Source organism: Tachyglossus aculeatus, chromosome 13, assembly GCF_015852505.1.
Source record: "Tachyglossus aculeatus isolate mTacAcu1 chromosome 13, mTacAcu1.pri, whole genome shotgun sequence".
Classification (NCBI taxonomy): Eukaryota; Metazoa; Chordata; class Mammalia; order Monotremata; family Tachyglossidae; genus Tachyglossus; species Tachyglossus aculeatus.
The window spans coordinates 255,646-486,466 of NC_052078.1; the positions used below are offsets into that span (position 1 = coordinate 255,646).

Genomic DNA, 230,821 nt, shown 5'->3' on the forward strand with positions numbered 1-230,821 from the left:
ATGGGAGATGTAAGCAGAGGAAGCAGAGAGGGTGAGCACTTAGGCGGAGATTTCTGAGCATGGTGGAGAAAGACACAGGCATACTCTTAACGAGCAGCGGCAGCAGCAGGAGCAGCAGCAATGGTGAACAGGAATAGCAGGAGCAGTAGCAGCGCAGCAGCAGGAGTAGCAGGAATGGCAGGAAAAGTAGCAGAAACAGAAAAAGGAGCAACAGCAGGAGGAGCAGCAGCAATGCATTAGCAGCAGGAAAAGGAGTATGTGTCTGTTGGTTTTTATATTGTGCTTAGTACAAGTGCTTTGCACACAGTAAGTGCTCAATAAATATGATTGAATTGAATAAATGAGTAGCAACAGCAGCAGCAGCAGAGGAGGAGGAGTAGCAGGAGATGCAGGAAAAGAAGCAGAAACAGGAGGAGTTCCTTGTGGATAGAACCCAGGCCTGGGAGTCAGAACAACCTGGGTTTTAATCCCAGCTCCACCACTTGTCTGCTGTGTGACCTTGGGCAATTCACTTAACTTCTCTGTGCCTCAGTTATCTCACCTGTACAAATAGGATTAAGACTGTGAACCCTGTGTGGGACATGGACTGTGTACAACCTGATTGGCTTGAATCTGCCTCAGTGCTCAGAACAGTGCCTGGGACATAGTAAGCCCTTAACAAAATACAATTAAAAAAACAAATGTCTACCAACTCTGTTGTACTCTCCCAAGCACTTGGTATATCGCTTGTCACGTAGTAATTGCTCAATAAATAATATTGATTCATTGATTAATTGAGGAGTAGCAGGAGTAGGAGAAATATGAACAGCAGGAGGAGGGGCAGGGGCAGCAGTGGGAAGAAAGTAAGATTAACAATGTGGCAGAAGCAGTTAGAGTAACTGGAGTAGCAGCAGCAGCAGGAAGGGAGTAGGAGCAGCAGTGCAGCAGCTGAAGCAGCCATGCAGCAACCACAGCAAGAGGAGCAGCAGCAGGGTCAGCAGGAGCAGCAGCGACTCCAGAGGCGGGATGAGGGAGATAGTGGTTTCCCTGGCTGAGTCCCCCTGCCCTAAGCAGGAGAGCTGAGGTGAAAGCTGTCTCTTTTTTTTCAGATGGCATTTATTAAGCGCTTACTATGTGCAAAGCACTGTTCTAAGCGCTGGGGAGGTTAAAAGGTGATCAGGTTGTCCCACGGGGGGCTCACAGTCTTAATCCCCATTTTACAGATGAGGTCACTGAGGCACAGAGAAGTTAAGTGATTTGCCCAAAGTCACACAGCTGAAAATTGGCAGAGCTGGAGTTTGAACCTCTGACCTCTGACTCCAAAGCCCGTGCTCTTTCCACTGAGCCATGCTGCTTCTTTTGGGGGGCTCTTCCTGCACTCCCCTCCCCCGGGGCCACGCTGCCCTGGGTGGCTCCCGAACATGTTCCGGGAACCTCTCTTACAGCCTCGGGGAGGCATGTCAGGGAAGGCGCTGGATGGGGCTGCCTTCAGCAGGGCAAACACTGCAGCGGGTAGAGCAATGCCATCTGGGCAGAGGGGAGGGGGTGGTGGCACAAGATTGCAGGGACACAGCCTCCACTCCACTTTCATCCCAAAGTGGCCTGGACCCCCCAGTGGAAATGGAGACTTCACATGATTTCCCTGGCTCCGAACAGTCCAGTTTGGTGGAACAATCAATCAGTCAATCAGTCAATTGCAATTTTGGAGTGCCTGCTAGAGAGAGTGAATGCTTGAGAGAGTGCCATAGAGTTGGCAGACAGGATCCCTGCCCTTAAGGAGCTCCCCTTCTATTCTCTATCTACATCCACATGGCTTCAGCTACTACTTCTATGCAGATGATTCCCAAATAATAATAATAATAACAATAGTGGTATTTGCTAAGTGCTTACTATGTGCCAAGCACTGTTCTAAGCCCTGGCATAGGTACAAGGTAATCAGGTTGTTCCAAAAGGGGCTCACAGTCTTAATCCCCATTTTACAGATGAGATAACTGAGGCACAGAGACGTTAAGTGGTTTGCCCAAGGTCACACAACAGACAAGTGGTGGAGCCGTGATTGGAGCCCACATCCTCTGACTCCCAAGCCCGTGCTGTCTTCATTAAGCCACTCTGCTTCTCTAAATTTACATTTCTAGCCCTTGTCTCTCTCCCTCTCTGCAATATAACATTTCCTTCTGCCTTCAGGATATCTCTACTTGGATGTCCTGCTATCACGTCAGAGCTCCTTATCTTCCCACCCAAATCCTCTCCTTCCCCTGACTTTCCCATCACTGTAGAAGGCACCACTATCCTTCCTGTCTCACAAGCCCATAACCATGGCATTGTCCTTGATTCCTCTCTCTCATTCAGCCCACATATTCAGTCTATCACTAAATCCCGTTGGTTTAACCTCCACAACATTGCTAAAATCTGTCCTTTCCTCTCCATCCAAGTGGCTACTATGTTAATCCAAGCATTTATCCTATTTCTCCTTGATTACTGTATCAGCCTCCTTGCTGACCTCCCTGCCTCCTGTCTCTCCCCATTCCAGTCATACTTCACTCTGCTGCCCGAATCATTTTTCTACAAAAATGTTCAGTCCAGGTTTCCCCATTTCTCAAGAACATCCAGTGGTTGCCCATCCACCTCCACATCAAACAGAAATTCCTTACCATCGGCTTTAAGCACTGAATCACCTTGCCCCCACCTACCTTGCCTTACTACTCTACAACTACAATCCAGCCTACACACTTCACCCCTCTAATGCCAAACTACTCACCATAACTTGTTCTCATATATCTCACTGCCAACCTCTCACCCATGTCCTGCCTCTGGCCTGGAGAGCCCTCCCTCTTCATATCTGACAGGCAATTTCTCTCCCTGCTTTCCAAATCTTACTGAAGTCACATCTCCTCCAAGGGGCCTTCCCCGACTGAGCCCCCTTTCCTCTTCTTCCATTCCCTTCTGCATCACCCTGACTCGCTCCCTTTGTTCTCCTCAATCCCAACTCCACAGCACTTATGCATATATCTATTATTTATTTATTTTTTTTAATGTCTGTCTCTTCTAGACTGTAGCTCATTGTGAACAGGGAATGTGTTTGTTTATTGTCATATTGTACTCTCCCAAGTGCTCAGTACAGTGCTCTGCACACAGTAAGTACTCAATAAATATGACTGAATGAATGAATGACAACAAAGTTAGTAAGATGCAATCCTTGCCCTTAAGGAGCTGCCAGTCTAGTAGGGAATGAAGACACTGAGGTCATTATAGAGAGAAGGTCTCACAGCTTGCAGCCCCTGTGGCTCCAAAGACCCAGGAAGTCCTTCCTGGTGTCCAACTGCAGTCTCTCCTGCTGTAATCCTATGAAGATGCAGGGAAAAGCTGGCAACCTCCTCACTGCAAAAGCTTCCAGAGACACAGGGTCAATGACTCTGCTGCCTACTGTGGGCAGAGGGCTATACTGACTGCCCACCTCGTGTAGAGTGTTGTATTGAACACTTATGGGATTCAGAGGATTGTGCCAGAAACTAGGGAAACATACATGAGGAAAAGATGTGATCCCTGACCTTTGTGAACCTATTGTCTAATGGAGAAGTGGTAGACCTCAACTGGGGTATCACCAAACTTGAGAGAGAATTGATATCAATGCTGGATAAGTACAATAAATTAATCAGTCCATGACTGCTGAAGAGTCTCCTGGGCTGTCATGTCTGGAAGTGGGGGATAATCAAGGAAGGCCTTCTGGAGGAGAAGGCCCTTTAAGGGGCTTTGAAGGAGGGGCAGCTGGGCTTTCCACTTAATCAATCATTCTACCAATCACTGGTATTTATTCAACATCTGTTGAGTGCAGAATGCTATGCTGAGCTTTCAGGGGAGTTAGACAGAAGCTAGACACAGGTTCTCTGGATTCTCAGTGCTTACAGTCTGATGGGGCAGACATACATTTATTATTATTATTATTGCTATTATTATTATCTGTTAAGCGCTTACTATGTGCCAGGTACTGTTCTAAGTTAATCAGGTGGACACAGTCCCTATCCCAACATGGGGAGAGCACTGCTCACTATAGCTCTCTTGGCACAAGTCCCCTGTACAAGTCTGCACCCAGCCAGGGGTCAGAAACTCCTGATTGGTGAGCAGGAAGGTGGGCAGGCAGGGTGGGACATTGCCCAGGGGGCGGGGGCTTGAGTCTGAAGAGGAAGTTAGGCTGTTGGAAGGTCCCTGGATTTTGGTGTTATGACTGATGTTTCTCTTGATTTTTCAGTGCAAGTGAGAGGAAATGGCAGGGACTTGCCTCTGAACCTTGCACTTGACAGACACGGGGCCCAGCAGGAGATTTCTGTCCCAGGTTTGTCAGAGCTTGACAGCTCATCCCCTCTGACCCCTTCCTCCAGCAGGAAGAAATGCCAACAGATTGCAACCCACAGGGATATTGGGAAGCCGCTAAGCAGATGGCTATTCTGTTGTAAAAGATCTGGTTAGAGTGGCACATGGGGATGAGACGATTGCATTACACCCTCCCTCCCTCCTACCCACTGTCCCAGCCATGATTGTCCTCGAGACCAGGGCAGGACCAGTCTCCCCCCTCCCTCTATCCCCTCTGCTCTCCCACCATGGCTGTTCCAGAGACCAAGGCAGAACTGGCCTCTTTCTCTCCTTCCTTCCCTCCCACCATGACCAGCTGTACTGGAGACCAGAGCAAAACTGGCCTCTTTCTCTCCCCTTCCCTCCCTCCCTCCCTCCCTCCATCCCTCCCCCCCACCCCACCATGGCCAGCTGTACTAGAAACCAGAGCAGAACCAGCTTTCCTTCCCTTTCCTTCCCTTTCCTTCCCTCCTATCTCCCTCCTACCCACAATGGGTACCTGTACTGGAGACCAGGGAAGAACAAATCTCTCTCTCTCTCCATCTTGCCCTCCCACATAATCAACAGTACTGAAAAGTAGAGCAGAGCCAACCTCTCTCCTTCCTTTCCTCCCTCCCTCCCACTCTGACCACCTGGGCTGGAGAACACTTCTCCTTCCCTCCCTCCTTACTACTCTCCCACTATGGCCACTCTGGAGACCAAGGCAGGACCAATCTCTCCCTACCACCACAATCACATTAGAGACTAAGCACTAGCAGGGCTCTGACCCAGCTCATTGGCCCAGACTCACCGGTCTAGACTCTTTGGTCCAAACTCAATGGCCTAGGCTACTAGCTGGCCCAGACAACTCACAGGCCCAGATTCCCTGGCCTGGCTGGGGCTATCCATGGATGCCCAGATCCTGGCCTCAGTTGGGCTGGATATCATCCACTTCCATAGAAAGCCCATTACTGCCCCCCTTGCTCATGCCATCCATTTAGCTCCAGGACATGCTGAGCTTCCAGTGCTCAGTGTGAGCAGATTGTAGTACAAAGTCCTCAGTGTGAGAAGAGAACTGTACTGTCTCCAGTGTAAGTGGAATGTTGTATGGGGTACCAAGGATGAACAGAGTATTGTATTGAGTGCCAAAGGGGAGAAAAACACTGTACTGAATACCCAACATTTTACTGAGCACCTACTGTGAGCAGAGAGCTGTAGTGAGTCCCCAGTGTGAGCAGAGCGCTGTATTGGGCACTACCTATCGTAAGCAGAGCACTGCCTCTTCTTACTGAGGTGAACATTGTACTGAATACTCACTGGAGAGCAGACACTGTACTAAGCTCCTATTGTGTATGACCAAATTTCTCTCTTAGAAAGGTGAACACAGGAGCCACTGGACAGTGAGCAGTAGCCTGACCTGGTGTTGCAGTGTTGGAGAGAGAGTTTCCTCATAAGGAAATCCCCTTTTTGGTTTGGCATCCGAGGAGGAGGAGGAGGAGAAGGAGGAGGAGGAGGAGGAGGAAGAGGAAGAGAAGGAGGAGCCAAGACAGGGCTGCAGCCCCATCATCAAACTGCTTAAACTGTGGTGTGAAACAAGGATTGCTCATTTAAATTGAGAAGCAGCGTGGCTCAGTGGAAAGAACACGGGCTTTGGAGTCAGAGGTCACGGGTTCAAACCCCGGCTCTGCCAATTGTCAGCTGTGTGATTTTGGGCAAGTCACTTAACTTCTCTGTGCCTCAGTTACCTCATCTGTAAAATGGGGATTAAGACTGTGAGCCCCCCGTGGGACAACCTGATCACCTTGTAACCTCCCCAGCGCCTAGAACAGTGCTTTGCACATAGTAAGCACTTAATAAATGCCATCATTATTATTATTATTAAATATTTGCAGAGAATTTGCGTGATATTCATTCAGTATTAAAAATGCATACAATTCCCCAGCTTCTGCTTTTTTATCATCCTACCATCATTATCAACACTAGCACCACCATTGTCACCATCAGCGTCACCAGCAGTGTCCCCATCTCCACCCCTGGAAACCTGTGGCTCCCCCCAGCCCCTGCCCCCTTGGGTCAGACCAGCCCTGCGGCTAGCAAAGGCCAATTGGTCTTCCCCCATCCCTGCGGTGAATCCAGGGAGGAGCCGGATTGGGGGAGGCAGGCGAAGCAAGGCTAAGGTGAGGGCCGGGGGTTGGGGACCGGCATTGGTGGGCCCTGATGGACCGGAAGAGGTGGTTCCTGGCTCCATTATGGGAATGGAGATGGGCTGTTGGCTCCCAGCCCAGCGCCACTGAAGCCACTTTGATTACCGGAGCATCCTTAAGCGTAATTGACTCTCCATCATTAAACTTTCAGCAGGATGAGCTCAGGAGTCCACAGGGGCAGGGGGAGGGGAGAGTGCCCACCCAGCTGGCCGTGGGGTTCCAGCTGCGGGGCTGGAGTGGGTCCCCTGGGACACCCACCCTCCTGCCCGTTGCAGTCTCCCAGCCGGTAATTAGCAGCACTCAGCTCCTGGGCGGCTGGCAGAGGGGCAGGGGCATGGAGCAAGAGGAGTGATGGTTGCCCTAAGATCTCCTGGTCCCTCTTATGGTCAGCCCCACTGCTGCCACCCACACCATCCTCCTTTCTCTCCACCTTCATCGGTTGAGTGCTTCAGGAAGCATAGCCCTATGCTCAGTGCCTGGAAGACAGACAGAGGAAATGTAAATGGCAGTGCCCACTCCCCAGGAGCCTTTAGTCTAACGAGGAAGGAAAGCCAAAACAGATGAAACTCGATGTGTTGTGACAGGAGCAAGAGGCTGTCGAAAGCAAACGACCAACGTGGATGACTGAGAACTGTCAGGTGAGTGGAAAGTCAGGCTGAGGAGGCCCAGGAGAGGACCTGCCTGGGAAGTGGGCAAGGGCCAATCCGGTAGGACTTTCTGGAGGTGGTGACTTTTAAAAATGGCTGGGATAGAGGGGAGGGGTGTGGTTTGGTGATTGGAGGGGAGGGCAGAGTTCCAGACAGGAGGAGGGATTTGGGGAGTGAGCAGTGGCGCTATGAGGTGAGCTTGGGATGAGCAGAGGGCAAGCAGAGGTGTGTATGCAGCAGTAGGGCAGGTGAGAGGAGACAACAGAGAAGAAAGAGAGGCACAGCTGGTGGAGAGCCAAGCAGTCTAGCTCTCTTCCTCCCTTCAAAGCCCTACTGAGAGCTCACCTCCTCCAGGAGGCCTTCCCAGACTGAGCCCCCCTTTTCCTCTGCTCCTCCTCCCCATCGCCCCCCTGCCCTACTTCCTTCCCCTCCCCACAGCACTTGTGTATATTTGTACATATTTATTACTCTATTTTATTAATCATGTGTATAGAGCTATAATTCTATTTATTCTGATGGTATTGACATCCGTCTACTTGTTTTGTTATCTGTCTCCCCTTTCTAGACTGTGAGCCCGTTGTTGGGTAGGGACTATCTCTATATGTTGTCGATTTGTACTTCCCAAGCGCTTAGTACAGTGCTCTGCACACAGTAAGCACTCAATAAATACTATTGAATGAATGAATGAAGTCTGTGGTCATGGTCAGGAGCAATTGTTCTGGGCAAGGAGAAATAAGAGCTATTGGAGGGTTCAGGAGTCTAGGGCTCTGACTGGTGCTCTTGAAAAGTGTTGCTGCAACTGTGGGGCACAGAGTGTAGGGCCGGAGGCAGAGAGGCCAGTGAGGAAGCTGGTTGTAGTGGCACAACCCAGAAAGGATGATTTTGGATCAGGGGAGGCAAAGGACTAGCTCCAGGAAATGTAGAGTGTGATGGTAAAGGGCATCTCTGCTTCTACCCACTAACACGTTCTCTCTCCACATTTCTCTATCTCTCTACCTGTTGGTCACTCATTTCACCCCCATCCCTATCCTGCACTAGGACAGGGGGGCAGAGGTGGGGAAGACTCCAGGAACTGGCTGGGGAGAAGGGAAGCTGGAGCCCAGGGCCAGGAGAACACTAGGAAACACGTTGTGAAGACCACGGGGGCCAGGACTGCTGGCCCTTTCTCTTCAAACTGCAGCCCTCTTCTCCCAACTCCCTTCATCCCTCCTAAAATCTACCTCTTTTAGGAATGGGCACAGCTCATCCCCACCTGGCTCTGGTCCATCCGGCTCGGGTGCCCCCAGCCCTGGCTATGCCTGCAATTCCATTCTTTCATTCATTGACCCCTCTCTCTCAAAAATGATAGTAATAATGATAATGTTTTTTTAATTGCTTATTCTGTGCCAGGCACTGGGCTAAGTGCTGTGGTAAACTCTCCCAAGTGTTTACTAAAGTGCTCTGCACATACTAAGTACTCAATAAATACCGTTGTTTGATTGACAAATCAGACACATCCCTAAACCACATTGGGCTTACACTCTAAGGGAGTGGAGGAAAGAAAGGATCTTATCCTGTTGTACAGATGAGGGAACTGAGCCACAAAGAAGTTAAGTGACTTGCCCAAGGTCCCACAGCAAGCCAGTGGTGAAGCCTGACCTAGAAACCACATCTCCCGATTTCCAGGCTGATGCTCTCTCCACAAGGCCATGTGTGTTATGTCTCTATAAAAGTCTGTGTGGGTCAAAGCTCACTCATCAGACTGGCAGCCCCTTGAGGTCAAAGGCTAGTCTTATCTCTTAGAGAAAAAGAGAGAGAGAGAGAGAGAGAGAGAGAGAGAGAGAGAGAGAGAGAAAGTGTGTGTATGTCTCCTGTCTCTCCCTGAGGCTGGCAGCCCCTCTATTCCTGGAAGGAGCAGAGGGGATGTGTATCCTCCTCTTACTGTCTGACCAGTTAATTGCCACTGACCCTTCAGGTAGCACCTGGAATATATTTGGGGTGGGGAAGTCTGTGATGTCCAGTGTGACATCATAAGGGGCTGGAGAAAGGGAGGGAGAAAGGAGGTGAGGGGATGCTGCCTTGTGCTCCTTCCCCAGTTATAATAATAATAATTGTGGTATTTGTTAAGTGCTTACTATGCCCCAAGCACTATACTAAGTGTTGGGGTAGATACAAGATAATCAGGTCCCACGTGGGGCTCTCAGTCTTAGTAGGAGGGAGAATAGTCTTCTAAACTGTGAACCTGTTGTTGGGTAGGGACCATCTCTATATGTTGCCATCTTGTACTTCCCAAGCGCTTAGTACAGTGCTCTGCACACAGTAAGCGCTCAATAATAATAATGGCATTTATTAAGCACTTACTATGTGCAAAGCACTGTTCTAAGCACTGGGGAAGTTACAAGGTGATCAGGTTGTCCCACGGGGAGCTCACAGTCTTAATCCCCATTTTACAGATGAGGGAACTGAGGCCCAGAGAAGATAAGTGACTTGCCCAAAGTCACACAGCTGACAATTGGCAGAGCCGGGATTTGAACCCATGACCTCTGACTCCAAAGCCCAGGCTCTTTCCACTGAGCCACGCTGCTTCTCTTGAATGAATGAATGAATGAATGAATGAATAGGTATTGAACTCCCGTTTTGCAAAGAGGGAGCTGAGGCACAGAGAAATGAAGTGAGGTCACCCGGCAGACACGTGGCAGAGCTGGGATTAAAACCCAGGTCCTCTTACTCCCAGATCTGTGCTCTGACTAGTGGGCGCTTCAGCCTCCGGCCGCCATTGCGGAGGGTTAGGCCTTTGGCGCCTGCGCAGTAGGGTGTTTGTGCTTCATGACTAATAATTTTGGTATTTGTTAAGCGCTTACTATGTGCCAAGCACTGTTCTAAGCACTCAGGTAGATACAAGGTAATCAGGTTGCCCCACGTGGGGCTCCCAGTCTTCATCCCCATTTTACAGACGAGGTAACTAGGGTCCAGAAAAGTTACGTGACTTGCCCAAAGTCACTCAGCTGACAAGTGGCGGAGGCGGGATTTGAACCCATGATCTGTGACTCCCAAGCCCGGGCTCTTTCCCCTGAGCCACGTTGCTTCTCTAGTGACATATATATGCCATTATATGTATATATGTTTGTACATATTTATTACTCTATTTATTTATTTATTTTAATTGTACATATCTATTCTGTTTATTTTATTTTGTTAGTATGTTTGGTTTTGTTCTCTGTCTCCCCCTTTTAGACTGTGAGCCCACTGTTGGGTAGGGACTGTCTCTATATGTTGCCAACTTGTACTTCCCAAGCGCTTAGTACAGTGCTCTGCACACAGTAAAGCGCTCAATAAATACGATTGATTGATTGATTGATTAGGCCACGCGGCTTCCCCAGCACAACTTTCTTTGCCCCCGCACTGCGTCCAGTCCCTCGGGGGGAAAGTCGGGCCCAGATCGGCCCAGATCGGACGTTCGTCCCTGGCCCGAACATCCCCGTGGGAGCCCCCAGCCCAGCCCAGCCCAGTCCAGCCCAGTCCATCCCAGTCCAGCCCAGCCCAGCTCCCCCGAGTCCCTGCCGCCCCTGCTGCCCTCTCGTGGCGAAAAAGCCAATTTCCCAGAGTCTCTTCTCCAGCCCCGATCTGGCCGCCTTCTCCCCCGTTTCGCTGCCCCTTCGCTTAATGATGAATGTAGCTCTTAATTTTTCCTTGTTTTTTTTTTTTTCTCTAGCTCCAGCTCTGCTGGCTCCTGTCAGACCCGTCCCACGGAGGGGCAGAGTCAGGACGGGATGGAAGTGGCAGAAGCTGTGCGGGGCACTAGCTGACGGAGGCTGGGCCGAACACCGGAACAGGCTGCAGGACGCAGGGAGGGGGGCAAAGATGTACTATTTCCGGTACATCTATCTCATCTATCATAACATCAACTCTTTGCCCGCATTCTCCCTCAAGCCTAGGACTTCTTTACCTTTCATATCCTACTGTTCACCACTCTCTCCACCTTCAAACCCTCCTAAATTCACACCTCCTCATTCATTCATTCATATTTATTAAGCGCTTACTGTGTGCAGAGCAATGTACTAAGCGCTTGGGAAAGTACGATACAGTGACAGGACAGTCCAAGAGTCCTTCTCCTACTAAGCCTTTATTTCCCCTATTTATCCTCCCCTTTGCATCGGCTATTCACTTGACTCCATAACTCCTAGGAATTTTGCTACCTCAGTCACAAAGTTTATATAAATAGCCTTAAGCTTTACTATTTCCTCTATCCATAATTCATTTTAATGTTTCTCCTCCCCACTGGCTGTAAACTCCTTGTGAGCAGGGATCGTGTCTACCAAGTCTTTTGGATTGGACCTTCCCAAGCATTTAGTACTGTGTTCTGCACATAGCAAGCACTCATTAAATGCCCCCACAGAGGGATCCCCGATGGCCAAGCCTCAGATCTCAGGTGGGCTTCACACTCTCCCGGCTAGGATTGGGCTGGACAGGAGACCCATGCCAGCCTCTGGAGGGCAGGAAGATAAAGCCAAATGTGAGTTTAGCTTGTGGACCAGTGAGAACAGAGTGCAAATAATAAAGACACTGTCTAAGGACCTTCCTCAAGCTAGGTCCGTGGGGGTGGGGGAGAGGCGGGGCCTTTATGGTAGAGGTTGAAATGGTTTGTCACAGCTCCTGAGGCCCTCATCACTCCAAAGCTCTTCTGAACCCTAGTTACCAACAGCCCCAAGGCTCTGAGTGAGAGGAAATTTTGCTACAGATCCAGGTTTATTGGCCCACTAGACTGCCAGCTCCTGGAGGGTATGGATCATATCTTTTACCTCCATTGTACTCTCCCAAGTGTCCAGTACAGTGGCTGCCCACAGCAGAACTCAGTGCTTGCTTATACACAGTAGATGTTCAGTACATATTATTGATTGGTTGATTGATCATTTCTTCTACCTTTATTGTACTCTTCCAAGGGCTCAGTACAGTGCCTGCACACAGCACAGGTGTTCAGTACTACTAATGCTACTGATTGACGGACTGATCATGCAAAGTCTAGCCCATAACTAACAGACTCTCTTCCAGGAAACCTAGATGAGAGGCAGGACAAGGTCTACCTAGAAGCCGACTCCTGCCAGGAAAGAAGCCCTTCTCAGTCTTGCAAGCTTCTGACCCAGCCACGGATGCAGCCTCATGCCTGGCACCCATGGCTGACCCTGTCAGTCACAGAGGCAGGCTCTCAATTCCCCCTGGTGGGTGGCACTCCCCTCTGGTGGGCCCCAACCGACCGGCCACCATGGTCTCTAAGAAGTTGACCCAGCGAACGCCACCACAGGGCTGGGGGGGTGGTGCTTCTATTTGTCCATGTGGCCGCTGGCCAACTCCTCACTGCTGGAACCGTCCACAGAGAGAGAACCATCTACGGTAAGATGGCCACTGGACCCAGGCAGGTGGGCACAGGCACCTTTGAGCAGGTGGTTCCGGTAGGCCTTCTGGATGATGGTTGCACAGCGCTCCTCCTCCTGGCGCCGGGTGGTGGTCACAATGGGCTCGTACAGCTCCCTGGATGGGTTGGCCGCCATGAACTTTTCCTCCATCTGCACCCTGAGGGTGTCCTTCTCGCCCGACTCCCCCAGCACCCTGGTGGTGAAGGTGAACAGAATGTCCAGGCAATGGAGCCGGTTCCCGCTTACCATCGGCAGGTCCATGGTAAGCAGCTGGTTTTGATTGGGCTTGGGGACACGTAAAGGCTCGGCCAGGGCGTCAGCAAAGTCTGACAAGGCTGACTGATGGATGAACTGTGAGGCCTCAGGGTCAAACTTCTCCCAGACCTCGTAGAACATGTCGAAGTCGTCCTCACTCAGCGGCTCGGTGCTTTCCTCCGTAGCCACGCTGAAGTTCTCCAGGATGACGGCGATGTACATGTTCACCACGATGAGGAAGGAGATGATGATGTAGCTGACGAAATACCCAATCCCGATGGCGGGGCTGCCACAGTTACTCTTGTTGCACTTGGTTTCGGCGATGTTCGGGTCACAGAACGGGTATTCTGTGTTAAGGATGGGGTTCAGGAGGTTGTCCCAGCCGGCTGATGTAGTGATCTGGAAGAGGCAGAGCATGCTGCTGGCGAACGTCTGGAAGTTGAACATGTCGTCGATGCCCTTATCCCACTTGACATGGGCGAAGTTGGCCATGCCGAAGATGGAGTAGATGAACATGACCAGGAAGAGCAGCAGGCCAATGTTGAACAGGGCCGGCAGTGACATCATCAGAGCGAAGAGGAGGGTGCGGATGCCCTTGGCCGCACGGACCAGCCTCAGGATGCGACCGATGCGAGCCAAGCGGATGATGCGAAAAAGTGTAGGGGGGAAAGGGATGTATTCGGTATCCTCCAATTGGGAGACCACAGAACCTGTGGGGAAAAAACAGGTATCCTTTCGATCTTTCCCAAACTGCACCCATCCCTCAGGGAAGTTCATCTCCCTAGCCCATGGACTGTGCTGGTGAGAGAGACCCAGGTTGCCATGGCACATTCTCAGACTAGGGAAGGTCCTAGGTCTAAGATCAGAAAAAGGGGTCGATCGGGAGAAGTTTGGTAATTAAAGGTTTCTTTATGAACATCCTTAACCATTCAAAATAAATCCAGGAAAGGTAGGGGCAGAGTTTAAAGAATAAGGTGGGGGCGGCGGGCAGGATGTACTTGGAACTTCCAAGTTTCCAAAGTCTACCACAGGGTGAGGGGGACCCACTGAAAGGGGGAGACAGGGAAAGAGATGGGAGAGTCAAATGTGTTGAATGGCCCATGCTAGATCACCACAGGTAGAGTCAGGGATGAGAGGGAAGAGTCCAAGGGGTTGGATGTTTCATCCTTAGTTACAAAGATGGACATGACATAGTTCCTCCCAATGTCCTGGTGCCCCCATCGGAGGCAGAGGCCTGGGCTGGGCAGCTCAGGAGTGGCCCTGGTAAAGGGGTCATTCGTGGTCTCATGGTTTATGGAAATCCACTTTGGCTGTCTGATTCATCTGACTACTCTCACAATCACATGGTCTAATAGCCTGGGAGTCAGAGGACCTGGGTTGTAATTGTGACCCTACCACTTGCCTGCTGGGTGACCTTGGGCAAGTCACTTCACTTCTCTGTGCTTCAGTTTCCTCAACTGCAAAATGGGGGTTCAATACCTGTTCTTCCTCCTACTTAGACCCTGAGCCCCTCGTAGTACAGGGACTGTGTCTGAACTGATGAACTTGTATCTACTCAAGCTCTTAGAACAGTTCCTGACAGGGAGTAAGCGCTTAATTAATGCCATTGTCTATATGAAGTCATTGCTTCAGTGTCCCTGCATAAGCCCAAGCAGAGAAAACGTTCAGGGTTTTGAGGGAACAGAGCCCTATTCCTCCATGTTGCTTCCAAGAGCTCCCCCATTTTCCCCCTTAAGTGGAGGCAGAGTCCAGTCAAGGGTGGAGTGAAACATTTCCTTCCCACTTGTGGATCTGACTTACTGACCACCGAGAGAACCACCACCACGCAGTCAAAGAGGTTCCAGCCATTGGTGAAATAGTAGTGTCTGAGAGCAAAGATTTTCACAATGCATTCGGCTGTGAAAAGGGCCACAAAGAGCAAGTTGATCCCATCCAGGTACTTCTGGGCTGCCTTGGTCTGGTTGTCTGTCTCCACCATCATGGCAACCATATTGAGGAGGATGAGGAGGATGATGAAGATGTCAAAAGCGTGGCTTGTAACTACATCAAATACCAGCGCCTGCCATTTGTTCTGAAGGGAGAATCACACAGAGAAATGGAGAGAGCCAAGGAGGAAATCCAGGGAGAGACACAGAAACAGAGATGGAAGCAGAGTGATAGAGATGGAGGGAGAAACAAAGACAGGTGGAGAGTGACATAAAATGTGGTAGAAACACCGATAGAGAAAAAGAGACAACCGGTGAGTGTGCAAACTCACATTCTCATCATCACCATTCATTCATTCATTCTTATTTATTGAGCGCATACTGTGTGCAGAGCACTGTACTAAGCACTTGGGAAGTACAAGTTGGCAACATATAGAGACGGTCCCTACCCAACAATGGGCTAGTATGTACTGAGTGCCAACTCTGTCCTACTTGCTGCTCCACCTATCACCCATCAATCTCCCCTCTCATCTCCCAGCCCCTGCTGCTGGCTCTTCCGGACTCTGGTTTTCAAAGGGCAGAAAAAAACCCTCAGTGGCCAAAAGCCTCATGACTAAGCAGTTGACAGGCAACTGCTCCACCAGGCACAAAGCCCTTGCCTAAAGGAAAGGACACATTGTGGCTGGTTGGCATCTCCTCAGCCCTTCTCCCTACCAAAAAAGATCCCAGAACCACTAGGGAAGAGCTCAGGTGTCCAATAGCACCCATGAGGTCCCGAAGCTCTCACTGGCAGAGTGGAAGGAAACACCCGCTCATAACGAATGGTCTCTCCTCTCGAAGAACTGTATTTCCTCTGGAATATTCAAGGGAGATTGGAGATTTGGGCTGAAAAGCACCTATAATCTAGCAACAGCAGGAACAGCAATAGTGACAGGTACAGTAGCATAGCAATAGTAACAGCAGTCACCACAAGAGCAGCAAGAGCAACAGTAGAGGCAGCAAGGAAAGCAAAAGCAATTACAGGAACAGCAGTAGTATAGGGTTGGGACCCCCTTTAGCCCTTCTCCCAGGTTAAGTACTTCCCTGAAGGCAGTGGATTCCATGAGGTCCTAAAGCCCCCTGGTCTTTAACCTTCCAGGAGAGGGTGAGAATCAGGGACCATGGCCAAACAGATGCCCATCACTTAAACCCATCACTCAAACCCTCCACCTTTCGGGCCTATTCCACCCACCATGGCTTTCAGCTAGTCAGTCCCCCAAAAACGAGCATTGTCTGGAGGAGTCTGGCCAGCCATCTTCTCTCCCAAGATTAGCACCAGGAAGGGCCGGCTTGACTCATCCCCCTCCCCATCCCTCGCTTCCCCCGCAAACCATCCCTCCCTTCAGCTCCTAGGAAGCAATCCGAGCCCCTTCCACAATGCAGGCATAGAGCTTAGAGTTACAACTGAGTTTCTAGGAGAAAAAGTGAAAGGATTTTCAACGAATCCACTAGGAAACCAATATAAAAAAACCCCAGTCCAAAACACCTTTCCCTCTTCTCTAACCCGTCCCCCTCCCTAGGACCTGTTCTACTTCCCTGCAAGAAACCCAGTTTACATATCCCTCTGGACCATCCCCCCTCAGCCATACTTAAGGGATCGCAGGTTTCACGTTCACCCTCTCCAGATCCTTCCCTCAGGATTTTCAGAAACCAGAGTGAGAGGATCATACATCCACAGCATCATTCCCCTGAGTCAGGGATAGGGGCCTAACCTTTGCATCCCAAGATGGAAGGACCCTTCTCCTGAGTTCCCCACCTCTGTCCAGGTCACTCCGTCCCAACTTTTCCTTATGCCCAGTTAATGAGCCCTCTCCTCTTTTTCTCATCTGCCCTGGTGATTGTCTGGATTCCAAATGGAGCCACTGGCAGCTAAGCACCTGGTTCTTAAGCTTAGGAGAAGCAGCGTGGCTCAGTGGAAAGAGCACGGGCTTGGGAGTCAGAGGTCATGGGTTCGAATCCCAGCTCCGCCACTTATCGGCTGTGTGACTTTGGGCAAGTCACAACTTCTCTGTGCCTCAGTTACCTCATCTGTAAAATGGGGATTAAGATTGTGAGTCCCCCGTGGGACAACCTGATCACCTTGTATCCCCCCCAGCGCTTAGAACAGTGCTTTGCACATAGTAAGTGCTTAATAAATGCCATCATCATTAAGCAATGTAGCTTTTCCTCAGGAGCAACTTTCTACCTGTACTAGCTACTTCTGAGCATTTTCACCATTGCCCATATGTGTGATGTTGGCTGGAAGGATGGTCGCCATGGTAATGAAGGCTAGTGGTGTCCATCAGTAACCCCGTCCATAACCCAGCCCAGAATCCTGGAACCACATGGGAAGGCTGTTGGTCTTTGAAATGAGCCAGTGACCTCACCAGTGGCCGGGGGATGGGTTTCTGTGGCCTCTTGGAGCCAAGCTTCTTCATGGCATTGTAGTACTTCTTCTGCTCCTCAGTCATGAAGATGTCCTGGCCCCCTAGGTGCAAGATGGAAATGCTCACCGGTCAGCCGATCTGGAGACTGATCCCTCTGGGGCTCAGATACCCCTGCCCCTGCTGGAAATGGGCAGCCCACTGCTTTGGTCAGCCAATTCTACGCTGAGATGGAGGAGATAGACTGACTCTGGATTTTGATTTTCCCCAAGCGACCACTTCCCCAGCCCTGGAGGGTTCCGAAATGAGGATCGGAGTAGCAGGCAGGACTAGGCCTGCATGAGGTTCAGGTCTTCCCGGAGAGGATGCTAGCAACGGGGGAGTCTTCATCCTTGGGGTTTGGGCAAACCCGGTACAAAAGCTTCCATCCATCAAGCTGAGCCCCCTGGGGTGCCAGGGGGAAAGGGACCACAGTCATTTCGAAAGGGAAGCTGCCACCCCACTTTAACCCTGGGGGAGTGGCCATTTGCTGACTCAATCAGTCAATCATATTTATTAAGCACTTACTGTGTGCACAGCACTGTACTAAGTGTTTGAGAGAGTACAATATAACAATAAACAGACAAATTCCTTGCCCACAGTGAGTTTACAGTCTAGAGGGGAAGAAAGGCATTAATATAAATAAATAAATTACAGATATGTACGTAAGTGGTGTGGAGCTGGGATGGGGAATGAATAAAGGGAGCAAGTCAGGGTGATGCAGAAGGGAGTTGAAGAAAAGGAAAAGAGGACTTAGTCAGGGAAGGTCTTTTGGGAGAGTTTTGCCTTGAATAAGGTTTTGGAGGCAGGGGAGAGTAATTGTCTGTCAGATATGAGGAGGGAAGGCATTCCAGGCCAGAGGCAGGACACTGATGAGAGGTCAGCAGCAAAATAGATGACATCGAGGTACAGTGAGAAGGTTAGAACTAGAGATGCAAATGTGTGGGCTGGATGGCAGTAGGAGAATAGTGAGGTGAGGTAGGAGGGGGCAAGATGACTGAGTGCTTTAAAGCTGGTGGTAAGGAGTTTCTGTTTGATGCAGAAGTGGATGGGCAATCACTGGAGGCTCTTGAGGAGTGGGAAAACATGGCCTGAACAATTTTGTAGAAAAATGATCCGGGTAGTAGAGTGAAGTATGGACTGGAAGGGGGAGAGACAGGAGGCAGGGAGGTCAGCAAGGAGGCTGACAGTAATCAAAGCAGGATAGGATAGGTGCTTGGATTAACATGGTAGCAGTTTGGGTGGAGAGGAAAGGGTGTATTTTAGCAAGTTTGTGTAGGTCAAACCGCCTGGGATGCTCTCTTCTTTCACTACACCCAGCTCTCTGCTCCTTCCATGCAACCCCCTCCCCACCGCTCACTCAAACCCATCACTCAAGCTTTCCCTGGCCCAGAACCCTCCTTCTCCACCTGCTCTGCTGACCTCATCCTTCCTCCATTTCAAACCCTTCCTATAATCCCTTCCACCTCCAGGAGGTCTTCCCCAGTGTCTCTCCTGAAGGAGGTGGGTGGAGCATAGGGCTGGGCCCTGTGGGGCCTCAACCTTCTCCCGGCCACAGTCCCACCCAGTGGAAAGCACATTCTGACACTTATCTTTCTCTGCTGCTTGTTGAAATTATCGATGATGACACCAATGAACAGGTTCAGAGTGAAGAAAGAGCCGAAGATGATGAAAAAGACAAAGTACAGGTACATGAACTGGTTCTCCTCGAAGCCTGGCTGTTCGTCTTTCTGTTAACCCAGAGAAAGGTAGAAAGATGGTTTGGGGAAGCCAGCTTTTATCTCAGAAATGGAGAAGAAAATAGCTTTGCCCTTCAGTCCATCAAACAGAGATCCTGAGCGGAGCCAATCCTGGTCATGCAGACTGGACATGTGAGCTCCTGGGGACCGAGACCCCCATGGACTTGATCCACCTGCAGGCACCTTGGCCTGGAGCCCTGAGGGAGCCCAAGGTGGGGGTAGCTGGGTGGACACATTCGCTCTATTACTGACCTACCTTTTTGGCATCTACCGCGGCATACACGATATCCATCCACCCTTTGAATGTAGCCTAGGACACAAAACACAGACACAAAATCCACCCTGACTACCCTTATCCAGGACACAGAGCTGGGGACCATGGCCATTGAGCCACCCACGACTCTGGGAAGGCTCAATGCCTAAGGGTCACTAGTGGGCCATCTCAGCCTTGGCTTGCTGGTCAATCGTTGTATGATGGTCAACCAAACGAATCACCAATCCCTATTCATTCAATCATATTTATTGAGTGCTTACTGTGTGCAGAGCACTGTACTAAGCGCTTGGGAAGTATTCCTGAACCGAACACTAGAAAGTCTGACCCCGTTCCAAAATCAACGTTAGTCTCTAATCCAGCACCAACTTTGGACCTAACCTCAAATTCAACCTATACCCAACCCCAATCCCATCCCTATACAATCCTATTCTGCAGGAAAGCTGCACCTTTAAGTGGGTCCCTCCCTATTCCCCAGTCCCAGTCTATGCTTCCGGAGTAATTCAAGACTCACTCTGAGTGGTGGTGGGGTGGGGGGGAGTGTTGTGGGGGGAAGCTGGCTTGAGTAAAGTCCTGCAGTCTGAAAATTCCATTTGGCATTGTGTCAGTTTACAGAGGGCATGCACCATTGCCTTGTCTCCACAAGTTTTCCCCAAAACCCACCATAAGGGGAGAATATCCCTAAAATTAGTAAATCTAAATCCTGCAGAATGATTAGTTGTTGGCTGTTTTTGATATTGGGCAGAAGCACCAAGAGAAGCAGGATGGCTTAGTGGAAGCATTGTGAGCCTAGGAATCAGAGGACCTGGGTTCTAATCCCAGCCCTGTCACTTGCTGTGTGACCTTGGGCCAGTCACTTAACTTCTCTTGCCTAAGTTTTCCCATATGTAAATTGGCATTAAATTCTACTTCTTCCTACTTAGATCATGAACCCCAAATGGGATAGGAACTGTGTCTGGCCTGATTACTTTGTATTTACCCCAGTTCTTGGCAAATAGAAGCGCTTAAAAAATACCATTTTGAAAAGGCACCAAATACAGTGTTTGTGTATGTGTGTGTGTGTGTGTGTGTGTGTGTGTGTCTGTGTGTGTGTGTGTCGGTGTGTGTGTGTTTATATGGTTCCTCAGTCCTTTGTGGCTTGGAAAATAGGGGTAGGGAGGGGGCAGTGTGACCAGCTCCTTTGGTCTGTAAAATTACTTCTCCTCCAAGAAGTCTTCCCCAACTAAGCCCTTGCTACCCCACTCCCTCTCCATTCTGTGTCACCTATACATTTGGGTCTGTTGTCTTGTTAAGCACTGGTTATTTACTCCACCCTCGGCCCCACAGCATTTACGTCCATATCCATAATTTATTTTAGTGTCAGTCTCCCCCTCTGAACTATGAGCCACTTGTGGGCAGGGAACAGATCTACCAATTCTGAAGTACCATGTTAATAATAATTATTATTATTATTATTATGGTACCTGTTAAGAACTTCCTATGTGCCTAGCACTGTTCTAAGCACTGGGGTAGATACAAGTTAATCAGGTTGGACTCAGTCCCTGTCCAACATGAGGCTCCCACTCTTAACCCCCATTTTACAAATGAGGTAACTGAGGCCCAGAGAAGTTAAGTGAATTCCCCAAGGTCAAGCAGCAGTTATGTGGCAGAGCCTGGATTAGAACCCATGTCCTTTTGACTCCCAGGCCGGTGTTCTATCGACTAAGCCACACTGTTTCTACCACTGTATTCTCCCAAGCCGTTTAGTACCTTGCTCTCCAAACAGTAAGTGTTCAATAAATAAAACTGATTGATTGACTGGAGTGTGGGAACAAATAAGAACAGTGCATTGTGGAACTCACCACCTGAAACAGCGCCAGGTACCCTTGTGGGACGCTGTTGAAGTTGACTTTGGCCGTCACCCAGATGTACCCAGGGTGAGTGGATTGGCCCAGCTCCTCACACTTGTTCTTGTTGGGAACATCTCGGAGGGCCCAGTCGGGCAGGGTCTCTGTCCCATTCATACAGCGTCCGAACTTGCCGGCAAACAGATTCACTCCCAAAATGCAGAAGATGAGCCAGAAGATGAGGCAGACGAGCAGCACATTCATGATGGCCGGGATGGCCCCCAACAAGGCGTTTACCACCACCTCGACAGAGGAAACGGGACATGGACGTGAGCCCGCCCACAGGAAGCCCTCCTGCTGCTGCCGCTGTCTAAGGAGACAGGTCCACCTTGAGCTTCACCCAGTTGGCAGGAGACTTGGGCCACGTTTACAGTTTACCAAAGGTGCTGACCTTTAGAAATCCTTCCTCTGCCCAACTCCTCCTGTCTTACTCCCATCAAGAAAACTGTTATTTCCTAACCAGCAGAACATCTGCTACCCCAGGAACCCAGCCTCTTGGGGCCAACCTGACCCTTTTGGGGACAAGAAGGCAAGGCAGGGACCGAGATGGTCTGAGAGAGTCAGAGAGAGGCAGAGAGATGGCAAGAGGCAGAGAGAGAAAGACCCAGAACAAGAGGGAGTCAGCAAAAGCAGGAGAAGGAGGGAGAGGCAGCGAGGATCAGAGTGACAAAGAGAGATGATGAAAGACAGGCAGAGAAAGCCAAAGAAAGAGAGATGGACAGAGAGGCAGAGAGATACCAAAAGGTAAAGAGGCAGGGAGAGACAAAGAGAGACACACAGAAAAGGGGATGGCCAAGGCAGAGAGGCAGGGAGAAGCAGAGAGAAAGAGAGACACACACACAGAGAGAGAGAGAGAGAGAGAGAGAGAGAGAGAGAGAAGAAGAAGAAGAAGAGATATAGGGAGAACGAAATGGCCAGTGTTCTGCACAGAGTGAATAAATGATTGATTAATTGATTGATTAATGAGAGGAAGAGAGGTAAAGACACAAAGTCATGTGAAACCGAGCTCTTTCCCGAAGGTTGCTTGGGTTACCCTTACCTTCATCCCTTCAAACCGGGACAGTGCCCTTAAAGGCCTCAGTGCTTTCAGAGTCCTCAGGGATTTATATGCACGTCCCCCATTATTTTCCATGGCCAGGTTTGCCACAGACACCTGGATGGAGGCAGAAGTAATGATCAGTCATGTTCAGCATTCCCGGGAAAGGGAACAGGATGCTGATAAAGATGTCCCTTGTGTTTGGAGACCAAAGTGCTGACATCAACTGAGAGCTTTCCCTGGAGTACTTCCCAGCAGAGGTTCAGGGTCAGGGCCAGACTACCCCAGGGGACATCCAGCCACTCCTTCAGAGGCTCAGGGCTGGACTGCCCCACGGGACATCTAGTCACTCCTCCAGGGGCTCAAGGTCAGGACTGGACTGCTCCGAGGGACACCTGCCACTTCTCCAGGGGCTCCGGGTCAGGCCGGGCTACCCCAGGGGTCATCTGGTCATTCCTCCAGGAGCTCTGGGTGAGGGTCAGACTGACCTAGGTGTCAGTCAGCTCAGGGTTTTCTCAGAGATCATCTCAAGAGATCCAACTGACATGTGACTGACCCCCGATTGGATTTCCGGCTGACATGTGACTTTATTGCTCGATGCTGAATGTCAGTTACCATCACAATGGTACACAGTGGTTCCACAATGGCAGAAGCAGCGTGGCTTAGTGGAAAGGACATGGGTTTTGGGAGTCAGAGGGCGTGGGTTCTAATTCTGGCTCTGCTACTTGTCTGCTGTGTGACCTGAGCAAGCCACTTAACTTCTTTGTGCCTCAGTTCCCACATCTGTAAAATGGGGATTGAGACTGTAAGCCCCACGTGGGACAACCTGATTACCTTGTATCAACCCCAGCGCTTATAACAGTGCTTGGCACATAGTAAGCACTTAACAAATACCCTAATTATTATTATTATCACCTTACCCACACCTGCCACCCCCAACACACCCGCCTGTCACAAGGTCCAGTACTACCAGCTCGGGAACGGGAACCCCAGGAAAGCCTCACGTTTACAATGAGGAAGTCCAGCCAACACCACACGCTGGTGAAATATTTCTTAAATCCATAAACCACCCATTTCAGCAGCATCTCCAAGACAAAGATGTAGGTGAAGACTTTGTCGGTGAAGGAGAGCAAAGTCTGGATGTTCACTCTCTGACACAAGTAGTAATCTTCGAATACCTGAAATGATAAGCTCCGAGGTCATGGTCACAGCAGGATCTCCATGGAATCTCCCAAAGGTTTTGCTTGACAGTGGTGCCCAGAGTGGAGCAAAACCCAATGACTGCCCACAGGGACACTCCCCATGGGAATGCTGTCTTCTGAGTCCCCTGCCCTCCTTCCCTCTGGCACAAGCGTTTGCCCAGGGGACAAGCTTCTCACTTTGTTTTCCCAGAAGACATTTGTTCCAGCAGCACTCTGGGGCAGCCCAACAGAATCCTCCTCAGGATGAATGAAAGCAGGTAAAGCTACCTTCAACATCCAGTACAGAGATTCAGCATGGTGCCCTGCACACTATACATGCATTTCTCTGCAGAGTAAGTGCCTGGTACAGCACTTTACGTGCACTAGACGTCCAGCACACCCTGCGGATAAGGACGGTGAAGGTACAGGCAGAGGGAGTGTTCCAACCCTGGAGTAGAATCCTCACTCACCAGGGTGCCGCTGCTCAGTAGAATCACGAACAGGATAAAACTTTCAAACCAGCTGTGGTGGACGATGCGATAGCAGGTTTTCCGCAGATTCCACCAAACCTGGCCGGGAAACTTTCTGATGTTGAGGGCACAGCATGGAAAGTGCCGGGTGATGCCTGTGAGGAAGCAGTACCATGGTGACCTTTGGGTCCAGATCCTCTGGATGACCCCTGCCGCCTCTACAACTGGGAGGGTCCATTTGTACAGGCTATTTAGGCCGCCTCGGTGAGCGAAAGGCTCTGAGCTCTGTCTGCTCGCCTCGACCAAAGAAAACAGCCCCGGCATTAGGAGATGCTCCACTCACTGCCTTCTCTGACCCTGTCAACCAGCTGCTAGCACTACCCTGGTGGGGCCAGAGGGGTTGCAGAAGTTCATTGACACCACCGCTCTGCTGAGGGAGCTAGGGATCATGCACAGAGTGCCCACTTTGAGCACCTAGAAACAGGCTTGGGGTGCTGTTGGGCTGGTCTGTTTCTGAAGAAACTTTCCTGACTCCCATCTGGGGATGGGGAGCAGGTAGAAGACAGCAAGGAAACAGGAGCAGGCAGAAGGGAGTGGGCAGAAGGGAATGGGGAGAACAGAGCGGGGAGAAGGGAGAAGGGAGAAGGGGGCAGAGAAAAGGGAGCAATCCATTTCAGCAGCCTCTTGGGTCTGTGCTAGATCAGCCCTACAAGGCCATGTCCCAGGAACACTGAATGTAGGATTTGTTGCTCCCTGAGGACAGGGGAGGGAGAATGGAACTCAATCAAATCCATCAATCATTGGCATTACCTACCAAGTGCAAAGTACTGTGTTAAGCACATAGGAGAGTACAACAGAAGTAAAAGGCACAGTCCCTGCCCTCAAAAAGTTTACCTTCTATTGGGGAAGGCTGCTAGGCAGAAATTTACCATCAGTCCAACCAACTCAGTAGAGTGAAGACAACGGACACCAGGTTACAATAGGTCAAGAAAGGAGTTGGTGGAAAGGAAGTGGAGGTAGGGAATAAATACAATCCACTTGAGTTCGGACAGGAAAGCTGTAAAACTGTAAGCTCTTTGTGGTCAGAGAACACGTCTACCAACTCTGTTATTTTGTAATCTCCCAAGGGCTTAGTACAATGCTCTGCACACAGTAAGTGATCAATAAATACTGTCGATAAACTGAAAGAGGACTGGGAGGGGGGACGATAGCAGGAGGGAAACAGTGTGGCCTAGAGGATAAAGCAAAGGCCTGGGAGCCAGAGTTCTAATACCAGCTCCACCACTTGCCTGCTGCGTGTGCTCAACAAATACCATTAAAAAAGAGGGAAGGAAGTGGGATCCTGAGAAGGTTTCCCTTTTACTTGACAGTTAGGTTGGGGAGGCATGCAGCAGAAGCCCTGGGCGGGGGTCCACTTTGGGGCGGGGGCCTATGGTAGAGGCCCTGGGGGTCCACAAGGAGGGGGTGCTGGTACAGCAGAGGTCCTGGGACTAAGCCACTCCTTACCTTTTGGCAAACACCTCTCGGGCTGCTTCTGGACCTGGGAAGTGGGGTAGGTGATGTTTGATAGATCCACAGTGCTGCAGTCTGACCGGTAGCTGGTGACTTCAAATTTCTGCTCAGTAAAGACATCCAGACTCATCTGTGTTCCCTGGCTGATCCCCCAAGAGCTCTTCAATCACCCTCCTCTCCAGAGATTTACCTCTGGATGACCACAGGACTGACCAAGCATCTGGCCATGGAAGGGTCAGGACCTCTCACCCCCAGTGGCATGCATCTGGCCCTGCCACAGCTAATAATAATAATAATAATAATAATGGTGGTATTTGTTAAGCACTTACTATGTGCAAACACTGTTCTAAGCGCTGGGGAGGGGCTACAAGGTGGTCAGGTTGTCCCACTTGGGGCTCACAGTTTTAATCCCCATTTTACAGATGAGGTGACTGAGGCACAGAGAAGTTAAGTGGCTTGCCCAAGGTCACACAGCTGACAAGTGGCAGAGCTGGGATTCAAACCCATGACCTCTGACTCCCAAGCCAGCGCTCTTTCCACTGAGCTACGCTGCTAATGGCTGGGAGGCTGACAACGGCGAACAGGAAGGCAGGATGGGTCAGACAGACAGGCAGGCAGGCCAGCCCCACCCCAGCCCCCTCTGTCTCTGGCCCCGCCGGCTCTCCCTGTCACCGGCCTCTGCTGACTGGAGACTTGCCCTATAGCCAGCCCCTCTCGGCCACCTCCCCTGCACTGGGAGGACACCCTGTCTGCTTGGCCAAGGGGCAGGACAGGTTGAGGGCACTACTTCTGCCCCCAGTCCCTTGCTCCATCCCAGTCAAGCCTGGACACTGGGATTGGGGGGTGCCCACCACTGGTCTGGTCTCAACGCCCTAACCCTGCCTAGGTCTGGCAGTGCTCTGGCCGCCAGGCCTGGGACAGCTTATGGAACAGAAACACGACCCTAGCCCTCAGGACCAGCAAAGCAGGGGGCTTGGTTCCCTTTTTCCCCTGTCACCTCCTGTGTACGACCCCTGGAGGGGGAGTGGGTTGTGGGTGAGGCACAGAGAAGGCCAAACTCAGCCTAAGCACTCCAAGTTACATCCTAAGCAGGTAGCATTCCCAGACACAACATCCCAGGCAGACACCTTTCTCAGATACAACATCCCAGGCAGACACCTTCCCTGACACAACATCCCAGGCAAACGGCATTCCCAGATTCCACATCCCAGGCAAACGGCATTCCCAGATTCCACACCCCAGACAGATGGTTTTCTCAGACACCACATGCCAGACAGACGGTATTCCCAAACACAACATGCCAGGCAGAAATAATTCCCAGGCAAAGCATGGCCTAGTGGAAAGAGCACGGGCTTTAGAATAAGAGAACCTGGGTTTTAACCCCAGCTCTGGCAGCTGCCTACTGTGTAACTTTGGGCAAGTTACTGAACTTCTCCATGCCTCCATTTCATCATCTGTAAAATGGGGATTCAATGCCTTTTCTGCCTCCTACTGAGACTGAGCCCCATATGGGACCGGGAATGCATCCAACCTAATTAACTTGTATCTATGCCAAGGCTTAAAACAGTTCGTGTTACAAAGTAAGTGCTTAACAAATATAAGAATAATAATAACAATAGTAATAAGAACAATAATAATGATAGTAATAACAATACCATAAATTTCCCAGGCAGGAGACATTCCCAGACATGACATCTCAGGCAGATGGCTTTACAAGTTTACTCCAGGAGCCCCATGCTCCTCCAACCAAGTCCCTGACCTGTCAGCCCTGGTTGGGATGCCCATTTGTTTTCAGTGAACAAAGTTGTCCAAGTCACCCAGACTCCCATCAGACTCTGTCCTTCTAGTGCCTTCTCTCTTGGGTGGACCCAGGCCTTCTGGGTGTCCCTGGAAAAATAGGTCCAGGCAGGATTTACCAGGCTGGCCGCAGGTGCATGGAGCAGGGACTTACCTCTTGCAGTTGCTGGGCTGCTTCCTGGGTGACTTCATCTGGGATGCCTTTGCCTGCCCCACTCGAAGCTCCCGGGCTCCTACACATCTGTAGTTTCTCTGGATGGGGATCCTGCCAGGGGTGGGAAGTGGGGGGAAAGGCTGCGCTAACCCTGCCCATTGCTCCCTGGCATCTCCCCATCTTCAAGCTGCAACTGACCAGGCAGGATTTGGACAGTACTTGGCACTAGACTCTGGCACCCGAGGAGCTGACCCCAGAGGGATTATGGTGGAGCCCATCAACCCCATTCCAGTGGGAAGCCCAGAGATGCAGTGGGATAGGGGTAGCCGGCCCCTAGAGAAGCAGCATGGCCTAATGGCAAGAGATGGCAAGAGTGTACAGACTTGGGAGTCAGAGGTCATGGATTCTAATCCCGGCTCTGCCACTTGTCTGCTGTATGACCCTCGACAAATCACTTAACTCCTCTGTGTCTCAGTTACCTCATCTGTAAAATGGGGATTGAGACTGTGACATGGGACACATGGGACAACCTGATCACCTTGTATCTACCCTAGTACTTAGAATAGTGCTTGGCACATAGTAAGTGCTTAACAAATATCATAAAAATTTATTGTTATTATCATTATTATCAGACTAGGGTGGCACCCAGGGATCTGTTCCTGCCTGAAGCTGCCTCAGGTGGGTCCATGCTGGGCCAGCTGCTTCCTCCCAAGCATCAGCTCCCTCTCCTCAGAAGCCAGGGAGGTCCAGGATCTGGAGAAGTCAAGGGCAGAACTCACAGCTGTTCTGGGTGTAGATGGAACAGACTCCCCAATATCACCCAGCTCCTTCCTCCTCTTCTTCTTCCCTACTCCCTCCCTTGGCCAGCTCTCCCCCACTCACACCTGTCCCCATCTGGATCTTGCTCCCTCCCTTACCCCTGCCTTTCTACCTCCCTGACCTGTGGTCCAGCAAACTGGTCACTCCAACAGGTTTTCCACCCTCCCTACCCCCAGCTCTCTTTCCCCTAGCTAGGGATTCCCTCCCGGGGTTGTGGCCAGGACCACACAATTAGGGTGACACTGTAGGATGGATTGAGGTTAGACTTGAGAGAGAACTTCCTGCCAGGCAGAAGTGTGAGACATGAGACTGGGCATCTGAAGGAGTCTGTCGGCAAGGGCAGCGTGCAGTTCGTCCATCCACCGTACCTCACGGCCCTGTACACGAGCCCAGAAAAGTCCCCTTCCAGCCCCCATGAGCCCCTTGTTGACCTCCCAGTTTACTGTCTCTCCCCACACCAGTCTTTACTTCACTCTGCTGCCCAGATCACTTTTCTACAAAAACATTCAAGATATGTTTCCCCACTCCTCAAGAAACTCCAGTGGTTGTCCATCTACACCTGTATTAACCAAAACTCCTCACCATTGTCTTCAAAGCACTCAATCACCTTGCCTCCGCCTACCTCACCTCGCTACTCTATTACAACCCAGCTCAAACACTTCACTCCTCTAATGCTAACCTTCTCACTGTACTTCTATCTCATCTATCTTGACACCGACCCCTCTCCCACATCCTGCTTCTGGCCTGGAATGCCCTCCCTCCTATCTGACAATTATTCTTTCCCACCTTCAAAGCCTTACAGAAGGCATATCTCCTCCCAGAGGCATTCTATAACTAAGCCATCCTTTCCTCTTCTCTCACTTCCTTCTGTGTCACCCTGGCTTGCTGCCTTTGTTCATCCCAACTCCCAGCCCCACAGCACTTATGTACATATCTGTAATTAATTTTTTATATTAATGTCTTTTTCCCCCTGTAGACTATAAGCTCGTTGTGGACAGGGAATCTGCCTGTTGTACTCTCCCAAGGGCTTAGTACAGTGCTCTGTACACAGTAAGTGCTCAATAAATATGATTGAATACAGGCTCTACCAATCCCAGGATTCCCTGACCGAGACCTCGTACCTGCTTGCTGGGCTGAGCTCCTGGTATGACCTTCAGCTCAAACTCCTCAGGAGACCCCAAGTCTTCTTCTCCCTCAGCAAGGGGGACCACGAGAGCCCCTGGGGCCTTAGCAACTGGACCCCATTGGGCACTGCCCTGGTAGCCTCTTGAAGCCTGGTGACAGGTCTGTGCCTCAAGAGATTCCTCAGAATTCTCCTCCTCTTCCAGGACCTCCAGCCCACATGGGACAGAGAGAGGAGGAGGGCTTTGCCTTTCAGCCATTATCTTGCCCAGTGCCTCTTTTGAGGCTGGGACCTCTGCTCTCCCACGTGGGCCACAGCAGGTATGCCAAAGAGCATGGGCGGCCCAGATACAGCCCCTCTGGATGCGATCCAAGGCAATCTGGAGCTTGGTGGCCTTCCCCTCCTCGGCCACACTGCCCTCCAGGCTCTCCGTGCTGAATGAGCTGAGCAGTAATGCGATGAACAGGTTCAGGACCTGAAATGGAGGGAGGAAGGAAGGGAGGCCAGATCCTTTAGGTCCTAGATGACCTCTGATCCAAGTCAATCCTATCTCCTCCCCATTCTCTTGAGGCTGGACTCAGGGTGGAACTGGGGCCCTGGAGAGAATAGGACAGGAGGGGCTGTACTGGAGTTTTTAAAACCAGGAAGGAGATGGGAAGGGTGAATCCCTAATTGCTCTTGCCTAATCCCACCCTGCCAAGGTGAGAAGCATCCAGTGAAGGATCAAGAATGTACAGAAAGAGATGGAGAGGGGAGAATCAATGGTGTGGGATGGACGAAGCTGGGTCACTGGAAGAGATTCAGGTGAGTCAAATGGTCTCTTCTGGGTCCCTCGGGAAAAGGAGAGACAGGAGTGTTGAATGATTCACCCCTAACCATGAGGGTGGGTGTTCAGGAGGGCAACATGCTGGATAGGCCTTGGTGCTAGAGTGGGTGGACTTGCTCAAGGGCTGAGAGGGTTGGTCGGGCAAGGGGTGGGGGTGGGTGATGACAGGGCTTGGCTGAGCTCGTAATCCACATGACTCACCACCAGTTTCCCTATGATCATGATCATCAGGAAGACCACAGTGCACAGCAGTGGCTCACTGTAACAACGCATACATTCCCACATATTGTCTATCCACTCTCCGCACAGGATGCGGAAAACGATAAGGAAGGAGTGGAAGAAGTCGCCCATGTGCCAGCGCCGCAAGTTGTCCCTGTTGTTCTGAGCAACAGCGGAACAGTTGGTTTCATTCGTTCTGGAGCAGGTGAAGTTCTTTCCAAACAGCTGCATGCCGAACACAGCGAAGATGAAGACGATGATGACCAACACCAGGGTCAGGTTCCATAGGGCCCCCACGGAGTTCCCAATGATCTTGATCAGGGTGTTGAGGGTTGGCCACGACTTGGCCAGTTTGAAGACCCTCAGCTGCAGAACAACAAAACATGCACAAATGTCTCTCTTACAACCTGGTGGAGGTGGAGTTCCCAGCAGCCACTGCTTCACTGGCAAGTGGGGATTCAGAAGCAATTGAATTGAAAGAATCTATGGCTTCTGTCACACCTATTGGAAATCAGCAAGGTTACAGGAGACCAAAAGACTTTATCAAGCTTGTTTCAGGGTTTATGAGGCTAAAACTTGAAGTGTGCTCTTGTACTCCACTTCTCTCTCCCACCCTCATCTGTATTATCAGCACACCCACTGTAAGGAGCTAATCTGCAGTGCTGAAAATCAGAGTTTAATAAACAATGAATTGAAAAATACTAATACTTGGTTCCCCTTGCAGGGTCAATGAAGGACTAATAACAGAACTTCCCCATGATCCTGTCACAAGGCTGAAACAGTACTTCTGGCCGGGGCCTGTAGCACTATAAGCAATTCACAGTCACCAGACCCCCATCACAAATCCCCAGCTTAATGAGATTCTTGCTGGGTCCCTGGCCAAAGTTGTAGTGGAGACCAAGGCCTCGGTGGGGAGTGAGGCCATGGTAGGAGGAGAGCAAGGCCGCAGTGGTGGAGGCCAAGCCCAAACCAACCCTTACCAGCCTCAAGGAGCGAAGCAGCAACAGGTTGTTTTTGATTATGTATCCCAAGCCGAGTTCTATGAGGCTCAGCATGACGACAAAGCTGTCAAAGATGTTCCAAGGCCGGCGGAAGTAGTAATAAGGGTCCAGAGCGATGATCTTGAGGCACATCTCAATGGTAAAAATGGCCGTGAAGATCTGAGGGGGAGAGAGGGGTTTGGTCTGCCCCGTGGGGGTCAGAACAGGGCAGGACATCTGCACGAGGATGGGGTCAGGGAACTGGCCTATGGAGGAGAGGCTGGGAGTGGTGGTAACAGGACCCCCACCCTTTCAGGTGGGATAGTGTTATTCCCCCAAGAATACTCCTCCCCACTCCCCTATACTGGGATGCCCTGGATGTCCCCATTGGCCAGGACACTTGGGACTCCACCAGGACTGCAGGGAAGAGGCTCTGGTCAGACAAAGAAGGATATGGGCTTGGGGACTGAGGGCTCAATGCTTTTCATGAATGGCAAAGGGCAGTTCTGGTGGAAGCCAGCAGGCAGACAGCTGAGGGAGTCTGGACCCCTGAGGTGCCATCAGTGAGAGCCCAGGGAGACTCTCTGGGAAGGGCCAGGCCTGCAGTCGGCTCTCCAAGAGCAGGAAAGGAACTGACTAAGAAAGCCAGATGTTACTCCATCTCTTTGGGGATAAGAATGACATTTGTGTTCATGTGATCGCTAATGGGCTCAAGTTGGACCTCAAAGAGCAACCCAAGGCTGGCAGGGTCTGTGAGTCAGGATAAAGCCTCTGAGAAGAGTAAGTGTCTCTCTGCACCCACCCCAGCTCTCTGCTCAGCTTCCCTCAGACAGGTGAGAACTGTCCATGCTAGGATCCCAGACTCATGTTCCCTGAAGCTGGAATTCTAAATAAATAAATACAATTGATTGACTCAGGACCCAGCTCCCATGGGGATAGCATCTCAGCCTTTTCCACTTTGTGAGCTGGAATAAAATATTGTAACACTCCCCTACATTCCAAAGTAGAGACCTCCCAACACTCCTTCCATCCTGACAGAGACCCACACTTCCCCATGCTCCCCTCTCCCCCAGCAGCAATGACAGACACTTTCCCATGACCCCCAAAAGCAGAGACCAACATCTCCATGTTCCACCCCTCCACTTGCAGAGACTGCATGTTCCACCTGCAGAGACCAGCAGACACTTCCCAATTCTTTCCCTGCAGCAGAGACTTACACTTCCCAATTCTCCCTCCCCTCGCCACCCTCCTAGCCCCCAGAACTGAGACTGATACTGCCCCATGATCCCCAACAGCAGATATGGACACTTGTCAAGACCCTTCCCAACTATCCCTCCCCTCACCCAGCAGAGACAAACACTTCCCAATCCTTCCCTGCAGCAGACAGGGACACTTTCACAACTCTCCCCACAACAGAGAAGGACACCTTTAAATGCTCCCCACCAACAGAGACCTATACTTCCCCATTGTTCTCCCCCTCACACCTGCTGCTGGATATGATAAACACCAGGCACCACCAGATTCCAGTTAGCAATAGTTATTTATTGAATCCCATGGGTCCCTGTTCCAAACCAAGACACTGCACAATCTCCCCCAGGCCCCAATCCACACTGAAAGCCACGATGGTGAGCCAAGGCTGCACAGATAGCTAGCACCAACTTCTTTGTTAGATGCCTTCTTAAACCCTTTCATTATCCCCTGCTCTTTTCTACCCCCACTATTTTTTATTGTATTTGCTAAGTACTCACTATGTGCCAGGCCCTGTACTCCACCCTGGAGAGATACAAACTAATCAGGTTGAACCCAGTCCCTGTCCAACATAGGTCTCATAGTCCTAATCCCCATTTTACAGATGAGGTAACTGAGGCACAGACAATCAGTGACTTGCCCAAGGTCACACAGCAGACAATCAGTGGAGCTGGAATTAGAACCCAGGTCCTTCAGAATCCTCCAGCATTCACCACAGTTCAAGAGCGTCTGTCAAATTCGGCAGAGAAACTTATTGCAACCAGTGGCCTTGGAAGTGTGGTCAAAGGTTGAAGTGGCACACGAGGGAGAGATTTTGTACTCCCTTCTGTTCTCCTTAATCCTTTTGTTCCCTCACCAAACAACATCCCCCGACCCTGGCAGAGTTCAACACTTTCCCTCCCCCTCAGCAAAGACTGACACTCCCCAACTCCACACACACACAGACCAACCGGTGCTAATGCTCCCCAGTAGGAGTTACCTACACTATGCAATGATCCACCTCCTCTAGCAGAAATCAAAGCTCCTCCTTGCCTCCCCAACTCCCCAGCAGAGACAGATAGGTCCCAACACCTCCCACTGAAGCAATACCCACTCCACTCCCTTCAGGTGGCTTCCTTGGATGGCCAGTGCCCCCAGGAGGCTTAAGCCTGAAGAGCCGGGTGGGGTTCCCCCAGAGGCCAGCACTGCTCTGTGGTGCCCAGTCTGCTTGCCAACAGCCTGCTGAGGGCAGAGAGATAGTGAAGCAAACTTCTGCCCTCCTGGGCAGTCGTCGAGTAAATCATCTCTGATGGGTGGCAGGCCTTCTGCCCCTGGCCCCTGGCTGCTAGGATGGGGGTGCTTCAGGCTTGACAGCCACAGGACCTCTGTTGAAATGCTGGCACACCTCCCTCCACCTTTTTACACAGCTCCCAAGTGACTGCTGATTTGGCACATGTTCCGCATCAATGACCAGCATGATCAGTGCTCCCTACACCAGCGTCCCATTGGGCTAGCTGGGACTAGGGAGAGGGATCGAGTTCACCTAAATGATCTCAAAGTAACTGAAATTCCACTTGGCCTCCAGCATTCCATGGACCCAGCCCGGAAGAGCCGCAAGTCGAGCAAGGGCCCGAGAGTGAGCCGGGGAGAGGAGGGCCCTTGCTGCCTTAATTACCTTGTTGCCTGTGTTGAGGGTGTTCTGCAGGGTCTGGGACATGTCATAGTGCTCCAGGGCCATGAAGAGAGTGTTGAGCACGATACACAGGGTGATGGCCAGGTCGGCGATTGGGTCCATGACCACCATCTCCAAGGCCTCTTTCATGCGTACCCACAGGTTACAGCACTCCCAGATGCAGTACTTGGAAGCGAGATCCTCGCAGCATGGGAGGCACTTCTTCTGGGATTCCTCATATTCTGAGGGAGGACAGAGGACAACTAATGTGAGGATTATAGGAGGTCTAGGAGAGAGAATTTCATCTCTGCCATAGCAAGAAGGGATGTTTCCCCTCAAACAATGGGAGATTTCCCCCAATCCTAAATGCATACTAGCTCAGGCAGTCAGCAAAAACAGGATTGACAGTCCACCTTTCCATCTGTCCCCTCTCCGATCTCCCATCCTCCTGTCTCTCCTCAGTTCAATCCATACTTCACGCTGCTGCCCGGATCATCTCTGTGCGGAAATGCTCTGGACATGTTACTCCCCTCCTCAAAAATCTCCAGTGGCTACCAATCAACCTACACATCAGGCAAAAACCCCTCACCCTCGGCTTCAAGGCTGTCCATCACCTCACCGCCTCTTACCTCTCCTCCCTTCTCTCCTTCTACAGCCCAGCCCACACCCTCTGCTCCTCTGCCACTAATCTCCTCACTGTGCCTCGTTCTCGCCTGTCCCGCTGTCGACCCCCGGCCAACATCATTCCCCTGGCCTGGAATGCCCTCCCTCCGCACATCCGCCAAGCTAGCTCTCTTCCTCCCTTTAAAGCCCTACTGAGAGCTCACCGCCTCCAGGAGGCCTTCCAAGACTGATCCTCCTCCTTCCTCTCCCCCTCCTCCCCCTCCCCATCCCCCCACCTTACCTCCTTCCCTTCCCCACAGCACCTGTATATATGTATATATGTTTGTACGTATTTATTACTCTATTTATTTTACTTGTACATATATTCTATTTATTTAATTCTGTTAATGTGTTTTGTTTTGTTCTCTGTCTCTCCCTTATAGACTGTGAGCCCACTGTTGGGTAGGGACCGTCTCTATATGTTGCCAACTTATACTTCCCAAGTGCTTAGTACAGTGCTCTGCACACAGTAAGTGCTCAATAAATATGATTGAATGAATGAATGAATGAATGAATACAGATGAGGTACTGAGGAACAGAGAAGTGATTTGCCCAAGGTCACATAGCAGTCAAGTGGTAGAGCCAGGATTAGAACCCATGATGCTTCTAACTCCTAGGCCTGTGCTCTATCCACTAGGCAATGCTGCTCAGATCCTGAGCTCTGGATGGGAAGGACAGGCAAGCGTGACTGGCAGAGACCAGAAGGGAAGATGATCAGGAGGAGGAATGCCCAGGGAAGGAGCTGTGGATGGTGGGTCCCCAGCAGGGCTGAGAGGGGAAGTATGGTAGTGGAGTTAGGGGAATGAAAACTCCTGGAACAAGTTACACATCAGGGAGAAGCGGTCCCTCCTGGATCCAGTTGAAGAGTCTGCCATGTAACTAACTCCTGTTGTTGTTGAATGCTTTAATCAAGTACAGACTAATTCTCTGTTGACAAGCCAAGAGTGTGCCCAAGCATCTGTATGTGGAATGTGGTAACTTGAAGAGACTCACTGTTGTAGGGAGGGAACTGTAACTTTGGCTCCCCGCCAGCCTCAGCGGCCAGCCCTACAGGAGCAGGATTTGTGAGTTGAACCCCAGGCATTCCTTGTATATTTTGGGGGCCATCAAATCTGTGAGTCTTGGGATGGTAGCAGCCAACTACTGGGGAGATCTTAGAGTGAACCAATGTGGAGCCCTAACCTCAGCTGTAAGAAGCCATGGGCATTAAGACATAGGAGCTTCACCTGGGTCCAAAATGCCCCCAAAAAACAATAGTTGCAACATATAGCCAGTTTCTTCAGCCACAGACCAAATTACCAGACACCCACGGGGATCCAGCCCTCCATGAGGTGCCATGAGAAGGAAACTGGGGCTCCCAGGGGTAGGGACAGGGTGGGAAGAGAGATGCCAGATTGGGGAACAAGCTGACTGTGGCTGAGGCATGAGGTCCCAGAGCTACTCACCCTGCATGGTGATGGTGACGATGCTGATGGCGCTCAGGGCCCTCTGTCTATGAAGATTCTTGCCCTGCTCTTCCTGGCAGTCCACAAACAGGTTCTGGGATAGCCGCTTGGTTTGCTCCAGTACGTGCTGCACAGAAACACCAAGAAACTGGAAGCTTCTACAGCACTGGGACCTGGTTCGGCCGAGGCCTATGGCTTTGGGACCCGATCTTCCTGAGGCCCACAGGGCTGGGACCCGATCTGTCTGCGGCCTGCAGGCCTGGGACCCAGTCCAACTGAGGCCCACAGGGATGGGACCTGGTGCGATTAAATCCCACAGGGATGGAATTCGGTCCGGCCAAGGCCTGCAGGGCTGGGATCCCATTCAGCTGAGGCCGCAAAACTCAGGTTTCAACAGGCCTGGAGGGGGCGCTCTTCTGGCCATCCTCCTGGCAACTGATGACTCATGTGCATTCCCCTCTGTGACTGCCCATGACTCAGGCCTAGTGTTTCACAAAGAACCTGTCCACGTGCAATATGACTTAAGGTTATACTCCAACTCTTGGCATAAATGTGCCAGTGGTGGGGAGTAATTTTCTGGGAGGAGGAGAAGGAGGAGGAGGATGGAGGGATGCTCAGACCCCAGAATCTCCTAGGGGACAGGCTAGTTTTCAGGAGCAGAGTTGAAGACATTTAAGTGGTACAAAGTCTTGGACCCTTTGGTAGGGTCGGTCTGATCCCACCCCAACTTGCGGGCCCAGCTCTCACCTTGGCGGCTCCTGCTCCCTCATCAGGTTCTGGCCTGGGGACCACCTCATCCTTGCAGTTTCGTTTCCAGAAAGACTTCCTACTGGAGCTATAAAACTTTTCCCTTTCCTCCTTAGCACGGGTTGCTGAGTCCAGGGAGCTCAGGGATGACCTGTCAATTCCCATAGCCACCAGTGCCTGGAGAAAGAAGGAGCAGGTGGTGCTGGTATTTGCCCACTCCACATTAATCGCCAGCTGCTGGCCCCAGGGAAGACAGGGAGACCCGGCCCACAGTCGAGCGGCCGGTGGAAAGGCAAACCTGGCTTGGGCAGACTGGCTGGCCTCACCCATACAAGATAGAGGGCTTGGATGGGCTGGGACACATTGGCCCTGTTGCCTCACCTGGGGCAGGGCCCCTCAGAAATCCCATCCCCCGGCACAGGGTCCTCCCTGAACTTTCTTGACTCATTGTGGCATACCTATCATTTTAATACCTGTCTCCTTCACTAGATAGTGCTCTTGGGGCCGGGGGATTGTAAGGTTAAGGTACTCTCCAAGTACTTAATACAGTGTTCTCCACACAGTAAACATACAATAAATACCATCTATTGATTGATTGATTACTGGAGCTTTAAAATGGTTCGTCCAACTTGCAGCCTCCAGTTTGTACTATTGGAGTATGTACCTTCACACTGTTGAACGTGTACAAGAGTCCCATAATTCCACCTTCTCAGCCCCACCAGAGTCATGACAGGTCCAAGTCAGGCTGGTCAAAAAATACGAGATCAAGTCCCACCCTCAGGTTACTGATAGTTTGGGCACGGCTGATTGGACCCCCTCCCCAAATCCAATTCCAGCTCTGATGGAACCCAGAGGGGCAGAAACTGGATCCACAGTTAGTAGAAGATGACAGGAAGTCAGTCAGATGTTAAGGGGATCTATACATGGTGGTGGTGGTGGTGGAGACGAGTCTTGCCGGGATCCAAATCCAAGCCCATCCACTCATCCATGTGTCCCCCAGAATGCACAAAGGGTGAGCCCCCAGACTCTCCAGCGCTCTGGCAGTCCCAGGGTTCTCTTTATGCCTCTGATGGGTCCCTGGATGGAGTCCAGCTTGGCCTCTTGCAGAGAAATGAAACTTAACTAAGAGCAGGTGCCCCCAAATTTGAGTCCTAAAGGGCAGGAGGGCAGCCCAAGCGCTCCTAACTTCTAACTTAGGGAATGGTCAGCTCCTGCTCTCCCTGCACTTCCACCAGTCTCCACCCACATCTCCAGAGTTCCCCACAGCCGTGCTGACAGAGTCCTCCCACTTCCTCCTCGAGGTCCCAGTCTGGCCAGGGAAATGAAATACCAACCCACCTGGGAGCTGATTGCTGGGCAAAAGTCTTGGAGAGCAGGGTCCTGTGCAGGCAGGGATCTCCATTCTTTCATTCAAATGTATTTACTGAGCGCTTACTGTGTGCAGAGCACTGTACTAAGTGCTTGGGAGAGTACACTATAACAATAAACAGACCCATTCCCTGCCCACAAGGAGTTTAGTCTAGAGGGTAGACTGCCTCATCCCCGAAGCATGACAGTTGCCCCCCATGTAGCTACCGGGATGGGAGAAGGGACAGAGGAGGAGGGGAGTCGACAGCCATTAATACGTCACCAACCTCTTCCTCCTTCCGTATGAGCGTTAGTGCTTCCAGGAACATCTTCTCCTTCGCTTGAGTTTCAGCAACCACGTTTTTATTCTGCTCCTCATATGCCATAGTGACCACTGCCAGAGTCAGGTTGATCAGGTAGAAGGAGCCCAGGAAGATGACGAGGACGAAGAACAACATGTAACCTGTCCCAGATGCTCGGAGAGTCTGTGGGAATGAAGCGGGAGCCCAATCCCCCAGTCACCCGGCCCACAGCACTCCCTGTTCCCTCGCCTCCAACAGCATTCCACGGAGCTAGACGAGTCAGATCCACACTGAGTTGCGGACTGACCGGACCTAGGTCAGCATCCGGAAGGCCTAAGTGCTAGTGCCCCAGAGGTACCTGCCGGTACAGTAGCTCCCAGGAGTCTTGGGTCATCAGTCGGAACATGGAAAGCATGGACCAGCCAATGTTATCGTAACTCGTGAAGCCCCAGTTTGGGTTTTCTCCGACTTTCAGGCACACGAAGCCCACTGGACATGAGCTGCACAGAATAGGCATCCAGGAAAGAGAAGGATTACTGGCAGCTCTTCGGATTGGAGGGTGTTTACCTCGCTGATGTCACAGAGCTGCTTTGGCAGAGCCAAGTTCTGGTCCAGTAAGATCGGCCCAAGTGGAAGCCAATTATCTGTACCCTGTGAACCCAGGAGGAAACTCACAATCCAGACCCACTGAGCTCAGGAAGAAAACAACTATCCAGATCCACAGGCACCCTCCCCTAGGTCTGAGGCCAGGCCTGTGAAGATAGATTCAGACCAGGGATGCATGCAGGTAGACCAGGAATTCCCCAGATTTAGGAGGAATTTAATCCAGCCCTCTGGAGGCAATGGTCAGGAAGTGCTCTGGGCCAGGCAGGGTTCTACAACAAGGAAGCTAAAGAAAGCCAGAGTTTACCACGAGGTCCTGGGGCTCCTTGGATGATCTATCAGGACTCCTAAAGGTGCCCAAAGCCAGCAAGAGGTAAATCCAGGGACACCCAGGAGTCAGTGACTCACCAGAACAGCTCTGGGGCTTGGGCTATTGGGAAGCCAGTCTTTAGTTTCCTGGATAGCACACTACAGCAGGCAGTGTGCGTGCAATGGGATTGCTGGCACTGCTGTTGCAGGAGCTCATAGGAGCACCTGTAACAACTGCCTACAGTCATCAGATACTAACAAAAGCCGACCTGAGTTCTGCTACCCCTGAAGCACACCCCCACCCAGCGATGCTCACACAAAGAGGGAAAGAATACAATCAGCAAGGCCACATGTCTTCTAGGACACTAACAGAAGAGAGAGTGGTGCATTTAAGCTGATTGGACCAAGAGGGATGAAGAGAGCTGAGGAACACTCAGCCAGCTGAAGGGGTAGACTGGATGTTGGGGAGGCTGCACTGCTAGAGGCCAGAAGCCAAGATGTAAACCCCAAGAAGATGCTCCTTTATCCATACCTATGTGGAATAACAGGAATAAGAAGAATAACAAAGATGTCTATCACCCCGTGACCAGCTGTATCCATCCAGCATGGGGTAAGCCCTGGGTAGATACCACCAGGGTGGGGCCAGGGCAGCAGTGCCAAGTTGTTGGTCATCCCCCCCTGCAGATGCCCGAGTCTTGTGGACATCTGGCAAGTCGTGGCTGGCTCCAGGGGGACTGGAAGTCAATGGACAATGGGTGGGTCTGACTTCAGAAGTGGAAGCTTCTCTGGGGCCTAACACTCCAGACAGCGCAGCTACAGCAGAGACCACTGGCTCTCGAGAGTCGGTCAAGGTCAGGAGGAGTCACAATCCTGCCTGCACTTGCCCCTTGTTTCCAGCCTAGCCCCCTCCCTGCGGGTCAAACTAGACAGCAAACACCCCCTGCCGTCTCCCCCCCCCCCCCCCCACCTCCCTGGCTGGATCCATGGCTCAAGTAAGGCTATCTGAAACCCAATTCACCCTCAGTTCATGGGGCCCTAGCTGGTCTGAATGAGATTGAATTTCGAGTGGGTTTCTGGGAAGCTCAGAAGGTAGTTGTATTCACACTGCATCCTGGGTCCTGGAAACAATAATGGCCTGGATAAACAAGCCATATCATTGTTTCTGTTTATGCTAATAAAGCTCCAGGATCTTCCAGCAGCCTCATTACTGCACTTCCCTAGGGCCATTAGGAGGCAGGAACAGACCTGCCCCCAGCTCCAATCAGAAATGAGCAGCAGGGCCTTGATCAGCTGGGGAGGACTCTCCAGTGACCCGGGTCCCACCCCCTATTCAGCCTGTCCTGGGCCATTCACCTCTATCAGCTGGCCCCACCCCTTGGTCAGCCAGTAAAGACTCTCCCTTAACCTGGTCATGCCCCTCAGCAAGTCAGTAAGGTCACTCCCTTACCTGGACACCCCTTTGTTGCACAGTACGTACTCAGTTGCCCCATTTTTCTTGAAGCAGGAATCTGCAAAGAAAGGCAGCTGAACTAAAATCCACCAGGGAGCAAGGGGCGAGGGCAGGCTCAGCACACAGCTCCTGGGAGGGACTATTAGCTCCTCGAGGACAGGGATGGCATCTACCTACTCTAGTGTATGCTCACAAAAACTGTACCAGTACAGTACTGGTACTAGTACCAGTGTTCAGCACACGTAATAATTGCTACATACATAACAGTGATTGAGGAACTGAGAAGGGGACGGAGGGGCATTGAGCAAAGAAGCAAGAACTGTGGCATATTCTCTGCTGAAAGCCCACAAATTTCCGCTATGTCAGTCTTGCTCTCCGGGGAAAACTGCTGGGAACAGGCACTGGGAGACACCATCAACGTGTGACGGGGATTGCTCCAACTAGCAGTCCGGGAAGCTCCTTATATATCATCCACTGGGCCCCTCTAGGCTGAGGATGGTGGGGTGACGGGAGTGGAGGCCAATGGGGAGACCTCTCCCCCAGGCCTCAGAAGTCTTGAAGGGCACCACTCCGGAAGACAGGTGAGCTGCTGGAGCAGGCATGCGTCGTAGCACTGAGACACTCACGATTGGAGGTAATTTTGTTCTGGAAGCTGCCTCCACTGAACTCTGTGTAGTTGTGGCTACAGCACTCGGGGCTTTTCAGGACACATTTGTGGCGCAGGTTCCCTTTGAACAGCTGGAGGGCGATGAGTGCAAAGATGCTGAGGCAGAAGATCATCAGGATCATCACGTCCATCAGCTTCCTTACTGAACGGAGCAGAGCCCCCACGATCACCTTCAGCCCTGGATGAGAGATTGACCTCCCTGACCTGGGATCTTCCCATCTAGAGTTTTGGGCTCAGGGAGGGGCTGATTCCCACATTCAGGATTTAACTCTTCACAGCCAGAACATTTCTGCCCCCCAGGGACACAAACGAGGCCTGGGGGACAAACATGACTCTGGGGTTCTGAGATCACCCCGAAACAATGAACCAGCATCTCACTTTGCTTCACAGGTCTGAATCCTAGGGAATAGCCCCAGTGGTTTCTCCCAGATCATGGGAACAGCCCCAGGGCTCCCCCTTGATCCCAGGAAACGGCCCCAGTGGCTCCCTATGAATCCCAGAAATGGTCCCAGTGGTTTCCCCCTGGATCCCAGGAATGGCCATAATGAAATCCACTGGATTCTGGGAATGGCACAAGTGGTACAAGTGTCTGCTGTGTGACCTTAGGCAAGCCACTTAAATTCTCTGTGCCTCAGTTACCTCCTCTGTGAAATGGGGAATAAGACTGTGAGCCCCATGTGGGACCACCTGATTACCTTGCATCAACCTCAGTGCTTAGACCAGTGCTTGGCATATAGTAAGTGCTTAACAAATACCATAATTATTATTATTTCCCTGAAATCCCAGAAATGGCCCCAGTGGATTCTGTGGATCACGGGAATGGCACCAGCGGTTTCTCCTCTAGGAGACCATCAGACTCTGGAGGACAGGAATTACGGCTGGTCCTTCCAGCTGCCCCCAGTTAATCAGGATGCTGTAAACAATTGGCCCTGAGTGGAGGTCTCTGGGAAGAGGGTCAAGAAGGGGCGAGTTGGGGCCCTTCTGCCCTCCAGCCCAACCCAGGTAAAGAATCATGGCTAAGACAAAACTTTCTCCTGACAATGCAGTGGGAAAAATGACAAGCTCATGTCATGCACATGGTATCAGAAGCAAAAAGCAAGTCACCCAACGTGACAAATGCAGCGGGATCCAAGCAAGCTCTCCACCCTGGCCTTGCCGATTGGTCACAAAAAAGCAGCTGTGTTCTCTGGAGTTTATGTGACTGATCCAGTGTGCCTCTTCCCCTGTCCCAGCCCCATTTATGTACATATCTGTAATTTTATTTACTTGTATTGATGTCTGTCTCCCGAACTCTAGACTGTGAGTACCTTGTGGGCAGGAAATGTTACTGTGTATTGTTGTACTGTACTTCCCAAGTGCTTAGTACAGTGTTCTACAGACAGTGAGCACTCAATAATTATGAATGAATGAATGTACAGAAAGCCTGTGGAAGAAGCATGGCCTACTGAGAAAAGCACTGGTCTGGAAGTCAGTGGACCTGGGTTCTGATCCTGGCTCCTCCAGTTGTCTGCTCTGTGACCTTGGGCAAGCCACTGAGGCACTTGTCTTGCCTCAGTTACCTTACCTGTAAAATGGGGATTAAATCTGCCTCCCTCCAATGTAGACTTTGAGCCCTTTGTGGGACAGGGACTGTGTCCAACCTAATAATCTTTTTGTTTTTTTAATGGTATTTGTTAAGCACTTACTAAGTGCCAAGTACTGTTGTAAATATCGGGATAGCTATAAGTTTATCAGTCCCCGACCCACATGGAGCTCACAGTCTAAGTAGGAGGGAATAGGATTGAATCCCCTAATCCGCTAACTAGTTACGCAACCCCCCGAGCTATTTATTTTACTTGTACATATCTATTCTATTTATTTTATTTTGTTAATATGTTTGGTTTTGTTCTCTATCTCCCCCTTATAGACTGTGAGCCCACTGTTGGGTAGGGGCTGTCTCTATATGTTGCCAACTTGTACTTCCCAAGTGCTTAGTACAGTGCTCTGCACACAGTAAGTGCTCAATAAATACAATTGATTGATTGAATGATCCCCATTTTTCAGTTGAGGAAACTGAGGCACAAAGTAGTTAAGTGACTTGCCCAAGGTCACACAGCAGACAAGTGGTGGAGTCAGGATCAAAACCCAGATCTTCTGACCCTGAGGCCTGTGCTCTTTCCATTAGGCCATGCTGCTTCCACAGGCTTTCTATGCAGGTGCTGTGGATCAGTCACATAAACTCCAGAGAACACAGCTGTTTCTTTGTGATCCATGAGGCCAGAGTGGAGAGCTTGCCTGGGTCCCACTGGGTTATCTTCTATCTAACCCAGTACTTAGAAATATGCCTGACACATATTAAGTGTTTAAATACCATTTTAAAAAGCCAGGTTTGTGCAAAAGAAGCTATGGAAACAGCTTCTGTTTCCAGGCCTACCTCTGCCTCCAGGGGCACCCCTGGGCACTCCTCTGAACTACTGACCCATGTCTAGCATGAGTCTGGCACCCTGGGGATGGCCACTTTCCGACCCAGATGGCAGACTGGCTAAGGAGGAAGGACAAGCTGGGATGGAAGGTGGAAACCTCTCTGGAGCTCTCAGCCACAAGGAGCTGATGGAAATCCAGGACACTTACCGGAAATGACAGAAATGGCTTTCAACACTCGGAGCACACGGAACATCCGCAGAGTGGAGATTCCATCCCCCTCTTTAAAGTTGTAGGACAGGATGCTGGGGAAACAAATTCTGGCTTTCCACTTTGGCAGGGCACTAACTGAGTGCCCCCACCCCAGAGCTGGAAAGGCAGAGGCAGCACCACCGGACTGCCTGGAGGGTAGAGATTTCAGAGTACATTCTGCTGCCTCAGCCACCTGTTTAATCTCCTCTGTTTAGACAGTCTCACCTTCACAGGTGGCTCTGGGGTGGGGTCTACTGTTACAATAAACCACAAATGCCCTTCCAGGGAGGCCCCCACCCTGTATGTCTTTCCACCCAGGCCAAAGTTTGTAGAGAGTCAGTCTCTAAGTGGAATTCCATTGAGCCTGAGACACCCTCTGCCATAAAGGCAGCATGCCCTCAGAACCCTTGCCTAGTCCCGTCCTAGCCCTCTTTCTCACCTGCCCTCCTAAACACTCTCCTTCTGCCAACTTTCCCATCACTGCCAACAACACCCCTACATACCCTCTCTGCCCAACAAGCCCACAGTGTTGTGTCATCTTCTATTCCTCCATACCTTTCAATTCTCACGTTCAAGTTACTGCTTAATCATGCTGGTTCTTCCTAGTCATCATCATAATAATTATGGTGTTTGTTAAGCACTTACCATGTGCCAGGCACTGTTTTAAGGTTACCACCTTGGCCCAAACTCTCGTCCGATTGCAGCAGGACTACCGGATCAGCCTCTTGGCCGGTCTCCCTGCCTCCAGCCTCTCCTCCTTCCAATCTAGACCACATGTGGCCATAAGGATCATCTATCTGAAGCATCTCTCCTTCATTCCTCTTCCTCAAATTCCTTCGGTGGATTCCCATCTCCAACAATGGCCTTCAAAATCTGTCCACCAACTCTCCCCATCTTCCATATCATTCCCTTCCACCAATCTGGCCCCAAGCCGGCCCTCTTTGTTCTCCCCCGGCCAACCTTCTGGCTGTTCCTGGCTCCAGACAACCCACCTCCATCCCCTCATTCCCGCTGTTCTACCAGCCTGGACTTCCTTCTCCCTCCCACTTCTGAGACCCCAGCTCTCCCCACCTCCCATGCCCCTCTAAAACCCTGACACCTCCAACAATTTCCCCAGTTAACTCCCAAGAGCCACCCAACACCCACCATCAACCCATCAGGCACCTCAAGCTCTTATAAATTTATTTACATCCTCCCTCGGCACTTATAATCAATTGCACAGTCAATTCATTCTTTCTGATTGCCCTGTTGGTAAATACTTTTATGTCCGTCTCCACTATTAGAGTGGAGACTCCTTGAATACAGGGCTTGTCTAATGCTTCTGTAGTATTTTCCCAAGCATTTTCCCAGAGGCAGGGGAATGGAACCAGATGACCTTCCAAGATCCTTCCAGCATCTCAGAGTCTGACTCACGCTATGGTGATGACGACGAAATCCAGCACGTTCCACGGATCACGGAGGAAGCTGAATTCATCCAGGAAAAGCCCACGGGCCAGGATTTTAATCAAAGCTTCAAAAAGGTATATGCTATTGAACACCTGGCTGGAGGGGAAGAAATCCAACATGAGCGTGAGCCTCCTCAGGGATATAAAAGGCAATTACAAGGAATGCTCCTTGTGGGCAGGGAACATGTCAACTAAATCTGTTCTGTTGTACTTTTTTCAGACAACACTGTACTAAGTTAATCAGGTTAGACACTGTCCCTGTCCCACTTGGGGCTCAAAGTATTAATCCCCATTTACAGATGAGGTCACTGAGGCACAGAAAAGCAAAGTGGCTTGCCCAAGATCATACAGCAGACACGTGGCAGAGCTGGGATTAGAACCCTGATCCTTCTGACTCCCAGGCCCGTGCTCTAGCCATTAGGCCCCACTGCTTCCCAAGTATTTAGTACAGTGTTCTGCACACAGTAAGTGCTCAATCAATCAATCAATCAATCATACTTATTGAGTGCTTACTGTGTGCAAAGCACTGTACTAAATGCTTGGGAAGCACAAGTTGGCAACACATAGAGACGGTCTCTACCCAACAGTGGGCTCACAGTCTAGAAGGGGGAGACAGAGAACAAAACCAAACATATTAAAAAAACAAAATAAATAGAATAGATATGTACAAGTAAAATAAATAGAGTAATAAATATGTACAAACATATATACATATATACAGGTGCTGTGGGGAAGGGAAGGAGGTAAGGCGGGGGGGATGGAGAGGGGGAGGAGGGCGAGAGGAAGGAGCCTCCTGGAGGAGGTGAGCTCTCAGTAGGGCCTTGAATAAATAAATAAATATCATTGACAGATTGGTTGAACAGCCCCAATGCTAGCTGGGCCCCCTACTCCTGTCTGGTCAAGTGTCCCTACAAGGCTCCCAAGCCCCCAGAGCTGAAGCCTCACCCCAAGCCCTTTTCCAGTTGAGGGCCTAGAGCAAAGTGGGAAAGGGCAGGCGGGCACCAGGAGGAGCTCCAATTGACCTGGATCCAGCTTGGTTGTGAAAGTTTCTGTCACGGTGATGCTGGCCACTGGTTTTGTGAGCTGGTTGTTTCTCAGGTGGCCTCCCGGCACCCCTGTCCTTTATGCAGGAACAGGGCAGGCCTAGGACATCCTATCATTTCCCTAATCTTTGCCCAGCCCCCTGGAAAGGGTGTGTGTGCAGCACAGAGCAGCGTACTGTACTGGAAGAAGGTGGGGTTGGTGGAGGGGAGGAGGCTGAGGAGAGAGGTGGCGGGGTGGGTGGGGGGAGAAGAGAGAGGAAGAAGAGAAAGAGGAGAAAGAAGAGGAAAAGGAGAAAGAGAAGGAGGAAAAGGAGAAAGAGAAGGAGGCAGAAGTGGTTCCGCTGACTAAATCAAATTTCTTTCTCTATGCCTTCCCTTTTTCTTTCCTCTCCTTTCCTCTCTCTCTCTCTCTCACTCACTCCTATGTTTCATGTCTGAATGCATGAGCAGTTGTGTAGGAAGCTGTGCCCAAGGCTGCTCTCAGAATCCTGTCCAGCCAAAAGAAGAGGAGTAAGGGAGGAAAGCAAGTGGAAATAGGGAAAAATAGGCAAACTTACTCAGCAAGCTTGTTCGGCTCCGGGGCTGAGGCCATGAAGGCACAGTTGACGGTAACTGTGCAAATAATGAACATACTGAACAGGGTTCATGGCATCCATTAAGGAAAGGAGGTGACATGAGAGAGAGCAGGGGAGCACCCAGCCAGTGGGACCTCGGTCCAGGAGCCCGGGAGGAGACAAGCCTAAAGATCAGTGTGAAACCAAAATACAGTAAGTGCCCCTTGAGGAACCTGGTATCCAGGGTCAACTCTGGTCTGAGCTAGAGTTCTTCCCGAGGGTTGTCCCAGCCCACACCAAAGCCCTTCGGGGAACAGGACTGAATGAGCGAGACGTCCCTGGCCTCCTGGATAAAGTAGGGGTCCACCGAGTCACTCCCACCCCCTACAGGCCTCACCAAGGTCTTTCTCAGCTGCTCCCATTATGCCCCATGCTATGGAGAGGGAGAGAGAGGGGAAAAGCTCTGCGGTTCCTGTTGAACACCCCCGATTCTGCCTCCCCGGCACCTTCAGGAGTGGGGGGCAGTAGGGAGGGGGGCTCATGGCTCTGCCTGACCAAACAGGCAGGCCTGTCTTTTCCAAGCTAATGTCCTGGTCCACTTCCTCAACTTCAATGACCACCTGTATGGGCATTCTCCTCTGCTCTTTTGCAGGTCCTCCTGTCAACAGCACATTTCTACATGGAAGGAGGGAGGGAAGAAAGGTGGGAGGATTCAAACAGCAGGTGGGAGGGAGGGAAAGGAAGAGCTGAACAGAAGGATATGTGTGGACGGAAATGGTCACGGCTACTTTCCGGAGAGAATTGAAAGGACTGAGCACGAACAAGGCTGGCTTGGCACTGAAGCGGTAGATGGTCCTCTTCCTGTTCACCACCATGAATGTCTGGAACAGAGCAAAGGGCACCCTGCTCCACCCTCTTGGCTCATGACTGCCTCCTCCCTTCCCGCTCCCATCTGTCCGTCTGCAGCTTCCTCTCCCCCTCCGGGGGAGCCGAGTCACTGGGCCCAGAGCTCGGCTGCCCCAGACCCACATCCTCAGGGGTGCCTTCCCTCACTCCCCCTCCCACACCCTCAGAGGCTGAGGCTGAATCAAGAGCACTAGGGAGGCAGCATGCCTGGGGTGAGGGCACAACTGGATCCTCTAACCCAGATGCAGCAATTAGGGTAGGGAGGGGGGCAGAGGATTTTTTTTTGGGGGGGGGGTGATAGGAAAAGCCCATAGGACCCCCTTCAAGCTCCTGGATGCCCAGGGCCCCAGTTTGGGCTGGGAGAGAGGCAGGCTGATGGAGGGAGTGGATAGCATCCTCTGGAAGTGCTGGAACCTTGTGATAACTGTAGAATGGGTCCAGGTCCTCCAAGGGTCTCCCCACCAGCTTAGGAGGGATGTCGCCATAGAACTGGGGAACCTTCCGGCAGGCTTTCAAGTCCAGCTGGGGTCGCAGCTGGTCTTGTGCAGCCTGCTCCCCTTTGGACTTCTGCTTGGCCCTCTCCACTTCCAGCCGCTTCTCGATGGCTGCCAGAGACTCAGGGGTGAAGGGACGGAAGTTTTCCGAGTGAGGCAGGGTCATGGGGTGAGTTTCCCTGTCATCCATCTCTCCTGTGAGTAGGAAGCAAGCCCCAAATGAGGAAGGACCACAGGGTGAGCCACTTCACCCCAAATCCAGCAGAATACAACCCTCCCCAGATTGAAAGTGCTCCTAAAAGCCAACTTCCTTCCCCCTGCCTTCCCCGATTCATTTAGAGAAGCAGTGTGGCCTAATGGAAATAGCATGGGCCTGGGGTCAGAGGATCTAGGTTCTAATCTCAGCTCTGCCACTTCCCTGCTGTGTGACCTTGGGCTAGTCACTTCACTTCTCAGTTCCTCAGTTCTCTCATCTGCAAAATGGGGATTCAACAACTGCACCCCCTCTGATAGACTGTGAGTCCCACGTGAGAGGCAGCATGGCTTAGTGAATAAAGCACAGGCTTGGGAGTCAGAAGGACCTAGGTTCTATCCCCAGCTCCTTCACTTTGGGCAAGTCACTTCACTTCTCTATGCCTCTGTTACCTCAACTGTAAAATGAGGAAGAAGACTGTGAGCCCCATGTGGAACAGGGCTGTGTCCAACCTGATTTTCTTACATCTACCCCAGCACTTAGTACAGTGCCCGGCACATAATAAGCACTTAACAAATATCACAATTATTATTATTATTATTATTTTGAGTGATCTGACTATCTTTAATCTACCTTATCCCTTAGTACAGCAGTTGGCACATAGAAATCGCTTAATACCACAATTACAATTATTATTATCCCGAGTCCTATAAACCCATCATCTACTACCCATCTACCCATCATATAGTCATTATCTACTCAACTACTGCCACCCATCTTCAGCACTTATGTACATATGTTTATTCAGGTACTTATTTTGCTTACACTGCCATCTCTCCTTTAGAGTGGTAACTCCTTGTGGGCAGGGAATGTCCCTTGCTTATTTTGTGCTATCCAGGCCCTTAGTACAGTGCACAGTTCACTGTGGGCACTCAATCAATACTGTAACTACTACAACTACTACCTCTACTATTGTCACCCATCCCTCCTCTCGAGGCCCACCATGAGGCCGGCACTCAGATGAGGAGTGGAAGAAGCAGTTCCCAAATGGACTCCTGTCTTCATCCCAGCTGCCACCCCCTCCAAATCCAGGTAAACAGAGTGGCTCTGGTCCAGGTTCTGGGAGGAATTTTCTCCTCGGGGCTGGGCGTTTTCAGGGAGGGGCATCAATCTGCCAGCTTACCTCTTCCAGAAGAAGGGCTGCAGCCTCCATGACCTCATGGGAACTGTGGTGAGAACTCAAGACCCTTCAACACCAGTCTTTAATCCTCCCCAACCCCCACACTGGCCAGCCAGTGTTCCCACTCACCTTCTCACTGTCTGCCCACTGGACGTCAGACCTGGCAAATGGTCACTGAGGCCTGCCAGAGTCTAAGAGGAATAAATCAGAGGAAGGATGGAGACATGGCAAATGCAGGGACGAGGCAGGGCAAGGGATGGCCTTCAGGGGATAGGAGCCTCTACTCTCTCCATGAGCCAAGAATACTCTGGGAGATGTGGGCCAGGAATCTCAAAGCTAGAGACCGCTGGGACAGGGCAGCATGTGTGGGGCTGTGACAGAGGTAAACAGCTATTCTTCACCTCTCAGGGAGTGACAGAAAAAAACCCAGTCTTACTCACCAACACTTCACACCCACATTGCTTCAGGCTGTGGATGTCTGGAATTGACACAGAGGTTAGCAGATACTGTCCCAGTCACATCGGTCCATCTGACAACAGACCCTTCTGACCCTCCTCTGCCACCCCACCCCCTCCCCCAGCTCCAGTCACCCCTCCAGCCCAGCCAACCGGACTCCCATCCCCAACACAGCCCTCTGGCAGCAGGGCAGAAGCAGCTCATGACAAAAAGAAGCCCCGGGTCCAGGGCTGCAGAACAGTGAATCTCTGGGGATCGGCAGGAGAGAGGGGGTTGCTTTTCATCCTGACCTGCCTTTCCGGATAGAACAGGGCACCCCCCGAAAATTGAACAAAGTGCCTCACTCCCAGGTGGGGGGGAAACAGTAATATCAGGGGTGGGTATGGAAACCTGCAAGTCACAGGAGGGCAGAGGGCTGGGAGCCAGGCGAGAAGGCTGAGAGCCATTTGTCCTGGCCAATGTAACAGAAAGGGAGCTGGACCACACTGCAAGGACCTCAGGGAGTGAAGCCAGGTGGACAGGTCAAAGAGGGCACTCCAGAGGGAGGTGTGTGAGTTGAGGGTCAACCAGCCAGCAGGAAACCAAACAAATCTCCAGGCCCCTTCCACCCTCTGGACACACCTTGGGGCAATCAAATCCCAACTGGGGCTTGGGCCTCTGACCAGCGTGGGGCAGGGGGATCCCCTTCCCTGGTTCCCCTCTTCCTGGCTTTCACTGTCAGACTCAGATCATAGGCATGCAACCTCCTTTGCTTCTTTATCACAGCAGGCATCTCCTAAAACCCCATCTCACCCAATGCAATGTGGCCCTGGGGATCCCACCAAGACTCCAACAGGGACTGTAGACTGGGCCTGCCCAGCTCATTCTGCCCTGTGCCACAGTATTACAGTGCCCACCACCAAAGGCTTGCCCTCAGAACCCTCCAGCCCCACCCAGACCCAACAGAGGGGATGGGAAGGAGGAGGAAGAGGAGGGGGGTGAGGGAAAGAATAAGGATGCTAATTTAGTTCTTAGAAACAGTCCTGTACAAAACATGAGAGAGAGAGAGAGAGAGAGAGAGAGAGAGAGAGAGAAAGAAAGAGAGAGAGAGTGAGAGTTGGGGGTGGGGGGGAGTTAGGGAGGTTCCAGATGACTCCATCCCTACCTGATTTCCATTTCCCGATACTGACACCAACAGTGACTGGCAGACATCCTTTTTCTCCCCGAAAACCAGTCAGAAGACACTCAGAACTAAGACACTTGGAGAAAATAAACCTGCCCCCCAGATAATGCAGATAATTCCAGGGCCCTAAGGGGGAACCTCTGTGGGCAGAGAGCAGGGAGAAGCAGGCCTGAGCACGCTTCCTGCTCTCTTGCACAATGATGCCCTTGATCTTGCTTTGGGGCTGGATTCCTTGGGCGGTCAGCGACACACCCCAGGCCCAAAATGCCAGAAAAAATGCATCTCTGGTCACTCCTGTGGTCTGAGGGGGTGGGACACTGGACTCTCAGCCTGATGGTTCACCTAGGAAGCAGTAGCTCCCCTGAAGACTGGCCCCCTCAGCTCCAGCGATGGGCACCTCAGCCCCCAAGAGACAGGAAAGGTTCCATTAAAAACAGCACAAAGACTTACCTTCGATGGCCTTCTAAACCCAGATTCCTAGATGTACTTTGGGGAGCCAAAGCGGAACCAGGCGGGAGTCAGCAGACCGCTCCCAGCAGCTGGAACACCAGCTTCGGAGCAGCGTCTCCCCTGGCTGCCGCCGCCAAGACTCCAAGAAGGCGACTATGCCATGGGGAGGGACAGAGAGGGTGTGGGGCGGGGGGGGGGGGCAGCAGGGGGCGGGGAGAAGGGGCTATGGGAGGCAGAGGGGAAAGGAGCCAAAGTGATTTGAAAGAATCTCATAGGAAACCCTGTAACCTGAGAAGCAGAGGGGGCACTTACATGTACATTTCTGAATCATCCACCTTTAATCGCTTCTTAATCTATCTTGGCAGACAGAATCATTAATAAAGGAAGAGGTTGTTTTCTGTTCAATCTGATCCAAGTGGGTGAGCAGAATAAGGGGTAGATCTCTCTAGCTTCTGGGCACGGGCATCCAAGCTGCCTCCCTGAATGCATCAACTCAAGGGGTGTCACTTCAGGCCGGGAGGTGCAGTTTCCCCGTTTTTGTCCTTCAACTAGGCCCTGGGGTTCGAGGCAGAGGCAAGTGGGGCTTGTTAGGAAGGCGATGGCAGGCCCCTCCCCAATTCATCCAATGGGCTAGGCCCCTGGTGGAGGGAGGGTTTGTTAGAGGGGGTTAGGGCTCTGGCCTCCTCCCTGACAACAACAGCCCAGTTTCCTTTAAATGATGGGTGACCCCAGACCCCCAAATATCATCCAGGTAGCTGCCCCTCGGCCCAACCTGTCCCCAGAAGGCCCTGGGGGCTGGAAGAACGCCTGAGTAACCCTCCAGGGTGTGGATGACATTGCACTGGCTGGGCGGGCAGTGTTGCTAGCAACCCAGAATTTTGGAAACCGGAGTCATGAACCACCCCTGGCAGGAAACCCTGGAGATTTTGGCCTGCCTATACACATGGCCTACTCTCATACACCCAAGTCCATCCTCTATCCATCCCCAGATATTAAACATGAAACAGTTTCTCAGGAGCTCCCCAAGTATTTTATGCCAATCTGCTGCCTGGTTTCAACCCCTCTAGCAGCAGCCCCCGCCACACGACATGCAAGAGGGAGAGAGATGGGGTGGACCTGACCTGGGATTGGGTTGAAGCCTCTGGAGAGAGTGGAGCATTGTCTCCAGGCCTTTGGGCTTCTGGGAGGTTCTCAGGCAAATTCGGAGGAATTGTGGATTATAGAAGCAGGGCACCTACTTGAACACTTTCATCCAAACCACAGGCATTGCCACAAGGCCAGCATGTGCACCGCCAGTTCAGGCAGAACTAGGATGTGCAGGGACATGGAGGGAGGCTGGCAGTGGCCACTGCAGTGAGAGAAGGGGGCTGAGGGGCTGGCTGGGCTAGTTGAGGCAAGTAGCGGGCAGATCCTCCAGCAGCAGGGCAGGAGAAGATGAGCCAGTCCAGGTCAGGGTGGAAGGGAGGGACAGGGACAGGCAGCACAGAGATGGGGAGGCAAGGGCAGAAATGCCCACCCATTAGGCCCTGGGCAGACTTGCAAACCCAAGAAGAAATCCAAACTGATGACATGCCTCTCCAATCCCCATCAGCCAGGCAAGTGGCACTTGACCATGTCATGGTGGGTTACCTTCTGTGGAGCCAGGTGGCACCAGGCCAGACAAACCAATCCGACTGTAAGGTAGGAGTGGGGCGGCCCTGCCTGCCGAAAGGCAGAGGGATGACTAGATGATCTGTCCTGGGAGCCAGCGGGGACACAGGCAGAGGCAGAGACAGCGATGGAGATGGGAGCAGGGATGGGGGTGGAGACAGAAGGCAGGGAATGAAGGGCAGGCGGGGGCAGGGACGGGAGGTGGGATAGAAGTGGGGGCAGCATCAGAGAAGGAGATGGGGTTGGGAGCAGAACGTAGGGGTGGGGACAGGGGCTGGGACAGGACGTGGAGCAGGGGTGGGAGGAGACACAGAGGAAGTTCTAGTGTCGAACCTGCCCCACTCAGGATCGTGAGCATGAAGTTCAAAGAGAAGCAGCTGTAGGGAAATTTGCTTCAAAAGGACGACCAAACCTTGGAAAAATCACTCAAGGAAGACAAACTGCCCTCCAGCTGAAAGTCGGGAAGGATGGATCAGGGTCCGGGCAAGCATGACAGGGCAGCATGAAGGAAGGTCTGGAGAAAGGAGCAGTAAAAAGCCAATCAGTCAGACGATTGTATTTATTGAGCACTTAATGTATACAGAGCACGGTACTAAGTGTGTGGGATAGTTCAACAATATAACAGACACATTCCTTCCTACAATGAGCTTACAGTCTAGAGGGAAAAAGAAAACAGAGATACCCCACATGGCCCCCCTGAGGACAACTGGGGACAGTAGAAAGTATCAAGGGCCCAGACAGCTGCAGCAGTGCCCTCGTGGGTCCTGAACTCAAGAGGCTGAATCAGAACACCTTCTTCTCCCCCTGCATTTACCCAGTCAGTTCGCGCAGCTGGCTGATGCCTTGCCTCCCCGGGGAGTCAGGACACCCTACCCATCCCAGGCTTTGTCTATGGGCCAAGCATTTGGGTTGGGGAACAGCCTGGCCAGAGGAGGTCCAGAGAGACCAGAACAGCCCAGAGCCCACAAAGGTGAGGGCACTGGGGAAACAGCCAAGCTAGGAGAACTGCCAGTGGCTCAACAGCAGAGCAGGCAGAGATAGGGCTGGCGGGGAGTTAGACCTGCTAATTCACTTATGAATGACAATGCCTGAAGGCTGCTCCTAAATACATTTCAGTGTTTTCTCTGGCTCCTTGGTTCTCTCGGGCTTCAACATGCCCCTGGCCGGGGAAGGAACAAGAATTGCCATGCACAAGGCATTCAGCAAACTGCTCTCTACACTATAAGCTTGTAGTGGGCAAGGAACGTATCTACCAACTCTTACATCGTACTCTTCCAAGCATGTAGTATGGTATTCTGCACACAGTAAGCACTCGAAGACGATGGATCGATTGGTCCCCAACTCGCACAGGAACATCGAGATGGACGACTTGAGGGTGGGCCATTGGGTTCCAGGCTCCGGGCCAGGTCCCAGGCCCCTCTGCCATGATCTTGGCCTCTCTCATTCCAGTTGGGGCAGGGACTGGTGCCAATGCCCATTTCTGTCTGGAATTGTCCCTGATGCACTGGTTCTCTGCCACCCTGCTGAGAGACCCAGGACAGGCCAGTATGGTGAATTCCCTTCATCAAATTCCCAGCTTCTCTAGGCTCTGGATCCAGGGGCCTGGGGTGGTGCTCCTGGCTGGCTTGATGGCGGGATGTGGAGAAAGGATGTGGGTAGGAATATCTGAAAATGGTTCTGGTTGGGAAGAAAGTAGTAGAATCAAGAATCACTCAGAGCTTGCAGTGAGGCCGGCTAGGGTTAGTGGGCTGGCTGGCTGGCTGCAGGGGGTCTTTGTCAGAGGAAAAAGGAAGCCCCTGGTGGAAAGACTTTGGAGGAGCTGGTAGAATGAGGGGGTGGGGGATGGGAGAGTAGAAGGAAGGGTTTGCTAAAAGGCTACGGAATCCCCGTGGGGACGACGGGGCTCCCTAACAGCTTTATGCCAGTGGTCAAAGGAAATGCTTGCTGGCCGTTAATGGCTACACGGATCCCAGATTAATTACCGCTCAGATGGCTTGGCTCCACTGTGCTGATGTGCTGGTGGGAAAAACGGCCCCCAGAACCGAGATGGGCAGTGACAAGTTTAAAGCAACAATGGACGGTGGGTGCCCATGATCCTGGCCCCACTGAGGGCCCCGGAAAGTGTGACCTGCAGCAGGGTCGGCTCTGAGGCACAAGAGGACTGTCAGCTGCATCCGAGGACCCCGGTTCAGCCTGTATCAAATAGGGAAATTCAGAATTGCTTCCCCGGGTACTTCACCAGGCCTCATCCCTGTGGTCACTGGAGGAGTGGAACTCACTGTTGAGGGGATGGAATTGGGTGACCCAAAGCTCACTGAGTCCAAGCCCATCACTGCAGCCCTGGTGGCGGGTCAGGAGCAGGGTTATGACATTTCCTCAGCGTTCAAATTGAGCAGAGTCCCCAGGCAGATGTCTATATAGTCTTTGCCTCCTAACTAGAAAGTCCAACAGGTGCTATCACCCTTACTGCACTGGGCCTCTGCTGTGTGCAGAGCACTGTACTGAGTACCTGCTGTGTACAGACCACTTCACTGTCTCCCCAGTAACAATTCATATGGCATTTTTTAAGTGCTTACTATGCACCAATCACTTTATGAAGCGCTGGGGAAGACAGAATATAATCAGCTCAGACATAGTCCCACTTCCACATAGGGTTTACAGTGTAAGCGGGAAGAACAGGTATTGAATTCCCATTTCACAGGTGAGGAAACTGAGGCACAGAAAAGTGATTTGCCCAAGGTCACACAGCTGGTAAATGGCAGAGCTGGGAACAGCACCCAGGTCCTCTGACTGCCAGGCTCATGTTCTTTCCACTAGGTAACACTGCTTCTCAATGCCGCAGGAGCCAGGGGAAGCTGGCCTCTCCCACACTGCTGTGAGAGCAGAGTGGGGAAGTCACTGTGGACACAGCTTTTCAAGCCTGGTGAAGGTCATGGCAGAGCAGCTCGCAGCAGCAAGGGTAGGTCAGAATGAGGTCAGGATTTGCTGTGTTCATATCCTAATACTTATCCTTGTGCTCTGTTAATAACAGAAATAATAATTATGGTATTTGTTAAGCACTTACTATGTTCCAGGAACTATACTAAGCACTGGAGTGGATACAAGCAAATGAAGTGACTTGCCCTAGGTCACACAGCAGACAAGTGTCAGAGCTGGGATTAGAACCCATGATTTTGACTCCCAGGCCCATGTTCGATCCACTGTGCCGTACTGCTTCCCTGCTGTTTCCCCTACCTGTCATCAATTTTAGTGTCTGTCTTCCCTATTAGATTATATGCTTCCTGAGGGTAGGGATCATGTCTACTACCACTTTTGCACTCACCCAAGGGCTTAGCTCAGTGCTGTGCACATTGTAAGAGAAGCAGTGTGGCTTAGTGGAAAGAACACTGGGAATCAGAGGACCTGGGCGCTAAGCCCAGCTCCACCACTTGTCTGCTCTGTGACCTTGGGCGAATCACAACTTCTCTGCGCCTCAGTACTCTCGTCGGCAAAATAGGGATTCAGAACCTGCTCTCCCTCCCACTGAGACTGTGAGGCCCAGGTGGGACCTAATGATTTATCAATCTCAGCACTTAATACCTTGCTTGGCACAGAGTAAGCAAGCAGTGTGGCTTAGTGGACAGAGCATGGGCCTGGGAGTCAAAAGAACCTGGGTTCTAATCCCAGCTCCACCACGCGTCTGCTGTGTGACCTTGGGCAAGTCATTTAACTTCTCTGTGTCTCAGTTACCTCATCTGTAAAAGGGGGATTAGGAGTGTGAGCCCCATGTGGAGGCCTTCCCAGACTGAGCCCCCTCCTTCCTCTCCCCCTCGTCCCCCTTTCCATCCCCCCGTCTTACCTCCTTCCCTTCCCCACAGCACCTGTATATATGTATATATGTTTGTACATATTTATTGCTCTATTTATTTATTTATTTTACTTGTACATATCTATTCTATTTATTTTATTTTGTTAATATGCTTGGTTTTGTTCTCTGTCTCCCCCTTCTAGACTGTGAGCCCACTGTTGGGTAGGGACTGTCTCTATATGTTGCCAACTTGTACTTCCCAAGCGCTTAGTACAGTGCTCTGCACACAGTAAGCGCTCAATACAATTGATTGATTGATTGATTGATGTGGGACAGGGACTGTGTCCAACCTGATTAACTTAGCTTCCTCAGCTCTTAGAACAGTGCTTGGCACATAGTGAGAGCTTAACAAATACCATAACTGTTATTACTGTTCTCACTTAACAAGTACGATCATTAGTATTACTGTTACTACTTTAAGCACTCTGTAAATGCCGTTGATTGACTGATTCTTTTCCACCCTGACCCCTCCCTTCTCTGTTCACATCCCTGTCCCAACCCTCACCCTGCCCCCAGACTTCCAACCCCCAATAACTACAGTTGGACACTCCATCCCCAACCCACATATTCTCACACTCCTTCCTCAACAACCTCCCTCCCACAACCCCTACTCCCTGATGGGCAAACTCCCCTTCATCCTCAACTTGTTCCTGGCTTCGGGAGGGAGTTGGCAGTCATTCATTCATTCAATCGTATTTATTGAGCGCTTACTGTGTGCGGAGCACTGTACTAAGCGCTTGGGAAATACAAGTTGGCAACATATAGAGACGGTCCCTACCCAACAGAGGGCTCACAGTCTAGAAGGGGGAGACAGACAACAAAACATATTAACAAAATAAAATTAATAGAATAGTAAATATGTACAAGTAAAATAGAGTAATAAATCTGTACAAACATATATACAGGTTCTGTGGGGAGGGGAAGGAGGTAGGGCAGGGGGAGGGGGAGGGGGAGGAGGGGAAGAGGAAGGAGGGGGCTCAGTCTGGGAAGGCCTCCTGGAGGAGGTGAGCTCTCAGTAGGGCTTTGAAGGAAGGAAGAGAGCTAGCTTGGCGGATGTGCGGAGGGAGGGCATTTCAGGCCAGGGGGAGGATGTGGGCTGGGGGTTGACGGCGGGACAGGTGAGAAAGAGGCACAGTGAGGAGGTTAGCAGCAGAGGAGTGGAGGGTGCGAGCTGGGCTGTAGAAGGAAAGAAGGGAGGTGAGGTAGGAGGGGGTGAGGTGATGGAGAGCCTTGAAGCTGAGAGGGAGGAGTTTTTGCCTGATGTGTAGGTTGATTGGCAGCCACTAGAGATTTTTGAGGAGGGGAGTAACATGCCCAGAGCGTTTCTGCACAGAGATGATCCGGGCAGCAGTGTGAAGTATAGATTGAAGTGGGGAGAGACTGGAGGATGGGAGATCAGAGAGGAGGATGATGCAGTAATCCAGATGCGATAGGATGAGAGATTGAACCAGCTGGGTAGCGGTTTGGATGGAGAGGAAAGGGCGGATCTTGGCGATGTTGCGGAGGTGAGACCAGCAGGTTTGGGTTACGGATTGGATGTGAGAGGTGAACGAGAGAGCGGAGTCGAGGATGACACCAAGGTTGCGGGCTTGTGAGACGGGAAGGATGGTAGTGCCGTCAACAGTGATGGGAAAGTCAGGGAGAGGGCAGGGTTTGGGAGGGAAAATAAGGAGTTCAGTCTTGGACATACTGAGTTTTAGATGGCGGGCAGACATCCAGATTGGAGATGTCTTGAAGGCAGGAGGAGACATGAGCCTGAAGGGAGGGAGAGAGAGCAGGGGCAGAGATGTAGATTTGAGTGTCATCAGTGTAGAGATGATAGTTGAAGCCGTGTGAGTGAATGAGTTCACCAAGGGAGTGAGTGTAGAGAACAGAAGGGGACCAAGAACTGACCCTTGAGGAACCCCTGCAGTACGGGGATGGGGGGGGGAGGAGGAGCCTGCAAAAGAGACTGAGAATGAACGGCCGGAGAGATAAGAGGAGAACCAGGAGAGGACAGAGTCTGTGAAGCCAAGGTCAGTCAGGAACCATCAGTTGGAGCTGGGAGCCAGGGAAGACCAGGTGGCCCAGTGGTGAGAACACCAACCCCAACCCCACTGTTATGGCCAGACTGCATTGTTATTCCCTCTTCTGTACTTTCCCAACCTCCTGGTACCGTACAGTGCTCTGCCTACAGTATACTGGAAGCTCCTCTAGGACAGGCATCATGTCAACTAATGCTACTGTACTCTCCAAGTGCTTAGTCCAGGGCCCTGCACCCAGGTAGATTGCAAACTCCTTGAGAGCAGGGGTCGTGTCAGCTAACTACATGGTACTCTCTGCAGGCTTAATACAGTGCTCTGTGAACACTGACCAAAGGATGGCTGCAAATCTGCTTAAACTCTAGAAACCAGCCTCAGACTCCAATGGACCCAAATCCCATTTCCACAAGGGTCAGTGGAATAGCATGCATATACGTCAGGGAAGCAGTAAAGTCGCAAACCAGTCAAATGTCGGTTCAAGTCTTCCTCCAAGGCCCTGGGCCCAAACAGGACAGAGGGACTCACCAAGAAGCCTCTGCCAGGTGCAGAATAGGGAAAGAAACCACATAATCAATAGCTTGAGGAGATGCAAGGGGCAACTGCTCTTGGAAAGAGGCTGGACTGGGACTTTTCAGGTAGAAAGGGGAGAGGCTATTAGATGGGACAAGGGGGCAGGGAGGGCAGAAGCATTTTGGAGCTGAGCTTAAACCCCAGGTGCAGACTCGATTCGCGATTAGAGGCTGCTGGTCTAGTGTCTCATGACCCTCCCGTCCCAGTCGGCCCAACTGACCACATCCACTCTGCAGCACAAACCACCATAATGGATTTAATGGAGAGTCGCCTTGACGGAGCCGGAGGAAGTCAAGAACAATGGCGAAGGCCCTTAGTTCCACAAAGTAACCCCCGTCCTTCTTAATGGTCAATCCTCTCAGCCTTAGGAAAGCCTCAGAGTTTCTGCTCCATTCTCTTCCTTATCTAATCACACAAGGAGAAGATTCTCACTCCCTACTCAAGGGCCAATAGGGACAAGGAGAGAACTCTAAATGCACTCAACTAACTCAAGCTGAATGAAGAAAGGAGAAGTTCCCCTGAAAACATCAGGCTGCAAGTTATCTATCATGTGGCCAAGGCCCATCATACTGAAGCCAGTGAGGAAAACCCACCCCATCCACCCAACTATCAGGCAAGAGGCAAACCCTCAAGGTAAAAGCCCTGATGAGTAGTGAATGGCCCTGAGCCAAATGGCTTCCAGGTAGGTAGAGCAGAACTAGTTCAACTCTTGGCCACTCACTCACAGTCCCCAACACAGGCTCCCGCCTCCACCCCTTACCTGCTATGTGAACTTGGGCAAGTTACTTAGCTTCTCTGTGACTCAGTTTCCTCATGCGTAAAATAGAGATTAAATACCAGCACTTCCTCCCCTTTAGACTGCAGTTCTCGTGTGGGACAAGGACTGTGTTTGATCGGTCTGACCGGTATCTACTACACCCCTTGGAACAAGGAATAACAGCATGCGATAAGGACTCAACAATTGCTTGAAAAAATAAAACAACTCCAGGGTCAGCTACCAGGGGAGAGGAGCTTTTCTATCATTTTCCCTATCCCTGCAGGAAGATGAGGTAGGTCAAAGCCTCTGTCTGACCTAGAGAATGAGAAGCTTTGGGCAACTGTTTTCACAGAACTATGTGCATGGAGCACAGAGGCCCATCTCACTACTGGCCAATAAAACCACTCCACTGCTCCCCACTCCACTGCTCCTCGAGTTTCTCCCCATCTGATTCTTCTTCACGGGCGTTCCCCTCAAGCCTGTCCTTTCCCTTTCCCATTTCAGATTGGGGGTAGAGGGCCAAGAACCACCAGGAGCAGAAAACCTAAAGTCCCACCACCTCCCAGAGATGGAGCCAGAAGACCAAGAGACCTCCTGCCGGAGCTCGGGACTGGAAAGAAAGGCCAGAACCGTGGACTCGGGGCAAAGAGACAGGGTGCACATGCCAGGGAGCTGGTGAGGAGCTCAGAGAAGTCAAAGGCGCCCAGAGGTGCTCTGAATGGGCCAGTTTCATTGTCTGGGTGCGGGTGACATTATTGGGAGCTGGAGCTATTTGAAGTCTCACCACCAGTGCAGCCGATGGCTCCGAGAACATAGTCACAGTGAGACAGAAGGTGATACTTCATGACTTTCACCTTGGGCCAGCCCAATTTGAGTGCCGTTGGTTGGGAAATCCTGTGTGGTCTCAGGCCTCAGTTCCCCTTCCCTTAGCAACCATCCTCCATCCTTCCTGTCTTCCCGAGCCCCAGCCCCAGCCCACCAGCCCTGTGCTGAGACTGCAAGGCGGGGGGAGGGGAGGAGCAGCCACCCGGAGACCGACAGAGGGGAATGCAGGCGGAAGAGGAGAGGAAAAGCCAGTCATCAGGAAAGCCATGGAGAGGAAGAAACCTGTTTGCTGACACGATTTGGCAGTTGGCAGGCAAAAGAGTTGGCAGTCCACCAGGAGCCTGGCAAGATTGGCAAGCATCCCATTCAGCTCCCTGGGTCTGGCACTTGGCACCACCAACTCCCCCCATGCTGGGCCTCTGTAATCACACCATGGTGCCCTTCCGTCTGGGCTGTCAACACAAGCGTCCCCAAGCCTGACTCTCCCCGCTGTCTGATGTGCAGGCACTGGTTCAATTATACAACATAGAAATGAAGGACTCCAGGCTTGACTTACCCCTTAAAAGCTGAGAAGCATTTATGAGCTAGAAAAGGCACAGAGGTGGGTGACTGGAATAATAATAATAACAATTATTATTATTATTATTAATTGCTCACTTGTACTAAATGCTGGAGTAGATGAAATATAATCAGGGTGGTCCCAGCCCCTGTCCTGCATGGGACTCATATGGCCTAGTGAATAGATAGATCACAGGCCTGAGAATCAGAAGGACCTGGGTTCTAATCCCAGATCCGCCATTTGTCTGCTGTATGACCCTGGCCAAGTCACTTCACATCTCTGGGCCTCAGTTACCTCATCTGGAAAAAAGGGCATTAAGTCTGAAAGCCTATGTGGGACAGGGACTGTGTCCAACTCAATTACCTTGTATCTACCCCAGTGCTTAGTACAGTGCCTAGCACATGGGAAGCATATAATAAATATTACAATTCAAGTATGAGGGAGAACAGGTAATGAATCCCCATTTTACAGATGAGGAAACTGAGGCAGAGGGAAGTTAAGTGACTTGTCTAAAGTCACAAAGCAGTTAAATGGCAGAGCCAGATTAGAACCCAAATGCTCTTATTCCTAGGCCTATGTTCTTTCCACTAGGAAACGATGGCTTCTCAAGTAAACCAAGGGAAACACTCTTGGTGACAAACTTACCAAAAAGGAAATCGGGCAGGACAAAATTATTTAAAGGTTCAGGTTAGAGGGCATTGGATAAACTCATATTTGAGAAAGCACTCAATAAAAACCATTGATTGACTGATTGATGGATTGGTTGAGAAGTTCACAGTGGAGTGGCAGAAATAGCATTAATTGAGAGTCCACTGGGTGCAGTGCATTGTCGTAAGCACTTGGGAAGGACAAAACAAGCAAGTAGCCACGTTCCCTGCCCACATTGAGCGTCCACTCTGAGTGTAATGAGGCTACCTGATGGGTTTGTAAAAAGGAAGTTATGGATGCAGAAGTCAGAGAGCTGGTCCCTCCCTTCCCATCAGAATGGACACCAAGCAGCCCCAAATTCCCCTGAGGCATTTGTCAGAGCAGGAATCCTGGCCCAACAATCTGACCCAGGACTGGCTGTGGGTACCGTTCTGGGTTTGTGCCCTGGACACTTACATCTTGGCCATCAATGGCGCCTCCACCATCCCTGTTCCTCCATGTGCTGATTGACCCCCTCCCTAAATTACTTGGTCCTTCAGAGGTCCGTCAGCCTTTCCCTTGGCCAGGGGCCCACTGGGACCCTCATTAGAGCTCCCACAGCCCTGAGGAACCTCCCTGGGAAGGGTTAATGGAGGCCCACCACTCCCTCCCACTGATTGACCCTGCTCACAACTCCAGAGCATCAGCTTTGATTCCTGCAGCCATCTTCAGGCTAATTGACTTCCAGGCATTAAACTTTTAGCAGGATGATCTCAGATGCCCCATGGGGATGGGGAAATTGCTTGGGAGTGTGTGTGGTGAAGGGAGCTTCCAACAGCAGTGAGTTTGAAAACACTTGCTCCATGTAGGGCGCCTCCCTGGGGACCACTGTCAGTGTCCAGGTGAGCTGTTGGAGGCCAAACACCAGGGGCCAAACCCCAGGGGTACTGAACACCAATCTTACTGGGAAAGCCATAGGATGGGACAGTCCAAACTCCCAGTTCCAGTTATTTACTTCTCATTCTCTCCATCATCCCCATCTTCCTCTCTTTCTCCCCATCTCTCCCTACTCCTTCTCCATTTTGGGTCAGTCTCCTTCCTAATGGCCTTCATCCTCAATCACCTTAGAATTTCTCTCTCACCCATATGAGAGACTTGTTCACCATAAGCATGTCAGGCGATGAGCAAATGCCACCTTAGGCGACACCAATGATCCGCCAGCCCAGGATTCTGACATCCATTCTCCCGGGGCGGTGGGGGATGGGGGGGGGGACCATCTAACTTCCTGGACCTTCCCCTCTATGCACCCCCAACATTTATCCAAGGAGTATCTTTTCATCATTACCATCTATTCGTCAACAACAAATCACTCTGCCGAGTGTTCAGCTTTGTGGTTTGTAATTGGGCCGGCCACACCTTCCAATCCTTGTGTCTACCAATTCTGTTATATTGAGTACTTAAGCACTCTCTTAAGTGCTTTATACAGGGTTCTGAACAAAGCACTCAATAAGTACCATTGATTGATTGATTCCCTTTAGCTCATAGGGAATTTCCCCCCCAGCCACAGACCCTACAAGAGAAAGTGGGAGGGATTGTTTCTGAGAAAGCAGAGGTGCAGCCTACCAAGCATGAAATGCAGAAGATTCGGCCCTATTTGTAGGCCACACCTCTGCTCTCTCAGAGACAATCCCTCCTGTTTTCTCTTGTAGGGTCTGAAATCAATCAATCAATCAATCCATCAATGGTACTTACTGTGTAGGGAACACTGCACTAAGCACTTGGGAGAGGACAATACAACGGAGTTGGTAAGTGCAAGGACCAGAAGCTTTAGCCAGCCCGATTACAAGCGCACCGAGTCCCTGTCAAGGGGGCAGGTATTCTTTGGACTCATCAAACTATGGACTTATGCTAGAGTAGCTGGATATTGGGTTTGAATCCTGTTCACACGACAGGCAGAAGGTCCCTTGAAAAGCCAGTTAGCTCAATAATACCCCTTATCATAAAATGAGCTGTAATAAACTTTCTCATTCTGGTGAAAAAGCGCTTCTCCTATCCTTCCAGTCCCCAGGGGCTACACCACTCTGTGGGTTCAAAACCACTACTCAGCTCTGCTCCAAGGGCTGTCCCCCGTGGGCCTAAGGAGAAAGAAGTCCTGATTCCCAGATGTTCTCATGAAGGCCAAGCTGGCCCTCTGACCAAGCTGGCTAGGAGGTGAGGCCACCAGAGTCAGACCGAGTCAAGTTGAAACCCAACAGAACTCTGGAATGAACTATCAGCCAAAGGCCAGGGGCTCGGCAGATGGAGGCTACTCTCTGGCCGGCATTTCTCATCATTGCTTTGCACGATTTTCCACTTGTGGCTTGCTGGAGTTAGCAGAGAACCACAGCCGACCCCGCCATCCCCAACAAAGGGGACAGTCGGGGAAGCCCAGAGCAGAGCTGAGCCAGGGTGGCTGGTGATTAGAAAGGAGTGGACAACAGTGCCCAGCAGGCTCCAGCCAAGAAAGCTAGAGATTAGAAAGGAGTGGACAGTACCCGGCAGGCTCAGGCCAGGGCAGCTGCTCAAAAAGCAGTTGATCTTCCTGGACCCCACAGAGATACCGTCCTTGGGCAGGATGACCCAGAACTGGCTAAATCTTCCTTGCTGGGTGAGCCCTTCACCTCCTTCTCCCCGATCCCCTCCAGGGGTTGCTGCCCAAGCAATTCTCATCTGCTTCTCACATTGGTTTTGAGGCTCAAAGGATAGGCTCTCCCGCTGAGCCCTGGAGGATAAGACGACTTCTTCTGTCCACAGTTCCCAAGACTTGACCTTGGAGGAGCCAGAAACAGAAGGGTTTCAATCCTCACACTACCTAACTGAGCAGCTTGGCACCTGCTGGGATATAGTTAGAACACTAGTTAGACTGAAGGAGAGGATTCAAAGCTCCTTTGGGCTCTTTGATGGCCCTAAAGTTTCATTTAAAATGCTCTCATTTTAATTTTCTGGATCACGTCCACAGATCCTGCTAAAGGGTGTCAGCTCCATGGGACTGAAGGGGGCAACTCCCCCATGGCATTGGCCTTTGGGGCAGGGCAGCATAAATTACCTAACCCTGTCCCTAGGAGACACTGAGAGCAGAGCTAAAATGGCATTTTGGACTTTTGTCCCCAGGCCGGCCTTACCCTAAGCTGCTTCCTGTTGTCTTCCCCAATCTCTAAGCCAGGCCAGAGGCTTCTCTCATGTCCACCCTCATATTCCAGAGAGAATGAGGTATTTGCCATTCCCCAGGCCCATCCACCAGGACAGCCTGAGGGACACTCCACGGATGAGGGGCAAATTGGACAGCCAGAGCCAATGTGCTGCCATGAGTCCTGTGGGCTATGTAGGGGCTGGGCATTTCCCAGTCAAGTGGGAGCTGCCACCACAGCCCAAGCAGCAGCTGCTGTGACTTGGCTGAGGCAACCCAATTTATTATTATTATCATCATTATTATTATTATTATTATTATAAAATTATAGTATTTTTAAGCACTTACTATGTGCCAAGCACTGTTCTAAGCACTGGGATAGATACAAGGTAATTCATTCATTCAATCTATTTATTGAGCGCCTACTGTATGCAGAGCACTTGGGAATCAATTTGTCCCATGTGGGGCTCACAGTCTTCATCCCCATATTGCAGATGAGGTAACTGAGGCCCACAGAAGTGACGCAGCAGACAAGTGGTGGAGCTGGGATGATAACCCATGACCCCTGACTCCCAAGGCTGTGTTTTTGCCATTAGGCCATGCTGCTCCTTATTTATGTATGCTAATGTCTGTGAGCTCGTTGTGAGCAGGGAATGTACCTGTTGTTATAGTGTACTCTCCCAAGCTCTTAGTACAGTGATTTGCACACAGTACGCACTCAATAGATATGATGGATTGAATGAATGAATGAACGGAGAAAGAGGCTGAGGAGCAGCTGCAGCAGAGCACAAACTTTCTTCCTTCCCTCTCTCCCCTTTTCCCTCTATTTTTCCCTCTCTCCCCTAGGCTCCACCCCACAGTGCTCCACTCCTAGCTCACCCCTGGCCCTTCAGCACAGTTGATTCTCCCTTGCCCCTTCTATTCTCAGATTGTGAGCCCCCTCAGGGCTATGGACTCCAATCTCCACCTCTGCATACTTTCCCAATATTGAGAACCATAAGTGCTTAATAAATGCTTGGTGGCTACTGCCATCGAGTGAGGCAGATTAGAACTGCATGCTGCTCCGAGCCCACTCTATATTAATAATAATATACGAATTTATATTAATTCCTCCCCCTAGCCTGGAATGCCCTCCCTTCGCACATCCGCCAAGCTAGCTCTCTTCCTCCCTTCAAAGCCCTGCTGAGAGCTCACCTCCTCCAGGAGGCTTTCCCAGACTGAGCCCCCTCCTTCCTCTTCCCCTCCACCCCGCCTTACCTCCTTCCCCTCCCCACAGCACCTGTATATATGTATATATGTTTTTACATATTTATTACTCTATTTATTTATTTATTTTACTTGTACATATTTATTCTATTTATTTTGTTAATATGTTTTGTTTTGTTGTCTGTCTCCCCCTTCTAGACTGTGAGCCCGCTGTTGGGTAGGGACTGTCTCTATATGTTGCCAACTTGTACTTCCCAAGTGCTTAGTACAGTGCTCTGCACACAGTAAGTGCTCAATAAATACAACTGAATGAATGAATTAATTAATTAATTAAGAATAGAGTAATAGCTCTATTACTGCCACTACGAGGCACCGCACCTCTCTCTAACTCCAGCTTCTGCGGGAGGGAGGTTCATAGAGCCACCAGCCAGGCGGGCGAAGGTTGCAACCTCTGGGCTGGAAAGGGCGCCAGGCTTCCCAGGCCAGGCCATCGCTCCCGCCGATCACTGCAGCCATCTGGCCATTGGCCATTTAGCCTTGACCGGGATGTGAGCGTGGGGACTGGGCCATGGCACGCGAATAAAAATCCTTCCTGGAAAAGGCATCTCTACACACCCTTGACCGAGTGCCCGAGAAGGAAAATCCAGCCCAGAATAACTTGTGTCTCAGAAAAAGACAAAGAATAATTCCTCCAGTCTGCACCTAAATGGCTTCCACTTGCAGTCAGACGGGAAGATAAGGCAAGAGGTCAATTTAGGCCTGAATCCCACCCTGGGGTGGGTATGAACAACATGGCTCAGTGGAAAGAGCCCAGGCTTTGGAGTCAGAGGTCATGGGTTCAAATCCCGGCTCCGCCAATTGTCAGCTGTGTGACTTTGGGCAAGTCACTTAACTTCTCTGTGCCTCAGTTACCTCATCTGTAAAATGGGGATGAAGAGTGTGAGCCCCCCGTGGGACAACCTGATTACCTTGTAACCTCCCCAGTTCTTAGAACAGTGCTTTGCACATAGTAAGCACTTAATAAATGCCATCATCATCATCATCATCATCATTTGGTTCTCAGCCGGGCAGGAGCCAGAATAGCTCCCAGTACCTTAAAGAGTGAGATGCTACAGAGAACCTTAAAGCTGCCTAGAGCTTCCTATCAATCAAAATCAATAAATGGTAGGGCAGTGTGGTCAAGTGGACAAAGCATGGGCCTGGGAGTTGGAAGGACCTGGGGCCTAATCCCAGCTCTTCCACTTGTCTGTTGTGCAACCTTGAGCGAGTCACTTCACTTCTCTGTGCCTCAGTTACCTCATCTGTAAAATGGGGATTAAGACTGTGAGTCCCATGTGGGACATGGACTGTGTCCAACCTGATTACCTTGTAACTATTTACCCCAGCTCTTAGAACAGTGCCTGGCATAGTAAGCACTTAACAGAGACCATAAAAAAATGCCATGTACTGAGCACTTACTGTGTACATAGCACTACACTAAGTGCATAAGAGAATACAGTTCAACTGAGTTGGCAGATACATTCCCTGTCCACAAGGAGTTACAGTTTAGATAGGGTGACAGATATTACTATAAACAAATTACAGATACCTAGTACGTGCTGTGGGGCAGAGGGTGGGGTCAGTATTGTCTAATGTCAATACTGTCTTACTAGTCTAAACTGTTGTGGGCAGGGAACATGTCTCACCAACTCTCAAGTGCTTGATACAGTGTTCTGCACACAGTAATCAGTATTAAGTGCTAAAAGGGTATAGATCCAAGAGTATTGGGCAACACAAAAGAGAGAATAAGGGGAAGAGGGCTTAATCAGTGAAGGCCTCTTGGAGATGTGATTTTAATAAGGCTCTGAAGGTGGAGAGAGTGGTGGTCTGTCATACATTCATTCAATCGCATTTATTGAGCATTTACTGAGTGCAGTGCACTGTACTAAGCGCTTGTACATGAAGGGAGAGGGAGTTAGAAGACTTGGACAAGGGGTCAACCATGAGCTAGATGAGACTGAAGTACAGTGAGTAAATTGGTGTTGGAGGACCAGACATGCCAGCTAGGTTGTAGTAAATAAATCAGCGAGGTGAGATACTAGGGGGTGAACTGACTGAGTGCTTTAAAGGCCATGCCAAGGAATTTATTTTGGTGAGGAGATGGAAGGGCAACGCTTGGTGGTTCTCGAAGAGTGGGGAGATGTGAATGGAATGGTTTTTTTGGTCAGAGAAATGATGTGGCACTTAGCCCCTGGGAGAGCTCACCAGCCTGACAAGGCAACCCAACAGTGATGGTGAGGCCGGTGGACACAGTGACAGGGAGGCAGCAGAAAACCTGAATCTCCCAAGGCCCTGGAGACGGACAGCCAAAGCTCTCAGGCTTCTGGTCTCAGCTGAAAGCTGGAACCCGGGGGTCAATCGTACTGAAAACTTATACTCTGTTCCCTACAGCCTAGGACACTTACTCACTTCACGTCACATGCCAACTGGGCATAGGATCGGTCTCCAGAGGGACAGCATCCTACCGGGGGCTTGGTAGCAAAGAATGCCTCCATGTGGTGGGAGGAGTCCACAGGCTTCCCTAAACAGCAAGCAAACGGGCACGACGGCAGACGGCAGCTGGGACTGTCCACAGGGGCTGCCGGAACACCGGAACTGCTGGGCCACCAGAGTCACTGTTCCCGGGTCTCTGGCCGGCTCTCGTTGTGGACAGGGAATATGTGTGTTATATTGTTATATTATCATTTCCCAGGCACTTAGTACAGTGCTCTGCACACATTAGGAGCTCAATATATTTGTTCAAGTGATTCTTCTGCCACGAGCAGCTTCCTGTCTCTGCTCCTCCCCGAGGACCCTCTGTGCTGCCTCTAAGGACTGCTTTGGCCCTTCTAACTACTGTAGTCTCCCAAGCGCTCAGTACAGTGGTCTGGACATAGAAGACTGTCAGTTCCTTGAGTGCATGAATCATGTCTACTAAGTATATTGTACCCCCTCCCGCCCACCAAGCACTCAGCACATGGTAGCCTGCAAGTTCTCTGAAGGAAGGGATCATTATCCACTAACTCTACCGGACTCTCCTAAACACTCAGAAGCTCTGTTCCTCACACACAAACCTTCTAAATGTACCTTTTCCCAACTCTCCCACCTCCATCCTCTAGCTCACACTGTTTCCCTGGCTTGGAACCCCCACCCTCGGACCACAACTCTCCTCAGGTTCAAAGCCCTCCTGACAACTCACTTCCTCCCAGCCTATCTTCCCTGATTAATTCCCCCCATGCAAAGTAGCATAAACCCATCATCTAGTTCGAGCACCTATGAATATACATCTATTTAATTAATTCATTCATTCATTCACTCGTATTTACTGAGCGCTTACTGTGTGCAGAGCACTGTACTAAGCGCTTGGGAAGTCCAAGTTGGCAACATATAGAGACGGTCCCTACCTAACAGTGGGCTCACAGTCTAAAGGGGGAGACAGAGAACAAAACATATTAACAAAATAAAATAAATAGAATAGATATGTACAAGTAAAATAAATAAATATAGTAATAAATACGTACAAACATATATACAGGTGCTGTGGGGAAGGGAAGGAGGTAAGATGGGGGGATGGAGAGGGGGACGAGGGGGAGAGGAAGGAAGGGGCTCAGTCTGGGAAGGCCTCCTGGAGGAGATCAATCGTATTTATTGAGCGCTTACTGTGTGCAGAGCACCGCACTAAGCGCTTGGGAAGTACAAGTTGGCACCATATAGAGACGGTCCCTACCCAAAAGTGGGCTCACTGTCTAAAAGGGAACAGAGAACAAAACCAAACACACTAACAAAATAAAATAATAGAATAGACATGTACAAGTAAAATAAATCAATAAATAAATAGAGTAATAAATATGTACAGACATATATCCATATATACAGGTGCTGTGGGGAAGGGAAGGAGGTAAGATGGGGGGATGGAGAGGGGGACGAGGGGGAGAGGAAGGAAGGGGCTCAGTCTGGGAAGGCCTCCTGGAGGAAGTGAGCTCTCAGTAGGGCCTTGAAGGGAGGAAGAGAGCTAGCTTGGCGGAGGGGCAGAGGGACTGGGGGCATTCCAACGGTCCGAACGGTCTTGGGGAACCGTTGGCCGGGGGCGGCAGGGGGTTGGCGGGCGGGAAGGGCGTTGGGAGCGGGAGGAGGATGGGGCTGGCCAGCCTGATGGCCACTCCTCCCCGGATGTGACGGCGGAGTGTCAACATGCAAGATGGCAGCTCATCACAGGCAGAACACGGCGGGGCGGCGGAAAGTGCAGGTACCGCCCGCCGCGCCCCATCTGCCCCCGAAGCCCCCGCGACGCTTTCCCGTCCAGCCCATCCCCTTCTTCCCGGCGGACCGGAGCGGGCCGAGGGCCCGGATCGCCGGGGGCCCGGGCAGGGCCCGGACCCGGGCCCGACCCCACTGCCGGATCTGGGGGATCCGCCTGGACGAACTGCTTTCGGGCCCCGGGAAAGCCAGAGCAGCGGCCCACCGCAACACCCATCTTTATATAGCGCTCACTCCGTGCCGAGCCCTGGCCCAGGAGATGCAGTGTAATCATTAGCCTGGCCCCCGAGGGGCTTCCAGAGGTCGCCTATATCATCCCCCGTATGCCGGGGTGGGGAAACTGAGGCCCGGCGAGATTGCGTGACTAACACTGCAGGCCAGTGGTGGAGCCGGGACTAGAACCTGGGTCTTCCGATTCCCAGCTCCATGCCCTGCCCACCGGACCACGAGGCTTTCTTGACTTTAATCGAGGCCGGAGTCTCTATAAGGGTCGGGTGGGGCCGGGAGCCTAGGGAATCAATCAATCAATCAATCGTATTTATTGAGCGCTTACTGTATGCAGAGCACTGTACTAAGCGCTTGGGAAGTACAAGGTGGCAATATATAGAGACAGTCCCTACCCAAAAGTGGGCCCACAGTCTAGAAGGGGGAGCGGGTTAGGGGGGCGGGGGCGGGTGGGATCTGGAGTTCCCGGCCAGAGTTGGGTGGGGATCAGAGCCTCACCCAGGATGGGATGGAGTCCGGAGACCCTTTGGGGTTGTAAGAATGTGTTGCATGTTGGTCTCCCAGCTTTGAGGTATGCAGTGAGTTCCTCGGGGCAGGGACCATTAGATGGGTCAGTTGCGTGTACTGAGCACCTACTGTGGTCAGAGCACTGTACGGGGCTCTGGAGATGGTGCAGTGGCACTGGAGAACATGATCTCTGCTCACAAGGAATTTACAGTCTACCCGCGGTGGGGGCAACTCATCCTCCCCAGGCTTGCCTTCACTGCAGGACTTGGTTGGGGTCGGGGGGGGGGGTCGGGGGGAGGCGTGAAAAATCCTCTTCCCTTCCCAGTAGGACCACGGTAGCAACCTTCATATTGTGGGGCTCACAATTTTAATCCCTATTTTACAGATGAGGTAACTGAGGCACAGAGAAGTGAAGTGACTTGACCAAGGTCATGCAGCAGACGTGTGGGGGAGCTGGGACTAGAACCCAGATCCTTCTCACTCCCAGGCCCGTGCTGTATCCACTAGGCCAAGCTGCTTCTCAGGCCTTTTCCCTAGGTCTCGCCCCTCTTTTGCCTGCCTTTCAGATGACCACAACAATCATCTTTCTGAAGCACACATCAGAACACATCGCTCCCCTTTTAAAAGCCCTCCAGCACCCACCCTTTATGTCTCCCATGGAAGCAGAACTCCTAAACATTTAGGTTCCAAGCTGTCCAGCAACTGCCTCTTTCTTACCTATCCTCTTGCTGCTCCTGCTCTTTCCTTGCTCAAATAACCTGCTCTCTCACTCAAGACTCCCTTCCCCAACCCCTTGCACCCACCCTTCCCCCTGCTGGGAATGCTTACTTTCCCCCTGCTTTGCCAAACCCCATCCCTTCCTCCCCTTTAAAAAAGCCCCCATCTCCTTGAAGGATTCTCTAAGTCACCCCCAACCCATCAGTCCCACCATCCTCTCCACCACCACATCCTCCATATATCACCATCTGGACTTGTATTTTTCTTGGTTCCATCTGCACATATTCAGATGTTTGTTTTTCAGCAAGGTTCCCGTTCCCTGAATGACTGTTTCCTCGTTGTCTTGGGTGTTCTTGTCTTCCCTTCAGATGGCAGGCTCCTCCGGGAACCGGGCGGTGTCTTACACTTCTCCTCCGCCCCTGGCATCGGTAGTCGGGGATACACAAGCTGACTGTTTTAATGGTTTCAGGTCTCGTACGTGATTCGCGATGAAGTTGAGAAGTATAATCGGAATGGTGTCAATGCCCTTCAGCTGGACCCAGCACTGAACAGACTCTTCACCGCCGGCCGAGACTCCATCATCAGGATATGGAGTGTCAATCAGCACAAGGTCAGTTGGGATGCAGAGTCGTGTTCGAAGTTTGTTACCCAGACCAGCTGTTAGGTGCTCCAAGCTCCATGGGCCTGTTGTGCGTTGCTGTACTGCTGTGACAGCTGCCCTTGTTGGTGCATTGGGTGACAACGGCCCCCACCGCACAGTGTTAACAGCTAAATCGTGCAGCCCGTGCTGACTCCTCCCTCAGTTCGGGTCTCAGAATGTACCTCCCAAGCGCTTAGTACAGTGCCGTGGACACAACAAGTGTGCAGTAAATATGAACGTATGAATGAGTGTACGTGCCTTGGACTAGGCCAGAGCCCCCCAGTATGGGTCCGAATGGCTCTGGGCAGCCGAGCTCGAAAAACCCAGAGTAAAACATGTCGAGATGAAAATTTGATCAATCCAGCCCCCTCGCCCGCTGCTGAGTCACCACCTTCCAGGGGACGCCAAGATCTGCCCTGACCTTCCTGGGTCAGCTCCCTCCCACCATCCCCGCTGCCTGCACAGTTACTGAGACTGTGGCGGATGCTCGAGTTGGCGGCGAGGCTGGAATGTTCCTTGTCCCCGGTCGGGTCCCTGGGCCCGGGGCCGTCCCACTCCCATAAATCCCTTTCTGCTGGCTGCTGCAGCAGCCTGGGAGAGCAGCAGAAGGGAGCAGAGGGGTCCACCCTTTTAGGAGCACGAACACTCATTGTTGCCACCCAGGATGGCATGCCAGGCCTGGCCCTCATTAGGACAGGAGATCTCAGCGGCTTCAGACTTCATATGTGAAACAGGATATGTACATGGATGTCACTGGGTGTTGGTTCTTTTATTGTGATTTCAGCAAGATCCCTATATCGCCTCCATGGAACACCACACCGACTGGGTCAATGACATTGTCCTGTGCTGCAATGGGAAAACGTGTAAGTTGTCCGGGGGTTGATGGTAAGGAGAAGATAACGGTCAGGCCAGGTAGGAAACCCACCATCGGCCATGATCGTGAAGTACTCCTGGCCACAGCAGTTTTGTGCCCGTCTCCAGCTGCCCCCTTCCCACTGGGAAAGTTTGGGAGTGGGAGGTGGGATCCTTGGTTCATTCCTTGGAATTCTTACCGTTTCTTTCCTGAATGTTGAGTGGATGAAAACTGTCACTTCCACTCTCCTTTCCTTGGAGGAGCCTGGTCCCTTCCTGAGTCAGGCAAAAGTGCCTGAGATCTCACTTCTCTGTCTCTTCCTAGTGATCTCAGCCTCGGCTGACACCACGGTTAAAGTGTGGAATGCCCACAAGGGATTTTGCATGTCGACCTTGAGAACCCACAAGGTAAAGTGCCGCCTGCGGGCTCCGCCGTGCCCCTCCCCCCATCACCACACCGACCATGCCACCCTACCCGTCCTCGACGCTTGTGCCGGCAGCATTCCCTGACCCACGGGGTCCTGGACTGTGTTGCAGGATTATGTGAAGGCCCTGGCATATGCCAGGGACAAAGAACTGGTGGCATCAGCCGGTCTGGATCGACAGATATTCCTTTGGGATGTCAACACGCTCACCGCTCTGACCGCCTCCAACAACACCGTCACAAGTACGCTGTCCGGAGGTGGTGGGAGGGCAGGGCGCTGCTCCCGGCACCACTGCCCCAGCTTGGGCAGGACTGGGCACAGGGGCCGGCCCATTCTCCCCAACTTCCGGCCTTCCTACTCCACGGGCCCAGCGCAGAGCCTGACTTCAGCTAGGGTCGATGTTTGTCCAGCATTCCCTCTGGGCTCGTCCCAAAGCTGAGTTCACACTGTGCAGCAGATTTGAGAGAATCAGATCAGTCCCAGGCCCCGTCCCACATGGATTTCCAGTCCTTGTCGGGCAGAGCCGGCATGTTCCCATTTTGAGCCTTTTCCAAAAGTGTCATCCAGCGGAACCCTCTCAGTAGTAGCTTGTGATGATCGCGGGAGCCGTTGGCCCCAGGATCGGGCCAGCGGCAAAATAGGTTGATCAGCTTCACCTCCACAAATGGACACTTTTTAATAATGGTGGCATTGAGTCCTACTTCCCAGGCATCCAGCACTGTGCCACACTGCCTCCTCTTGTTTCAGCTGTCTGGACGGTTTGCAGCGGTGACCTGCAGTAACCTGCAGCTTTCTTTCCTGTGTCTTCCCCAGCATCTTCCCTGAGTGGGAACAAAGACTCCATTTATAGCCTGGCCATGAACCAGCTGGGGACCATCATTGTATCGGGCTCCACGGAAAAGGTAAGAGCAGCCAGCCCTCCTCGTATGGGTGTCGGGGGCAGAAGTTAGGAGGTAGTACTGGGCCCGAAAATGCCCGGGGTCCAGTCACAATGGTCATACGGTCGTTCCGCATCACAGGTGTTGCGGGTCTGGGATCCAAGGACTTGTGCCAAGCTGATGAAACTGAAAGGTCACACGGATAACGTCAAAGCTTTGCTTCTGAACAGAGATGGGACGCAGGTATGCGGGGCCTTGGCCGCCTCTAACGCACTCCTCCTGGGGCCAAGTGCACTCAGGCTTCTAGAGCACAGGAGCTGAATTCCCCCTGAGTCTATGTTCAGGCCAAGAGCAGCACTGCAGTGCTCTCACTCAAGTCTGGGGCTTGGGAGGTGGAAGGGAGGGACGTCCGGCGGGCCACTCTTGGGGCAGCTCCAAATCCCGTGCATCTGGGTCTCCTTGTTGTTTCAGTGCCTGTCGGGCAGCTCTGACGGGACCATCCGCCTGTGGTCCTTGGGCCAGCAGCGCTGCATTGCCACCTACCGCGTACACGACGAAGGCGTGTGGGCCCTGCAGGCCAACGAAGCCTTCACCCACGTCTACTCGGGTGGCCGTGACCGGAAGGTTTACTGCACGGACCTGAGGAACCCAGACATCCGGGTGCTCGTCTGTGAGGAGAAGGCACCGGTGCTCAAGGTATGTGGGGCCTCCAGCAGGACAGGTCCCTGGTCTCCACCTTGGGGTCCTTAGGGGAAGCTGGCATGTGGGTGGCACAGGTTGGCCATCAGGAATGAGAAGAGCTCCCGGGGCCTGGTGACAGTCCCAGGTTCAGAACTCTGATAGCCCCCACTACTTTGGGTAGTTGGCAACCCAACCAGAGCTGGCATGGGGCTCTAGAAGTCCTCGGGGCCTTCCCCACCAGTCATTGGGTAAGCAGTGGTGCAGGGAAAGCTGCCCCAAGCTGGGACCTGGCCCGGTCCTTGGGCATCAGGATCTCCAGGCGGGGAGAGGTGGGACGGTGGGTGCCAGGCCAGGGTCAGAATCATGTCTTTGGGCACTTGTTTGTAATAAAGGGAAATCCCAAGAATGACTGGGTCCTAAGCCTTTTGGAGTGTTGCAGTTGGCTTCTAAGTAGCCAGAGGCCAAGGCCCCACCCACCCCTGGGAGTCACTAATGTCAGCAATAACCAGGGCCTAGTTGGGGGCCTAACCCACCAGCGGGGGCAACGCCCCCCAAACAGGGTGGCCAGGGGAGCAGAGGGTGCTGTTCGATTCTTTGGGTCAGGCCGGTGCTACCTTCAGCAGCCTAGTGTAGACGTTCAAATCTCCCACCCCAGAGCAGCCTGGTGGCCTCACACGTGGCTATTGGTTTTGTGCTTCAGATGGAACTTGACAGGTCGGCGGACCCTCCTCCTGCTCTCTGGGTGGCCACTACTAAGTCTTCTGTCAATAAGTGGGTGAGTGGGCGACACTACTGAGCTCTGGCTGTCCCTGTCCCTACCCTGTTAGGGAAGATCCAAGGGTGAGCACTTGGTGCTGGATCACTGGGGGCAGGTCTGGGATGGAGAGGAAAGAGTCAGGAGTTTTGGATAGTCCTTGTTGGGTCACTGGGGAAGAGTCAGAGGTGTGGGATGGTCCGTCTGTGCCCCATTCTGTCCCTAGAACCATGGCGTTCAGGTGTCAGTCAGGCCTGATTGACCTTTGCTGCCATGCAAAATTAAACCCACTCAATTTCTCATTTTCACTCACCTCATTTAAGCTTACCTAGTGGCTTGGGGGTTTACACTGCTCTGGTCCAGTAGACTCACAGGGCCTTGGGAAGGAAGTGATGGGTTGTTTCTGTTGCTCTCGCCGAAGAGCCGGGGTCTGACCCCCAGCAAAAGGCATCACTGGGCCTGGGTGCAAGGAGGCTGATTGGCAGCAGTGACCTGCATTTTTTTTGTGTGCCGATAGACCCTGAAGGGGGTTCACAACTTCCGAGCATCTGGAGATTACGACAATGACTGCTCCAATCCCATCACGCCCCTGGGCTCGCAGCCTGACCAAGTGATTAAAGGTGAATGCTGAGGGACGAGGAGGGGAGGGGGAGGGGAGGAGAGTCCAGGCGGCCGCCTTCTGCTGCCAGAAAGACTGAGCGTGGAATTGCTCGGGGGCGATTCCGGGCAGAGCTGCAGCCCCAAACCTCGGGAAGCCTCGAGCCAGAGCTGGGTTAGTGAAGAGTAGGGGTGAGGTGAGAATGGCCATCCTAGCCAGGGCCTCAGTTATGTCCTCGAGCCCAGGTGCTGCCTGCTGGTTGCCTAGGGCAAAGGTAAATGAGAGGGAGGGGACTGGGGTGGGCAGACACCTGCTCGGACAAGCCAGCCAGGCCCCAGGGAGTCAGGCCTGAGGAGCCTCAGGGAGATGTAGAGGGATGGGGCCGGATAAGGAGGGTCCAGGCAGGAATAGTACAGTGCTCTGCACACAGTAAGCGCTCAATAAATATGACTGAATGAATGAATGAGAGCAAGGATAGCAGGGTCGGGAGACCCAGGGCAGGGCAGGGGAGAAGCCCACAGTCGCAGCCCCTGGACATGCTGGCGGACAGGGCCAGCTTTCCAGTATCAGGCCACGGCTTCCTCCATTCAACAACTCACCATCCAGTGGTCCAGGAGCTGAGTTCCTGACAGCCTCAGCGTAGGGGCTCAAGTCTTTCCCGGCTCCTGGCCACCAGCTTCCTTTCTGGGAGCATCACGTCAACCTACTCCTTGTCCACCAGGGGGCGCCAGCATCACCCAATACCACATCCTCAACGACAAGAGGCACATCCTAACCAAAGACACCAACCACAACGCCGCTTACTGGGATGTCCTGAAGGTAGGCATGACCCAGGGACAGTCAGGTCTGTCTCCTTGTAGCCTTAGTACTTTTTTTAGGTTACCAGGGTCGTTACCAGAAGAAGGTAGGCGGGGGTTGGAGGGGTGGGGGGGAGGAATAAAGTGTCACCAATCAATCAATGGTATTTTTTGAGTACTTACTATTTGCAGAGCACTGTACTAAGCACTTGGGAGAGAACAATACAGCAGAATTCGCAGATACTTTCCCCACCCCTAATGAGCTTACAGTTCAGAGCCAGGGGCGGGCAGCGGTACTCCTCCTCCAGCTGGGTGGTGAGAGCAGGGAGCCACCATAGTTGGACAATCACCAGATGGGTCTGCCCTCTTTCCTGCTGCTTGAGAGACCAAGTTGCCATCAGCGGGCGGGGGTTCATGATTGGAGACGAGGCTGACCAGCGGCTGAGTCACTGTTGACCTTTCTCTGGGACATTCAGGCATGTAAAGTCGAAGACCTCGGCAAAGTGGACTTTGAGGAAGAAATTAAGAAGAGATTTAAGATGGTGTACGTGCCCAACTGGTTCTCAGTGGACTTAAAAACGGGGGTGAGTGTTCAGGTTGACGTTGGGGCACGGGTGGTCGATCCAGGGCTTTTCTAAGAAATCTCACGGCCGACTACGCTTGCATTCTGTTAGCCGCCGAGGCCTTTGTGTGGGCGACTGGGAAGGAATTGCTGTGAATGACCCTAACCCCACTAGTGCCATCCCCTTTGGGTGCGATGAGTGGCCTAAGAGTGCTAAATCCAGATGGAAAGCAGCTCCCTCTCTGAGCCAGTGGAGCCCCTCTGATGAGGTGAGGGGCTGACCGTGAAACCCTGGATTTCCTTGGGTCTTGGGCAGATGCTGACCGTCACCCTCGACGAGACCGACTGCTTTGCTGCCTGGGTTTCCGCCAAAGATGCTGGCTTCAGCAGTCCCGACGGGTCGGATCCAAAATGTGAGTTTGCCATCTCTCTGCCAGCCTCTTTCCAAATGGCTGCAGGATGCACGTCCTTCCTGTAATGGAGCTCCCAACTCACCAGCTTCTAAGTGAAAGCCGTTCTTCGCTAGGCCAATGCACCGGGTAAAACAGTTTCCCTGGATTCAAGAGGAGGGGAGAGATTCCCACTCTCTACTCTTCTGGTCTCCTGATCAGGAGAGGAGTCTTTGAGGCAGGCCCAGGTAGTCCCGCCTTTGCGGCGGCTGCCAGTTCCCCAGCTCAACACTCTGCTAGCAAACGCCACCTCTGTTTTCCAGTAAACCTCGGCGGTCTCCTGCTTCAAGCTCTCCTGGAATACTGGCCTAGGACACACATCAACCCCATGGAGGAAGAGGAGAATGAAGCTGGCCACGGTGAGGGGCTGGGGGGCTTGGCCAGCTGATGCCATTTCACAGGTACTTCTGGGCTCCCTGTGGCCCGGGTGATGTACCTGTCTCTAGGACATTGGCTCGCAACAGTTTCCACTGCTGCTGTCTCCGTGGGGGCAGCGGTGCCAGCTCTGCCCAGACACAGTGTAGAAACAGGAAGGGTGGACAGGCACCTTCTCCCCCAAAGTGGGCCGCTGAAGTGACTGATGGCAGTGGGTGTGTGGGTTGTATCTGGGAGAAAAGCCTTCACTCCTACATGTAGGCAAAAAGATCCTACCGTATTGAAGGGAAATATCTGATGGAGTCTTCTGTCAGGAACGGCAGACGAACCTCAGTGCTGAGACCTCAGGACCAAGATCCTGCTGGAAGAGTTGGCTTTGGAGCTGGGGACTGGCACAGCACCATTCTCACTCTCTCATCCCAGTCCATCGGGTTCCCTCTGGGCAACAGAGTGGCCAGGCAGAGGTGCCCAGAGCCAGGCCTAGAGCCCCGGACCCCCCAATCCCCAGTCCCCAGCTCTATCCACTGCACCAACAGCAGGGCGAGGGGAGGGAGGCTGGTGGAGGGGTTACTGGAGGTCTGGAAGTTTAGAGCTGGGCTGGTCTGTCAGCAACCTGCAGCTGGTCTGGGAGAGTGGCCCGGCCTGGGCCCCTGGTCTCCCTTAGCCTCTCCACTTGGTCTCCACTGTGACTGACATAGCAACTTAAAGATTTTCCTACTCAAAGTGGGCACCTTGGAGAATCATGGCTCAGGTCAGAACCCTAAGCTGGTGCCCCTCCTGCCCTAGTGAACGGCGAGCAGGAGAGCAGGGTCCAGAGGGGCAACGGCTACTTCCAGGTGCCCCCACATACACCAGTCATCTTCGGGGAGGCCGGAGGACGCACATTGTTCAGGTATGGAAATGGCGGATGGCCAGACAGCTCAACGACCGACGTGGGGACTGGCCGGCCAGTTGGGGCTGTGTTCCTAGCATTCCCTGCCCACAAAAAGCTTCCAAATCTTCCTCAGTCTGTGAGAAAACTGGACTAACACTCAGGGGTGACAGCCTAGAGACCCGGTCCGGGTCCCACTGAGGCACCGTGCGCCACCCAAGAAAGGACGGCACCTCGGGAGTCAGGAAGGACTAGACCCCTCACGCGGCCCAGGCTTGGTCTCACCACTCTCTAGGGAGCACTGTTGTGGAGCTGTGAGCATTTACAGAAAATTTCCAGAGTCTGGTGGTAATAGAGGGAAACTCATTGGAATACCCAGGCAATACCTCAGTGGCAGGTCCACAGAGCCCTGGGGCGGTGGGAAGGGGTACAAAGATCTTGATTCCCTTTATTGGCCAATACTTGCATGGTTGGGGCTCTGGTCGGGCCTCCCGATATCTCCTCTGTGCCCGACTCCCCTTCAGAACTGCTCCCGGTTTGTACCCAGGCTGCTGTGCAGGGATTCTGGGGGCGAGACCGAGTCGATGCTTCTCAACGAGACAGTACCACAGTGGGTGATCGACATCACCGTGGACGTAAGTGGCACCCCATCCCACTCTTGTTCGGCCCCAGGGAGCTGACCAGAGGAGGAGACAGAGCATCTGTCCTGGTACTGAGCCCCCGGTACAACACACAGACTCAGCATTGTCCAGCAGTGGCCCTTTGCGGCATAGGTAGAGTTTGTCCACGTCCCTCCTCAACAGCAGGAGCCCAGGGCTTTGCTGACCCCCACTGTGGCATGAGGCTCCAGTCTCCCCGTATTAATAATAATTATAATAATAATAGTATTTGTTAAGCACTTACTGTGTGTCAAGCACCGTTCTAAGTGCTGGGGTAGATACAAGCTAATCAGTTTGGACACAGTCCCTGTTCCATTGGGCTCACAGTCTTAATCCCTATTTTACAGATGAAGTAACTGAGGCACAGAGAAGTTAAGTGACTTGCCCAAGGTCACACAGCAGACAGGTGGCTGAACCAGGATTAGAATCCAAATTCTTCTGACTCCAGGCCCATGCTCAATCCACTGTGCTGCTGTTTCCCTTGAGGGAGGAGGAATTGAGGAAGGGTCGGGCAGAGCACTGGTCGGCCATTTGGCCGGAACTTCATTGGGACTTGAGCCCCAGTGTCCAGGAAAGACCCTCTCCTCCTTGTCGGCGTGGCAGAGAGAGCCTTACACCGCTGCTGCTCCCCCTCACATTTCCCTCCCGGCCCGCTCTCAGATGCTCCCTGGAGAGTCTTCTCTCCAGCCGGTGGAGGCCGCTCGCCAGAGCCGTTTTTAGCTGTAAAGCATCTATCAGACCATGTGTCCAGCCAAGAGTTTGCTCTGCAGCCGAGGAAACTGGCACCGGGCTTGACGATCGGGTCCTACTCTCTTGCAGAAAAACATGCCCAAATTCAACAAGATCCCCTTCTACCTCCAACCACACTCATCGTCGGGGGCCAAGACTCTGAAGAAGTAAGCCAATAGCACGCCGGTTTCTCTGCTTGTGTCATTGCCCGGACTCCTGCTCTCTAAACCAGCTCCAACCCTCGGTGAAGTGGTCCAAGGCTCTCAACTTGTAATGTGCACCTGGTCTGGGTGGCCCAGTGCCCCAGAACCAGTCCAGGAGAACTTACTCCCCCAGTTGCACAGAAGTGGGCATCCCATTGGTGGGGTGGGGGTAGACGGCTGAGTCTCTCTGGAGCAGTTCTGATTGCTTCAACCCAAGCCTCGAGGTGCTCCAGCTTGTCCACTTATCGTGGGACTGACCAGGGACAGATCACTCTGGGCTCAGATCCTGTTCAAATGGATTCTGAGCACTGGTCTGGGGACCCCACCCTGATCACCATGTCCAAACTGGAAAGGAAGTTCCTGTACCTTAACTTAACATGGCAGGCAACCAGCAGGCCATTCAGGGGGTGATGGTGGCCTTTTTGAATGGGAATGGGCCCCACGGAGCTGAAGTGAGGAAGCGACGGGCTTTGGTGACTCGTGGCCACCTGGGGCTTGTCTTGCAGAGACCGCCTGTCAGCCAGTGACATGCTGCAGGTAAGGAAGGTGATGGAGCACGTCTATGAGAAAATCATCACCCTGGACAATGACTCACAGACCACCAGCTCCTCCAACAATGAGAAGCCCGGGGAGCAAGAGAAGGACGAGGACATCTCGGGCTTGGCAGAGGAGAAAATCGAACTTCTGTGCCAGGACCAGGTGAGGGGCTAGGAGGCCACGGCCCAAAGCGGGACTGGAGGGAGTTGGGGGCTGGGCCTGGTCAGAGGCTTGACTTTCCCATTGCTCATGGGAGGGCAGGTTCCTGATGATGTGGGGGGGTAAGCGACCCCCCAGCCCCTTCTGCCTGCCCGGCTCAGAACTCTATCTGCTATGAGCACTAAGAGGGCACGTGTACTGGGCACCCTCCCTGAATCTAGCTTTTAGCATTCCCTGGCCCACCCACTGCTAGGTACCACAGCCCTGGCCCTTGCTCCGGTGTCCAACCGCAGCAGCCTGGGGGTTACGAGAAACTGTATCTTCCCCTAGGCTAATCCCTCCCCTCCAGCGTGTCTTCATTCAGTTGTATTTATTGAGCGCCTACTGTGTGCAGAGCACTATACTAAGCGCTTGGGAAGTGCAAGTTGGCAACATATAGAGACGGTCCCTACCCAACAGTGGGCTTGCTGCGGTGAGAACTGCAGGAACTGTGAGGTCTGAGCTGCAGCCTCTCCAACCTCCTCCCTCTAAGGCCACTGCCAGCTGCTGCCAGAACATATTCTCTCTCTCACACACACACACACACACACACATGCACGTCCCCACCCCCCCCACCCCCCCCCCCTACCCGTGTATGTGTCTGAGGGTTCCATGAGCAAAAGCAGCGGCTTTTGCTCCTCAGGTTTTGGACCCAAACATGGACCTGCGGACGGTCAAACATTTCATCTGGAAGAGTGGCGGCGACCTGACCCTTCACTACCGCCAGAAGTCCACGTGAGCGGCCGGGCGGGTAGTGGGTGGGTGGGGGGATCCGGCATCCCTTTGCCCGGCGTGGCCACGAGTGGAGGGTGGACTGGATGGACGTCCAGACAGAAAGAAGGTGGGCGACTCCCCAGTACAGCAACCGCGAGCCTCTGAACCTTAGAACTGAACTCTGGGGCTGAGTGCCCAGGCAGCTAGGCCAGGGTGGCCAGGGCCCCACCATTGGCCCTAGCCACCACCACCGCGGGCCCCTGGCCACCTCCTCTGTGTTCCAAGAGATTCTTTCCTTCGTCTGCTCCCCCAGGGCATGAAACGCTGCTGCGTCTCTCCCCCCTGCGCCCTGGTGAGCGTAACCCCGGCCAAACCCTGTCCCCAATCCCACCGAGCCCCGAATGTAGCTCAGCCCACCTCCCCCTGGATCTCTCCCACCTCCCCGGTGTAGCTCAGCCTGGCCCTAAACAGAACTCAACCCACCCACAGGGGAGTTTTTCTAGAGAAAACACATTCCGTGCCCGCGGTCCTGCCCCCCAATAGCTTTTCAGAGCAGGCAGAAAGGCGCCATTGACACTGTGAGGCTGTCCGGGCAATCCAAACTGCAGTTTACATACAGCTGTCTGTATGGGCCTTGTGGGAGCCTCACCAGAGAGCTGGGGGAGTCAGTGGCTGGTCCCACAGCAGAGCCGGGCTCTGCCAGCCCTGGAGGACAGCAGTGCTCCCTGGCTCCCACCATGCTGCCTAGGTATGTGGACTACCATACCAGGCACGCTGAAGCCCCCTGCCCCCGGGCCAGACATCTTGGTCTACAGTGGCGGTGGACAAAGTTGTTGCAGCCCTTGCCTGCCGCTCCTGACCCAGGACAAGCTGTGCTTGCTGCCGCCTCACCAGATGGTGGGAGCTGGATCTGGGTCTCGGTGTTTCCTGTTCTAATACCTTCAAACTTCCTCGCTGGCCACACCCCACAGACAGCAAAAAGTTTCCGCCAGTGACAGAAGAAGCCACCCACTGCCTGGGCTGCCCCTGGGCCCACAGGACTAGTGCCATTAGACTGCAGCCCGAGGGCCTCCAGCGGGCACCTGTTCATGAGGCCAGAGAAGGGGGCTCCCAGATTTGCCAGCGGCCATCAGGGGGAAAATCCGTTAACCTCAGAGATCCAGGTGGTCTCGCAGCATCCGGACATCCTGGTCTGGGCAGCATTGGGGGGAAGCAGGAACTCTCATTCCCAGCAGGCTGCCTGAGAGCCAGTCTGCCCTGGACCTGCACTTCCCCGTCCAATCATCTGGTCATCTGGGTGTACGTGTGCACATCCCTCCGGTTCAACAGAAGCTGCTGCCCACTTCTCTGGTAGGACTGTCCTCAGACGGCAGGTGTTCTTGCCATCTCTCCTCCCACCTGAGAAATCCTGTGATTTTTGGCCCATCTCACGGAGGGAGGGAGGGTCAGTGGGTTGCTAGTAGCTGGTCTGTGTTTTACAGGTGTCTGGAATAAAGGCTTTAGTTCCACTGTTTCACACAGCAGGCCACTCTCCCGTTCCACTCCGCCCCTGTAGGTGGGTGGTTCATTTCACCACTTTGGCCCAAACGATCCCAGGCCTGGTCCATATCTCTGGACCAAGTTGACAAGCCCACTCTCTCTTCCCTGTCCAATCAGGACCAGGGAAGGGAGGGTTAAGGAAACCCACAGACCATCCAGAATTTCATTTACACCTTTGCGCTCGGAGCTGTGTGACAGGGAAATCCCCTGACCCATTTCTTACCCAGAAGTCATCCCAGCCTCTTCTGCAATCAAGGAGTTGGGAGGAGCAGTCAGAGGAAGTTGGTGGGGAGTGGGGAAGGAGGGGCTTACCGGGTGGGGTTTATTAAAATGCAGACTAACATGGATTGTGGTGTGTGGAGGTGGGCTGTCCAGATAGGCCTGGAATTCCACCCACTGGATATTGCCCACCAGAGGGGCTTGCGTCTCTCCCCTGCCTGCCCACCCACCCAGGGAAATGGTGAGGTCAGAAGTACAGAGCAGGGACCCACTTAGTAGGGCCCAAGGATGAGCACAGCACTATGGGTGCCTGACCGTCAGACTGATGGGATCTAATCCAGCCATCACCTTGGGCCTGAGGTCACATGCATTCAGTAGGTGGAGGGAGGGGAGGGATTTTTACCATTGGGAATCCCCCACCGGGTGGATGGGTGTTTGGATTGCAGCTTTCTTGTCTCTCAGGATGCACTCTGCCCCCTAACTATACTCCCCCCCACCAGCCCCCAGCCCCCAAGCCCTATCATAGCAACTCCTACTGTGTGACCAGATGGAAACAGTATCAGAGGATGATGGGGAGCCAGGTTCTAGTCCCAACAGGTCACTTGCCCTCTCTGAGCCTAATAATAATAACGATGGTATTTGTTAAGCGCTTACTATGTGCAAAGCACTGTTCTAAGTTCTGTTCAGTGGGAGTCCCTGGTTTCCCTTCACCCCTTCCAGAGGTATGAGGACAGAATGAGAAACAGAGGACCAGTGAGGCCTATAGAAAAAAAGCACAGGATTGGGAGTCATCAGAGGATCTGGGTTCTAATCCCCACTCTGCCACATGTATGCTGTGACCTAGGGCAATTCACTTCTCTGCACTTCAGTTACCTCATCTGTAAAATGGGGATTATGACTGTGAGCCCCACACAGATCCCGGACTGTCTTCAACCTGAATAGCTTGCATCTACCCCAGTTCTTACTCCAGTGTCTGACTCGTGATCACGTAGAAATGCCAGACCAAATCATAAGGGCATTATTCCACAGGTTTGGCATCTTCTTTAGGGCAGGCAGGGCCCAGATCTCCACTCCTGCATGATGAGCACTGCACAATACCCCCAGCACGGTACTCTATTCAGAGGGGACCTAGCATATTCCTCCGCACATAGGAGCACAGCACAGCAGTGTTCTCAGTGCATACAGTACACACCCAGCCCACTGCTTCATGAGGAGGCCAGGCAACACTGATGATGATGAGAAGCAGAACTCGGGATTGGCCTTGGGTCAGACTTCTCCACGCCACTCAAAAACCAGTGTCCCAGACCCCAGATTTTTCCCCACCCTCCACTGTGCTGCCTCAGCCTAAGCCTTCACAAGAAACTGCTCAGCCTGCAACTATGAACCCCAGGAGAACATGGCCCACTCTCCCTGACAGGATCCAGGCTGGCCAGGACATCTGGGGTTCACAAAAAGAAGACTGTCCTTCCTGGGCGCCGTGGGGAGGCCGAACTTTGAACATGTCACTTAGGTCTTATGTGGGGAGGGGAACCCATGGTCTCTGCTTGGGATCCACCCAGCCCCTTCCCCCACGGGCCTTCAGGGTGACAAAGGTGAGGCCAGATCAGAATACGGCTGGAGCGTACTGTCAGCACCGCAGCTCCACGCTGCCTTTATTAACTGCCCTGGCACCTGGCTGGAGGGGGCCAGGGACCATCACTGACCTGGCCCTCCTGCCAGGGTCCCTCATGGCTGCTGCCGTCCCAGTCTATTTCCCGGAACCATGGGAAGGTATTACATTCTCCCCTGCCCAGGCCAGGAACCAGTTAAGCCTTGGGAACAAACCCGATGGAGCCCCACCCAAGAAAGACAACAGCAGAGGAGCCTACGTGTGGGCTTCTCCTGGAGGTGGCCAAGGGGCCAGAGGCGGCCGCCGGGGCTGAGACTATTCCTGCTCTGGCTCGGCATTCAGACCTTCTGTCTGTCCACTGGCCCCAAGCAGGCCAGGAAGGGCCGAGTCCTCAGTGTGCTCTGCAGACAGAAAGTCAGGACCTGCATCCAGCAGTGCTGGCATGGAGGATGATGCATCCTGCGAGAGTGTGAAAGTCGACTGCGCCGAGGGAGACACTGCCCCTGGCTCATCCAGGAATAAACCCTGGACTGGATCTGGAAGACAGAGGCGGAGGAACCGGGTGACAAGACTGGAGACACCCTGCTCAGCCCCAGGGACGCTGTCCCAGCTGGGAAGGGCCATCCTGACCGGGTCTCACCTGAAGTGGGCTGGCCGGATAAGTGACTGACCCAGGGAGGGGGAAGTTGAGTCAGGGACTTGGCCGAGTTGGTGCTGAAGCCCTAGGGACCCCTCAGTAGGTATCCATTTCTCCCCGGCCCAACTCCCTGCCGCTCAGACAATCCCAGCTCCTGTATCTCCGCCTCTTGACCTCCACCCTCTGCCCTGGAGTTTGCTCAAGGAGCTGGGACGGGCAGGCCACAGGGGTTGGAGGTCTCTATGGGCCTATTCCTCAGTGTAGCAGCTGTCCCCCACAATGGGGGCTCCTGGGGTGCCCAGCCCCTCACCAGGAAGTGCAGTAGCAGTGTCAGGAACAGCCAGCTCCCTCTGGTCCCCATCCAGCCCAGCCAGGGCGACGGCATACGGCAGGGAAGCAGTAGCAGAAGGCACGTGTACAGAAACAGGCACGTCCAAGAAACCTGGGGATCGGGACAAAGGATAGAGTGGGCCTAGGCTCCAGCTGGCTCCGGCAAAGTCTCTACATCAGCCAAGGCTGGCTGAGGCCTAGCTAATGCTGGTGGTCATGGCTGCCTGGCCACAGAGCTTAAGTCAGAGTTCCTTAACCCTTACCCACCAAGAAACACTGCCCTGCCACCCACTTCTGACCTAGCACCAGCCCTCAGCCCACAGACTCAGAACCAATCAGAAGTCAGATGTCAGAACCTCCGTGGGGTTGGCGACCTGGCTGCGGCTGGCCAGCGGGACACCAGGTGGGGCTCGGCCGACCCTCTGAGCCCTTGAGCCCCATTTCCTTGGGACCAGCCTAAGGAGGCGTCAGTGCCGGTCCTGGGGACCGACAGGGGACTGGGGAAGTGTGAACTGCTACCAGGCTGATTTTTTTTTGATGGTATCTGGTGAGCGCTTACTATGTGCCAGGCACTGAACTAAGCGCTAGGGTAGATACAAGCTAATCAGGTTGGACACAGACCACGGGGCTAACAGAGAAGCAGCGTGGCTCAGTGCAAATAGCACGGGCTTTGGAGTCAGAGGTCATGGGTTCAAGTCCCAGCTCTGCCAATTGTCAGCTGTGGGACTTTGGGCAAATCACTTCACTTCTCTGTGCCTCAGTTCCCTCATCTGTAAAATGGGGATTAAGACTGTGAGCCCCCCGTGGGACAACCTGATCACCCTGTACCCCCCCTCGAGCACTTAGAACAGTGCTTTGCACATAGTAAGTGCTTAACAAATACCATCATTATTATTATTATTATTATTATTAATCCCCATTTTACAGACGAGGTAACAAGCACAGAGAAGTTTAGTCACTTGCCCAATACGTCAGAGCAGAGTGGGAATTAGAACCCAGGTACTTCTGACTCCCACCACTTATCCTATCTCTCCTTGAGTACTACATCTGCCTCCTCACTGACCTCCTTGCCTCTGGTCTCTCCCCACTCCAGTCCATACTTCAGTCTGGCCCCCATAAAAGAAAACATTCAGTCCACATCTCCCCACTCCTCAAGAACTTCCAGTGGTTGCCCAACCACCTCCGCATCTGAAACTCCTTACCATTGGCCTTAAGCTCACCAGGTCGTCGTCCCCTCAACTCATCTCACTGATCTCCTACCACAGCCCAGCCCACTCACTTTGTTCCTCTAACCCCAACCTACCCACTGTACCTTAATATCATCTATCTCACCGCTAACCCCTCTCCCACATCCTCCCTCCCACTTCATATCCAACAGGCCACCACTCTCCCCACCTTCAAAGCTCTCCTAAAATCACATCTCCAAGAGGCCTTCCCTGACTAAACCCTTGTTTTCCCTTCTTGCTCTCCCTTCTGTGTTGCCCATGAACTTGTATCTGTACTCCTTTAAGCACTTGATATTCTCCCACTTTTAGCCACACAGGAGTCAGACAAAGGAAAGCAGCATGGTCTAGTGGATAGAGCAAAGGCCTGGGAGTCAGAAGAACCTGGGTTCTAATCCTGGCTGTCACTTGTCTGTTGTGTGACCTTGGGCAAGTCACTTCACTTATCTGTGCCTCAGTGACCTCATCTGTAAAATGGGGGTTAAGACTGTAGCCCTATGTATAACAGGGACTGTGTCCAACCTGATTACCTTGTATCTACCCCAGCACTTAGTACAGTGCCTGGCACATAGTATGCACTTAACGAATACCACAATCACTATTATCTAATATTTCTGACTCCCCCTTGGGACTGTGAGCTCCTTGGGGGCAGGTAATGTTTTTGTTTTTTTTTAATTTTACGGTATTTGTTAAGTGTTTACCATGTGTCAGGCACTGCCCTAAGGACTGGGGTTGATAAAAGCTAATCAGGTTGGATACAGTCCATGTCCCACATGGAGCTCACCATCTTAGTGCGCATTTTACAGATGAGGTAACTGAGGCACAGAAAAGTAACGTGACTTGCCCAAAGTCAGATAGCAAGCAAGTGGCAAAGTCAGGATTAGAACCCAGGTCCTTCTGACTCCCAGGCCTACGCTGTATCCACTAGGCAAACAAGTGGTGGAGTTGGCATTAGAACCCAGGTCCTTCTCAGGCCCATGTTCTATCCACTAGGCCATGCTGCCCCTCTGGATTTTGTCTATCAACTCCGTAGTACTGTACTATCCCAGGTGCTTAGAACAGTGTTCTGCTATCCACTAGGCCACACTGCTTCTCTCAGTGTCACCTACCAACCCTGTTGTACTGTATTGTCTCAGGCGCTTAGTACAGTGCTCTGCATACATTAAGTGCCTAGCTAGTACCATTGATTGAGCCAACAGAAGGGCGGTAGGGAGCACTAGGGTTACAGCCTTGTACCACTCTTCTGCCTCCTCACCATCCAACAGTATTGACTCTACCCGATGACCCAGCACCGACCATCTGCCCCCCCCGCCCCCCGACTCTTCCCTTTTCGGTTCTGACTCTCCCCTAGAAACCCAGCATGGACTGTGCAACCTCTCTGACTCTTCCCTCTCTGTCCCTGCCTCTCCCCTACTGACCCAGCCCAGACAACCTGCCACCCCTGACTCTCCCCTCTCCGCCCTTGACACCACATTTCCTGCTTGGGTTAGCCAGTCAGTCAATGTCAGTCAGTCAGTCCCCCGTGGGAAGAAGTGGGACAGCAAAGTCCATACCTGGGTCCATCACTCTCTGGATGGGCGGTGGAGGCTGGAGGAGTGTCTCCAGGACCCCAACACCAGCCTCGAAGCTGGGAGGGAGGTCCGAAATGCTGCCATCAGCAAGGGAGGGTTGGGCGAGTGCAGAATCAGCATGGGAGCTTGGCGCCTGCAGGGGAGCCTACAACAGAATGAGACCTGTGACCCACAGGGGCAAAGAGACTGCCATATCCCAGCTGGCAAGGGGTCAACATGAGGAAGTCACTGGGCACCTTTGGGCCACTGGGAGAGAGAGGAGGTGGAGGAGAGAATGTGGAGAGAGCCTTGAGACTTCCGGGGAAAATTGGGGGAAGACTGAAATGGAGAAAAGAAGCAATGGACAGACAGCCATGCTCCTGCCCACGATGCAGCGAGATAATAATAATAATAATGGCATTTATTAAGCACTTACTATGTGCAAAGCACTGTTCTAAGCGCTGGGGAGGTTAGAAGGTGATCAGGCTGTCCCATGTGGGGCTCACAGTCTTAATCCCCATTTTACAGATGCGGTAACTGAGGCACAGAGAAGTTAAATGACTTGCCCAAAGTCACACAGCTGACAAGTGACGGTGCCGGAATTTGAACCCATGACCTCTGACTCCAAAGCCCGTGCTCCTTCCACTGAGCCACGCTGCTTCTCTAGCCACGCTGCTTCTCTGAGAGATGCAGCCCAAGTGACTCCCAGAATCCTTCGTGGCAAGGAACGGTGAGAGGGAGCTGCACGGAACTGCCCCGGCTCCATCCCGGGCCTGCCCAGGGCCCATCAGCTTCTGGGTCTGACTCTAGAACAGCTCAGAATATGGAGATAGTCCAGATCTAGAGGTTCAGGTTAGAATGTCGGGGCGGGGGGAGGGGGGGGCTCCTGTGGCAAGCTCCATATTCAAGCCCCTGGGGCCATACTGGCACGCTCCCTTACCTCCGTGAAGCCATCAAGGGCCTGAGCTGGTAGAGGGTCGTCCAAGGGGCCGGATGAAGGAGGAGTCAGGGTGGGAAGGACAGGGGAAGGGGAGACAGGTCCTGGTTTCCTCTTCTGGTGGCCGGGCTGAGAGGGTATTCTGTGCAGGTAGCCGTAGCCGATGCCACATCCCAAGCTGCAAGAGCACCAATCCACCGGGGCTGCAGGACTCCCCTGCCCCGTGGACCTAGCTGGGGGGAGCCCCCAGCCCTTTTCTCTCTCTCTACCCCGTGGTCAGCCTTCCTGGCTTCTGCGTCTTCCAAACCCACCCTCCCCTGGCCCCAGGCCCACTCATCACTACCTTCCCTCTCCGCCCCAAGCGCTGTTGGGCGTGACCAGCACCTCACGACAGGCATCAGTCTCCCAGTTGTAAACGAGCAGCTTCAGCGGCTTCCCCTCATGGGATTCGATGAGGGAGTAGAAGTCCTCCGACTGGGGGGCGCGGGCGGGGGGGGGGGGGGGGGCGTGTCAGTGGGCCAGGCAGAGGTGAGGGATACCCCCCACCCCCAGTCCCCGCAACATGACAAACCAAGACCAAGGGGGAAGGTGGAACTCTGGGGATGGGGGGCTGCTGGCCTCAGCTTTGGGGTCTGAGGGTAAGGTTTTGCAGCTGAGGCTCTAAGGACCCCTACAGAGATGGTTGCACTGGGAGGGTCCAGGGGGGAATGGAAGGTGGGGAGAGGAGGGCTGTGCCCAAGTCAGGCCAGGACCTCAAAAGACTGCCACAGTCACACTGGACTGCAAACAGGGGAAGTCCCGCCCCACAGACCCCGGGTCCAGTCCAGTTTGCAGATCATGGGCCCACCCCACAGAACCCAGGGCCATGCCAGACTGAGGACGCTGCCGCTCATTACCTCCTGAAGGATCTGGTCAGACCCCACCACGTAGTCCGTGTAGGGCTGCAGGCCGGCCAGGGCGGCTGGGGACGAGGGCTCCACATCCTGGGGAGAGGGGGAGGTGGGGGAGGGAAGGAAGGGAGTCCCAGCAGTTTCAGCCCAGACACATGCCCTCTTGCATGCCAGTGGCCCCAAACTCCAGGGAAGGGGCAGGGCTGGGTGGGAACAGGGCAGGAATGGAAAGGGCCTGGATGTGCCAGAGATGGGCCTGGGGTGAGGGAGCCCAGTTTGGGGTGGGGGATGGGGGAAAGTGGACACAGAGGCGAGGTGAGGTGGGGGGAGGTGTGGGGGCTGGGTGCAGGTGGACAAAGGGCTGGGGCAAGGGGACAGAGGGTTGGGCCCAGGGCTGGGTCTCACCAACACATGCCATACGTGCTCACTGGCTCCCCGGAAGCTGCAGAAGCGGACGCTGGCCCCCAGCAGGCCCTGGCCTCCCCACATGTTGCTGGGGACCACCTCCACCTCCCGCACCTTCATCGTCTTCATATTATAAACCTCCAGCTTCACCGGCTTCTCCACATTGGCCTTCAGCAGATCTTTCAGGGTGGCATTCTCCTTGTTCTGGCCCGACGGAGTGGAGCGGGAGGGGGAGCAGGGAAGAGCAGAGTGGGGGGTTATCATTCTTGACCAGGACACGCAGGCACTGAAACACGCATGTACGCACTTATACATACAGCACCCAGACACACACAGTCACACTCCTCCCACTTCCTTTGGAGCTTCTCCCCACAAAGAGCCCGACCTCGGGAAAAAGCAGTGAAATGCCAACCGGCTCTGCAAGGTCCGTCCCCCCGTCCCCCAACCTCTCCCCAACTCCTGACACGGAAACGTCTCCCGGGGCAGAGTTACTATAAGCCCCCATTGTAGAGCAACCCCTGCCCTAGCCAAATGAGCATACAGCCGGCCCTCCCCACAGGATGGCGTAGCGACCTCTCAGGGCAGACCTGTCCACTTCCAGAGATCTTGCCGCTGTGCTTACCAGCCTGGCGTGGCCGATCGTGAGGATAAAGTCAAAGAAGGGCTCCAAGCCAGCCTGCTGCGCGGGAGAGTTCTCCTGAACCTGCAGCATGACAGCAAAACTCAGTGCTGGACCCCTGCACTGGCCACACCCCTGCCCGGTCCATACACCCTGACTAGATATTGCTCTCTACCATTAGCCACGGAGCATGGCCGGTCCACACACCCCTGCCCAGGCCATACACCCTGCCTAGATATTGCTCTCTACCATTAATCACAGAGCATGGCTAGTACACACCCCCTTCCCCAGATCACACCCCTTCCCCAGGACACACACCCTGGCCACTAGCAGTACTCCGCTTTTCCAAGCTACTGCCTGGATCATCTGCCTAAAATACCGTTCTAAACAACTTTCCTGTCCACAAGACCTTCAATCGTTTCCCACTCCGCTCGACATCAACCAGAAATTCCTGACCATCGGTTTATGGTTGCTCCATCCCATTCTTCTACTTCTCCACTCTCTTCTCCCCCTCCACTGCAGCTCGCCCTCTCCATTCCTCCCAAGCTCGGCAGCACTCTGTGCCTCTTTCCCAACTCTCTCTGTTGCCCTCTGCCTTACACCCTCCCTGTGGCCTGGAAGTCCCTCCCCCTTCAAACCCACCAGACCACAGTTCTCCTCATCTACAAAGTCCTCTTCCTCCAGGAGGGCTTTAATCAACCAATCAATCAACCAAGCAAGATACACGAGGTCAAGACAGTGAGTACGTTGGCGCTAGAGGAGCAAAGTGTGCAGGCTGGGTTGTAGTAGGAAATCAGCAAGGTAAGATAGGTGGGGACAAAGTGATTGAGTGCTTTAAAGTTGATGGTAAGGAGTTTCTGATATGGAGGTGGATGGTTCTAGCAGAGTGGGGAAGCACGAACTGAATGGGTGGAGGTTTTTCGGATAAATGATCAAGGCAGCAGCGTGAAGTACAGACTGGAGTGAGGAGAGACTGGAGACAGGGAGGACGGTGAGGAGGCTGATGCAGTAGTCAGTGCTTAGTATAGTGCCTGGCATAAAGTGCTTAACAAATACCATTAGAAATGGAGTGATAATATAAGTACTTGGATTGGCATAATGGCTATTTGGATGATGAGGAAAGGGTGGATTTTAGCTTTATGAAGGTTCAACTGACAGAATTTGGTGACAGATTGAATATGTGGGTTGACAAAGAAATGAGTTGAGGCTAATGCCAAGGTTTTAAACTTGTGAGACAAGGACGGTAGTGCCATCTACAGTAATGAGAAAGGCCGGGGAGGACAAGGTTTGGGTGGGAAAATGAGGAGTTCCGTTTTGAACACACCAAGTTTTCCAATTAAACTCCACCTTCCTGGTCATGCCATCCCACTAGCCACCCTAAATAGTTTGCTATATATTTATTTATTTCTTTTTATTTTCCCACCAGATTGCAAGTTCCTTGAGGCCAGTGATCATGACTACCAAATCCACTGTATTGCACTCTCCCAAGCAATTAGTACAGTGCTCGGCACATAGTTAAGTGCTCAATAAATACCACTGATTGACAGATTGATAGTGTACAGAACCCTGTACTAAGTGCTGCAGACTGTCAGAGGAACCCAGAGGAAAGAGCACAGGCCTGTTGTTTTTTGGGAGGGATTTTATGGTACTCATTAAGTGCTTCATATGCATCTTGCACAGTTCTAAGCAGTGGGGTAGATACAAGCTTATGAGATTGGACATAGCCCCTGTCCCACATGAGGCTCACAGTTTAAATTGGAGAGATAAAAACGTAATCCCATTTTACAGATGAGGTTACTGAGGCACAGAGAAGTGTCTTGCCCAAGGGTCACACAGCAAGTAACTGGCACAGCTGGTATTAGAGCCCAGGTCCTTGGACTCCCAGGCCTGTACGCTTTCCTCTAGGTCATGCCGCTTCTCAACAAAACACCCAGCTCTGTCCCATGGCTGCAAGGGCGATCCTGGGCAAAAAACACTTAATTTCTGTGTGCCTCAGATTTCTCTTCCATAAAATAAAGATAAAATATTTCTATGTTCTCTCAACCTTAAGCTGTGAGCTAGCCCCATGTGGGACAGGGACGGTGACTGATCTGTCTGTATTTTATCTACCAGAGAGCTTGGCGTATAGCAAGTGATAAATACCACAATTATTATTAATACAAAAATCAGAAGACACGACTCCTACCCATTATAAACACTATTTGCCTACCTTCCACGGAGGATTGGAAACTTCTGGGGGGAATCATCATCATCAATACTATTGATTGAGCATTTGCTGTGTGCAGAACCCAATACTAAGTGTTCGGGAGAGCACAATACAACAGAGTACGCAGTCACGTTCCCTGCCCACAACAATAAACCAGATATCCTCCTGTAATTCCACAGCCCATACACAGACCCCTGTGGGTAGACTTGTGATGAAACCCCGGGCCCCACACTCCGAGGCCCCACTCAGGGTGGCAGAAAGGGACGTTGGGCCTATGTTTCGGGGTGACACCTGCCATCCCCCAGGGTGCCTCTCCCAGCCGGGCCAGAGCCACGTCCCCGGGTAAACACCGGTGGGTAAACAGTGGTGAGGACGCCGCGTTGCCTGGGGAAGGGCCTCCAGGGGATCGATCCATCAATCATTTTCATCATAATAATTATAGTATTTGTTAAGTGCTTACTTTGTGCCAAGCACGGGGATATAGATAGAAGCTAATCAGGTTGGACACAGTCCGTGCCCCACATGGGGGTCACAGTCTTATTCCCCATTTTACAGATAAGGTAACTGAGGCGCAGAGAAGTTACGTGACTTGCCCAAGGTCACAGAGCAGACAGGTGGCGGAACCGGGATGAGGACCCACGTCCTCGGACTCCCAAGCCCGTGCCCTCGCCACTAAGCCACGCTGCTTCGTATCTATTGAGCGCTTCCCGCAGTACTGCACAGCCCTATACAGAGCTCTCAGGAGAGTGCAATGTAACAGACCCATTCCCTGCCCACATCGAGCTTACAGAGCAGAGATAAGGAGCTCCGCGGGGGCCCTGGGGGAAGGGGCTCCGGATCTCCCCCCTCTGGCCTCCAGAAAGTTCCTCCCTCTAACTTCGGGCCCTCAATCAATCAATCGTATCTATTGAGCGCTTACTGTGTGCACAGCACTGTACTAAGCGCTTGGGAAGTCCAAGTCGGCAACACATAGAGGCAGCCCCTACCCAACGGCGGGCTCACAGTCTAGAAGGGGGAGGCAGAGAACAAAACCAACCATATTAACAAAATACGATAAATAGATCCTGCTGCAGCCCTTCAGGCCTAGTGAACGCGGGTCGGCGGAGGAGGCCGGGCACGGCCCCCCCCGGGGTCACCCCGGACCCGGCCCTCTCTCCGGGCCCAACCGGCCGGACGGGCCCCGCGCCCCCGGGCCTGCCTGCAGGCGCGGGAGGAACGAGCGGCCCGGCCGCGGGCAGGGACGGAGGGAGGGACGGAGGGAGGGAGGGGGGTGCAGAGGGCAGCGCGGAGTCGGGTCAGAGGGGCACGGGGAGGGAGGCTTAGGGTCGCCACGTTGTCCCTCACCCCGTGCAGATGGAAGCCCTCCGCGCCGCCGTGGGTCCGGCCGGCGCTGGCCCCCAGGCCCATGGCCCGGCCACCACCCCACACACCGGACCCCGCAGACCCTGCAGACCCCGCGGACCCCGCAGACCCCGGCCCGGGCTCCGGCCGCACCTGCCGGACCTGCCAGCGCTGCAGACGCACACAATCGAGCGCCGAGGGGGGGGCGGGGGGGCGGGGGGGCGGGCGGGCCGGGCCCGGGGGCGGGGGGCTCGCCCGCTCTGAGATCGACTGTCCGCCCTGGCGCGGGCTTCCCCTTGCTGACGCTGGGGGGCGGGCGCGGGCGGGGCCTGCCGTTACCAGGGCCGCGCGGCGGTTCGAGGAGCGGGGCCGGACGAGGACAAAATGAGCGGCGGCGGCGGCGGCGGTGGCGGCGGCGGCGGCAGCGACCCCACCCTCTTGGTGGGTGCGGGCCTGGGAGACGTGGGGGCGGGGGGGGCGTACATTGCCAACATCCGCCCTTTCCTCTCCATCCATCATCATCATCATCATCAATCGTATTTATTGAGCGCTTACCATGTGCAGAGCACTGTACTAAGCGCTTGGTACCAAGCGCTTGGCGCTAAGCTCCATACCGCTCCCCTGCTCGTTCAAGCTCTCATCCTATCCCGTCAAGACTACTGCATCAGCCTCCTCTCTGATCGCCCATCCTCATGTCTCTCCCCACTTCGATCCATACTTCATGCTGCTGCCCGGATTATCTTTGTCCAGAAACGCGCTGGGCATGTTACTCCCCTCCTCAAAAATCTCCAGTGGCTACTAACAATCTGCGCATCAGGCAGAAACTCCTCACCCTGGGCTTCCAGGCTGTCCATCACCTCGCCCCCTCCTACCTCACCTCCCTTCTCTCCTTCTTCTGCCCAGCCCGCACCCTCCGCTCCTCTGCCGCTAATCTCCTCACCGTACCTCGTTCTCGCCTGTCCCGCCATCGACCCCCGGCCCACGTCATCCCCCGGGCCTGGAATGCCCTGCTCCCTCTGCCCATCCGCCAAACTAGCTCTCCTCCTCCCTTCAAGGCCCTACTGAGAACTCACCTCCTCCAGGAGGCCTTCCCAGACTGAGCCCCTTCTTTCCTCTCCCCCTCGTCCCCTCTCCGTCCCCCTCATTTTACCTCCTTCCCTTCCCCACGGCACCTGTATATATGTATATATGTTTGTACATATTTATTATTCTATGTATTTATTTTACTTGTACATATCTAGTCTATTTATTTTATTTTGTTAGTATGTTTGGTTTTGTTCTCTGTCTCCCCCCTTTTAGACTGTGAGCCCACTGTTGGGTGGGGACTGTCTCTATATGTTGCCAACTTGTACTTCCCAAGCGCTTAGTACAGTGCGCTGCACACAGTAAGCGCTCAATAAATACAATTGATTGATTGATTGATTGACTGTAGCCTCGCTTACCTTGGGTTTCCAACCAGACCCGACAGCCTCCCGGCGCCCGGAAAGACACAAAACGGGTGTCTAGGTCCCTTTGACCCTGTGCTGGCCGCGCCCTCGTCCTCCCGCAACATCCTCCGTCGCCGGTTCTGTCCCCCACCCCTCGTCTTCCCCCATCCCTCCGCCGCCGGCTCTGTCCCTCTTTTCATTCATTCAGTCAGTCTTATTTATTGAGCGCTTACTGTGTGCAGAGCACTGTAGTAAGCGCTTGGGAAGTACAAGTCGGCAACATATAGAGACGGTCCCTACCCAACAACGGGCTCACAGTCTAGAAGGGGGAGACAGACAACAAAACATGTGGACAGGTGTCAAGTCATCAAAATAAATAGAAATAAAGCTAGATGCGCATCTTTAACTAAACAGAGTAGTAAATATGTACAAGTAAAATAGAGTAATAAATCTGTACAAATATATACAAGTGTTGGGAGGGGAAGGAGGTAGGGCGGGGGGGATGGGGAGGAGGAGAGGAAAAAGGGGGCTCAATCTGGGAAGGTCTCCTGGAGGGGATGAGCTTTGAAGGGAGGAAGAGAGCTAGCTTGGCGGATGTGTGGAGGGAGGGCATTCCAGGCCAGGGGAAGGACGTGGGCTGGGGGTCTTCTCTCCCGTCTCCCCCACATCCTGTGTGACTTTGAGCAAGTCACTTAACTTCTCTGGGTCTCAGTTGCCTCATCTGTAAAATGGGGATTAAGACTGTGAGCTCCAGTTGGGACAACCTGATAAACTTGGATCTCCCCCAGCGCTTAGAACAGTGCTTGGCACATAGTAGGAGCTTAACAAATACCATAATTATTATTATTATTATTATTATTATTATTATCCCTCCACCGGCCAACTCTGTCCCAGGGCTTCCCGGGCCACTGGACGGAGCTGGCGTTTTGGGGCCCCCTCCTGCCGTCATAGGGTGCTGGTGGCAAAAGTGTAATGGGCTTCTGCGGCCAGATCAGGGGGCAGCCCGTGGCAGCTGGTGGCAGGGCCAAAGCTACCCTCCCGTACCTCCAAACAACAACTGTCATTCAGAGGCCACGCAGATGGCCGACCCCGGGGGCATGGAAATGTCCAGTGGAATAAAATCTCTTCCTCTGTAGAGGCCCGCTTACCGGGCCGAGCAGAATCGGGCCCAGAGCAAAGCAGAGTAATGAGATCATCCATCGGCAGCAGGGGCATGGGTGCGGTGGGGTGGTCTCCGCCTGCTGGGGTCCAGGCTATCCTGGACAGAGGCTCTGCGACTTTTCACCATGGTTCACTCTCCCTTGCCGGCTTTCCCTTTCCCACGGCAGGGAATATTTCTATTTCTTGTTCTGTTGTACTCTCCCAAGTGCTTTGCACACAGTAAGTGCTCAATAAATATGATTGAATGAATGCATGACCCCTCCGAGCCCAGGGAGACAGGACCTGACCCTTCTAGCGGCGAGTGGAGTACTGCTCCTCAACCCATCAATCAGTGGTATTTATTGAGTGCTTACTGTGTGCAGAGCACTGTACTAAGTGCTTGGGAAAGTACAGTTACTCCCCTCCTCAAAAATCTCCAGTGGCTACCAGTCAAACTACGCATCAGGCAAAAACTCCTCACTCTCAGCTTCAATGCTCTCCATCACCTCGCCCCCTCCTACTTCACCTCCCTTCTTTCCTTCTACAGTCCAGCCCGCACACTCCGCTTCTCTGCTGCTAACCTCCTCACCGTGCCTTGTTCTTGCCAGTCCCGCCGTCGACCCCCAGCCCACATCCTCCCCCGGCCTGGAATGCCCTCCCTCCGCACATCCGTCAAGCTAGCTCTCTTCCTCCCTTCAAAGCCCTACTAAGAGCTCACCTCCTCCAGGAGGCCTTCCCAGACTGAGCCCCCTCTTTCTTCTCCCCCTCCTCATCCCCCTGCCCTACCTCCTTCCCCTCCCCACAGCACCTGTACATATGTTTGTACAGACTTATTACTCTTTATTTTACTTGTACATATTTACTATTCTATTTATTTTGTTAATGATGTGCATCTAGCTTATTTCTATTTATTCTGATGACTTGACACCTGTCCACATTGTTTTATTTTGTTGTCTGTCTCCCCCCTCTAGACTTTGAGCCCGTTGTTGGGTAGGGACCATCTCTATATGTTGCCAGATTGCACTTCCCAAGCGCTCAGTACAGTACTCTGCACACAGTAAGCGCTCAATAAATACAACTGACTGACTGAATGAATGAATGAATACAGTGTAACAGAGTTGGTAGACACATTCCCTGCCTACAAGGAGCTTACTTACCCGCGATGCCTTTCCTCTGGGCCCCCAGGCTGGAATCCTATACTACTGTCAGGAAGGTTACTTCCGCCACGTGCAGAATGCAGCTGTTGAGGGGCTGGAGAAATCCCCCAACGATGCGGTACTGCAGTTTTTCAAAGCCTATGGTCTGCTGCGTGAGGGTAAGCAGCTGCCGCAGGGCACGTGTCCCCGGTTGTGCCCATCTGCGGTGATTGAATGAATGAATGATGCCTTCAGCCCTGCGGCCTTCTCGTCACTTCACAGCTGCCCTGCGGGGATGGCCCTGCAGGGACGGGCCGGCAGCGATAGAGAAGCAGCATGGCCTAGTGGCTAGAGTATGGGCCGGGCAGTCAGAAGGACCTGAATTCCAATCCCACCTCTGCCACTTGTCTGTTTTGTGACCTTGTACAAGTCACTTCACTTCTCTGTACCTCAGCTACCTCATCTGTAAAATGGGGATTAAGACTGTGAGGTCCACATGAGGCAGGGACTGTGTCCAAACTGTTTAGCTTGAATTTACCCCAGGTTTAGTATAATGCCTGGTCCAGAGTAAACACTTAACAAATACCGTAAAAAAAATAGCAAAGTCAACAGGAACACGGGTCGCCCTTGGTCAGCCCGAGGGGTCTCTGCCCCCTGCCCCCTGGAGGCTGAGGAGGCCACCCGAGGCTCGGCTGCAAACAGCACTGGGGAAAGTGAGGGCCCGGGTATCTCTCGGCAGAGAGGATCAGGGACGCCATCGGTGAGCTGGAGAACATCCGGAATCGCCCTGAAGTCTCCCTCTGCTCCATCATGGCCCTCATCCACGCACACAAGCGCTGTGAAACCGTGGGTGCGTGCTTACCCCCCTGCAGCCCTCTTCCTCGAAGGCCGCGTGGGTGGGGACCCAACTGGAATCCAAGAAAGTGGAAATCCTGGGCAAGGCTGGGCGGGGACCTGGGCTGGGCGGGCCCCGGGGCACATTCTGGCCAAACCCTACTTCTCGGCCAAACCTGCTGTCCCAAAGCTGACTCCCGGCCTGACCGGATAAAGTACAGACTAGGCCATCTCCCCATCACCGGCGAACCCAAGTGGGCGACCTGTCGGGCCCTTGTGGCTGCGTGTGCTTGCAGACCGGGAAGCTGTTCTGGACCTGGAGCGGGAACTGAAAGAAACCCGCAAGGCGACGGGTGAGAAGGGGCTGTACTATGCCGCGCTGTTCCTGTGGCTGATGGGTCGCCACGACAGGGCGAAGGAGTGCGCCGACCGTGTGCTGAAACTCTCCAAGGGCTCCAGAGAGGTAGCACCCACCGCCAGAGCCTAGCTCTGGCCTGCCCCTACCCCTGGGCCCACCCCAGGCTCCAATCCCGGGCTTGACCCTACCCTAATAATAATTACTGTGATATTCATTAAGCGATTACTGTGTGCCAGGCACTGTACTAAGCTCTGGGGTGGATACAAGCAAATCGGGAGGACACAATCCCTGTCCCACGTGGGGCTCACAGTCTCAGTCCCCATTTTGCAGATGAGCTAACTGAGGTCCAGAGAAGTGAAGTGACATACCCAAGGTCACACAGCAGAAAAGTGATGGAGCAGGGATTAGAACCCATGACTTTCTAACTACTAAGCCCTTGCTCTATTTACTGCACCATGCTGCTTCCCTAACGCCGACACCACACATGCACATGCATACATATACACATTAACATATGGGCGCACGCCTCGAAGGAAGCATGTTCTGACGGGGCCGGGTTCTGACAATGCCAGGCCCACCCACACTGCTGGCCCCCAGGGAGAGCATCCCCAAACCCCCATCCCGAACTAGTCCATTGCTCCCTGGGCCAGGGGCGAGCCCCCTCCCTTTCCAGGCACCTCTTTCTACTTTCCTCGAAAGAAGCAGGCGCCTGGGCGAGGATGGGGCCCCTGTGCACCCCTCTACACCATCCCTCCCCACCATGTGCCCCGGGACCTGTCCCTCCACTGACCAGAGGCCTCCCTGCCCGGTGCAGGGCTACGTCCTCCGAGGCTGGCTGGAGCTGTGCCCCGACCAGCCGGCCACCGGGAAGAAAGCCATCAAGCTCCTGGACCAGGGTGTGCAAGATGCCAAGGACGCATTCGGGCTGATGGGGAAGGTGGGGCAGCTCGGTGGTACTGCCCTGCGCGGCACCCTTCCTCCTCCCGAGCCCAAGGCACCACTGCGAGAAGGAGGGCCATGCAGTGGGGTAACACACAGAGGAGAAGCCCCATGGGGCGTCTGGCCCGGACCCCGGTCGGCAGCACCCTCAGACCTCACGGACGGACGGTTGGTCTGTTGGCTGAGGGACCAGCGCGGAGCAGGGCTCTAGGTGTCGAACTGCTGCCCAGTGACAGGGGCCAGGGGAGATGGATTGATGGGGGGGCGGGGGGGTTAACACCTGTGCCTTCCCTACCATACGGGCATCCTCATGTGGGGCAACAAGCCTGGCATGGCCACGAGGTCCAGGGGTGGCTTGCTTCTCCTCACGCTTCACTGGAGGGGGCGGGAGGTACCGAAAGACAGCCTCCCTACCCACCGGCCATGCCGCTTGCCAGTGGCTGTGTAAGTATGGAGCGGTCTACTGCCTAAACCCCGGCTCAATCCTGGGGCAGTGGGGCAAGCGGAGACACCCTGTGGAACTAGTGAGGCAAGCAAACCCCCCGACCCCTCCCTGTCCCCACAGGTCAGCTATTTCATGCTGCAGCAGAACTACGCTGGGGCTCTGGAAGTCATTAACCAGCTGACCGCCTCCTTCTCGCACTTCATTCCCGCTTTGGTGCTCAGAATGAAGCTGTTCGTGGCCCAGCAGGACTGGGAGCAAGCGGTGGAGACGGGGCACCGGTGAGCGGTGGACCCACCTACTCCGCCGGGACCCCAGCCCTTGTTGAAGCGCCCCAAGCCCCCTCCCTCGAGTTCTGTCAGCCCTCGGGCCCTGCACCCTATCTTGCTCATAGCCGAGTCTCCCCCGCTGTCGTTGAAGGATCCTAGAGAAAGATCTGAGCAACCTCGACGCCAGGCAGCTCCTCGCGGTGCACGCGCTGGCCAGGGAAGGCAGCGGGTCCTCGGTGGGTCCTGGGGGCTCCGCCCTGGGGCACGGGATGTGGGGCAGCATGTCCTTGGGGTGTTTCCGGGGCTCTGTCCTGGTGCAGGGTGTGGAGCGGGGTGTCGCCCTCGTGAGTCCTCCGGTGACCCCCGAAACTCAACATTAGCCCACATAGACCAGAGATTGCTGGCAATAAGTTTGGGGGTACTTGGGGCTCTCACCCACTAAGGACCTCCCAGTTGTCCCAGCACTCGGGTATTGATCTGTTTGGTGGTTCATCAGTCAATCGCCTTGTGGCTTCCATTTGTTTTCTCATCCTAAAGTAGAGGTCCACCATGCTTCTGTCTGCCCTTGGGAAAGTGAGCGTTTTTGAGAGCAGGATCCTGCTTCTCACTGGGCCATCTGCCTATCCTGTCCCCCAAGTGCCTGGCCGAGCACCCCTCCACCCACCTAGCAACACTACATGCTTCACCAAATGGACTCCAACTCTCGTCTTTCCCCACAGGCCATTGATCACGTCAGGAATCTGATCAAGGTCCTGGAGACCAGAGAGCCCCAGAACCCAAACCTTTACTTGAAAAAAATCCTCGTCGTGAGCAGATTGGTACATATGAGAGCTGCTGGGCCAGGTCCTTCCCTCCTCACCCGCCTCCTGCCTTTTTTCCCTGACTCCATGCCCCTTCCCACTATCACAGCGGGACCCTGTGCTCTGTCCGGTCCAGTGAAGAAGCCCCTCTCTGCTAGTCCCTGGGCTTTGATTCTATAGCCCCGAGTGCCAGCACTGGACAATCAGCCGAATGCTGTGGTCCCTCCGGCCATTGGCCCCTCAGTACAGCCAACCAGAGTAGACCATTCAACCCCAAAAGCCCCATCAGTTGCCCCCTCCCGCCGGCCATGGACTTGGACTCTGAGCCTCTTTTCTTCCACACCCCAACAAGCAGGACCCCATGGCTCTTCTCCCCACAGAGCGGGAGGCGCCCCATGATCCTGCAGCACATCTCGGGGTTCATGGAACGCACGTTCTTAATGGCCCCATCGGAGGCCCTGTTTGCCACGGAGCTGGCCAACCAGCTGCTGATCCAGGGCAAGGTGAAAGAGGCCACTCTGTGGTACACGGAAGCCATGAAGCTGGATAAGAGCAGCATGGCCGCACTGACCGGTTCGTGGTGGCCTTGGTGGGGTGGGCAGCACTGGCCTATGCTCAAGGCATTAGGGTCCCCTCTCCCCCATCCCCATATGCTTGGCCATCCTGAAACGTATAGACCTGCTAGCACACATCTTTTTGTTTCCTTATGTCAAATCCAAGCCTTAGGTGGTGCTAGTGATTATTTATTAATAATAATAATTAATAATAACAATAATAACGTCTTTTCCCTGCAGAAGTACAAACTTTCCCTTTGTCTAATCTCATGTGATGCTGGGCAGCCTCAGCAGGCCTTTTTATTTTTTTTTTTTTGCTTCAGTCTACACTTCACTCTGCTGCCCGGATTATCTCTGTACAGAAACGCTCTGGGCTTATCAGTCCCCTCCTCAAAAATCTCCAGTGGTTGCCTATCAACCTTCAAATTAAGCAAAAACTCCTCACTCTTGGCTTCAAAGCTCTCCATCACCTCACCCCCTCCTACCTCACCTCCCTTCTCTCCTTCTAGAGCCCATCCCGCACACTCCGCCCCTCTGCCGCTAACGTTCTCACCTGTCCCACTGTCGACCCCTGGCCCACGTCCTACCTCTGTCCTGGAATACCCCCCCACACACACACATCTGCCAAACTAGCTCTCTTCCTCCCTTCAAAGCCCTACTGAGAGCTCACCTCCTCCAGGAGGCCTTCCCAGACTGAGCCCACCCCTTTTCCTCTCCTCCTCCTCCCCCCCCCATCGCCACCCCCTGCCCTACCCCCTTCCTGTCCCCACAGCACTTGTATATATTTGCACACATGTATTACTCTATTTATTTTGATAATAATAATAATAATAATGGTATTTGTTAAGCACCTACTCTGTGCCAAGCACTGTTCTAAGCACTGGGGGAATACAAGGTAATCAGATTGTCCCATGTGGGGTTCACAGTCTTAATCCCCATTTTGCAGATGAGGTAACTGAGGCCCAGAGAAGTTAAGTGACTTGCCTAAAGTCACACAGCTGACAAGTGGCGGAGCCGGGATTAGAACCCATGACCTCTGACTCCTAAGCCCGTGCTCTTTCCACTGAGTCACGCTGCTTCTCTTTGATGGTATTGACACCTGTCTACTTGCTTTGTTTTGTTGTCTGTCTCCCCCTTCTAGACTGTGAACCCGTTGTTGGGTAGGGACCATCTCTACAGGTTGCCCATTTGTACTTCCTAATTGCTTAGTACAGTGCTCTGCACACAGTAAATGTTCAATAAATGTGACGAATGAATGAATATTACTTAGAGCACCACATTTCTTCTTTTCTTATGTCAAATCCAAGCCTTAGCCATGCAGCTCAAGATATAGTAGAAATAGCTTACCACAGGCACAGACGTTGTATGGATACCCAGGGACTAGGAACAGGGAGCAGGGTCGATGCCAGAAGTGGCGGGAGCCTGGCTGGGTCATGGGGAGGAGGGCAGCAGCATGACCTAGTGGAAAGAGCACGGGTTTGGGAGTCAAAGGATATGGGTTGTAATCCCAGCTCTGCCACTTGTCTGCTGTGACCTTGGGCAAGTCACTTCACTTCTCTGTGCCTCAGGTACCTCATCTGTAAAATGGGGATTAAGACTTGAGCCCTATGTGGGACAGAAATTGTGTCCAGTCTGATTACCTTGTATCTACCCCATTGCTTAAAACAGTGCTTGGCACATAGTAAGTGCTTAACAAATACCACAGTTATTATTATTACCTGCAAAAGGGACCCTTAAGAGTTGGGGAAAATAGGGCTCCAGAACCATCCCCCCACTCCCACCCCACCGTAACTCCACTCCCAAGCTGAGGTTGAAGACCAGGGGCCTGGCCTCTGACCTGCAGGAGTCCGGGAACATCAGGAGAGAGCTCTAATCTGCACGGGTCTGGGCGTAATGGGCTGGACTGGGTTCTGGGAGGAGCGGCTGAAGGAGTCTCTCTGGTGTGCCTGTTCCATGCCCTCCCTTGGGTCCACAGGGATCATCAGGTGCCAGGTCCTGGAGGGACGGCTGGAGGAGGCCGAGCAGCAGCTGGAGTTCCTGCAGGAGGTGCAGCAGTCCTCGGGGAAATGCAAGGTCAGAGCCGGTCAGCCGAGAGCCAGCGACTGAGCCTCTGGTCCCTGAAGCCCAGGAACAAAGACTCACTACCAGCTCGCCCTGGCTCCAGCCCTCCTGCTCCTCTGCAGCTGACATCCAGCCCCCAGCCCTGGGCTTCCAGAGCTTGGCCCCCAGAGAGGGGACTGGGAAACTCAGGACAGAACCTTCCCCCTGCAGGTCCTCCTGTACCTCCAGGCTGTCCTGGCATCCCGGGGGCAGAAAAGCGATCAGTCAGCCACCACGCTTCTGGAGGAGGCGGCCGAGCTGCACTTCTCATTCCTGCGTGGGATCCCTCATGGCATGGAATACCTGGAGAGGCTCAACCCCCTCTTCCTGGCAGACCTGGTGAAGGAACTCTTGGTCTTCTGCCCCAAGCAGGTGGGTGCCCTGGGCCTTGCTCTATTCCACCTGCCCAGCCCAGAGGGGTCCTGTGCAGGGCAGGGTGGAGTGGGGAGGGAGGGAAGAGAGCGTGCCTAGAGCTCCCCACCGGGCACAGCTGACAATGACCATGGACCCCACTTCCTTCCCAGCCACGGCCGCCTGGCCAGATCCTATCTCCCCTACTCAAACAAGCGGCCCTGATCCTCAGTCCGGTCATCCAGGTGGCTCCCGCGCTGCTCGAGCCACTCTACCTCATGGCGCAAGTGAACTACCTGTCCGGTAAGCCGGCCATCCACTTGCCCTGAGCCAGTCGGGGGCCTTGGAGCCCCGGGGCACATCTGCTCTGCCCCATCGAATCACCCTTGTGAGAAGCAGGATGGCATAGTGGATAGAGCATGGCAGTCATAAGATCATGAGATTTAATGCCGGCTCCTCCACTTGCCTGCTGTATGACCTTGGTCAAGTCACTTCACTTCTCTGGGCCTCAGTTCCCTCACCTGAAAGTGGGGATTGAGACGGGGAGCTCCTTGTGGGACAAGGACTACATCCAGCCAGATTTGCTTATATCCACACCAGTGCTTAGTACAGTGCCTGGCACATAGTAAGCACTTAACAAATATCATCATAATCATCATCATCACCCTGTGTCTGAATCTTCTTCATCAGGTTGGGGCGGGATGGGTGGATGGACGGACAGATGGATGACTGGACAGACAGATGAGTGGACAGGCAGATGGATGAAGAGATAAAGATAAGCTAGGATCTGGGACGGGCTCTTAGGCAGGAAGATCCAGAACACAGCCTCTGCAGGGCGGGGCGAGGCAGAGGGGGAGGCCAAAGCTTGGGGAGGTGGGGGAGGCCAGCAGCCAGTATGTCCGTGAACTGCGATTAGCCAGCTGGAGTACTCCCCACGGTCCATCCCCATGGCCCGGCCTCCTCCTTTTGCAGGAGAGCTGGACACAGCTCAGAGCACGCTGCAGCGCTGCATAGACATGGACCTCACTTCACCAGATGCCCACCTGCTCATGGCCCAGGTCTACCTGGCCCAGGGCAACTCCAAAATGTGCTCCCACTCACTGGAGCTGGGGGTCAGCCACAACTTCCAGGTCAGACACTAGTCATGTGGTCCATGCCCCCTACCCTGGGGTCCTGGAGTAGGGGGGAGGGGGCCAGTCACAGCATCCAGATCAGAGTGCCCGGTCCTGAACACGGTTTGTGGTTTTTCAGGTCCGAGACCAACCCCTTTACCACTTGATCAAAGCCAGAGCCTTGAACCAGAAGGGAGACTACCCTGAGGCCATCAAGACACTGAAGATGGCTTTGAAGCTGCCCGGGCTGAAGAAGGGTGAAGGCCGGAAAGCGCACAGGACAGCCATGCCGCCGAGCGAGCGGGTGTCCGTCCTCCTGGAGCTGGTCGAGGCACTGAGGCTGAACGGGGAATTGGTGAGGGTCCTGCCCCCTGGACCAAGATGCCCTCTGGCTTAGGGCCGTGAGGAGTAGTGTGAACTGGTGAAAAGCATCCTGGCCTCATGGCTAGAGCACAGGAGTCAGAAGGGCCTGGCTTCTAATCCCAGCTCCACCACTTGTCTGCTGTGTGACCTTGGGCAAGTCACTTCACTTATCTGTGCCTCAGTCCCCTCATCTGTAAAATGGGGATTAAGACTCTGAGCCCCATGAGGGACAGGGACTGTGTCCAACCTGATTAGCTGGAATCTACCCCAGTGCTTAGTACAGTGCCCGGCCCACAGTAACTACTCCACAAATACTATAAAAAAGACCCCCAGGCCAGTAGTTCTCATGGCAGAAATAGCTAGAACAGAGCTGGGCCTCTAGTGGGAGCCCCCCAGCTTTCCTTCACACACCAGTTAGGGTCTCTCTGGAAGAGGGGGCAGAAGCATAGAGGCAGCCCCTGGGGATGGCAGAGGCCATGGGGGCAGGAGGATGGGGCCCAGTGGAAAGGAGAAGTAGCTGGAAGCTCCTCTGCTGTTTCCCTGAGGCTGGGGGCTCCCTGCTATTTTCTGGGGCTGGAGTCTCCCACACCCTCTCCCTGAGACCAGGGTCGCCTCTGCTGTTTCCCTGAGGCTGGGGGCTCCCTCGCCATTTCCCTGGGCCTGGGGACCACCTCACCATTTCCCTGTGGCTGGGGACTACCCCTCCATTCCCCTAGGGACACCTTGCTGCTCCCTGGGATTGGGGCCTCACTCGCCATTTCTCCAGGGCTGGGGACTTCCCCACCATTTCCCTGGGGACTCTCTGCTATTTCCCTGGGATTGGGGGCTCCCTCACCATTTCTCCAGTGCAGCAGATTTCCCTGCCATTTTCATGAGGACTCCCTGATGGTTCCCTGGGAATGGGGACTCCATGATGGTTTCCTGGGATTGGGGACTCCCTCTTGTTTCCGTGAGGCAGGAGTCTGCCCTGCGGGCTCCCCTCAGGAGGCAGGAAAGTATGGGGATAAAACGCGGGTTGGTGCCAGGATCAGCATTCGGGGGTCTCGCCACCACTCTCCCAGCACGAGGCCACCAAGGTGATGCAGGACACCATTAATGAGTTCAGTGGGACCCCAGAGGAGATCCGCGTCACCATCGCCAACGTGGACCTGGCACTGAGCAAGGGTCAGGTGGACTTGGCTGTCAGCATGCTTCGGGGTGTCACGCCGGACCAGCCCTGCTACACCGAGGCCAAGGAGAAGATGGCCCGCATCTACCTGCACACCCGCAAGGACCCGCGGCTCTTCATTGGCTGCTACCGGTGTGGCTGCCCACCCCTGCCCATCCCTCCCTGGCACCACCCCCTCACTTGCTCCCGTCCACCCACCTGTGCCCCACTACCCCCCACCAGTCGGTCCATCCCCCAAGGTCACAGGCTTGGCCGGCCCCCGCCGCCGCCACTTGCCCCCCGATGCTCAGGGCTCCGGGTTTTGCCCTTCTCAGTGACCTGTGCGACCACCTGCCTGGGCCCCACAGCAGCCTGCTCCTGGGAGACGCCTTCATGACCATCCAGGAGGTGAGTGAGCACCCAAGCGTCCACCACTGCACTCTAGATGTCAGGCCCAGGCAGATGGGGCCTCTGAGAGCCTGGGGGCTTCCAGGCAGCTGAGTAACCCAGCCCACAGGGTTCAGCCATGGGGACAGGGCCTGGCCCAGGCACAGAGGACTTTGGGTGGTCTGAGCAGGCCACTCCTAAGATCCCAAGGGAAGCTGTTTCCTCCTTCGGGCTGCTCTGCCTACCACCAAAGCAACAAGAGGAGATGGTGGGGGGAGGGCAGGGGTGGAAACAACATGGAAGGGAAGACCCAGGGACTGGAAGTGGACCAGGTACCTGCTCGAGAAACAGTGAGACAGCAGGAGAAGTTTCTCAGTCAGAAGCTGAGGTGACATGTTGAGGTGGGAAGTACCTAGTCCCAACCTTGCCCCTGGTCAGCCGGGTGACCTTGGGCAAGTCACTCAACCCCTCTGGGCCTCAGGTGCCTTCTTCCCCGGCACACCATCCCCCCTGTTTCCCTGTCGTTTCCCCACCGGCCCAAACCTGACCCTCAGCCGGAGAAAGCCCTGGAGGTGTACGACCAAGCTTACCGGAAAAATCCTCACGACGCATCTGTGATCAGCCGCATCGGGCAAGCCTACGTCAAGACACACCAGTACAGCAAGGTGCGTGCTTCCCATGGCCAGATTTACTGGGCAGGGTCCCAGCAGCATCAGAAAATCCCAGTCCTCCCCTATACCCCAAGTGGTTGGTCACCGCGAGGAGCTGGCAGGTGTCGGCAAGGCAAGGCATCATGTGGACCCCAGATGGAGCAGGAGGGAGGCTGTCCTCAGGCACTACGGATGCAACATGGGGAAGGGGCCATGGCTGGCTTGGGGGCACGGGGGTGGCTCCGCCAGAGGGAGCAGAACTTCACTGCCAGACTCCCCACCCTTGACAATGAGGGAGACCCCAGGGAGGGGCAAGGAAGGGATGGGGAAGAGGTGGGATTCATTTAATCGTATTTATTGAGCACTTACTGTGTGCAGAGCACTGTCCACCCTCCCTCCTAGAAGAATCAGTTACCAGCCCAAGAAATGGCCCAGGCGGCAGTCCGAATAGACCTGCCCCTCTGGGCCCCCAAGGGGAGGATCTGAACAGGCCCCTATCCCTCACGGCCCAGCCCTGCTGTACCCTGCCCAGGCCGTCAGCTACTACGAGGTGGCGCAGAAGATGAGTGGGCAGGAGTCGCTGCGCTGGGACCTGGCCCACCTGCTCCTGAAACTTCGAAAGTTCTCCAAGGCGGAGAAGGTGCTCCAACAAGCCCTGGAGCATGACTCTGGTACAGCCCCCCATCATCATCATCAATCGTATTTATTGAGCGCTTACTGTGTGCAGAGCACTGTACTAAGCACTTGGGAAGTACAAGTTGGTAACATATAGAGACAGTCCCTACCCAACAGTGGGCTCGCAGTCTAAATGCCCCATGCCACCAACGGCCCGCGCCAGCCTACTCTAGGGACCGAGGGACTGCGCCAGCCCACCTTGGGTTCTAACCTGCAGCTCGCCTACCACCGAGCCCCTAAGGGGCAGGCCAGAAGGCCAACGAAAATTTATTCATTGGCCAGGATGGACTAAGTACCTCCTGTGGGCAAAGCACTGTACTGGGTGCCCCCTGTATTTGGGGCACTGGATCAGGCACCCATTGGGTGCAGAGTACTAGACTGTAAGCTCATTGTGGGTAGGGAATGTGTTTATTGTTATTTTGTACTCTCCCAAGCACTTAGTACAGTGCTCTGCACACAGTAAGCTTTCAATAAATAAGATTGACTGACTGACTGACTGGACCAGGCCCCAGTAGTGTTAGGGGGGAGTCCTGGGTGCTTGAGGGAGTCAGTAATCGTTAACAGACAGGGTCCGTGCCCCAAGAACCTTACAGTGGGATGGGGCAGACAGAGTGACGTGAGCAGGGTCAACACCCAGTTGGTACCGAGAAGCAGCATGGCTTAGTGGAAGCAGGATGAATTTGAAAATCAGAGGATGTGGGTTCTAATCCCATTCCTCCACTTGTCTGCTGTGTGACCTTGGGCAAGTCACTTAACTTCTCTGTGCCTCAGTTACCTCATCTTTAAAATGGGGTTTAAGACTGAGCATCATGTGGGACAACCTGATGACCTTGAATCCACCCCAACTCTTAGAACAGTGCTTGGCACATAGTACACGCTTAACAAATAGCATTATTATTATTATTACCGCAGGAAACTCAGTTTCCCCTGCTAACAGCAGAGTGAGGAAAGAAAAACAAAAATTATCTCACACACATACACAGACACACACACACACGCACATGCACCAAGATGGCTGATGGCCAGGCCAGGGAAGTGGGGGCAATCAGGGAAGGCCTCCCAGAAGAGGCAACTTCTCAGGTGGGGAGAGCTAAGATATGGAAGATTGGGTGGGGCCATTTTGGGGTAGGGTGTGAGCGAGGAGGCCGGGGCGTGCGGTTACTCCTGAAGTGGTTTGGGAGGGGCAGAAAGGTAGAACTGCGGGCGGGTAGGAGGCGGGGGTTGAGGGTGAGTTGAGGAGAGGTGAATGGGGCACCTTAGAGAGTGAGCTGGGTGGAAAAGAGACAGAGAACTGGGGGGAGTGGAGAAGGGGACCATAAAGAGAGAGCTGAGGTGAGCGGGAGGGAGGAATGAAGAGAGAGAGCTGGGGGTGAGGGAATTGGAGAAGAGGACCTTAGAGAGCTGAGGGGGTGGGGGAAGGGGAAAGGGATTGTTGTGGGGGAGCTGGGAGGCGACAACAGTTGTCCCGCTCTTTCAGTGAATGACGTTCCTTCCATGATGAACGACGTCAAGTGCCTGCTTCTTCTGGCTCAAGTCTACAAGGGCAACAAGAACGAATTGGTGCTGGAGACTTTGGACAAGGTGGGGAGCGGGGATTCCGCGGGCCGGAGCGGTGGTCGGCGGGCGGATGACACCCCGTCCCGTGTCCGCCGGCCTAGCTGTCCGGTGGGTGCGCTCGGAAGGCCTCCCACCTTTCCGGGTGAGTGGCACCTGCCTGTCCCCCTCCCCCTCTGCCCCTTCCCTGCTCCCTGTCGGAGTCCATGGCGGAGGGAGGAGGAGGAGGGCCAGTCGGGCCAGGTGCGAAAGCCCCGGGTCCTGGGGGCTGTCTGTTCCCGGCCGCCTGCCCCCGCGCAGGCCCTGGACCTGCAGACCCGAGTGCTGAAGCGGCTCCCGCTGGAGCAGGCGGAAATGATCCCGGCCCAGAAGCGGCGGGCGGCGGAGCTCTGGGGCCTGGCCGGGGAGCAGCTGGTCGCCCGGGGTGACCTCGACAAGGCCGCGCTGCGCTTCCGAGAGGCGCTGGCGCTGTGCCCGGGGGACCGCCAAGTGAGCGCCGGCGGGAGAGGGGGAGGGACCCACGCGGAGGCTGGAGGAGACTTCGGGGCCGGGGAGGGACCCGGTCCCGGGGACGGTGGAGCCCCCGTGACGATGGTCCCGTCCCCCCGCTCCCAGGTGACGCTGCAGCAGGCGCAGCTGTTCCTGCTGCAGGGAGAGCTGGACGCCTGCGAGCACCAGTGCTCCGCGCTCCTACAGGCGGACCACGACAACGGCGCCGCCGCCGTGGTAATAATAATAATAATAATAATGGCATTTATTAAGCGCTTACTATGTGCAAAGCACTGTTCTAAGCGCTGTGGAGGTTACAGGGTGATCAGGTTGTCCCACCGGGGGCTCACAGTCTTCATCCCCATTTTACAGATGAGGTAACCGAGGCCCAGAGAAGTTAAGTGACTTGCCCAAAGTCACACAGCTGACAATTGGCAGAGCCGGGATTTGAACCCTTGACCTCTGACTCCAAAGCCCGTGCTCTTTCCACTGAGCCACGCTGCTCCTCAAAAGATAGGCATTTATAATGGCATTTATTAAGCACTCACTATGTGCAAAGCACTGTTCTAAGCGCTGGGGAGGTTATAAAGAGATCAGGTTGTCCCGCGGGGGGCTCACAATCTTAATCCCCATTTTACAGATGAGGTAACTGAGGCACAGAGAAGTTAAGTGATTTGCCCAAAGTCACACAGCTGACAATCGGCCTCCGCACCGCCCGCTAGCTCTCGAACTCGTGTCCAAACCAAACGCGGCACGGCGTAATAATAATAATGATGATGACATTTATTAAGTGCTTACTATATGCAAAGCACTGTTCTAAGCGCTGGGGAGGTTACAGGGTGATCAGGTTGTCCCATGGGGGGCTCACAGTCTTGGTCCCCATTTTACAGATAAGGCCACCGAGGCACAGAGAATAATAATAATAATGATGGTATTTGTTAAGCGCTTACTATCAATCAATCGTATTTATCGAGCGCTTACTGTGTGCAGAACACTGTACTAAGCGCTTGGGAAGTACAAGTTGGCAACATATAGAGACGGTCCCTACCCAACAGTGGGCTCACAGTCTAGAAGTGAATAATGGTATTTGTTAAGCACTTACTATATGCAAAGCACTGTGCTAAACGCTGGGGGGATACAACGTAATCAGGTTGTCCCACGTGGGGCTCACAGTCTTAATCCCAATTTTACAGATGAGGAAACTGAGGCCCGGAGAAGTTAAATGACTTGCCCAAAGTCACACAGCTGACAGTTGGCGGAGCTGGGATTTGAACCCATGACCACTGACTCCAAAGCCCAGGCTCGTTCCACTGAGCCATAGTGGCCTAGTGGATAGAGCACGGCTCTGGGAGTCAGAAGGTCAGGAGTTCTACTCCTTGCTCCGTCACTTGTCTGCTGGGTGAACTTGGGCAAGTCACTTCACTTCTGTGGGCCTCAGTTACCTCATCTGTAAAATGGGGATTGAGACTGTGAACCCCGTGTGGTACAGGGGCTGTGTCCAACCCAATTTGCTTGTATCCACCCCGGCGCTTAGTACCGTCCCTTTCACTTAGTAAGCACTTTAACAAATACCGTTATTATTATTGTTATTAGTATATCTCTCCCTGGGTTTGCGCCGGGCTGGTCCACTGGCGAGGATGAAGGGCTCTGGCCACCTCTGGACCCAGGGGGCTTGGGACCCCTCTCCCTCCCGCGGCTGGTGGGAGGACGGGGACGGGAGGGCATTGCCCAGCGCAGCCCCTCCCTGGCGGGCCTAGGCCGTGGCGGAGTTTCCGGATTCAGGACTGTCCGCTCCCCTCACCTTTCGGGGCGGGTGGGCTCCCCGCAGCTGCTGGCGGACCTCATGTTCCGGAAGCAGAAATATTCGGCCGCCGTCAGCCTGTACCGCCGGGTCCTGGAGCGAGAACCTGGTGAGGGCCTGGGTCTGCGCCTCGGTCCCCCCAGCCCCCGAGATGGCGGCCTGGAGCACGGACTTCCAACTTCCCCTCCTTCCAGACAAGTTCTGCGTGCTCAACAAGTTGATCGACCTGCTGAGACGGAGCGGGAAACTGGATGAGGCCCCAGCCTTCTTTGAGCTGGTTGAGAGAGCTTCCAGCCGCCTGTCCCTGGAGCCCGGCTACAACTACTGCAAAGGCGTCTACTACTGGTAACGTCTCCCACGGGCCAGACAGGCGCAGGACGTTCAGCGTCAGAACCGGCAAGGGGGACACGGTCAACCCAGGATTGCTGTTCCCCAAATCCCACCCTGCTCCTCTGGAGTCGGAGGGGGCAAGTTAAGAACAAACAGAAAACGCGTCTTCCCCACCGTCCCCATGGGGACCTGTGCCGCCAGAAACACCAGCACGTCCAAAGGGTTTTGGAGAGATTCCCAGATGAGATTCCGAGCTGGGTCAGAATGGAGAGGGGGAGAGTCAGGGTTGTTGGATGATCCATGCTGGGTAACTGGGGAGAAATGGGGATGTCGGGTGAGCTGTGCTGGGTCACTGGGGAAGAGACAGGGTTGAAGAGGGGAGAGTCAGGGATGTCGGATGGTCTACTGGGTCACTGGAATGGGGAGGGGTCAGGGATGGAGAGAGGACAGTCAGAGGTGTCGTATGGCCTGTGTAGGGTCACTGGGGAGAGGCAGGGGTGCTGGGTGGGCCGTGCTGGGTCACTGGATGAGGGTCAGGGATGGAGAAGGGAGATTCCAGGGTGCCCGGTGGGCCATCCTGTTGGGGGAGGTCAGGGACGGAAAGGGGAGGATCAGGGTCCGATTGCACTTTGCCAAGATTTCAGTACAGTGCACAGTTCAGGGCCTGCCGCCCTTTTGAGCATCCTTACTCCCAACAGGCGCGTCGGCCGCCCGAACGAGGCCCTGCGCTCCCTGAACAAGGCGCGAAGGGACGGCTCCTGGGGCCTCGACGCCACCTCCTTCATGGTCCAGATCTGCCTCAATCCGGACAACGAGGTTGTGGGCGGGGAGGTGTTTGAGAAGATGGGCGGGGAAGCCAGGTACGGGCCAGGGTTAGCCCCCACCCCCAGCTCCGGAAATCCCCCCCAAAGGGGGGCATCCCTGACGGGGGCGTCCCTGACCAGGGCACGTTCCCCCCTCTCCCCGCCCCCGCCTCCATACCGGCAGCTGCTTGGTGGAGGAGTCCCTGCAGCTTGGAGTGCGGACGGCGGAGCGGCTGCTGCGGGAGTTTTGCCCGCAGACCGAGGACGAACACACCCAGCTGAAAATGCTGCAAGGAGCCTGCCTGCTGGTGTCCCGGGATAAGTCCAGCCTGGAGCAGGCGCTCAGTACCTTTATTCAGGTGGCCCAGGCCGAGGTGAGGCTCCGGGGTGTGGGGACTGGGGGGCCGGGAGGGCTGAGGGGGAGGGGGCACGAGGAGGCGGCTATCCTCACGTTCTCTCAAGGAGAGGAGGGTCTTTGGGGGTATTTCCTCTGGACCCGTCTCCCGGCGCCACCCCCTTCCTCCACAGCATTAGGCCTGGCTCCACCCACGTGCTTCCCGCATCCCAGGGAGTATTGTCATGGTTTCCTCCTTAAACAGTCGTAGTTACTGAGCAATTACTGGGTGCAGAGGACTGTACTACGTGCTTGTGAGAGAACAATATAACAACAGACATATTCCCTGCCCACAACGAGCTTGCCCTCCCCAATTCCACGGTCCTAGGGGGCTCCGACTGCGTCGAGCCCACAGATCCCCGTGCCCTGTACCCACGGGGCTCCGAGGGGGCCGCGTCTGGGGCGGCAGGCGTTGGCCCACGCGGGGCCCCCGGTGTCCGTGCCTCCAGAAGGACAGCGCCTCCGCCATCTTGGCTGTGGCCCAGGCCTACATGATCCTGAAGCAAGTGCCCAAGGCCCGCACGCAGCTCAAGCGCCTAGCCAAGGTGCCCTGGAACCTGCGGGATGCCGAGTCCCTGGAGCAGGCGTGGATTCTGCTGGCTGATGTCTGCTGCCGCGGGGGCAAGTTCGATGTGGCCAGCGAGCTGCTGCGCCGCTGCCTGCAGTACAACCAGGTGGGAGACTGGGCGTGGGCCTGGGCATAGGCATGGGTGTGGGATCTGCCGGGGCGTGGCATGAGCTGTGCATGGCTTGTCGTGGTGTCTGAGCATCCCGGAGTACTGTTGTTGTCCCTGGTGTGGCTGGGACTGCGAAGACCGGGCCCCAAGACTTCCCACCCTCTGCCCTGGCCCAATTCCCCGCACCCTGCTCCCGCACGGATCCTGGCCCCCTTCGCAGTCCTGCAGCAAAGCCTACGAATATCTGGGCTTCGTCATGGAGAAGGAGCAGGCGTACAAGGATGCAGCCGTGAACTACGAACTCGCCTGGAAATACAGCAACAAGGCCAACCCCGTCATCGGTGAGTGGGGGCGAGGGAGCTGGTCGTGGGGGACTCAGCCAGTCAGGAAGTGGCTGGGACTCCGGGCGGGGGTGTGGGGGAGAGCAGGGTTAATACTGCATTCACGGTACTTCGGGGGCCTTTCTGGCTGCAGACAGGCCTCAGCCATCGGAGTTGTTTCAGCTAGAACTGCTGGGCATCCTTGAGACAAGGATTCATTCGTTCATTCAATCGTATTTATTGAGCACTTACTGTGGGTAGAGCACTTTACTAAGAGCCTGGGAAAGTACAATACAGCAATAGATAAAATCTCGGAGACAACGTTGCCCTCCTCTTCCTCCTCGCCCTGGTGGTCGTCCTCCATCATCATCAATCGTATTTATTGAGCGCTTACTATGTGCAGAGCACTGTACTAAGCGCTTGGGAAGTACAAATTGGCAACATATAGAGACAGTCCCTACCCAACAGTGGGCTCACAGTCTAAAAGCGCTCCCCCTAGGAAAGGGTGAGAATCGGGGTCTCCGCAGTGGCCAATGTCTGGTAATTTCCCTTTCCTGTTTCTCCTCCCAGGTTTCAAGCTCGCGTTCAACTACCTGAAGGACAGGCGCTACGTGGAAGCCATAGAAGTGTGTCACAAGGTGGGGCGCCCTTCCCGTGCCCCGCGTGCTGTCCTTGTCCCTACCCGTGCCCCCTGCCCGCCGGGGCCGGCGGTCCTGCCTGGGGGCGCTGGGGGTCCCTACCAGTCTCTCCCCGCAGGTGCTGAGCGAGATCCCCCACTACCCCCGGATAAAGGAAGAAATTCTAGAGAAGGCACAGGGAGCCCTAAAACCCTAGCAGGAAGGACCTGGCCGCGGCGGCGCGGCGGGACTTCAGGCCCAATAAAGTCCCATGGCCCAACCGCGTTTATCCTCCTTCCTCAACAGGGGGTCTTGTCCAGGGGGCGAGGGGGCTCCCAGGGGAGGTCTCCGTCCGGGGTGGGGCGGAGCGGGGCGGGCCGGGCTCCTCGTCCCCCCCCCTCAGCCTCGCAACGTTGCACGGAGTGCTGTGGCGGGACTCGGAACACTGCCCGGAGCGTACACGGACCCAGCCAGCATGGCTCTGCGGAGCCCCTGTTCAGCCGAGCAGACGATGCTGTCTCTGCTCACTGGATCCGCCAAGACTCCCCCTGCTGGCTCCAACACTCCTGCTGGGTGAATAATAATTAATAATGCTGGTATTTGTTAAACGCTTACTATGTACCAAGCACTGTTCTAAGCGCTGAGGTAAATACAAAGTAATCAGGTTGTCCCACATGGGGCTCACAAACATCCTTGAACATCCTTGGTGGGGCTCAAAGGCGCCAGGGGACCCCGTCCCCTTTCCAATCAGCACGCGGGGACGCTGCAGGGAGCTCCTGTCCTCATCTTCTCTCTGAAACGCCCATCGGATCTGACCCTTGACCCCGAACCGCCACTGTCCCACTCCCCCCATCCTTCTCCTTCTTGAGGAGCCAACCCCCAAACCTCGACAAGGTGCTTCCGGCCTCTATCCCCTACTAGCAGCCTCCAGCCTCCCCCCACTTAGACCAGCATCTTCCAGCCCCCTACCCTTAATAATTATGGGATTTGTTAAGCACTTACTATGTGCTGAGCACTGTTCTAAGCGCTGAGGTAGATACAAGATAATCAGGTTGTCCCCCATGGGGTTCACAGTCTTAATCCCCATTTGTCAGATGAGGTAACTGAGGCCCAGAAGAGTTAAGTGGCTTGCCCAAGGTCACACAGCAGCCAAGTGGCAAAGCCGGGATTAGAATCCATGTCCTCTGACTCCCAAGCCCAGGCTCTTTCATTGAGCCACCCCGCTTCTCTTACCCTTCCCCCCAACCCAAATGTGCAACTGCAGTACTTACTCCGGGTCACCCCTGGGTATTTATTGAGCACCCGTTGTGTGCAGAGCACTGTACTAAGCAGATTGGGACAGAATTCACTAAAAGTAGAAGGTACAATTTCTGCCATGGAAGATTTCACCATTTTCAGGAGGTGGACATAAAATAATATAGAGGGAAAGGCAGCTGACCTAGAAGCAAGGGGAGCAGGAGATTGGTGTTCTAATCACGGCCCTACTCCTGGCCAGCTAAGTCACCTTGGGTGTATCTCTTAAATCCCCACTAATCAAGAACCTCCCATGGTTGTCCATCGACCTCCACATCCAACAGAAATGCCTTATAGGCTTTAAAGCACTAAATCACTTTGCCCCCTCCTACCTTACCTTTCTGATTTCCTATTACAACCTAGCATACTCACTTTTCTGCTCTAATGCCAACCTACTACAGTACCTCAATCTCATCTATCTTGCTGCTGACCTCCCGCCCAAGTCCTGCCTTTCATACTGAACAATCAGCCTACCTTCAAAGCTTTATTAAAAACACTTCTCTTTCAAGAGGACTTTCCCAATTAAGCCAATCAATTGTATTTATTGAGCACTATGTACAGAGCACTGTACTAATAGTTTGGGAGGGTACAATATAAAAACAGAGTTGGTAGCCACATTCCCTGCCCACAAGTGCTTAAGTCCAGAGGGCTTAGGGAGTGGTGAATAAAGGGATCAAATCAGGGCAAAGCAGAAGGAAGTGGGAAAAGAGGAAATGAGGGTTAAGTCAGGGAAGGCCTCTTGGATGAGTGCCTTTAATAAAGCTTAGAAGGTGAGGAGAGTAAGCCCTCATTTCCTCTACTCCCACTCCCTTGACTGGCCCCGCCACCCGGACTCAACTGCCTTCCTGGCCCGGGCCTCACCTGGCATGTCTCAATGCCCACCTGCCCATTCTCTCAGGGTCCCATGACCCCTGGAGAAGGAGCTAGAACTGGACTTTCTCTGGCCTGGGACTTTTCCTAGGAAGCAGCATGACAGTAGAAAAGGCCCCGGCCTGGGGGTTCTAATTTCGGCTCTGCCACTGTCTCCTTTGGCAAGTCACTTAATTTCTCTATACCTCAGTTACCTCATCTGTACAATGGGAATTAAGACTATGAGCCCCAGGTGGGATGTGGACCTTGTCCAATCTGATTAGCCTCTATTTACCCCAGCACTTAGTTCAGTGCCTGGCACATAGTAAATGCTTAACAATACCATAAAAAAGGGGCTGCCTGTCAGAGGAGGAGGGGGGCCAACCTCTTCCAGGAGGTTTTCTCCGGCTACACTCCTCCCTCAGGCCTCACACCCTCCTCCCAGGCCCCCAGATCATATCTTCTCATTAGCTACTTCAGCACTAACCTATCGATCAGTGGTATCCAGTGAGTGCTTTCCAAGAGCATGGGAAGTGCTTTAAGGACATGGTGAAGCAAAGCCTCAAATAATATTCCCAGAGCAGTGTGGCTTAGCGGAAAGAGCATGGGCTTGGGAGTCAGAGGACGTGGGTTCTAATCCCCGCTTCACCACTTGTCTGCTGTGTGACCTTGGCAAGCTGCCTAACTTTTCTGTGCCTCAGTTACCTCATCTGTAAAATGGGGATTAAGACTGTGAGCCCCACGTGGGACAACCTGATTACCTTGTATCTACCCCCGTGCTTAGAACAGTGCTTGGCACATAGTAAGCGCTTAACAAATACCATTATTGTTATTATAATAAGCTCCCACAAGGAGCTTACAATCTAGAGGGGGAGACAGACATTAATATAAATTAGTTACTGTAGGGGCTGAAGGGCTGAATAAAGGTTGCAAATCTTTGACTGCAAAGGTTGCAGTCAAGGGTGACCATCTCACTTCTGAAAGTCTGAAGGCAGAACTGGCAGGACCCTCACCTGGCCTTGATCACCTGCTCCCTCTCCCATCCCCCCACCCCATCCCCAATTGATGACCTCACGCACCACCACTCCCCCATCTAACTGGTGTGGCACTGGGAAAACGGGGTGAGCGTGGATCGGGGTGTTGAGGGCTGGTGACTGGAGACTGCCAACAGGCCCTTGAAGAGCCAGGAACCCCCTGTGATCAGCTCACGGCTCAAAGCAGAGGAAGGGGGATGGATGGGATGGCCCAGGAAGTGGGAGAGGAGTGGTCCGTAGGTGGGAGTCGTAGGGCGGACATGATGGAGTGTCTGGGTCCAGGTGGGCAGCTGGGAGCAGGGACCTCCCCATCCCCACCCTGAGCATTCGAAGCAGCTGTCTGGTCTCACAGGCCCCTACCTGCCTGGGGGGGTGGGGGTGGGGGGGCAGAGTGGGGGAAGGTTGGGGGCAGTGATCTGGCCTCGCCGGGTTATTGGCTTCTCCTGGCCTTGTACTATTTTTAGGCAGGGGCTGGGTTGAGGTCCAGGCCCAGGATTGGAGTATACAGGGAGAAGCCTTATCAGTCCCACGCTATAAAAGGGGTGCACAGCCCTTCTCCCCTTAACACTCTTAACAATGCTGCGCTGTTTGGTCCTCGTGCTTTGCCTGGGTAAGTTGATGGGGCAGGTCATCCCCAAAATGCACGTAGTAACCCCCGGATGAATGTGGGGACGGCAGCGGGTGGTCAAAGGGAACGGGTGTATGTGTTAGGCCAGGGGACAGCAGGGGCACTGACCCACTCTTACCCCTAGTAAGATCGCTGGCCAGCCTGGTGGCCCTGGAACACCTTGACCTCCACACCGACCACAACTCGCAGCGGGTCATCGGAGGCCAAGAAGCCCCCAGAAACAAATGGAAATGGCAGGTCTGGTTGGAGGGGACCCTGGGGCTGGGAGTGGTGGGTTCTTTAATGGGCAGTGGGTTGGTCCTGTGGGCCGAGGGGCAGAGAGCACAGACGAAGGCAGGTAGGGGGCTTGGAGGGTCAGCGTGGACAGGAGTTGGGGGGGAGGGTAAACGGGCTGGCACTGCCCCTGGGGACCTGAGCTGAAGTCTGACACATCCCCCCGCCCCACAGGTCTCCGTGCAAATCGCCTATCCAGATGACCCCACATATTTCTATCACATCTGCGGAGGGACCCTTATCAGCCCCTTTTGGGTCATGACAGCAGCTCACTGCATGGATGTGTAAGTGTGGGGAAGCGGGAGGGATAGGTGGTGTACAGGACCCTGACCCCTCTGGGACCACCAGCTCCCCAACCTCCCCAGAACCACCAGCCCCACATACTCCATCCACATCTCTCTTCCCCCGACCTTCCTGCTCAGGATAATAGTGATAATAATGATGGCATTTGTTAAGCGCTTACTATGGGCCAAGTACTGTTTTAAGTGCTGGGGTAGATACAAGGTAATCAGGCTGTCCCACATGGGGCTCACAGTCAATCTCCATTTACAGATGAGGTAACTGAGGCACAGAGAAGTTAAGTGACTTGTCCAAAGTCACACAGCTGATAATGGCTCCTACTCTATCCTAATCCTCCTCGACCTCTCAGCTGCTTTCAACACTGTGGACCACCCCCTTCTCAACACGCTATCCAACCTTGGCTTCACAGACTCTGTCCTGTCCTGGTTCTCCTCTTATCTCTCCAGCTGTTCATTCTCAGTCTCCTTCTCAGACTCCTCCTCCCATCCCCTTACTGTAGGGGTTTCTCAAGGGTCAGTTCTTGGTTCCCTTCTGTTCTCTATCTATACTCACTCCCTTGGTGAACTCATTCACTCCCATGGCTTCAACTATCATCTCTACGCTGATGACACCAAAATCTACATCTCCATTCCTGCTCTCTCTCCCTCCCTCCAGGCTCGTATCTCCTCCTGCCTTCAGGACATCTCCATCTGGATGTCTGCCCACCATCTAAAACTCAAAATGTCCAAGACTGAGCTCCTTATCTTCCCTCCCAAACCCTGTCCTCTGCCTAACTTTCCCCGTCACTGTAGACGGCACTACCATCCTTCCCATCTCACAAGCCCACAACCTTGGTGTCATCCTTGACTCCGCTGTCTCATTCACCCCACACATCCAATCCATCACCGAAACCTGCCAGTCTCGCCTCCACAACATCACCAAGATCCGCCCTTTCCTCTCCACCCAAACCACTACCCCTACTGGATTACTGCATCAGCTTCCTTTCTGATCTCCCATGCTCCTGTCTCTCCCCGCTTCAGTCTATACTTCACTCTGCTACCTGGATTATCTTTGTACAGATACCCTCTGGGCATGTCATTCCCCTCCTCAAAAATCTCCAGTGGTTGCCTGTCAACCCACGAATCAAGCAAAAACTCTTCTCGGCTTCAAGGCTCTCCATCACCTTGCCCCCTCCTACCTCACCTCCCTTCTCGCCTTCTACAGCCCAGCCCGCACCCTCTGCTCCTCTGCCGCTTACCTCCTCACTGTGCCTCGTTCTTGCCCGTCCTGCCGTCGACCGCTGGCCCACGTCCTTCCCCTGGCCTGGATGGGGCCTCCATCCCCTGCTCCCTCCACACATCCGCCAAACTAGGTCTCTTCCTCCCTTCGAAGACCTACTGAGAGCTCGCCTCCTCCAGGAGGCCTTCCCAGACTGAGCCCCCCTTTTCCTCTCCTCCTCCCCTCTCCATCGCCCCCCTCCTTCTGCCCTACAGCACTTGAATATATTTGTACATATTTACTACTGTTTTATTAATGATGTGCATATAGCTATAATTCTATTTATTCTTATGGTTTTGACAGTTGTTTACATGTTTTGTTTTGTTTTGTTTTGTTGTCTGTCTCCCCCTTCTAGACTGTGAGCCCTTTGTTGGATAGGGACCATCTCTTTGTGTTGCCAACTTGTACTTCCCAAGCATTTAATACAGTGCTGTGCACACAGTAAGTGCTTAATAAATACAATTGAATGAATGAATAAGTGGCAGAGCCGGGAATAGAACCCACGACCTCTGACTCCTAAGCCCGGGCTCTTTCCACTAAACCATGCCGCTCCCACCTCTGACCTCCGTGAGTCTATGCTGCAGGTCCTGGCCCTGGGGACCCAGCCCTGACCTCCAGGGCCAAGGGGTCTCCCTGGCCTGATGGATCTATCCAATCCACTCCCAGGCAGGATGATCTGCTTTACCGGGTGGCCCTAGGTGAACACAACATCTTCGAGGTGGATGGGACAGAGTATTTCATCGGGGTGGAAAAGGTGGTGGTGCACGAGGACTGGGACCCCTTCTCTATCAGCAAAGGGTAATTGGACTCGGCCCTGGGCTTGGTGGAGGGGCTTCCCTGCCCACAGGAACCTCTTTCAGTTCTTCCCTTGGGCTGCAGCCGGAAGTGCTGGGGAGCTGGGGGAGGGGGGTTCCTGAGAGTTATGTGGTCCCACTTGGCCCACTGTAGTCCAACTTGACCCAAGCAGATTCATGCCAAGCTTTGAGCGGTGGGGGGGTGGGGGTCCTCCACCACTAGTATATCATCTCCCTTCTCCCCCACAACCTCCCCATCTCAGAAATGACATCGCCCTCCTGCGGCTGAGCACGTCAGCCTACGACAACGGCTACGTGGCCTTGGCCCGGCTACCCCGAGAGGACCAAGTTCTGCCTGCTAATCACCCCTGCTACGTGTCTGGCTGGGGAGTGGACAGCTGTGAGCGCCGAGGGATGAGCCCATCAGGGCAGGGAGGGTCCTGCCCCCATGAAAGAGTGGACACTGACCAAGCCCAGCTCCATCCCCTGCTCCAACCCCAGCCCCAATCTCAGCCTAACCCCAGCCTGACCTGAGCAAGCTGAGTAGCAGCAGGTACTAATCTGTGGCCAGGGTCCCGGCTGGGGCTGGCACAGGCCCGCAGGGGTTGTGGCGGGCTGCCCACAGCCCCCAGGTCATACTCCTGAGGCAAGATGGAGAGGGGACCGGATCTCATCGCTGTAGCACCCCAACATGCTCTGTCACCACCAGAGTCAAGGCCACTTGGCTGGGAGATGAAGGGGGCAAAGGGGTGGCCCCAGCCCTGGCAGGAGTATGACACTGTGAACCTCTCCCCCTTTTCCCCCTGCCAGTGGACTGGACAGTCCCCAGCGTCCTGCAGGAAGCCCTCCTCCCCGTGGTGGCAAACTCGGTCTGCTCCCAGCCCCAGTGGTGGGGTTCCAACGCACTGGACAGCATGATCTGTGCTGGCGGCGACGGGGTGTCAGCTGGCTGCAGCGTAAGGGCCACAGGAAGGCATATCGCGGAGGTGGAGACATACACTTCCCAGCATGCCCCCTTCACAGGCCACACATTGCACGGTGGAGGGGGTGGGGGCCTTCTCCCCTAGCTGAGCCCAGATGCCCAGTGGCAGGAGAGCGGGCAGGGAGCACTGGAGTTCACCACTAGCCGGACAGCACTGGCTGCAAGGGCATCAGGGTGGGGGGAGATGAGGGAACCAGGCAGCTGAGGCACCCAGGAGGTTACCACAGTGCCCTTTGCCCACATCAGGGTGACTCAGGTGGGCCCCTACACTGCTTCTGGGATGATGAGTGGCAAGTCCACGGTATCGTGAGCTACGGGCTCGTGCCCCAGTGCAACACCTTCCAGAAACCCACAGTCTTCACGCGTGTCTCCGCCTTCATCAGCTGGATCTACCGCGTGAGTCTAGCCCCTGCCCTCCCCCGTTCCTGGGACCCTTTGCTCATCCCCCGCCACACTCTGGCACCTCTCAGACCCCTGAGGAGACCATCCCTCTTGGCTGGGTCCCACCCCCATCCTGCTTCCGGCTCAAACATCTGGGGGACTCCCCAGAGCCAGGGGGCGGGGGGGGGTCGCCCAGTGCTCAGTACAGCTCTCTGGGACCTATTGGGGGTCAATAAAGTCATCTGGTTGATGGGTGGGTCCAGCGGGCCTGGGTCTCTGTTCACGAGATCTGAAGCCTCACTTGTCCTGCAGACCACGGCTGCCAACCATGTGGCCTGAGGAAGCCAGAGACAGGACCAGCGCCAGCCCTGACTCCTGTGGTCCAATCCAACTGGCCACCTTGAACCAATAAACCAAACTTCTTTGACGTATAACGTTTCTGTATGGACCCATGCTGGGATTGGAGTGGGGAGTTGGGGGGTGCTCTAAGAGTAGGGCTTAAGGATGGAGGAGCTGAATTCAGATCCTGGGGGCTCTGGAGATAAGCCTCCCCATGCCAGACAGTTCTCCCCAGCAGAGTTTGTCATCTCCAAGACAACTGCCACACACCAGTCCATTTTACAGATGGGGAAACAGAGGACAAGGCTGTGACTTTAGGCATGGGTTCCTCAGTGAATTTGGGGGCGGGGGGGAGAGGGGGAGAGGGAGAGAGAGAGAGAGAGAGAGAGAGAGAGATTGTGTGTACATATGTGCAGCTTCCTCCATCCCCCCACCCAATTCCCCAAGGCAAATGACTCACGATGCAGCTGGGAGCAGCTCAGTTGGTTTCACACAGCTCTTGGCTCAGGGTCAGCTGTGTAGCAGGGCAAACACCTGGTGGCGGCAGGAGAGACAGGCCAGCCTCCCACTAACTGACATCCATCCCGGACCTTAGAGTCACTGTGGCACTGACTGATGCAGGGAGTAATGTCAGGGTGGCCGGGCCAGATTCAGACAACAATGCCCAGGGGCTTCTTGTCTTTTCTGGTATCCCCTTCCCTACCTTTATATACTCCAAACTGCCCCTAGTGGTCGTCCCATGACAGGGTAAATGAGCCTCCTCATGCTCCCTGCCAATCCACAAACACACATCACAGCCCATGAATTTTACAACAGGACGCAACACAGGTCACAGCCGGTCAGGAAGAAGAGATGCGGTTTTACTTGTACCGGGCCCGGAGATAAACACACACCTGAGGAAGCAGGCACAGAGACTGTCTGCTTATCCACACCTAGAAATATCTGGCCTAGCTCTGTCTGGGCCCAGAGGAGGCCCAGGTCAAAGACTCCACCTGAGAGCACAGCTCATGACCCGACAAGTGCACCAAATAAATTACAGAAAACGAGTCTCGCCTTCTAGGGCAGGGCTGTATCCAGAAGGATCTGGACTTCTGGGAGGTGGGGGCTGGTAAGGGCAGCTTTGTCCAGACACTGAGGCTCCGCCTGCCCCCGTAGAGACCACAGCCCTTACCACTGGCCGTGCTGAAACCACCTGACGGATCCCCCCACTGCAGGCCTGAAGCCACTGCTTCCTGTATCGGGTGTGGAGGAGCAATTCTGCCAACGCAAGCCCTTGTGGGGGGGGTGCCATCTGTCAGGGTGAAGGGTCATGAACATGAAGGCCAGCATCCGGCCACAGGGCTGCAGGGTGGTCTGGACTCCTGCTCCCAAAGGGACATGGAAGCCTGCCCAATCCCCTGAGGGAGTGCCACAAACAAGCCCCCCCACCTCCACCCCCCAGCAAGGCCTCCTGCTGGTGCCACAATAAATAGGGGGAAGGGACTGGGTGGAGAGACTCCTTGACCACTGCCTGTGTGGGCCCACCGCTGTAGCTTCAAGGGAGTAGCAGCGATTGCCCATGGTCCAGGAGGGGTGGCAAGGTTCTGCACAAAACTCAGATCATCATCTGTGCCATGGCCAATCAGAGGGGCTTGCCTCCCCTCACACCTGCACCGCCTCCATCATTGAGGCCTGGAGCAGCGCATCCTCCAGCAGCTGGCTGTCCGCAAAGGGGGCGGGGGCCTCGGGTCCAGCCTCAGCCAGCGCCAGCAGGGACTCTAGGACACAGGGGCCCGGATCTCCAGGGGAGGGGGCCAGGCCAGGGAAAGGGGGCTGCAGGGCTGACAGGCCATCCAGGAGCTCAGCATCCCGCAGAGGGTGGTCCAGCGGCCCCAGCCCATACTCTGCCAGGACCTGGAAGAGGTCCAAGGAGTCGGCCAGGTCAAGGTCCAGTGAGGCCCTGGCCCCCAGCTCGCCCGCAGCCAGGGAGGGGGTACAGGGAGAGCTCCCATCCAGGCCAGAGGGGGGCAGGGTCCGGCCGAATCCAGCGTCCAAGTGTGGCCTGACAGCCGGTCCCTCAGACTCCTCGCTCTGGCTGGCCACAGCCCCGCAGTCCAACCCAAGACCGAGGGGGAGGGTGGCCTCTGGGGGCGCCCTCTCCCGTTCCTCCTCTTCCTCCTCCTCCATTGGCGTCGGGAGCTGTGGGCAGGGGGGTGGCTCAGGGGTCTGGTCACTCTGGCCGGCGACCCACTGGCTCCGCTCCAGCTCCAGCCGTGTGACTGTGTGGATGAAGTGTGTCTGTACACGTGCCTGGTTGAACTCCACGCGGCCCTCACGGTTGCGGCAGCCGTCCTGGGTGCAGCCACAAGGAAACGCCGTGTGGTCCATCTGCCGGTGGAGGGGGGAGAGGACCACCAGAGGTCAGGGCCTGCGGCCAAAGCGAGGCAGCACACCACCCCACCATGCCCCCACTCCCTGACCCAAATAATCCACAAGCTGGACGGGAGCCAGTAGCCCCAACGAGGCAGCCGATGCCGCCAACATGCCACAAACGCGGCCGAGGCCCCTAGTCCGAGCACAGCAGCCGTTACTCAAGGCTTCCCTGCCCCCAGCTGCAGAGAACTGACCTCCACCGACAATCCACAAGCCTGATGGGGGCCTGAAGTCCCGATGAGGCAGCCAATGCTCCTCAGTGGCCCCACTTCGGGCCATAGGCCTGGGCCCCTGCCTCCCCGTCCCCCTCTCACCGGCCCAGTGGTACCTGACACTTGATGCCGGCAAGGCTGCAGCTGCAGGTCTCGGGATCACAAACGTCCTGGCAGCTGCAGCCGCAGTCCTCACGGGAGCGGCGCAGTGACTGCAGCTCCCGCTTCTCCTCCCGGTCAATCTTGCGCACGCCCGCTGCCCGAAGCAGCTCTCGGCGCCGCCTGGGGGGGTTCGGCTGCAGGAAGGACCCTCCATCCAGCTCTCCGCCACTTAGGTCCACCTCCACATCTGATACGTCATCCACCGTGAGCCCGTCGGCCTCGTCCCCCTCCTCCATGCCGCTCAGAGTCAGCTGGGGGTCAGGAGGGGTGGCATCAGACGAAAAACCCCCAGCCTGCCCCACTCCTACCAGGCAAGCCCAGCCACTGTCTTCACCCGTGATCCAGCCCCACACCTACCTTCCACTTCAAGGCCTCCAGCTTCTCCTCCTTCAGCCGTGCCCGCAGGCGCTCCCGCCGCCCGCGCACCTGCTCAGCAGCGAACTCGGCCAGTGTGAAGCAGCGGCAGGAGCTGTGCCGACGGAGCATGCCCAGGGTGCAGCCGCCCCGGCTGGGCACGCCTGTAAAGCCCTGGCAGCGCGGGAAGTAAAACACCGTGACTCCTGCGAACGCCACGCGTTTCCTCGCCTGCAGGTGGCCCTTCCTGAGGATGGATGGGGCTGGATGGGGAGGAGACACAGAGATCGTGTGAGGAACAGCAACTGGGGGGTCTGGACGCCACCCTGGGGTGACCGAGGATGGAGCCCCCAACACACACCTGCCTTCGAGACCCACAGAGCCACCCACCCCAAGACTCAGGGAACCCCCACTCCACGCCTGCAGGGCCTGAGGGTACTGGGCTACTCACGGATGAACTCCTGGCCGGGGGAGGCTCTGCCAGATGGGGCCTCCTCGTCGGAGGTCCAGCCGGATGAGCAAGAGCCCGGGGATCCCGACGAGCAGAAGGATGAGGAGGAGGAGGGTGAGGCAGCATCATCCTCCAGCTGATCAAACTTGCGTTTCAACACTGCACTCATGACTGGGCTTCACCTGTAGCACAGAGTCCTGGGGGACACAGGGATGGGCAGTGAGTGGGCATGTTGGGATCCTTCATTTCCTAGGCCTCCCTCCTTCCCCTCCTTGACCACCACCAAAGCTTTGCAAGATGCTGGCCCTGAGCTGGAAGAGGGGAGGGGGACGGGCACCTCCCCACAGAGCCTAAACAGTCCCAGACGTTACAAGCCTCAGCTGATTGACCCAGGAAGTTAGCCTGCTTAAAACCCTCGCCAACCGTGCATACACACACATTCACAAACTCATGCATACATATAACATCTACAATCCTGTGTGTTGGGGTCCCCCTGCTCAAACCCCATCAACTCTCATTTATCTAGTTACGAGGAGTGGCGGCACTGACACCCCAAAACCACATAAGACGGGGGGAGCCCGCTGGAACTCAGGGCCTTGCCAGCATGATAGACTGAGACAGACCTGGGTCTGGGGAAGGAGGAGAGCCCCGGCGGGTGGAAGGCAGGTGCCTTTACCCAGGAGAAGGTCAGCCAGAGGCGAAAGGGCTGGTGGAGAGGGGAGTTGAGGGGAGGAGTTTGGAAAAACACCTGTGTGGACACTCCATCACTCTGACAGTCAAGCTGCCAGAACTTCCAGAGTACCAGGCCTCACAAAGGGTGAAATAGGAGTGGCAGTGGCTCTGGAGGTGACCCATGCCCTTCCTGCTCCCCTCTTTCTTGTGCAGCACCCCACCACGACCAGGGTGCATGGACTGTTTGGCAAAAGGCCCTGGCTACCATAGCCATAAGCCGAGATGAGACAGCCCTCAGTATCAGACCCAGCCTCCTCCCATGCCCCCTCTACCTCAGGGAGCGGCTGTTTTGGCTTTCTTGCCACCAGCCCAGTCCTGGCCACCTGTGGCATCATCAAAGGCTGTGCAGGCCATAGGCAGACCCAGCCTCCTGTTCCCCCTAGAGGCGCTGGCACCCGGGGGGGTAGAGGATGCCCCAAGAGCTGAGGGCGGGAAGACAAGACTTCCTCTGTCTGCCTCGACTTACAAGCTCATCAACTTCAACCTTGCCCAGAAAGAATGTTTCTTTTGCATGTGTATGCACATATAAAAGTGTCCTGTCTCCTCATGAACTGGCAACCTCTTGAGGACAGGGATAGTGCCTCCTTGGATAGGACGTCCTTCCTCTGGGCTGTGGGCAATCCCCGGACCCCCTTCCCAAGGCTGAGCAGCCCCTGTGCTCCTGGTCCCCTTGGACTCTGCCCCCAGGATTTTGGGAGGAAACTGGATCCTTGGGGCCATGATGGGGGTGGGGTCTTTCCTGGAAGCCAAGAGCTGGCTGCACCGATGTCCTAAACTGGGCCAAGATCAAACTCGGTCCATGGGCCCAGCGCAGGTCGGCCTTCACCAGCCAGGGAACGCTACCATCCACCCAACACAGACACTGCCCAACCAAACCTGACAAGCACCAAGGGATGACTGGCAATGGACACTGCCCTAACCTCCCACCTTGGGAACACACGTGCACACTTAAGAACGATTTGTGTACTAAGGGAACACACATTCATACATGCAGAGGTTCATAAACACGCCCCTACGTAGCCTTTGGGCTTCTCGGGGCAGTCAGACATGCCGCACTGCCCCCTGGATTGAGTCACATCGCTGACGGTGGACCAGACCAGCCGAGACCTTTTACTGCAGAGACTCCTGGTGTTCTGCAGACTCCCAGAGTTCAAGGGGTAGATGTGGGTATGAACCACCAGAATCAGGACTCACCCCCCTCACTGGGCAGCTCTCTCCCCCCATAGCGGCCCCACCCTGGCCGCAGGGAGGGCAGTGCTGTCCCGGAGCTGGGAGGGCGGTGGCTCCGGGGCCCTGGCACAGTCCTGAGACATTCCGTTCTCCTCCGAACACCAGCCCCTTCCTCATCCATTTCATGGAAACCCCCGCCCCCCCCCCAACAGAAGCAGCGGGTCAAACTCATAGGAATCCCTCCCTGGCACTACAACTCCCACCACTCTGGAAATCCTTCGAGCAAATATTTAGCCCAGATGTGCTCTGAATTCCTTCCTCCCTGCACCAGCGGTGGGGGAGGGGCAGGAGAGCACATGGAGGGGAGGTCACCCAGTCCAGGGCTGGGGGAGGGACAGAGGGAGAGGACACCCAGTCTGGTTGGGGCAGGAGGGGCTGGTTTCTCTCCTCAAGCCCCCAGACTTGAGCCTCTTGCTCCAGCCAGGCAGGGTCCCCGAACCACTTGTGAAAATGTCTGCTGCTCCTCCCTCACCCCATAAACTGTTTAAACCCAGAGTCTGGGGGGACAGGGGATTCCCAAGGAGTAAATGAGTCGGGTGGGGGGGGGGGGGGGGGGTTCTGCTGGTAACAGGCCCACCAAGCAGGGATGGAAGACATAGAACAGGGCTGCCCCGAGGTCGGGGTTTGGGTGAAGCCTCTAGCTAAGTTATCGGGGATTCCATCTGCCCCATGTTGTGCTAACTTCAATCAAAGGTATTTATTGAGCGCTTATTGGGTGCAGAGCATGGCACTTAAACGCTTGAGAGAGTACAACTGAAACGGTTGGGAGACCAGTTAGTTCCCTACCCACAAGGACCTTACAGTTTACAGTCTGCTTTCTGTGGGGAACCCCTCAACCCCATCCTCCAACTGCTGGATCAAGGCCTCGATCCCTCCCACTGTTTCTGACCCTGAAAGTGGTTTTCCTTCCTGTGGCCTCTCACCTCCCAGCTCCTGCCCACCTGCGCTGTGGCTTGGGGACAAGGGTACACACAAACTGTGCAGGATCAGGGGGCTTGAGACATTCAGCATGGTTTCAGGGCTCTGGGCCTGAGAAACCAAGCACAGTCCCCAAGCTCGGCCCCCACCCCCAGAAAGCCAAGCTCAAACTCATCTAGCTGCGGGTTTCATAACCTCACTCTCGGGATAAAAATAGACTGTTTCTCCCACGTGACCGCCCGAACGGCCCCTTAGCCCCAGCGCCAACAGTCGGGGGCCCGCTCTCGGCCTCTGACCCCCGACCTGACCTTTGCTTCTCTTCTTGCCGCCTGGCCCAGACATGTCTTGCAAGGAGGGTAGTAGGGGGAGGGAGTCTGGAGGAAGGGCGCCTAGGGGAGGGGGCGGCAAATAACCGTGGGAAAGAGCAGACGGCGGTAAACTGGGTGCCCCAGGCCCGCCCACGTACCTCCAGTCTGAGTGGGTGTTGGAACACCCCCTCGCCTGGGTATAATAATGGTATCCGTTAAGCGCTTACTATGTGCCTGGCACTGTACTAAACGCTGGGGTGGATTCAAGCAAATCAGGTTGGACACAGTTCCTGTCCCACGTTGGGCTCACAGTCTCAAATCCCCCTTTTACAGATGAGGTAACTGAGGCACAGAGAAGTTTAGTGACTTGCCCAAGGTCACACAGCAGACAGGTGGCAGAGCCGGGATTAGAACCATGACCTTCTGACTCCCAGGCCTGTGCTCTATCCACTAGGCCATTCTGCTTCCACCCCACACCCAGGTTGGGGAGGGTCTGAGCTATGGGCCACCTCATAAGCTGATATGACTACAAAAGGCCGGTTTACGCGGGGGATCTGCTTCGCAGTACATTCTTGCGCATAAGCATCTGGATGCACACGTGCACACACATCCACATACATACTCACAGGCACCTGCGTGTATGCCCACAGGCACGTGCACACCCACACCCTCAACACGCAGGCTCCAGGCGCACCTGGAGAGGTCATTTTCGTACAGGAGGCAAGAAGCGACCACCCCCAATCCCCGGTGCAGAGGCAGAGGGGGTGGGCGCAGAAGGGGGAGGAATGTGAGAAACGACTACATTGTTTATTTTCACCAATGAACGGAGCCCGGGAGGGCCGATGGGGGTGCTGGGGGAGGAAAAACAGGTTTGCAGACTTTTCCCCAGAAAGCCTCAGGCAGGGGGCGGGCATCTTGGGCAGGGACGCGGCAGGGGCAGAGCGTACTGCCCGATGGATTTCCAAACCGGCAGGGGTTACTGTGACGAAGGGAGGCCTGGGCTGGGGCGGGGCGCCTGGGACCATCTAGCCTTCCTTCTCCTGCGCCACTTTCCAAGAATCCGCACCTCCTCCGGCCCCTCCCCCGCAAGCTGCGGGAGCAGGGGTCAGCTGAGGCCGGGGGGGGGGGGGGCGGCGGAAACAGGGGTCGAGCCCGTCCCCAATCAATCAATCAATCAATCGTATTTATTGGGCGCTTACTGTGTGCACAGCACTGTACTAAGCGCTTGGGAAGTCCAAGTTGGCAACATATAGAGACAGTCCCTACCCAACAGTGGGCTCACAGTCTAGAAGGGGCAGACAGAGAACAAAACCAAACATACTAACAAAATAAAATAAAGAGTAGATAAGTACAAGTAAAATAGAGTAATAAATATGTACAAACATATATACATATATACAGGTGCTGTGGGGAAGGGAAGGAGGTAAGATGGGATGGAGAGGGGGACGAGGGGGAGAGGAAGGAAGGGGCTCAGTCTGGGAAGGCCTCCTGGAGGAGGTGAGCTCTCAGTAGGGCCTTGAAGGGGGGAAGAGAGCTAGCTTGGCGTCCCCAGGTGTGTGACGAGCTGTGCGAGGCAGGGTCTCCCGGCCGGAACCAGGACCCGGGCGCTGGTCACTTAGAACAGTGCTTTGCACATAGTAAACGCTTAATAAATGCCATCATTATTATTATTATACCTCCAGCCGGCGGGGGGTGGACCTGACACCGGACTCCCGGGGCGGGAGAGAGACGAAAAATCCCCAGCCCCAAAACACACACCTCCCTGCCGTCCCCTGCCGGCAGGGGGCGATAGAGGCCGGGACCCCCCACCCCCCACCAACGTCTTGTTCCTTCCAGGACAGCTCTAAACACATTTCCCAAATTAAAGAGCGCTTTGAGATCCAATTGCTGAAGGCAGGGGGTGGCGCGAAACCAGGAAGGGGTACAGCCTGTCCCCGCACAGGTCCAGAAAGTAAGGGGGCACTGTCTCCCCACCCCCCCACCCCGGTCCAGGAAGGACCCCTGTGTGGGCAGGGATTATCTCTATTGCTGAACCGTACTTTCCAAGCGCTTAGTCCAGTGCTCTGCACACTGAGCGCTCAATAAATCAATCAATCGTATTTATTGAGCACTTACTGTGTGCTGAGCACTGGACTAGGCGCTAGGGAAGTACAAGTTGGCAACATATAGAAACAGTCCCTACCCAACAGTGGGCTCACAGTCTAAAAGGGGGAGACAGAACAAAACGAAACATACTAACAAAATAAAATAAATAGAATAGATATGTACGAGTAATAAATATGTACAAACATATACATATATACAGGTGCTGTGGGGAATCAATCAATTGATTGAGAAGCAGCGTGGCTCAGTGGAAAGAGCCCGGGCTTTGGAGTCAGAGGTCAGGGGTTCGAATCCCGGCTCCGCCAAGGTGTGTGACCTTGGGCAAATCACTTAACTTCTCTGGGCCTCAGTTACCTCATCTGTAAAATGGGGATTAAGACTGGGAGCCCCCCGTGGGACAACACGATCCCCTTGTAACCTCCCCCGCGCTTAGAACAGTCCTTTGCACATAGTAAGCTTTTAATAAATGCCATCATTATTATTATTATTGATTGATTCATCAATCGAAAATACGATTAAATGAATGAATGAACTGGAGGAGGGGAAACTCGGGGACTGGCGGGGGAGGAGAAATCTGGGGACTTACGGGAGGTTTCAAAAAAAAAAGCAATACAATTCCAGCTTTCTCCCGCGTCGCCCTGTCCCCGGGCCTTCCTTGGGAAGGGGGACAGCTCCCCTAGGCCACTGAGCCCCCGGGGTATTGTCGCGGGCTCCCGCTAGGGGGCGCCGCTGCCCGACTCCCCGCCCCCACTGCCCCAAATGCCGCGTCTCCATCAATCAATCGTATCGATTGGGCGCTTACTGTGTGCAGAGCACTGCACTAAGCGGGCCGGGGGCTGGGGGTTCCCCCTCCGGCCTCGCCCCGGCCGTGAGCTGTCCGCCCTTCCGACTGCCCGGCCCTCGGTAGGTCCCCGCCGCGGGACATTCCCCGGGCTGGCCAAGTCCCCTCCACCCCCGCCGCCCCCCGGCAGATCCCCCCACCTCCTCACCTGCAGCGAGGGAGGCCGCAGCGGGTCCAGCACGGGGGTCGAGGGGGCAGGTTGGGTAGCAACGGAGACCCCGGCGCCACCAGCACGGCCCAGTCCGGCCCAGCACGGCCCAGTCCAGTCCAGCCCCGCCGCCGCCGCCGCCGCCGCGACTCCCGCCTGGGCTCCGCCGAGTCCGGCTCCAGGAGCCTCGGCCCGCCCCGGTCCGCGCGGGCTCCGCCCCTTTCCCCCGCCCCCGGCCCCTGGCCTCGCCGGTCCCCGCCCCCTGGCGTAAACGGAAAACTCCGTCCGTGACGTAGCTGTGACTCACGGGGCCCCCCGAGCCCCTACCCGCTTTCAATCAATCAATCAATCAATCAATCGTATTTATTGAGCGCTTACTGTGTGCAGAGCACCGTACTAAGCGCTTGGGAAGTACAAGTTGGCAACATATAGAGACAGTCCCTACCCACCAGTGGGCTCACAGTCTAAAAGGGGAAGACAGAGAACAAAACCAAACATACTAACAAAATACAATAAATAGAATAGATATGTACAAGTAAAATAAATAAACAGAGTAACAAATATGTACAAATATATATATATATGCACAAACATATATACATCAATCAATCAATCGTATTTATTGAGCGCTTACTGTGTGCAGAGCACCGTACTAAGCGCTTGGGAAGTACAAGTCGGCAACATATAGAGACAGTCCCTACCCACCAGTGGGCTCACAGTCTAAAAGGGGAAGACAGAGAACAAAACCAAGCGTACTAACAAAATAAAATAAATAGAATAGATATGTACAAGTAAAATAAATAAATAGAGTAACATATATGTACAAACATGTACAAACATATATATATGCACAAACATATATACATCAATCAGTCAATCGTACTTATTGAGCGCTTACTGTATGCAGAGCGCCGTACTAAGCGCTTGGGAAGTACAAGTTGGCAGCATATAGAGACAGTTCCTACCCACCAGCGGGCTCACAGTCTAAAAGGGGGAGACAGAGAACAAAACCAAACATACTAACAAAATAAAATAAATAGAATAGATATGTACAAGTAAAATAGAGTAACAAATATGTACAAACATGTATGTACAAACATATATGTACAAATATGTACAAACATATATATACACAAACATATATACATCAATCAATCAATCAATCGTATTTATTGAGCGCTTACTGTATGCAGAGCACCGTACTAAGCGCTTGGGAAGTACAAATTGGCAACATATAGAGACAGTCCCTACCCACCAGTGGGCTTACAGTCTAAAAGGGGGAGACAGAGAACAAAACCAAACATACTAACAAAATAAAATAAATAGAATAGATATGTACAAGTAAAATAGAGTAATAAATATGTACAAACATATATCCATATATACAGGTGCTGTGGGGAAGGGAAGGAGGTAAGATTGGGGGGATGGTGAGGGAGACTAGGGGGAGAGGAAGGAAGGGTTTCCTGCCTCTTCCTGGCCCCGCCCCCCGGGAAATACCATTTTTACCATCGGTGCGGGTGAGGAGCGGCGAGCTGGAGTGGAATTTGAAGGGTGGGCGGGAAGGGATGGCTATTTATGTGGACTTCTAGAGTCGACGATGTTCTCCCCACCCTATCCCTGCCCCCTTCCTCCCTAGCTCACCGATTTTCTCTTTCTTCCCCCCTTCTCCATCCTCCTTCCTTTTCTCCCCCCTCAACTTCACTCCTCTTCTCTCCCCCCAACCCAGTCTGAAGACAGGAATGGTCGATGAGTAAAGAAAGTGGAATCTAAGTTCTTATCATGTGCTAAGCATGCTAGACCCAATCCCTAGCCCACTTAGGGCTCACAGTCTAAGAAAGAGGGAGAACAGGTACTGAATCCCCAGTTTACAGGATGAGGAAACTGAGACCCAGAAAATCAATCGTATCCATTGAGCGCTTACTGTGTGCGGAGCACTGTACTAAGCGCTTGGGAAGTACAAGTTGGCAACATATAGAAACAGTCCCTTCCCAACAGTGGGCTCACAGTCTAGAAGGGGGAGACAGAGAACAAAACAAAACATATTAACAGAATAAAATAAATACAATAGATATGTACAAGTAAAATAAATAGAGTAATGAATATGTACAATCATATATACATATATCTAGGTGCTGCGGGGAAGGGAAGGAGGCAAGACGGGGGGATGGAGAGGGGAATGAGGGGGAGAGGAAGGAGGGGAAGGCCTCCTGGAGGAGGTGAGCTCTCAGTAGGGCCTTGAAGGGAGGAAGAGAGCTAGCTTGGCGGATGGGCAGAGGGAGGGCATTCCAGGCGAGGGGGAGGACGTGGGCCAGGGGTCAATGGCGGGACAGGCGAGAAAGAGGCACGGTGAGGAGATTGGCGGCAGAGGAGCGGAGGGTGCGGGCTGGGCTGGAGAAGGAGAGAAGGGAGGTGAGGTAGGAGGGGGCGAGGTGATGGAGAGCCTTGAAGCCCAGGGTGAGGAGTTTCTGCCTGATGCGCAGATTGATTGGTAGCCACTGGAGATTTTTGAGGAGGGGAGTAACATGCCCAGAGCGTTTCTGGACAAAGGCAATCTGGGCAGCGGCGTGAAGTATGGATTGAAGTGGGGAGAGACACGTGGATGGGAGATCGGAGAGGAGGCTGATACAGTAGTCCAGTCGGGATAGGATGAGAAGGATGAAGAGGTGCCAGTGACCTGGACCAGTGATTATCTGCAAGGAGCTTTCAAAATTTCCTGGGCTGATCCCACATCACAGTCCTTCCTCCAATCCAGTCCAGCTCAAAGGTCAAAGGTCCCATTCCCCACTCCTAGGGAAGCAACATGGTGTAACGGAATGAGTACGGACAGGCCTGGGATTCAGAGAACCTGGGTTCTAATCCCAGTTCCACCACATGTCTTATATGTGACCTTAGGCAAATCGCAACTTCTGAACTGTACTTCCCAAGTGCTTACCACAGTGCTCTGCACACAGTAAGTGCTCAATAAATACAATCGAATGAATTAACTTCTCTGTGCTTCAGTTCCTTCATCTACAAAATAGGGATTCAATACCTGCTCTGCATCCCACTTAGACTGTGAATCCGATGTGGGACGTGATGATCTTGTATCTACTCCACTGCTTAGTACTGTGCTTGGCACTTAGTAAGCACTTAATAAATACCACAATTAATATTATTCTACCTCCTGGCTTCCTGTTCCTTTTCCTTCACCCTGTTAGGACACTCAAAGGGAAAGTGTTTCTCCACCTTGAGTCCCTCCCAGCCATAATGGGAACCATAGCAATGGTGAGGAGCAATGGCCTGAAAAATGCAAATCAACAGATAATAAATAATGGAGTAGGCAGCTTGGACCCTGGTAGGGCAGGGGTGGGGCAGACCATCCGGTGAGCTGTCTGGGACTTGAGGGGAAGTGATCCTGGGTTAGCTGAGCCTGGACAGTCCATGTGGTGAGGGATAATCAAAGCAATGGCAGGCTCTCTCAAGCCAGGTGAGAGGTAGAGATCTGCTATGGATAGTCCACAAAATGGTTAATCATCATCATCATCATCAATCGTATTTATTGAGCGCTTACTATGTGCAGAGCACTGTACTAAGCGCTTGGGAAGTACAAATTGGCAAGATATAGAGACAGTCCCTACCCAACAGTGGGCTCACAGTCTAAAAGGGGGAGACAGAGAAAACCAAACATACTAACAAAATAAAATAAATAGAATAGATATGTACAAATAAAATAAATAAATAAATAAATAGATTTAAAAAAATATGTACAAACATATATACATATATACAGGTGCTGTGGGGAAGGGAAGGAGGTAAGATGGGGGGGATGGAGAGGGGGACGAGGGGGAGAGGAAGGAAGGGGCTCAGTCTGGGAAGGCCTCCTGGAGGAGGTGAGCTCTCAGCAGGGGTTAATCCCCTCGAAGACCATTCCAACTGTTTAGGCCAAGTCCCTGAACTTATGGCTGTGGTTTCTTCTCCTTACAGTATAAGACTGGTTTCAAGAAAGGGAGGTAGGATGAGGTTATGTGGGTAAGGCCCACCTGGTCAGGCTAACAGGATGGTTAACAGGGTCTGGCCTGAGCCCACTGCAGGGACCAACCTACTTTGGCCACAGGAAACAAGATGGAGACCAGACACACTGTCCTCCAGCTCTCTTGCTTCCTCCTCTCCTCTCCCATCCCCATACTTTTCCTTCCCTCTAGACTATAAGCTCATTATGGGCAGGGAGTGTGTCTGCTTATTGTTATACTGAACTCTCCTCAGCATTTAGTACAGTGCTGAGCACACAGTAAGCACTCAATAAATATAATTGACTGACTCACTCCCCTAACACTATTCCCCTCCCCTGCCATTCTTCCCCCCTCACCCCAATTAACCATTCTCCTCCCCTGCTATCCCGTTTCCCTCCCCCACATCCCCCTTTCCTCACAGCCTCCTCCCCACAATCCCAGCCTCAGCTAACCCCTAGTTCTTGAGAACAAAGAAGGTTCTATGTCATTATATGCAGGGTTTCTCCTTTTTCACTGCTGCAGTTAAATCAGCTCAGCTGCCCTGCCCCAGCGCCAACACACTCTTGGACTCAGGTTAAAGTGGAAAGGAGTGTGGCCACGGAGGGTGGGCAGATGGGGGGGAGGGACAATTGGCAGAAAGAACCGGGATATGGACTAGAGAAGCTGTGAGGACTAATGGAAGTAATAAAAATAATAATTATTATGGTATGTGTTAAGCACTTACTATGTGCCAGGCATTGTACTAAGCACTGGGGCGGATACAAGCAAATAATACACAGTCCTTGTAGAACATAGGGCTCCCAGTCCCAATCCCCAGTTTAAAGATGAGGTAACTAAAGCCAAGCACTTAGTACAATGTTCTGCAAACAGTAAGTGCTTAATAAATACAATTGAATGAATTGAATACAATTGAATGAAGCACAGAGAAGTGAAGTAACTTGCCCATGGTCACACAGCAAACAAGCGGCAGAGCTGGGATTAGAACCCATGACCTTCTGATTCCCACGCCCGTGCTCTATCCACTACACCATGCGGAGCATGGGCCTTGGCATCAGAGGATCCAGATTCGAATCCCTACTCTGCCACTTGACTTCTCTGTGACCTTAAACAAGTCACTTTTCTGGGCCTTAGTTTTCTCAGCTGTAAAATGGGAATTCAATACCTGTGCTCCCTCACCCTTAAACTGTGAGCTTTGTTTGAGCCAGGGCCTGTGTCTGATCTGATGATCTTGAATTTATACCCTAACATTTAGCATAGTACTATGCACAGTTACTACAATTATCATTAGGCATCAAATCCCAAGGTTCAGAGTAGCTGGATGAGGGGTGGGGTGGGGAAAGGGACCTCAGTCCCCCGGGGACTGAACAGCAAATCTGCAAAATGGAGATTCAATTCTATTCTCCTTCTTACTTGACTGTGACCCCCATTTGGGACTTCCCCCTTCTAGACTGTTTCCCGTTCTAGACTGTGAACCCGTTGTTGGGTAGGAATTGTCTCTCTTGCCAAATTGTACTTTCCAAGCAGTTAGTATAGTGCTATGCACACAGTAAGCGCTCAATAAATACGATTGAATGACAGGGACAGTATTATACTTTCCAAGCGCTTAGTACAGTACTCTGCACACAGTAAGCGCTCAATAAATATGATTAAATGAATGAATGAATGAACAGTGCTTGACACATAATAAGCCCTTAACAAATACCATTTTAAAAAAATCCATTCTGGTTCAGGCAGGAACTGCAAGTGTACGTTCTTTAGAGACTGTCCTGCAGCTTTGCCCTGGAAATCAAAACAATCTGCTGCCTGAGGGGTCAAAAAGGAGGCCGGAAGAAGACCAGTGATCCAGAGGCAGGAGATGGGAGTTTTGAGGTGGGGGGAGCCCTGAGCAGCAGTTCAGTAGCTTTTCTTGATTAAGCCTCTTTTCACCTAATTCCTCACTCTTCTGCATTGTCTTTGCACTCGGATCTGTACCCTTTTAGCATTTGATATTTACCCTGCCCTCAACTCCACAGCACTTACGTACATTCCCATAATGTTTTAATAAATATTACATATATATACATATATATATATATATATATATATATATATCTCCATCCCTCTGGACTGTAAGCTCACTGTGGGCAGGGAATGTGTCTACCAAGACACAGAAAGCACTCAGTAAATACCACTGATTAATTGATATTCCAGGAAAAAGGCTTCAAAGCAGGGATTCCCTTCCCTCCTCTCCCCTCCCTGACAGAGAACCAGGCCACCAGAGAAGAGGTCAAAGCCCTGTCCTGGGCCCTTAGTCTGGACTCAAGAGTTCACTGCCCCGGTAAAAGTATAAGCCAAAGGCCAACCTTAATAGCCCATCCCAAGAGGACCTAGCCATAACTCTACTTCCTTGACCACCTGTGTCTCACTATAACTGTCCATCTCTTTGTATGAGCACTTACTGAGTGCAGAACACTGTACTGAGAGGCAGTGTAGCTCAATGGAAAGAGTACGGGCTTTGGAGTCAGAGGTCATGGGTTCAAATCGCAGCTCCACCAATTGTCAGCTGTGTGACTTTGGGCAAGTCACTTAACTTCTCTGGGCCTCATTTACCTCATCTGTAAAATGGGGATTAAGACTGGGAGCCGCCCGGTGGACAACCTGATCACCTTGTAACCTCCCCAGCGCTTAGAACAGTGCTTTGCACGTCGTGTAGTAAGTGCTTAATAAATGCCATTATTATTATTACTAAGCACTTGGGAGAGAACAATAAAGTTAGTAGACATGATCCCTACCCTCAAGGAGTTTACACTCTAGCTGAGGAAACAGACAATAAATTACAGGTAAGGGAAATCATCAGGTATAAAGATATGCACATTCATGAGGTGGTGGCAGGGGGCGGATGAGTAATGAAGTGTTTAGAGGGTATGGACTCAGGTGCACAGGTGACACAGTAGGGAGGGAAAATAGGGTGGGGAGATGAGAAATTAGGGAAGGGTTCCTAAAGGAGATGTGATGTCTTTCCATTCTTATGCTTTTCTACGTGCCTCTGCATCTGTTGCTGTATCTCTAAAACTGTATGCCATTCTCTAGGCTTCTCCCATTCTCTGTCTCAGTGTGTCCCTGGGGGTCTCTTTCTGCCACTCTGCTTGGTTTCTGCTTGCACACACACACACACACACACACACACACACACACATAGACACACACCACTCCCCCCAACACCCCCGACCCCAGTCCCCTATCACCTTTCCATTACAGAGACAACACTTCCATCCACGTTCCTTACACACTCCCCACCCCCACAACCTTCTCCAGTAAGGAGAGCACGGGTCTCCGGGTGTGGTGGGATGGTGTGTGAGGAGGGAAGGGGGTGGGGGAGAGGGGAATCTAGGAACCAGGCGGAAACCATGGCGTTGTGCCTCCCCCACCCCACTCTGTGAAAGCCAAAAGAGCACTCATCCACCAACATCTGGGAAATCTCTTGGGCACCAACCCCAATGAGCTCAGCCTAGCCTGCCCCAGAAATCCTAACGCCCAGAAAGGGTAAGCAACTTGATTAGGTCACACAGCAGCAGGAGGAGGCAAAGCTAAATGAGAATCAGGGTCCAAGCTCCGGCCGGTTCCTCGTTCTGAGAAAACTTTCCCCGACCGTTGGGCAGGTCCAGGGTGGGAGCACCTCTGCCGGCGTGGAGAGGGGGTCTTGTGGTCGGGGGGGACTGGCTCTCCAAGCACCCACCTCCGGGGTGGAGCTGAGGGCTGCAGGATGAGACAGCCACGGAAGAATGGCAGGTGAAAGGGTGCATCACTATGTGGTTTAGTGGCAAGAGCACGAGCTTGGGAGTCAGAGGACATGGGTTCTAATCCTGACTCCTCCATTTGTCTGCTGTGTTACCTTGGTCAAGCCATTTAACTTCTCCGTGCCTCAGTTACCTCATCTGTAAAATGGGGATTAAGACTGTGAACCCCACGTGGGGCAACCTGATTACCTTGCATCTAACCCAGCTCTCAGAACAGTGCTTGGCACATAGTAAGTACTTAATACCATAATTATTACAGACATCTAAAGGCACAATCACGTCTACTACAGTCACGCTCGTTGTGAGCAGGGAATGAGTCTGTTTATTGCTAGTGTACTCTCCAAGTGCTTAATATAGGGCTTTGAACACAACAGGTGCTCAATAAATGCGACTGAATGAGTGAATACATGCACACAGTAATAATTATTGTTATTATGGTATTAGTTAAGCGCTATGTGCCAAGCACTGTTCTAAGCACTGGGGTAGATACAAAGTAATCCGATTGTCCCACAAGGGGCTAATAGTCTTTGTCCCCACTTTACAGATGAGGTAACTGAGGCCCCCAAAAGTGAAGTGACTTGCCCAAGGTCACACAGCAGACAAGTGGCAGGGCCGGGATTAGAACCCATGACCTCTTAAATCCCAGGCCCGTGGTCTATCCACTCTGCATTTGAGCTCCCCTTTCCCGCCTTCCCCAACCCCTAACAACCCCGCCCCGCCCGATTCCCTCTCCCTCCGCCCCCTGGGAGAGTCAGACCCGCAAGGAACGCGCCCCCCCCCCCCGATGGCGCCCTTTCCAGAGAAAAAGGAAAAGTCCCTGGAAAATGTCCGCGTCTTTTCTACAGAAAAAACCCCTTCTCGCCTCTGCTGTTTCCCCGGTTCCTAGAAGCTGAGTCACCGGCTGCCCCGGGGCCAGGAGCCGCCCGACGGCGTCACGTCCTGGCCCAGGCCCAGCCCACCTCGCCCCGCCCCCGCAGGACGGAAGGAGAGGTGGCAAAATAATAATAAGCATCATCATCATCATCATCATCATGGCATTTGTTAAGCACTTACTATGCACCAGCTACTTTACGAAGGAATGGGGTGGATACAAGCAAATCGGGTTGGACATAGTCCCTGTCCCACGAGGGGCTCACTGTCTCAATTCCCATTTCGCAGGTGAGGTAACTGAGGCCCAGAGAAGTTAAGTGACTTACCCAAGGTCACACAGCAGACTCGTGGCAGGATCGGGATTAGAACCCATGACTTTCTGACTCCTAGGCCTCGCTGCTCTGTCCACTACACCATGCAGCTTCTCAAAACCCAAAACCATTGATGGGCAGGAAAGACAAGGCCCTGGAAGTGTAGGGGCAGGGTGGGAGGTGGGGGAGTGTTCAGGGGTTGAGGCCAGGGCCTGGACACAGGAGCGGTGGGACCGTGGGCCTGCCTCGGCTGCCCACTCCCCTCCTCTGGGACCCTCATTTCCTGAAAAGATTTACCCACCCACTTAGTGTATGTTAGGGGGGCCTGCCCCACCAAGATCCAGTGAAGGGGTGGAAGGGTGAGAGGGAGGGGTGGTGATAACAATAATAATAATAATAATAATAATAGTATTTGTTAAGCACTACTACATGCCAAGCACTTTTCTAAGTGTTGGGGTTGATGCAAGGTAATCAGATTGTCTCATGTGGGGTTCACAGTCAATCCCCATTTTACAGATGAGGTAACTGAGGCACAGAGAAGTTAAGCAGTTTGCCCAAGGTCACACAGCAGACAAATGGCAGAGCTGGGATTAGAACCCACATCCTCTGACACCCAAGCCCATGCTGTTTTCATTAAGCCACACTGCGATAGGAGGAGGACCACTATTTATTCATTCATTCATTCATTCATTCATTCATTCATTCATTCAATCAGACTTATTAAGCGCTTACTGTGTGCAGAGCACTGTGCTAAGCGCTTGGGAGAGTACAATATAACAGTAAACAGATACGTTCCCTGCCCACAATGAGCATACAGTCTCATATTAATGTCTGTCTCCTCCTCTAGACTTGAAACTTGTTATGGGAAGGGAATGTGTCTGTTAATTCTGTTGAGGCACTCAATAAATACCATTGATTGACGGAGTGCCTACTGAGTGCCCTGCACTGTACAAAGCAGGGAAAAAAATAGCCTGGATATTAGACAGGGACCTTGCCCTCAGAGAGTTTGCAATCTAAGAATAAGCTGTGTATGGTAGGGTGGGGGAACGATTGGCATCATACAGGTAAAGAAAGATGTACAATAAAACACAAAAACAGCAAAAAAAGACAAAGGATACTATAGAACAGACAAACGCTTAGCCAAGCCAAACCAACTCTCCTCTGCTTCGAAGGCTTATTGAAGGCACATCTCTTCTAAGAAGCCTTCCCTGACTAAGCCCCCCTTTCCTCTTCTCCCTCTCCCTTCTGCATCTCCCTGATCTGCTCCCTTTATTCATCCTCCCAGCCCCATAGTACTTATGCACATATCTGCAATTTATTTGTTTATATTAATGCCTGTCTCCACCACTAGACTGTAAGCTCACTGTGGGCAGGAAATGCGTCTGTTTATTACTATACTGTCCTCTCCCAAGCACCTGGTACAGTGCTGTGCTCACAGTAAGCACTCAATAAATCTGATATAATGAATGAATGAATAAAAACTGATCTTCCTCCTATCCTAGGTGGCAGCTGGCCATACGGGCTGTCTGTCAGGGTCCTGGAAAGGCTTACCTAAAGCTCTTCATTCAGTCATATTTATTGAGCACTTACTTTGTGCAGAGTGCTGTACCAAGCACTGAGGAGAGTACAATATAACAACTGTTACAATATATTATACATTGTGACAATAAAACAACCAGAGGGACACCAGCTGTTGCCTTACAGAAGACACGGGTTCAGTGGAAATGGTCTGAAAAAGGGCTGGACCTGTGCCAGGTCTGGATGGGTCCAGAGCCCGGCACTTCTAGCTTGAGCAAGGGCGGTTTGGAAGTTGGCTCCTGTGGGCTTAGCCAGGCAGGGCAGATTGGTCAGTCAGTTCAGTCAGAGCCCAGGACCCCCAGTGCTTCCAGACAAACTAAGCAGAAGCCTCGGGTTTCACCCCAGGCTTTGCCCCAATCCTCGCTTCAGGACTTTGTCTTGGGGCCTGGGGGACCGAGGGACCAATTCAGCTTGGCCCCAGCCCGGCACCTCTGGCCCTTTGGGTTGATGTATTTTCTTGTGAAAGCCCAGCGGAGAGGCTTCGGTTCTGGGCCGCTGTCCAAGGGGCCTGGCTTGGGTGACTACTGGAGCCAGAGCAGGGTTGGGGGGTGGGGAGGGGGGCCCCCCCGACCCAGAGAAGCACCACCACTGGCTCCTGGCTATCTGAGGGCTGGAGGGGGAAGGGCCGCCGACTAATTAGCAGCCTTCCCCCCCATTAATTAAGGCTGATTCCCCTGCCTCCCCCCCCACCCCCATTTCCTCATTGCCTTTCAATAAGGCAATCTCTTTGTTCCCCCAGGTAGCTGGTTGGGCCTGCCTTATGCCCTTTGACCTCTTCCTCTCAGGAGCATGGTGGGGTGGGGGTGGGGAGTGCTGACTTTTTTTTTAATGGTATTTGTCAAGCGCTTATTATGTGCCAGGCACTGTACTAAGACTCTAGTGCAGACTCCCCTTCCTCTCCCTAATTGTGACAGTGCCTACTATGTGCCTAGCAAGCACTGGGGGACACAGAGGATAATCAGATTGGACAAAATCCCTGATCCACACAGGCTAGAGAGTAGAGATCTTGTCCCCATTGATCAGAAGAGAAACTGAGGCCCAGAGATAATAATGATACAAATAATACAGCATTTAAACACATATCTATAATTTTATTTATTTATATTAATGTATGTCTCCCCCCTCTAGACCACATTCCTTTGTGGACAGGGAATGTGTCTATTATATTGTTATACTGAACTCACCCAAGCGCTTAGGAAAGGGTTCTGCACACAATGAGTGCTCAATATATACAACTGACTGAGTACTGTTAGCCCCATGTGGAGCTTGAACTGTGTCCAACCTGATTAGCTTGTATCTACCCCAGCATTTAATACAGTGCCTGGCACATCGTATGCACTTAATAAATACCATAAAAAACTAATAACATGTCCAAGGTTACAGAGCAGACACATGGCGGAGCCAGGAGCAGAACCCAGGTTCTAAAGGTTAGGCGACTTACCCATGGTCATCCAGCAGCAGACTGGTGGCAGACAGGGCTGCAGGGAGTCATGCTTTATCCAATCAATTAAGTATAAACAGAGCATCTACTATGAGAAGAGTACTGTACTGAGCACTTAGGAGAGTACAAAAGAATTAATAGACTCAATTCCTGCCCTCAAGGAGTTTACAATTTAGGGAACAAGGCAGACACAAATAATTTCCAGCAAGAGGGATCAATGGAGTTTAAAGATACAAACAAAAAGTACTATGTGCATGTTGGGGGTGGAGAGTGAACACTTTATGGCAAAATGGCACGGGTGGGCTGAAGGGGAGCAGATGAAGAGGCTGGGCAGACCTCCGGCAGGGTGGGGGGCATGACCGCTGTGACTCCAGAGGGCCCCTCCCTCCTGGTCCTGTGGTTTATTGCTACAGAAGCTGGTGTTCCTCTGGGAAACAACCCTCCACCTGGGAAGGTGGAGCTGTTTTCAAATTTGACTCTTGATTCCTGGATTGTCCCTATGTCTCCCTTCTTGGGTGGTGCTGGAGCCAGGGCAGGGAGAGGCAGGGGCAGGGACAGGGACAGGGCAGGGTGGAGACAAGACGTGGGTGGGGGGCAGGGCAGGGGCCAGGAAGAGGTCAGAATGGGGGCTGGGGCAGGGCATGGACTAGATAGCGTAGAAGGAGGAAAGGGGTATGGCAAAGGCAGAGTGGGAGCTGGGAAGGGGGCTGGGGCAAGGTAGGGTGTGGACTGGGTGGGACAAAATGGGAACCAGGTCAGGAGCAGGGCAAGAGATGGGGGCCGGAGCCAGGGCAGGAGGGAAGAGTGAAGACAAAGAGAGAAAAGGAGGGAAGGGGAGGGAGAGCCGGAGGGAGAGCCAGAGGGAGAGCAGAGTGAGCTTCATGCTGGAAGATGGATGGGATGCAGAGCAGGGGCTCCAGGTGCCACTGAGTCAGCCCGGATGGGCTGGGTGCCGGCCTCTGGTCAATGGAGCTTGGTCAGCCCGGGGTGGGGGGCTTGTAGGGGAAGGACTTGGCACAGCAGAGGTTGGGCTGGGCAGGGGATGTTTGTGGCAGAAGGTCAGTGTGGATTAGTCCCTGAATTGAGTTGGACGGGAACATAGAGGTCCCAGCTGCAGGGATTCCTCCAGCCACTGACATTGGCCTGCTCAATGACCCTATGGCCCCTCTCCTCTGCAGCCAGCTGGGGGAGAGAGCCACCCAGCAAGGCTACAGGACTCAGACCTCCCCTTTCCACCCTCTGAAGGAGGAAATACAAGACTGCATAGAAGGAAAGAGAAAGAAAGAGAACAGTGTTGGAGATGAAAATTTGGGAATCATCCACATAGAGATGATAGTTGAAGCCATGGGAGTGAATGAGTCCTAAAAGGGAGTGGGTGGAGGTGGTGGTTAGAAGGGGATCCAGAACTGAGTCTTGAGGGACTCCCAAAGTTAGTGGGTGGGAGGCAGAGGAGAAGCCCGCAGAAGAGACTAGAATGAGCAGCAAGAGAGATAGGAGAAGCAGGAGAAACGGTGTCAGTGAAGCAAAAGTAGGATGCTGTGTCCAGGAGAGGGTGTGGTCGGCAGTGTGGAAGGCCACTGACCAGTCCAGAAGGATTAGGATGGGATAGAGGCCATTGGCTTTGGCAAGAAGTAGATCACTGCTGACCTCTGGAAGGGCAATTTCGGTGGAGTGAAGTGGGCAGAAGCCAGGTTGGTGGAGGTCAAGGAGAGAATTGGAGGAAAGGAAACGGAGACGGGGGTATAGAAAACTCATTCAAGGTGTTTGGAGAGGAATGGTAGGAGGGAGAAGGGATGATAACTGGAGGAAACCTTGGGGTCAAGGGAGGGTTTTTTCAGGATAGGGGAGACATGAGACAGCATCAGCCTCCTCTCTGATCTCCCATCCTCCTGTCTCTCTCCACTTCAGTCTATACTTCACGCTGCTGCCAGGACCATCTTTGTGCAGAAATGCTCTGGGCATGTTACTCCCCTCCTCAAAAATCTCCAGTGGCTACCAGTCAACCTATGCATCAGACAAAAACTCCTCACTCTCGGCTTCAAGGCTCTCCATCACCTCGCCCACTCCTACCTCACCTCCCTTCTCTCCTTCTACAGCCCAGCCCGCACCCTCCGCTCCTCTGCCGCTAACCTCCTCACTGAACCTTGTTTTCTCCTTCCCACCGTCGACCCCCCGACCCACGTCCTCCCCCTGGCCTGGAATGCCCTCCCTCCCCACATCTGCCAAGCTAGCTCTTTTCCTCCCTTCAAAGCCCTACTGAGAGCTCACTTCCTCCAGGAGGCCTTCCAAGACTGAGCCCCCTTTTTCCTCTCCTCCTCCCCACCCCCCTGCCCCACCTACTTCCCCTCCCCACTGCACCTGTATATATGTTTGTACAGATTTATTACTCTATTTATTTTACTTGTACATATTTACTACTCTATTTTGTTAATGATGTGTGTCTAGCTTTGCTTCTATTTATTCTGATGACTTGACACCTGTCCACATGTTTTGTTTTGTTGTCTGTCTCCCCCTTCTAGACTGTGAGCCCGTTGTTGGGTAGGGACTGTTGCTATACGTTGCCAACTTGTACTTCCCAAGTGCTTAGTACAGTGCTCTCCACACAGCAAGCACTCAATAAGTATGAATGAATGAATGAATGAATGAATGAATGAGCATATTTAAAACCTGTGGGAGAAAAGCCACTAGAGGGTGAACACTTGAAGTTGGAGGTCGAGGGAATGACGGAGGGGGCAAGCGCTTTGATAAGGTGTAAAGGGGGTGGGGGTAGATTTTGAGAAGAGGCAAGAGATCTCCTCTTGAGATACCTCTGTGATAGATGGGAGATTTGAAGAAGGGGCAGGAGGAGGGAGGGACTGGAGAGGAGCCGCGTGGGGGTGGGGGTCGGGAGAGATTTTAGGGAGATCACAGCTAATGGCTAATTTTCTCAATAAAGTACATGGCCAGGTCATTAGGGCCAAGAGGTGGGGGTGGCAGGGGGACAAATGGTTTGAGGAGGAAGTTAAATGTCTGAAATACCTGTCAAGAGCAATGGGCATGAGAGTCAGTAAGGAGGGAAAAATAATGTTGCTGGGCAGAGGAGAGGGCACAGTTAAAAGCGGAAAGCATGAACTTAAAGTGGACAAAGTTGGCCTGATATCTGGATTTCCACCAGCAGCACTCTGTGGTTGGTGCACAGGAGCAAAGGGAGTGGACTATGTAGGTGATCCAGGTCTGTGGGTTAGTGGAATGAGATAGGCAAAGGGATCAGGGAGCCCATGAGTTGACTTCAGTAGAGAAGGTGATGTTGAGGGAGTCATTTGTTCATCAAAGGAAGGGAGTTTAAGTGTGGAAACTAAATGGAGCAAAATATCTGAGGTCTCTGTGGGAGAACAGGATGGATTTGTTGGGAGGGGTGTATGGGAGAGAAGACAGGTAAGGAGGTTGTGGTCAGATAGAGGGATTTCTGAGTTGCTGTGGGTACAGACTGCTCAGTGACTAGAGATGATGAGATTGAGTGTGTATTTGTGTGAGTGGGTGAAGTAGAGTGGAGCAGGAGGTCAGTGGAATTTAGGAGTGATAGAATGTGGGCAGTGGAATGTCCACATGCATATTGAAATCCCCAAGGATCAATGTAGGGATGGAGAAAGAGAGAAGGAATGTGAGAAATGAATCGAAATGATTCAGAAAGTTGGAGGTGGGGCCTGGGGGGCAGTAGATGATTGTGACTAGTATCTGGGGTGGATGGTAAAGGTGGAAGATATGGGCTTCAAAGAAAGGGAAAGAGAAAGATGGGGTGGTGATGGAATGATGTGAAAATAGCGTCAGGGAGCAACAAGGAAGTGAAATGGGGGAATGAGAGAAGATAAGGACCCCTTTAGAGAGAGCAGCAGGGGAGAGAATGTCATCAGAGGAGAGGCCAGGTTTCTGTGTATTGCAAGGAGAAGCAGTGACTGGTCAGGAACAGGTCAATGATAAAAGGAAGCTTTCCCATAATGGAGTGGAATTCCATAGGCTGCAATTGGTTGAGACTGTGGGGTGAGGGGAGGATGCAGGAGGCGGGGACGACCTGATGGGAGGGGAGAAGTTGGATGTGAGTTGGAGGGGTCCAGCAGGAGTGAGGGGAGGGGATGAGGGGCAGACCTGAGACAAGATAACAGGGTTGGGGTGAGGGAGGAGGGTGGAGAGAGGTTGGTTGGAAGGGAATTTGTCGGGGGTGGGGGGGGTGGGAGGGGGCGGTGCTGGGAAGGGAGAACAGAGATAGACTGATTGAAGGGAGGGTATTGAGAGGTTGTGGTGGGGCCTCAGATGTTCGAGAAGCAGCTTGGCCTAGTGGATTAGAGCATGGTCTTGGGGGAGCATAGGAGCATGGTCCTAAGAGTCAGAAGGACCTGGGTTCTAATCCCGGCTCTGCCACTTGTCTGCTGGGTGACTTTGGGGAAGGCATTTAACTTCTCTGTGTCTCAGTTACCTCATCTGTAAAATGGGGAGTGAGACTGTGAACCCCATGTGGGTCAGGGACTGTGCCCAACCTGATTTGCTTGTATTCACCTCAGTGCTTAGTACAGTGCATGGTGCCTAGTAAGCGATTAACACACATCACAATTATTATTATTATCTAACCCAGTGTTTGGCATATAGTCAATGCTTAACAAATTCCACAATTATTCTTATTCTTATTCTTATTATTATCAAGGGTTATAGGTGAGGTTTTCAACAGCAGTAGCTGCTCAATTAGGTGGTTCTGCGATTAACTTGAATGTGGGTCCTTGTGAGTGAAGTGGTGAATGTTTAGGAGTAAACAGAGGGTTGGGTGGGTGTGAAGGCAGACAGCTGCTGCTATGTAAAAATCCACGGTTGTTGTGACCAGGGTGTCAGACAGCCACACCTGTTGTGTGTTCTCTACTGTGGACTCAGGCCGAGCTGCAGGGAGAGGGAAGATGAAGAAATGGTCCTTTTTTTTAATGGTATTTATTAAGCACTTACTATGTGCCAGACACTGTACTAAGTACTGGGGTAGATGCAAGATAATCAGATTGGACACAGATCATATCTCACATAAGGCTTGCAATCTTAATCCCCATTAAGGCAAAGAGAAGTGAAGTGACTTGCCCAAGGTCACAAAGCAGACCAGTGGCAGAGCAGAATTAGAACCCAGGTCCTTCTCTCAGGGCCAGGATCTATCCATTAGGCCATGCTGCCCCTTGCCCCAAGACCCCTCTCCCGCAGATCCCTGGAGAAGCACAGAGAGCAAAAAAGCCAGGGAGCATTTCCTGGACATACAGTGGCCCTGGAGGTTGTCCAGCTCAATGCATCTCTGGGCCAGGACCCTGGAAGGCGGCCCTTGTTCTATTCTTTCCCTGCACTCTGTGGGCCTTGGGTGTTTGGCTAATGCCCGGCCATGGGTGCAGGTGCAGGTAAGAGGGAGGGAGGGAGTCCCAGGGGATTCATGGTGAATCCCCTTCCCTTTGCCTGCCCCCAGCAACCTCCACCACAGCCTAGCCTGGGGCCAAGTCCTTTCCTTCACCTACTACTTCATCCCCACCCCTGTTTCCCAGACTAAGAAAGGGTGTGATTTACCCTAGTGGCAGGGGGCCTGCCATCTCCCCTCTCCTCCTCCTCCCCCTACCTTCCTCTTCTAGTAATGTAGCCCCATCCCTTCTTCCCACCCATCAGGGCTGGGGTGAGAGGTCTGACCTTATAATAATAATAGTAATAATAATAATGGCATTTAAGCGCTTACTATGTGCAAAGCACTGTTCTAAGCACTGGGGAGGTTACAAGGTGATCAGGTTGTCCCACGGGGGGCTCACAGTCTTAATCCCCATTTTACAGATGAGGGAATTGAGGCCCAGAGAAGGTAAGTGACTTGCCCAAAGTCACACAGCTGACAAGTGGCGGAGCCAGAATTTGAACGCATGACCTCTGGCTCCCAAGCCCGTGCTCCTTCCACTGAGCCACACTGCTTATGGCAGGAGAGACTATAAGAAGCAGCATGGCTCCGTGGAAAGAGCACGGTCTTGGGAGCCAGAGGTCATGGGTTCAAATCCCGACTCCACCACTTGTCAGCTGTATGACTTTGGGCAAGTCACTTAACTTCTCTGGACCTCAGTTCCCTCATCTGTAAAATGGGGATTAAGACTGTGAGCTGCATGTGGGACAACCTGATCACCTAGTATCCCCTCAGTGCTTAGAACAGTGCTTTGCACATAGTAAGCACTTAACAAATGCCATCATCATCATCTTCTTCATCATCCTTGGGAACAGGAATTCATTCATTCAATCGTATTTATTGAGCGCTTACTGTGTGCAGAGCACTGTACTAAGCGCTTGGGAAGTACAAGTTGGCAACATATAGAGACGGTCCCTACCCAACAGTGGGCTCACAGTCTAGAAGGGGGAGACAGACAACAAAACAAAACATTAACAAAATAAAATAAATACAATATGTACAAGTAAAATAAATAAATGGAGTGATAAATATGTACAAACATATATACATATATACAGGTGCTGTGGGGAGGGGAAGGAGGAGGTGGGGGGAGAGGAAGGAGGGGGCTCAGTTCAGGAAGGCCTCGCTGATACGATTGAATGAAGGAATGAACAGGGAGGAAAGGAATCATGTCTTGTTTAATCTATTGAACTCTCCCAAACCCTTAGAACAATGCTCTGCAAACAGTAGGTGTTTAGCAAGTACTCTTGGTTGGTTGATTGATTGATTGATTGATTGATTGATTGGGGGCACTGCCAGCCTGGAGTACAAACCGCAGTCAGATCCTGGTGGGGCTTTATAGGTCGATTGGTTTGGAGGCTAGGGAAAGAAGGGTAGGGGGAAACTGGAGGTGGAGATGAGGCTGGAGGGGGACAGAGGCCGGTGGTGGGTGGTGGCTCGGAGAGGAGGCCAGTGGGAGACTGGAGGTGGAGATGAGGCTGGAGTGGGAGAGGAGGCCAGAGGTGGTTAGTGGCTGGGGGAGGAGGCCAGGGGGAGGCCGAAGGGGGACAGGGGAGGCTGGAGGTGGGTGGTGGAGCCTCACCTCCACCAAAAGGCCTTTGCAGACTAAGTTCCCCCTCCTCTCCCCATCGCCCCAACTTGCTCCCTTTGCTCTACCTCCACACCCCACAGCACTTGTACATATCTAGAATTCTATTTATTTATGTTAATGCCTATTTCCTTGTTTTGATGTGTATACATCTGTAACTCTATTTATATTGATGCTATTGATGTCTGTTTACTTGTTTTGATGTCTGTCTTCCCCACTTTTAGACTGTAAGCCCACTGTGGGCAGGGATTGTCTCTATTGCTGAATTGTACTCTCCAAGCGCTTAAATACAGTGGTCGGCACACAGTACACACTCAATAAATACGACTGAATGAATGGTGAGCCCACTGTTGGGTAGGGACTGTCTCTATATGTTGCCAACTTGTACTTCCCAAGCGCTTAGTACAGTGCTCTGCACACAGTAAGCGCTCAATAAATACGATTGATTGATTGATTGATTGATTGAATGGTAGCTGGGGGAGAAGCCCAGGGTTAGGGGAGGGAGAAGAGGGGCTTGGGGATTGAAAAGAGGCTGGGCAGAGGGTAAGAAGCCAGGAGAGGGGGAGGGGAATGAGAAGCGGAGAGTGAGATTGGTGAGTTGGGAGTGGGAGGAGGAGGAGGTAAGACATTGGGAGATGGGAGAGGAACGAAGGGTACGAGTAGCCCGAGGATTGATGTGGGGGAGGAGGGTAAGAAGTTGGGAAGGGGGGAGGGGAGGCGGCCGAGGAGAGAGAGAAGGGGAAGGGAGCCCAGGGTGGGCTGGGGTTTCGGTTTCTGGGTCTTCGGCCCCACCTGGGCTGGAGACAGGAAACGGTTTGTGGTTTTGAAAAAGAGCGAGCAGAAATCCGCGACGGTGCTAGACCGCTGAGCCCCGCAGGGGGGGAGAGTCGTGCACGGGGCGGGGCAGGGGCCCGGGTTAGGGGGGGGCATGCTGGAGGGGGGGGGGCGCGGGGTCTCCGGCGCCACGCCCCCGGAGTCCCGATCCCACTGCATTCATTCAGCCTATCGTATTTATTGAGCGCTTACTATGTGCACAGCACTGTACTAAGCGCTTGGGAATTACAGTCGGCAACATATACAGACGTTCCCTACCCAACAACGGGCTCACAGTCTAGAAGGGGGAGACAGACAACAAAACAGAACATTTAGACAGGTGTCAAAATAGTCAGAATAAATAGAATTATAGCTATATGCACATCATTAACAAAATAAATAGAGTAGTAAATATGTACAAATAAAATAGAGTAATAAATCTGTACAAATCAATCAATCAATCATATTTATTGAGCACTTACTGTGTGTAGAGCACTGTACTAAGCGCTTGGGAAGTACAAGTTGGCAACATACAAGTGTTATGGGGAGGGGAAGGAGGTAGGGTGGGGGCATGGGGAGGAGGAGAGGAAAAAGGGGGCTCAGTCTGGGAAGGCCTCCTGGAGGAGGTGAGCTCTCAGTAGGGCTTTGAAGGGAGGAAGAGAGCTAGTTTGGCGGATGTGTGGAGGGAGGGCATTCCAGAGAGCTGGGAGCCCAGGCCAGGGGAGGGGAGGGCAGGGGCGCCCTGGGGACCCTGGGGCAGTGCCCTCGGGGAACCCCCACCCGTGCAGGGCGAGGGCAAGGATGCCGCCGTATCCCCATGGACCCTGCGGGAGAAACGAGCCTGGTGAAGGGAGGAGGGTAGCGGCATGGCCTTGTGTGAAAAGCACCGGCCTAGGAGTCAGAGGACCTGCGTTCTATAGCGGTCTCTGCCACTTATCTGCTGCATGACCTTGAGCAAGTCACTTAACTGCTCTGTGCCTGTTACCTAAACTGTAAATGGGGTTTAAGACTCAGCCCTTTGTGGGCCAGGGACTGTGTCCAACCTGATTATCCTTTGTCTACATCAACGTTTAGCAAAGTGCCTGGGACACAGTGAGCACTTTAACAAATACCATTAAAAAAAAAAATAATAATAATAATGGCATTTGTTAAGTGCTTATTGTGTCCCAGGCACTGTTCTAAGCGCTGGGGGGGATACAAGGTGATCAGGTTGTCCCACGTGGGGCTCACAGTCTTAATCCCCATTTTACAGTTGAGGGAACTGAGGCACAGAGAAGTTAAGTGACTTGCCCAAAGTCACACAGATGTTGCCGACTTGTACTTACCAAGTGCTTAGTACAGTGCTCTGCACACAGTAAGTGCTCAATAAATACGATTGAATGAATGAATGAAAGTAGTTGAGTCTGGATTAGAACCCACGACCTCTGACTCCCAAACCCGTGCTCTTTCCCCTGAGCCACGCTGCTTCGCATGCTGCTCTTCTCTCCCTAAAAAAGGGGGAGGATAATAGTTATGATATTTGTTAAGCGCTTACTACGTGCCAAGCACTGTTCTAAGCACTGGGGTAGATACAAGGTAAGCAGGTTTTCCCATGGGGGGCTAACAGTTTGAATCCCCATTTTACAGATGATGTAACTGAGGCACAGAGACGGTAAGCGGCTTGCCCAAGGTCACCCAGCAGACAAGTGGTGGGGTCGGCATTAGAACCTAGGTCCTTCTGATTCCTAGGCCCATGTTCTATCCACTAGGCCATGCTGCTGATCTCTAGGATTTTTAGTGGGTGGAAGAGAGAGAGCCATCTGTAGCCTCGCAGTTTGCTCTAGGACCAAGTCGCTGCTCTCTTAACTCTTGGACCTTACGTTCACAGCCTGAGGATGCCTTCTAATAACAATAATAATGATGATGGTATTTGTTAAGTGCTTACTATGTGCAAAGCACTGTTCTAAGCACTGGGGGGGATACAAGGTGATAAAGTTGTCCCACGTGGGGCTCACAGTCTTCATCCCTTTTACAGATGAGGGAACTGAGGCTCTGAGAAGTTAAGTGACTTGCCCAAGTTCACACAGCAGACATGTGGCGGAGTCGGGATTCGAACTCATTACCTCTGACTCCAAAGCCCGTGTTCTTGCCACTGAGCCATGCTGCTTCCCATGACTGTGAGCCCGTTGTTGGGTAGGGACCGTCTCTATATGTTGCCAACTTGTACTTCCCAAGCGCTCTTGTACAGTGCCCTGCACACAGTAAGCGCTCAATAAATACGATTGAATGAACGAATGAATGCCTCCTCCCCCCAACCCCATTCTGGCCGCGGGCGGGGGGTTGGGTGGGGACAGGATGGGGCTATTGGATCCGCTGAAAAGCTGCGTGGCCTAATAATAATAATAATAATAATAATAATAATAATAATAATGGTATTTGTTAAGTGCTTACTATGTGCAAAGCACTGTTCTAAGCCCTGGGGAGGTTACAAGGTGATCAGGTTGTCCCATGGGGGGCTCACAGTTTTAATCCCCATTTTACAGATGAGATAACTGAGGCCCAGAGAAGTTAAGTGACTTGCCCAAAGTCACACAGCTGGCCATTGGTGGAGGAGGGATTTGAACCCCTGACCTCTGACTCCAAAGCCCGTGCTCTTTCCACTGAGCCACGCTGCTTCCCCGTAGCTAATGAAAAGAACACCAGCCTGTAGAAGACCTGGGTTCTCATCCCGGCTCCGCCATTTGTTTGCTGAGTGACCTTGAGCAAGTCATTTAACTTCTGAGCCTCAGTTCCCTCATCTGTAAAATGGGGATTAAGACTGTGTGCCCTTTGTGGGACAGAGATTGTGACCAACCCGATTACCTTGTAGCCTACCCCAGTGCATGTAGTAAATGCTTAACAAATACCATATAAAAATAGAGGTCCTGCCGAGGCTTCCCCCGGACAAGGCAGAGTGAGGGCCAGGCAGTAGCCGGCCCATTCATTCAATCGTATTTATTGAGCTCTTACTGTGTGCAGAGCACTGGACTAAGCGCTTGGGAAGTACAAGTTGGCAACATATAGAGACGGTCCCTACCCAAAAACGGGCTCACAGGCCCAGAAACTTCCCACCCTCAGTTCAGCCGGAGAGTCGCCAGCTGGCTGGGCTCTGTTTCCCAGCTTCTTCCGACCCAGGTTCCCCGCCCCCCTGGGGAGGAGGGGAGGGAGCTAACACTCACGTACCACACACAGACACACCGACATGCATGCACCCACACGTACGCGTACACACACGTAATCCTCTCCACACACGTGCACACCCCTCTCCCCGCGCCCCCCCCCCACCCAGTTGAACACAAACCTCCACATACATCCACACACTCCAACGCCCTTCCATAACCCCTCCTCCTTCTCAGCCCCCTTCCCTGAACCCCGTGACGTGACGGAGAAGGGTTAGGGAGCTTCCGCAATCTCTCCGAACCGGGCTGGATCCCATTAGGATTCAGGGCCATCGAAACTGCTGCGGTCCAGTTATGTGCAGTTACATCCCTGTGTGGCTCAATGGAAGGAGCACGGGCTTGGGAGTCAGAGGTCATGGGTTCAAATCCCTGCTCTGTCGCTTGTCAGCTTTGTGACTTTGGGCAAGTCACAACTTCTCTGTGCCTCACTTCCCTCATCTGTAAAATGGGGATTAAGACTGTGAGTCCCACATGGGACAACCTGATCACCTCGTATCCCCCCAGTGCTTAGAACAGTGCTGTACACATAGTAAGCACTTAACAAAAGCCATTATTATTATTATTATTATTATCAGCATTTAGAACAGTGCTTTGCACATAGTAAGCACTCAACAAATGCCATTATCATCATCATCATTATTATTATTATTCACCAACTAGGGAATCTCCTTCCCTCCATTCCCCGACCCCAACTCTACAGAGGGGCGGCAAGGCCACTCCAGGAGAGGGTTAGGATTCTCCAGACACTCACCCCATCACTCCCACAGTTTAGGCCCCATGCCCTGGCCCTACGGCTGTGGTTTAGAGCCTCCTCTCATGGAAATTCCTTAGAGAACTGAAATCACCAGAGAAGGGGATGGGAAAGTTACAAGGAGTGAAGGGGAGGAGGGAAGTGGGTGAGCAGGAAGGGGCTGTGAACCATTACTAAAATAATAATAATTATTATTATTACTATTTGTTAATCACTCACTATGTGCCAAGCACTGTTCTAAGCACTGGGGTAGATACAAGGTAATTAGGTTGTCCAACATGGGGCTCACAGTTTTAATTCCCATTTGACAGATGAGGTAACTGAGACACAGAGAAGTAAAGTGACTTGCCCAAGGTCACACAGGAGACAAGGGGCAGAGATGGGATTAGAACCCACACCCTCTGACTCCCAAGCCCATGCTCATGCCATTAGGCCATGCTGCTTCTTTACTTGCCTGAAGCCAAGAGCACAGGCCTGGGAGTCAGGAGATGTTGTTCTAATGCCAGCACTGCCATTTGTCTACTGTGTGACCTTGGGTGAGTCACAACTTTTCTGTGCCTCAATTTCCCCAAATGTAAAATAGGGATTAACTACTTGTTTTTCCTCCCTTTTAGACTATGGGACAGAGACTGTGTCTGATCTGCTTATATTGTATCTATCCTAGTACTTAATAAGGGGCTTGGCACATAGTATGCATTTAACAAATACCACAATTATTATTATTAAGTCATAACTAACCCAACTGACCTTTTCACTGTCCTTCCCTTTTCCTTGCTTGGAACTCCCTCCCCACCAAATCCACCAGACCACAGCCCTCCCAATTTTCAAACTCCTCCAACAATCTGACTTCCTCCTCCTGTATAATAATTATGGTATTTGTTAAGCACTTACTATGTGCCAAGCACTGTTCTAAGCTCTGGGATAGATACAAGGTAATCAGGTTGTCCCACATGGGGCTCACAGTTTTAGTTCCCATTTGACAGATGAGGCAACTGAAACACAGAGAAGTAAAGTGATTTGCCCAAGGCCACACAGCAGACAAGTGGTGCAGCTGGGATTAGAACCTATGTCCTCTGACTCCCAAACCCGTGCTCTTCTTACTAAGCCACACTGCTTCACCTGTATGTGTGTATCATATTCAATTGTACAACTATATATTGATTTATTCAGATATTTCATCCAGGCATATTAATTTTACTTTCTATCTGATCCTTGTTCTTCCTCCTGCTCCCAATGTTTGAAAATATTTCAAATTTTTCAAATCTGTTTACCCCCAGGGAGATTGTGAGCTTCTTATGGGCAGGCAACATGTCTTTTCTTTTGCTATAGTTTCCCAAGAGTTTATTACAGTGCCTTGCACTCTTCTCCCACTCTCTTCTGCATTGCCTTACACTTGGATTTTTACCCTTTTTTCACCCTCTTTCAGCCCCACAGCACTTATGTACATATCTGTGGTTTATTTATATCAATGTCGGTCTCCCCCAGTAGACTGTAAGCTCGTTGTGGGCAGGGAAAGTTTCTAACAACTCTGTTATATTGTATGCTCCCAAGCAGTTTGTATGGTGTAAGAGCTTAGTACACATTCATTCATTCATTCATTCATTCATATTTATTGAGCACTTACATCATCATCATCAATTGTATTTGAGCGCTTACTATGTGCAGAGCACTATACTAAGCTCTTGGGAAGTACAAATTGGCAATATATAGAGACAGTCCCTACCCAACAGTGGGACTCTGTGCAAAGCACTTTACTAAGCACTTGGGAGAGTACAATATAGCAATACAGACACATAGTAATTGTGGTATTTGTTAAGCACCTACTATGTGCCAGGCACTGTGCTGAGTGTTGGGGTGGATACAAGCAAATTGGTTCAGACATAGTCCCCGTCCCGTGTAGGGCTCACATTCTCAATCCCCATTTTACAGATGAGGGAACTGAGGCCCAGAGAAGTGAAGTGACTTGCCCAAGGCCCCACAGCAGACAAGAGGCCAAGCCGCTATTAGAACTCATGACCTTGACCTTGACTCATGAACTCATGAGAAGCAGCCTGGCTCAGTGGAAAGAGCCCGGGCTTTGGAGTCAGAGTTCATGGGTTCAAATCCTGGCTCCTCCAACTGTCAGCTGTGTGACTTTGGACAAGTCACTTAACTTCTCTGTGCCTCAGTTATCTCATCTGTAAAATGAGGATTAAGACTGTGAGCCCCCCGTGGGACAACCTGATTACCTTGTAACCTCCCCAGCGCTTAGAACAGTGCTTTGCACATAGTAAGCGCTTAATAAATGCCATTATTATTATGACCTTCTGACTCCCATGGTCGGGCTCTATCCACTATGCCCTGCTGCTGTGTAGCAGTAAGCGCGCAATAAATACGATTGATTGATTGATCGACTGAAGTGGCGGAGCGGGATTCGAACCCAGGTCCCTCGCCTCCCAAGCCCGGTCTTTTTCCACTGGGCCGCGGCGCTCGTGCTGGGGGCCGGTACAGCCCGTTCAGACACCGCCTTCTCCCCGGGGCCGGGCCGCCTGCCCAGCGACTTCCCCGAAGGCAGTGTCTCCTAGCAACCGGCCTCCCGCGCCCGGATCTCCATGCGGCGCCAAGGCCCTGTGACGTCACCGTCGCCATGGCGACTATCATCCGGAGTATCCGCGGGGACCCGCCGGCTGCTGGGGAGCCGAGACGAGCCGGTCCGGCCCCGCGTCAGGATGGCGGGCCGCCCTCGCTATTCCGCTCGCCCACCGGGCCTCCGGCCTCTGACCCGGCCTGGGGTTTCCGCTGCTGTACTCGGCTTCTCCCCTGCAAGGCGCAGAGCTGCCTCTGTTCCCTCCACTCCAATAGTGGATAGAGCACTGGCCTGGGCATCATGAAGGTCATGGGTTCTAATCCCAGCGCCACCACTTGTCTGCAGTGTGACCTTGGGCAAGTCACCTCACTTCTCTGGACCTCAGTTAACCCCACATGGGACAGGGATTGTGTCTAACTCGATTTTCTTGTATCCTCTCCAGCGTTTAGTACAATGCCTGGCACATTGTAAGTGCTTAACAAATAACATTATTATTATTATTATTACTAATAATACTGCACACTGCACACAGTAAGAGCTCAATAAATTGTATTGACGCCTGTCTACTTGTTTTGTTTTGTTGTCTGTCTCCCCCTTCTAGACTGTGAGCCCATTGTCAGGTAGGGATTGTCACTATCTGTTGCCAAATTGTACTTTCCAAGCGCTTAGTTCAGTGCTCTGCACAGAGTAAGCACTCAATAAATACGAATGAATGAATGAATAAATAAGTAAATAAATACGATTGAGTGACTGGATTGTACTGAGGTATAATAATAATAATAATCCCGGATCCACCACTTGTCTGCTATGTGACCTAGGGCAAGTCACTTAACTTCTCTGGGACTCAGTTACCTCATCTGTAAAATGGGGATTAAGAGTGTGAGCCCCATGTGGGACAGGGACTGCATCCACATAGATTAATTTGTATCTACTTCAGCGCTTAGAACAGTGCTTGGCACATAGTAAACGCTTAACAAGTACCATTATTATAATTAGTATTGTTTTGGAGTAGCACGTTTCAAACATTTCAACAAAGCACACGCCTATCTGTTACCTCATTCTGTCCTAGCAACGTCCCTGTGACGATGGGAGAAGCGGAAATTATTTTGCTCGTTTTAGAGATGAGAATACTTCCCTCTAGACCGTAAATTCGTTGTGGGCAGGGAAAGTTCCTGTTATATTGTTGTATTATCCTCTCCCAAGCACTTAACTTCCCTGCACTTAGTACAGTGCTGTGCACAGATTAAGAGCTCAATAAATTGTATTGACGCCTGTCTACTTGTTTTGTTGTCTGTCTCCCCCTTCTAGACTGTGAGCCCATTGTTGAGTAGGGATTGTCTCTGTTGCCGAATTGTACTTTCCAAGCGCTTAGTTCAGTGCTCTGCACACAGTAAGCGCTCAATAAATACGAATGAATGAATAAATAAATAAATGCGATTGAGTGACTGGATTGTACTGAGGTCCGGAGAGGTCTAAGGGGTTTGTCTGAGGTCACTCGGCCAACCGGTGGCAAAGCTGGGGGTAGAACCTAGTTTCCTGACTCCCGAAACCTACGCGTTTGTCTTAGACACAGCCTTCTATTCTGGTGTGCCGAATGACTTCATTCATGAACGTTATTGCACGCAGGCACACGCACGGGGGCGAGAAGGGGGAGCGGAGAGTCGTAGGCACATCGTCTGGGGAATGAGAAAGGGCCAACCCGCCCCTCACCTGCCAGACTCTGCACGGGTTGGGCGAGAAATGCAATTTGACACTTTGATTGATGTTCTTGGCCAATGAACTCAGGAGAGAGAGAGAATGAGTGAGTGCTTACGCTATATCGGTTTCTAACTCCTGCTTCATGCGTGAAACAGCCTCCCTGTGGAGTACAAGGCAATCTGTACTAAGCGCTTGGCAGAGTATAATAAAAAATAATAAATTCCATTGATTGATTGTTCTGATTACAATACAATAGAGTTAGTCGACGTGATCCCTGCACTCAAGGAGCTTACAAACTAGTGGGTGAGGCAGACGTTATAATAAACTAGATCCGGGAAACAGCAGAGTATAAGGATAAATACATAAGCGACGCTTTTAGGGAATACGGTGGGGGAGATGAGAGCTTAATCAAGGAAGGCTTCTTAGAGGATGTAAGATTATACTAATGTACATATCTGCAATTTATTTATATTAATATCTGTCTCCCCCTTTAGCTTGTTGTGGGCAGGGGATGTGTCTGCTAACTCATTCATTCAATCGTATTTATTGAGCACTTAATGTATGCAGAGCACTGTACTAAGCGCTTGGAAAATACAATACAGCATTTATTGTATTGTAGAAACAATCCCTGCCCGCAACGGGCTCAAAGTCTACTCTCCCAAGCGCTTAGTTCAGTGCTCTGCACATAGTAAGCGCTCGATAAATACCATTGATTTATTGGGCAGACGAGAACATTGACTGTCCGTTCCCCGCCCCCGCTCCGCCTTTCACGCAACCGCTCAAGGCCACCTCCTCCCAGAAGCCGCCCTGATTGTCCGCCCTCTTCTTCCCCGCTAGTTGCCGCCGGGATCGAGCTTCCCCTGCGCCCTGTATTTTCCGCCTCTAGGCAGCCTCTCCCGGGATCGTTCTCCCAGGGCCAGGGACGGGGCCGCGGAGCAAGATTCCCCCAAGGCCGAAAGTCCCCTGCGGCCGCGCCCCGTCGGAGGCAACCCCGCGACTCCCAGCTGGAGCCACCCTGGAAAAATCTATAGGGTGATGCGGGCGGTGGGGAGGGAGGGGCAGTTCCCGGGGACTAGGGGTGGGGGCCAAAAGGGATAAGGGGGATGAGGGAAAGAAGAAAGTGGGCACTGCCGGGGGGCTTCCTCCACTGGGCAAGCTGCGGGAACAGAAGTGGGAAGGGCCAGGGAAGGGCCCTCGCACCTGGACCCTTCTAATTCGCACTGAGTGCCCGTGGTTTCTGCTCTGCAGAGTCGGGGTCGGGGGGACAAGGAGAAGGAGGAGAATGGGGACCAGGAGGAAGAGGAGGGAGAGGAAAGGAAGGATGCAAGGGAGAGGAAGAAGAGGAAGGGCATTTCTGATCCTCACAGCTGTTCACACTAGCACCCCCACACTCAATCAATCAATTGCATTTATTGAGCGCTTTACTTTGTGCAGTGTAGAAGAAGCATGGTGTAGTGGATAGAGCATGAGCCCGAGAGTCAGAAGGTCATGGGTTCTAATGCCTGCTCTGCCACTTGTCTGCTATGTGACCTTGGGCAAGTCATTTCACTCATTCATTCATTCATTCAATCGTATTTATTGAGCACTTACTGTGTGCAGAGCACTGTACTAAGCGCTTGGGAAGTATAAATTGGCAACATATAGAGACGGGCCCTACCCAACAGCAGGCTCACAGTCTAGAAGACTCCTCTGTTACCTCATCTGTAAAATAGGAATTGAGACTGTTGAGTCCCATGTGGGACAGGGACTGTGTCCAACCCTGTTTGCTTGTATCCACCCTAGTGCTTGGTACAGTGCCTGGCATACAAAAAGGGCTTAATACCACAATTATTAATTATTATTATTTGCAGAGCACTGTGCTAAACGCTTGGGAGGGTACAATATAACACTATATGAGACACATTCCCTGCCCACATGAGTTTGGACGGACATTAACATAAATAAATAAATAAATAAATTACGGATATGTACTTAAGCACTTTGAGGCTGAGGGTGGGGTGAATAAAGGGAGCAATCAGGGCAACTCAGAAGGGAGTGGGAGAAAAGGAAATGAGGGATTAGTCAGGGAGGCTTCTAAAAACCACTCTTCTCATAGGGGAATAGAATCCTAGTCTCTCGCATAGCCGGCGAGGATACTCACCACAATGCTAATGAGGGTTTAAGAGAGTTGAGATGCTTCACCCCAACCTTTTAACTGCCCTAATCAGGGGACACCAGTGTGAGGCTCCTCTTGCTGTGAGTCTCACCCCTGCCCTCCCATTTCTTCTGGGCACAGGGGAGAGGACCTGCTGAGGAGATCCAGAAGCAGAGTTGCTTAGTTGCTAGAGCATAGGCCTGGGAATCAGAAGGATCTGGGTTCTAATTTGACTCTGCCACATGTCTGCTGTGTGACCTTGGGCAAGTCACTTCACTTCTTTGGGCCTAAGTTACCTCATCTGTAAAATGGGGATTAAGAGAGTTTGTGCCCCATGTGAGACGGGGACTGTGTCCAACCTGATTAACTTGTATCTACCCCAGTACATAAAACAGTGCTTGGCACAAAGTGCTTAACAAGTACCATTAATAATAATGATTGAATCTCTGGCTCTTAGGGTCTTAAATTCCACATCCTCCATCTTACCCCCCTTCCCCAGCCCAGCCCAACCCTGCCCTCAACTTCCCCACTCCCTCCAGGAGGGGTAGCCTCTCTGTAATAATAATAATAATAATAATAATAATAATAATAATTGTGGTCTTTCTTAATCACTTACTATGTGCCAAGGATTGTAGTAAGTGCTAGGGTAATAATAATAATAATGGCATTTGTTAAGCGCTTACTATGTGCAAAGCACTGTTCTAAGCGCTGGGGGGGATACAAGATGATCAGGTTGTCCCACGTGGGGCTCACAGTCATAATCCCCATTTTACAGATGAGGTAACAGGCTCAGAGAAGTTAAGTGACTTGCCCAAGGTCACACAGCAGACATGTGGTGAAGCTGGGATTTGAACCCATGACCTCTGACTCCAAAGCCTGTGCTTTTTCCACTGAGCCACGCTGCTTCTGTGTAGATCCCACATGGGGCTCACATTCTAAGTAGGAGGGAGAGCAGGTTTTGAATTTCCATTTTGCCAGTGAGGGAACTGAGGGACAGATAAGTGTAGCAACTTTCCCAAGGTCATATAGCAGACAAGTGGTGGAGCCGATATTAGAACTCAGGTCCTCTGGCTCCCAGGCTCTTTCCTCTAGGCCATGTTACTTTCTCTGTAAGTCACTTGGAGATCCCTGAAGTTGGGGGAAGGGTGCCCAGTTCTAGAGAGGAACAAAGAAAAGTCCCCAGTCTCAGCCCAAATCTTTGTGTGTGTAGATACAGAGAGTTTGGACATTGGCCCCACCACCCTGTCCCTGTTCCTCCCATTTGCTATTGTTCCATGCCATCTCCTCCAGGAAGACTGCCAAGATTTCCCTGCTGTCCCTCAGTTCTCTCCTGTCATTGGCTGTTTTGTCTGTCTGTCTGCTTGTGTCTGTGAGCCCACCCCTTCCACTATGCCAGGTTGGGGTCTCCCCTGCTGAACAGTGGGGGCTGTGCTTGCTCTCTAAGGGGGTGGGGGAGGGGACCCGTAAAGAGAAATGCTGGCTACCTGTCTGCCCAGAGGAGATTGTGCTGGATCTGGGGATTCAAGGATATCTGTCTGTTCCCCCCACCCAGCCCAGCTGGCACCTGATCAGAGCTGGCCACAGGTAGGCCCTGCTCAGCCTAACCTTGGCCTCCCAGGCGAGTTCCCCCTACCTCTCCAGCGGGACTTCCCCAGGAGGCTTAAATACGAAGCTGAACACCCCCACCCCCAAACTGATCACTTGGCCATTGGGGGATGCGGGGAGGACAGGGAAAGGGAAGGAGCTGGCCCACCCCAGGAAAGAGTGTTTGCCTCAGGGCATTTGTTTACACAGCTGATGTGCCCCCCTCTCTCCCCACCTCTCCATCTCTCCCCTCCATGGAAGGTCAGGCCTCCTCCAGCTGCAGGGACTGTGGGTGGCCTCCTCCAACACTCCTGGGCCTCTGTCCAACCCCCATCCCACACACACCAGGGTAGAGCAGGGTTGAGGGAGGCTCCATGGCCCCCATGGATGTGGGAACCTGCTGGTCATCGCCTCCCCCCAACCCCCTTCAGGGGAACAGCCAGTTTGTTACAGGGGCTAGCCCCCTGCTCCTCTGGGGAAAGGCACAAGGTTGGGGGCTGGGGGCCAAGGGCCGGGGACAAAGGGGGTGAGGCCAGGACTGAGAGATCTCTCCCCCAGACCTGCTGCTGCACTGCTGAGGCAAAGGAGCAGCTTCAAGGTACAGGGCCCCAAGGCCCTCCTGTCCCTCCATGAGAAGCAGTGTGGCTCAGTGGAAAGAGTACGGGCTTTGGAGTCAGAGGTCATGCGCTCAAACCCCGGCTCTGCCAATTGTCAGCTGTGTGACTTTGGGCAAGTCAGTTAACTTCTCTGTGCCTCAGTTACCTCATCTGTAAAATGGGGATTAAGACTGTGAGCTCCCCGTGGGACAACCTGATCACCTTGTAACCTTCCCAGTGCTTAGAACAGTGCTTTGCACATAGTAAGCACTTAATAAATGCCATTATTATTATTATTATTATTATCCTCTGTGGACCAGCAGGCAATGGGGTGGGGAATGGGGGGGATGTCCTAAGTGGCAACAAGAGTCCAATTCAGCAATGTCCCTGATGGTCAAGGCCTGACCCAGGTGGAGGGAATGGTGGGATGGAGATTTTCCAGAGAGAGGTACAACCCTGAAACTGGGACAGTGGATGAAAGAAGATCCCGGGTCAGATTGGGCCCCAAGCTGAATACGAATCAGCAAGGCCAGTTGAACTGAAGGGTTTAGTACAAAGAGAGTCTAAACCAGCTACTCTGTTTTGTTTGCATCACTGTGTCATCTATCCCCAACTTCTCCTCAAGAAGAGAATAAGCACTCAATAAATATGATTGAATGAATGAATGAGAGTGCAGATAATGGAGGTGGATTGGATGCCCCCAGGGCTGGCAGAGGGTGTGGCAGGGGCAGGGCTGCAGAGGAGTCAGAGCAGAGGGGACTGGGGATCAGGAAACAAGAGGGGCCTGCGGACACTCAGTGAAGAGGCCAACGCCATGTGAGGTGGGTGGGAGAGTGGGGAAGGGGGGTGGTGTTCTGAGACAGGAGAGAGAGTGAGCCAGCGGGTGGGGGCGTGCAGGGGGCTTGGGAACCAGTGCCAAGATCCCAGAGGCTTCTAGGCAAACCAGCCCAAGTACATTCCTTTCTGGGGCTGTTTCCGGCGGATTCCCTCCTTCCCCTCCTGACTCCCTTCAGTCCAGGAACCTGTCAGCCCAGCTGTCAGCCACCGACCAGGCACCTCCTCCCTTCTCCTCCCCCTCATCAATCGACCTCCCCTTTCCCCGGTCATCCCTTACGCCCCAGCGAGTAACTGAGCACCCGGTCCTTCTAGCCAGCGGAGGAGGGGTGGTCCAGGAGAGAAATCCCTCCCCCTGGTTACTCCCTGAGGAGATTTTCCACCCATCCACCCTGCCAAAGACACTCCAGGCCCGTCCCCTGCCAGTTGCTTTCCCACTGCCACTCCTCCAATGACTGTTCCATTTGTTAATTGACTGATGGGGGAGGCCCTGTCCCAGGGGTCTTCAGCCTCTCCCTCTCCTACTCTCCCTTCTCAGAATTGAGCCCAACTATCCTGACTTTGGGGGTCCTGGGAGCTGGACATCAGAAGACAAGTGGTGTGGTCTTGTGAAAAGAGCACAGACCTGGGAATCAGAGGACCTGGGTTCGAATCCTGGCTTTACTGCTTACCTCCTGTGTGTCCTTGGGCTAGTCACTTAACTTCTCTGTGCCTCAGTTCCTTCGTCTGCAAAATGGGATTCAATACCTGTTCTCCCTCCTACTTACTCTGCTAGCCCCATGTGTGACCTGCGTAGCCTGTATCTTCCCCAGTACTTAGTACAGTACTTGGCATATAGTGGGTGCTTAACAAATTCTACTATTATTATTACCGTTGTTATTATTATTATGAGGCCAGAGATCAGCAGCACAGCTGTAGGCTGAAGCCCGAAACGAAAGCCACGGCCGAGGGTCCGAAGTTGGAGTCTTGGGCGGCCGGAAACCGGAGCACGGCCGTCATCATCAATCGTATTTATTGAGCGCTTACTGTGTGCAGAGCACTGTACTAAGCGCTTGGGAAGTACAAGTTGGCAACATATAGAGACAGTCCCTACCCAACAGTGGGCTCACAGTCTCACGGTCGAACTGGATGAGGCCCAGAATTCCCGCCGCGAGACGCTCAGCTGCCCCGTACTCACCATGAGACCGACCCCTGCGGGGCTCTTCCACAGGCTGCGGGAAGGGGGCGCTATTTTCGGGAATCGTCCCGGTCCAACCCTTGGAATTGGGGAATCTGAAGGCGGTAGTGCCCCCTGCTGGCCAGAAGAGGAAGCTGAGTCGCTCAGGGCCGGGTTCAACGACCTCTCGGTCCGCCCTTCCTTTCTTGGACCCTCCCTTCCTTCCCCCAGGCCGCGCCCCCCGCCCAGTTGATCCCCAGGTAGGGTTCGGGAGTTATTCATTCATTCAATCGTATATTCTGAGCGCTTACTGTGGTCTTGTGAAAAGAGCACAGACTTGGGAATCAGAGGACCTGGGTTCGAATCTTGGCTTTACCGCTTACCTCCTGTGTGTCCTTGGGCTAGTCACTTAACTTCACTGTGCCTCAGTTCCTTCGTCTGCAAAATTCATTCATTCATTCAATCGTATTTGTTGAGCGCTTACTGTGTGCAGAGCACTGTACTAAGCGCTTGGGAAGTACAAGTTGGCAACACATAGAGACGGTCCCTACCCAACAGCGGGCTCACAGTCTAGAATAATAATAATAATAATAATGATGGTATTTGTTAAGCGCTTACTATGTGCAAAGCACTGTTCTAAGCGCTGGGGAGGTAACAAGGTAATCAGGTTGTCCCACGCGGGGGTTCACAGTCTTAATCCCCATTTTACAGATGAGGTAACTGGGGCACAGAGAAGTTAAGTGACTTGCCCAAAGACACACAGCTGACAGTTGGTGGAGCTGGGATGTGAACCCATGACCTCTGACTCCAAAGCCCAGGCTCTTTCCACTGAGCCACGCTGCTTCTAGAAGGAGGAGACAAACAACAAAACATAACAAAACATATTAACAAAATAAAATAAATAGAATATGTACAAGTAAAATAAATAGAGTAATAAATACGTATATACATATATACAGGTGCTGTGGGGAGGGGAAGGAGGTAAGGTGGCGGGGTGGGAAGGGGGAGAGGAAGGAAAATGGGATACAATACCTGTTCTCCCTCCTACTTACTCTGCTAGCCCCATGTGTGACTAACTGCTTGGGAAGTACATGTCGGCTGTCTCTATATGTTGCCAACTTGTACTTCCCAAGCGCTTAGTACAGTGCTGTGCACACAGTAAGCGCTCAATAAATACGATTGATGATGATGATGATGTCGGCAACATAAAGAGACGATCCCTATTCAGGCGGGCGTCACTGGGAATCTCGGCTCTGCTGTTCCTTGAGGGCAGGGATCATGTCTACATTCTATTTATGTTAGATTCTATTTATTTTGTTACTGAGGTGTATATATCTATAATTCTATTTATTTATACTGATGCTATTGATGCCTGTTTGCTTGTTTTGATATCTGTCTCCCCCCTTCTGGACTGTGAGCCCGTTGTTGGGCAGGGATTGTCTCTGTTGCTGAATTGTACTTTCCAGATGCTTAGTACAGTGCCCTGCACACAGTAAGGGCTCAATAAATACGATTGAATGAATTCAATGAATGAATGAATACTTACTCTATTGACTCTCCCAAGCACTGAATACAGTGGTCTACATGGAGTAAAACCTCAATAAGTTCCATCAATTAATTGACTGTTCTTCAATTAATTGATTGTTCTCTATGCCTCTTGGCGGCGGGGCCGGGATTGGGTGATCTCTCCTTCTCCTCCAGCTCTTGCGCACCTCTGCTCTGCCATAATCTGGGGTCTGGGCTGGGGACTCCGTCTCCAGGCCCCACGCTGAGCCTTGGCAGGTTTGACCCAGCGGATGGGCCGGACAGATCCACAGGCTCTCAGCACCCGCAAACAAGAACCTCGAGGTTTCAATTAATCAATGGCATTGAGCGCCAATACGGTGCAGAGCACTGTGCCTAGTACTTCTGAAACTACAAAGCAGGGCACAAAAATAATTTTCTAATAGAAGGAAGAAGGAGGTGTTGAAGTAGATGAGTGAATGTACCTAAGGATAGAATTCATAAAAGGATTTACCGCTCCCGGCCCCCCGAGTCCCACCCCACAGCCCTGACACGGCTCCCTGCTGCTTAGAATGGGAAATAAGAAATAGGGAGAGTAGGGCTAGCCGAAGGGCGGGCCATCACAGAGCGGCCCCTTCGGCTGGATCTCCTGGGGCCGCGAGAATGCTCCTTTTTAAAGAGACAAGGTGCCAGTCCCATTCTCCCATCCACATTCCTCTCCTCCCCCGTTCTTCCGACCTCCCCTCTCAGCTTCAAGCCCAAAGCTGCGTGGGGTGGCGGTGGGGGAGGCGCTGAGAGGCCGCGCTGAGAGAGTTTGTGTCTGGTCCGGGCTGTCCTGTGGTCAAGGATCCAGGAGTCCAGCTCGGGGCTGGGCTGCAGGGTCGGGCAAAGTCCTGGCTGGCATGGGCCTTCCGCCAAAAGCTCCTCATTATGGAGTCCAGGATGGGGTATAGGCTGAGTTGGGGAGAATGGGGTGCTCCAGTGGAAGCTGCTCGGCTAATTGTCTGCTGTGTGACCTTGGGCGAGTCACCTTACTTCTCTGGGCCTCCGTTACCTCATCTGTAATATGGGGATTAAGATTGTGAGCCCCATGTGGGTCAGGAACTGTGTCCAACCCAATTACCTTGTATCTACCCCAGCACTTAGTACAGTGACTAGCACATAGTAAGTGCTTAACAAATACTTGTCAGTCACATCTATTGAGCATTTACTGTGTGCAGAGCACTGTACTAAGCACTTGGGAGAGCACAGTATAATAGTATAATAGACACATTCCCTCCTCAAGAGTTTACAGGCTAGAGGGGGAGCCCACAGTTATTACTATTATTTCTCACAGCTTCTCTGCCTCTCAGTCAAGAAAGGTGGCCCAAACCCCAAATCTGGGCTGGGAATCTTCCAGGGCAGTGGGATTTGTGTGGCTTAATGGAAAGAGCACGGGCTTGGGAGCCAGAGGTCATGGATTCTAATCCTGACTCTGCCACTTGTCAGCTGCGTGACTTGGGGGAAGTCACTTAACTCTGTGCCTCAGTTACCTCATCTGTAAAATGGGGATTAAGACTGTGAGCCCCACATGGGACAATGTGATAACCTTGTATGTAGCCCAGTGCTTAGAACAGTGCTTGGCACATAGTAAGCGCTTAACAAATACCATCATTATTATTAGTTGGGGTGGGTCGTAATGGCCCAGAACAACCTAGAACCTTGGCATCCCAAGGGCAGATAGGGGAGGCCCAGGGGGAGGGGGCCGGTCACCTGTGCATTTGAGTCCAAGTCCCCTAAGCAGATAGGTGCTCACCCCACTCCCACTCACACCACTCCCACAGCACCCATGAACTTATCCTTATACTCCATTGGTTTGCCTACCTGTAATTCATTTTCACAACTGTTCCCCCTGCTAAACAGTTCCTTGAGGGCAGGGACCGTGTCTACCTACTCTACTGTGCTCTTCCAAGCCCTTAGTACAGTGCTCTGCATGTAGTAACTGCTTATTCAATACCATTGATTGATGAAAATGGGGGGTGGGGGGAAGGAGAAGAAAGGATATTGGGAGGAGGAAGAAGAAAGAGGAAGGAGGGGGAAATTGTGGACTGGGGGTGAGAGAAGGAAGAAGGAGGGAGGAAGGGGAGGTTGGGGAAAGATTGGTTAGAAGGGAGGGGGAAGGGCAAAAGGAGCCTTTCCTAGCAATCACTGAAGTTTAATGATTCGTGTCGGGACCGAGAACTTTGCCTTCGGACTCCCGGGGCCGGGGGTGGTGGGGCGGGGAAAGACAGAAAGGGGGTCTCCAGCTTGGGCTTGGGCTTCAGAAGAGAGCTGCGTCCTGACAGGTCAGTGTCTCTTTTGCCACCCACATCCCCTGAGCAAACCCAGAACCCCAACCTCCTTTCTGTCAGGGCAGAAGAAGGGAGGAGGAGGTTGGGGTAGAGGGGCGGCCAGGGAAATGAGATCGAACCAGGGCCCCGGAGGGCTAGGGAAACCTTGGTTGCTGCACTGGACAGTTCCCTTCCATTTTCCGCAACCCCTTTCCCTGCCCTTGCTCTGTCCAGTGCCCCTGCCCCTGCCCGTGACTGGGCTCCTGTCCCTGTCTGTGCTCCTACTGCTATCCCTGCCTCCATCTGTGTCCAAGTCTAAACTGTGAGCCCACTGTTGGGTAGGGACGGTCTCTATATGTTTCCAACTTGTACTTCCCAAGAGCTTAGTACAGTGCTCTGCACACAGTAAGCGCTCAATAAATACGATTGATTGATTGATTGATTGATTGACGGCTCCTGCGTCAAACTGGGGAGAGTCAGAGGGGCCTGACTGCCCTTCCACTCCCTCCCCGCCAGGTGTCGCAGCGAGTCGGTGTAGGGGACTGACTGCCCTTCCGCTCCCGCCCCGCCAGGTGTCGCAGCGAGTCGGTGTAGGGGACTGACTGCCCTTCCGCTCCCTCCCCGCCAGGTGTCGCAACGAGTCGGTGTAGGGGACTGACTGCCCTTCCGCTACCTCCCCGCCAGGAGTCGCAGCTCGTTGCTCCGGAGCCATGGAGAGAACTGGCCGGCGGCTGCCGGCTCCGTCCCGGTCCCAATCGGTGCACAGAGGGGAACGCTGGGCAGCGGGGATCTGCAGGACTTCTCTGTCTGTGTCTGACCTGGTGGTCAGGTGGGCAGTGCTGACCAGCCCTCACCCGACTAGGGTGACTCTTCACGGGAGGGTCTGGGGAAGAGTCCCTGGAGGGTGGGGAGAGGGTGCCCTTGGAGAGAGGAATTAATTCATTCAATCATATGTATTGAGCGCTTCTGAAGCTCGTGGGGTCTGCTCAGCCACCCCCAGCCAGGGGACCCGGCGGTGGGCCTGAGGGGGTCAGAGCGCGGCGTGCACTGGGGGGAAGGGAGGGGACCTGAAGGGAGGGAATCAGCAGCACCTCTCATGCCCGGCAGGTTTCAGACGCTCCTGGATGGGGATGGAGTCGTGGCCAGGGAGCGCCAGGTGAGCTGGGGTGGGAAAAGACTGAGTGGTGCCCTAGGCTGGAGGGAGGGGCAGGGGGCATCAAGGGGGGACAAAGCACAGCTTGTAGTTGAACCCTGTCCACTCACACGGGCTGAAAGGCCACCCTGTTCCATTGAAGCCCCATGCTGGAGCCCCATGCAGTGCAGGGGGGAATTTTACATCCTGCCTCCCAAGGCCTCTGTTCTCAAAGTATCAGGATGCTCGTTACAGTTCCAGGACTCACACCTCCGGAATCCATCCCCTTTCTGGATGGGAAGCCCCTGGGGGATGCTGGGAAGTGGGCCTAAAAATGCATTTTCTCTACAAAGCTTTCCGAGATTGTATGACTCTGGGTGTCTGTGGACTGGGCTTGTGGGGTCTAGTATGGGCTCTGCCTCGGTCACTGGGCTTTTTGCATGTGTGTGTGTGTGTGTGTGTGTGTGTGTGTGTGTGTGTGTGTGTGTGTGTATCCTGTCTCCCTGTTAGACTGGCAGCCCCTCCAGGACAGGGTCTGTGTCTTCTGGGAGTGACAGCATTTATTGAGTGCCCCCTGGCTATGCCCTCTCGAGCCACTGCTGTCATCCAGGACCGTGGGTGACTGCCATGTTCCTTTCCAGGACCTGACGAGGACCCTACAGCAGAAGACACTGCCCAACTCCAACTTTGCTCTCGCCCTCCCCGGTGCCCCCCAAAAGAGGAGTCAATCCCTGGAGAGCCTGCTCACCCCCCTATCCAGCAGCGCTCCTGCCCCCGAGCCCCCCAGGCTCTGGTCTCCTCCAGGGAAGGACCATCAGGTGCGGTCTGGAAGCCTCCACCCCTGGAACCACCCTCGGGGCCATCAGGGGCTCCTGGCAGCCGGCCTGGCCCAAAAGAGTCCGTGGGGAAGACCCTGCCCACCCTCTGACTCTGGCTGTTCCCCAGGCCTGGTGAAGCACTGGGTGGACCGAGAACCCTGGACAGACTGTCCACCCGTGAGTAAGAAAGGTGTCTGGGTTGGCTTCTTCCTCAACCCTGGACTCATCCCACCCCAGCCCCTTTCCTTTTCCCTCCTCCTCCCCTCCTGTTCCCATTGTGCCACCATGCCTCTGGGCTGGTGGATGGTCTGAGGCCCTGGCTGGTGGTCAGTGGGGTCAGTGGTGGGCACGGTTCTCTGGCCTGGAGTGACCATCCTCAATTTCTTGGTTCTTACCCTAATACTGGGCTACTTTCTCTTCACAGGTTAGGCTGGTTCCCTGGAAGAGCAGCTCTGGGGGTCCAGGCCAACCCCCCACCCATCCCCGGGCCCACAGCTGTAAGTCTACCATACATCTCTCCCTCCACTCCCCATCCCCACTCCTGCTCTCTTCGGTCTGAGACCAAGACGGTTACCCCTACTCTGGCCCAAGGCGGTCATGATAGGGAACCCCAACCCACTACCTCACTGCCCAGACTGCTGTCTCTGCTCACCATCCACACTGCTGGCCTGGCCACAGCATCTTCTCCAGGCTGGTAGTGCAAGGATACACAAGCCTAATTTCCTAGGCAGTTCAGGAAAGGCCTAATTTCCTGAGCAGTTCAGACAACCCAAGCCCACTTGCTGAAGACCTGATTGACTCTGGTCATTATAGAGAAAGTGGGGTATTACCTAGATGGTTGCCCAATTTTTCACTTCTACTCTGAAGACCTTGTAGGGACAGATGGAGAACAGCAGAGGTCATTTAGTCCAGTCCCCTGGCTCCAGGAAGGTCAGTTCCTTCCCCAGTCCACCAAAAGGGCACTATCAAGCAGCTGGAGCTCCACAAGGGAAGAATTGCATGACTCCCCTCCCCGTCGCTGCCCCGTGAGAATCGTGGGGAGTCTCAGTTTAACGTCTCATCTGGGGCTGGACTGGGGTCGAAAACGCCCTCGGGGTCTGCAACGTGCCCAGCCGGCAGCAGGTCCGGCCTATCCACTCCGGTTCCGGCTGACCTCCTGTGTCTTCGCGCTCCGCTCCTCTGGAGGACGCTAGGGAGACGCGTTCAGCCCCGACGCCTGGCAGGGGGGATAATGATGGCATTTGTTAAGCGCTTACTATGTGCCAAGCACTGTTCTAAGCGTTGGGGGGGATACAAGGTAATCAGGTTGTCCCACATTGGGCTCACAGTCTTAATCCCCATTTTACAGATGAGGTCACTGAGGCCCAGGGAAGTTAAGTGACTTGCCCAAAGTCACAGAGCTGACAGGTGGCAGAGCCGGGATTAGAACCCATGACCTCTGACTCCCAAGCCCATGCTCTTTCCACTGAGCCATGCTGTTTAAGCCGTAGCAGCCCTGGGGCTGTTTACTGAGCGCCCACGGATCGCGGTGCACTGAGAAGCGTGGGAAAGTAGGACAGGAGCCAGCCCCCCGACCCAGTGCTTCCACTGTAACGGGGAAGAAGAGGGAGTCTGGAGCCCCGCTGGGGGTGAGGGTAGTGGATGAAAGGAGTGATTCCCCCAAACAGAATTTGGGGTCCCCTCATTCATGCATTCAATCGTATTTATTGAGCACTTACTTTGTGCAGAGCAAAATGCTGAGTAATTAGAATCAAGCCCCTGACTCCTTCTCCCCACTCGGGGTCGGGAGGGTGATTAGGGAGGGGTCAAGGATTCCTAAGGGAGGATACTGGGGTCTCTGAGCCTCGGGAGGAGGCGCTGCTCCCGACGGTTCTCAGCGCCCCCACCTCTCCACATGCGGCCCCCCCCCACCTCGCGCCCAGGTAAGTACCTTTGATCTCTAAGGCCAGACCCTTGCTGGCCTCTGGTCCAGCTCTGACTGCCTCTCAGTCAGCTGGCCAGGGGGACAAGGCCGAGCAGACAATGGGCCGGTCCGGGAAGAAGCCACCGAAAGGTCAAAGATGGAAAGGGACCGATGGGGAGCGGGGGCGCACGGGGACGAAGAGTCCAGCCTGGAGAAGAAACTGCTGGCCGGGGGGAGGAAGGAGGGGTGGACTTGGAAGTTGCCCCGGGGGGGAGCGCTCTTCGGGGGTGGAGGGCCCGTCATGGAGAGGGGAATTCTGGCGTGTGTGTGTGTGTGTGTGTGTGTGTGTGTGTGTGTGTGTGTGTGTGTGTGTGTGTGATATGGGACGTGCTGTACCAGGGAGGGGAAGTGATTTCTTTGACGGGTGGGTGCTCCGGGGTCAGTTGGTCGTTGATCTGAGCGGACGGTTCCGTCGGCAGCCCAAGTCTGGGTGGGGTGGGGTATATTTTTAGCAAAACTCTTCATCGTTCCCCCCCGCCTCACCGCCTTCATCATCGGTAATGGTCTGTGTGTCACCTGAAAGCCCAAAACGGCGCTGACGTAATGTCACTCTTCATCCCCCCCCCCCCCCCCCGCCACTGTCGCCCCTGGGACCCAGGGCCGGCCTGGACCCCAGCCCCTGCCCCTCCCGGACCGCAAAACTTAAGGTCGGATTGCTCCGATTCCCGGCTCGGGGTGGGGAAGTAGGGAGGGGGTGACCGATCGGGTCCGGAGGCTGGTGGCGACAGCGCTCAGGGGCTATTCAGAAGAGGGGCCTGTCCGTCTCCTTGCAATGACCCCTCCGGCCGCGGGCGGGGGTTGGAGTGAGTAAGGGTCGCCAGCACGCTGCCCTCCGCCCCCGCCCCAAAGGACTCCTGATTGACTCAGGCGCAGGGAATAGCAGTTTCCTCGGGTCCTAAAAATAGCCGTTGGCTTCACGTGCCCGACATAGCGCGGCCCCGAGATAAAGCTGGCCGAGCGGGCCCGGGCCAGCAGAACCCAGACGGGACAGGACGGGACGGTCAGCGAGGACTAGCCGCCGAAGACCGGCCCCAGGGAGCTCGCTGCATGTGAGTACAGGGACCTGCCAGTTCGGGACGGCCCGGCCCGGACGGCTAATAATAATAATAATAATAATAATAATAATAATAATAATAATAATAATAATAGTATTTGTTAAGCGCTTACTATGTGCCAAGCACTGTTCTAAGCGCTGAGGTAGATACAAGCTAATCAGATTGTCCCACGTGAGGCTAACAGGCTTAAAACTCAGATGGCGGAGTCGGGTTTAGAACCCACGTCCTCTAACACGCCAGCCCATGCTCTTGCCACTAAGCCACGCTGCTTCCCTAGCTAAGCCCCCGGGCCCCCGGGCCCCCGGGTCCCTGGGTAGGAATAACAATAGCCAGAGACCGCCGGCGTCGGGGTTGGGAGACTCGGGAGCCAAGGCGAGGCTCCGGGGAGGAGGGGGAGCTTTTCTCTCTTTAGTGTGGGGGTCTCTCAGACCCCGCAGACCCCTCAAAAGGGGACCTGAGAGGAGGGAACTGTTCGCCCGTCCATCTGCCCTTTAAGCACTTAGTACTGTGCTCTGCACACAGTAAGCGCTCAATAAATACGATTGAATGAATCTGCCTGTCACCCGGCCCGCTCGGCTACACAGAGGCCCCAAGATAACGTGGGGTTTTTCTCTTGATCCCGGGTCTCGTGGGGTTTCCCCCGGGATCCCGGGCCCGGCTACCTTCCGGCAGCTGGAGGAAAGGGGGTCAGCAGGGCCAGCTCCATCTAGAATCCCTCACCTGCTAGGCTAAGGCGGGGCGGGGGGACGGTCCCGACCAGAGGCAGGGAACTGGAACAGATGGGCCTTCAATACTGGGAGAATCTGCCTGCTGGGAGAATACTCTAGCCCGGACGCCGTGAGGTCTCATTTCGGACCCCTCTCAAGGCACCTTCCCCGCAGCCCCGCACCCCCTCCACAGCCTCTGCGACCCTCTCCCCCACCAGCTGTCCCCGAGCGGAATCTTTCCGCATTTTTGCACCAGGAATAGCGCGTCCGCATTCCTCTCCGGGAGTGCCTCCCCTTCCCCTCCACTCTCTCCACGCCCCATTCCCCACTTCTCACATAATCCCCATGGAAGCCGGCCAGGAGTCGGGGCCTGGGGGATAATAATAATAATAATTGTTATTATTATTATTATGGTTAATAATAATAATAATTGTTATTATTATTATTATGGTATTTGTTAAGCGCTTACTACGTGCCAAGAACTGTTCTAATCGCTGGGGTAGATACAGGGTAATCAGGTTGTTCCAAGTGGGGCTTACAGTTTTAATCCCCATTTTACAGATGAGATAACTGAGGCCTAGAGAAACTCAGTAGGTTGCCCAAGGTCACACAGCAGACAACGGGCGGAGCGGGATTGGAACCCACGTCTTCTGACTCCCAAGGCCGTGCTCTTGCCACTAAGCCACGCTGCTTCTCTCGTTTACCCCTGAGCGACCAGGGCGGGTCTCGGCCTGACCCCAGAATCAATCCGCCACTACGGCCGTTAAATCGCAATTCTTAGTGTTTATCCGTTGTAGGGGGTGAGGTGGGGAGTCGGGGGAAAGCGGGGCAATCCCTCTTCAAACGTCTCCTCCGGGAGTCTATAACCAGGTCGTGGGGTGGCGAGGGAAGAGGTTGCAAGGTGAAGGGCAAATCTGGTCTACAATGGCAAACCCCCTAAATTCATTGAATTCATGAATGAATAAATTCATTATTTATTGAATTTATTGAGCGCTTTCTGTGTGCAGAGCACTGTACTAAGCGCTTGGGAAGTACAAATCGGAAACATATAGAGACAGTCCCTACCCAACAATGGGCTCACAGTGTAGAAGGGGGAGACAGACAACAAAACAAGTAAACAGGTGTCAATACCGTCAGAATAAATAGAATTATAGCTAAATTATATATTTAAATATATTATATTATATTATTAAATTATAGTCTAATTATTTAACTAATTATAGCTAAATCCCGGGGCCGGGCCCTGGGTGATGAGCCAGAGTCCCTGAGACCTGACCCTGGCCTCCACATTAAGCCACCAGCCCCTCCGTCGAGGGTTCGGGGCTAGGGAATCCAGGGTCAAGGGGACGGGCCTCGGCAGGGCACAGCTGGAATTCTGGAGATGCCGGGGGCTAGGGGGGCCGCGCCTAGGCGACCACCGGAGGGCTATGACCAGCGGGAAGCTCAACCTCTTCGCTTCCCTCCCTCCTGGGCCACAAACCTCAGTGCTTGGGGACCGCGGGCTGCTGGGGGCAAGGAGGGGTCACGAAGCGGACCCACTCCCTACCCCCGTCCCCAGATCTCCCCCTGCTCCGTCTCTCCCCTTCCCCCCTCCACACAGGCTGGGACAAGGGAATGTGGGCGGGAGGAACGGAGTTTTCACAGTCTGATGATTTTTGCAAAGGATTAAAGCGGCGACTGGAGAGCAAAGCCAGAGACTCCTCACCCTGACAGCCGCCCGGCCGCTGCCTCTTTTTTTCTGCCCCTTCCTCTACCCCGCTATCTCCCTGTCTCTATCTCTGTCTCCGTCTCTGCAGTGAGTAGTTAAGATTCCCCGCAGCTGAGGGAGGGAGGGAGGTTCCACTTTTCAGTCCCAGACACCTCCATGCCGGCTCCACCTGTCCTTCTGTCCTACCCCTGCAAAGCAGTGTGGTTTAGTGGCCAGAGCACAGGCCTGGATTCACAAGGTCATGGGTTCTAATCCCGGCTCTGCCACTTGTCATTTAGGTGACTTTGGGCAAGTCACAACTTTTCTGTGCCTGTTCCCTCATTTGTAAAATGGGGATTAAGCCCCATGTGGGACAGGGACTGTGTCCAATCCAATTTGCTTGTATCCACCCCAGCGCTTAGTACAGTGCCTGGCACAAAGTAAGCGCTGAACAAATACCATTATTATTATGTTTTGAGATCTGGGACGAAGAGGGCGTGAACCCTAGGTTTCCCGTCACAGCCCGAGACTGCAGCGTCCAGTGGGGAGAGGACCAAGATCTTCCAGCCAGGCCTCTTTTTTCCCCCTCATCCGCGTCACGAGTCCGGTCCCCCTCCGCCACTATCCTGGTTCCGGTCCGGCTTTAGCTGTTTTGTTCTCTGCGGCCGAGGATTTGAGCTGGGCGCAGGGGCCGGGGGTGGGGGGAGGGGGCCGTCGCCGAGGGGATAGTGCTGAGTTGACAGTACCAGTTCCTGCCGTCGGGACGGCAAAGTACCAGCTCCCTTCCAGGAGGGCGGGAGTCCGGCCCCGGGAGAAGGGGGCAGAGCTGGCAGGTGGGCGACGGGGGTCAGGAGCGAGGGGTCCTATCGGCCTTCCTCGGCTGAGGGAGAGTCTTAACTACTCACTGCAGGGACATCCGTCAGTCGACGTGAGACAGAGTCAAAGAGTGAGCTAGAGACGACAGAGAGAAAGTCAGGGACAGAGAGGTAGACTCAGAGACAGGCACTGCGAAGGAAGACTGGAGTTCCTGAGCACTGCGGGGTGGGTCTGAAGTCGGAATCTCCTTTCTTGCACTGGGGTTCGGCGCCCCCATCCCTGGAATTGCGGGTGGGGCTGCCCCTGGATTCAGGTTTTAGACCACGAGTGTCCAGAGGCCCGTCCCGAGAGACCTCATCCCGGGAGAGGCGGGGAAGGGGATCCCCCCTGGAACTCTGCCTGGGAATTGGTAGCCAGGATGGGGCAATACCGCGTCCCACCCCCGCCTCGCATTTCCTCCAGAGTCCTAGGCGGCAGGTGTCCTGCCGAGGAAGGCCGCGGTCCAGGCTGCTAAAATTAGCCCCGGGGGCAGTCGGGAAACGGGGCGGGGGGGAGGGCGGGCCGGCGGAGGGAGGGGTGCCTTCCCATTCCTTCCCAGAGCCGGGCTCGGCCGTCTGCTTCCCAGACGTGACTCCGACTCCAGTGGTCCGACAGGACATACCGAGGGCCAGGGCGAGTCAGGGGGGCCGGGTGGTTGGGGGCGAGGTGGGGAGCCATGCGCGATATTGGCGGGGGGGTGCGGGGGCAGGGTCCGAGGAGAGGCTGCAGAAACACTGAAAGATGGAAAATGAGTAGGAGGAGACGGAAGAGACGGGGAGCGGGGGTGTCCGGCCTGGAGAACAGGAGGCTCAGGACCGAGTCCCGTCCGACACCGAATCGCTGGGGGCTTTTGTGGGAAGGGGGCTGCCGGCTGTTCCCCGCCCCTAAAGAACGCTGGGACGAGGGGACCGGCTACCTTACAACTCTCTTCCTGACGAGCGAACGAGGGAGGGTACGGGGGTCTCGGCGGGAAGCCCTCCCTCCCTCTTCTCCCCCGCCCCGGGGCCTTCCCTCTGAGCCAGTCTTAGCTGAGCCCGTGTCTCTGTTTCTCCCCTAGACGAGCCAAACCGCTTCCCCGTCAAGGGCTCGGTGAGTGCGGGGGTCTCCGTGCGGGAGAGATCCGCCTGCTACCTATCCCGCGCCGCCGCCAGCGGCCTCGGAGCTGTGAGTACTGGGGGTCGGAGGCTGTGTCGGGGGTCGGGGCAGCCTCCGAGCGGGGAGAGGGACGGGGAGCGCGTGCCCTGCGGGATCCGGACCGGCCTCGAGGCTGGCGAGTAGTGACGGGGGAAGCAGGAACGGGGGACCCTCCTCCAAGGAGCCCACCTGCCCCTCCCGCCAGGCCACGAACGGGACAGCTCCCCTCTGCCCCCACCGAATTACCAGCTGCGGGAAGCGAGCGGGGGAGGCTGCTCCAGGGCGCCCTGAGAGTGGTCAGGTTGAATTGTCTGCTATGTGACCTTGGGCAAGTCCCTTCACTTCTCTGGCCCTCAGTTCCCTCATCTGTAAAATGGGGATTGAGAATGTGAGCCCCACGTGGGACAGGGACTGTGTCCAACCCAAGTTTGCTTGTATGCAGCCCGGTGCTTAGTAGAGGGCCTGGCACATAGTAAGTGCTTTACAAATAACATTATTTTTTTATTATTATTCTTATTATTAAGTGACCTCCCTGGGCCGAGGGGGTCCCTCCTCAACAACCCAGGCCGGATAGAGACTGGTAGACAGGAGGCCAGGCAGACAGACAGACAGACAGACAGACAGACAGACAAAGACAGCCGGCAGGACGGGCGGACAGACACAAGCCAGGACAGGAGGGAGATAGGAGCAGGAATGGTGGGGAGCTGGTAGCGGGAGGAACCAATGGGGTGAATCCGGGCAAGTTTCCCTCGCTGATCCACTGTTTTCCCTCAGGCTCCGCGCCCCCCGGCCACGTCCCAGCCCCCGAGTGGGCTCTGCAGCAGGCGGCGACTCCGACAGGTAGGACCAGCCCAGCCTAGCCACCGGTGCCCACTGGTGGGCGGGGCGGCTGCCAGGGCGGGCGCCCCAGGGGCAGCCGCCCCAGGGTTTCGTTTTCGGATTCAACCTCCTGAAGCTCCGGCCGGATCCCGAGTGTTGCATGGGAAGCCGGACACTCGGGATGTGGCGGAGCCCTCAGCGCTGACCGTATCGGGGCCCTTCCGTGTCACCCCGCTCCCTCCCTCCCCACCCTCTCTCAAATCTCGGCCTCCGCAGGAGCCCAACTCTGGAACAAGGCTAGGGTTCTCGCCCCTAAGTGTCCGTCCCCACCTGCTTGAATTGCAGCATGAAAGATTTAAGTTAGAGCTAATCAGTCTAGTCAGTCTTTCATCCCGATACAGCCACGGCAGTAGTAAATTGAGACGTTCAAACCCGGCGGCACTAGGCGGTGGGGGCGAGACGGTAATCAGGGAAAGCTTCCTGGAAGTGTTCTCCATGAGTTGCGATTTAATTTGGGAGCCATGACGTCGGGAAGTTACAGGATATACTTGAGCAGCGTCTCCGAGCAGCTTGGCTTAGTGGCAAGCGCGGTGGTTTGGGAGTCAGAAGTCGTAGGTTCTAATCCCGCCTCCACCACTTGTCAGCTGTGTGACTTTGGGCAAGTCACTTAACTTCTCTGGGCCTCAGGTACCTCATCTGTAAAATGGGGATTAAGACTGTGAGCCCCAGGTGGGACAACCTGATTACCCTGTATCTATCCCAGCGCTTAGAACAGTGCTTAGCACTTAACAAATACCACAATTATTATTATCCTGAATGTCTGTAACAAGCTGGCAGGGATGATTTGGGAGTGGCATTCTGACTGGAAGCAGGGGGTTGGACCCGAAGACCCACCCGGGCAAGATGCCTCCAAACCCAAAGAATCCATGGCTCGATCGCTCGATGGTATTTATTGACCGCCTCCTGAGGGGGCAGCGCTATACCGCGCCCCGACGAGAGTAAAGCGGGAGGCTGAGGCCGACACGTTCCCGGTCGTCTGAGAGAGATTCCTCCGTTCAGACAGATTTTTGGGGCTCCGGACGAGGGCGGGAGTGGAATTCCGGGCTGAGCCACCAAGGCTGGGGCTGCCTGGGGCAGGGCGGGCAGTACTCTGTGTGTGTACATATATATATATATATATATATATATATATATATATATATATATACACGTACACACGTGTGTGTGTGTGTGTGTGTGTGTGTGCACGCGCGCGTGCCCCTCGCTGGAAATTGGCCTCCATCCGTCCGTCGTTCCGCCTCCGAGCATGGCTCTCGCTAACCGTGTGCCGTGTGCCCACTAACGGGGCCGGGGGCGCCGGGGGGCGCGATGTCCGTCCCCGTGCTCACGCGCGGGTCCTGTTCCCCTAAGGCTGGCCGACTCCCAGGCCCCGGCCCACTCGCCCAGAATGGAGGACGGCTTCCCCGCCCCTCCGCCGCCGGCCCAGGACTCGGCCGCGGACCCGGCCCAGACGCCCCCGGAGGGGCCCGGCGCCCTGCCGCCGCCCCCGCCCAAGGAGTCCTTTTCCCGGTTCTACCAGCAACGCCAGGCCAGCGAGCTGAAGCGCCTTTACCGCCACATGCACCCGGAGCTGCGGAGGAACCTGGAGGAGACCGTGGCCGAAGACCTCGCCGACCTCCTTGAGGCGGGGAGTCCGGGCCCTCAAGCCCCGGGCGGCTCAGACCCGGCCCCGGCTGGCGGCGGCGGCGGCGGCGACGTCCAGTGCATGCGCTGGATCTTCGACAACTGGCGGCTGGACGCCATCGGGGAGCGGCCGGGGCCCAGGAAGCTGACCGACGAGGAGGCCGTGCTGAGCGGAGACGTGAAGGCCACGTCCCTCAAGTTCGAGGGCCCGGGCGGCGGCGGCGGCGGCGGCGGGGCGACCCCGCCCCCTCCCCCCGGCCCGGGGGCGGCGACGGGGGCCGTGCGCACGGCGCGGTGGCTGTTCGAGACCCAGCCCCTGGACGCGCTGGGCAAGACGAGGCTGGAGGAGACGGAGCTGCAGGAAGCCGTGCTGCAGGAGCCCGCGCCCAGAGGGGACGTGCAGGGCACCCGGCGGCTCTTCGAAGGCTGCGGCCCGGACGCCGCGCGCGGCTCCGACCGGGAGCGGAGCGTCCTGCGGCTGCGCTCCGAGATCCAGGAGCTGCAGGGCGGCGTGCAGAAGACCATCAAGCTGTTCCAGACGGAGCCGCTGTGCGCCCTCCGCGACGGCGCCGGGCACATGCACGAGATCCGGGCGGTCTGCCGCGAGGAGATCGGCAGCGCCGCCGTCAGCGCCGTCCGCTGGCTGTTCGAGACGAGGCCGCTGGACGCCATCAACCGCGACCCGGCCGCCCGGGTGCACGTGGTCCGGGGCATCTCCCTGGAGGAGGCGGCGGCGGCAGGGCGGCCCGACGTGAGCGGGGCCCGCTGGCTGTTCGAGACGCAGCCGCTGGACGCCATCCGGGAGGTCACCGTGGACGAGCGAGAGTTCCAGGCGTTGCCCGAGGTGACGGCCGGCCCGGATGTGAGGAAGCAGCGGCTGCTCTTTGAGACCCGGGCGCTGGACTCGCTGACGGGCGAGGAGGGCGAGGCCCGGGGGGAGGAGGGCGAGCCCGGGCGGGAAGCGCCCCCTCCGCGGCCGGGGGAGGGAGGGGCAGCGGCGGGGGCCGTGCGGTCCACCCTGTGGCTGTTCGAGACGCAGCCCCTGGACGCCCTGGGCGGCGGCGGCGGCCGCTGCCAAGTGGGGCGACTGCAGCGGGTGGAGCCCCGGGAGGAGGGCCCGGGGGACGAGGGGGCCCGCGGCCCCGAGGGTCGGCCGGACGCGGCCAGCGGGGACGTCAGGGCCTTCAGGGCCCTGTTCGAGGCTCTCCCCTTGGACCGCATCGGCCCGGCGGGCCCGGGGGGCCCCGGCGGCGGGGGCGCAGCCGAGGCGGGGGTGGCCGCGGGCCACGTGCGGGCCACCCAGGCCCTGTTCGACGCCTCCCCGCTGTACGTCCTTCAGGACGGCCGCGGCGGGCTGCACCGGGTCACCGCGGTCAGCCGCGAGCAGGAGGCCGGGCCGGGCTGCCTGTGGCTGTTTGAGACGAAGCCCCTGGACGGGGCCCCGCGGACGGCGGAGGTCATCCGGGGCCTCACCCGCGAGGAGGCGGCGGCCGAGGACGGAAGGACCGCCCGCTGGTTCTTCGAGACGCAGCTCGCGGAGCCGGCGGAGCCCGCCGAGGCGCAGCGGGGAGAGCCGCCCAAGGGCGAAGCGCCCACGTGCCGGTGGCTCCTGGAGACAAGGCCGCCGCCGGACGCGGAGGCCTCCGGCGACCCCGCGGCCTCCGTCGCCCCCGAGCCCTGCACGTGGATGCTGGAGGCGCCGCCGCCACTCCCGGACGGGCGGGGGCCGCCGCGCGAGCAACGTCTGCGGGCCGGCCCGGTTTCCGGCGCGACCGGCGGGGCGGGCGGCACCGTCCGTCGCCTCTTCGAGACCGAGGCTCTGGGCGGCGAGGGCGGGCCCAGGAAGGCGGTTCGGACCCGCAGCTGGGTGGAGATCCCGTCCGGGGCCGTGTCCCGCCGGCGGGAGGTGTTCGAGGCGCAGCCCGCGGCCGCCCGAGGGGCCGGGGGCTCCGCGGCGCCGGCCGCGGGCGAGGTGGAGCCGGGCTCCGTGCGCCGGTTCACGTGGCTCTTCGAGACCCGCCCCATGGACGGGCTGCACGCCGGCCCGGGGGGCATCCGGGAGCTCCCGCCCGCGAGCGGCGGGGCGAGCGCCGGCAAGAGGTTCGTGTTCGAGACCCTGGCCCTGGGGGAGCTGCAGGCCGAGGTGGACGAGTCCGAGCTGCCGCCGCTCCCGCGCGCGGCCCACGCCTGCACCATGCGCTTCGAGGGCCGGCCCCTCTACGCCCTGCGCGACGCGGACGGCGCCTGCCACGAGGTGACAGCCGTGCGGAAGGAGGAAGTGAGGCGGGGCAGCGCAAGGGGAGCCCGCTGGGTCTTCGACACCAGCCCGCTGGACGCCGCCGCCGACGGGGCCGACGTGTTCCTGCTGCGGGCCGTCACGCAAGAGGAGGGCGGCCGGGGCGCCGCGCGCTGGCGGTTCGAGACGGAGCCCCTGGAGCCGGCGGCCAGGACGGCGGGGGACGGCGACGACGCCCAGCGCGGACAGGGGGCGCCGCCGACCGAAGGCGCCGGGCCGGGAGGCGGAGGAGGCCGGGCCGAAGCGCCGCCGACCGAAGGCGCCGGGCCGGGAGGCGGCCGAGGCCGGGCCGAAGCGCCGCCGAGCCCCGGGCGGTACGTGCGCACCGTGAGCGTCAGCGACCAGCAGCGGGGCCACCTGCGCACCTCCACCTGGCTGTTCGAGAACCGGCCCCTGGACTCCCCGGGGGGCCCACCCGAGGCGGGCGAGCCGGAGGCCCGACGGGCCCCTTCCCCGGCCATGACCACGGTGCGGAGGGAGGACGTCAGCCGTGGGGGCGTCAAGCGCTGCGCCTGGCTCTTCGAGACGCCGCCGCCTGGCCGCCTCCGAGACCCCGCGACCCCCGCGGATCCGGCCGCCCCAGGCGGCGGGGACGAGCAGGGGGAGGTGGCCCGGGCGAAGAGCACCACGTGGCTCTTCGAGAACGCGCCGCGGGACCGGCCCAGCGCCTCTCCCGAAGGGCCCGACGGCTCGGTCCGGGCCAGCCTGCGCGCCCTCCACGCCTGCGGGGCCGTCCGGCGCGGGGGCGTCGTGATCGAGGCCCACGGGCCCGGCCGTGTCCGCCTGGCCCGCTACCAGCTGGACGGCCCCGGACCCCTGGAGGTCCTTAAGGAAGAGACGGTCGCCGGCGACCTGCGGGACGTCCTGGGCCCGCTGCTCCAACGGGAGCGCCTGGAGCGGCCGGCGCTGCTGGCCGAGGGGGACGCGAGGGGCGAGGTCCGCGTCAGCCCCTTGCAGCTGCCCGAGCCGAGCGGGCCCGGCGCCGCGGGGGCCCTGGGCCTGCTCGTGGACCGGCAGGACGCCGCCGCCCAGAAGGGGCTGGTGCTGCAGGAGGCGGCGGACGGCGCCGTCGGCCTGGTCGTCTTCTCCCTCCCGCGGGCCGGGGCCGAGCTGGGCCTCGTGCGGCTGTTCGCCAACTGCATCGAGCGGGGCGATCTGAGCCACCTGGGCGACCTGCGCCGGGACCGGGAGGCGGAGGTGGAGCCGGGCCCGGGGGAAGCGCCCGCACCATCCCCGGGGGGCGACCGAGCCCCGGGCCTGAGCCCGTCCCAGAGCGTGATTCGCGTGGCCCCGCTGGACGCCCCGGCAGCCCGCCCCCTTCCGCGGGCCCAGGGCCAGGAGAGGCCCGGGCCGAGCGGGGCCGGGCGACCCGCGGAGTCCGCGGGGCCCCCCACGGACGGTCCCGACTTGCAGGCGGCGCTGCGGGGCCTCAGATGGGCGGCGGCCGAAGCCCAGACCCTGCAGGACCACGTGCAGCGGAAACTCCACGGAGACGGAACGGGAGGGCCGCCCCGCCCCGGCCCCGGCCCCGGCCCCTCAGACGCCGGGATCCCCGCAGCCTCACAGCAGCAGTCCCGGCCGGCCCCCGGATCGGTCAGTGCCGAACAGCGGGGACGGCCCTCCCTGGACCCAGGGGACGCCGCTCAGCCGGCCGCCGTAAGGACTGAGTCCCGCGACCGAGAGCGGCCGGGGTCAGGGAGCGGTCAGCGGGGCACCGTAGCCCGGGAAGGTCCGGAGCCGCCGGCCCTCGCCCCCGAGGGCTCTCCGAGCCAAGAGGAAAGCACCCCGGGGACCCTGCAGGCGGCTCTGAAGAGCCTGGAAAGGTGCCAAGTCAACGTCTCCAAGGGCGACTTTCAGGCCGCGATGATCTACCGAAATGCTGGGCGGGAAAAGCCTGGGGAAGCGTCTAGACCTCAGGCGGCGGCGACCCTCGGCGGGACGACGCCGGCTGGTTCAGCTGTCATTCCTCCCGCCGCTCCTACGCGGTCCGAGCCCCCGTCGCTTCCCCTCTCCGGCCCCCAGGACCAGGCGCCGGCGCTTCGCCTCAGACCCAGCCTCCCGCCCAAGCCGGCCCACCTCGCCTCCCTGGGTGGTCCCGGGCAGCCTCCGGCCCCGCCGGAGAGGAAGGGGCCGCGGGCCCGGACCCCCCTGCAGTTGGCCGAAGAGCGATTCAGGGAGGCCCGCCAGCGCGAGCCCAGTCTTGCCGCCGCCGGGGCCCCGCAGCCGGCGCCCGCCCCGGGCTGCCCGACCGGGGGCGCCCCGCAGCCGGCGCCCGCCCCGGGCTGCCCGACCGGGGGCGCCCCGCCCCAGCGGTTTACGGCCGGGCAGGTGGCCGGTCCCGGGGAGGCCCCGGGAGAAGGGGGCGCCGCCGCCGCCACGCCGCCCTCCGGGCCGCCCGGCGGGGACCCGAGCCGGGGCAGCCCCCTGCCCGGCCGGGCTGGGCTGGTCCTGCAGCCCCGGATCGGTTCCCCGTCCTTCATTTCCATCGAGTCCGTGGCTAGGAAGCCGGCTGCCAAGGCCGCCCCGGAACGCCTTCGGCCGGATCCCGCTCCGGCTCTGGGGGGCGGGGTCCTCGAGGCGGGGGTCGAGCCATTGCCCGTCCTGCCGCAACCGGCGCGGTCCGGTGGCAGTGGGGATGGGGCCTGGGGCCTGCGGGGGCCGGACTCGCCTGCCTCCGGGAGACAAAAAAGCGTCCTGGAGGTGCAGATGGGGACCATGATCGTCTCCGCCCCCACCCTTCGGCGGTAGGCCGAGCCCCGCGCCCCCACACTCCCCTCGCACACCCCCTTTTCACCCACTCCTCATGGTCCGGCCGCCGTCTCCCTAGGTATCCTGAGGTTCTTGGGTGGTTCGCGGGAGGAGGAGCCGGGGAGGAGTGGCTGAGCACTGGGAACGCTAGGCAGGACAAGCAAACCCCGTGAACCCCCGAACCCCCTTAGCCTGGCAGCCCCAGTCCGAGGCGGAAGCCACTATCCATTCCATTTGGCTCCCGCCTTACTCATCCTGGGCTGGATCTGGCCAGCTGGAGGGCAGGGGGTTGCTCAGTCCGGACTCGATCCACAGGGCCAGGGGCCCAACCCTGCCTCAGGGACCTCAGGCACACGAGCGTGAACACACACACACACACACACACACACACACACACACACACTCCCGCGCTCAGACTCCTCATCCACACAGATTCACAAACACCTAGATCCCTCCATCGACCACAAACTGACAGACTCAGTCACTCCCCCACACACAAACAGGCAGCAGTCGGCCTTGTAGACACATTTTCCTCCTTCGACTCCATTTTAGCTTTTGCTTTGAGGCGAGGGGCGAGGGGTGGAGCAGGGAGGACAGGGGTAGGAGATGCGGCGGTGGAGGCTGTGACCACCACAGCTCGATTTGCGTTTCCGGGCCCCGATGCCCAACACGGCCCCTGACAAGTCCCAGTTCCCAAGGGAGGGGCAGGATTTGACTCTGACATTGAACCGAAGGCCCTGGGTCACCTTGGGCTGGGCAACTTGGTGATAACCCCTCTGTAACCGTTTTCTCCTGTTCCTATAAAACGTTTTGTACCATTTCCCATTCTGTGTGAGGCGTCTGGGAGATTTTTTTTCAGGGATCCTGTTGCCAGTGAAGGGAAGAGACCACAGGTTCAGGGCAGAGAGGAAGAGGGAGAGGGATTGGAAGAGAGGTTTGGGGGCTGGGAGAAGGTGGGGACATGGAAGGGGGTTGGGAGGGATGGAAGAGATGGAAAGGGGGTTGGAATGGGTGTGGGAATGGGAAAGGGTTTGAGGGGGCTGGGTTGGGAAGATAGGTGAAAAAAAGCTGTGGGGACTGGAACAGGTGGGGAAAGGGTTTGGCTGAGGTCCGGGGGCTACTCTCTTTACTGGGTCTCTTGTAGTACAGGACAGGGAGAGCTTAGACCAGAACCTCAGCCTGGGAGAAGACACCAGGAGTTTAGCCCTCAAGGTGGGGTGTGGGGCGGGGGGGGGCAGGGGTGACAGGAATGGTGATCTGCAAGGAGCAGCCAGAAGGTGGATGCTTGACAAAGTTCAGCAAAGTCCCCAGAACCCCTCGAACCTTGCCTGCCTGGAGGCAAGGGGATAAGATTAGATGACCTCTAGAAGGCCCTGCCAGCTGGCCACCTCCTTTCAGTTTGTCTGTCTCTGTAGTTATGGTGTCCCTGTGCCATCTGTGACTTAATTCCTGTGCTGATTTTGACCCTCCCCCATCCTGTCTGTGACTCACTCCATGTGCCGCCTGTGACCCCCCATGCCGCCTGTGACCCACCCCCGGTCCACTTGTAGCCCACCCCCATGCCATCTGTGACCCACCTCCCATGCTGCCTGTGACCCACCCACTGTGCCGCCTGTGACTCACCCGCTGTGCCGCCTGTGACCCACCCCCTGTGCCGCCCGTGACCCACCCCCTGTGCCGCCTGTGACCCACCCCCTGTGCCGCCTGTGACCCACCCCCCATACCACCTGTAATCTATCCCCCATGCTGTCTGTGACTCTCCCCCAGGGCCTGCCACCTGTGACCCACCCTGTAAGTTTTTCCCCTGTGCTGCTTTACTTAGTTTCAGTAAGCTAACTGCTTGCAGTGAGTACTTATTAAGGGCAGAATGCTGTCCTGGCCACTGTGGTGGAGAGAGACATAAGAAAGAGAAGATGCCATTCCTGTCCTCCAGCTCCAAAGGCAGAGACAGGAGACAGACAGACAGACAGACAGATGGACAGACAGATACACACACACATACACACACTGGTAGATTGCTGTCAGCTGGCACGGATCATATCTGAGGCAAAAAGATCAGGAGGCAATTCTGCCATATGTGGCCCAGCCAGGCAGGGTGGTCAAACCCCTTTGTTTCCCCTACTGCTCCTCTGCTTCTTTAGGGAGAACAGGATTGCCAACGTGGCTCCTGCCCTAATTCTGATCCTGCTCCCCACTGCAGACTCCATGTCCTCAGGTCACTGTGCTGGGCTCCTGGTCCCGGATCCCCCAGTGAAGCTATGAGGCTCAGGCGCAACTCTGGGTTGGAGGGGTTCCAGTTCTGCCGCACGGGGCCACCTACGGTGCACTCTTCTCTCTGGTCCCAGGTGCTGCCTTTAGGTCAATCAATCAATCATATTTGTTGAGCACTTACTGTGTGCAGAGCACTGTACTAAGCGCTTGGGAGAGTACAATATAACAAACCCATTCCCTGCCCACAGTGAACTTACAGTCTACATCCCAGGTTCCCAGAGACAGACCCTGCTGCTCCATGGTCCTCCCTGACCAGGAGTTCTTCCTTCCTTCCTTCCGCCTGCCCTGTATCCTTCCTGCTGCACTGCCAGTGTTTCCTTCCACATACCAGCAACCACAGGAAATAAATAGTCAGGGAAGGGCTCTTGGAAGTGATGTGGTTTTAGGAGGGCTTTGAAGGTGGGGAGAGTGGTGGTCTGTCAAATGTAAAGAAGATGTCAGTTGTCAGATAAGAAGCAGCGTGGCTCAGTGGAAAGAGCACGGACTTTGGATTCAGAGGTCATGGGTTCAAATCCTGACTCTGCCACTTGTCAGCTGTGTGACTTTGGGCAAGTCACTTACCTTCTCTGGGCCTCAGTTACCTCATCTGTAAAATGGGGGTGCAGACTGAGTCCCACGTGAGACAACCTGATTACCTTGTATCACCCCAGAGCTTAGAACAGTGCTTTGCACATAGTAAGTGCTTAATAAATGTCATTATTATTATTATTATTGTTATTATAAAGAGGGGGGAATTCCAATCCAGAGAAAGATAACAATGGTATTCGTTTAGTGCTTACTATGTGCTGGGCACTGTACTAAGTGCTGGGGTAGATACAAGCAAATCAGGTTGGGACACAGTTCCTGTTCCACCTAGGACTCACAGTCTTAATCCCCACTTTACAGATGAGGTCACTGAGGCACAGAGAAGTGAAGTGGCTTGCACAAGGCCACACAGCAGACAAGTGGCAGAGCCGGGATTAGGACCCATGACCTTCTGACTTCCAGGCCTGTACTCTATCCATTACGCCATGCTGCTCCAGATGTGGACAAGGGGTCAGTTTTGAGACAGATGAGATCATGGTACAGTGAGAAGGTTGGCATTACAGGAGCAGTCCCTTTCCCACATGGGGCTCCCAGTCTAAGTAGGAGGGAGAACAGGTATTTCATCTACATTTTACAGACGAGGCAACTGAGGCCCAGAGAAGTTAAATGACTTGTCCAAGTTCAAATAGCAGGCAAGTGGCAGAACTGGGCTCAGAACAAGTGGCAGAACTGGGCTCAGAACTCAAGTCCCCTGTCTTCCAGGCCTGGGCTCTTGTCAGTAGGCCACACTGCGGCTCTGCTCCATGTTCACCAGGCTGAGACCGGGGGCTGGGGCCCCCCAGTGCTTTCTCCCCAGGGACCCCAACTGTCTGCCCATCCGTCCACCGGCCTGCAGCTATCTAATTGATTGACTATTGCTTCCGTTGTGTCAGCTGGGGCCCCAGGAGGCCTGTGCCATGTGCTCACAGCCTGTCCATGCTATGGAGCGTGTCCTGGTGGATGGGGCCCTGCTGCATCTGTCCTGCCTGCGCTGCCAGCTGTGCCAGAGGAGAATCAGGTGAGCTGGGAGCCCGGCCAGATGCTGACCTCTGACATCCTTGGCTGTGGGGACGGGGATGGGGCATACATTATCCAGATAATCCAGGTCCCTTACACATTCAGGGGGAATTATCTGCCAATTCTGGCCCAAGGGGACTTTCGGGCTGCAATTATCTGGATCACTGGCCTGTGTGTACCCACTCTGGGGTTCTGGGTAGTTTTGAGAGGGCATTCTGAATGGGTCGTGGTAGTTCTGGGTGTTTTGCATGGGTGCTCCACATAGATCTAGGTGATCCTGAGCAATTCTGGGTGGGGGTTCCAGGCGGCGGTTCTGGGTGGGTCCAGGTGACTGAGTCTCTCTTGTTGCCTTGTCTTGCAGCGTCCACACCTACACACGGCTTGGAGGCGCCTTCTACTGCCATGTCCATGCCAAGCAGCTGGTCAGGGAGTGTGGCAGAAGCAGCAGCAGGAGCAGTGAGGAGCAGAGTGGTGCTCCCCAGGCTCGGCCAGAAACCCTGGTGGGCAGGCAGGATGAGCCATGCAAGGCTGAGTCCCAGGGATCCTGTTCTGAGTCCATTGATTGGTGGCCCAACTCGGCAAGGCCCTGGACTGGGAAGCCACCCCGCAAAAGCCTGTCCTCCCCCTGGGGCCTGCAGCCACCGGCTCTGGGCTCTACTCAGGAGAAAGGTGGTCCACTGCCCTCGCTTGCCCTTCTCCCAGAGAAGGAGGGCCCAGCCTGGAGGGAGAGGTGGGGAGGGAGGATGGCTCAGATGTCCCCAAACCAGTGCCCTCAGCTAGTGACACTGGGCAGGGTGAAGGACCCCAGGGGCCCGGCCAAGCTCCCAAGCAAGGATGTTGGGGTCCAGGCCTCACCCAGGCTGGGGGGCCTGTTACAGGGAGAGGAGGGTGAGGGGTTTGTTGGGGGGCGGGCTGGGTCTGCGACACTTGCCTGTGGAACACCGGAGGCCCTCAGGGTGGAGGTGGAAGGCTCACAGGGGTCCCCAGACCCATCCCCAAGGGCGGTTTGTGCAGGGGAAGAGGAGCACGAGTCAGTGATCCGAGGGCTGGCCACTGGTCAGCTTCCATGGGCCCCAGTGTCTGGTGGCCTGGAAGCAGGAGAGGTGGTTCTAGGAAGCCCCAAGAGCTCAGACCTAGGGGACCGTCAGGCCAGTCTGGAGCCAGGCTCACCAGAGGAGACCCCCCTGAGCCACCACAGGCTCCTGGCCCAGGGCCAGCCTGAAGCCCCACCCTCCTCCCCAGCTCAGCACAGTCCAGGTCAGGCCCCAACAGACGGCATCCAGGGCCAGCCCACTCAGATCACTGGGCCTGATTTCATTGTTTGCCCTAGCTGGGCCCAGGCCAGTGAACCAGGGACTCCCAAACCCCCATGTCCCCCAGCTCTGGGCCCAGGGGTCTCTGCAGGAGAGAGTGGTCCCCCCAGCCCAGACCCCGGAGACTTCCTTCCCAGCACAGGGTCCTCCAGGGCCGGATATCCTCACACAGGGAGTGGGCCTGGCTCTAAGGAGGGGGTCCAGGGCCGGGACCAACCGACAGTAGTCCCCCCAGTCTGCAGAGGTCCACGAGGCTCTGCCGGGGGCCCCTCACCTGGGAGTCCCCGGGCGCGGGGAAGCCTGTTCACCCGGCTCTCAGCCACTGGGAGGGAGCACCCGGCAGTGGCCCGGAGAGCCTCCCCCGGCAAGCGTCCGTCAGCTCTGGCCAGGCTGTTTGGACCCTCCCCATCCTCCCGCTCCTCTCCATCCTCTTCCCCCATAGCCGAGGGCAGCAGTGCCTCCAGGAAACTCCAGGAGAGCCCACCAGGGGGAGCTCGGGGCCACCGCTCAGCTCCCCGGAGCCAAAGTGGGGGTGGGGACACCCTGAATTTCCCGGACCCTCGGCAGCATCTAGGTACCCCAGGCCCTGCCCCACCTGCCCCATCCCTGGGAGCTGGCTTGGGATCCTTTGGGGCCAGTGACCATCCTCTGACCTGCACCACTGGCGAGGTGGGCAGCAGTGGAGATTCTGGTGGGAAGGGCCTTATCCCCACTGTGAAGGAAGAGGATGTGGGCTCTGCTGGGCACCTCCAAGCACCGGCCCCTGGCAGTAAAAAGCTGCCCCCGTCCTCATCCCTGCCTCCTCCTGGGGTCACACGATCAGTGGGAGGGGGCAGACTGGGGCATGACTGGACCCAGCTCGATCACTTTGGGGCTGGTGCCAGAAGTGAAGAGCCCGTACTTCCCATTGCCAAACTCCCTGGCTCTGGGCTCTGCGATGGCCCAACCACATGGGATTCTGAACTGCAGCCTGTCCCTGACCCCAACGCTGACCCCGGCCCTGACGGTTCACCTGCCAGGAGTCAGTGGCCAGAGGAGGACAGCCTGATGCTCCCCACCCCCAGCCACCCACCGATTGTAGCCACACACTTGGGCTCTGCACTCCATCCCCAGGCCCAGCTCCCAAACCACACACAGCAGCAGCTGGGGGACCCATTTGGGCCAGGCCTTGACTTGGAGAGTCCAGCTGGAGAATCCCAGAGAACGGAAGGGCCCAGCCCACAGTCAGAGCCCAACCTTGAGCCACTAGCTGACAATATCTTTGGCCTCATCACTGCATCAGCAGCCAGAGAGAACCTGGCCACTTCTGATAGCCCAGCCAGCCCCGATCTGGCCAATATCCTGGACCTCTTCCAACCTCCTCCCCTCGCCCCCTAAAGTCAGCCACATTCCCTCCCACCCCCCATGCCACTGGGCACCCAAACCACACCCACCATGCCGCACTCACCTACCCCATGGCCACTCCCCAGGGGCTGGGGTAGTCCGACCCCAGAGCTATAATCCCATCTGGAGAGATCTTAAAAGGTCATGCAGAGAAGCAGTGTGGCTCAGTGAGCCCGGGCTTGGGAGTCAGAGGTCATGGGTTCTAATCCAGACTCTGCCACTTATCTGCTTTGTGATTTTGGGCAAGTCACTTGACTTCTCTGTGCCTCAGTTCCCTCATATGTAAAATGGGGATTAAAACTGCAAGCCCCATGTGGGACAACCTGATTACCCTGTATCTACCCCAGTGCTTAGAACAGTGCTTGGCACATAGTAAGTGCTTAACAAATACTAGCATTATTTTATGCAGTTCAACCCTCATCCTCAGGGATGTGGAAGCTGCACTGATCTTCCTTCAGAGAACTTCCTGTCTTTGCCTCTGTTCCCCCTGGGGATGCTCAGTCAATGTTCCATCTGTCCCTCACTTGTCCATTGTCCCACTGGACTGTACACTGGCCTCGGTCCTGAGACAGGTGTCAGGTGTCCATCTTGGGAGAAAGTCACCTGCATTGTTGCCATCAGTTGGGGCAGAAATTCTTCATTTGGCAAATCAGAAAGTGTGATTACCTTGGGGACAAAGGTCATCATACATCTCAGTTCCTTCATGCTTGAAGCCAGTGTCCCCAGAGGCTTCCAACCTGTTACTTATGGATATGCACGCACACACGCACATGTGCACACACTCGTGACACTCACTGAAAGGTAAATTTTCACTGAGAGGTAAATTCTCTCCCGGTTTAAAGGTGTTGACTCAGCGCTGTGTATGGCCCAGAGCCAGAGGACCATGACACCCCCACCCAGCTGAGCACTAGGGACTCCTGGCCCACCCAGCCTCATTTCCCTGTGTGCCCCTGAGCCTCCCCAAGGAGTCCAAGGCATCAGCAGTGGAGGGTCGGGGAATGGTAAAAAGCAATTGGAACCGTTTTCCTTTAGAGGAATCCTTGGCTGCGCTGAAAGGCTGGAGGGTAGTGCTGTCCAGTAGGGCAGAGCAGTCTGTGAGAGCAGCCAAGTTTCTGTGAAACCAAAACTCAGGGAAAGACCATGTTATAGAAATGACTTATCCCCATTGTTGGGGGTGGGGGAGGAGAAATAAACCCTCATTCATACAGAGTAGGATGGATTACGGGTTGCCCGAAGTAGTTCCCAAGTCTCTGGGAACTCTGTCTACACATACCCCTGGACAAAGTGGGCTAGGCTGATCCAATTTTGGAATATTTCAGTTTAAACCTTTTTCACCCTCTTTCCTGAGCAAAAGCCTTAGGTCCTTAGGCAACCATGTGGCCAAATGCATGGTGAGTGGCTTTTGTGCTCCGGCAATTAAGTTTTGCCTTTGCAGCTTCAAATTTCAGTGGTTTTAAAATCTCCTTCAGTAACTCTCAATGCAAATCCTCTTGTCTATGGTCTTTCCGATCTGTGGTATTGTTAAATCTTAGTCTTTATTCTGTTGGGAAATCTAGTTCAGTTATGATTACTGGGGCTTTTGTAGAGCTAATAAACTGATCCTAGCTCACCTCCCTGTCCCATCTTTTCCTCTGGTGTGCCCTGAATCCAGGAGGGTCTATGTTATTATTTCTAAAAATCCTTGTTCAGTGTAAATCCTCCAAATGGCTCAGTCAATATCCCAAAGCATGTCTAATACAGTGCTTAGCAAAGCTGTAATTAATTAAGTTGGGGAGAGGAAGAAGAAAAGAAAGCAATCTTTCCCTGGCACTTGCATTTGTACCCTTAATTCACCTTTGGACATTTGACATGATATTAGCCCCATTCCCAACCCCACAGAACTTATGTACATATCTTTAAATTAAACTAATTACATTAAATTGCTTATTCATATTAATGTCTGTCTCCCTCTATACTGTCAGCTTGTTATGGGTAGGGAATGCGTCTGCTAATTCTTTTGTAGTGTACTCTCCCAAGTGCTTAGTATAGTGCTCTGCAAATAGTAAGCGCTCAATAAATGATTGATTGATTGATTCACCCCATCCTTAGCCCCACGACATTTATGTCTCTAAACTGTTAGTTTGTTGTGGTCAGGTAACGTGTCAACCAACTCCATTATATCAAATTCACCCAGAGAAGAATCATTGCCTAGTGGATAGTGCACAGAGAGTCAGAAGGGCCTGGGTTCTAATCCTAGCTCTGTCACTTGTCTGTGGTGTGACTGGGTAAGTGACAACTTTTCTGTGCCTCAGTTCCCTCATTTGTAAAATGTGGGACAGGGACTATGTCCAACCCAATTTGCTTATATCCACCCCAGTGCTTAATACAGTGCCTGACACATAGCAAGTGTTTAACAGATATGAAAATTATTATTATTATGTGCTTAGTAAAGTGCTCTGCACAGAGTAAGCACACAATAAATGCAATTGATTTATTATGTACAAATCTGTAGTTTATTTACTTATATTAATGTTTGTCTCCCCCTCTAGATTGTAGGCTCCTTGTGCTCAGGGGACATGCCTACCAACTCCGTTATATTGTACTCTCCCAAGAACTTAATACAGTGCTCTGGACACAGTAAATGCTCAATAAATGCGAATGATGGAGTGATCTTTCAGGGAATACAGTGAGCTTAGAAAGTGTTTCTGACTTGAGGCAGAGCCCCAGCCAGACTACTGCTCTCCTGTTTCAGCCTGTCAGGGAAAGAGAGAGACGTGTTGCTGGGGCAGTGGACAGAGGCCTGGCAGGGGAAGTGACCTGGTGTGGTCAGTGGCCTATGGCTCGACAGGGTAGTGGCTTGGTGGGTCAGTGGATGGTGACCTGGTGGGAAAGCCTTCTCCCTTAATGTTTCTACGGTAGTAGGCGGTGCCAGACCAATTGGCAGATAGAGTCTTTTTTTATGGTATTTGTTAAGTGCTCACTATGTGCCAGGCACTGTGCTAAGACTGAGGGAAGATACAAGCTAATCAGGTTGGACATAGTCCCTGTCCCACTTGGTGCTCACAGTCTTAATTCCCGTTTTACAGATGAGGCAAGTGAGGTACAGAGAAATGAAGTAACTTGCCCAAGGTCACTCAGCTATCAAGTGGTGGAGCTAGGATTAGAAGTCAGGTCCTTCTGATTCTTAGGACTATGCTCTATCCACTAGGCACACTGAGTCCGTATTCAAGGGAAGGCCTAGAAAGTCCAGTCAGTGCTTCCGGACAGGAATTCCATTCAAGTCGAGGTTGGCCGGGACCTCCTAGGCTCAGGAACACGTTGTCAGCTCGTGGATGTGTTGACCATCCATACATGTGGACAGATGCAGACAGGCCTGTGGGGGGAGAGGACCAATGGCGGCGAGTGGGGAGAGGATACTGACCAGGATGGGGGGCATGGGGAGGAGAGGGAGGACCCTGGTAATGATGAGGAGGATTTGGAGGACACTGATAATGATGGGGAGGATGGGAAGGAGTGGGAGGAAAATGATGAGCAGGATGTCATGGGTCCTGGAGAGATGGTGCGTCTACACAGACACACACACACAAACATACACACTCAAATGCACACACACACTCAAATATGTGTGAACACATAGATTCCTGCAGTGGAGTCTCTTTCTCTTCTAGGTCTACCCCTCCATGCTTTTTCTAAACACCCCTTCAGGTCCCAGGAGAAACCCACAAGTGAAGAGAGAGCCCAGAGTGGAAAAAAATCAAATTCCATTGGGTCAGGCTTGACTGAGCAACCCCTAGGTGCAGGGCTCTCAACTGTGCCCAGCAGAGCCAACACAGCCTGCCAGAAAACAGCTGGGGCCTGAGCATTGTCACAGTGCACAGCCATCCCTCCCCCGCCCCAGCACCCATCCCCATCCCGTGAGTGGAAAGCCACAGCCAATGGCCCAGGATCAGGGGCCGACCCCGATCCTGGGATGGGAAAAAGGAGGAGGAGTGGGCAGGGTCAGGGCAGAAAGGACTGTAAAGGTCATCCAATCCAGCCCCTGCCTCCATGAATCAGTGCAGGTGGACAGCTGCATGTCTCTGCTTCTCCTCTGCGACTCCTTGGCCCCAGCTGTCTCACCAGGTGGCCAAGGTGACACTGGGTCGGAGTTCAGATCTGGGAGCCATGAGGGCGGGGAGGGGGGGCCTCCGAACAACTGCACGTCATCAAACTGCCATTGTGCTGGGTAGACAATGAGGATCAGAATGTTTCCTCTACTTTCCACAGGCTGGAGACCAGACTGGCTGCTGGCAGGGAGGGGACGGGGAAACTCCCCCTGCACAATGCCACCATCCGTGGGCAGACCGACGGGCACAGGGATAGCAGGAGAATTGTCTGTCTGCTCTCCGGGCAACTGGGTTCCATAGGCAATTGAGGAGAGGGGGTTTTCTATGCCCCAGGATCGAAGCCACAGGGCCCCCACCAGCAGCCAGTGCCCAGGGCCCCTTAGGCTCAGCCATCTGGACCACGGGGCACTCACTCAGTCACAGGTGGGTGGAGGGCAGGGTGGTGTCTGTCCCCACATCTGTTTCAGCTTCCTTCACCCGGGCTTGCCCGCTGTAGCCTCCAGCAGCTCCCTTGGTCCTGGGGAGAGAGAGAGAGTGGTGTCGGGTCGACGGCCTCCTGGGACCAGGAAGGCTGGCAGACTGGTGAGGTGCAGGGGTCAAGTGGGATCAAGTGGGAGGATGGAAGGGGCTTCCTGAGCCCCCACAGAAGCCCCCAGACTGCCCCATGCTCCCCCGATCCTTAAATGCCCCCGCCAATCTGGGGTGAGAGGTATAATGTGAGCTATTCTCCCAAGCACTTAGAACAGTGCTCCACTCATAGTAAGCGCTCAATAAATACTATTGATTGATTGATTGATTCTCTGGGGAACCTCCCTGCCTCCAGCCTCTCCCTGCTCCACTCTGCACTTCATGCGGCTGCCTGGATCATTTTTCTAAATTCTGTACACGTCTCCCCATTCCTCAAAAATCTCCAATGTTTGCCCATCCATTGCATCCAGAAATGCCTCACCATCGATCAACTATAAGGCACTCAGTCAGCTCTCTCCCTCCTACCTATCCTCTCTCCTCTCCCACCGCAATTCAGTCTGCCCACTTGGATCCTCTAACACCAACCTACTTTCTGTCCCTCAATCTCATCACGCTCACTGTCCATTCATCCAGCTCATGGTCATGCCCTCCCTACAGGTCATGGGTTCAAATCCTGGCTCTGCCACTTGTCAGCTGTGTGACTTTGGGCAAGTCACTTCACTTCTCTGGGCCTCAGTTCCCTCATCTGTAAAATGGGGATGAAGACTGTGAGCCCCATGTGGGACAACCTGATCACCTTGTAACCTCCCCAGTGCTTAGAACAGTGCTTTGCACATAGTAAGTGCTTAATAAATGCCATTATTATTATTATTATTACTGCCTGGAACTCCCTTCTCCATTTTTTTCTTGGTATTTGTCAAGCACTTACTATGTGCCAAGCACTGAAGTAAGCACTGGGGTAATAAGAATAATAATAGTGATGATGACACTTGTTAAGCACTTACTATGTGCAAGGAACTGTTCTAAGTGCTGGGGAGGATACAAGGTCATCAGGTTGTCCCACGTGGGGCTCACAGTCTTAATTCCCATTTTACAGATGAGGTAACTGAGGCACAGATAAGTTAAGTGACTTGCCCAAAGTCACACAGCTGACAAGTGGCAGAGCCAGGATTAGAACCCAAGACCTCTGACTCCCAAGCCTGGGCTCTTTCCACTGAGCCACGCTGCTTCTCTGCTACTTCTCTTATCTCTGTAGACACAAGCTCGTCAGGTTGGATACAGCCCATGAGGCTCACAGACTTAATCCCCATTTTACAGTTCAGGTAAATGAGGCACAAAGAAGTGAAGTAATTTGCCCAAGGCCACACAGCAGAAAAGTGGCAGAGCCAGGATTAGACCCCAGTCCTTCTGACTCCCAGGCTTGTGCTCTTTCCACTAGGCCATGCTGCTTCTTCATATCTGATAAAACATCACTCTCCCTAACTTAAAAAGCCTAGTGAAATAGCATCTCCTCCAGGAAGCCTTCCCTGACTTCTCTTTCATCTTCCCATGCTATTCTTCCTCCCTCTGCTTCATCTATGCACTCGCTTCCTACCCACTAATCACTTAGATATTCTTCACACATTTCTGCTTTGTTGCTTCTCCTACTACGTGCTTATTTTAATGTCTGGTTCCCCAACTGAACTGTAAATTTTCTAGACTGTGAGCCCATTGTTGGGTAGGGACTGTCTCTATATCTTGCTGACTTGCACTTCCCAAGCGCTTAGTACAGTGCTCTACACACAGTAAGCGCTCAACAAATATGATTGAATGAATGAATGCTATGAGGGCAAGAATTATTTGTTTTTACTCTACTGTATTCTCCCAAGCACTTAATTCAGTGTTCTGCCCAGAATTAGTGATGAATAAATATCTCTGATTGATTGATTAATTGGGACCTACTAAAAAGACCATGAACCTGGGAGTCAGAGGACCTGGGTTTTCATCCTGCCTTCACCACAGGCCTGCTGTGTGACCTAGGGTGAGTCACTTAACTTCTCTCTGTGCCTCCATTACCTCATCTGTAAAATAGGATTTTTATCCAATTTATTTCTGATTTATCCCTGACTTAGACTGTAAGTCCCTTGTGGGACAGGGACTGCGTCTGACCTGATTAATTTGTATCCACATAGTAAGTGCCTAACTAATACCACAAATACATACTTCAGCACTAAGTACAGTGCTTGACACATAGCAAGCACTTTACAAATTTCACTGTTATTATTATTAACCAGGCAAATTAAAATCAGGAAACCACTGAGAGAGAGTTTAGGGAGGCAAACGGCTGGTGCTCTCTCCAGATCCAAGTAGTCAAGTCCCAGTTCTGCCCCTGGCCTGCTGTGTGATCTCGGGACTCAACCTCTCTGGGCCTCATTTCCTCCCCCGTACAACACGGAAAATATTCCTGCTCTTCCTCCTAGTCAGACTGGGAGTCCTGAGCGGGACCACGGGGGCCACGTCCAGCCTGACCATCCCTTATCCACTCCAGGGCTCAGCACAGTGCTTGGCACCCAGCCAGGGCCAAATCAATCACAGAACTAATCAGCCGAGGCAAGGAAAAAGCAAGCTTCCCAAAGAGTTGAGGAGACCAACTGCTCAGTGTTGCTGAGGCCGTCCAGCCAGTCTTGGAGTTCCCGGTCCTTGGTTTCCGGGAGCAGGAAGCAGAGGACCCCCACCAGTACCGGGATGCTGCCGAAGACAGCCATGGGGATGGCGGGGTGATACTTTCTGAGCAGCCCGATCAGAGGGGTGATGATGCCAGACGTCCGTGCTGCTATGCCCACCAGCCCCAAGCCCGTCTGCCTGCCAAGCAAACAGGTAGATGCATAAGGTTGAGGGCACAGTGGGGAGAGAGCCCAGGGCTGTAGCACTCTGAAGGTGAAGCTAAGGGGTCAGTCCTGTGAGCCCCCTGTGGGACAACCTGATCACCTTGTAACCTCCCCAGTGCTTAGAACAGTCCTTTGCACATAGTAAGCACTTAATAAATGCCATCATTATTATTATTATTTGAACTTATGGATCCCTGGAGAGCAGGGACACAGCTTCTGATGGTCTTCATTGGCACAGGTATTTTCCATTCCTGGATTTTGTGTCTGAGGTGTGGTCCTTGGGAAAAGCCCTGGGAGATGCCCTGCCACTCTGGGAATTATTATTAAACGTTTAAGAGGCAACATTCACCTCTGACCTATACAAAAAAAAGTGCAAGGTGGCAGCAGGGCACTTGCTGCTGGTTAGGTGCAGCTGACTTCTGACTCCTCAATCCTGGTCACCCGGGATACTGGAACAGGTGAATGGCAGGACCCCACCCTAGAGAGGTCCCTCATCTGCAGTGTGCCTGGTCCTGTGGCAGCAGGTGACGGGGGTTGGGGGTGGCTGCCAGTCCAGGCTGGGGGTAAGGGAGGAAGGAACGGAGATACACAGAAAGGGGCACAGGAATGCCCCTCAGAAAATAGACACAAAGCAGAAGAACTAGACAAGAGACTAGAGGGAGCATTTGTAAACTCACAACCATCGGCATGTAGCTTACACACTCAATGACTTAAGCACTAACTCATCTCCATATCCAGTCAATTACTCAATCTTTCAATCAAGGGTATTTATTGGGTGCTTACTGGGTGCACAACATTGTACTAAGCGTTTGGGAGAGCACAGTATAGTTATAATATATGATCTTTGCCCTCAAGGAGCTTACAATCTAGTGGGGGAAATGAGCTGCATCATCTTGTATGTACCCCAGCGCTTAGCACAGTGCTTGGCACATTGCAACCACAGAATTTATACCACAAACATTTCACTGAAATAAAGTACTCAATAGGGGGAATCCTCTTTCCCGTCTTCCACCTATCTGAAAAGAGTCTATCTCCCCCATAAGAGTTTAAGCCCATTGGGAACAACCATCATGTTTGTTTACTCTGTCAAACTCTCCCAAGCACTTAGGACAGTGCTCTGTACAGAGTAGGTGCCCCCCAAAATACTACTGATCGATTGATTAACAGTTGATGGAAAAACACTACTCTCCAGATCTGGAAATCTCGTTACATCCTGGAGTCTGGCAGAGCCCACCCTGAGTAGCCAGCAGCTTCAGCAAGACCCCCAATGGCCATAGTTGGCCAGAGGTGGCCATCCTCCCGGGGTCTGCTCTTTCTCATTTACAGAGGTGAGGAAAATAAGAGCTTTATAATGAATTGATTCACTCCTAGAAGAACAAAGCCAAGTGTTTTTTTCCCAGATAGTAAAGATGGATTGGAGATCTAAGCTGACCAGCAAAAAATCCCCTCACATCTCCTGGTATTCTTTAATCAAACAACAGGAAGTGTAAAAGTAAGAGTAACAGTTACAACAAAGTAAGAGTAACAGTATCAGCAGCATTACTCATCCTGCCCCTGCAGCACAACAATGTTTCCAGACAAACAACCACCAGAAACCATCTCAGCACCTCAACCTCAAGATCGGTACCTAAATTGCTTGGTTTCAAGTCCAAACTTTATTCCACCTGATCTTTTTTTCCAAAACCTAACCTACATTTCTTTTTTTTTTTTTTACAATTTCCTGTTTTTAGGGGTTTATCACAACAGTTTGCATTTACCTAGAACCCACCTGGCTAAAAGCCCACCCAGACCTCGGAATAGGGTCAGGGAGGAGTCACCCAATGACGCAGACAATGGGAGAGGGGAGGGAGTCATCCGATGACAACGGAAAGGGAGGTACCCGATCACACCGACAGCAGGGATGGGAAGAGAGTCATCCAACAGTGACGGGGAGGGAGTTATCTGCCACCGCTGCCACCAGTGGGGATGGGGAGGGGATCGTCGGATCACAATGGGGAGGGAGTTAGTCGATGCCGAAAACAGTGGAATGGACAGGGAGTCATTGGACGACAACAGGAGTGGGAATAGGGAGGGAGTTACCCAACAAGGACAATAGTGTGGACAGGGAGGAAGTTACCCAAGGACAACAATGTGGGCAGGGAGGAAGTTACCTGACGATGGTGGGGAAGAGCTCAGCAGAATAGATGTAGGAGATGGAGAAGGCTGCTGATGTGGCAAACTTGCCGATGACTGCCAGCACTGTGGTGAGCACGGGGAAGTCTGGGGCAAGGGAGAAAGAGGATTCAGCTATTAGAGCGGAGCCTGGTTGGAAGGGAAAGCAGGCGACAACCTGGTCTCCAGGGAAAGAGAGTTAAGTCTGCTTGTTCTCAATCAATTGACCAATGGTATTTACTGAGTCCTTACTATGCAGAGCAAAGCACTAAACTGCTTAGGAGAGCAGAATACAACAGAGTTGGTAGACAGGTTTCCTGCCCTCAAGGAACTTATATGGCCCTACTAACAGGGACACAATTTACTAGTGTAGAGTTCCACTTCTGGGGGTCTCAAGACCATTCTGTGACTTCCAACCCCCACAACTCAGCAATAAATCCCTCCAACTAGGACAATTTACTGAGTGCTAGGCACTGTCCTGAGGGCTTGGGAGAGTTGAGAAGAAACCAGACCCTCACTCCCTGCTGCTTAAGGGCTCACCATCTAATGGGGAGATGGGGCATTATCCCTTGTACTCAGCAACTTCTCAGGGGTTATGGGTCTGTGGGGACTTCCACCTTGGTAAATCATGTCCGTCTGTCTCTCTGTCCTTGAGATGGGAGTAATTTCAGAGCAGGGAGAAGCAGCATGGCATAATGGAAAGAACAAGGGCCCTGGAGTCAGAGGACTTGGGTTCTAATCCCAGCTCCACCACTTGTCTGTTGTGTGACCTTGGGCAAGTCACTTAACTTCTTTGTGCCCCACTTCTCTCATTTGTGAGATGGGAAGTAAGACTGTGAGCCCTATGAGGGACAGAGGCTGTGTTCAATCTGAATAGCTTGTATCTACCACAGTGCTTAGTACAGCGCCTGGCACATAATAAGTGCTTAACAAATACCATTAAAAAGAAAGGGACTATGTCTGGCTCCTGTTGAGCTGTCTCCACTGTTTGGTATAGGGCTCTGAAGCCAGCAAGAGTCATTACCAATGCCAACTGACCAATCAGTCCCTCTTTCCAGGCTGCAGGGACTACCTGTTTAACTTTGCTCTTAAGCATGGATAGGCTTGGTTAGGCGGCAGGAGGGAAGGACAGACTGGGCAATGGATTGGAGGACAGATAGGGAAAAAACAGGGGAGAGCAGGATGGTTGGGGGTCTGTTAAGAGGGGAGGGGCAGGGGGGTGGACAGATAGAAGGTTGGATGGATTCGGGGAGAGACAGACAACTTAGCTCCAGAGGGCTGCTGGGCATGGGGCAGTAGAGGAGACCGGATAGTACCTGGTGGGATGAAGATGATGATGAGGCACATGCTGCCCCCGATGATTAGGGTCCAGGCCTGGCACCATCTCCTGCCAAAGCGCTGGAGCACGAAGACACAGCCAAAGCGGGCAGGCAGCTCCACCAGTCCAAACACCAGCTGTGTCAGGTAGATGTCCAGGCCAAAGCTCCCCACATTCAAGCTCAGCCCGAAATACACCAGGCTGTCCACAAACCTGGAACCGGGCCAGTGGCCGGCCAACCGCCTATCACCCAGGCACCCTGCCCCTTGCCACTGCCCCCCTCCTTCCCGGGCCCTTGGCCCAGTTGCCATTCTGGACAGTGGATCAGGAACCCAACTGTGGGTTGGGCAGTGGAGGTTCTTACCACACTGCCAGCAGAATGAGCGTCACTTTCCTGAGGTGCCGGTGACGAAATAGGTCGAGGACATTCGCCTGCAGTGACTTTGTCTCGTTTTGGAGCTTTGGGGAGAGCAGAGAGAAAAACAATTTCATTCATTCATTCAATCATACTTATTGAGCACTTACTGTGTGCAGAGCACTGTACTAAGTGCTTGGGAAGTATAAGTCGGCAACATATAGAGATGGTCCCTACCCAACAAAGGGCTCGCAGTCTAGGAGGAGACAGATAACAAAACAAAACATGTAGACAGGTGTCAAAATTGTCAAAAAAGAATGAGAGAGAAAGAGAGGTAAAGAGAGAGAGAGAGAAGGGGGAGAGAGGAAGAGAGAGATGGGGAGGGAGAGAAAGTGAGAGGAGAGAGAGAGAGAGAGAGAGAGAGAGAGAGAGCGAGAGTGTGTCGTTGGGTCCCTTCCTCGGCTAGCAAGATAGGCAGGTGTTCATTGCACCCAGACCATACAGGGTAAACTGGCTGGATGCTCTCTGCACTGTCCAACCCATCCCCAAGCCTCCTTTCCATCCTCAGCTCAGTGACCCGGCCACGGGCACTGCCAGGCCGCATCACCGCCCAAAGCCTGGTTCCCCTGCTGGTACCTGGTGCAGCAGTTCCAGCGGGATCGTGCGGTGGTTGCAGGCCGCTGCCTTTTGCAGGAGTTCTCGGGCTTCATCCACTCTTCCCTGGACCAGGAGCCAGCGGGCTGACTCTGGAAGGACCCTGCCGGGATGCATTTGGTTGAGGGGGTCAGTGGGACCCGAGGTCGGGGCTCTGGCCCTGGCTGGTTCAAGCATACTTGCCCATGCAGTCAGCCAAAGAGCCAGTGGACACCTTGGGGGCTTCTTCCTTCCTTTCCCTCCCTCATTAGAGTGAATGCCCCTTGTGGGCAGGGAAAAAGTCACTTGCTTCTCTGGCACTTCCTGAATGCTTAGTATAATGCACAGCAGCCAGAGATGCTCAATAAACAACATCACTGCTGCTGCCACACTGATTGTCCCCTCATGCCAGGAGTCCAATAGGTCCCAAAGCAGACAGGGGTGGTGACTGCAGAAGGTACTGGACTTGACCCATGCTGGGCACCGATTCCCTGAGTTGGCCGGGCAGCATCTGGACCTGGACCCCCTACGGTGACATACCCAGCTCACTCACCAGACATAGAAAAAGAGCAGGACGATGGGGGACGCGCTGGCAAGCTGCAGCAGCCTCCAGTTCCGCACTCCATAAGCCAGCCCGGCCAGAACCATCTGACCCAGTGCAAAGAAGCAGTGAGAGATGACTATGGCCAAAGTTCTTCTGGATGGTCCCACCCATTCCATGTCTGAGAGATGGGAAAGACAGAAAGACCAAGAGAGATAATAATTGAGACAGAGAGACACCTATAGAGAAAATCATTGTTGGATTGCAGAAGCGGAGCTGGCTCTATCCTCTTTCCATACCCTCTTAATGTCCCCTCAAACATTGCCCAGAAGTGCTCAGTAAAGACCGTTAATGGATAAATTGATTGTGGGAAGATGTGGACTCAGCCCAGAACTTTCACTCTGAACTCGGGTCCCGGAACCCAGGCCCCTGTGGATTCAGCCCAGACCCCCGCCGACCCTGGTATCTCCCATGGATAGTAGCTAGAGCTCTGGCCTCCTCGCTCAGTCCCCCAGCCCAGCGCCGGCACTCACTCAGGGTGACAAAGCTGATGGAGAATCCAGAGACGGCAGTGCCAACCACGAACCTCAGCGCCATGTACAGGTAGAAGTTGGGGACAAAAGCGGTGCCGATACCGACCATGGCCTGCAGCAGCAGCTCCACGAGGAGGATGATGCGGCGGCCAAACCTGAGGGAAAAGGCCAAGAGCCAAGGGCCAGGAGCCGGGGGCTGGGGGATGGGCCAGGCAGGTGGGCCTGCGGGTGTCTGTGGGAACTGGCCTGGGGACCACCCCCCTTCCCTCTCTTTGGGGCTCTCTTTATAGCTGCTGGGGCCAGCACCAGCCAGCAACCCCTGCTCATCTGCTTTCCCACTCACAGCTACACCGGCCACCTGTGACCACCTATACGGAGGGGTGCCTGGTCCACCAGAGTGAGCCACCCCTCCCCACCCTAGATTTCACCCCCTCCTGAGAACGCTTCACTGCTCTCTTCACTAGCCTACCGCTCCAAATCCCTGATGTGGCAGAGGATGCTCCCGTGCTCACTCTGCCTCCTGAGGTCATCAGTTAACTGTCACTCAATGTCCTGCAGGCTGTGGGCCCTCCCACTCACCTGTCACTCATTGGGCCAAAGGTGGCTGCCCCAACCAGCAGCCCAGCCATGTAGATGGACTGGGAGACCTCTTTCTCATGCTTCCGGCCACAGACCAGGTCGAACTGCAGAGGGAAATACTGCCCTGAGATCGCTTCTGGATGAAGGGGATACAGGCCTGTGGTCCCGCCCCCCGACATCCTGGGGAATCTCCAAATTTGCCTCCTTCCCACAATCCTGTTTGCCCTCTGGCCTTGGAAGAGCAAGGGACCTTGGCTTGAGGAGGAGGCTGAAATCCGCAGATATGCCTTTTCCTCATTATAATACATTTTTCTCTGCATTACTCTGTTTCGTTATTCCTAAGAATTCTCACACCCTTGCCCTGGGCTTGTCAATCAATCAGTCAATCAATAGTATTTACTGAGGGTTTACTGTGTGCAGAGCACTGTACTAAGCACTTTGGAGAGTACAGTATAAGAGTTGGAGGATATGTTCCCTGTCCACAAGAAGCTTACGGTCTAGAGGAGGCGGCAGACATTAAAATAAACTGCAGATCTGGAGGTAAGTGTTGGGGGGCTGAAGGTGCGGTAAATAAAAGGTACAAGTCCAGGTGCAAGGGTGACGCAGAAGGGAAGGGGGGTAAGGGGTATGACACACCTCTGACCTCGCTTTATACTCAACACAGCCCTGGGAGGTTGGGCGAGGCAGACATTAAAGGGGAAAAGGAAGAAACTGAGGCATAGAGAATTTGAGGGATGACTCCCCTTTGTTAGACTGCCAACGAGCCAATCTTACCGACGTCTCAAGTGCGCTGCTCCCCCTTGTGCCATGTCCAGGCATACGCGAGGGCTGAAAAAACTGTGGAGGCCGCCCCTTTCCCTCCCCCAGCCTCCCCTCAGCCTCTTCCTGCCTCCTGCCCGGTTCCTCAGAACAAACCCCGTCTGCTGTCCCGCAGGGTCCCCAGATAATAATAATATAATAATAATAATAATAATAATAATAATAATGGCATTTATTAAGCGCTTACTATGTGCAAAGCACTGTTCTAAGCGCTGGGGAGGTTACAAGGTGATTAGGTTGTCCCACGAGGGGCTCACAGTCTTACTCCCCATTTTACAGATGAGGTAACTGAGGCCCAGAGAAGTTAAGTGACTTGCCCAAAATCACACAGCTGACAATTGGCGGAGCTGGGATTTGAACCCATGACCTCTGACTCCAAAGCCCGTGCTCTTTCTACTGAGCCACGCTGCTCTAATGCCCAAGAGGATGATCATCAGTCGTATTTATTGAGTGCTTACTGTGTGCAGAGCACTGTACTAAGCGCTTAGTATGATGGGAGTATCAGACAGTGGTGCCTTGCACCCAATCCAGTGTCCCCTTGCTGGAGCCCCATGGAGGTTATCCATCTCACTGGCTGCCAGACATATTACTCTTTGAGCACATCTTCCTTCTACCTGGAAATGATTCCAGTGTCTGCCTCACTGACTAGATTGTAAACTCCTGGAGGGCAGGGATGGTGTCTTTTAACTCTATTTAACTATTTAACTCTTCCAAGAGAACTGTGTTCTGCACACAGTAAGCTTCTAGAGGAGAGTGTCTGTGACTACTAACTCTATGGTATTCTCACGAGCACAGTACAGTGCTCTATACACAGTAGACTGTAAATTTCTTGAGGGCAGGGATCATGTCTTTGTACACCAGGGTACTCTTCCAAGTGGTCAGCTCAGTGCTGTGTGCAAAGTGGTTGCCAAATAAATATCATTGACCGATTGTCTTCTGGGTCAGTGCAGTGTGCACTGGACAGCACTGAAACAGTCTGACTGCAGGCACACAGACTCCAGGGCAAACTTTGGGCAAGACCCTGAGCTCCTGCCATCTTGGGACAGAGAAGCAGGGTAGCCTAGTGAATAGAATATGGGCATCAGAAGGATCTAGATTCTAATCCCGGCTCAGCCATTTGTCTGCTGTGTGACCTTGGGCAAATCACTTGACTTCTCTGTGCCTCAGTTACCTTATCTGCAAAATGGGAATTGAGACTGAGGCCTATGTGGGACAGGGACTGTGTCCAAACTGATTTGCTTGTATCTACCCCAGTGCTTAGAACAGTGCCTGGCATATAGAAAGCATTTAACAAATACCATTTAAAAAAAAAGAACTAAGGCCCCTATGAGCTTTGCAGCACAAATGCCCAGGAAGGACCAGGTAGTTGGTAGGCACCAAAGCTCTTTAAGATATCGGACTCATGGACCCTACAGGGACCAGGTTTATGTTGACCTTGCTACCATGTGGTCAGAGACCTGGCCTTGGCCATAGCCCGGCCCTCTCTAACAGCTGTCGGTATCCCCGCTGTGACTGGGGGTTCCTCACAGGTCGTGCTCTCTCTGCCACTGCAGACTCCATGCCAAGAATTTGTCCCAGTCAACTGTCTCCAAACCCAAACAAGACCAGAGTCCTCAACTGGGCCCCTCAGTGACTGAACTAGTCCTCACCCTGGTGGGAAGACAGGACACACACACTCTCTGCCTCTGCACATTCCACTTCTCCACCCCAGTGCCAGCAACACACCCACCCCCGTCATGAGGCCCAGGGAGAAGCAAGAATGGGGCCGGATGCTGGCCAGCACCCACCTCGGTGACCAGAGAAGGCGGCTCCTCCGAGAGGTACACCCAGCCATCCCGGCAGTCCTCTGTGTCGTTAAGCCCGAAGGAGATGATCTCATCGATGCCCCACCCCGGTTCTGGCCTGTACATGCGGCAGGCCTCGAAGGTGCCGTCAGCCCGGCGTGGAAGGGTCAGGTTCAGCTGCTGCTCTGTGCTCAGGTTGGGGCTCAGGGCCAGGATCCAGCCCGTGTCACAGTGGTGCCTCGGCTCCAGGAACATGAACATTTGGCCGAAGAAGTAGAAGGGAAAACCCAGGTTGGGAAGGGCCAGCCAGAACACCAGCCACTTCTGGAAGGGCCCGAAGTCCCCCAGAGCTGTCAGGATGGCCCCAAAGTCGTGCATGGCATTGGCCGCTGTGGCGGAGGCTAGACTGGAACACTTGGGTCAAAGAGCTTGGAATTAATCTTTAAACTCAGGGAGGAAGCTGGCATGCTCAAGGAGCTAAATTTTATCTGGGGCCAGGTTTTGGATGGCCAGGGGACCAGTCTGGACTTGGCTATCCAAGGAGGCGGGTCCTGTCACGGTCAGTGACTGGCCCCTGGAAGCTGGTCAGTAGCTTGGCTCCACTAGTGCCTGGGCAGGGAAATGGTCTAAGGATGACAGGTTCTGGTGTCATCTCCTTCCCCTGCCTCGCCTTCCTGGAAGGCCCTAGTCCTGGGAAACCTGGCAGTAGCAGCAGCAGAGACTGCCCACTACGGTCGAGTGGCGAGGGATCAGGAGGCAAAGGTCCCAGGCCGGCCTTTGCTGTTTACACAAGTGGTGTTAGGGCCACCCTCTCTGATTGCTGGTCAGCCCTTGGACTCGGGCGGGGCAGGACACCTGGGTGAGGGGCCTGTAGTGAGCTGGTCTGGGGTGACCAGTCCACCCCCTTCCTTGCTTTTATCTCAGGGGCAGGGAGCCAGACTCCTCTGGAACCCAAAACCTAAGTCTGCCCGGAGTGGGTGGGAGTCGGGAGTTGAGGGACCTCATTCATTGAGTCTATCCTTGTTCTTTCCAGGCCTTTTTGAGGGCTGCGGGGACCGGACCTTGCACCAGAGGCTGGAATTCCATTGACCCTGTGATCCCACTCTAAGATCCTAATTAACCTTTCACAAAGGCCCGGGCCTCCCTCGTTAGGGAGTGGCACTCCATGAACGGACCGTGGAAATGGCCTGCCATCCCAGCAGCCCCCAGCCCCAAGCTAACACTAATGCTCTGAAACCTAGCTTGGGCAGTAATCATTAGAAACTCGCCATCCCTTGGAAGGAGGTGCTTTCACTCAGAGTAATAAGCTTAGTAAGAATGGGGGTACTTACTATACACTTAACATGACTATGCCAGGTGTCATGTTAAGCACTGGAGAAGACAAGAGATAATACATGTGAACCTAATCCCTGTCCCACACAGGGCTTCTAGTCTAAGAGGGGTGGTGAGCAGGTCAATCAATCAGTGGTATTCATTAAGCACTTACTATGTGCAGGACACTATACTTAACGCTTAGAAGAATACAGTAGAATTGGTAGAGAGGCTCCCTGCTTATGATGAGCTTAAAGTCTGCAGATAAAGAAGCTGTGTTGCCTAATGGAAAGAGCCTGGGACTGGGAGACAGAGGACCTGGGTCCTAATTCCAGCTCCACCACATAACTGCTGCGTGATCTTGGGCAAGTCACTTAACTTCTCAATGCCTCAGTTCCCTCATCTGTGAAATGGGGATTTAATACCTGTTCTCCCTCCTATTTAGACTGTGAGCCTCATGTGGGGCCTGATGACCCTATACTACCCTGGCGCTTAGTGCAATGCTTGGCACATAGTAAGCATTTAATAAATGACATAGCAGTTAGATTACCTATCCCCATTTTACAGAGGAGACAACCAAAACACACTGAGAAAAATAAGGCACAGAGAGGCTAAGTGACTGCCTAAAGTAACCCAGTAACTTTAGTGGCAGAGTCGGCATTAGAACACAAGTCTTCAAACTCCCAGATCTGAGCTATTTGTCCTAGGCCACACTGCCTCCTCCTTCTGAAAATGGATTGTTTCAGTGTTAGACCATTAAATCCCTTCTGTGATTCAACATCAAATACCAAGAGGCTATTTGTCCTAGGCCACACTGCCTCCTCCTTCTGAAAATGGATTGTTTCAATGTTAGACCATTTAATCCCTTCTGTGATTCAACATCCAATACCGAGAGGCAGGGTGGCTCAATGGAGAGACCTGAGAGTTGGTTTCGGTTCTGCCCATGGCCTGCTGTTTGACCTTGAGGAAGTCCTTCAACCTCTCGGGGCCTCAGACTTCCCCACTCTTTGGTGAAGGGTTCTCACCCTATTAGACTGTGAGCCCCAGGTGGGACAGGAACCATGTCTAATCCACTGGTCCAGAGCAGGGTTTGGCCCCTAATCAGTGTTCAATCACTGTACTCACTGGAAGCATTCCTGATGTTGAACTAATAGTGGGTTACAAGGGATTCTGAGGCCACAGAAAGGGAGACTGCCTGGCTCTGCCAGGATTCCTCGGCCTCCCCTGTGCCATTCTGTTAATGAGTCAGGGGCTCTGATAATACCAGACAGAATTTCAGGTTTAGAATTAATTTTGTCACCTAAGAGGGGCAGGTGGTCAGCAAATTCCTCTACACCCACCTCTTCCAATTGGTTGTGGAACAAGACGTCACCTGGAAAAGTGCAGGGTGTATCCAGAGGATCATGGGAGATGGCACCCCGAAGGCTGGAGGGTCCCCAGATGAGATCGGGCTCTGGTCTTGCCAGTGTGGCAGCTGTCCCATTTGCATCTCAAGTTTCCTGCTTAGAGCCAACTCTGGTCTTTCAGAAAAGAATGATCTCAGGGGTGGCTTTCTCTGACTGGTCACTGGGCTCAGAACAAGCAGAGCCAGGGCTTGGTGGGGGAAATGGGTCCCAGTGACCCTCCCTGTATCAGGAAGGTTGCCCAGCAGGCTCCATGGAACACCCCGGCCCCTGGGCCAGCCGTCTAGACAGCAGCAGGCAGAGGCTGCCCTCTGCGGCAGAAAGAGGCTTTATCCTGGTGGGAAACCAGAGGCTTGGGTCAACGCTTCCCTCTAGGAATTCCCCTCGAGGTTGAGGTCAATGCCGATAGCGTTGCAGGAAGGGGACGGAGGGAGGGACTCAGGTTCCAGCTCCTATGGCCAGATGGTTGCTCCTCCCTTGAATAGAGGCCAGAGCCCAGGACTGGCTGGCCCCAGTGCAGGAGTCCCGGTGCCCAGGGTCAGGCTGAGAGAACAGGAAAATGGCCACAAGACGTCTCCAGCTAGGGACATCTCCATGGGGACAGTCACCATCAACATCCCCAGGAACCCGTTCTGGGATGATGAGAAGGGCAGCGGGGGATGAGGGGTGTAGGACCCCTCACTGACATGATCATTCATGATTGTGTGCAGAGGACTGTATTAAAGTCTCACACAAGAAGCAGCATGACCTAGAGGAAACAGCGTGAGCCTGGGATCTGGGTTCTACTCCTGGCTCCACCACTTGTCTGCTGTAGGACCTTGGTTAAGTTGTTTAACTTCTCTGTGCCTCAGTGATCTCACTGTAAAATAGTGAAGTAAGTTAAGACAGTGAGTTTCATGGAGGATATGGGATGTGTCCAACCTGATTAGCATGTATCTACCTCAGTACTTAGTATTTTACCTGGCACAAAAGTAAATAATAATAATAATAATAATTATGATATTTGTTAAGTGCTTACTATGTGCCAAACACTGTTCTAAGCACTGGGGTAGATACAAAGTAATCAGGTTGTCCCACATGGGGCTCACAGTCTTAATCCCCATTTTACAGATGAAGTAACTGTGGCACAAAGAAGTTAAGTGGCTTACCCAAGGTCACACAGCAGACAAATGGCAGAGCCAGGATTAGAAGCCACATCCCCCATGGACACCCAAGCCCATGCTCTTGCCACTAAGCCACGTTGCTTCTCTTGTAAGCGCTTAAACAATCTCATTAAAAAAAGATATAACAGAGTTGACAGACATGTTCCCTGCCCACAGGGAGCTAACAGTCTAGAAGATCTCAATTTAGGGGTATTCTGAGACAAACTTCAACTCCCCCAGCTTGGCACAGGATCTAGCAGATGTTCTAGCATGAGGCATTTTCCTTGTTAATCAGAATCTCAGTTTGATCCTGACTGTTTTAGTCCTCCTCTGCTGCAAGGATCACTTGACAAACTTTTGACTAGTATTTTCTGTTGTGATTTTCTTGCCAGTTGAGCTGCTCATTAAATCCTGGTCCAGATGATTATCTTGTCTGGGATTCTGGTTCAATCCTGGCTGCTGGGAACCAACAGAACCTTCACTGTGTCCTGGGCTGGGGGTTAACCCCACCTCTCCTTTTAGCAGCACAAAAGGTCTGGTTCTTAACCCTCATTTTCCACAGTGGAGAAAAGCGGCCCAGATTTCAACCCCCAAGGAATGAGGACTCCTAGAGTCTACTTGGGAGCTATGCTAGACTGACAGCCCTGGATCAAGGGCTGACCCCAATCCCAGGACAGGGAAGAAAGGGAGTTGGGAGGACTGGGACAGAAAGGACTGTAAAGGACATCCAATCCAGCCTCTGCCTCCAGGAATCAGCCCAGGCAGACAGCCACACATCTCTGCTTTTCCTCCATGACTCCCTAGACCCAGCTGCCTCACCAGGCGGCCAAGGTGACACCAGGTTGGGGTTCAGATCCAGGAGCCATGAGGAAAGGGGGCCTCTGAGCAACTGCGCTTTGCCAAACTGCCCCGGAACTGAGAGGATGATGAGGGTCAGGATGTTTCCTCTACTTGCCCCCAGCTGGAGAGCAGACCACCTGCTGGCCAGGCTGATGGGAGAGGGGTGGCAGGAGTGGGCAGGGAAACTCTCCCTGCACAGTGCCATCCGTAGGTGGAGAGATGAGCACAGGGGTGGCAAGGGGATGCTCTATCTGCTCTCAGGGTGACTCCAGGAAAGGGGGCTCCTGTTCCCTAGGACCAGAGGCAGGAAGTCTCCAGCAGCACTCAGCATGGACTCAGCATGGAGCTCAGCCACCTGGACCATGTGCCGCTTGCTTGGTCACAGGTAGGTGGAGGGCAGGGCGTCCGTCCCCACATCTGTGTTGGCTTCCCTCACCTGACCTTGCCCACTGCAGCCTCCGGCTTCCCCCTTGGTCCTGGGGAAAGAGAGAGAGTTGGGATCAGGACGGTGGACACAGTAAGCACTCAATAAATATGGCTGAATGAATTAATGAATGAATGAATGGTCCCCTGGAACCAGGAATGCTGGCAGACTGGTGAGGTGCTGGGGGGCAGATGGAGAAGGCTTTCTGAACCCCCACAGACCATACCATGCTCCCCCATCCTCAAATGATCCCACCAACCTGGGGCAAGAGCTACAATGCAAGTTTCTCAAAGGAACTGCATGACTTCATATCGGGAAACTGATGAGAGCAGCCTTGAAGTAGGCAGCATTGCCTAACGGTGAGAACGCTGGGCTGGTATCTGGGAGATCCAAGTTTCAAGTCCCAATTCTGCCTCTGGCCTGCTGTGTGATCTCAGGACTCAACCTCTCTGGGCCTCATTTTCCCCCCTGCCCCTGTACAACACAGAAAGGATTCCTGCTCTTCCTCCCAGTCAGACTGGGAGTCCCGAGTAGGACCACGGGGGCCGTGTCCAGTCTGACCATCCTGTATCCACCCCAGGGCTCAGCACAGTGCTTGGCACCCAGCCAGGACCAAATCAATCATAGAACTAATCAGCCGAGGCAAGGAAAAAGCATGCTTCCCAATTAATTGAGGAGAGAGACCAACCGGTCAGTGTCGCTAGGCCCGTCCAGCCAGTCTTGGAGTTCCTGGTCCTTGGTTTCTGGGAGCAAGAAGCAGAGGACCCCCACTAGTACTGGAAGGCTCCCGAAGACAGCCATGGGGATGGCGGGGTGATACTCTCTGAGCAGTCCGATCAGAGGGGTGATGATGCCAGCTGTCCGTGAGGCCATGGCCACCAGCCCCATGCCTGTCTGCCTGCCAAGCACACAACACACAGCTGCATGAGGGCACTGTGGATAGAGCACAGAGGACCTGGAGCAGGATACCTGGGTGCTAGTTCCAGCTCTGTCACTGCCTGGCAGGGTGATGTAGGGTCGGGAGATGGGAGCTGAGTCAGGGAAGGCCTCCTGGAGGAGATGGGATCTCAGAAAGGCATTGAAGATGGAGAGGGTATGAATCATATATGAAGGGGAAGGGAGCTACAAGCAAGAGGGAGGCTAGGAGCAAGAGGTTTGTGGAGTGTGCGGTGATAGCTAGCACCCGTGCAGAGGTTGGCTTGAAAGGAACCAAGAATTTCTTCTTCCTGTCTGTAAATTATGTTAAGGTCAATCTCTCCTATTTGACTGTAAACCCCTGGAGGGCAGGGATTATGTCTACTCACTCTACTGGATCGCCCCAAGCACTTGGTGCAGTGTTCTGCTCAGAGTGAGTGCTCAGTAAACACTGACTGATCTTTTCCTCCTAGAACTGGACAATGCTTTTTCTCCCCCAGCTGTACAATCTCAAAATGGCTCTCATTCCCATTCAAAGGGGGTCCTCCTCGTGAGGAAACTTTTTCCAAGTGTGTGGAAGTTGCCCAACTGTCTGGTTCAATATTGTGGCTCTTGGTCACATTCCAAATAGTGGGGTTGGGGAGGGAGTCACCCGAAAATGGTAGTGGTGGAGTCATACGATGGTGGCGGTGGTAGAGATGAGGAAGAAGCCACCCGATGGCAGCAGTGGCAGGGATTGGGGAGAGTCATCCAATGATGGCAGGGACTGGGGGGAAGTCTCCCGATTATGGCAGGGACTGGGGGATGTTGGTGGTGGGGATGGTGGGGAGAGTCATCTGACGATGGTGGTGGTGGGGACGGGGGTGTGTGGGAAACACAGTGATGGTAATGGTGAGGACTGGACGCGGGGCATCATCTGATGATGGCAGTGGTAGGGAAGGGCAGGGAGTCACCTAGTGACGGTGGTGACGCAGACAGGGAGGGAGTCACCCGACGGCAGTGGTGGCGAGGATGGAGAGGGAGTCAACGGTGATAGTAGTGTTGGGGATGGGGGAGTGGGAGTCACCTGATGATTGTGGGGAACAGCTCGGCCGAGTAGATGTAGGAGATGGTGAAAGCCGCTGTGCTGGCAAACTTGCCAATGACAGCCAGCACTGTGATGAGTACAGGTAAGTCTGGGGCAAAGAAAGAAGACTTGGCTATTAGCTCTGAAACCCTTCTCACTGTATATCCTCCAACCATCATTAACCCCTGCCTTGTCCCACCACAAGGAGCTCAGTAGTTTTTTGAATTCTCACCCCTCTGGAGTGAGGTGGAGTGAGGACAAATTTATGGGCTGTAAATAGCCCCCACCTCCCAGAAACCCCCAAATGCTGGTTTTCCACAGCTGCAAGTGGGGGGCACTGTGGGGAAATGACAGACACTCAGCAGAGACAGAGAGCGGAGAGAGAGAGATCTTCCCCTGAGTGTCAGCTCTTTGAAGGCAATCCCGCATCCCTTCTTTATTTTGCATTTCCCAAGCATCTTGTACAGTGTGCAGCACCAAGTGGGTGCTCAATAAACACTACTACTGCAGCTGACATTTTCACCCCTATAGAAACTGTGCAGCAGAGTCCAGCCAGGGCCATTCTTGAATCGGGCCTCATCCAGGGCTGTGAAGATGCAATGCTCCCTCACTGGTGGACCCCCAACTCGGCACCAAGAGTCCCAGTCCCTGGAAGCTAGGCACTGTACTAAGCACATGAGGGAGTTCCATAGGAGTCAGAGCAACATTCCCTGACCACAAGGAGCTTAAAGACCAAAACATGAGGTGGGGCTGTAATCAATATACTCTAGAACCGTTAAGCAGGGGGACGGAGAGATGAGGGGAACGGATGGCCGGAGGGGCTGCTTCCTTCCAGCAAAGGTGTCTGGTGGCATGGGAGTGTCCGGACAGTACCTGGGGGGATGAAGATGATGATGAGACACATGCTGCCCCCGGCTATAAGGGTCCAGGCCTGGCACCGCCTCCTGCCGAAGCGCTGGAGCACGAAGACACAGCCAAGGCGGGCAGGCAACTCCACGAGCCCGAACACCAGCTGCGTCAGATAGATGTCCAGGCCGAAGCTCCCCACGTTCAGGCTCAGTCCATAGTACACCAGGCTGTCCACAAACCTGGAGCCAGGCCAGTGGCCAGACCCCACCCATCAACACGGGCACCCTGCCCCCCACCATTCCACCCCTCACCCCTGGCCCCACCAGGATCCTGGGCTGGGGCTCCAAACTCCAACCGCAGGGTGGGAAGGAGAGGCACTTACCACACTGCCAGCAGAATGAGCGTCACTTTCCTGAGGTGCTGTTGGCGGAAGAGGTCCAGGATATTCCCTCGTGGTGGCTTTGTCTCATTTTGGAGCTTTGTGGAGAAGAGTGAAAGAGAGACAGAGATTGGCAGAGGCAGAGAGAGCGAGCATGCATGCATGCATGCGAACACCAGATTGGACAGACCCCTGGGTCCCTTCCCCATGTGGTGGGGCAGGCAGAGACTCCGCACAACCAGATTGGACAGGGCAAGCTGACTGAACACTCTTTGCACTGCCAAACCCCAGTTCCAAGTCTCCCCTTCATCTTCAGCCAAGAGACTCAATCATGGGGAGCCAGAGGAGCGATGCTTGGCCAAAGCCCCCCAACTCAGACCTGTTCCCCAAGCCCCCCAGCCCCCAAACCCTGGTACCTGATCCAGCAGCTCTGGGGGGATCCTGCGGTGGTTGCAGGCTGCTGCTTTCTTCATGAGCTCCCGGGCCTCATCCACTCTCCCCTGGACCAGGAGCCAACGCGCTGACTCTGGGAGGACCCTGCAAGAACGTGCTAGGTTGGGAAGCTATTTGGACCTGAGGTTGGGGCTCTGGCTCCAGCTGGTTCAAATATTTTTGGCTGTCCAACCAGACAAAGGAGTAGTAGACAACCCAGGGGCTCCCCCTTCCCTCCTCAATTAGGGTGAATGCTCCTTGTGGACAGGGAATGAGTCACTTGCTTTTTTGGTCCTTCGTGACTGATTGATTCCTGAACCGGTAGCACAGTGCACAATACCCAAGGATGCTGACTAAACACCACTGCTGCTGCTGCCATACTGACTTATTCCCTCATGCTAGTAGTCCGACGGGCCCCAACGTTGATGGGGGTAGTGATTGCAGAAGCTCCTGGACTCGGTCCACCCTGGGCACCAATCCCCTGACCGGTTGGACAGCGGCCGGAGCTCGGGCCCCTTGTGGTGACCTGTGCCCAGCTCACTCACCAGACATAGAAAAAGAACAAGACGATGGGGGATGCAGCAGCGAGCTGCAGCAGCCTCCAGTTCCGCACACCATAGGCCAGCCCGGCCAGGACCATCTGACCCAGTGCAAAGAAGCAGGGTGCGATGGTCACCGCCAGCGTCCGTTGGGTGGGCCCCACCCATTCTGTGGCTGTGTGGGGAGAAGGGCGGGGTCATCGTTAGGATGGACAATACTACAGCTCTGGGACCTTAAGTTTCATCTGGAGCAGGACAGCACATTTTCGCTCCTCTCTGATCATCTCCCAAAAGATGTGTTCGCCTTTCTCATTCGTTTATCAACTTTCTTGTCTATCATTGCATCATTGGCCAGTGTGCTGCCCTGGTAATGAAATTTTATGACAGCACTTAGCTTTGTGTCATCAATATAGACATTTGGTTATTCCCACAGCACAGAAGGTTCTCAGTAAAGACCCACTGATGGGTTGATTGAGTGACTGAAGGAAGCCATGGGCCCATTTCAGAGCTTTGATTCTCAACTTGGGCCTCTAAACTTGGGAATGAGGCCAGACCCCCACCGACCTCTGAATCTCCCACTGCAAGTTGTGTCTGGTTTTGTGTTGATAGCAGTGAGTGTCTTGGCCCCCACCCCCGCCCTGGCCCTGGCACTCACTCAAGGTGATGTAGCTGATGGCGAATCCAGAGACAGCAGTGCCAACCACGAACCGCAGTGCCATGTACAGGTAGAAGTTGGGGACAAAGGCCGTACCGATGCCGACCACGGCCTGCAGCAGCAGCTCCATGAGGACAGTGATGCGGCGGCCGAACCTAAGGGAGGGAACAGGCCAAAAGCGAAGGGGACAGATCGGGTGCTGACTGACTGTGGAGAACAGTGCTTAGCATCCACAGTAATAATGATAGAGAAGAACAGGCCCTGCCCCCTCACCTGTCACTGAGTAGACCGAAGGTGGCCGCCCCAAGCAGCAGCCCGGCCATGAAGACGGACTGGGAGACCTCCTTCTCATGCTTCCGGCCGCAGACCAGGTTGAACTGTGGAGGGAGATGCTGCCCTGAGAATGTTTCTGGGCCCAGGGGCCACAGGCACTGGGCCTGGATGAGCCCTGGGGAATTCCCCACCATAGCTGGTTATCTTTGGAGCAGGGGGCCAGCTAAGCCTGGTGCAACTTCGTGGGAGGTAGAGACTTGGCATCATCCTCGTGGTGCTGTGCACCCTCCGGCCTGACCCGGCATCACTGTGGCCACTTTCTGGCCCAAGCTTAAAGAAGCTGGGGCCTGGCTTTGTACCTCTTCATCCCTATAGATTCTTGTGGGCAGGAACGTGTCTGTCCACCCAGTTGTATTGTTCTCTCCCAAGTGCTCAGGTCAGCACTCAATAAATTCCAGTGATTGATTGGTTGACCATCTATACTCTCCCAAGACCCTTTGATCCATTCACTACTACGTGTCACTGTTGGAAACACACATGGACACTGAGTCAGTGAGGGGAATCAATCACTCAATCAATCATTGGTATTTACTGAACACTTAATGTGTGCCTAGCACTGACCTAAGTGCTTGGCATGTAAAATACAAGAGTTGATGATGGTGATGATGGTATTTGTTAAGTGCTTACTGTGAGCCAAGCACTGTTCTAAGCACTGGGGTGGATACAAGATTACTGGGTTGTCCCACGTGGGGCTCACAGTCTTATCCCCATTTTACAGTTTAGATAACTGAGGCACAAAGAAGTTAATCAATCAATCAATCGTATTTATTGAGCGCTTACTATGTGCAGAGCACTGTACTAAGCGCTTGGGAAGTACAAATTGGCAACATATAGAGACAGTCCCTACCCAACAGTGGGCTTACACATTCCCTGTCCACAAGGAGCTTAAAGAGTACAAGTCAAGGGCCCCATGTAGCCAAGAATTTGCCCCAGTAAACTGTCTCCGAACTCAAACAAGACCAGAGTTCTCAACTGGGCCCCACAGTGACTGAACTAGTCCTCGCCCTGATGGGAAGACAGGACACACACACTCTCTGCCTCTGCACACTCCACTTCTTCACTCCAATCCCGGCGACACACCCACCTCCTTCACTAGGCCTAGGGAGAAGCAGGAACGTAGCTAGATGCTGGCCAGCACCCACCTCAGTGACCAGAGAAGGTGGCTCCTCTGAGAGGTATACCCAGCCATCCTGGCAGTCCTCCATTTCGTTCAGTCCAAACGAGACGATTTCCTCGATACCCCACCCTGGTTCCGGCCTGTACATACGACAAGCCTCGAAGGTGCCATCGGCCCGGAGAGGGAGGGTCAGGTTCAGCTGCTGCTCCGTGCTCAGGTTGGGACTCAGGGCCAGGATCCAGGCAGTGTTGCAATGGTGCCGAGGCTCCAGAAACATGAACATTTGGCCGAAGAAGAAGAAGGGATTGGTCATGCTGGGAAGGGCCAGCCAGAACACTAGCCACTTCTGGAAGGGCCCGAAGTCCCCAAGTGCCAGCAGGATGGTCCCAAAGCTGTGCATGGTGTCGGCTGCTGTGGGCCGCATGGGAGGGCTACTGGAAGTTCCCGGGTTGGAGGACCTGGTCATCGCCCTCGGGAGGATTGGCGACAACTGGGGTGATGTGTCCTGCTTGATCTGCGTCTGAACAAGAGGCCAAAATTCAGGCCGAGCTCCGCCTCGGCCCAAATCTAACCCACATCCAGCAGGAGCGACTAGTGGCCAGCAGTGTCAGGCCTGGGGGTCCTCCAAAAGGCCGGCCGGAGCCTATTATTATCATTATCATCATCATCATCATCATCATCATTATTATTATTATTCCTATCCCCCAGGCCCCAGTTTCTGGATGGATTGATGATTTCTTGATGGATTGATGACTCTCGCTAGCACTCAGGGACTGATTTCATTCATTCATTCAGTTGCATTTATTGAGGGCTTACTGGGTGCACAGCATTGTACCAAACGCTTGGGAGAGTACAGTACAGCAATAAACAGGTACATTCCCTGCCCAAAACTAGCTTACAGTCTAGAGTGGCGGAGACAGACATCAATATGAATAAATAAAATTAAAGATATGTACATAAGTGCTGGGGGGCTGGGTGGGGGAAGAGCAAAGGGAGCAAGTCAGGGTGACATGGAAGGGAGTGGGAGATGAGGAAAAGTGGGGCTTAGTCTGGGAAGGCCTCTTGGAGGAGATGTATCTTCAGTAAGGCCTTGAAGGAGGGAGTGTAATTGTCCATCGGATTTGAGGAGGGAGGGCATTCCAAACCAGAGGCAGGACAGGGGCTAGGTGCCGGCGGTGAGACAGGTGAGATGGAGGCACAGTGAGAAGGTTAGCATTACAGGAACAAAGTGTGCAGGCTGGGTTGTAGATGGAGAGAAGTGAGGTGAGTTAGGAGGGGGCAAGGTGGTAGAGTGCTTTAAAGCCAATGGTGAGGAGTTTCTGTTTGATGCGGCAGTGGATGGGCAACCACTGGAGTTTTTTGAGGAGCAGGGTGATATGTCCTGAACATTTTTATAGAAAAATGACCCGCGCAGCAGCATGAAGTATGCCTGGAATGGGGAGACAGGAGGTTAGGAGGTCAGCAGGGAGGTTAGTACAGTAATCAAAGTGGGATAGAATAAGTGCTTGGATTATCATGGTAGCAGTTTGGTTGGAGAGGAAAGGACAGATTTTAGCGATACTGTGAGGGTTGAAGGGACAGGATTTAGCGATGAATTGAATATGTGGGTTGAATGAGAGATAGGAGTCAAGGGTATAACGCTAAAGCTACGGGCTTTTGGAGACAGGTAGGATGGTGGTGCTGTCTACAATGATGGGAAAGTCAAGTGGAGGACAGGGTTTGGATGGGAAGATAAGGAGTTCTGTTTACAAAATATTCAGTAGACAGACAGGAGACACAAGAGACTCACCATCAAAGTGGGAAGGGAGAGCAGGTATTTAGTCTTCATTTTACAAATGAATAAAGGGAGGCACAAATGTTAAGTGACTTGCCCAAGGTCACACAGCAGACAGATGGCAGAGTCTGGTTTAGTGCTCTTTCCACTGAGCCATTCAGCTTCTTGATAAATACTATTGCTGCATTTTTTTCTCTGTGCCTCAGTTACCTCATCTGTAAAATGAGGATTAAGACTGTGAGCCCCCCGTGGGACACCCTGATTACCTTGTAACCTCCTCAGCGCTTAGAACAGTGCTTTGCACATAGTAAGTGCTTAATAAATGCCATTATTATTATTATTATTATTACTACGCCCTCCCTCCTCATATCTGACAATTAACTTCCCCACCTCCATCCACTTCAAAGCCTTATCGAAGGCCCATCTCCAAGAGGCCTTCCATGACTAAGCCCTCCTTTCCCTTTCTCCTACTCACTTTTGTGTCACCCTGACTTGCTCCCTTTATTCATCCCCCCTCCCAGCCCAACAAAGCAGCGTGGCTTAGTGGAAAGAGCACAGGCTTGAGAGTCAGAGGTCGTGGGTTCTAATCCTAACCCCACCACTTGTCAGCTCTGTGACTTTGGGCAAGTCACTTCACTTCTCTATGCCTCAGTTACCTCATCTATAAAATGGGGATTGAGACTGTGAGCCTAGTGTGGGATAGGGACTGTGTTTGCTCTATTTTGACACCTGTCTACATGTTTTGTTTTGTTGTCTGTCTCCCCCTTCTAGACTGTGAGCCCGTTGTTGGGTAGGGACCGTCTCTCTATGTTGCCGACTTGTACTTCCGAAGCGCTTAGTACAGTGTTCTGCACACAGTAAGTGCTCAATAAATACGATTGAATGAATGAATGAATGAATAAATACGATTGAATGAATGAATAAATGAAGCTATCTGCTTATATCCACCCCAGTGCTTAGTACAATGCCTGGCACACAGAAAGCGTTTAGCAAATACCATCATTATTATTATTATGCACATATCTGTAATTTATTTATATTAATGTCTCTATCTCCCTCTACACTCTAAACTCATTGTTGATAACAGCTAATCAGTCTGCACATTGCGTGCATGGGACACACAGTCTTAATCCTCATCCTCATTTGACAGATGAGGTAACTGGGGCACAGAGAAGTGAAGTGACTTGCCCAAGGTCACCCGGCAGACAAGTGGCAGAGCTAGAATTAGAACCCATGACCTTCTGACTCCCAGGCCCTCACTCTTTCCACTATGCCATGCTGCTCTCTAGTAAGTGCTTAACAAATACCATAAAAACTCAACACATTCCAATAGCCACTCTACTACCGACTTTGTACCCCGTTGTGAGCAGGGACTGTCTCTGTTGCTGAATTGTACTTCCCAAACGCTTAGTACAGTGCTCTGCACAGAGTAAGCACTCAATAAATATGATTGAATGAATGAATGGATTCTCTCTCACCTTCCCATTGAGGTTCTGTCTCTCTGCCTGTCTCTCCCTCCCTGCTCACCCACCTCCCCAGGCCTAGGCCGCACGGGATCACGTCTAGGCGTTCTGGGAGGGGGCTTCCTGGCACTCGAGGAGGGGTCATTCGAGCTCTGAGGAATGCAGCGGTGGTGGCACCCCTCACCAGGCCAGCAGGGCCACGGTGCATCTTACCTCCTGACGCCACTGCCCCCGGGGTGGGTGACTCCGGCTTGTGTGTGCTGACCTGGTGGGCGGCTCGAGGGGTGTGGGCCTGGACGTGTCAGTGTGTGACCGTGAAGGCCTGCCGTCCGCTCTCCCCTTCCTCCTCCTCGCCCTGCCGATCCCTGGTGCCTGTGATCCTGCTTCCAGGAGGGTGCTTGGGCCTCGGTCTCCCCATCCTCCTTCCCTCCCTTCCTCCCCGCCCACGCTGGGGCGGAACTGGTCCGGCTATGGAGAGCCTTTCCAGGAAGGGGCAGCATCAGCCCCCTGCCCCTGGAACTGGGGAAGTCGCGGTCACTATGCATAAGGCTGAGCCCGCCCATCGCCCCTGCCCGCCCACCGCATCTGGGCGATCCGGTCGGTGCCACCCTCCACCCACCCCCGGGCTGGGGACCAGCGATCCGGTCCGGCCACCCCAGGTTCCCTGGGCCCCTCCGGGCCCAGCCCGGCCTTGCCCTGCCCTTCTCAGGCCCGCTCTGAATCCCCTCCTGGGAACATACCTGCTGGGTTCTCCCCTCCATTGCTTCCTTCTCCCTCCTGGTCTCCCCCGGGGTGGGTGAGACTTGCCCCGCTCACGACCCTCTTCCCCTACAACGGGCAAGGGCGGAACTCCAATGAGAAGCACGTCCCAAGGTCCAAGCCCTGGAGGACCAGGACGGGCGTTCACTTCGGACCTTCGGGACCCGGGCCCATGACCCCGCCATGAGGGCGGGGATGTTCACCCCTGAACCAGAGGGCCTTGCCCTTTGATCGAGCGACGGTCCACCCACAGCCCGACCTGGCGGAAGTCCGCGCTGGGCTTTGTCAGAGGGGAGGGGAGGGACGGGGCTTGGAGTCATCAGAATCGGCCAGATGACCCACACAACCAACTCTCTGCTCTCCCATAGGCCTCTCCCCCCATCCCATCTGCCCCCCCGGGGCTTTCAGCGGCTTTGGTCCACTAGCCCAGGGTCCTGAAGGTGCCTCCTCCTCTGCTGCTCCCATGCAGCTGAGCGCAGTCTGCTGTCTCCGTCAGACCTCTACCATTCACCGTCCACTCC

At 53.8% G+C, this 230,821-nt stretch overlaps 8 protein-coding genes across 13 annotated transcripts; 4 read left to right on the top strand and 4 right to left on the bottom strand.

Moving 5' to 3' along the window:
* Positions 1-7,915: 7,915 nt before the first annotated feature.
* On the bottom strand, positions 7,916-60,484 carry SCN11A (sodium voltage-gated channel alpha subunit 11). Its single transcript, XM_038755442.1, has 36 exons — positions 60,456-60,484; positions 60,101-60,161; positions 56,240-56,279; positions 48,627-48,856; positions 48,069-48,187; positions 47,310-47,393; positions 45,678-45,806; positions 44,223-44,317; positions 41,608-41,790; positions 41,387-41,401; positions 40,949-41,003; positions 39,798-39,806; positions 38,942-39,083; positions 38,569-38,766; positions 36,935-37,111; positions 36,188-36,314; positions 34,083-34,321; positions 31,181-31,360; positions 30,183-30,566; positions 29,499-29,630; positions 29,154-29,363; positions 27,214-27,324; positions 25,257-25,365; positions 23,751-23,974; positions 23,104-23,277; positions 22,103-22,216; positions 21,019-21,306; positions 19,163-19,216; positions 18,756-18,897; positions 17,132-17,232; positions 14,602-14,872; positions 12,564-13,511; positions 11,332-11,378; positions 10,875-10,947; positions 9,104-9,173; positions 7,916-7,955 (listed from the first exon to the last, which is right to left on the bottom strand). The coding sequence occupies exons 1-36, from the start codon at positions 60,482-60,484 to the stop codon at positions 7,916-7,918; spliced, it is 5,604 nt and encodes a 1,867-aa protein (XP_038611370.1).
* Positions 60,485-71,575: 11,091 nt separating this feature from the next.
* WDR48 (WD repeat domain 48) lies at positions 71,576-85,539 on the top strand. 2 transcript variants are annotated; one of them, XM_038755879.1, is made up of 20 exons: positions 71,576-71,639; positions 73,569-73,709; positions 74,524-74,602; positions 74,917-74,999; positions 75,129-75,258; positions 75,830-75,918; positions 76,036-76,137; positions 76,366-76,590; positions 77,276-77,350; positions 77,847-77,949; positions 78,649-78,746; positions 79,201-79,308; positions 79,603-79,699; positions 79,999-80,094; positions 80,897-81,002; positions 81,529-81,616; positions 82,460-82,536; positions 83,079-83,271; positions 83,951-84,042; positions 84,335-85,539. In XM_038755879.1, exons 1-20 carry the CDS (start codon positions 71,592-71,594, stop codon positions 84,339-84,341), a joined length of 2,037 nt encoding a protein of 678 aa, XP_038611807.1. In that variant the 5' UTR covers positions 71,576-71,591; the 3' UTR covers positions 84,342-85,539. The 2 variants fall into 2 exon arrangements, with proteins under 2 accessions (XP_038611807.1, XP_038611808.1); XM_038755880.1 differs by lacking the exon at positions 84,335-85,539 and having other exon boundaries at positions 83,951-84,046.
* A 1,849-nt stretch (positions 85,540-87,388) lies between these two features.
* On the bottom strand, positions 87,389-97,630 carry GORASP1 (golgi reassembly stacking protein 1). Of its 2 annotated transcripts, none has more exons than XM_038755795.1 (9): positions 97,530-97,630; positions 93,983-94,063; positions 93,376-93,564; positions 92,962-93,048; positions 92,409-92,539; positions 92,069-92,243; positions 91,132-91,294; positions 88,336-88,467; positions 87,389-87,924 (listed from the first exon to the last, which is right to left on the bottom strand). In XM_038755795.1, the coding sequence occupies exons 1-9, from the start codon at positions 97,590-97,592 to the stop codon at positions 87,704-87,706; spliced, it is 1,242 nt and encodes a 413-aa protein (XP_038611723.1). In that variant the 5' UTR covers positions 97,593-97,630; the 3' UTR covers positions 87,389-87,703. The 2 variants fall into 2 exon arrangements, with proteins under 2 accessions (XP_038611723.1, XP_038611722.1); XM_038755794.1 differs by having other exon boundaries at positions 93,361-93,564.
* TTC21A (tetratricopeptide repeat domain 21A) lies at positions 97,591-119,484 on the top strand. Its single transcript, XM_038755443.1, has 30 exons — positions 97,591-97,731; positions 97,869-97,967; positions 101,279-101,408; positions 101,969-102,079; positions 102,360-102,526; positions 103,236-103,358; positions 103,926-104,083; positions 104,223-104,307; positions 104,791-104,889; positions 105,252-105,444; positions 107,401-107,498; positions 107,697-107,897; positions 108,050-108,179; positions 108,849-109,006; positions 109,128-109,343; positions 110,413-110,651; positions 110,834-110,906; positions 111,440-111,550; positions 112,068-112,206; positions 113,688-113,791; positions 114,065-114,253; positions 114,380-114,490; positions 116,082-116,163; positions 116,249-116,399; positions 117,083-117,244; positions 117,372-117,561; positions 118,031-118,255; positions 118,479-118,599; positions 119,149-119,216; positions 119,335-119,484. The coding sequence occupies exons 1-30, from the start codon at positions 97,591-97,593 to the stop codon at positions 119,410-119,412; spliced, it is 4,152 nt and encodes a 1,383-aa protein (XP_038611371.1). The 3' UTR covers positions 119,413-119,484.
* Positions 119,485-119,635: 151 nt separating this feature from the next.
* Positions 119,636-127,417, top strand: LOC119936308 (chymotrypsin-like elastase family member 1). Its single transcript, XM_038755857.1, has 8 exons — positions 119,636-119,768; positions 123,128-123,236; positions 123,447-123,556; positions 125,496-125,627; positions 125,887-126,023; positions 126,434-126,579; positions 126,852-127,001; positions 127,299-127,417. The coding sequence occupies exons 1-8, from the start codon at positions 119,671-119,673 to the stop codon at positions 127,323-127,325; spliced, it is 909 nt and encodes a 302-aa protein (XP_038611785.1). The 5' UTR covers positions 119,636-119,670; the 3' UTR covers positions 127,326-127,417.
* Positions 127,418-128,164: 747 nt separating this feature from the next.
* CSRNP1 (cysteine and serine rich nuclear protein 1) lies at positions 128,165-137,281 on the bottom strand. Its single transcript, XM_038755816.1, has 5 exons — positions 137,197-137,281; positions 130,917-131,113; positions 130,469-130,728; positions 130,066-130,362; positions 128,165-129,692 (listed from the first exon to the last, which is right to left on the bottom strand). The coding sequence occupies exons 2-5, from the start codon at positions 131,083-131,085 to the stop codon at positions 128,967-128,969; spliced, it is 1,452 nt and encodes a 483-aa protein (XP_038611744.1). The 5' UTR covers positions 131,086-131,113; positions 137,197-137,281; the 3' UTR covers positions 128,165-128,966.
* A 48,171-nt stretch (positions 137,282-185,452) lies between these two features.
* Positions 185,453-193,048, top strand: XIRP1 (xin actin binding repeat containing 1). Its single transcript, XM_038755894.1, has 2 exons — positions 185,453-185,512; positions 186,902-193,048. The coding sequence occupies exon 2, from the start codon at positions 186,939-186,941 to the stop codon at positions 192,216-192,218; it is 5,280 nt and encodes a 1,759-aa protein (XP_038611822.1). The 5' UTR covers positions 185,453-185,512; positions 186,902-186,938; the 3' UTR covers positions 192,219-193,048.
* Positions 193,049-201,896: 8,848 nt separating this feature from the next.
* On the bottom strand, positions 201,897-230,395 carry LOC119936336 (solute carrier family 22 member 13-like). 4 transcript variants are annotated; one of them, XM_038755896.1, is made up of 22 exons: positions 230,282-230,395; positions 226,330-226,824; positions 225,128-225,231; positions 224,855-225,009; positions 224,206-224,374; positions 223,645-223,765; positions 223,232-223,326; positions 222,874-223,088; positions 222,001-222,109; positions 220,708-220,917; positions 220,032-220,071; positions 214,903-215,313; positions 212,297-212,400; positions 211,718-211,872; positions 211,197-211,365; positions 210,647-210,767; positions 210,020-210,114; positions 209,654-209,868; positions 208,337-208,445; positions 205,951-206,160; positions 203,265-203,368; positions 201,897-202,118 (listed from the first exon to the last, which is right to left on the bottom strand). In XM_038755896.1, the coding sequence occupies exons 1-21, from the start codon at positions 230,300-230,302 to the stop codon at positions 203,269-203,271; spliced, it is 3,423 nt and encodes a 1,140-aa protein (XP_038611824.1). In that variant the 5' UTR covers positions 230,303-230,395; the 3' UTR covers positions 201,897-202,118; positions 203,265-203,268. The 4 variants fall into 4 exon arrangements, with proteins under 4 accessions (XP_038611824.1, XP_038611826.1, XP_038611827.1 ...); XM_038755898.1 differs by lacking the exon at positions 230,282-230,395 and adding an exon at positions 229,755-230,008; XM_038755897.1 differs by lacking the exon at positions 201,897-202,118 and adding an exon at positions 202,490-202,966.
* Between the last annotated feature and the right edge of the window lie 426 nt (positions 230,396-230,821).

Coding starts and splice junctions, on each gene's coding strand:
- SCN11A (XM_038755442.1), bottom strand. CDS start 60,484: ATGGTGGTTTGTGCTGCAGAGTGGATGTG. Junction 30,567..31,180: donor TGCTTCGCTCCTTGAGGCTG/GTAAGGGTTGGT, acceptor GTTGTTCTGCAG/CTGAGGGTCTTCAAACTGGC. Junction 29,364..29,498: donor TCCAGAGGGGCTGTATCTGG/GCCGCCCATGCT, acceptor TGTGGGCTGGAG/GTCCTGGAAGAGGAGGAGAA.
- WDR48 (XM_038755879.1), top strand. CDS start 71,592: ATGGCAGCTCATCACAGGCAGAACACGGCGGGGCGGCGGAAAGTGCAG. Junction 78,747..79,200: donor CTTACTGGGATGTCCTGAAG/GTAGGCATGACC, acceptor TGGGACATTCAG/GCATGTAAAGTCGAAGACCT. Junction 82,537..83,078: donor GGGGCCAAGACTCTGAAGAA/GTAAGCCAATAG, acceptor CTTGTCTTGCAG/AGACCGCCTGTCAGCCAGTG.
- TTC21A (XM_038755443.1), top strand. CDS start 97,591: ATGGCCCGGCCACCACCCCACACACCGGACCCCGCAGACCCTGCAGAC. Junction 103,359..103,925: donor CATTCGGGCTGATGGGGAAG/GTGGGGCAGCTC, acceptor CTGTCCCCACAG/GTCAGCTATTTCATGCTGCA. Junction 108,180..108,848: donor GCAAGTGAACTACCTGTCCG/GTAAGCCGGCCA, acceptor CTCCTTTTGCAG/GAGAGCTGGACACAGCTCAG.
- GORASP1 (XM_038755794.1), bottom strand. CDS start 97,592: ATGGGCCTGGGGGCCAGCGCCGGCCGGACCCACGGCGGCGCGGAGGGC. Junction 92,540..92,961: donor CTGACCAGATCCTTCAGGAG/GTAATGAGCGGC, acceptor CGCGCCCCCCAG/TCGGAGGACTTCTACTCCCT. Junction 88,468..91,131: donor CCAGAGAGTGATGGACCCAG/GTATGGACTTTG, acceptor CCCGATCCCCAG/GTTTCTTGGACGTGCCTGTT.
- LOC119936308 (XM_038755857.1), top strand. CDS start 119,671: ATGGCTCTGCGGAGCCCCTGTTCAGCCGAGCAGACGATGCTGTCTCTG. Junction 119,769..123,127: donor GGCTCCAACACTCCTGCTGG/GTGAATAATAAT, acceptor ACCCCTAGTAAG/ATCGCTGGCCAGCCTGGTGG. Junction 127,002..127,298: donor TCATCAGCTGGATCTACCGC/GTGAGTCTAGCC, acceptor CTTGTCCTGCAG/ACCACGGCTGCCAACCATGT.
- CSRNP1 (XM_038755816.1), bottom strand. CDS start 131,085: ATGAGTGCAGTGTTGAAACGCAAGTTTGATCAGCTGGAGGATGATGCT. Junction 130,363..130,468: donor TGGAGGCCTTGAAGTGGAAG/GTAGGTGTGGGG, acceptor CCTGACCCCCAG/CTGACTCTGAGCGGCATGGA. Junction 129,693..130,065: donor TTGCCGGCATCAAGTGTCAG/GTACCACTGGGC, acceptor CTCCACCGGCAG/ATGGACCACACGGCGTTTCC.
- XIRP1 (XM_038755894.1), top strand. CDS start 186,939: ATGGAGGACGGCTTCCCCGCCCCTCCGCCGCCGGCCCAGGACTCGGCC.
- LOC119936336 (XM_038755896.1), bottom strand. CDS start 230,302: ATGGAGGGGAGAACCCAGCAG. Junction 223,766..224,205: donor TTGTTCTTTTTCTATGTCTG/GTGAGTGAGCTG, acceptor ACGTTCTTGCAG/GGTCCTCCCAGAGTCAGCGC. Junction 203,369..205,950: donor GGCCTCAGCAACACTGAGCA/GTTGGTCTCCTC, acceptor CTCTCTCCCCAG/GACCAAGGGAGCTGCTGGAG.